The 288,358-nt window shown below is 45.5% G+C and overlaps 1 protein-coding gene across 1 annotated transcript; it reads right to left on the bottom strand.

Moving 5' to 3' along the window:
• Nucleotides 1-51,978: 51,978 nt before the first annotated feature.
• MATN3 (matrilin 3) lies at nucleotides 51,979-189,786 on the bottom strand. Its single transcript, XM_085610630.1, has 5 exons — nucleotides 189,159-189,786; nucleotides 144,402-144,971; nucleotides 117,592-117,714; nucleotides 91,102-91,204; nucleotides 51,979-53,200 (listed from the first exon to the last, which is right to left on the bottom strand). The coding sequence occupies exons 1-5, from the start codon at nucleotides 189,391-189,393 to the stop codon at nucleotides 53,143-53,145; spliced, it is 1,089 nt and encodes a 362-aa protein (XP_085466756.1). The 5' UTR covers nucleotides 189,394-189,786; the 3' UTR covers nucleotides 51,979-53,142.
• Nucleotides 189,787-288,358: the final 98,572 nt, after the last annotated feature.

Raw genomic sequence — 288,358 nt, 5'->3', positions numbered from 1 at the left:
TTCGCTAAAAGAATGTTCAGCAGTAACATTGTAAGCACGTTTAGAAATAGGGTAATACATATGCAGCAATATACTAGAAATGATGATCAGAAGACTTAGGAAAAACAAAATTAATAATGTTACTGTGCAGTGACTACGAAGTGATTTACAATACGCATGCTTTTTAAGCTGCATCTGTCGATTTCTATCTCTACTCCGGTCTAGAGGATACATGTCAGAGACAAATTCAACCGATTCACCTTGGAGAGGACTTAAACAATCAAATTGTCCGACTTGCTAGACCTTAATTTCAGTTTATAAAGTTCCGTTTTTGTCTGTTCAACCAAGGGGAGCTTTGAGTCTGTCTGTGAGGGAATGCAGGGCTGAGTGTTCACACTGGACGGTAGTCCATAAAATTTCTTGATATGACTCGAGTGCAACCACCCTTTACGTCCCTCGATCTTCACGGCTGTCCTTGTTGTTAGTAGAACGAGTTTAGGCGACTTCCACCTAGGCTCCAGTTGGGTCTTCCGGTCGAAATTCCGTACCAGAACCAGGTCACCTGGAACCACGTCATGGGGCTTCACCTCAGTGTTATCAGGAAAAGCTGCAGCTACCTGTGAACGACAAGATTGTAGTGCAGACATCAAGGAAGCCAGGTAATCTGTCAGCATATTACAGTCAACATCAGTGATTTTGCGAGGTATAGGCGTCCCCCACATATTTGGTGGTCTACCGAAGATCACCTCGTACGGGGATAGCCCTGTTCGAGAATGTGCCACCATTCTCATGTAAAAGAGCGCAACTGGTAAGGCTACTATCCAATCGACACCTTTTTCTCTACATATTTTGGACAATCTAATTTTCAGGGTTTGATTATGACGTTCCACGAGACCTGCTGCCTCGGGATGTCGGACACAGTGGAATTTCCATTGGTAACCTAACAAAAGTGAAACGTGTTTCATTAGTTCGGATGAGAATGGCTGGCCGTTATCTGAGTAGACAACACGTGGTAAACCGAATCGTGGGAAGAATTCTCGAACTAGCTGTTTGGCAGTAGTCGGGGCAGTGTAATCTGAAACCGGGTAGGCTTCTGTCCAACGGGAAAGAGCACAAACAACTACGAGAACATATTTGAATCCTCGACATCGTTCCATCTGGATATAATCCATCTGGAGGACTTCAAAAGCATGATCGGGAGGTTGAAATCCACCCTGCTCTACGGGGATGCTTTTACCTGGATTAAACTGACAACATATCATACAGGTACGTACTTTCTGTTTGGCTGCTGCTCGCAAGTGTTTGTTGAACCAAATGTGTTGAATACTATCTAGCATAGCTTTTTCTCCTAGGTGCGCTGGACTATGTATTGTGTTAATGATGACTTGAACCATGGAGTCGGGAAGAAACCATATAGATTTTTCCTTCGTCATCCATCCTTGATCCGTTTGGATCCCTCCTAATTCAGTCCATTTCTTTATTTCTTCTGGTGTAGCATGTGTCTGTATGTCAATTACATCAAGGGCGGGATCCTTAACCGTCATGCAATGTGTTGATGTCGGAACTATTGTCTTTGTCGTGTCAGTTGTGTGAGTCTGATTCTGAGCAGTCTGTTTAGCTGTTCTGTCAGCTAAGTCGTTACCCTGAGAAATGATATCGGTAACTTTTGTATGGGCTTTGCATTTCATAATCGATATTGCAGTAGGTAAATGAATCGCGTCTAATAGGGCTTGAATGAGGGGTCCGTGTTGGATGTGGGCACCGTGAGAAGTTAAATAACCTCTCTCTCGCCACAGTACGCCGAAGTCATGGACGACTCCGAATGCATAACGTGAATCTGTGTATATGTTGACTTTCTTATTTTTGGCTTGAATACAGGCTTGTGTCAGAGCGATGAGCTCTGCTGCTTGAGCTGACAAAGTGTTAATACAATTTGTTTCAATGACTTCAGTGTCTGTTGTGACTGCGTAAGCGGCCACTAACTCTCCTGTACTTGTTCTCATACATGAACCATCTACATACAATGTCAAGTCGGGATCTGATAAAGGGTTATCTGTCAAGTCTTGTCTGGTTTTCGTCGTGATAGTAATGACTTCAATACAATCATGTGCTAATGGATCTGTTCCATTTACTGGCAAAAGTGTGGCAGGATTTAACGTATTACAACGTCTGATTTCTATGTGTGGCTGAAACAATGTTAATTCATAACCGGTGAGTCTCGCTATAGTCAAGTGTTGTGTTTGTGTGCGGTTCAAGAGAACCTCTACTGCGTGTGGTACTTGTACTGTCAATTGATGTCCTAACACTATGGCATCGCTTTGTCTGATTGCTAAAGCTGTTGCTGCCACTGATTTCAGGCACGCAGGAAGAGCCTGAGCTACTGGTTCTAATGTACTAGAGAAATAAGCACATGGTTTATGTGATCCTGCTTGTTCCTGAGTGAGTACTGACAAGGCAGTACCTTCGCGTTCCGTAACAAAGAGTGTAAACTGTTTACTGTAACATGGTGTTGCTAAAACAGGTGCTTGGCATAAAGCTTTCTTTAAGCTTTCAAAGGCATGTGTATGTTCTTGAGTCCAAGGGAGGACAGTCGATGTGGCTGCCTCCTGTGTTGTCAACTGGATGAGTGGTTTTGCTAGAAATGCATATTGAGGGATCCACTGCCTACAGTATGAAGTGAGACCTATAAAAGCCCGCACCTCCTTTTGTGTCTTGGGCGGTGGCATGTTAGCAATTAACTGGATGCGGTCGGGTGTAAGCTGTCTTCCCTCCTTGGACAGCGAGTGCCCAAGGTAAACAACTCGCTGGACACAGAATTGCAGCTTAGAAGGGGACACCTTGTGCCCCTTGTCGGCCAGAAATTTCAAAACCGTCAGTGACGCTGTTTCACATTCATGTTCGCTTTGGGCGGTGATCAGCAGATCATCGACATATTGAAGCAAGGCAGTGTTGACTGGCATGTGGATACTGTCAAGTTCTCGTTTCAGTGCTTGGCTATAGATGCTGGGGCTTTCTGTAAATCCTTGAGGTGCGCGTGTGAATTTAAAACTTCGTCCATTTAAACTGAATCCGAACAGATATTGACTTTCCGGATCTATTGGGACGCTAAAGAAAGCATTCTTGAGATCAATTACAGTGAAGAACGTTGCTTCTGAGTCAATAGCTGTTAGTAATGAAGAGATATCTGGGACCACAGGATATTGTGGTACAATACATTTATTTAATTCGCGCAGATCAATAACTAATCGATATACTGGTGGTGCTTTTGGATCCGTTCTTTTAAGAATCGGAATTATCGGGGAATTGCATACATTGGAGTCCGTTTCGACAACCACTCCTTGTGCAATGAGCTCGTCAATGATTTGCAGCAAAGCCACAACAGCATCTGGTGGTAACTTGTATTGTCGCATTCGTGGTAGTACTACTCCTGTTTTCAGTGTGACTCGATATGGTGTAATGTTCATACAACCGACATCAGTGGGGCCTTGTGCCCATAAATGTGTAGGTAAATTCTGCAGCCGGTGATCCATGTCTCTGGACATGTAGTGACCTTTGAAGTCACGTAAAAATAGTCGTACTCCTTCCGGAGAACAACATATTATAGCTCCTAGAGCTTTCAATGTTTTTATACCTAACAAGTTTTCTGGACATGATTTAGTAAGCAATAAATCTGTAGTTCGTGTCAATGGACCAACCGTAAGTGGAAGGGGTTGCGTTACTTCATTAATTATAGGTTTTCCTGAGAATCCAAGGGAAATATTCTGTGAGCCTGAGAGGGGTGCCCCTGGAACTTCACTGCGTCGTATAGTTGTTCTGCTTGCCCCTGTATCAAGTAAAAACTTTCTGTCTTCCCCTAATAGTTCACTATGTACATAAGGTCCCTCTTGGTCTACAGGAACCTCGATAAGGGGTAAGCCAACTTCCCTCTCTAGGCTATTTCATGTGTATCGCTGATAATCGGGATAATCTGCTTGTGCATACTGATACATCTGTTGTGTTGTTGCTTGTGTGGCAGCAATAGGCTGCACTTGAGGTGGTGCTACGGTCTGTTGTGGAGCTGCCTGTTGCGGAGCTAGTTGTTGCGGAGCTGACCTAGGTTGTGCATGCTGAGGGATTTGTTGTTGATTCTGATCCTGTCTAGGTGGACGTGGTCTTTCCTGGGTTCTACCTGTGGCAATATTATGTTTCAGGACTGGACAATCGTGTATATAATGACCTTGTTGTTTACAATAGTTACATGTCCCTTTAACTGGACCTGTTGAATCACCCTTTTGATGACCATCAGCTGGAACTGACTGAGCAACAAGCATTTTCATTTTAGTATCTTTCATACGTCTTTGTTCATGTTCTTGTTCTTCTCTAATTCTATTGTGGTGATATTGTAACATCTGTAACATCTGTGACGGTGTGTTACCTTGCCAGGTACTCTCAAATTTCAATACTCTATTCTTAACTTGCGGCAGGGAATTTTCAACTAATTTCGTCACAAACAGATGTGGATATGACTCACTACTTGCCTTTATGCCACTATTAATACCAAAACATTTTTCAAATCGGGAATAGAAATCACTAGTGTCTTCATCTTGCTTTTGTTTACAGGCTGAGATTGCACCCCAGTCCTCCTTTTTCGTAGTTAATAAACGTGGCAGTACCTGCACTAGTAATCCTGGTAGTGCTGTAGTCTTTTCCCCAAGCCCTGATCCTGCAGCTCGGGCCTTTTCTTCGTTCTCTAATGCTGTCCAATCTATCTTTTGGTCTCCCACCTCCCATTCCTTTTCTTTGAGTTTCTCGTAAATACCGGCAGGCATTAATACTTTTAATATTTTCATAATGTCGGGGTAGGTATACTCTCCCATGAGTAACATGTCCTTTATCTCACGGTGGAAACCTGCTGGATCCTTGTCATGGCTGGGTACTACTTTCTTCATTTCTAATAATTCAATTTTGGTTATAGGCGTGTACACAAACACGCGTGTAAAGTTATTACCTTCACCTCTGATTGGGTGTACTTCGCGTAACGGATTCAGTCTATCTATGTGATACATTTTTCTTCCCATAGTGGGAATTGGAACGTGTTCTGGGCACACGAAAGCTATATACTGGTTTCGAAATTCTAGAATTTCTTTAATTAAATCAGTACCTGACCCTCTCCATTTATTCGTGAGTAGTTCTGTCAATATGTCAGGAAAGGGTCCAGGATCGGAGTGTTGGCTTTTATATAATATAAGGAGGTGTTGAATCATGTATATACTAGCTAAACGCTGTTCGTCTGGGGCAAGATTCAGAAACGTGTGTGCTAGTGCATCATCACTGTATTTACTGGGACTGTCAGCCCATTGTACTGCTGACCTGGCTAATTCTTGTTCGTCCATGGAATCGAGCATATGGTACCCCCTTCGATCTCGGAGTAATTTATCAGCGGCTTGGAATAGGTGTTCAGGGGATCTTGTATTCAACATAGGGGTTTGAAAATGTCTATTATATTCTGGACGTATCGGATCATTAAAGCCTCTAGTATTATTATGGGGTCTTCCTCTACCTACATAAGCTATCGTTTCTAATTGTTCTGATTCTTGCTCCTCCTCTTCCTCTGATTCAATTCTGTCTGCTTCTCGTCTTTCTTTATGTATTCGTTCTACTTCCTTGCGGATCTTTCGATACATGGCGATTATACACGCCTGTTTATCATGTTTCTCGTCTGATATATTCTGACCCCATTTGGCAAGTTTTTGTATGGTATCATGATCTGCCCCAGGCCTGTCTTGGTTCCTAATCACGCAATTTATGAAAAAACGTAGTAGTTGTCTTTGTACATCCACTTTCTGGTATTCCATAGCTTCGTTAATACTCTCTGGACCTCGCCCTGTTTGGACAAAGTGATATATATTGTCTAGGTGTTCAACCATTCCTGGTATCGTCATTAAATACAATGTAGCTCGTCGTATACGTAGTGATGATATTAGCAATCTGTCCTGTTTACCTGGCACTGGATCGTATCTACAATCCACAAGATGTTCTTTAAACATGTCGGATGTCGCTAGTTGGGGTGTACGTTGGAGTGCTAAATCTCTAAGGGTCTGTTTATTTCGCGGCGGTGTGGCAAACATGTCTATCGTACCTCCTGTAGCACCATCTGAGGTGCTGGGCAAAAAAGGATTCGTTGGACGTAAGATAGAAATTGTAGATGCGGGAAAAACAGTAGAAACGGATGGACCTGTGGGAATGGGCGTAGGAGTTTGTTGTTGCGGGGATACAGACGGATGATCTTGACGTTGAACACCATCGTCATGCGGTGTGTGTGGTATGGTATTAGCATACTCGGGAGCTACGTCATCTAAATAGGAGGAAAGGAAAACGTCCTTTGCTGTTTTAGGATGTGTTTTGGGATGTGCTTTTATCGGGAGCAATGGAGGAGTCAAGTCTTTTGGTATTTCCGGGGTAGCCTTAGGTAACCCTTCGGCCAGAAGAGGATACATACCATTCATAAGAGTGTTTCTTTGTCTATCTACTTGTTCTGATTTTACTCGGGTACCTTCCTCAATTAATAGATTTTCTCGGGCTTTATTTGAATTCTCCCTACCTTTCTCTTCCTGTCTGAGCGCTTTTTCTGTACGTCTATATGATTCTTTACGCCATAATTCAATGGCATCTTTCTGTGACTGTCTGGCTTTCTTTTTCCATAATTCTTCTTCTACTCTCATGATGCAATCTGCATCCCAGGTCCCCGCTGCGGGCCATCTCTGACTTTCTGGCAAATCCTTGGTGTAGTCCACCCATAAATCAAGAAATAATACGGCATCTAGGCCATGTTTATGATACATGAAGTATCCTGGAGTGTCCCTAGGTGGAATGGGAACAGCTTCTTCGAGTACCCCTTTTCTAGTTTTGATCTGTCTTAATTTCGAAAAGAGCGGCATTTTTAGATCTGGTTACTTAACCTTGAACACACGTAATACAGTAAACACAATGATGAACAATCATTCACACCACAATATGTAGAACGTATTTAAAACATTTAACATTTAACAGTTTTAACGAACGATGATAACTAATAAGAAACTAGTTACTGACATAATACTTAACACTAGATAATACTAAATTATATGCAAGACATACTAGATATACTGCTAAACAGTACAGATACACTGCTGAAACAGTGCAGACCGGATTTGTGTACCCAAACCCGTCTTGACCGGCACAGACTATGTGCACGTTTAAATGCCTCCCCGGCAATGGTACTCACCGGGTAGCACGGAACGGAAGGCCTCGGAACTGAACTGAAACTGGACCGGACTGGACTCGACTCGACTGGACTCGGAACTTCGGAACCTGGTGGGCCTCTGTATACCTCGGATCTTGCTCTCTCAGCTAGGCTCTGGTCGGGATACTTCGCACTTCTCACCGCCTCGTCTGGGTGTTGATCGCAGCCTCAGTCACCCCCGCTTGGCCGGAGGGAGATACAGGAAATCCTGCAGGTACGCGTTTTTGTCCGTTCAGCTGTGGCAGGAGACCGAGCCTGCAACGCACCTCCGGCGCGTGAGATGAGAAAGTGTCCCTGTTCGGGCGCCAATTTATGTGGTAAATATTTCATTACCGGTACTATTTTTTATGCGGTAAAGTCTAGTAAGAATAACTCAGTAAATATAAGAGGCAGAATCCGTGGTATTAGAGGTTCTAAAAGGCTTTATTCCTCTACAAAGGAATTTACAGTTCGAACTGCAGGCTTCAAATTCCATCACCATGGAGGTTCAGGAAGGAAGGCAATACATTATTGACAGGTAATCATTTTTATAAGAAATGCATTACAGTGAAACAGATGCAGGAGGCGTAACAGTTGATAAGATAGATAAAATATGCATACGTAACTAAAAAAGGCGGACATATAGGCGTAACTTAGGAAACGTCTTTATACATGATGTCACAAGTGGGTGGATCCATAAGAGAATCCTGCAATGTCAGCAGAAATATTTGGCAGAGATGCGCGCGCAGCCGCATGACGTGTGATTGACGTGCAACTAGAGGGTGAAGGGGACTTGACATTTAGCTCTACATGTGGAGACAGAAGTCTGGGGGGTCATGTCAACCTAATCCCAAATCATATCTAATATCTTATGTTTAAAGAACTGTATTATCCAAAAGGAAAGGTCTCTCGGACAGAATCTATTCTATACTGACTGTTGGTGCGTGTACAAGCGTCTAAGTGTCTACATGAGATGCGAGGGGGCAGGAATCTTCCATGGTAACAGGGGCTATGAATTACTTGCATGAGGACAGTGAGGCCTGGCCCTTTGCACGGTAGCTGGAAGAATGTTTACCTAAACTACTAGACAGGAATGCATCGGATGAGGAGCGGAGCAGATAATCTTGAAGGTGAAATACAGTTTTTGGCAGGCAACAGGCTGGATCAGGTACCGTTAGCCGCGCAGGGAGTAGGACAAAGTTCATGGATACAGATGCAGGCTCGGACTGGAGCTTTCAGAGGCAGAAAGCAGGAAAAGGCTTGATGACAGAATTCAGGGCCTACTCGCCTGAATCTGTAAAATGTGGAAAGTGAACCACATAAAGTCGGTGGCCTTTCATACTTAGGAATGGAATATCTGACCCATTCATGGCGGATCTGAAAGAGGACATGTTGACGGTGGACGCACATGTATTTGCGTCTTCATAACTGGAACTGGAGGGAACATACATGTACTTACAGCATGCACATGGAGCCGTTGGGGTCTACGATAGGGGACATAACTGATCACAAAATTCATATTTCCTCAGTACCACCGTCAATGTACACCCCCCCACCCCTGTACGTGTCGTACCACCGTCTATGTACACCCCAGTACGTTCGAGCCCCACCCCCACCCCAGTACGTGTCATAGCCCCGTGTACCTACACCCCAGTACGTTCCAGTCGTACCCCCACCCCAGTACGTGTCGTAACACCGTCAATGTACACCCCCCCACCCCTGTACGTGTCGTACCACCGTCTATGTACACCCCAGTAGTTCCTGGCGCACCCCCAACACAACCTCCTAAGTACGGAGCGCACCCCATGCCCCAACATCACAACCGCATGTACGAGTCGTACAAAGCCACACACAAGGACATCATCGTACAACCAAATGGCCCATGTACACACCGTACACACGCTCAAAACGCACGTACACAACCAGGACAAAACAAAACAACACAAGAATACACCATTCGAAAGGCACAAAGCCACTAAACATGGCCAACAACCACTAAAATAACACAATCACTGACCTGCAACTGCCAAAAACAAACAGAGGCCCAATACACCACCACTCCTTATAACACACCCACCCAAACTTCAAACACTGCCACACCCACCCATGGACCAATAAAAAGGGCCCACACACACAAACCATGAGCCTTTGCAACAGACTCACTGCTGCCAGACACCACAGAACCAGACTACAAGCTACACCACACCTTACACTTGCACACCTTCACACGACCACCCTCACAAACACCCTCTCATCACATTCACACACACACACAACCATCCACACCCCCCCCCAACATCCACACACCCCCCACACCCACACCCCTCACCATGCCCACTACCAAGAATCCAAAGTTCAGTCACCGAGAGTTGGAGGTCCTTGTTGATCAAATCCTCAGAGTCGAGCCACAGATCTTTGGAACATTGGTCAGAAGCACCAGCCAGGCAGCCAAAACAGCCATGTGGCAGACCATCGTCGATGCTGTGAATGCCGTTGCGGACACCAGGAGGACCAAGCAGGATTGCCAGAACAGGTGTTACGATCTGCGGAGGAGGGTCAGAGCCAAGAGGCAGGAGGAACACGACCAGGCCAACGCCACCGGAGGAGGGCCCTCCCGCAGAGCCGTACAGTACCATCCCTGGGAGGAGAGGGTGATGGCCATACTGCCGGTGGAGGCAGTTGAAGGATTAGAAGGACTCCGAGACCCGGGTGAGTACACAAACAACGCACCTCACATGGGGGGAACTGCAACCACAACCAAAATTACTAACAGGCACGCAACCACCACAAGCCATCGCATGACTCAACCACACTCCATGAGCAGGCACATGCCACTGCTGCCACCATGCCCCATGCACCCAGCTGGACAATGTCAAGTCACAGGCCACAGAAGACAACAACACATGACACGGTAACCCGGATGGCGGGAGGCTGGGCACCAAAAATCACATAGTGCGACTCCAAAGCAGACAACAATGCCCTCTGCCCATATGGCCTAGGTCACGGCCAGACAAACAGTGTGTCCCAACACAGGAATGACTTGCCAGCAAATGGCAGACGCCTTGCATCAACACATGGGGGTGAAGGCACTGTTTTGCACATGACAGCAGCTAATGAACAGCCAACATTGTGAAAGAGTGGCAGCACACACCACCACAGCAGCAGCGCACAGACACACATCACACCAAATGGGTGCCTGGAGATCAGAAACAAACTCACATCAACAGGCCAAGGGCCACTCAAAGATCTGCTAACAGTGTGTGCCCAGGAAGCTGGGCCAAGGTGACAGAGGGTGACACACGGAGGGAGGGAGAGGGGGACACAGAGGGAGGGAGAGGGGGACTGAGAGGGAGGGAGACGGACAGAGGGAGGAGGCTGACACACGGAGGGAGGGAGAGGGGGACACAGAGGGAGGGAGAGGGGGACTGAGAGGGAGGGAGACGGACAGAGGGAGGAGGCTGACACACGGAGGGAGGGAGAGGGGGACACAGAGGGAGGGAGAGGGGGACAGAGAGGGAGGGAGAGGGGGCCAGAGAGGGAGGGAGACACAGGAAGACGGACAGAGGGAGGAGGCTGACACACAGAGGGAGGGAGAGGGGGACAGAGAGGGAGGGAGAGGGGGACAGAGAGGGAGGGAGACACAGGAAGACGGACAGAGGGAGGAGGCTGACACACAGAGGGAGGGAGAGGGGGACAGAGAGGGAGGGAGAGGGGGACAGAGAGGGAGGGAGAGGGGGACAGAGAGGGAGGGAGACACAGGAAGACGGACAGAGGGAGGAGGCTGACACACAGAGGGAGGGAGAGGGGGACAGAGAGGGAGGGAGAGGGGGACAGAGAGGGAGGGAGAGGGGGACAGAGAAGGAGGGAGACACAGGGAGAGCAAATCAGTCCTTTGGTGTGTGGGAATGTCTGCTCGTCATGTCTGCCCCTCTTCATCATGGCAAAACGCAGGGCCATGTCACAACCTGTACACGAGCACAAGGACAGCTACCTGCATCATATAAGTGTGTGGATCCACTCCATGTGCACATGTACAGTGCTACAAGGAAGGCGCAAATGCATGGCTCGCCACACCTGCACACTCCACTGCTGACTGCAGTCACACTTGACGCAGCAAGTAAGACTGTGCCACACATAGTTAAAGGGGCCAAATTGGTGCCCAAGGGACACACCCATGCACAAGTGCACTGTGAGTGGAATGCAAGACAGATCCTAATTCCAAGAGGAAATGTGCCAACTTTGAAACGGATGAAACATGGATGTTGCATGGACCAAAATTAACATTGTCTCTCTCACACACAGGTCAACGTCGTGCTGCACCCCCCAACACTGGGGGGGAACACTCACAGGACCCGGATCTGCAGGAGACCGATCCCACCGGCAGCGACCACTCTCACCACTCTGCGGACGACCCCGACCGACCTGGCCCCTCTGGTGTCCAACCACCTGCAGCACCTGCGTCAGGTACAACCGTGCCAACCACCACCCCCCCTCCTGCCACATCCCAGGAGACACCCAGGATCCCTGCCCCAACACCACAATGCAGCCAGGCTCACCAGGAGGGACACGGTGTCCCGGGCACCCAGGAGGAGGCAGGCGACAACGCCAATGCCACCCCTCAGGGGTCCCGGAGACCCGATGTGCCCACAAGTGCAGGCCAGGCGCAAGTGGGCAGGGGTGGTGGGAGTGGAGGACGGCGGAGGCGCGAGCCTGACCAGTTGGCTGGGGATCCAGTATTTTCCCATGTCCGTAACATCCTGGACTCATACCGGCAGGACACCACGGGCATGGCCCAGGTTGTGTCCGTCCTCGAGGGGATCAAGGTCCAGCAGGCCCAGCAACATGCGGAGCTAATAGCCTGTCTACTGGTACACCAACGGAGGATGGAGGACAGACAGGCTGAGCAAGTGACGGCGTTCCAGGGGATTCACGCTACACTCCGTCGGATGGCCGACACCATGGCCGACCCTCCCTGTGCCAGAAGGCGGAGAACATCACCACCCACAGGGAGGGATCAGGAGGAGGAGGAGGAAACATCCGACGGAGCATCCCAGACGTCGTCACGGCCTGCTGCTGAGGTTCCCCGCAGGAAGCCGGGTCGTCCACGGAAAGGACCGTGAGGGTGGCTGCTACATCACCATCTCCCAGGACACCTGGGCTGGCACCTGGCCCACTGGAGCAACAGCATCACAGCATCAAGAGACATTCTCTGCCACATGGCCCTGCTGGTCACTGGCTGACCAATGTTGACAAAGACTGTGGCATTGACTCTGAGGATTTCCAATGGCAAGGACACCAACTCCCCTACTGAACTTTGGATTCCCTAATCCCGGAAAGCCCCTCACTTTGTCCCCCCCCCCCCCAATAATAAATCACACTATTAAGAGTAGATGCCTGCTGGTAGCATTATTACCTAACATGTGTCTTGTACAGTCTAAACATGCCTGAGTCATCTGTTCTCTTCAACCATCCACACCCTGGGGCCTGAGTCTGGCACAGGACACATGGGTCACAGTTTATTAGGCAAGACAGACATGGAGCACCATACACACCCGTGATGGGCACAACCAGCTGAGGGGGTGGCCGAACAACCGTGCTGACAGACACATTGAGTACAGCAACAGTCATGCGCAGAGGTCAGGGATCCTGGCCAGTGTCCTGGGGGGCACCCAGGTATGTGTAGACAGGTGGCAGAACCATGTCCTGCAAGCTGGAGTCCGGTGGATGCAGAGAATGGGGTCATGGACAACGTTGGATGCATGGGGATGGCACATGTCACAATACCCACACAGTCATGGACATCATGCCCAATACACAGTCTCAGCACACACACACAGCTTGCATCTTGCCACTCGACACATTGACACATAGCCACAATCAGGGAATACCATGCCAGACATGCAGGATGCACCGTGCCAACACACCAGCATTGACTGAGAAGAGGCACCTTGGAGGCATAGGGACACCTTTATTAGTCATGTTTTTGGGATTGCAGAGGCAACTTGAAGTACACATGAACACATCATGTGGAGTAACATGTGGGTCCAACACTGGCACCCCCCTTCTGCAGCACAAATGCGTGATAGCCATGGTACTGGCACACAAGTGTCGGCTAACAGCTAAATACCCACAGCTGCACACGGAGAGCCTGCCATACACCATAGATCCGCTGATGTGGAAGTCCCACGCCATGTCAAGCCAATGTTAACCGTATGTGTCCGAGGGCAGTGTCACACACATTGATGCCATCATCACAATCCACTATCCCATCACTGATGACTGACAACCAGGCAGCCCATCTATTCAGGTGTACCCAGCTGCATGTCGTGTCCCATGGGGATGCCACATGTCTGCAGAGGAACCAAACCCCGACCGGGGCAGTGTGCACACATCGGGAACAACTGCCACACCCAATACACCCCAGATGCATCCCTTACCCCATGGAGACTTCCAAACGTGTCCGTGCCTGTAACGCTGAGTCAGCCCACGATGCCATGTCCATGAGGAATAGCAGTGCCACAACAATGCAACCAGAAGATGGCATGCGCAGGTACCTGGGGAAGAGAGACACACAAGAAGTCAGCCACAAAAAGCACAGCCACTTGCATGTGCATTGACTCGACACATGTATGGATGACAACATGCTAGGTCACAATTATGAGTGGGGAAATACTACCATCACTGCCACCATCACTCCAGTGACACACCCACACACACCTCTGACTCACGTGCCATACATGCAGGTGGAGACACACATCACAACACATGCCACACGGGGACCAAGGCGTGCACACTCAGACACTGGTACTCACCACTAAGCAAAGAAGTCGCGTATGAGCCGAGTCCGGATGTCCTCTTGCGGCTCCACATCCTCCACATCACTAGCCCCATTGCCAAGCCCTTCGTCCTCCACGGGTGGATGGTCCTCGTCATGTTGATTCAGGCTGAGTGGCACAGCTCTTTCGACTGCCATGTTGTGCAGCATGCAGCAGACCATGAAGATCTTGCAAACCTTCGCCGGGGCATATGGGAGTGCGCCGCCGGTCTTGTGGAGGCACCGGAATCGGCTCTTCAGCATGCCAAACGTCCTCTCTATCACTCGCCTTGTCCGGCCATGGGCGGTGTTGTAGCGGAGCTGGGCCGGCGTGATGGGGTTGCGGAGAGGTGTCAGCAGCCAAGGCATGTTGGGATAGCCAGCGTCCCCTACATGGAAAGCACATGGATATCGTTAGAACTGGCGAAGCGGTCGTGCTGCTCGGCCAAACAGAATACAGGACAGACAGACTGTACCCACCAACAACACATGCCCGTTCGTTGCGCAGCTGCATCATCATATCAGGCATCCCGCTACGCCTCATGATGTAGGCATCGTGTGCTGATCCTGGGAAACGAGCACAGACATGTGAAATCACCATGTTGGACAGACACACCACAAGGGCATTGATGGAGTGGTAGTGCTTCCGATTGCGGTACGCCACCTCCCGTGCGTGTGGTGGTACCAAACCTACATGTGTCCCATCTATGGACCCAATGACATGGGGCATCTCTCCCAGGGCATAGAATCCACGCTTGACCTCTGTCATCTGTTCAGGGGTTGGGAACTTGATGAAGTCATCCAGGTGAATCAACATGGCCTCTAAGAAATCATGCAGCACACCGCTGAACATGCTCTGGGACATGCCACCAACATGAGCTATGGTATATTGAAAGGTACCCGTGGCAAGGAAATGTAGGGCAGCCATTACCTTCAGCTGGGGTGTCAGTGCCGTGGGATACCTGTGCAGCGGTTGCAGGTGTGGTGTCAGTCTCGCCGTCAACTCCAGAATCAACGGTTGGGTGAAGCGATAGAGCCGGATGCTGTCATTCTCCTGCATGGCAGCCAAGTCTGGAATTATCCGGGCAAGAGGCGGTGCTCTGCAGTAATGAGGAAGTGACAAGGAAGAGTGAGTGCACTACGACAACAATTCATATGTACTGAGCACATGTTAATCTGTCAATACACATATGCTACATATGGAGTCAGTTATGTGCTACATGCCCAGGACACGTATGGATGCAAGGTGACACTCCTTCCAAGACCCAGCTACACACGGTGATTGAGAACCTCCCCATGCCACGCCATGGGAATAGCTGTGTCCCAGTGCAAGTGAACAGCCCGACGCAAGACAGGAGTGACATACACCCACACATCAGCAGAAGTGGGATGCCGATTGCAGAGACTGGTAGCGGAACACTGGAGCCACAGGTCACATGACATTACACTAGTCCAGCCCACACACCTTGCCATGAAGGTGCACATGTCATGACTCACCACACATTCCTTGTGAGGATGCTGACATGGCCTTGTCACGGTACTCCGTGTCCCATGCATACATGTGCACCTCACATCCGATAACACATGTGGCATGGTGTGCGGAACAGTGTGCAATGACAATCTACACACAGACACATGTTGGTTGCTGCAACGGCTGCAGCTTTTGAGGGTGCTACAACATCAACCTGATGTAAATCCCGGACACATAAATGACATAGTCACATTGTGCACTGTGGGTAGTGACAAGTCATGTGTCATGACCCCTGTACCGGGCATCATGGGACACTTCCGTGTGTTGGTGTCCGTGCCATGCCAGTGACGCTCACCCCAAGTGCGCAGTCCGACATGCACACATGTCAAAGGAGTCAAGGGCATGCCTGGCACACATTGCACCCTCACACAGTACACCTGTACACATCTCATCATACATCTGGTGCCTTCTCCACTCAGGAGGCATGTTCCACATCACAGCCTGTCACACCTGTGTCCCACACATGTAGTAATGCACAGACGATGCCTTGATGTCCATTCCTGGACAAGTATGTCCATCCATGGACAAGTATGTCCGCCCTATTCCTACCTGTGTGTCGCCTATCACCACAGTGATGTGTAAAAACCGCCGTACTGCTGCTAAGAGGGGCTGTGTATGTTCCCAAATCACTGTGGGAGTGCTGCCGTATGTGTACCCATCGTGATGGCGAGCGTACAGGCATTTGTACGGTCCGTACCACTACGAGTACGCATACGCGTGCAGACCCATAGTGATAGGGCCGTACACACGCATGTACGCTCACTACCACTATGGGTCTGCACGCGTATGTGTACCCGTAGTGGTACGGACCGTACACACGCATGTACGCTCACTATCACTATGGGTCTGCACGCGTATGCGTACCCGTAGTTATACGGACCGTACACACGCATGTACGCTCACTATCACTATGGGTCTGCACGCGTATGCGTACACGTAGCGGTACGGACCGTACACACGCATGTACGCTCACTATCACTATGGGTCTGCACGCGTATGCGTACCCGTAGTGGTACGGACCGTACACACGCATGTACGCTCACTATCACTATGGGTCTGCACGCGTATGCGTACCCGTAGCGGTACGGACCGTACACACGCATGTACGCTCACTATCACTATGGGTCTGCACGCGTATGCGTACTCGTAGTGATAGTGAGCGTACATGCGAGTGTACGGTCCGTACCACTACGTGTACGCATAAGCGTGCAGACCCATAGTGATAGTGAGCGTACATGCGTGTGTACAGTCCGTACCACTACGGGTACGCATACGCGTGCAGACCCATAGTGATAGTGAACGTAGGCATGCATGTACGGGCCGTTGCCATGCATTTGGGGTGCCCTAGGGCCCCGAAACGCACCGTACCTGTGTGTGATTCTCCAAATTACATAGGGGACAAGTATTAAGGCCTACATGCATGCTGGTTGTCATGGAGACCAAGTTCAAATTTCGAAATTGTTCTGGAAGGTGCACAGCAGAAGTCAGTTGGAATTCTTCTACTTTGTTGCAATGTGTTTGTGGGGCTGACATCATGCAGGAGAATGAAACCGATAGAGAACCCACAGACTGCTAGGTTTGAAGGGATTGGTGGAAACATAGGATGCAAATGTGAGTGACCAATCACTCTGTACTCCTGTGCATGAGACTGGGCAGAAGGGCACATATAAGGCAGCCAGGTCCCATGAGGGAGTACTTGCCTGCACATCTTTGCATTTGTCGACCAAGCTGCTGCTACTGATTCCCTGGAACCATGTCAAGGGCTGTGGAGAGGACACAGCCATTCACCCTGGAGGAGAACATGGCTCTGCTGGATGTGATCCTCCCACAGTACTCCATGCTGTATGGGCGACCAGGGTATCAGGTGAGTGCATAGGCCACTGCCACAGACTGTCCCTATGTTGTGACTGTGACTTCAGGCATTGTGTCCTGGTGTGACACACATGCCATGTACTGTAGGGGGGGTCCCAGGGGGGGGATGCCTGATGTCTCCCAGCAGTGCCCTGATACAGGAGGGGTGTGTGCCTATCACTACCAGCAGTGCCCTGAGACAGGAGGGGTGTGTGCCTATCACTACCAGCAGTGCCCTGAGACAGGAGGGGTGGGTGTGGAGTCCTCCCAGCAGTGCCCTGAGACAGGAGGGGTGGGTGTGGAGTCCTCCCAGCAGTGCCCTGAGACAGGAGGGGTGGGTGTGGAGTCCTCCCAGCAGTGCCCTGAGACAGGAGGGGTGTGTGCCTATCACTACCAGCAGTGCCCTGAGACAGGAGGGGTGTGTGCCTATCACTACCAGCAGTGCCCTGAGACAGGAGGGGTGTGTGCCTATCACTACCAGCAGTGCCCTGAGACAGGAGGGGTGGGTGTGGAGTCCTCCCAGCAGTGCCCTGAGACAGGAGGGGTGGGTGTGGAGTCCTCCCAGCAGTGCCCTGAGACAGGAGGGGTGGGTGTGGAGTCCTCCCAGCAGTGCCCTGAGACAGGAGGGGTGGGTGTGGAGTCCTCCCAGCAGTGCCCTGAGACAGGAGGGGTGGGTGTGGAGTCCTCACAGCAGTGCCCTGAGACAGGAGGGGTGTGTGCCTATCACTAACAGCAGTGCCCAGAGACAGGAAGGGTGGGTGTGATGCACAGTGTGAGCCTTGATCATTGATTGTGACATTGCCATCATTCCACCTGTGTACCCACTATTGCACGTACTGCCTTTTCCCTCACTAGAGGATGATGTCCCTATGACAAAGGTGCAATGCGTTGGCTGCATGACATGCCTTGTTGTAACCAGCTAATTTGTTCTCATATGTCTTTCTGTGACATGTGACTGGTGTATTGATGTGGTGTCACTTGTTCTTCCTCACAGGTAGGCGCCACTGCCAAGGAGCAGATCTGGCTGACCGCCGTCAGTGCCGTGAGGGGTGTGGATGGTCGGAGGCGGAGCCTGTCCCAGGTGAGGAAACGCTGGCAGGATATCCGGTGCTGGACGCGGAGGATTGCACGGCTCCTGCTGGGGGACTCACCTGAGAGCCACAAGAACCGCGGCCGCCGCCGTCTGAGCCACCTCCACAGGCGTGTGCTGCCGGTGGTCTTTCCAGACCTGGAGAGGCGCTTACAGGCGATGCAGCAGCCGGAAGGGGGTAGGTACATGTGCGTTTGTTGTGTGTCTCCGGCATTTGTAAGGGCACAGTGGCATGAATTCACTGGCAGGGTTTAAAGGTGCTGTGCAGATCCAGTTTGCCCCAGTATAGCGCTGCGCCCCTGCCACCCTTCCCCTCCTTGCAATGTGTTCCCTGGTCTGTGTGTAGTCACTCCTTCACAAGGTAATGTAGGCTGGCGCTTTGTCCACGAGAACAATGACTGTAGCATCATGTCTGGGGGTGGTGTGTAACAGGTTGTGGGACCTTGGCTGTGCACTGTCAAGTTCACTGCATGTGGGTTCCATGTCAGTTGGCACTGATGCTGACTCCAGACATGGGAGTTGGTCTCTCATGTGTCATGCCTCACAGCGCGCATGTCCTATGTAGTGGCCTGTGACATGATGTGCATGAGTGTGCGATACGCATAGTGCAGGGATGGTGACGTGTGTAGCAGTCATTACCATTCAGTAGCATGTAGTTGCGTGCCCACTACTGTCCCCTGGGGCACCTTATCCTCAGTGTTGTATGTGTCATCATCAACGTGGACACTCTCACTGTCTACAGCGTAGGTTGTGCTCTGTGCCATTGTCCCCTGTCACCATGTATATAGACGTGCTATTATGTACAGGTGTCCACTGTGCAGCCTGACCTGATTGTCCTTCTTCATACTCACAGTTGCCAGTGCCTGTGTGTCTTGTTATACTCATCTGAGGATGGGCACTGGTACCTCATTATTTGTACAGGCGCACCTTGGCTGTTTGGCGTCCAATCTTGCTTTTTGCCTGCCCCTGTGTTTATCACCCAGACTATGAGATGTTGGTGCCACCTGTGTCTCAACAATTTGCCTCGTGTGGGGGTTTGTTGGGGCGGGCAATGCCTATGTGTCAAATCCGGATTTCTACTTGCTGGGTCTGGCCAGTGTGTGATGTTACTGGACACACACGCAAGGTGCAGTGACCGAGTCATGTTGGGCATGTTTGCAGCATTACCTATGCAGCATGTGTCTCAAGTTCATGGATATGGTCCCTGGTCATCGGTATTTTCGCCAATGCTGTGTGGTGCAGATGCAGTGCTGGATTGTCCCCAGGGCCTGGGTGCTATGTCAGACTCCGTTTCCTGTCTTTAGCTATTGTCTCATGCTCTCCATGGTATTTCAGTGGCATGGTGGCTCAACCAACTGTGTGTTTCATGCCCTACATCGGTACCTTGTTTTGAAGATGTTAGGGATCTTCCTTTTCAGGCTATGCAATGTTACCTATGTCGATTGGACTCATGTGACTGATGTGTACAGCTGTCTGATTAATTTATGTCTCTCCACCCTGCCCACAGCATCGTCGGGGGACACAGAGGGAGACATGGACACAGGCAAGGCGGAGGGACCGAGCACCAGTGCCAGCCGTGACATCGGGGCTGGTACATCGAGTGGGGCAGAGGTGGAGGATAGTGCTGCCGAGGACCTGTCGACTGGCACGTCAGAATACGAAGCTGACAGGTCCGAGGAGGAGTTCTCCGAGTGGGCGGTGGCTGCACCAGCAGCTGACAGCGGAACAACACCTTGCACCGCCCCCTCAGTTCCCATCAGCCGCCTCCCACTTGCTCGTGTCCCTTCCCAGCGTGCCCGGTCACCGCATGTCTCCTTCCGGCCAGGCACCGCACCCCCTGCCCCTGTCTCCACTGCTGCCGCCAATGCTGAGTCTGTGGACATCCAGCGGCAACTGCAGGTTGGTCAGGCTGCAATCCTTAATGTCCTCCATGCCCACGGGAAAACCCTCACCAACATCGAGGCATTCTTGGAGGGCATTCATTCTTCGCAGGCTGACCAACGCAACTTGCTGAGGTCCATAGACTCCACACTGACTGCAGCAGTGGGTCTCCTGCAGCGCGACCTCCCCCCACCTACCCCTGCCCCATCCACACTTCCCACTTCCATGTCTGTCCCACGTACACCCAGACGTCGGCATGCACCCACCACAACAGACACAGGCACCACACCAGCAGGGAAGGTCCACCGCACTCCTTCTGACACGCACACACAGGGTGAGATAGGCACACCCACTGGGTCGGGGGGCAAACGTGTGACACGCAGCCAGAGTGGGAGTCCGCATTCCACACAATCCACTCCCTCCAAATCCCCTCCCCTCAGCTCTCCTGGCCACATCTCCCCCAAGGACTCCTTCATGGCCGCTCTGTCCCTGAGCCCCACAGTTCCACCACCACGCAAGCAGTCAAGGAAGTCCTCGGTCAGGGTGGTTGAGTCTCCCCCCCTGTCTCCACCCTCCCCCGGTGGCGCTGCAACCCATCCCTCTGACCCCCCCCCCCTCCTTGGGGCCTGAGGTCACTTCGGGTGCAGGGGACTCCCTGGAGGACCTTGCTAAGGTGTGTAGTGCCATCCTGGCCTCCGCCTTTGGCCATGACACACCCCCTGTGGTTGAGTCCTCCATCCCTGCACCCACAACGCCGCCCCTTTGCCCTGATGTCCCTGCGGTGCCTGTTGCTTCCCCCCCCCCCTGATGCCCTCACCAGTATGGAAGACGATGCCATTTGACTGTGCAGGCAAGGTAGGGGACACACATCCCACTGTGTCCCCCATCCAGCTGGGAATCATTGACTGCCCTATGGCCTTTGTTAAAATTGAACTGCCTGCGATCCACGGACATTGTGCTCATGCTGAATAAAGCTTAATTTTGTTTTCATTATCACACTCCTGCTATGGTGGTATTGGTGTTGGTGGGGCTGCTACATTGTTTTGGGTGGTGTTTAGGCTTTGGGTGTGTGGGATTTGTAGTAGTGTTCTGCCCATTGGGGCGACCCTGGGATCTGTGTGCCATCACAAGGTGTTGGCTAACTTCCTTAGGTCATGTCAGCAGTTACTGCATGGTTCAATTGTCCCAGGGTGTATTCCTTCCTCTGTGTACCCAGATTTCTTCCCTGCAGGGTGTTCACAATGTTTAGCGCAGAGCTGTGTCTACATGAGCTGTGTGTGTGACGGAGCCCTTCTACTTTGGCCATGCATGCATGGCCATGTCTCCACCTGCAACAATCGTGGCATCCTTGGTGATCACTGTACTTGTGTGTGGAGTCTGTTGACATGAGTTCATGGGGACATGTTCCCTTGTAGGCAGTATGGATGTGGGTAATTCCGGCCTCACACACATGTGTTACACCCCTCCTGTCTCTGGGCACTGCTGTTGGTGATGGGCCCCCACCCCTCCTGTCTCTGGGCACTGCTGTTAGTGATGGGCCACCACCCCTCCTGTCTCAGGGCACTGCTGGGAGGACTCCGCACCCACCCCTCCTGTTTCAGGGCACTGCTGGGAGGACTCCGCACCCACCCCTCCTGTCTCTGGGCACTGCTGTTAGTGATGGGCCCCCACCCCTCCTGTCTCAGGGCACTGCTGTGAGTGATAGGGCCCCACCCCTCCTGTCTCAGGGCACTGCTGGGAGGACTCCACACCCATCCCTCCTGTCTCAGGGCACTGCTGGGAGGACTCCACACCCACCCCTCCTGTCTCAGGGCACTGCTGGGAGGACTCCACACCCACCCCTCCTGTCTCAGGGCACTGCTGGGAGGACTCCACACCCACCCCTCCTGTCTCTGGGCACTGCTGGGTGGACTCTGCACACACACCTCCTATTTCTGGATATGTACGCTTGGAACATACACGGTGTGGGTGCGCTCCATGCATTCGAGGTGAGGGTACGGGTCTAGTTACACTGGTGTGGTGGGGGTATGGTGCGTGAGTCCGCGGTTGGGGGTACGGGTCGTACTTACACTGTTGGGGTGGGGGGTACGCTCCTTGCATACGCGGTTGGGGGTACGGGTCATACTTACACTGTTGGGGTGGGGGGTACGCTCCTTGCATACGCGGGTGGGGGTACGGGTCGTACTTACACTGTTGGGGTGGGGGGTACGCTCCTTGCATACGCGGGTGAGGGTACGGGTCGTACTTACACTGTTGGGGTGGGGGGTATGCTCCTTGCATACGCGGGTGAGGGTACGGGTCGTACTTACACTGTTGGGGTGGGGGGTACGCTCCTTGCATACGCGGGTGAGGGTTCGAGTCGTACTTACACTGGTGTGGTGGGGGTACGGTCCGTGAGTCCGCGGGTGGGGGTAGGAGTCGTACTTACACTGGTGGGGGTGGGGGTACGGTCCGTACGTCCGCGGGTGAGGGTTCGAGTCGTACTTACACTGTTGGCATGGGGGGTACGCTCCATGCATACGCGGGTGGGGGTACGGGTCGTACTTACACTGTTGGGGTGGGGGTACGCTCCATGCATACGCGGGTGGGGGTACGGGTCGTACTTTCACTGTTGGGGTGGGGGGTACGCTCCTTGCATACGGGGTGGGGGTAGGGTCCGTACATATCCGTCCCCACGCTATGTGATGCTTGTGCAGCCCGTACCCAGGCCTTTGCCACGTGGGTACGATCCGTCCCGCCATTGTTGGGGTGACGTGTGTGTGGGCGTGGTACGAATCGTACCCACGCTCTTCAGGCGTGGGTACGGGACGTACCTGTCTGGTTGTGTTGCCGGTTCGCGTGGTGACGGACTTCCGTTGTGGCGGTCGCTGGCTTATCAGGACACGCCCCCACCCCCTCGTGGTGACCAGGGCATGGGAGTCAGGTATGTCCAGGCCATGTGTGGTGTGTGACTTATGTGGTTGTTTTGTGGCCTGCCCTGGTCGTGCCACCCCCACCCCACCCCACCCCACTTTCCCCCCTCCCTTAGTTATTCTGACCTTCTGCGGCGTCTGCGTCGTAACCTGTAGAGGAGGTGTACTGCTATGAGGGCAGGGATGACTCGTAGGTTCGGGTCCATGTCTGTCCGTCGCGTACTGGTACTTCTTGATCGCGTCGTCCTGTCGCGTACGGGTCCTCCTTGATCGCGTCGTCCTGTCGCGTACGGGTCCTCCTTGGTGGCGTCGTCCTGTGTGTCCGTCACGTACTGGTCCTCCTTGTTCGCGTCGTCGTCTGTCCGTCGCGTACTGGTGGTCCTTGTTCGCGTCGTCCTGATTTCCCGGCAGTTTTTGGCTGCCGCAAAATATTCACCGTGCGGGGTGACGTCGGTGCGAATCGTGATTCCTGGGTCGTGAATGGCTGGCTGCGAGCGTCCCGACGTCAGGTCGGCGCTTTCCCGGATCGCATTGGTAGGTGTTTTTTTGTTCGGTCGGGCTTTTTTACGATTCGTACGGTAATGGTGTACCCGTGCGAATCGTAATTCCTTGTTTGTGAAAATTGACGACCGGGTACGCGTCGGGCGGAGATTGTGCTCCGTCCGACGGTTCGTACCCGGTTTTTGCAGGATCGTGATCGGCACCTCTCTTTCTTGTACTTTTGCTGCCCTATTTGCACTTTTCTCTCTCTTTTTGCCTTTTTCCTTTTTCCTTTTTCAGCCCGTTTTTCCCCGCCGCTGCTGCCCCCGCGGCGCCTCGCCCCCAGCATGACAGTGCGACCAGCCAAATCCAGCTCCCCTCCTCGCTCCCACCTCCCAGCTGTCCAGCCCTCCCCGACCCCTACTTAATGCGGACCCCTGCCGGGGCACCAAAGGCAAGCCTGTCTGCGCCCGTCCGCGACCTGACTACAACCAGAGCCCCTGGATCTCTGCACCGCCAACGCTACAACCCAGCGGCACTCCACGCTCTCAACGCAGGCCGCACCAACAACTGCAAGCTAGCATCACCAGCCGACACTCACGGACCCTTCAGCTGTCACCGCTGCCGGCACACCTGCAGCACTGCCAAGACCACTGACCCAGCGCAATCCGCCCGCAAGAACACAACCAAACAGAAGACGCTGCAATGCATCCTCCTCAACGTCCCATCCCCCCACAAACACGCCACAGAAATCTGGGACCTCCTCGACAGTACTACCCCGGACATAGCATTTTTTACCGAAACCTGGACCAACACCACCTCGGGACCGGACATCGCCCTCGCCATTCCCCAAGGATACAAGATCTCCAGGAAGGACCGCCCCACCCGCCCGGGAGGAGGAATCGCCATCGTCCTCAAATCCACCCTCCGCCTGAGCACACTCCCCGAAGAGCCCACAGACCTGATGGAACACCTTCACTTCAAGATACTGGCCAGCCCTACCTCCATCCTCCGAGGAACCCTCATCTACCGACCCCCTGGACCCCGCAGACTTTTAGCCAACTCCATCACGGACATCATCTCCCCGCATGCCATCGTGTCCACCAACTACACCCTACTGGGAGACCTCAACTTCCACCTCGACAACCAACTGGACCCCAGCACCACATCCCTCCTGGACAACCTCCACAACATTGGACTCCACCAGATTGTGACCGAACCCACGCACTCAGCAGGGCACACCCTCGACCCCCTCTTTACAACAGGAAACTCCATCACCTTCAGCCACACCACCAAACTCCCATGGACTGACCATCGATGCGTCCACTTCACCTTCAGAACACCCACCATCCACAGACACCAGCACCTGCTCCCACGAAGAAACTGGACCAGAGTCACCGAAGACCAGCTAACTTCATCACTCAGCAACTCCACCCCAATCATCGCGAAAAACTACGACGCCAACACCGCAGCCCGAACCCTGCACAGATGGCTCTCCGACAGCGCCAACACCATAGCCCCCCTCAATAAAAACAACAACACCCACACCAAGAAATCTAGATGGTTCACCACTGAACTTCGAGAGTCCAGATGCACTTGCCGCCACCTCGAAAATGCCTGGAGGAACACCAAATCCACAGAAGCCCACAACAACTTCAGAGCCGCCACCAACGCTCACCACCAACTCATCAGAAAAACGAGGAAAAAAGCGATTGAAGACAGAATCTCCACTCATGCACACCACAGCAAAGAACTCTTCAACATCATCAAGGAGTTCGCCCAACCCACTAGCGAGTCCACCGACATCCCTCCCTCACAAGACCTCTGCGACAAACTCAGCACCTATTTCCACCACAAAATCAAGAGCATCTACGACAACTTCGACGAAGACAACCAACACACTAAACCCTCACCAACCACCCCGACACCCTGAAGCCAGCGATCGACAACTGGACAGCCCTCACCACCGAAGACACACTGAAAACGATGAAGTCAATCCACTCTGGGGCCCCCACGGACCCCTGCCCCGCCACATTTTCAACAGAGCCGCCAACACCATCGCACCCATGCTCTGCCACACCATCAACCACTCCCTGGCAACCGCCTCATTCCCTGACGACTGGAAACACGCTGAGATCAACCCCCTCCTGAAGAAACCCTCGGCGGACCTCACCGACCTCAAAAACTACAGACCCATCTCCCTGCTCCCGTTCCCAGTGAAAGTCATAGAGAAAGCCATCAACAGCCAACTCACCACATTCATCGAAGAGCACAACATCCTCGACTCCTCCCAATCCGGCTTCAGAAAAAACCACAGTACGGAAACCGCCCTCCTCGCCGCAACAGACGACATCCACACCTTACTGGACAAAGGAGAAACAGCAGCCCTCATCCTCCTCGACCTCTCAGCGGCGTTTGACACAGTCTCTCACTGCACCCTAATACGCAGACTCCACGATGCAGGGATCCAAGACAAGGCCCTCGACTGGATCCGCTCCTTCCTCTCCGGCAGAACACAGCGGGTCAGACTCCCCTCTTTCCTTTCAGACCCTACACCTACCACCTGCGGAGTCCCCCAGGGGACCTCCCTCAGCCCTATGCTCTTCAACATCTACATGGCTCCGCTCGCCCCCATCGTCAGAACCTACGGACTCAACATTGTGTCATACGCAGACGACACCCAACTCATCCTCTCCCTATCCAACGAACCCAACACCGCCAGATACATCTTTCAAGAAGGCATGGAAGCCATTGCCAAATGGATGAAAAACAGCTGCCTACAACTAAGCACCAACAAAACGGAAGTACTCTTCATGGGCCCAAACCCAGATGCCTGGAATGACACCTGGTGGCCCCCCGCCCTCGGAAGCCCGCCTACCTCCACAGACCACGCACGCAACCTGGGAATCATCCTGGACTCAGAGCTCAAAATGGACCGCCAGATCAACTCCGTCTCGTCGTCCTGCTTCCACACCCTCCGCCTCCTACGTAAGACCTTCAAATGGATCCCCCTCGAACACAGAAAGACCGTCACTCACGCCCTGGTCACCAGCAGGCTCGAATACGGCAATGCATTCTATGCCGGAATAAACAAAAACCTCACCGCAAGCTACAGAACATCCAAAACGCCGCCGCAAGACTGGTCCTCACCCTGCCAAGACACTGCCACATCTCCCAGCACCTGAAAACCCTCCACTGGCTCCCCATCGAAGCTAGAGTCACCTTCAAGATGCTAACCCACGCTCACAAGGCTCTCCGCGACACAGGACCAGCATACCTGAACAGCCGACTCAAATTCCACACACCCAAAAGGACCCTACGATCTGCCCAGCTCTCCTACGCAGTGGTACCCCGCAGCAGAAAGACCAGATCGGGAGGCCGCTCATTCTCCTTCCTCGCGGCCAGAGCCTGGAACGACCTTCCGCTCCACCTCAGACAGATAACATCGCTCCCCGTCTTCGCAAGCAACCTCAAAACCTGGCTCTTCGACAGACCCCCTCCTTGATGGACTGGTACCTGCGAACCCCCCCCACCCACACCCCCTGCACCTTGAGACCCTTACGGGTGAGTAGTCGCGCTTAACAAACACCTGATTTGATTTGATTTGAGCCCTAAAGAAGCCAAAGAGCTACCAGTTAATACATTGTGAAGTTAATGAGAAAACTGTAAGGGAATAAGCGCCTTTTTATGAGTATTTTTTGTGTTTCCCCTGAAAAATATGGTAGCAACCAACTTATTTACCATTAGTAAAGCATCTATCTTCAATTCTCTAACTTGTATAGACATTTCCTTCTTGTGCGCAATCACATTTTCATCTTGTGTTTTCAATAATTGCCTCAATAGTGATGTATATTTTGTTCTATCCTGTGGTGAGTAATGCCATCTTCATCTTTCCACCACCTTGAAATTGGAATTTATTCCACAAACTCATGATTCAGCTATAAGGTTGCAGGCTGATGTTTTCCCTCTGATAGTAGTTTCTGAGGGGCCAATTAATCTAATGCACTGGAGACCCAGCTAGCAAAATAGTAATAACTCTGAGCAGGACTGCTAGCCTGAGATACATTTTGTCGGTCTAAGTAGCCTTGGCTCAGTTACGGTCTTTGTATGTATGTGTGTATGTATGTATTGGTATTTATATAGCATAAAAGTAGCTTTGAAGCAACAGAGTGTTGTACATTACAGTGGGGGTTGGGAGATGATCTTTTGTGGCCTTTTCACCTTGGACAGTTTCATGGAGCTTGATAGAGCTGATCACCACATACATATGGAGGGTTTGCAAAACTCATGTCAAAGGAGCAGTGTGACTAGGACCATTTGGCTGGGAGTGATGTGACATGGTTGACTTTTCTTTAACTGATGATTAACAGCATTATGCAAGACTGTCTTCATGTAAGTGAGAGACAGCACAAAAAGTGATGGGCGGCATGCTTGCTTAATCTCAGCCACTTGTAATTAATCAGGCTCACATTACAGTCCATCATTTTTCGCTCATCTGTATCAATACAAGGAGGGACCATCCAAATTCCAGAATCGCCATGATAAATCCTCTCTGAATAGGAGAATTAGCAATCCCAGGTTGGTTTAGGTCTAGTTTAACCTCATCACTCAAGTGCACCTTGAGTCCTATGGCATAGTGAGCTTGGCACCCATTTCTGGGAATATATCTCTTATGGAGGGAAACCCATAGCACAAAGAGTAATGGTTGGAATGGTTGCAATAATCTCAGCCACTGGTAAGTATTCTGTGCGGCATACCATGTCATAGTTTTTTTAGCTTGTCCGTGTCATTACAGTCAGGGCCCAGCCATATGCAAATGAGGTTCTGGCCCAACGCCAAAAGGGACAGTCCACTCCAAACAACCTGGTGAGGTCCCTTCTGAACAAGGGCACAAGCATCACCAGACTGGTTCCTTCTTAGCTGGACCTCATATGTGAGCTGCAGCTTGCATTCTCGAGGAAGGGTATATTTTTAAAGAAATAGTTTGTTAGAAATTGGGTTGTTGGTTGAATGTGGTGTAAACCCTGGTCAAGAAGAAACTACAATCTTTGTTGGGGTAAGGCACAAGCAAACTCCAAATTAACCTGTGCTCACCCCCTTGGTAGCTTGGCACAGAGCAGTCAGGCTTGACTTAGAGGCACTGTGTAAAATATTTATGCAACACTTCAAACAGTAAAGCAGTGAAAATACACCACAAAAGGAGCCCACAACAGATCTAGGAAAATATAGTAACGTTTAATAAATAAAGCAAGACCAAACCAACTAAAAACAAATTAGTAGAACTGAAGGTATTGAGTTTTAAAGTTTGTAGTGAAAATAGCGCTAACAAGCACAAAGTGGCAATTGGGGATATCTAGTCACATCGTACCGGGACAATCTCACAAATTGAGGTCAACCGCGATGACGGGCGGGCTGGCTACAGGGACCTAGTTAGGTCCGCTGAACATAGTACCTTAAATCCTGGTTGCAGAGCATTGCGTGGATCCGTGTTGAAGATGCCGGGAGCAGCTGAATCGGTGTGTCGTGTCCAAGCTATGGTAAGGCTGCAGTGTGAGGTTCTGTTGCGTCATCGTCGAGGATCGCTTCGACGGGGCGTCCAATATGAAGTCCAGTATTGGGTTTGTGGCACATAGCTTGTGATGCATAGGTTCCGAGGACTGCGGTGGGCGATGTGGGCCTTTGCAGTGGGTCCAAACCATGCAGCAGCAATGTGTCAGTTCTTCTCGGGGATGTGCCACTCAGCTGAGAAGATGTGTCGGTTCTGCTCAAGGCTGTGTCGCTCAGCAGAGAAGATGCACCAGTTCTGCTTGCAAGCACTTTAGGCCCACTTCCAAGGGTCCAGGAGTGGGGTGGCACCACGCGGCAGGGTAGACTCACAGATGGTAGAGTCCAGGTGCAGGTGGAAGGTGGATGGAAGCCAGTTATGTCTCTGAGGCTACAGATCATAGAGGCCAGCCAACTAGCCCTTGGAGTCACTCTGGGTTCAAGGTTCAAGAGAAGCAGGTCTAGTCCTTCTCACCCAGGCAAGAGGGCAGCATGCAGCAGGTCAGCACAGCAAAGTAGCAGTAAAGCAGAGTGTCAGTCCTTCAGCAGTACAGCAGTCCTTCTTCCTGGCAGAAATCTTTGATCTCTGCTGAATAAAGTTAAGTAGGGATCCCCTAATGACACTTGTCCTCCGAGGGTCCTAAAAACAGTTTTGTCCCTCTTCCCTTATCCACCTATTTCCCTCCTTAACAAGTTCCTCAGCCAAGACGTTGTCCCTAGCCTCTTTAAGGAGGCCATAGTGGTCTTGCTCCTAAAGAAAGCTGATGAAGACCATCACTTGCCTTGAAAAAGTACTCCCCTATCTCCTTGCTACCTTACTTGGTGAAGGCATTAGAGGCACATGTCGCTAGGCACCTCTGCTCCTTCCTACAGGAATCTAACTTCCTTGACCCCCATCAGGCAGACTTTTGGCCAGCCCACTCCACTGAAGTGTTCATCCTGTCATTTGTGGATGACATGCGAGAAGAAGCTGACAGGGGCATCACCTAGGCGCTGATCCTTCTTGACCTATTGGTGGCCTTCTACATGGTTGACCATGAGCTTTTGGTGGACTGTGTTGGAGTCAGTCTTGCAGGACACAGTGCTTGACTGGATTATTTCCTTTCTAAAGGACTGATCTCAATCAGTCCGGCTGTCTCCTTTTAGCTCACCCAAGGCCTGACTAACCTGTGGGGTACTTCAAGGATCCTCTCTGTCCCCTCATCTTTTTAACTTGTTCATACGCTCCCTAGTGCATTCTCTAAACAAAAAAATGAATGCCTGAGTCTACAACTATGCAGATGAGATACAACTTAGTTTTACTAATGATAGCTCCATTGAATCTAAGGAATCCTTCCAAAATGCGATGTTCATCTGTGACTGGATGAACAGTGTTGGACCCGGCCTCGTGGCGTGGTCCTTAACCCCCTGGATTGTGCCCGTTCCCCGCCCCGGCCGTCACGGGCCACCCGTCTGAACGGCACCAAGGCCCTTCACCCGGAGCTGCACGTGGACGCATACTCCTCGTGGCTCCGCCATCTTGTTGGCATCCACGTCACACCGTGCACCAGCCGGCGCGACCCCGCTCAACCCGGCCTCGACCCCAGCGAAGCCCCGACATCGAGGCACCACGAACTAGCCAGGGGGTGCCGCAGGAACCATTCATCGCCCCCGGCGGAGGACAGTATCGATGGGACCCCCAACTGTCCTCCCCTCTCGAGGTGTGATCGCCCTGCAACTCCCATGGGCCTGGCGCCTCTCCTGCTGGGCGTCTGGCCACCTCCACCCGGCCACTCCGCCCCCTCGGGCGCATAGGTCCGGACATCAAAGGGCTCCAGACCTATATCTGGGGCGACCCCACCACAGCTCGGGAGTTGTATCCCGGAGTCGAGAGCCCTGCTGATTGAATCGCGGCTGACCCTACGGAGAAGAACTCTTGTCGGAACCATCACGAGCCCTGCTGACTGCGTCGCGGCTCCTTCCTGTGAACCCTTTCTGAACCACCTGGAACATCGGAGCCCTGCTGACGCCGTCGCGGCCCAACCTCGCTGAAACCTCCCTCGGAGCCCTGCTGACGACGTCGCGGCTCGAGCTGAGCAGAAACCATCTTGAGAGCCCTGCTGATTGGATCGCGGCTCTCCACAAACTGTACGCCAGAGCCCTGCCGACGCCGTCGCGGCTCAACCCCTCCGAGATCCGGAGGTCCTCCAGCTTGAGGATAAGAACTGGGCCCCAGGTACCCTCGTACCGCATTCCTGCCAAAGACTGTCCCGCTACCCCGACCCTTCCAAAGAGACACTGAGACTTTTGGTGGATCCCTCGATCCCTTCGTGTAAATATTGACCTCGTAACCTTTTTATTGCTGATAAAGAATTGCTTGTCACAAGACAACCCCCTTGAGTCCTGTGTGGTGGTGTTACTGTGCTAGGACGTGATAGGAGAAGGATCTCTCAGGAGACTTCTCGGCAGCGCTCGGCTACTTCGTGCAGTGTGAGGGCCCCCCCCTTGGTGGTCGCACCGACTCCTCGGGGTCCGCCTTCCAACATTTGGTGGCCAGCGACGGGATCCGAGCCGAACGCAGTACGTACCAGCCAGTACCCACTAGCTACCCATCCAAACGAACAGCATCATGAGCAGCCAGGAAAACAACGCGACAATGGAGTTCCAGCCCGAACGGCTGGAAGAATATACGCACAAAGAATTGAAACAGTTCTGCAAAGACAAAGGCATTGCAACCACCAGCCTAGGTACCAAAGAGGAGATGCAGAAAGCTCTGAGGGCATGGTTGGAGGCCAGGGCAGGCCCCTCCCAGGAAGAAGGGCCCTTGCCCCTGACTGAGACCGCAGCAACCGCACGGACTCCGGCAACCGGAGGAAGAAAGAGCCTAGAAACCGGCCTCTCCGAAGAAGAAATACGAGAGCGGGAAAAGGTCCGGAGCCACGAGCTAGAGCTCGCCCGACTGCGGCTGGATGGTGAACTCCAGCTGGCAGAAAAGAAACTGGCCCTAGAGCAGCTGCGCCTTCAAGAAGAGATAGAGGAGAAGAGACGACACCGGGAGTTGGAGGAAAAGAAACTAACTCTTGAGCACGAGCGCAGTCTCAAGGAGCTCGAGATCAACGCCAAGAACGGAGGGACTGACACCCCCAGTACTAGAGACACTCTACCGCCTTCCGAGGCCAAGGTACATATCCCGAAAGAAGTCGTCAAGGAGTATTACAAGAATGACGACATCCAACAATGGTTCAAGGCCTACGAGGTGGCCATGACCTCTCATCGGGTGCCCCGAAAGGACTGGGGCGCGGGCCTGTGGGGGCGGTTCCTGAGTGAGGGGCGGGACACGCTGCTCCAGCTACCGGAGGAGGTGATGACCTCCTACGATCACATGAAGGAGGCCCTGCTCACCCGCTACGGGCTAACAGCGGAAATGTACCGCCAGCGGTTCAGAGACTGCAAGAAAATCCCGGGTACCACATGGGTGGAATATGTGGACTTTTTCAGTCGGGCCCTAGAAGGGTGGATCAAAGGGAGCAAAGTAACCACCTACGGGCAGCTGGTCGACCTCATCGTGTGGGAACACCTTTCCAACAATTGCTTCGTGGAACTGAGACAGCACCTCCTCGACAGCAAAATGACCGACCCGCGAAAACTTGCCGTCGAGGCCGATCGATGGGTCAACTCCCGGGTCCCCCGGAACTCAATGGGGGAGTACCAGAGGAACCCCAACGGACCCCCCCGCCAGCGCGGTGGGGGGGGAGGGCCGAACAGGAACCGAGACCCTCCCGCCGGGGCCCCCAGGAGCCCCCCTCGAGGGCCACCGCAGCCACATCTCTCCCCGAGCCTAGCCCGAAAGGTGGGCCCGGCCCGACCCGGACCACGGCCGCCAGTGACCTGCTACGGCTGCCAACAAACAGGACACTTTGCCAGCGATCCGGCCTGCCCTCTGAACCGAAGAAACGGGGCCGGCGGGCACCCGCCCCGGCAGCTGACAGCCGCCGCCTTGGGGGGAGGAGAAGAGGAAGAGGAGGCCCTCGACCGAGAGAACACTGAGTGGGAGCCGGCAGCCATGTCCCTGGTCTGCCTGGGTAGCCGAGAGATGGTACCCTGCACCCCCATCCCAACCAACACCCAGAAGTACCGGCAGCAGGTCACGGTCAATGGACAACGGGCCGAAGCCCTTCGTGACACAGGCGCCAGTATCACCGCTGTCCGCTGCCACCTGGTGACCCCTGGGCAGATTCTACCGAATGTGCTGTGCCCCGTACGGACGGCCGACAACAGTGAAAGCCTATGCCAGATGGCCCTGGTCCCCTTCGAGTGGGGAGGGGTGACGGGCCTGCTGAAGGTGACAGTGCGCGACGACGCCCCGGTCGACTGCCTCCTGGGGAACGACTTGGAAAGTTCCCCCTGGGCTCAAGTAGAGCGACGAGAGCACCTCCGAATGTTGGGACTGGCTGATTGGGCCTGCGCCATCACCCGGTCCATGACCGCCCAGGCCCCCCGCTCATCCTCGACCTCCGGGACCGCCCAGCCCGAGGGGCTCACACCCCCTCCCACCAGCAGCGAGGAGGAGGCGGACACCGACCCTGGACCCAGCGAATCCTCCCCCGAAGAGATGGCTTCTCCGAGCGCCCTCCCAGAGCTGACACAATGGCGACACGAAGGGGGCCCCACCCGAGAGCAGTTCCAGCAAGAACAACAGTCCTGTCCCTCTCTCGAAGGGGTCCGACAACAGGCGACCGCGCAAGCCAACGGTGACCAGACCGGCACCCACTGGATCTACTGGACCGAGGGCCTGTTGTACAGTGAACAGAAAGTAGCAGAACTCGGGGCCAGCCGCGTGTTGGTGGTCCCCCTCCGCTTCCGGGAGTTCCTTCTCCACCTGGCCCATGATGTGCCCCTCGCCGGACACTTGGGGCAAGACAAAACGTACAGTCGTCTGGTGACCCACTTCTACTGGCCCCGGATGCGGAGAGATGTGGACAACCACTGCCGGTCCTGCCAGACCTGCCAAGCCAGCGGAAAGACGGGGGGTCGGGTCAAGGCCCCCCTCCAGCCCTTTCCAGCCGTCAGCACCCCGTTCGAACGGGTCGGAATCGATATTGTGGGACCCCTGGACCCCCAAACCGCCCTGGGCCACCGCTTCATCCTGGTCCTCGTGGACCACGCCACCAGGTACCCGGAGGCGGTCCCGCTAAGAACTATAACGGCCCCTGTGGTAGGCCGGGCCTTGATGGGGATCTTCTCCCGAGTGGGATTCCCCAGCGAAGTGGTGAGCGACCGCGGCACGAACTTTATCTCCAGGTACATGCGGTCTCTGTGGCAACAGTGCGGGGTCACATACAAGTTCACGACCCCCTATCACCCTCAGGGGAACGGACTGGTTGAGCGGTTCAACCGAACATTAAAAGGGATGATCCAGGGCCTGGAAGAACCCCTCAGGCGGAAATGGGATGTCCTGCTGCCCTGCCTCCTGTTTGCCTATCGGGAGGTCCCGCAGAAGTCCCTGGGGTTCAGCCCGTTTGAACTATTGTATGGACACCCGGTCCGCGGACCGCTCAGCCTGGTCAAGGAGGGCTGGGAGATGAAGCCCCGAGGAGCCCCTCCTGACGTCTACCGATACCTCCTGACCCTCCGAAACCAGACCCGCAGGTTCCGAGCCATGGCCGAAGCCAACCTCGAGGCCAGCCAGGAGGACATGAAGCGGTGGTACGATCGCAACACCTCTACTATAGAATTCGAGCCAGGACAGAAAGTATGGGTCATGGCCCCGGTCGAACCCGGCGCCCTCCAGGACAAGTGGACCGGGCCCTTCAAGGTGGTGGAGAAGAAAAGTCCCGTCACCTACCTGGTCGATCTGGAGTCCCCCCGGAACCCCCTCCGGGTCCTACATGCTAACAGGCTAAAACCCCACTTCGCCCGGACCGAACTGAGCCTGCTGCTGGCGACTGACGAAGGGGGCGAGGACGACTCCGAGCCCTTGCCCGACCTCTTGCAATCCGACATTCACGATGGATCGATCGAAGGGGTCCAACTCGCCTCGTCCCTGACCCCGGAACAGCGCAACGACTGCCAGCAATTACTGCGGGACTACGCAGCCCTCTTCTCTCTCACCCCGGGGGTGACCCACTGGTGTGTCCACGATGTCGACACCGGGGAGAGCCCCCCCATACGACACAGAGCCTACCGGGTGCCTGACCGAGTGCGGGCCTGCATCCAGGCCGAAGTAGCGAAGATGCTGGCCCTGGGGGTCATCGAACCTTCCGACAGCCCGTGGGCCAGCCCTGTCGTCCTGGTGCCCAAGGCCGCAGCTCCCGGTCACCCCCCGGAGTTGCGATTCTGCGTGGACTACCGAGCCCTGAATGCAGTAACCAAGACAGACGCACACCCGATACCCCGGGCCGACGAACTCATCGACCGCCTAGGGGCCGCTCGCTACTTGAGCACGCTGGACCTCACCGCCGGGTACTGGCAGATCCAGCTCACCCCCGGCGCCCAAGAAAGATCCGCCTTTTTGACCCCGGATGGGCATTACCACTTTCGGGTGATGCCCTTCGGAATGAAGAACGCCCCGGCCACCTTCCAAAGACTGGTGAACAAGGTTTTGGCCGGGCTTGAGGCCTTCAGCGCGGCCTACTTAGATGACATTGCCGTGTACAGCAACCACTGGGCCGAGCACCTTCTCCACCTGAAGGCCGTCCTGGCCGCCCTTCAGCGGGCCGGGCTCACAATCAAGGCCAGCAAATGCCAAATCGGCCACGGATCCGTGACCTACCTGGGCCATCAAGTGGGGAGCGGGCAGGTGGCCCCCCTCCAAGCAAAGATAGATGCCATCCAGACCTGGGAACCCCCCACTACCCAGACCGCTGTCCGGGCCTTCCTGGGCCTCACCGGATACTACCGGCGGTTTATCAGGGACTATGGGAGCATTGTTGGCCCCCTCACAGAGTTAACGTCCAAAAAGCAGCCCAAGAAGGTACACTGGACACCCCGCTGCCAAACAGCCTTCGACACCCTAAAGACAGCCATGTGTACTGCTCCGGTGCTGCAGGCCCCGGACTACCAGAAGGAGTTCGTGGTACAGACGGACGCCTCCGAGTATGGGATCGGGGCCGTCCTATCCCAAGCCGACGAAAAGGGGCTCGACCGACCAGTGGCCTTCATCAGCCGACGACTACTGCCCCGAGAGCAACGCTGGAGCACTATTGAGCGTGAGGCCTTCGCTGTGGTGTGGGCCCTCAAGAAGCTCCGGCCCTACCTCTTTGGCACCCACTTCCGGGTCCAGACCGACCACCGGCCCTTGCAATGGCTAATGCAAATGCGGGGCGAGAACCCCAAGCTGCTGCGGTGGTCCATCTCGCTACAAGGGATGGACTTTGACGTCGAACACCGGCCCGGCAATGACCACGCCAACGCCGACGGCCTGTCCCGCTTCTTCCGCCTTGACGAGGAGAATCCCCAAGGAGATGGGTGACTCTCCATGCCTTCGGCTGGGGGGGACGCCTGTTGGACCCGGCCTCGTGGCGTGGTCCTTAACCCCCTGGATTGTGCCCGTTCCCCGCCCCGGCCGTCACGGGCCACCCGTCTGAACGGCACCAAGGCCCTTCACCCGGAGCTGCACGTGGACGCATACTCCTCGTGGCTCCGCCATCTTGTTGGCATCCACGTCACACCGTGCACCAGCCGGCGCGACCCCGCTCAACCCGGCCTCGACCCCAGCGAAGCCCCGACATCGAGGCACCACGAACTAGCCAGGGGGTGCCGCAGGAACCATTCATCGCCCCCGGCGGAGGACAGTATCGATGGGACCCCCAACTGTCCTCCCCTCTCGAGGTGTGATCGCCCTGCAACTCCCATGGGCCTGGCGCCTCTCCTGCTGGGCGTCTGGCCACCTCCACCCGGCCACTCCGCCCCCTCGGGCGCATAGGTCCGGACATCAAAGGGCTCCAGACCTATATCTGGGGCGACCCCACCACAGCTCGGGAGTTGTATCCCGGAGTCGAGAGCCCTGCTGATTGAATCGCGGCTGACCCTACGGAGAAGAACTCTTGTCGGAACCATCACGAGCCCTGCTGACTGCGTCGCGGCTCCTTCCTGTGAACCCTTTCTGAACCACCTGGAACATCGGAGCCCTGCTGACGCTGTCGCGGCCCAACCTCGCTGAAACCTCCCTCGGAGCCCTGCTGACGACGTCGCGGCTCGAGCTGAGCAGAAACCATCTTGAGAGCCCTGCTGATTGGATCGCGGCTCTCCACGAACTGTACGCCAGAGCCCTGCCGACGCCGTCGCGGCTCAACCCCTCCGAGATCCGGAGGTCCTCCAGCTTGAGGATAAGAACTGGGCCCCAGGTACCCTCGTACCGCATTCCTGCCAAAGACTGTCCCGCTACCCCGACCCTTCCAAAGAGACACTGAGACTTTTGGTGGATCCCTCGATCCCTTCGTGTAAATATTGACCTCGTAACCTTTTTATTGCTGATAAAGAATTGCTTGTCACAAGACAACCCCCTTGAGTCCTGTGTGGTGGTGTTACTGTGCTAGGACGTGATAGGAGAAGGATCTCTCAGGAGACTTCTCGGCAGCGCTCGGCTACTTCGTGCAGTGTGAGGGCCCCCCCCTTGGTGGTCGCACCGACTCCTCGGGGTCCGCCTTCCAACAAACAGCAACCAACTAAAATTAAATTATGACAAGACAGAGATTGTTATAACCAGAAACAAGTATGACTTGTGGCATACCTCATTCTGGTCCTCTGCGTTGGGTGTTCCCCTCAGCCCTAGAACTTAGTAGAGTCTTGGATTCCTCATTGACATACATTTTTCCATGAAACCCCAACTAGGAGCGGTAATCTCCTCCTGTTTTCTGCAACTGTGCAAAATTAGGAAAATCAGCAATTTCCCTAATTTTGAAGCCCTTGTTCAGGTTAAGATCTCCTTAGTCATCTCGAGGATAGACTACGCGAACTCTCTCTACCTAGGCCTTTCAAAAGGTCTCAATCGAAGACTTCGACTGGCACAAAACCAGGCAGGCAGGTTAATCTTCCATCAGCCCAGGCACTGCCACATGACCCCCCGGATGAGAAAACTACATTGGCTGCCGGTAGAACAATGATCTGTCTTCATAACTGGCTGCATTATTTTTAAATCCCTCTATGGTAGAAGTCCAGCCTTTATATCAGCACAAATGCCAAAATATAACTTAAGATCCATCCATTTGAATCTTCTTACAATCCCCACTTTCAAAAAGAAGAAATTAGGTGGCTTCTCAGTACTTGCTTCCCACACCTGGAACTCCCTCCCCGTTGAGATTAGAACTATCCCCAGTTATAAGAGATTCAGGCAACTCTTAAAAACATGGCGCTTCAGACAAGCATATGACTAAACTCGTTAGCAGCATTATGTGCTTCTGTTACTTACAGCACCAAGAAACTGACCCAGTGTATGTGTGCAAAATAAATACTAGTAACATAACATAACAGAGTATCCACAGGTCTAAAAGTGTACTGCAGTTGTGGTGTCTAAGGTCCTTCTTTTATATGCAGTTGTGCCTTTGGAGTGGCTTCTAGAGCCCTGCCTTCCCTGCCGTGGCTCCAGACTAACTACAGGGGGTATGCAGCCCTTTGTGTGGGGTCCGGATATAGCCTATTTAGATGTAAGTGAGGCTGGACCTAGCTCCTCCCTCACAACCTGCCAGTGATGGCCCAGTCACACCTAAGCTCTCAGTATGTGTGGCTCTCTAGTAGGAATACACAAAGCCCAACTGCCAACTACACCCAGTCATGCTACCAGACACAGGCTGCAGGCATGAAGTGGCTAAGGCAAGAGAAGGCCAACTTTTAAAAAGTGGCATTTTCAGAATTGTAATTTAAAGTTCAACATCACCATAAGGATTTTGAAATAGGATTCCAAAGACACCAACTTGAAACAGTTATATCTTCTCATTTGGCAATTACGGTAATAAAAGGTAATAATGTAATCCCAATATGGTCCTATGGGAGATCTAGGCCTTGCAGGAGTGAAAAACAACTTTAAGAGTCTTTTACTACCAGAACATGTAAAACTTAGAAGTATATGTCCTACTTTTTAAATACATTGCACTCTGCCCTTTGGGCTGTCCAGGGCCTGTCCTAGGGGTGACTTATGTGTATTAAAAAGGAAGGTTTGAGCCTGGCAAAATGTTTATTTTGCCAGGTCGAGTAGGCAGTTTGGACTGCACACACAGGCTCTGTAATGGCAGGCCGGAGACATGTTTAAAGGGCTACTTAAGTGGGTGGTGCTATCAGTGGTGCTGGCCCACTAGTAGCATTTAATTTACAGGTCTTGGGCACTTATAGTACCACTTTGCTAAGGACATATGAGTAAATTAAATATGCTAATTGGGTATGAGCCAATATTACCATGTTTAGACGAAAGAGCACATGCACTTTACCACTGGTTCTCAGTGGCAAACTGCTCAGGGTCCTATGGCCTGACAAAACGTGGTCAGAAAAAATGGAGGAAGAAGGCAAAATGTTGGGAGAAAGACCATTCTAAGGCTGACAGGTCTAATGTAGTTCATGTGAAGACAGGCAGCATTTTGCCTACTTTCATAAATGAGGTTTTGGAATCTAAGTAAAAGACAATCAGAGAGTAAGCAACCCAAGTTATCAAGGCTCATGTCTGAAAGTTTGATTCCATCTGAATCTTTTGGCCACCAATACTATGCCCTCCTTGCAAGTGTCCTGCAAATCAAAGGGCAAATCCCTCACCATGAATTACCAATAACACACACATCTGTAATTTAGAGGTATGCAATTGCTGCTTAATACAGTTTTTCTGGGGTAATAACATGTGGGAAGCAGTGTATCCAACATGATTCCTGCAATTTTCACCGGGTCATTTTGGCTGCATTCATCCAGCTAATGCCTGATTGAAAAACTGTGAAAGCATGGTTGTCGTGTACAGCTTGTAATTCTTGACTGTGCCAGTAACCTAGGTTACAAGCACCATCGGGAATTAGGCATACGTGTAAGGAGGACACAAGTAAGAGAAGACATTCTGTTTTTTTTGGACATAGTTTAAAGCAGGCAGGTGATATTCGGGTTCATGCGAACCTGAGGCGTAAGCTTATGTGAAACATAGAAAATGTACCTTTCTGAAAAGATGCATGTAAGAGTCTCCCACAAGACAAGATTAGGCTTGGGTGAGCAACAATAATGGTGACATCATTGCGAAGGAATGACCATGGTCCATACGTACAAAAGTGTAGCTTTGCGATTTCCAAATAGCAGATCCGTGGAAATCGCTATTAGGGAATCGCGATTTATACAGATTTGCAATCACAAATAAATCGCAAATTAGGAAAAGTAGTTTTTCTTTAGGTTTGAGTTGCAAATGCACCCTGAAGGCATGGCTGCATTTGCAATTCAATGCAATGCATTTGCTTGCTTTAAGCTATGTCCAAAAAGACAGAATTTATTCTCTTACTTGTCTCCTCCTTACAAGTATGCCTAATTCCGACGATGCCTGTAACCTGTCACCCACCCAACACCCTCCCGTGGCACAGAGGAGCATGGAATGTTCCCTTCTGCCTGCACACTACCTCAACTTTTCTTTCAACCCTCACTGCCTACCCTCCTTGTGGTAATTCTAAGTGGATTTGTCCTCAAAATAGAGACGCTGCATCTGGATTTTGCCAAGGTAACGCTGGGCCCACATTTAATGCCCTATTTCGGGGGGGGGCAGTAATCGAAATAGATGGATTTATCTGCAAGAACACTGGCCAGGAAATGTTATTGCGGTGAGATGGTATCCCAGCACATATACAGTGTAAAGAGCAAGAGGCCCCCATAAAATAGAATGAGCGTTCCTTAAGGCAGGGATCAATGAATAAGTGCAAAGACTTAAGGCAACTAACCACTTATTGAACAACACAACAATTGCGCAATGAACTGAAAGAACCAAAGTTCATTTTTTTCAAAAATACAAAACATAGTTTTATTGTTATAAATTAATACACTTTACAATAAATACTCACTCATCCTACCTCACTCATGTTCACATGCACTCACTACATCAAAAAAGTTTATTTTAAAAACACAATATTCGAAAAACAATGCAAAGATATTCAAAGATAGCTGATATATCTTTGCAGGAGCTAATCAATTTTGCTCCAACTACAGTTAGATTACTTCATACAAGTGTCAGTCAAAGATTTTAAAAAATCCAAAAATATTGCATTAGGACTGGAAAAACAAACAGCTTGGCACAGACTCAGATGAAATCGATCGTTTCTACGCACATTTCGGCACCAGAAGTGCCTTCGTCAAGAGGAGCCACAAACTTTAACAGCTTGATATCTGTAAATGCAAAAAACCAATGCACATGGTTCTTTCAAACATGATATATATCCTCTAATAATATGATGCGAAAAAGTTTCTAATAACTTGCTTACGTTTGTTTGCAGTAAGAAACAGGAATAGATCCACATTACCAATGAAAAAAATCAAGAACGGGGCAAGAGTGACCACAGTCGCATGCTGTCCATGTACCAATTAAAAGCAAAAGAACAGAAAAAGAGTGCTAACATTACAACAGGTAGGCATGCTTGTGAAACAGAAATAATCAAACACCCACAGTGTTGCTTTATCACTATTATTTTTCTCTAGTGATATCAATAGGGGACAGGTGACATGCTTATGAGGCAAGAGTGACCAGAAAACATCCACAGTGTTGACGTGTTACTTATAGTTTTCTGCTAATACCAGAAATTAGAATATTACCCTATGATCGGCAAGGATCTATGCAATGCGATGCAGAGAGTTGGTCCTTTATCCATGGGTGTGGCGCATGCCGCGTCTACTCTGTGGGGGGAAATAACAACTTTAACTTTTGTTCGTGGTCAAACTAATCAAGCAAAGGCATATTTCCGATCTGGCGGTTTGGAGGACTATGTAGGATATCTACCTAGACTAACGGCTGCCAGAGAATACGCTGGAAAATGCTGCCCAGAAAATCGTCAGGTTAAGTTACAGCCAGAGAAAATGAAACGGAAAACGCCGAGGCTACATAATAAGGAGATACTAAAGGAATTAAAAAGAGGTGCGTGTTATCTCTGCGCTTTTATAGTGATGAAGTAAAACTGCCTCAAACTATACTTTTCAGTGTCTTTGACTTACACGGTAAATGTACGATGCAAGCGTGATAATGGTCAAATGGCACACGGATCGGCAATGATCCGGCGGATAAGAAAAGATGTACATGCCAACCAAGACTCCAAAACTTTAATTGATATCTGGAGCTAAAGAGAAACCCAAAAGTCATTTATAGATGTTACCACATGAAAGATGTTCAAACAGATACACAGACATTGCGGCAATGCTGCCATAATTACGTTATACTGCGAGCAACAAAATGTATCATACAGGCCAATCAGATAAGTCCATATTTCTGTAATGAAAACGGCAATACTTAATGGCTAGGAGTGAAAAAATGCCACACAATAACCTGTAACACAATAACGCGCAAAGAGTAACCCAAACACCAATCATGAATCAGAATCAGTAGGATACCAACAACCTACACGCAAAATAACAACTTTGTCAGATACCTCTGACTCAGATAATGAAGGAAGTTCCCATCACTTTAGCTCTGAAGGAGACAGAGTAGCTTATCGATCTAATAAACCTACAGGTCAGCCTTTTTTAGGCAGGCGACCAGCACGACGAGGTCCTTGGAGACCCAGGTATCAGGACAACTTAAATCGGGACAATTTAAATCGTGGCAATTACCACTAGAACAATCAACAATTCTTAGTGACTCTGAACGCTCAATATTGGAGAATGTAAAGGAGATACCCTTCTTCAACTTGTCAGATAAACCTTTAGAACAATCAACCATTGCGCTTTTATATAAAGGACTTTCCTTTGTACCACACACGGGCGTTAACATTTTTGAATTATTTCAGGATATCATAGCTTTCTTCCGTAAAATACGTTTGAAGAAATATTTTTCAAGAAACCTCAGAGATTAAGCAGTATTCTGATAATCGTTCAGGGTTACATCCAATGTCTACTTTCACCCCCACTTTGGACCAACTTGGACCCAAAGTGAGCATTTTTTTAAATGCTGTTCTGAAGCGCCTTAAAACATCTATCACTAACATATCTCGCCCTCCTCCCAATCTGGATAAGAATGAACTGAATGCCTTAGTTGACATCAGAGGCAATACTAATGTAACAATCAAAACTTGTGATAAAGGAGGAGGCATAGTAGTGTTAGATACTGATAAATACACTCTCAAAATGCAGGCCCTTTTAAATGATACGGAGTATTATTTACCCGTAAAAATGGATCCCACATCCAGAGTGAAAAGGAAGATTTTCAATTCTACCAAAAAAACACTGGAACAAGATATGATCTGTCAAAAATAATTTAATTTTCTCAATATTGACTGCCCTAGAATGGCAAGCATATATGGATTGCCTAAGATTCACAAAAACAGTTCTGACCCTCCATATCGCCCCATTGTCACCACGATAGGTTCCGTGACCGAACCGATTTCAAAATATGTTGACTGTATTCTACGCCCACACATACCGAAGAAGAAATCTCACATTAAGGACACCAAAGAAATGATACAAACGGTTGAGGGTCTCCCGTTTAATGCCATGAGAAAAATTCTTGTCACGTTGGACATTGAGTCCCTTTATAGCAATACACCACAGGCAGGTGCCTGAAAAGCAGTCCTTTGGTTTATAGAACATTTCCAAATAGACTGATGTCCTGTTTTCGTCAATGAGATACTTCAAGTGGTGTTAGAAGAGAACATCTTTGAATTCAATGGGAGTCTTTACCGACAAGTAAAGGGAGTGAGCAAGGGAGCTTCCTGTGCTTCTACCATAGCGAATATCTACAAGGCCCATTTTGAAAAGATCTTCATATATAAGGAAATTGCCCCTTTTTTCATATCCATCCATAATTGGGCACGTTATATTGACGAAATTTTCTTTCTCTGGAGTGGAGAGCCAGACTCGCTGAATGAATTCCTATCATGGATCAATTTATGTGACACTAATCTAAAATGTACGGCTAACACCAGCAATAGGAGCATTGAGTTTCTAGACATAGAAATCAAAGAGCAAAATCAAACCCTGGAAGTTGATCTTTATGTCAAGCCTACAGCTAGGAATATGTTATTACATTTTAATAGTTATCATCCTTAAAATCAGAAAGAACTTATTCCGTTTGGGCAGTTTCTCAGTTTGGGGCAAAAATGCACCAACATAACTGACTATGACATCAGATCCACCATGATGAAATCAAAATATATATCTAGAGGGTACCCGAGAAGGCTAGTACGCGAAGTGTACAAACATGCTTTTTTCTATAGGGATCATCTGTTAGGAAACAATCCTCCCAAAACCGTGCCTAAGTTGGTCTGTGTAACCAGACACTCAACACTCAATGAAAAAGTTCACCAGATCATATGTGCAAATTGGCACATATTGAATGTCAATGCAGAGGAAAACGACATGTTGCCACGTCCCATGTGGTTAGTTGCCTTAAATCTTTCCACTTATCCCTGCACATATATCCACCCACCTCATACCTTGGGCCTATATGGCACAGCATTTTGTCTAACACAGCCTATTTCTACTCAGTTGGAAAGAGCACTGCATGTATTGCTCATCAGCTTACATTAGGTAGAGTAATGAAGGTCTTCTCCATTACTCAGGTTTGACTACTGTTATAGCGCATGGCATTTCATAGAGGTGACTAAGCATGTGTAATGTCGAAAATAGGTGATAGTATTTGACAGCTTTAGCTTTTGATGTGCTAAATCATAGTGTCCCAGTAATATGAGTAAGCTTTTCCGGGACTATGCTAGAGATTTCTTGACAGACATGCAGTGGCTGGCAAACGGTATCACTAGAACCTAGGCAAACTATGGGGCATGCATTGTCTTACCAAGCATTATGATCGGATTCACATTGGAGCTGCTGCCAGTTGCCCCAATTCCAATCTGTAGTTGTTGGAAGTTACCTACTGTGGCACCATCTACTCCACTTCCTCAATTTGGTTAATCCCTGTAAGTATTTGCGCTCCATCCAGAGCATGCATACTCTCGCTTGTTGATCATTGCCTAGTGCCCTACCAAGCCACAATGCATGACTAGTCCAAAGGGCGATTTAATTATCGGTGGACGGAGTAATATCCTATGGCCTGGAGGAGGACTTAACGTCCACCAGGTCGAGACTATTTTGGAAATTACAGCCAAGCTGGCAGTCCTTTCTAAAACATTGTCAGGAACTGCAGCTGCAGTGGTTCCTGTCAATGCTGTTTACAGTTTGGAGCAGGGCTCCATCAACAGGACGGAGCCCTGTACCAAACTGCTTTCTTAATTATTTTTAAAAAGAAAATCCAGAATCGGGATTTTCTGTTTGAAAATAAAAAATAAAATGCTCCCATTAACATGGGAGACCTTTCCCATGGCATGGGGATAATTTAACAGTTTTCCCTGCCTCCTACTACCAGGGTGTTGCTGTTGGTTAGGGTCAGCGAAAACTGACTTCTATCTCTGCCAATCCAAATTAGGTGGTGTCAGGTTTGTAAAGTAGTGCTCTGCCAGTTTTGTGGAGGCAGCAGACCTGCACTTCAGTGTACGAAAGCTCAGTTCGATGATAGACCGTGTTGTCTTATGTGCCCTGTAATACTGCTTTCACTTCTGGTTCTTGGAGTGAAGTATGATGTCAGTATCCAAGGACGCAAGGCATATGCAATGCCTCCTTGAAGAACATGAGAAGAATAAACCATTAGCTCACATTGCACGAACAGGTCTGGCCACTGTATGCATTGAGTCAGTTGGTTATGAATTCCACTGTGGTGGAACATGAAGCAGTCATGTTTGCTGCCTGGGAATCTGCCTATAAGGTCAGTTATGATGCATGAGCCATCACACACTACCTGTACATTGTACATTGCGCAAGTGGGTGCTTTTCATATTTCTGTATATGAATTACTTTGCACAGGGGAGGCATATGGCAAAAAGTGTGCCATCAACACAGTCAGTTACATGGGGAAACTGTGCTACACTGTAAAACGATAATTTGGTCTTTTGCAAATATTGGCCCATATGTGGTAAACATATATATTTGTTTACTTTGCTAGCCACGATGGCCACAAACCTGTGGCAAAACCTAGAAAATACACTTTGTGACACACCTCCTGCCACTGCTATGACTCAATGGTGGCTGCCTGCAGCCAAAAGGTGGAGACAACACTATACATCCACATGTGGTAGGATTGCATTGTTTCTGACTGTTGCTGAAGCTTTAACTCAGCAATTAATTCCAAAATTACCCCACTACTGAGTCTGTACTTCTCATATCTCTCCTACTAAGTCTGTTAAAAAAGGGTGACCCTCACCTTAAATATCCTGGCCTGTCTCTGCCTCTTTCTCTGCATACCAGACAAAATCCTCCTCCTACTCGCCAAGACATACAGAGTCGCCATTCTGAATGAACCAGATGCATTTCGGGTGCTTTTTTAGGTCTCGCCTGGCGAACGCAGCGCGAAAGCGCTGTCGCCAGCGAGATCTATTGTTGCTGACTTGCCTCGGAAGTGGGACAGGAGATGGGCACGCGCAGGGCTTTTGGCGATTGGGGCCTGTGAACGCGCACGTACAGCCACGCGGTGTGCACATCTCCTGTCCCGCTTCCTCCTCAGCACTTTCACTTTCCATTCCCCCCGTCGGCTCCATGGAGACGGCTTGTTTTAAATATTGCTATTAGGAGGTCAAACATTGAAAAACAGGTGCATAAGGACCCTTCTTTTAAGAAGCATCTCAGGAAGCATACATCAGGACCCTGGCAGGCAGCAACCGGGAGCGCCTGTGAAAACAGTCAAGCCACATTCTCTAATCATGGAGTACGCAGCCCAGTGTAGCAATTCGGTGGACCCAACCCCATCGCCATCACTTGGTGCATTCTATCTCTGCCAGGCAGCCCTTCCCGGCCGGCCGGTCAATTTCACCTTTAGCTGCACTAGCGCAGGCCTGACGTGAAGGCTACAGGGCGGTGCAGGAGAGGTGAGGGGGCGCATGTCGGCAAACTTACAGAGAAACACTCACAGGGGGTTGTGAAGAGCCTATGGCTGGGCGGTGTTCGGCCTGCACGCATGGGAACACTCGCGGTGGTGGCTCGCAGCCAGGCAGGCCATAAAGCAAGAGGGGATGTCTATGACCCGACAAGCAACAAGTACAGACGAGACCGAGCCGAGGCCAGCAGGAGATGACGTCCCACGACGTAGGTAGAGGCTGCGTGACTCCGATCAGGGTAAAGTGACAGGGAGGCCGCTGCGAAGCTGGGTTTGAAAGAAGACCGACCGAGTTTGCCTCCCGTACCAGTCAATTTTGTTCTGCGCGCGCCGAGCAGTGATGCAGCCCAGCGCCGTGGGTGCGTCACGGGAGCACACCGTTGCCATGGGTGTTGGTCCGAGGCAATCGGTACGATAAGGCCACGAGGGTGAGTGTTCTATTGATTTTTGTAATTTTTATAGTGCGCTACACAATAAAGTTAGAACACATCAATAAAAATTATAGGCGGACATCAAAGGTGAAAAAAAGTATTGGGTACCTTTTCCAAGGAGGTAGAGCTTTGCAATCAGAATTCATAGCAATGAAGAGCAGGTGGTACAGTATTCTGTGAGTGAGGAGCATTAGTAGATCGTGCAGGTTGAGGTTGGTATGTGATCGGAAGGGGGAGTGAGGAGGTGGTAGTGCTTTAGGTCAGATATGGGACAAGGGGGGGAGGAAGGGGATGAAGTGGTCTCTCGGCTAGAGCTGCTGACCATGAAGCTGGGGAACCAGGTTCGAGCTTGGGAGTCGGCTCAGCATCCTGTGATCTGGGCAAATCACTTAATATCCCCGTGCCTACCAAACAAGCATTTGCAATGCAACAGGTCTCGCATTTACGCAAGTTTGAGCAATTGGCATTGTAAATGACAATGCCTTCTATTTATGTTTACGTTTTTGAAGCATAAATAAAACGCATTGTCATTTACAATGCCAATAGCTTAGACTCATGTAAATGCGAGACCTATTGCATTGCAAATGCTTGTTTTAGTTTGCACCTGGTCCCACCAGACCCAAATTGATGGTAATTGAATTTCCTAAATAGGCATTTTGCGACTATTCACAATTAGGAAATCCTTTGTACATAGTGTTAGCGATTCGCTATTTGAAAATCCCTATTTGGGATTTCCTATTTACCGATTTCCAAAAATGCAATTTCTACTAGATGAAAATTCATTTTACACCACTGCAAATGCCTTTCGTACACACTGAAATGGCATTTTGCATTTCCTAATGGCCCGAAATAGCGATTCGCACCAATATGAAATGCAAAATGCATTCGTACATATGGCCCCATGTGTATTATGCCGGACAAGGGCATTCTGGAAATGGGAACACTAGACAGACTGAGTCGTTCTCTGGTTCAATACGTGTTAATAGGTGCATTTAAAGTGAAAAAGAGAAAGTAGAGAGTAGGAATTTAAAGCAGAAGCACCAGAAAAACTGTCATGGGAAGGTGGGAAATAAGACATTTCCAAGGACAAGTGCTGAAGACTTATAAACAAATGAAGTCTGTTTTGGTTCTGAGCTCTGTAGAAAATTATTACACAAACATGAGAATGTGGGTGACAAAAAATTGCTTCGTTTTCTGTTTGCCTTAAGCTAAGATATGGCAGTAGCATTGTTGCTTGTTGTATAATCTTTGGAAAACACATGGCTGATAGATTCATAAGAAGGTGAAGTAGATAAAACCTGGCTTTTCATAAAAAAACGGTGCTTCTCATTCCAGATTGAAGGGGCTGATGTGATGTTGTAGTCTAGTGCTCTGCACCCACGTGATCTGCGCTGTGCCTCACAGGATCGTGAGAGGCGGTGCAGAACGTGGGGGCAGAGTACAATGTATGGACGTTAGCTCTCCCTCTGCGAATAAAGGGACATATAAAGTATCCCTTGTGCGCGTCATCTTTCCTCCGGGGCATATATATAACTACCACAGACTGGCGACGAGCTGCTGAGGACCCCGCCGTCACCGCTGAGCCCAGCGCCGCACCCTTCGCAGCCCGCGGCGCGGCATCTAGTATCGCAGAGGGAGGGCAGCGCTCAACGGGCATCCGCCCTGAGGCAGCGCTACCACGACTTCAAGGTATGCGCACGGCGCGAGTTAGGCTCCACGCTGCCAAAAAAGAGGACACAAAACTGATGGTGTGCAAGATAAGCGACAAAGACACGCCCAGAGACAAACCAGGCCCCTCCACAGGACACAAGTATGGCGACGCCCCACTAAGACCTCGACAGGCACCACCCGGCCCTTTCCCGATTCGAAAAGCTCCTGCTACAGGTGGGCAGCCAGACGCACATGGCCAACGACATGTCCTGCCTTCCACGTCAAGTGCTCCTTTTGCAGTGTGATTGGACGCTTTGGCAAAGTCTGCAGGTGGAGACCCCACAGCAACGCAGTTAAGTGTGTCGTGTACGACTCGGAGCCCGACGCGAAAGGAGAAGAAGACGAAGATTGCATCCTGTGCATAGAGGACTAGTTGTTAGGCGTTAGGCGTCGACTGCACCTCCAGGAGGAAACCGTCCTGTCTCATGTCCATAGGAGGGATCCTGATATCCATGGTGGCGGACTCCGGGTTCCCATTTACAATCATAAAAAGGGACATATGGGACAAGGATTTTGCCAGCACTCAAGGGTGTCACCTACACCCTATGGACGTACATCCGGTCACCTTCACAGGTGAAAATATTCCCATGGTAGGATTCTGACGTCTACACTTCGAGTTCAAGAGGCGGGAGACCACAGGCAAGTTGTACGTAGCAGAAATAGGACCCTCAGTCCTAGGGTGGATTGACCAAGGATCGCTGGGCATCCAGCTCAACCCCGGTGGAAAAGCGCAAGTACTGATGACAAGCGAAAGCCCCAAGTATTCGGTGGGACCATTGGACAATTGTCTAAGTTCACGCATAAAATCCAGCTTAACGACAGGGCGGTCCCTGTCAGTCAAAAGCGCCGAGTGGCTGGCGCCCTAGGAAGTGGCACGCAAACCAAACGGAAAAGTGCATCTGTGCATTGACCTTCGAGACCTAAACAAAAACATACTAGTCGACAAGTTCCCGCTGCCACGCATCAACGACATGCTAGCTCAAACAAGCGGAATCAAGTGGTTTTCGACCATAGACCTTACTGCCGCATACCATCAGATCTTACTCCACCCATCGTCTAGAAAGCTGACCTCGTTCATCACCCCATGTGGCTGCTACCGATTCCGGCACCTGCCCTGGCATCTGCAGCATCAGTATTCCAAAAACTAATGTATAAGCTGTCGCGACGTCCTATACTTCCAGGATGACATCCTAGTAATGGGGAGAACCAAGCCGGAACACGATGAGACACTTAGAACAGTCCTGCACACCCTTTCCACCAATGGCCTCACCGCTCTCCCTCTGTGAACAAAGGGACGTATAAAGTATCCCTTGTGCGCGTCATATTTCTTCTGGGGCATATATATATAACTACCACAGCTGAAGGCAAGAACCAACTCCAATCTTTGACATTTTAGGATTTGGAAGGGGTCCATGAATTTTGAGCGAGCCAGTGGCCATTGCTTAGACCTCCAAGGGTCTGAGATGACCGTTTTGCTCCAAATGAATACAAATTCATCATCAATTAAACCTAGATTAATTTGTATAGAGAAAATAAGCACCAGGGTTCAAAGTTTTCCTAGGAGCCCTCTGCTGACGCTGCTGAGTGTTGGGTTTTCTGAATACAAAGACTGCCTAGTTTTGACTCGAACTTGTGCCTCTTCCTTCCGCCACCTTTCCACTTTGTCTCTTTATCTCACTGATGCATGCTCTTTTTCATGCCGGCTGTGTCCCTTTTTTATTGTCGTACTATTTTCCCTTTTCTGCCTTTCTCTCCTTGCTCTGGGTCAAAGTCGAATTTGGGAAAGTAGGTTTTGGTCACCAGAAGTGAGTGCTGGTTTGGCCTGTCAGAAAGGTATTATCCCATAACTGCATTTTTGAGGACCCAAAGTGGGAGAGGAAACATATATATTTTTAGATTTTAAAGCAAAGCTGCCCTCTTTATTAATGATGATGTCGCTAACAGGGCTGACACCAGATGCTGGATCTGCCTATTTTTCGCTTTATCTGTGGGACAAATGTCAAAACTTTGAAAAAGATCCTACTACTGTGGAGGGCTCCCTTCAGTTTGATGGCCTGAGCCTCACAAAACGTCTGTCATGCTCAGTGCTGGTATCCACCACCTGCACAAATTAAGCTGAGTTGGATAGTTAGATGGTCTGTCTCTATACATATAGTTACATTTAATTTGGAAAGGTTCACCTTCAGACTCAGAGCCGCATAATGAGTTTACACTTGTCAAAACCACACCATGACCTGATTCGGGTGAGGCACAAATGAATAACTCACCAGAACTCAGGCTATTCCTATATACAGCGCCAAGAAACCAATCGGTGCATGTGCGCTCTACAAATAATTTTAACATAACATAACATATTCCCTTTAGTTTCTGAAACTAGACAGAGCATAAAGCACACCATGTTTTTACATTTATTCTCCTCACAAACCGCTATTATTATGGAAAACATTTTAGTTACATTGCATACACAATTTACGGAGTTAGCATTATTTATTTTGAATCAGGATTAGGCATGTACACTAAGTTTAACAACATAAATTTTCTTTGCATCTTATAATTCACGAAGGATTCGTATATGCATGCATGTTAAACAAAACTTAAACAGGTTAATATACTGATTAGCCTTACAAATACAAATGTTATTATTGTTAATTAGCAACATCAATCACGTAGTAAAGTATTCCAGGAACAGAATCGCATCTACAATTACATTATCAATTTATATCTTATCAATCTAAATGACACAGATTCCTAACCCTGTGTTTCTTCTTTACATAATTGTTTTTCAGATGACAAATGCAACAGTCAAACTGATGTTTAGCTATGATATTTACTTAAGGAGTTCTAGACTGTTAAACTTCTTCCGGAATGATATTTTACATCATTTGCCTATTTTGTCAGGGACAACTATCTGATGACCAGCATGAACAATGCAAAGTTAGAGTGATGGACAGAAAGGCATCCGAATAAAGAAAATCTATGATACTTATCACAGACACTTGTTTGTGGCATGGAGATAACTACTTGTACATACAAGTATGCTGGGAATTCTTAAAAAGTGTTTTTACAGTTTGATATGTATACTCCACTATCCTTTCAATCCAAATAACAGACTAACATATCCACCGCTCAAATTAATTTCATATTTCACTATACTAATTCAGCGCGAAGCCTTTTGGGTTCCGGAGTAGTGTGCTACTCGCCGAAAAAGCGATTTGATGCCCCGTCAGGGGTGGTAAGCGCTATATAAATGCAAATACAGTACAGTACAATACAATACACGCCGATTCACGTCTGTGTTTTTTTAAGTAATATGCTTTCAAGTAGGAATTTGAAAAAAGGGGCATAAACAGTTCGCAACAAGGGCAATTATGTATCTTAAGCATATTATACAATGTGCTTTATTGAGCATTTACAGTTTGTAGACTTGTATACAGCTTTATTGGTTTAGAACACTACAATGACACCGTTGTCGAGCTTTATTAAGTTTATGCACTGAGATTAAGATCTATTTGGAAAGTTTCTTTTTTAATGTAGTCAACAGCTTGGAGCAATAACCATGCATGTTGTGAGCAAAAAAAAAATGGTGGCCTTCAGTGAAGTGGAATAGTATCTTCCGCATCAGAGTCTGTAGTTCTAGAAGCGCTTCTGTCTCCGTTCATAGACCTGGAGCTTGTGGGTCACTTCATCTAGTGACTTCCTGTTAAGGCAAATATTGATTTCATGTATACATTTCAACAGTTTCAAGATTTTAACTATAGATGTAGAAGACTTATGGGACACCTTCTCTGCTACAATATGTGCCTTGCATTGAGACGCATGTTCCGCAAGATATTCAGGTGGCTCCCAGTCAACACCAGAAGGACAGTCACACAGGCCCTCGTCACCAGCAGGCTGGACTACAGGAACAGACTCTAGGTAGTAATCACTGCACTCCTCCTGAAGAGACTACAAACAATTCAAAACTCAGCAGCAAGACTCACCCTCACACCGCACCTCAAGAAGCTACACTGGCTCCCGATCCAGAAGAGATGCCAGTTCTTCAAGATGTTGACCCACACATGCAAAGCCCTGCACAACAAAGGACCAGCAGACATCAAAAAATGCATTACCTTTCATCAACCAACCGGGCACCTAAGATCTGCCTCTCTCTTCCTCGCAGACAACCCCTGGATCTGCCGAAGCAACAGCGAGGACGCTCCTTCTCACACCTGGAGACCAGAGCTTGGAACAACTTTCTCCTGCACCTCAGGACCTCCCCATCACTCTGGGAAGTCAGGAAAGGACTCAAGGCCTGACTGTTCAAATTTTTTTTTTTTCTTTGGTTTTAAACAGGGGAAAAAAAAAAAGAAAAAAAAGAAAAAACTTAAATTTAATGAATTTTATAATGATGGTACATTTCTATGAGATGTTTTAACACTGTATTTGCATGTGTATCTTTTATGACCTGTCTTCGGAAGGTCGAATAAAGAAGTTTTTGATTGATTGATTGACTGTTCAAATGAGCAAATCACCAAGAAGCAGTTAGCTACTGTTGATTGATAGATTGCTGGATGAAGAAGGTATCACATTTACATTACAATAATCGTAAACATAGTAGAAGATTCCTATGTGCTGAGTACCAACAGGAACCTTTAGTGTTTTTTGAGGTGCACCAATGACGGAACTCTGGTTGTTACTCCTGATGCCTCTGTACTGTTGGCTGCCTCAATATCAGTGTCTGTAAGTGACATAGTAAACGTGGGGTAGTAGCTAACAATGTGATGTTATACATGTACTGCTCCATTAAACAAAATCGCACCATGTGGGTGGTCAGTTCTAATTCAGATGTAAAAGATTTGAATTACAGCCAAAGAGAGGACTGTGAATGTGATTTGGAGCAGACGTAGGAGGCTGGTCATTTTGCTGTTGAGTGCGTGGAAGTGAAGATAGGCAAGGGATAATAGCAGCCAGACTGGAGGGGGGGTAACTTAGTATATGAACATTGTTCAGCCACTGTAGGTTTTTATGAGTAGGACAAGCTTTACTGCTGTTAATGGGCATAGAAAATATAAATATGCATATTTATATTACCTATAATAAAAATATCCAGGCCTCACTTCGCACACAGCAAATGCAGTGGAATGGGTTAATGTATGTCGGCTGCTTTTTGGGTTCATGACTAGTCCTTGTGAGGAGAACATATGTTGGTAAAACTCTCCTTGTAGGTTTATATTTCTAAAGTAGTCACAGGTAAAATATAACCTTACTCTCATTAAGGGCTCTGGTGAGATCATCGCATATGGCCAGAAATACTACACTACCAATAGTAACCACCAGTACTAACTCTGCCACATTGTTTGCTAATCACAATGCTGTACAGAGTTAGTTTACTGACCTGCACCCTTTAATGCCCTGTTTCTGACCCAAGACTTATGTGCTAATCACACATTCCTACATACACTGGCCAACAAAGAAGGCCCCCATCCCTGGGTGGAAGTACTACTAACAAGCATTGGTAATGCATCGGTTTCGCCTGTGATGAATAATGAGTTGTTTTAATCACTCACCGTCTTGGACGAAAGAAGGAGCCCCCTGACAAGTATCATGGGAGTGGAGAGGATGAGGCGCAGTGGCCAGAGCTGCTGACTCAAGAGCTGGGGATCCCAGCAGAGAAGGTCCAGGCTTTGCGGCAGGACATTCAGTCACTGCTGGGGAAAGACAAGGCTCCTTTGGGTGTCATCCAAAGCCTCCTGGGCAAGTTAAACTTTGCTGCCAGAGTCATCCCGGTGGGGTGGGTGTTCGCCAGGAGATTAGCCAGGGGCACAGCTAACGTGTCTAGAAAACACCACCTGGTCAAGTTGGGGGCAGGCCTGAAGAAGGACTTGGTCATGTGGGGGGAGTTCCTGTCGCACTTCAATGGGACGGTTATCTGGAGGGCCCCCTGGGTCGACAGTCCCGAGCTCAGCTTGTTCATGGACGCCTCGGAGAGGGAGGGCTTTGGGGCAATCCTGGGCGAAGAATGGTGCGCACAGGAATGGCCCAATGCGTGGCGCAAGCGCGGCATCACTTCCAAAATCACCGTTTAGGCACTTTTCCCTATTATCATATCCCTCCACCTGTGGCCGGCCATCTTGTCTGACAGGAAGGTTCTTTTCTGGTCGGACAATATGGCCGTCGTGCAGGCCATCAACGGGCAGACCGCCAAGTGCCCGCTGGTGCTCTGCCTGCTCAGGGAGCTCGCCAGAGGGAGCCTGCGCTGCAACTTGGACTGTAGGGCTCGACACATTGAGGGGGTCAAGAATGTTGCGGCTGACGCTCTATCGTTTTCAGTGGCTCCGATTCCGGGAGGCCTGGCCGCAGGCGAGAGCGGAGATGACCCCCTTCCCCGCAACCCTCTGGAGGATCTTGGAGTGGAACAACAGCTAAGGGCCATGGGTGAATGGGCCTTGGCCCCCGGTATCAGGAAGCGGTACCTGGCAGACCTGACCGGCTTTAACAATGTGGCTGCTGTCTTAGGCCTGGCCGGGGTACCCGTGGAGGGCAAGGTACAGGCTTTCGTGGTGTGGGCCAAGAAACAGGGAAAGAGTCACTCTTGGGTCTGTGGTCATTTAGCGGCGGTCAGTCACGATGCCAAGCTTAAAGGAGGACAGGACCCTACCAAGTCCTTTGCCATCAGGGCGGCTCTAAAGGGGTGGGCCAGGGAAGAGCCCCGGGTGCCAGACAACAGGTCCCCCATCACCTTTCCCATCCTGCAGGCCATGCTAGATGTCCTGGGAGGTGTCACCCACTCACCTTATGAGGCATCCCTCTTTGCCGCTTCCTTTTGCTTAGCATTCTTTGGAGCTTTCCGGATCAGCGAGTTAGTGGCTTGGTCCAAATCTGATAGGTCAGGGGACGCCCTGGGCATAGCGGACATCCGGTTGTTGGGTGAGTTAACTATCCACCTTCGAAGGTCAAAGACTGATCAGAACGGAAAGGGAGTAGTGGTGGAGCTTCTGCCTTTAGTAGACCCCAGATACTGCCCGGTTGCCAGGGTCCGGGAGTTCGTCTCTCTTCGCCCTGCAGCACCGGGGTACTTATTGATTCACGCAGACCTGGTTCCCCTAACCATCTTCCAGGTAGACAGGGTAATGGGTGCTTGCCTGTCTAAGGCCGGCCTTCTCCAGGCTGATAAAAAATATTCAAGCCACTCCTTCAGGATTGGGGCGGCCACCACTGCATTCTCAGCCGGCACGGGTCAATGAAGTGGGGCGCTGGGAGTCTCAGTGTTATAAGCGATATATCCGCCCCTGATGGGGCCTGCTTTGTGTTTTAGGACTGTAACATGCAGTGTTGTGTGCCACTTGTTTATGGTGGTTGTAGTGCAATGTCTTACTGTTTGGTAATAAACTTTTGAGTTGAAACGTGTCCTTTGTTTCTTCAGGGTGATGTGTGTGGGTCATTGGGTACTCTGCCATCTCCCGGATGGCCCGCTGGCATCAATCAGGAACAGGATGTGGCGTTTCTCGCAGACAAAGTTTGAGTGGTTGGGGTTTCCAGGGATGAGATGGTTCAGCCTCATGAACAGACTGGAGCACTCGCTAGCCACGTTGGGTGCCCGCCCAATTTTTGGTGATCCACCTGGGGGGCAATGACTTGACTGCCTCGGGGAGGACCCTGCTCCTGCATGCCATGAAGACTGACCTGGGGGAACTGAGCGAATGCTTAGGTCAGTGCGAGCTCTGGTGGTCAGAGATTTTTCCTCGGAGGGTGTGGCAGGGTGCTAAGTCTGGTGAGGCGGTGGAGCGGTCCAGGAAACGGATGAACAGCTCCATGCGCAAGTTCACTCAGCAGAGGGGCCTGGGATTTATCAGACATGAAATGATTCAGGAAAGGGTCAAAGGATACTTAAAGTCCGACGGGGTACACCTCACTCCGGTGGGGATGGACTTGTTCCTGCTAGACTTGGAGGAGGCACTAGCACACAAAGGTTGCAGGTAATAGACTAGAGCAGTTGGTGGGTGGCCCCAGCGGCAACGGTTGGCCACCTTCTGGGCTGTGGCGGAGTTACCAGGCGATCTGGATGCATACGGGTACAGAACGGTATCGCTGCGCGGCACACGGTGGTGCCAGAGCCGAACCCCAGGAGCCTCATGGGAGGTTCACGGATTCTATGTTGGCGCCCCGTTAGGCCTTCGGGCGGTTGTGGGCCTGAGCAACCGGGGGCTTGCCTAGCTACGCTCCGCCCAGAAGGGCGTGAGTATAAGGGACCTAGGGGGGTCAGGTGATCCAGGAGGGGGATAACCAAAAGGTGCGGTACTAAGAGGTTCGCCACAGTGCTGCTAGGCTCATCAGGCGGGCAGGCGGTGAGAAGGCTGCCTGTCCTTGAATCGCCCGTAAGCTAACCCACCAGATTACATAACGTTGTATGTAATAAACCTGCAGCAGTTTTTTCCCCAAGTATAACTTGACTCATTTGAAGATGGTTGTGCAGAGATTTTATTCTGATCTTGTCACTGTTGAGCCAGTATTGTCTGCTTTACACACTGGAAGACTGGCTTAGCTGTGTTCTAGCTATATCTCGTTGCATCAAAATGGGTGTAGGGCGCACACTCAGGCACCTGGAGATGCTTGCAGTGAGATTAAACTAGTATGTATTGGTGCACCGTGGCATAATCATGGCTTTCCAGTACAAGCACTCACCTTGGTGTGGCTTTGGATTAAAGTAAATTCATCTATTTTAACGCCTACTCCATCACAAACCTGTCACTGAAGTGCAAGCACTCCCTCCATATGGCTGTTGCACTTAGTTACTGCACTGCCAGAGGCAGAGGCATGGCATGCACTGAAGTGCTGCCTTAACACATCTGGTGACATCTCTCTGCATTGGCTCATCTCTGGCCATGCTTGGAGCCCAAATACTACAAGCATAGCATCCGAAGCGTACTAGTATGGTGGCCAAAGTACACGTATGACGCCATTGTCCGTAACGTATACGGCAGAGCAGAACGTTGAGTATGAAAGAATAAATGACCTCAGCTGCAGTCCTACGAACCTAATCTAATTGACAGAACCTCTGTCGGTGGAAGAAAACACCCTCTATTTGATCTTTTTAATCAAATAGAGAGGTGAAAAATGAAGCCTCCCTGAGCCATAGAGAATCACACTGCAGCAAATGACATTTGAAGAGCAAATTGAGTTATGCGCAGCTAAGTTTCTCCATTTTGTAAGAAAAGTAACAAAAATTACTGTAATGCTGCAGGTATCTAATGAGAAAAGATCCCAGGCGTTAAAGCTCAAGTTTCTGGTCTTATCTTGTCAAAGGGAAATTATAGCTGATTTATTGGCAGCTGCTAGAGCACCCATATGGTATGGGTGGGGTTGACTCCTAGAAATAGCTTTTGCAAGTCATGCTGGGAAGAGATGAGATGAGGAGATGTGACTCTCATTGCACAGAGAGCGATGGTCTGTAATGCCACCGAGGGTCAGGGTATTCGCCGTGATGCTGAATGCAGGGTGGGTTGTTAAATGGTGCCACGATTCTGAGAAGACGCTTTAAAAACATGGTTTTGAAAGTATGTTTTCTTTGCAAACAAGCAGTGGTCATTTTTGTAAATGAAGTAAGGTCCTTGTAGGTAATTAGTTCAGTAGCCAGTAGTGTAGATTATGTAGTTTATTCAGTTACAAGTAAGATGGTAAAGGCCCCACCGGGAGCAGCATCCTGCTGCTCAGCCCCACTCATTCCAACTGACCACTCATCCAAACCATGCACTCATGAACATTCTATTACATCACACTCACACAGGCTGAGCAGCAAGGAACTAGGAGACACAGGATATAACACATCTCCTTCCTTCAGAAAACAATAAAAACAACAGGAAACAAAGTGAAAGAGAATACATATTCACACTTGCTGTACACGTAAGCAACCAATACTAAATCACGAGGAAAGATCACATTTCATCCGTAAAATATTAAAATAAAATTAGGTCACATTAAATAATAACCAATAACCACAGTCACAAAAGAAAAAAAAACTACATGCACTCATCCAAAAGTGCAGCACTCGCAACTGCCCAATAAATATGGCAAAACCACAAATATGACACGACCTTAATGACAATATGCATAAGCAGGGGCATGGCATTAGAAAGATACTTTGTATGGTAAATGCAGGTAGCCTCAATAACAGTTAAGTATTCGGTGAGTGACCTCTCATCCGAGCCACTGCCACTGTGTTCACAATCGTCAAAACTGCACTGGTATGAATTTGCCTCTGAACTGGGAGGAAAAAGAAATCTTGGTACCGATCACCAAGGACGTGAAGAGAAACTCCGGAAAAATGAATGTGACAGACTCGCCGGCATCAAATACACCAGCTCTAGTGATGCATATATGTGCAGACAGACCTAAGACCAACGTGTCCGTCTCACTATAAGCTGTGCGTATCAGCGCTTATGTTGATTCTCCTCTTTTTGACGGTCCCTCAGTAGGATCCCTCAGAACACTGTCACTTGCCAAAGATCAACTCCTGTTGTGTTGCTTGGCAACTAGTTGCCTTGCATCCTCGTGTTCATAGAATATTTGGGTTTGGTGGGGATTCTGGTTCCACTGTGTGGTTCACCAGAATCGTTGCTGGATAGGAGATGGAAGATGTACCTTACTGATGCTCCTAAGTTATTAAAGGAATCTACAAATTGACTGTCTCATCTCCGTTACTTCAATTGGCGACTGAGGAGCTGAGGAACATCGAACCCACGTTGAACCTTTGGACCTTGGAATTTATTTTTTTTGGATCGTTTTGTGGAATCGGAACTTTCGCTGTCCTGTGATAGCTGTGAACCTGTGGGTGTGCAGAGCGAGTCTTCGTTGGAGGTGGATCGATTCCGGGGGATCTCGGTATCTTCCTACTGTGGTGATCGCATCAATTGCTATGAAGCACATCTATTACAGTTACTGAATTACCAATACAGAGCTCAAGGATTACCTGCCGTTGAGAGATCGCATCGTTTGAAGTGGGCCTGGAACTCATCGCGATCCCGAATCTTCGGTGGTGCTGTGCTCGAGGTGGCGTTTCTTACTGAAGCTTCGGAGCCGAGGAACTTCGGTGACGTCTTGCAGGAAAACGGAGCATCGTCATCACGTGTGTCACGTATTACGGAGCAACGTCACCACGCTGCGTGACCTCCCTTGTCGGCCATATTGAGGGATGCATACTCGTTGCCAAGTTACCAAGTATCGGAGCGGAGTGATCGGACTAAACTACGGGGCTTAACTACTGTAATTTGTTTATCTTGCCTCGCACAACCTACAAGCAGGAATATTATCATTGGCATCATATTTGAGGTATTCATAATACCATATTAGATACTTGAGCTGGGGGATTTGGATCTTGCTATATACTTGTCTCCTGACTATCATTTGGTTTCAATTACAAAACGAACTATCGCCAATAAGTCTTCCTGTATTAATAACTTACCATGTCTACAGAGGGCACAAGTTCAGCTCAGACAAATAATGCTAATTTTAGCATTTCTTTGCCTCAACCATTTTGGGCCACAGGAAATGAACCCCCTCTCAAGTGGTCTGAGTGGAAGGCGTATTTTCTTAATTACATCGAGGCTGTTGACGAAGCAAAAAAAATGGCAGCGGAGCAGAAGAAAATATTACTATTACATGCTTTGGGCGCTATGGGACTTAAGACCTTCCACCAATTGTCTGGTAGCGTTACTTCAGGGGATTTTAATGTTTTTGAAATCGCCTTATTGCAGCTAGACAATTATTTTAAACCAAAAGTATGCATGGGTGTCACTAGGTATCAATTTTTTCAGAGGAAACAGGCGAAATCTGAAACTATTGATAACTACGTGTCTGATTTAAAAAGGCTTGCTCTTGATTGTAAATTTGGAGTTTTGCACGACGATTTGATTAGAGATCAGGTTGTTATGCATACCGCCAACCCTGCGATTCAAGATAGATTATGGGTGAATGGCGATGCCCCACTGGATGATATATTAGCTATTGTAAGGAAAGCAGAGATATCTGGTCGATGTGCTGTTGCCTTAAAGAATGATACTCAAAATGTGGCGCTAATTAGTAAAACGAGTGTCCCTAATAATTTCAATAGAGTTTCTCACAAGTTTAAAGATAGACCTCCTTTTAAGGAGCATGCTAAATGCTATAGGTGTGGAAGCTTAGACCACCTTGCTCATAGTAAGACATGTCCCGCTATTAAGCAGAAATGTACCAATTGTGGTTTAGTAGGCCATTTTGCGAAAGTGTGTAAGAGGAGGAATTACAAGGTTAAATGTGTCACGAATATGAACTGTGAAAGTGTGGATGAATCAAACCCTGATCCTGTGGATATGATTTTGAATGAGGACTTGTCTAAAAACTTTAGAAGTAACTTGATGCTAAATATTAACAACGTTGTTTGTACCAACAAACCGATTTACAACATGTTGATTGGTGGTGTGAATATTGACATTATAGCTGACTCAGGGTCACCTTACACCATACTTGAAGAAAAGTTGTGGAAAAGTAAATTTATTGGTAAGGTGGGTGAACAAATATTCGAACCTGATATCCACCCTGAGGGTTACGGGGGTGAAAAAATTGATCTGGTTGGTTTCAGATGGTAGTTTTTTTAGTTCAAAAACAGACGTTGTCGTGCTAAATTGTACGTTGCTAAGAGTGGCCCTCCTGTTTTGGGATGGTTGGATCAGAAACTTCTGCATATTATTCTAGACCCTAACAGCAAGGAACAAGTGTTGATCCTTGATGAAGGTTCTTCATTGGGCGAGAGAATGATAAAACAATTCCCTTCTATTTTTAGTGGAAAACTGGGCAATTTACGTGGTTTTGAACATCTTATCCGCCTTAAGGATAATGCTGTTCCCAAGGTGCACCGTTGTCGCAATGTTCCTATATTGGTTAAGGATGATGTGTCCAAGGAGTCAGATAAGTAAGTGGCAGCAAAGGTGATAGAACCAATAGAGGCTTCAGAGTGGATTTCTCCAGTCGTTATTGCCAAACGTTCTAATGGATAAATCCGACTCTGTGTCGATCTCCGCCACCTCAACAACAATATTGTTATCGACAGATTTCCATTACCCAAAATTAATGAGATGGTGAGTTGCCTTAAGGGTGCAAAGTGGTTTTCCACGGTCGACCTATCCTCAGCCTATCACCAAATTTCCTTGGCCCATGATTCCAAACATCTCACGTCATTCATAACCCCTTTTGGGTGTATCCAGTTCACTCGCATGCCCTTTGGCCTTGCATCGGCGGGTGCGGTATTCCAACGTTTGATGTTTCACTTATTTAAAGAGGAGGTGGGAGTGACCTGTTTCCAGGATGACATTTTAATTTATGGGGGAACCAAGGAGGAACATGATTATAGACTCATTAAGGTTTTGAGGATTTTGGAAGGTAAAGGCCTTACTATTTAGTTTGCTAAATGTAAATTTGCATGTGAAAGCGTAACCTACCTGGGAAACGTCATTGATCGTAATGGTGTTAGACCCAAGCCATCCTTGGTTTCAGCTATTGAAGAGGCACCAACTCCTTGCAGTAAGGATGATGTTTGATCCTTTTTAGGCATGGCTGAGTTTTGCGATAAATACGTTCCTAACTTCGCTGACAAATGTTTCAATATTCGGCAGCTACTTAAGAAAAGTGTGAATTTTGTTTGGTCTACTGAATGCGATAGGGATTTTAATGCTATCAAGACTGCGATTGCAAATGCAGCCTGCCTCAGTAGTTTCGCTCGGCTGCAGAAAGTTTCGTGACTACTGATGCAAGTAATAAGGGGTTGGGTGCAGTTTTATCTCAGTACTCTGATAATGGCAAAGAGAACCATGCGAGGAGAAGTACCCTATAATTGAGAAGGAAGCATTGGCGTGTGCTTGGGGTCTTGACCATTTTAAATCATTCATATGGGGAAAGGTTTGCACTCTAAGATCTGACCACAAACCTTTGGTCAAAATATTGTCCTCAGAAGGTTCTTCTAATGTCTCGTCTAGACTATCTATAATTTCTATGCGAATGCAGAATTTTACGTATAGAATTGTTTATACCCCGGGCAGAGCCAATCTGGTTGCTGATTTCCTTTCTAGAATGCCTGTTATGCTGGAAAAATGCGAAGATGAGAAATGGAATGATTTTTAGGTTGCATTAATTCACAATCAGGGCCGCTCTGCTATCAACAAAATCGAATGGGAATCTGAATTTCGTAGTGATGAGACATTATCTAAGGTAGTGTCATTTGTTTTGAACGGTTGGCCACGTAAGGATAATACACCGACATGGTCAAGCCTTTTTGGGAAGTCAGATCAGAACTTTCTTTTTGTGACGGTTTTCTTTTAAGAGGCGAAATAATTATTCCACCTATGAGTCTCCGTTCTTCCATTGTGGAACTGTGTCATGAAGGCCATTCTGGCATTACTAGAACCAAGGCAGTGATTAAAAAATTGTTCTGGTGGCCTGGGTTGGATATTGAGACAGAGAGAGTAGTTAGGAATTGTACTACATGTGGTAATTCGGACAAGTCTTTGAAGACTTTCAGACCACCAATGTGTCACACCATTGTTTCAAAAGAGCCGTGGGACACGGTCGCTATTGACATTTTGGGACCCATTAAGGACCAGTGTGGCGAGTCTCAGAAGTATATTTTCGTGCTTATGGATCTTTTCTCCTGCTGGCCAGTTGTAAAAATTGTTGATAAGGCTGATACTTCGGCGGTTCTTGAGTTCTTGGATGAGGTTTTCTCCTCTGAGGGTATTCCGGCGTCATTAATTAGTGACAATGGAGTCCAGTTTGTGTCCAACATGGCTAAGGAGTACTTTGCAAAACTTGGCGTGAATCATAGGACTACTTCGTTGTATAACCGTAGCGGGAACGGTATGGTCGAGAGATTTAACCGTGTGTTAAAAGGCATAATTCAAATCGCTTCTAGTAATGCACAAGATTGGATTTCACAGGTGGACAAGACTGTCTGGGCCTACCGGGTGACTGCCACCGAGGCGACCGGTTTACCCCCGTTTGTTATTATGCGTGGACGTAAACCCCGGTCTAAATTTAACCCTGGTTGGTTATTTTCTTCTGGTCCGGTTAATTGGTCTAAGGATGAAGTGTGGAATAAGATGCAGCGTGTTCATGAAAAAAACAGAGAATAATACAATGTCATACATTCCACCAAACCAGTTGTGATTGAAGTGGGAGATTGGGTTAGGGTTAAAACGCCTGGGTTTGTATGCTGTGAGACTTAAAAACTGTGAGGTTTGGAATAAGGGTTGCTATGGATCACCCTGGTCAGTCTAGTAGGAGAATCAGTGATAATCCTTACAATTCAGAGTGGTTGGAAGATGATTTTAATGATGCTGCTGGTTTTTCCTCTGCAATGGCAGAAGGATCCAATTTGCAGCAGCCTGTTGTGGTTCAGGAGGGGGATGGGGTGGTCCCGGAGGGTTCAAAGTTGGCTGGTCTGAACTCTGGTGAGAACATTCCATCTTCTGATCTCCCTGCTATTAACCAGAGGGCTCCTCGTGAGAGGAAAGCTCCCTCTTGGCTTAGAGATTTTGTGGTTAACAATGAGTGATGCCGTGTTATGATGATAATATGTATGTTCTTTATTCCTGGTTATTCTTCCTGTCTTCCACCTTTTTATTTTTGTTTATTTCTTTTTGTATATATTATTTAATTCCTTACTTTTATATATAGAGGGGGGAAGTGTTGTGTTGCTTGGCAACTAGTTGCCTTGCATCCTCGTGTTCATAGAATGTTTGGGTTTGGTGGGGATTCTGGTTCCACTGTGTGGTTCACCAGAATCGTTGCTGGATAGGAGATGGAAGATGTACCTTACTGATGCTCCTCAGTTATTAAAGGAATCTACAAATTAACTGTCTCATCTCAGTTACTTCAACTCCTCATGCATACATCACCCCAGAGCATTCCGGCATAATCAGATGCTAGGATACGGCGCTAGAGTAATCACCCCACAAATGTCTCGCGCTGTCTCAGTAACCAATGTGCTGTGGTTAGTGGAACGAACTGACGTCACAGCCTGATTGCAGGCACAGTGCTGCTTCCAGAATGCCCGCCCCTACGTCACAGCAGGATCTCGGAGCTGCAACATTGCCATTGAAGCACCCGAGAATGAGTCCTTCAAATTTTTAAAGGTAAACAAAAAGTCTCTCACACCTGGGGCTTACAGTAGACGAACTTCTAAATACACCGACTCTGCTCAGCTGTGCCCTGGTTTCTCTCTTCGTTTGCACCGCCGCATAGCCCACACTGCCAATTACTCACCGCCACAATAGAAGCGGTTGAATCTTGACAACAGCAGTGATCCAATCAGGCTGTATACTGGTCTCCTTAGTCTTCTTACGCAATCATTTCTTGACGGAATTATTTTCTTGGTGTTGCATTGTCAAGCAGGTCACAGCACTTAAAGCCACTCACAGCTTGAGTTTTTCTCAGCTTGCTGTACTCTTTGAATACAGCAACTGGCTGCAGGCATCTCTGACTCCCAGTCATTAAAGTTAGATGTTCAAAACATTAATTCTGCAGGCAGACTGTCTTCAAGCCACACATGTAAAACGTTTGTAAGCAGTCTGTCTTATGTTAAACACTTTTCCTGTAGCTGACTGAAGGCTGGTAGGTTTAAAGCCACAATGTACAAACCCCAACAATGTGTAGGCTGTTTGTTAGCTGGCAGATTTTAACAACAGGTCACACATCAAATCTTCAATTAGGCAGATTTCAGGCTACGCAAGGCCCAACGCCCAAAACATTCAATGTGTAGGCTGTCTGTTGCAGTAGACACCGTTGGGGCATCAAGGGCATTATCAAGCTTATCTTCAGGCTTCTCTGCCAAACTTCTTTTTAGTTTCTTAATTCATTTCTTGTCTCTCCACGCGTAGTTCTTTCAAAATCATTGCCACTTTTGTAAACGAAGTAAGGTCATTGTAGGTAATTAGTCCAGTAGCCAGTAGTGTAGATTATGTAGTTTATTCAGTTACAAGTAAGATGGTAAAGGCCCCAACGGGAGCAGCATCCTGCTGCTCAGCCCCACTCATTCCACCTGACCACTCATCCAAACCATGCACTCATGAACATTCTATTACATCACACTCACACAGGCTGAGCAGCAAGGAACTAGGAGACACAGGATATAACGGTAATGCATAGGTTTCTGCTATGTGATGAATAAAAAACGTTTTTATCATCCTTGACTCTACTCCAATAGGAACAGTCCAGCCTAAACTGTCAAACCAGGTTCTCCCTGAACCAGAACGCAAGCAACCCAAGATCAGTTCCCCCCGATTGGGCTCATCCATTGGGTGTAGCTTGGTTCCAGTGGCACGGTGAGCATGAGACCCATTTGTAGGCATGGTTTTGCACTTAGGGTGGTACATCAAACACATAAAAGGTGATGGGAGGAATACTTGGAATAGGTCTAACCATTGACGATTGCTTTGGGTTGCATACCAACCAGTTCTTCTTTTGCCCACCATGCCACCTTGCTTTGGACCCAGGCATATGCAAATTATTCTTGACCCTGATGCAATAGGGTCAGTCCAGCCCGAATTGCCAGGCCAGGTCCTCCTTGAACTGGAACCAAGCAACCCACGACTAGTTTTAGCCTGATTGAGGCTCGTTGGTTAGGTGTAGCTTGGCTCCAGTACATCAAACAAACAAAAGGTGATGGGAGGAGTGCTTTCAGTAAGTCTCACAACTGACATTCACTCGGGTTGTGATTTAAATGATTGGGCATGAGGCAGCTGTATTCTTAAAGAAAACGAAATACTGAGGTAGTGTTACTATTTTTATTAAACTCATCTATCCCAGAGTTGTAGGAGAAAATGTGCCCCAAGTGTGCAATTGTTCAGACGTTTTTCCTAATAAAGATTTCATTTAAATCATATGAATGTTTCAATTTCTCAGAAATACTAGCTCCTTAGCCCCACAGAATGATAAAAGCATAATTCGTCAGGCATAATTTTGACCTACCATGCTAGAAAAACATTAAGGGACTGATTATGACTCGTGGTGGCAGTCCACCATCCACCGTATTACAACTGTCAAAGTCTTATAGGTGGGAGTCCGCCAGCTGCGCCAGGGAACAGTCATTCCATGGCAGTGGCACAGCTGCGCCACAACACAATATGGTGAGCGGGGACTGGCGCAGTCCCACTCAGCATATTACGAGTTCGTCAATCGCCAGCATTTCATGGCGGGAGCCCAGTCATAAAAAGGCTGGTGGTGGAGGAACAAAGGGGGCCCTATAGGAACCATCCCGGTTCCGGCGGCTGAGTAGGTCTACGAGCTGCAGCGTTACTACACGCTGGACCCTAATTGGAGTCCATCTAACCCGCCGGTGACTGTTGCAAGATTGCCTTGCTAGCAGTTTAGGTTACCTTACAGAGCCTGTGTGGTATGTAGATTTTACACATGTCCACCTAGTATAGATAGTTCCACCACTGATCCTGAGGAACTGCCCTGACCGCTATGGCTACTATGGCACGAAACATGTAGATCACATTGAGAGTAGGGTATACATAACTAGACTCATCATTTCTAGCTTCAATACCCACCTCAACCACTTGTTTTAATTAGGCCGTTTACCACCATAATAAAGTGTATTCGTGGACGAACTGACCTATTTTAATTCACTTCACCTACACTCACATCTACACACACTAGGGCCCTTACCCCCACTATACCCACCGGCAAGAACAAAAGATCCCCGCTAAAGAGCCCCAATTTTTGGGAGCCCGTCAGGTATTGCAGCGCCGACCTGACGAGGGGCAGGCTCAAATGATGAAGCATGACACCTAGCTTGCTGGGTGTGTGAGAGCCCTAGTTCCAACAAGGGGATCTCCCCTGCTTCTGACTTGCTTACCTTATAGAAACACCCACTTGGTACCTCTTACACATGACAGTACTTTTTCTTATCTTCTCTAGAGGAACTCTGTACCTTTGTTTGTACACGGCCCTATAGGACCCCAATGTCCACCCACCCTGGGAATACATGTTGTGTCCCCCCGTCTGAATCCCCACAAAGTTCCAGCACGGCATGGACATCCACATCCATGCCGTGCTGGGACTTTTTTGCCATTCACATTGCGATGCCTGTTTTCCAGGAACCGCCATGGGAAAGGGAAAGGACCGCCGGCCGTATTATGTGTTGAACTCGTGTTACACGAGTTCAACTCGTAATACGGCCAGCGGTCCTTGCATGGGTTTGGGGGCGAGGAGGCAGCATTGCACCAGCGCAGCTGTGCCAAACACGTCAACAGGCCCTAATATGTTTGGGGATTTCCATTTTCAATAAAAGGCAAAGTCATCAGCCTGTATTAAAATGTTTGTATGCACCCCAGGAATGCTACTAATGCAAGTCTCTATGCTCGACCCAGAGATGTATAAGTAGAGCAAATAGAATGAGAGACAAGGAGCCTTCCTGTCGCATCCATTTTTTGGGCTGGCTTACCAGCATTGCTATCTGCATGATCTATTGTTACCAGTTTTTACAAATATACACAGATTGAGCTTTGGCTCTGCCTAGAGAAGCATTTCTCTCTTATTTCATGCTATTGCCATTATGATGTCTCATTCTGCCACTTATAGCATGCATAAGAGTCTACTTTACATATTAAAAGTACACTGAATCATCACACATTACATTCTTTATTGCAGGCATGCATCCTTTAAAAACTATTCCTATTAATGTATTAGTTCACTTCAGCAGGATTTTAACTAGTTTTAGTCAGGAATTGTGTACCAAACACAGATGTGCCATATATGTGTACGGGCTCATACACATGTGTAAGAACATGCAATTGAGCTGCTTACAAAACAAGCACTGGCAAAGCCAATAGGGTAGGCTTTAATTAAGTAACACATGGAAATACAGGTATGCACAAATACAGTTTGCATGCATTAGCACATTGCTACCAGTCCTATTGACTTTGCCAATGCTTGTTCTATCAAGATGTTTCACACCTGTCTCCCACTGAGAATCAGCTGTCTAGTCAACCTACATGTATCTGGGCTACCTACTTGATGTCTGTGCTTAATTTGAGCTGGTGGGTCCTGGTGGGGGCCACATGCACTCAAATTTGGGCACCAGCACTTATTTTTCCTTGTCAGACATTGATTGAGAGCAAACGAGCAAAAAACATCTATTCCCGCCCTGTAAGTATATGCCACGAATCACAGACCTTCGAACAACTGAACACCTTTATTGGTACTGTCCCCCCGAACACATGGCTGGTCATTGGGGGAGATTTTAACTGTCAATTTGAGCCCCTTGCTGCCCCTACTGATGCTCTCTCTCTCTAGCGATGAGGATCGACATTGGCTAATCCCTGACCCCCAAATCCAACCAATAAAGGCCTGAACCCGCTGGCACTCCAGATCAATGCAGTAACACTAACTCTTTCCCTGAGAGCGTGCAATGGCCGCACCAAGTCGGATAGACCAAGGAAGCTAACCCTTAACAGAACTCTGGACAATCCTCCCTGCTGGATTATATTTTAGTAGAAACAAGACTATGGCAGTGGGTTGTTGACTTCACTGTCCTGCCAAGACAGGACAGCAATCACAACGCCTTGACTTTGGAGCTACAGCTCCCAGATCTTCATAACCCCATGGACAGTGGTACCCCTGTAGATAGTAACCTAATACTCGCCAACAATAGAAGGAGAATCAGATAGGGCACAGTCAAGCAGTCACCAGATAAGGTAGCTGCATTATTTTCTCTAACTATTTTGCCCTTACTGGAGATGGGGGAGGCTGTCAGGGAAATGGACTCTCCTTAAACCATTGCTAGAATAGAGGCGCTGCACATAGAATTAACAACAAGCTTGAGTAATATATTTAATCTCTTCACACACTCCAAAGCGAAAGAGGGTACCAACCAAACTTGGTTCAATGATACCTGCCATAAGGCCAAGAGAGCCCTCTTAGATGCTATCAAAAGTAAGGACAGGCTCCTAACTAAACAAATGATGGCCCTTTACCGAGACTGTACCAAACTACCAAAGAAGAACTGGGAGATAGACAGATGGGATGCCATTAGAACAGCTCTATCTAACAGGGATATAAAGATGTTCTGGTCACTAGTGTGCTCAGATAGTAGCGTAGAGAAGCCAGCCCTAGAGCCCAACATCGCTGCAGCTGCATGGAAGTCTCACTTGCAAGCTCTATACTCTACCGAGGAAGACATAGACTCAAAGTTGAAAGTACTTTATTAATCCCAGGGATCGCCTTTGAAGAGGCCCAAGGGTTCACTTGAACAGAGGTCCTAAACGCAATCAGGAAGCTTCCTCTTGGTAAAGCCCCGGGATTAGACAAGATTCCAGGGGACCTATTTCGGGCAGAACCAAAAATATGGGGACCCATATGGGGACCCTACCTCTGGGCAATATTTAATGCCATTTTGAGAGGTATGGCGATCCCGGGTACCTGGTTGGGGGCTGAAATTTTCCCCGGCTACAAAAAGGGCTCACCTCTCTTGCCGACCAATTATAGGCCGATCATTTTGATCGATGTCACCCAGAAACTGTTTGCAAGGATCCTCCTCGATCGCCTTCATGTGTGGATGGAGGAGGGTGAAATCCTGAGTCCTTATCAAACGGTTTTAGAAAAAACATCTCCATCGTCGACCAAATTTTTAGGCTTCAACTACTATACTGGAAGACGGTATCAATAGAGGGTGGCAGCCTCAACTAGACATAACGACCTGAAAACGGCCTTTGATTTGGTCCCCAGACAAAAATTGTGGGAGGTTCTTAAACAACAGAGAATTCCCCCCTATCTCTTGACATTGTTGACGAGATTGCACGAGGGCAATTTAGCCCAAGTAAGGTATGGGAAATTTGGGGAATTAACCCCTCGCTTTCCAGTTAACAGAGGAGTAAGACAGGGGAGTGTGCTCGCCCCTACTCCATTTTGTCTTTTCATCAACCCTCTGGTTGCCCAACTAAATGAGGTAGAGGCCATTGACGCCCCCAAGCTGGTGCATAGTAAGGTGCCAGCAATGATGTTTGCGGACGACACTCTGTTGCTTTCGAAGTCGCCTATGGGCATCCAGAGGGTTCTTGACAGTTTTGTAACATTCTGCAAAAACATGGGGGCTGGAGATTAATACACTAAAACCAAATTATGGTCTTTAACCCAGCCAAACCTTCCCGCCCAAACCCCTCTTTAACTGGTACCTTGCTAGAGAGGGTGACTGTTTGGGACTATCTTGGTGTCACACTGTCCGAAACGTTTGAGTGGGGTCCACAACTAGCCAAAGCAAGCCTCAAATTAGCCCAGACGGTAGGGGGAGTCATAAAAACATATAGGAATTCCTCCTATAAACCGGCAGGTCAGGAGGCAGAGATTTATAAAGTGCAAACCAGGAGCGCTGCAATGTATGGGTCATTGTCCCCCTGCCGGACTGTCTAAAACAGAGAATAATTTTATGAGACTCATGCTGGCCCTTCCACTTAGTACCCCTCTTTTTCCCTTACGCATGGATCTAGGAATCAGACCTATTGCAGAGGAAACTGGTCTTAGACCATTAACCTTCTGGTGTAGACTGTGGGCAACCCCGGAACTAGCAGTCTACCAGGCAGAACTAACGGAGATTTTGTGCCTCCTGGGTGTGGGTAAATTGCCATGGTTCTCACATATAAGGGATGTATGCTATAGGATAGGTCTTCCAAACGTATGGAGTAACCCGGAGGTAGCGTGCCCAGTAACTTCACGTCTAGAACGAGTAAGAGCATATAGATTGCTCTAAGTAGCTGATATCCAGGGGAACACCCCAACTTGGTCACTTAACAGCTGATTTTCTAATTATTAAAGCTGAGTATCACTTCGAGCCCCTTCTGGATGACATTCAACCTACCTTGACAAGGAAACTATACATTCAGTTTAGAATAGAGACCTTGCCGCATTGTGCCTTCAATACCAAATGGCTACAAGCCTCCTCCCTTTGGTACCCCGCTTGCAACTGTGTAGATGAGACTGCTATTCATGTATTTTTCTTTTGTTCTGGCTATAAAACAGCCAGACGGCAATGTTTAGTCCCACTTTGTAGAAATCTGGGGTGTAGGCAGTTTGTGGAGGCATTTAGAATATTGAGAACGGATACTCACCCACCCATTGTTTTTGCCGTCTCCCGTTTTTTTAACTCCATTTGGCACAATCGAAGGTTGTTGTTAAACTCATCACTGCAAGCATAAAACTTCTACAGTGTCAATTTTGTCACATTCTAATCATTTTAATCATTTTAACTTTTTAACTCATTCTTAACTTACTTTTTAACCTTTTCACATTCCAAAAACTAATATTATAGATGAACTGAAACTCGACTAAATCAACATGATGTGGGGTAAATTTTGGATGATGAGAAGAAGCTTTGAAATGTATTAACCCCCCTTTATATGATGAATTCTAATGCTGTTTATAATCATGTTTTGTTTCCATTTTATTGTTATGTATTGGTTTTTCCCATGTGTTCTTCCTGTTATTGTTTGTACTGTTTACTTTTTATCGTCTATACTAACCGAAATAAAGTTTGTTGGAATGGAACAAAAAACACAAAGCGGACAAAGCAAGGGAAAGATGACTAAGCATCAAAGGGGGCGCTATATGTTTTTCATCCTGAGACACATGGGGTTCCCGAATGTGTTCATACACTGGGTACAATTGCTGTATAATGACCCGTCGGCAAGGGTCCGTGTGGGGGTCTTACATCCGAGCCTTTCTCCAAACATCGGGGCACAAGGCAGGGCTGTCCACTCTCGCCACTTTTGTTTGCTATTGTGTTAGAGCCATTAGCTTGTATAATACGTCAACGTCATAGAGAATCGGCACTAAATTTTAACCATCGTCCTGTTGGCATATCCCTATATGCAGACGATATGGTGCTTTTCATTCGCGAACCACAAAAGCATCTGTCCCCCGTTCTGCAGGAATATATTTGTTTTGGCTTATTCTCCGGGCTCCTGATAAGCTGGGACAAGTCGGTCATTATCCCTTTGACGTTACACACTACGCCACCATAGATGGAATACCCGCTAATATGGTCTACCGACCCTGTGAAATATCTAGGATTGTGGGTACACCGTGACCCGGAGATTGTGGTACGGGAAAACTGTGGTAAAGCTTGTGCTGCCCTTGAACTGCAAGTTAATAGATGGGCCTCATTACCACTCTCCCTCGCCGACCGCATTACCATTATTAAAATGGTAGCATTACCGCGGTTTCTATATTTATTCAACAATATCCCAATCCGACTGTCAACACACCTTTTTCGCACTCTTCGTTCCCACTTACTCAGATTTATCTGGAATGGTAAGCAAGCTCGAATAAGCTGGCATACACTTACCTTGGACTATGCCCATGGAGGGTTCTGCACCCCTGATTTATACCTATACTACCTATGTGCACAGGCACAATACGCCTACTACTGGTACCATCCACATGCTTTCACGCCACACGTCGCAGTGGAGGATGGGGACGCGCATCCTGTTTCATTGACTGGAGTACTTACACATACACACAGTGGCACGCCCAAGACGGAGATAAACACATTGGACACCACCGTAACCGCTTGGCAATCAATTGCCAAACTGGCGAACTCCCGATTTATGCCCCGGCCCTACCACTTGCACATCATGCCTCACTTTCAGTCATGCGAGAGACGGGATCGATCCGCTCGTTGCAAACGGTCGGTATCCAACAAATGCAGGATGTCTTTATAGACAGACACTTTCTCACGCCTGAGGACCTGCAATACATTACAAACCAAATGCCACTATTTAGCTTTACTGTCCAAATCTTGAAACTTGCACTTAAAAAACATTATGAGTCATATCCCATGGAGCCACCCACGTTGCAATCGTTACAGTTATTGTTGGTGGCACCCTCGAGGCGGAAACGGGTACCTAAATTATATAAATCAGTACGTGCTGAAACCATACATAGAGAAGACCGAAGCTTGATTCGGTGGAACACTGTACTCGATACCCCGTTGACACCGACGAAGTGGAGCACATATGTATCTTAACAGGTAGACTAACCCCAAATGGGAACCTCAGGATTATTCACTTCAAATATATTCATCAGATCTATCACACACCATCCAAATTGTACAGGATAGGCCTTCGTGATACAAGTAATTGCAAACGATGTGGTACTCAAGATGCAGACTTCTGGCATCTGGCATGGCACTGCGGCCTCGTCTCACAATACTGGCTGGCAGTTATTAACAGTTTGCAGATTATGTCCAATCAGGTCTTGCGGTGTGAGCCGGTGGTCTGTTTGCTATGTTATGTACCTCACATTAAGGGCACACTGGGGAAGTTTTTGAGAATTTCTGTTATTAGCAAAACGGCGAGTGGCATTGACATGGGAAAGCTCACTGGCCCCACGTGTTGAGCACTGGCTGAAGGACATGGTGTACTGTAGATAAAAGCTTGAACTGTATGCTGAAGAATTCCCGTCCTCATCTAAGCCTAAAGACATTTGGGAGCCATTACAACAATACCTTCTTGTAAAAAATCAAAATGACCAGATACCTAATGTTTGATGAGTACATTGTTGCAACGTGTACGTATTGATATGAGTTACACAAATAACAGGCGGCCTTTTTTCTGTTGCATATAGTCATAAGGGGGTAGCAATCACACTTTTGTTTTCTTTTTTTTGTTTTGGTGATGTTGTTGTCTGTTCTCATTGAAGCACGCCGTCCTGAGAGACGGGCTCTGTATACTATTGCTTCTTGAAAATCAATAAAGAGAATTAAAAAAAAAAAGATGAATAAGCATCAAAAAGTGAGAAAGCAGGAACCTGCAAGAGAGTGATAAAGGGGTAGGGAGTGTCTGGTAGTGGATTAAAAAAGCATGAGGTAGATTTAAGACAACACAGACTTGGTATTCGGCATGCCGACATTTGATTGCACCGGCCATGGTCTTCTGACCTGAGCTTCGGGCTGGCACTCAACCTTCTACAAATTAATCCCTGGGTGATGTGCTCGGAGATAAATCCCATTTATTGCCTTGCAGCCCACAGAAAATCACACCTTGCTGGGTCAAAAGCCTTTTCAACATCCACCAATACTCAAACATGACCATGGTAGGAGTGACATAGCTGCTATATCTTGAATGATAATCTGTACGGGCCCTGACTAGAATGTACTTGTCTCATGGTGTACCTCCTGTAGAACAGCACCACAGGGGCAATTCCAGCTGCCCTGAGCATCAGAAGCCCTATTGCATAGATGTCACAAATTAAATGGGCATAGAGCAGGAAATTCTGATGGATTCTTTAGAGGTGTGGCACTCTCAAAAGGAGGAATGGTCCCAGGTTGCGCCTGTTAGATTACTCATAAACAATTCTTGTTCAACATTATTTAATCATATTGAACACATAACAGCATGTTCAAAATACAGCATAGATCTGAATGAATTATGCAGTAGAGCCCCGAAGAAGGCAAAGAAAGGTTGGTGCAGCAAAGTGCAAAAGTGAGGGTTTCGTGAGAAAAGGAGGGCAGTGACAATATATACATCAACGGTTACAAACAAAGCATGTACAGCCTGAAACAAGGCCACTAATTAATTAATAAAGCCATAATGTTATGCTTTGGCGCAGTGAAAAAAACACTGTTGTCCACATTTGGCATAGAAGGTAAAGCTGTCGACGTTTCGACCCAGTGGTTGTGTAGGGTAATCTAAATCCTTATAATAGGGTCTTCATCAGGACTGTGGGGGCACCTGAGAATAACTGAAATGACCTTAATATTATAAAAATTAAAGGGCTGGTGGCAAATCAAATTACAAATGAGTTTTAAAAAATAGGTAAAAGAAATTACTGATGTCCACCTGTATCTGCGGTGAACAGAGTTCTTGAAGGGCCCGTGGGCTCACAAAAGCAGAGAGGGAATCAAGATGGCAATCTGTAACACAAGTTTAACATGCCATCAGTATTGTAAGACAACACAGAATTGCTGAGAGCTGCTGGTCTTTGGGATGTTTAATATGTGAAATTACAAAGAAATTACTTCTATAGTTTCTTTCAATCTCATAATTTGAACCAGGGTTCAGAAGCAGGTCTGTTTCCCACACGACAGGTATACAGATGGTGAACCAACAAGGCAACCCAATCATCAACCTATCCTCATACACATTCAAGGAAGAAGAGGTGAAGGTTCTCAGCAAGGGGTTATCATTCGTGCCCACTACCCGTCCCAATCAGTTCACTATTAAGGCATAACTACATCGCTTCTTCAGAAAAGTAATATTACGATACTTTTTCAAGCATTCTCCACCACCTCTTCCTACATCCCACACAGGTCTGAGAATACCATCCACCTTCATGTCACCAGCCCATTCGGTAACAAATAAGACACTAGCTTACGAAAGTGTGGTACTTAGAGATGTCTTGAAAACGTGTTCAGAGAGGCAATATGTGAAACACAATGTGACCAGATTGGAGCGTGAAGCCCTGATCTCCCTTAAAGATAACAAACAAATTGTAATCAAGCCAACGGACAAGGGGGGAGCAATTGTAGTAAAAGACACTACTGACTACAAGACGGTGGTACAAAACCAACTGGGAGATGGTGTCAGTTATACATGATTGAGAGCGGACCGCACCAAGGAATTGACTATAATAATCTTGAAAGTAACAGCAGAGGGACATGAACTAGGTTTTCTTTCGGATTTGGAATTCAAATTTCTTAACCAGAAACAACCATGGCTGCCAACGATGTACACCCTACCCAATGTACATAAAAACATGCAGAACCCGCCCGGTCGAACCATGGTTTCAGGATGTGGCTCACTATTAGAACCTCTTTGCAAGTATGTGGATTTCTTTTTGAAACTCATTGCGGAATCCACAACATCCTACCTCAAAGATCCCATGGAGACTATCAATCTGGTTGATGGACAAGTGTTTGATCCCACACTGCAGCGCTTGGTGACACTTGACATTGTATCTTTATATACAAGTATCCCCCAAGGGCCAGCACTGGAGGTTATGAAAATCGTCCTGAATAGAAGACCAGCACCAACTTTGGTACCCACGGAATTAATTATCAGACTCCTTGAAATTGCCATGATGCGCAATTTCTTTTACTTCCAAGGGGATTTCTATCTACACACAAAGGGTGTGGCCATGGGAGCCAGCTTTGCTCCGGAGTTGGCTATTATATATATGGATCACTTTAAGAACACTTTTGTATTCAACGCAAGCGACCTATACAATGACAATGTGACTCATCGACAACGTCCTTCTGATCTGGACTGGGGATTCTACTGAACTAAATACTTTCTACTCGTGGCTGAACCAGAGATCCGATGATATAAAATTCACTATGCATTCAGACTCCCACACCACTGACTTTCTGGACATCTCTACAAAGGCAGAGAACAATAATTTATACACCACTCTATTCAGGAAGCCGACAGACCGGAACTCATTATTCAGATACTATAGTCACCACCCGAGGGCACTATAGGACAACTTGCCTTTTGGACAATTTTTGAGGATTCGCAGAAACTGCTCCTGGAAAGAGGATTACATGACAGAATCAGAGAATCTCATGTACAGTCTCACTGAAAGAGGATACCCCAAGAGGTTGGTCAGATGTGCCCGCATAAGAGCATGGTATAATCCAAGGGAAACCTTACTACCGGCAAAAACAAGGGACAAGGATCTGAACAATAGGATGATATGTGTCACTACATTCTCCACCTGGAGCCATGCAATCAGGACTATCGTCAACCACTAATGGAAACTCATCTCAGATGACCTGGATCTACATGAACCACCCATGCACTCTTTAAAAAAAAAAAGAAAGAGTATACAAGACCATGTGGTCCGCTCCCTGCTGGAGACACTTGCCGCAGCCACCATCCAGACCATTGTGGCACCTTCCAGAAACAACAGGCCACTACAAATGTGGCCACTGCAAGGCCGGCACATTAACTATTCAGACCAAACAACTCAACCATAAACAACAAGTCATTGACCTCAAATCGCACACAAATTACAACACATCAGATGTGACCTATGCCATTATTTGTCCATGTGACATAATGTACATAGGTCAGACATGGCAAAAAGTAAAAACAACGATACTCCAGCACTGCAGCAGGGTGCGTTGTGGGGTAGTTAGGGTACCGCTGGTAGAAAAATTTCAGAGAGCAAAACACCAAGTTGAGAGTTTTAAATGGCTGGACACTAGACATCAGGGGAGCAAACATCCAGTCTGTTCTGAATATTCTTGAATGCAAATGGATGCATCTTTTAGACACTATTCAAAATGGGTTCAATTAATTAGATGCTAGCAATGCCCAGTTATCATGTTTAACTTACGGCCAGCTCCAGCAGCAGCAGGACGTTGTCAACTGCTCGGCTTCAGGCACCCATTCACTGCCCTGTTGCCCCCATGACTAAATCGTTAAAATCACCAAGGCGGTTTCGCGTACTGCCCAGCTGCCTCAATTTTATCAGGATTAAGTTTACTATGACTAATCACCCGGAGCTCCTAAATAGTCTTGAAGATATCCCCGACTTGCGCACTGGATTTCTTCTTCAAAAGAACCTCCGATTAATTAATTTTTCACACACAACTTGCTCACTTTGTCCTGAAGATGAACCCCAATAATTGGGTTTGAAACGCCGTCGACCACTCCATAACATGAATTCCGTTAAAAATTGCATAAATCGCTTACGGAATTCGACTGTTTTGTTGTCAATGCGATGTCTTTTTAAAAATTCACCATCACTATTTCACACCACGCTTTCTATTTATGTGAGCACTCTATAATTGATTTCGTGGAAATAAATATTCGTCACCTCTGTGACCTACATGACCCTCTACAGACTCATCCTTTGCTCCCTACTGAATTGATTTCATCCTTTCTTAAAAAAGAAAACAGAGCCCCTCTCTGGGTCCCCCCTCGTATCCCTGGACCTTTTTAGGCCACATCTGAACCATTGTTCGCTAAATATTGATCATTACCCCAGGTTCACATATCGGGGTTCCCTTGTTTTCCAAAACCCTAACTACTGAGCGGGGCAATCCTCTGTTAAGATAGAATCATCATATTTATACATGTCTTCTTACCATCATTGTTCTATGTATACGATCATTGTACATTTATATATGTTCTCTTACCATCTATGGTTTATGTATATGATCCATTTTGTACACTATGCATTGATGTGACAATTTTATATTACCCACAATTCACCTATGGGGCGCATACAACTGAGATCAATCATAAAAGTGTTGAGGATTATGGTACAATTTGTTCGGCATAAACCGGGTACCTTACCAGTCACGAGAACATGTTGTGTTCTTTTTTAATGTTTCACCATGCACAGCAATTTTGATCCTGCTAGCATCTCACAATACAATGTTTCACATTTATTTAAGGCTATTGAGGCAATTATGAATTACTGTCATGTTTTATTCATGACTTCAATGCATCCAACAGTATAATCGAACATTTAGACTCACAAATTCAACAGCACTTCATCTATGCTGTTGTTTTACAAACAATGCGGATACAAACTCATGCAAAAATAAAATCATTAATGGCTCTAGGACCATAAATGTAACCCGCATGATGCCTCGCTATGTAACAAACACATATGGGAACCTATTTATTACAGCGCTATATTCAGACTATACGTAATGTGTTGTTAACCTTGTGTGTAATGTACATCACCATGATGCCTGTGTTTTCATATCTGCTTTTACTCATGGGCAAACCATGTCCTAATTGTAGCCGAAATGATGCCTTGCTGTGACACTTGTTGTTTTTCCACAATGGATTTCATACACGTACCAGTCAGACCATCAATTTTCTGTCAACATACCCATGTTGGTGCACTAGTCAGATTAAGGGCATTAGCCATTAACAACCTTTTGAAACATAAGTTGGTGTACTAGTTCGGATACAGCCACACTAGGAACAGAAGCAGTCTTTTTTCTTTCTCTACTCAAAACCGTAGAGCGTTGAACTCACGTTCCATCGCTCTCCGTAGCACTTCTGCTATGGCTAGCGCGAGTGACAGCAGTCAGCGGCTGCACTCGTAACGTAACACGTGCACGCTCCCGACCTGTTAAGCGGGTACATTAGTCAGCGGATTCACGGTTTGGTTTGCAAGCCAGCAAACGGACGTGTTTACCACAGAGGAGGTAGGATGTTTCACTTAGTTTTCTTCCTCTCTTTAACCAAACGTAGAATTACCAGAACCTTTAGTATTTTTGGTCTTGGAGAGATAACAGACGCTTCATTTTATATTCATATTTATTGAGCGCTTGGATTTATCGTTGCCCCTATAACAGAAGAAACATTATGAGATTGAAAGAAACTATAAAAGTAAGTTCTTTGTAATTGCACATATTAAACATCCCAAATACGAACAGCCCTCAGCAATTCTGCGTTGTCTTACAATACTGATGGCACGTTAAACTTGTGTTAGATTGCCATCTTGATTCCCTCTCTGCTTTTGTGAGCCCACGGGCCCTTCAAGAACTCTGTTCACTGCAGATACAGGTGGACATCGGTAAATTCTTTTACTTCTTTTTTAAAACTCGTTTGCAATTTGGTTTGCCACTAGCCCTTTCATTTTTATAATATTAAGGTATTTTCAATTATTCTCAGGTGCCCCCACAGTCCTGATGAAGACCCTATTGTAAGGCTTTAGATTACCGTAACACAACCACTGGGTCGAAACGTCGACAGCTTTACCTTCTATGTCAGATGTGGAGAACAGTGTTTTTTTCACTGCGCCAAAACATATTATTATGGCTTTGTTATTTCATTAGTGGCCTTGTTTCAGGCTGAACAGGCTTTGTATGTAACTTTTGATGTATATATTGTCACTGCCCTCCTTTTCTCACGAAACCCTCTCTTTTGCACTTTGCTGCACCAACCTTTCTTTCCCTTCTTCTGGGCACTACTGCATAATTCATTCAGATCTATGCTGTATTTTGAACATGCTGTTATGTGTTCAATATGATTAAATAATGTTGAACAAGAATTGTTTATGAGTAATCTAACAGGTGCAACCCAAAATCATTGATTTTTATCGTGTTCCACTGGGACCATTCTCTCTTGTACCGTAATTTACCCTGGTCCTGGTGACGTTTCTGGGTCATACCCATTATTTTGTAATCACTCTCAAAAGGAAGGCAAAAGATTGAATGGACACAGAAAATTATATTTTGACTAGATCCACCAGAGGGATAGCCTAGTATTAAATTGGCACTAGACAAGAAACCCAACTCTTATAGGCAAAATGCTTAGATGAATTTACATGTTGGAATCCATGAAGATGGTTGTCAAGGGTGTGCTAGAGCATCACTGCCAAGGACCTCTTTCTTCTCGCCTTCCTGACACCTGTCATTCCGGTGCTTCCATACATTGAGCACTGTTCACCTTTTGCTCAGAACATTGACTTTGCAAGCTACTTGTCCCCAATTTGGTCTTTCCAGTTCTTACAACCTTTGGGCCCAATTCACAAAGGTAATTTAAACGTTTGTGTAAGTTTACTCGCTCTCTGTATTCACAAACAAACGATTTAATAGTAACTTTACTACTACGGAGACTCCGCAGTCGGGGTAGGGAAACGCCGCACATAAATAAATAGGCCTGTCCCATCTTTTTATGTGCGGATTCTCTGGAGTCGTAAAGTTACTATTAAATTGTTTGTGAATATTGAAAAAGAGTAAAATTACACAAAGGTGTAGGTTTACCTTTGTGAATTGAGCCCAGTGTGTTTCTTTCCAATATTGCTTGCTCATGTGTCAGTCACGGCCATAGAGTTTATCATGTTATTTATGGTCTCAACTGATGAAATTCTTCATTCGTGAACATCAAATATCTATTTTTTCTACCCTTCTTAAGATTGTGCAGTCATTGGCCTTTGCCCTGATGATTGTTCTTCAACGTTCAATATGTTCTATTATGGCCAAATACGGTTTAGGTAGGTGTGGTTGTGTCCTGACATGCAATTACTTCTTACTAGGCAACTTTCCTGTAGTACAGTTTCGCAACATGCATCAAGCTTTATGTACGTTTATGGTAGAACTTACATTAATAGTGTCACTTCTGTCTACCCTCAGCAATTTAACTGCAAGTTGTGAATTTAACACACACTGACAATTCCTTGCCATCGGGCAGAGATGACATTATGCAAGAAATGACATACTCTTGTCATGTTTTTCCTTCCCAGACAATCATTGGCAATTATTCAGGTGATAGGCAAACATGCACTCAACCAGAAGAGATGATTTAGGTCCATTCCTCGATCCCGCTCAGCTACCATGTTTACCCCTATTCACCAGCGGCGATGTACTGCCGAGAGGTACGAGCGGGGCTGTCTGTATTTTACCCAGCCAGTGTTATTTAGCTTTCTCCCAAAAGATTCTACACAGGACTTTAATGTTTTAATGTCTCAGACAATAGAAACATATTAGCTGGTGATCATGTTGCACTGTCCACACAACAACATTGTACCAACTCTGCTGCTAAGGTTGTATGACCTTACCACGCATGCATGCATAACACATTGCCTTTACCATGCAACCCTTTACCACGCATACACCTTTACCAAACATGCCTTTACAACACAAGGTAAGTGAAACTCCAATATATATATATATATTGGAGAAACTCCTCCCAACCCCCCCTGCTTTAAAAATAAAATATATATTATAAAATAAATGTTATTTTCAGGGGAGACACGTGCACCCCCCTACCTTTTTATTTACATTTTGGCCCCAGGGTATGGGGTTCATGGTCCTAATAAGGCTCGGGGGACGGAGGTCCAAGCAGCCCCACTCCCATTTTATATTGTATTTTGTCCCCTGGGGATGGGATCCCCATGGCCTAGTAGGGCTCAGGGAGGAAGGATGCACAACCTCCTCCCCTGTTTTTGGTTCCAAGGGATAGGGTACCTGGGGCCAATTGAGGGGGTGATGGGGTCCAAATCCCGAAGTCAAAGCCTACGCTGCCAACGAGGTGTGGAGTTGGCAGCTTGCTGGGGCTTTGGCCATAGAGCCTGGCAGCAGGCCAAGCCTGTTATGACTAACCAACGGCTGCGTGCAGTGTGGGGTTGGCTGCCTGCGGGGATTTAGAAGCAAGGCTTGGCTGCAACACAGACACTGCAGCTATCCCCATGCCACGCACAAGCAAAGGCCATACGGGGCATGGAGTTGGCTGCCTCCGTGTGGCTGCCTTTGGGGAGGGGGCTGCAGGGCCTGGCTGACAAGTTATAGTTACTGTAGTACGTGAGTTATAGTCACTTGAGTTAACCATAGCTATAACTGCTGAATTTCTATGGTTTTGTGCGAGTAAATTCAAAATCTATCTATAACGACCATGTAACTTTTGCTTTTTTTCAGCATATTTCTATGGTATTTGACTATGCGCAGCGGTGGTTTAGCCACAGGGCCTGGTAGGCCAGGCACTACCACATGCATCCAAATGTATGTTTTTTTCTTTCTTTCCATTTTCTCTGGATCCACAGACTCTCTGCAAATTTACACATGGGGCTGCGCTGAGACCCGCAGGCGGAACTACGGATTGGATGAAGCAAAACAAGTGGGCAGTTTTTTGCCCATGAGAGGTCCCTAAGGGACCTCGCTATCTGTCGTATGAGGTCAGGATAGCTGTATCCTGATCCCTTATATATTTTTGCACTCTTCTTTTCCCAACCCCTTGCCGATGTGACAAACAAAATGCCGGCTGCAGCTTTTCTGCCAGGTTGCGGCCAGCCAATCAGGACCTTGCTTTTCCCAACAGAACCTCCGCGGTCAGATCTGCGTATCCTCCCCATCCCCAGATATCTATATTTTTTTAACCTCTAATATCTCAGAATATACAGAAAGGATGTACACCAAATCCCAAAAAGCGTGCTTTCTGGACCAAGAGCTAGCTTGTTGCCAAATTTGGTGTCATTCTGTCCAGCAGTTCGGGCTGTAGTTGTGTTCAAAATCCATATGGGAATTAACATGAGGAAAAGTCATGCCCCCCCACCCCTTTTCTCGGCCTCCGTTTGACGGATCACCCCAAAACTTTCAACACAGCAGCTGAACCGACTAAAGTATAACCTTTGCTCATAGGTTTCAGGGGCGTTATAGTTAGCTGGACATTTCCCTCGTACAAAACCCTAGAAATTCCCCTGTTATAGTTAGTTCAGCTAACTATAACTCGCTCCCCCGCAATGCACTGCTGATGACGTTACATATTACATCACTCATGACATGGTCAGTGACATCACTGATGACATCACTGATGACATCTGAAATGACATCACTGATGACATCACTGATGACGTCATCCAGTGAGTGTGTTTCTGTAAATTTTAAATATGTTTAATATATATATATAGGGAAAACCTATGGAAGAATGAGTGGGTGTATAAGTGTGTGAATGGATGATTTAGTAGGTGCGTGACTGACTATATAAGTGAGTCATTAAACGTATCTTACTGCAGACTAGTGACTAAACTGTGTGAATGTTTGTATCTGTCTGTCTGTTGGTGTATAAGCGGCTGCATGGTTTTGTGAATAGCTATATGAGTGTCTCTATGGGTTATTGATTGGTTGTCTGATTATCTGTTTGGGTGCCTGCGTGTTTGTGTGGGTGGGGTGTGTGTGACTCTGTGCATACATGTGTGAGTGGGTGATTCTATGGGTGGATGGTTTTAAGAGTGCATCTGTGATGGACTGTATGGTTGGGTGAGTGTATGTATGGGTGTGTTAGTGATTGAATGTACATCTCAGTGGTACATGTGTGAGTAACTACATATGTGAAAGGCAGTATATATGTGTGTAAGAGTATGTAAGTGGGTATATGTGAGAGTGTGTGATTGTGAGAGTGGCTGTATGGATGAGTGTGTGCTTGTATCAGTGATTGTATAAGAGCGTAAGAATGTGGTACTATTTTTATGAGTAAGTGAACTTGTGTGTGTATAACTGCATAGGTGAGTAAATGGGAGTGTGATTAATTATTTGCATGACTGACTTGGTGTGAGAGAACCTCTATGGATGATTGGTGGTGTGTGAGTGTCTATGTAGGTGTATAAATGCATATGATAGTCCTGTACTGAGTGACTGTAAGTATGAGTGACTGTACAGGTGAGTGAGTGGATGTGTGTGTAGATCTAAGAGTCACTGAGTGGGTATGTAGTTATTGGTATTGGAGTATCTATGGTTTTGAGAATGGACGTCTGAAATTTTGATTGAGTATATCAAAGGTTGTGAGAAGATGCACTAATTTATCACACGGATGACGTCATCAGTGATGTCATCAGTGATGTCATTTCAGATGTCATCAGTGATCTAATCATTGATGTCACTCACCATGTCATGAGTGATGTAATATGTGACGTCATCAGCAGTGCATTGCGGGGCGCGAGTTATAGTTAGCTGAACGAACTATAACAGGGGAATTTCTAGGGTTTTGTACGAGGGAAATGTGCAGCTAACTATAACGCCACCTGAAACCTATGGTTTTTTTCAGTGAATTTCAAAGGTTTTTTAAATGCTAATTCCTAACTATATCAGGCCTGAAACCTATGGTTTTTTCAGTGAATTTCAAAGGTTTTCTAAATGACAATTTTGAATGTATTAATTGTTATACTGATTTTTTTTATACTGATTTACTACATTTTTTAAACTATTTATTTTTAGATATATTTTTTTAATTACATTATAATTACATTATACATTACAATACAAAATATACTTTCTCAGAATTAATTACTTTAGTTTAAATACTTGGCAAATAGGCAACAGACTTTTAAGTACAGTAGTTACAGTTGTTGCAATGGGCAACACAATTTCAAACACAAAGCAACATTGAGCTCAATGTGAATTTCTAGTTAAATGCAATTAGTTACTTTATGGATTACTTTTCTAACCACAAGACTGGATCCTAGATTCAGTCCTTGGACATCTCCTGTAAACAGTTGAGTAAAAGCGCTTTGGTTACAGTAGTGATTTTTAAGGAATATTATTGTATTTAAAAAGTTGACACTTAGAAACTTTTTCCCATAGAATCACCAATGTTATCCTATGGCAGAAAATTCACTTAGCAGATAAGTAGTGATATCGTTACTTTTTCTTACTCAGTGGTGGATCCTGGATCCAGCACTGGCCAACCTCCTGTAAACAGTTGAAAGAATGTGTTTAAGTCATACAGACGATTTTTTAGGAATATTTTTATTTTGTGAAAACAGACACTTAGAAACTTTTCTGGTGAAAACCACACAATGGATTCCTATGGAAGGAAATACAAGTTACTGGTAAGTATGCTTAGAATTACTTTTCAGGGTCAGTGCTGGGCTAAAAGATGCAGCACTGGGTTCTCTCCTGATTACAGGTGAGTAAATCGGAATTCGTAGTTCGGCTGATTTTAGAGGAATATTTGTACAATGGTGAAGGAAGGGGGAGGGGCCTGAGGTGACGTGTGCAAACACGCCCTGTGGCGCGTTTTAAGTTGGGGAATTAATTCCTCTTCAATCTTGAGGTCCCCTGGGGGCCAACTAGCCCACCAGGTACCTCCAGTATGCGCCAGGGAGCTGCATTGCAGAGAGGTATTCAGAGGCCACGCCCCTTTTTACAACACTCTGCAACACAGCTCCGTGGCGCTTAGTGGAGGTACCTGGTGGGCTATTTGTCCCCTAGGGGACCTCTGGATTGAAGAGGAATGAATTCCCTAACTTAAAACGCGCCACAGGGCGTGTTTGCACAGTATCACCTCAGGCCCCGCCCCCTACCTTCACCACTGTGCAAACGCGCCCCGTGGCGCGTTTTAAGTTGGGAGATTAAGTCCCCTTGAATCCTAAGGTCCCCTGGCGGCCAACTAGCCCACCAGGTACCTCCAGTAAGCGCCAGGGAGCTGCGTTGCATAGAGGTGTAAAAAGGGGCATGGCCTCATTACACCTCTCTGCAACGCAGCCCCCTGGCGCATACTGGAGGTTCCTGGTGGGCTAGTTGGGCCCCAGGGACCCCCAGTATTGAAGGGGAATTCGTTCCCCCTCTGCAAACGCGCCAGGGGGCGCGTTTGCAGAGTGGTGTAAGGAGGGGGCGTGGCCTCCGGCTCGATCCTTTTTTTTTCCCCCTCTGTTTTTTAGAAGGGGGGCTGTGTAGCCCCCCTTCTTTTTCTTTTTTTTTGGCCCTGGGGACCCCATCCCCCAGGGCCTGCCCCCAATTTTGATTTTTTTTTAAAACGGGAAGGGGGTCGCGTGGTTCCCCTCCCCAGGCCATAATTTGCCCCGGGGACCCCATCCCCCGGGGCTTGGCCCTTTTTTAAAAAATTATTTTTTTTATGGAGGTGGGCTGCATAGCCCCCCTCCTGTGCCACCTATGGCCCCGGGGACCCCATCCCCCGGGGCCATCTTTTATTTTTTTATTTTGGGGAGGATGGCCGCGTGGCCCCCCTCCCGGGCCACTTATGGCCCCGGGCACCCCATCCCCCGGGGCCTGGTCTCCGTTGGGGGCCGTGGGGGGTCCCCAATCTCCCCACGGCCCCGCCGGCTCCCCGCGTCCTGCGGGAGCCGGCATTGCTTTTCCACATGGGGAGCAGCTAACATGCTGCTCCCCGTGTGGAAAAGCAATCGTCTTTGGTATTTGGAAGAGAGAGCAGGTTTCCTGCTCTCTCTTCCAAATACCAAAGCAGTTTGCTATGGCAGGATGGGAGCCGCGAGGCTCCCACCCTGCCATAGCAAACAGCAGTGTCCCGGTGGGCACCCTGGGACACTGCAGGAGCTGGCCCTGGCGGTCCCCAGGGCCATCATTGGCTCCAGGGGGGGGCCGCGCGGCCCCCCCCACTTAAGTTAAAGCCCCGGGGGTGTCGGTCCCCGGGGCCCCCCATTATAAAACCATATTGCCCCCGGGACTTGGCCCCCCCGGGGGCTAAATCTAAATGAAGCGCGGTAGGCCGCGCTTCGTTTTTTTTTTCGTTAGCGGGATGCGCGGACCCTACGCGCATCCCGCGATTTAAAAAAAATAAAATAATTTTTTTGGGCCTTGTGGGTCCTTGTGGGACCCCCTGAGCAGGCCTAGGGGGTCTGGGTGTTTCTACCCTACCCCCTTGTTGCGTTATGCGTCTTTGTTTTTGTGCTTTCTTGTGCCTCGGTTCTACCGAGGCACAAGATGGCTGCCAACACTTCCTGATTCAGAGTGTTGGCAGCCAATTAGCATTCAGCTCGTGCTCGGGAGGGTTCAGGGAGGGTGCGTGGAGGATCCGCGGATCCTCCGCGGCCATAGATATTTATGTACTTTTAACTCTAATTTTCTCAGGAACTACTGAACGGATTCACACCATATATGCAAAAGGCACGAGTCCGAACTGAGGACTACCTCTTTGCCAAATTTGGTGTCATTCCGTTCAGCGGTTCGGGCTGTAGCTGCGACAACAGATCGTATGGGAAATTGCATGAGGAAAACGCGTTTTGGGACTCCCCTTTTTTCTCGGCCCCCGCTTGACGAATCACCGCAAAACTTTCAGGGTAGGAGCGGAGCGGAGCTGGCCAAAAGTTTGGAACATTTTGCGAAGATTCGTCAATCGGCGCCAAAGATATTCCCAATAGAATGTTGCGGATTTCCTATGGAAAATAGGTCCTAACTATAACTATCTACTGGCGACCGCCAGTAGATAATATATATATATATATATATATTCACTTAAAAAACCATAGGTTTCACACGTTATAGTTAGCTGGACATTTCACTCGTAAAAAAACCATTGAAATTCCCCCGTTATAGTTAGTTCAGATAACTATAACTCGCGCGACCGCCACTATCACAAGGATGATGTCATCAGTGATGTCATGAGTGATGTCACTGACCATGTCATGAGTGATGTAATATGTGACATCATCAGCAGTGGATTGCGGTCACGCGAGTTATAGTTGTCTGAACTAACTATAACGGGGGAATTTCAATGGTTTTTTACGAGTGAAATGTCCAGCTAACTATAACATGTACATGTCTGAAACTTATGGTTTTTTAAGTGAATATATATATATATATATATATATAACTATGTTTATATATATATTTTATATATATTTATATATCTATATCTATATCTATATATATATATATATATATAGCGATATATATATATTCACTTAAAAAACCATAGGTTTGACACATGTTATAGTTAGCTGGACATTTCACTCGTAAAAAACCAATGAAATTCCCCCGTTATAGTTAGTGCAGGCAACTATAACTCACGCGACCGCAATCCTCTGCTGATGACGATCACTGTATTTAGACACTTATTTACCCATGTCTTCTTCCATTAATCTTTAGCTATACATATATTACAAATATTTATTTTTCATAAAGACACATATGTCATCAGTGATGTAATATCTGACGTCATTAGCAGAGGATTGCGGTCGCGTGAGTTATAGTTGCCTGCGCTAACTATAACGGGGGAATTTCATTGGTTTTTTTACGAGTGAAATGTCCAGCTAACTATAACATGTGTGAAACCTATGGTTTTTTAAGTGAATTTGCAAGGTTTTTTAAATGCTAATTCGTAACTATAACGTGTGTGAAACCTATTGTTTTTTCAGTGAATTTGTACGTTTTTTTAAATGCTAAGTTATGTATTTATTAATTTTTTTTTTCAGGTTTTTCACCGTGCGCGTACCGTGCGCGCACCGTGCGCGTGCTGTGGGCGCTCGGTGCGCTCGGTGCGCTTCGCACCGAGCACCCACGGTCCTTCTGTGACCCCCTGACCAAGGCTAGGGGGTCAGGAACTGTCCACTCTGCCCCCTTTTCACGTTCTCCACCTTTTTTATTCACCCCCTCAGACTGCGAGAGACAAAATGGCGGCCGACACTTCCTGGTTTCGACCGATTCTAATGTTTACCGACATCTAACAACCAATCAGAATTGCGCTCGCCCACGGCAGGGTGCGGGCACAGTGCGCGCACGGTGCGCACGTATAGATATTGATATGCTTTTAAATGCTATTTTCTCAGGAAATACTGAACAGATTTACACCAGACCTGCAAAAGGCACTTCCTTGACCTTATGGCTACCTCTCTGCCAAATTTCACGTAATTCTGTTCAGCCGTTCGGGCTGTAGCTGCGACTAAAGGTCCTATGGAAAAATGCATGGGGAAAACGCGTTTTGGGACCCCCCCTTTTTCTCGGCCCCCGCTTGACGAATCAGCCCGAGACTTTCAGGGTAGGAGCTGAACGGAGCGCCCCATTAGACCGCCAGTAGATAATATATATATATACACACACACACACACACTCTCTCTCTCTCTCTCTCTCTCTCTCTCTAAAGGCATATGCGGTGTAAAAACATGTGTGGTAATGGATGCATGGTAACAGCAATATACTGTAATGCCTGTGTGATAAAAGGTTGTTTCCTGTTGCTATTAGCACTGGAATAATGTTTTACCACTGATATGTTGTTTAGGAAACATGAGCTTTGATGTTCCTAATTTTGTATATTGTGCACCACTCCGACTGATACACTGAGATTGTAACTGTGAATGTTAGGTATCCTGGAAGACAAACTTTTCCAAATTGTAAGAAAAGATGCAGTGGGGGGTTAAACCAGGCAAAGGATATGTTTTGAAGTTAGCATCAGGATGTAAGCGTCGACCTTCTGCTGAAATGCCACAAGAGCTTCACACTTGCAAGGGTCTTCAGTGTTAACAATACTCCTGGCCTCTTCTGACAAGAAAAAAAAAAAGATACAGCTATAATTTGAAGGACATAAGACAATATAACAAATGTACATACAGCATTCAACCAGATTCATTGTGCTAAGCGGGTTTCCTGTTACATAACTGTATATGAACAATCGTTTAAAATTGCATGGCAAGATCAGAGGCTCACAAGAAATGCCTACAAGCTACAAACTGGTTCAGGTTTCTTAGATGTATCACTAATCTCCATCCTTGCTTTATTTTCCACCCAAAAATAGAATTTGTGTCTTTTGTTTTCCTCCCCTAATGCCCTTTTACCTCCGTTTTGGCTTACATTTCTAAAATCGCCAATTCTATTGAAATATTAGAGCACTAATAGCATTAGCATAAAGAGAACATTTAGATTTTGTAAGTTCAAAAGTCTTATATGTAGGGTAACCACTTCACTTCATGTCACTCAAGATACTATTTCCAGTCATGGGCTTCTGTTACACAACTTATTGCATTCTGGGTGTTGTAGTCTTGCTTGGGCCCCATTAAACTAATTATACTAACACATATGAGAGCAATGATTTGTAGATGAAACTTCTAGATCTGGAAACGGTGCCCAGAAGGACATGGAGTAAAGTAGCCACTCTAACTTCATAATCTTGGTGGATAAAATAGCAAGATTGGAGAGGAGTTTAAAAAATCCATGGTGCTAAGAAATTATATTTTATATACTTTGGGTGCTACTTTAGAAATTCTTGAGTATGGATTTATGCGAAAAAGATATGCAGCCATGGGCTGGGATATCTAGAATTTCAATACAAAGTGAAAACCATTATCTGGAGTGCCTTAATCAAATTAAGATCCAATGCCAGACCTGTTACAATCTTTTGCAGGCTGATCTCTGTGGCCTAAGAGATAAATTATTTCCTGGTACTATTTAATGCAGTCCTGAAGGGTATGGAGATGCCCTGTACTTGGCTGGGCGCAGAGGTGGTTCCGATTTTTAAGAAAGGCTCGCCTCTGCTCCCATCCAACTACAGGCCCATTAGCCTGATAGATGTGTCACAAAAACTTTTTGGAAGGCTCATTCTAGATCGTCTCCAGAGCTGGATAGAGGAAACTGCCACCATGAGCTCATACCAGGCCGGGTTTAGAAAGGGGGTATCTACTACGGATCAAATATTCCGCCTTAACCTTATTTATTGGAGGACGGCACTTATCGAGGGGGGCAGCTTATACACGGTGTTCGTGGACTTGCGTGCCGCCTTCGATTTGGTGCCGAGATCCAAACTCTGGAGCGTCCTTGATGACCTGGGAGTCCCGCCAGATATTCTGGCAATTCTGATTAAATTACACCAGGATAAATTTGCGGGGGTCAGGTGTGGCAGGATGGGGAGTTTAACAGAAAGATTCCCCGTTGACAGGGGGGTGAGGCAGGGATGCGTGCTTGCACCCACCCTGTTCTGCCTCTTTGTCAACTGGGTAATCGCCCACCTGACCAGGATAGAAGATATCGATGCTCCTAAACTGAATGGCAGCAGGGTGCCCGCCAATTTGTTTGCAGATGACACCCTGCTGCTGTCTAAATCCCCCATGGGAATTCAGCGGATAGTGGATGGGTTCTTGCAATTTTGCACCGAGAGGGGCCTCGAAATTAATGCCTCCAAGACAAAATATATGATTTTGAACCCTACCCCCTCAACACGTCCTAACCCCTTGTTAGGTACAGTGCGATTGGAGAGGGTTTCCACAATCGAATATTTGGGGGTAACCCTGAACGAGAAAATGACATGGGGGACACATATGATCAAGGCAAATATGAAACTATCACAGAAAGTGGGTGGTATCATTAGAATGGTGGGCAAATCTATATATCGTCCGCTGGGCCCCCTGATACAGATCTATAAATCTCAAGCTCGGGGCTCAGTCACATATGGGGGTGAACTATGGGGTCATACTCCTGTCAAAAACCTAACAAGCACAGAGAACAAATTTCTCAGGCAGTTGGTGGCTCTCCCCCCCGAGCACGCCGTTGCTTCCTTTGAGATTGGACCTAGGCCTCAGGCCAATCTCCGAGGAACTTGGTTTAAAACCTTTAACCTTCTGGCAACGACTTTGGAGTAGCCAGGAACTTAGTGACTACAGAAGCGAGCTGCAGGACTTCCTAACCTTACCAAACATCAGTAACATCCCATGGTTAAGATATATAAAAAGATCATGTGAGAGTTTAGGTCTAGTTGATCTATGGACCGACCCTGTAAACTCAAGCAGGAGGACCCCTCGAAAGGTACTTTCACAACTCTACTACCAGTCAAAGCTGACCACTGCTTTAGACAGTATGCGGGTCGGTTCATTGTCTAATACATTCATACAATTGAAAGATTCTTACCTAATGGAAAGTGTTTTTGATGGAATGGCTCCTGTGATGGCAAAAAAACTCTCTTTGCAGTGGAGATATGGTTCTCTACCTCTGAGGGCCTTTACCAGCTCTTGGTCCCAGCCCTCAACAACAGAGCAATGCCCAGCCTGTGCATATCCACAGGAAAGTGATTTACATGTGGCCCTTTTTTGTAAAGCCTACCAAAGAGCGAGGAAGTATTGGCTCGTACCCATTCTCAAAAACATGGGATTCAGGAAATATTTGCCTGCGTTCAGAATTCTAATAACCGATCTGTCACCTCCGATTGTTTTTGCAGTGGCAAAGTACTTAATGGCTATGTGGCATGTTCGAATCCGCCTTTTAAAAGAGGGGGGGGGGTTGTATAATGCCAAAAGATTTTAGAATATTTTTTCATGCTTTTAATGGTTGTATCATGAAATTTTCGAAAGCCATTGTTTACATGTAAATGCTAAAATAACGAAAATTTTACAATTTTAAAATTGCTATGTATTTATATCTTTGATGATCGAAATGATCGAAAATAAAGATTATTTGATTTGATTTGAATCACATGACTCAAGGTATTCCATGTATATGATTTTACCGTGGGGGATTTGTGAAACAAATTAAATCAAGGAAAAACTATTTTATGAAACAATCTAACCTAAACTTATTTTCCATAATTTTTAAAGGCAATTAATTTCACCAAATTTTCTTTTATTTCTTTTTTTAAACGACATTTTTATAGCAATTTGAGCAATTTTACATTCCAAACATGTAGATACATCACATAGAATATAGCCAACCATGCTAGACTGTTCGACATTTCAAATTATACTAGCATCACTGTCAAAGGTTTGCCAAGAAAATAGAGATGTCCAATCTTTAGTATAATTGAATCATCACATGATGGAGTTCAGCCTATAATCAGCATAACAATCAGGTGCCTCCCTAAGAATGTCCCCACCAGTGTCTCTATGGGTAGAGTAGAGGAGCTGACAGCACTTCATCAGTCCTGGGTGGTTGCAAGGAATAGGTACCACTTCCTGATGTATTCCACCATCCAACAGCCCCATCGTTCAGTTGTCCGACTCGGCATAGCCTATTAGGGTATCCCTCACAGCCGACTAACCAACACTTTTTATCTTGGACAGATGTAGTCGGGCCACGCAATGGAGATACCAGGCTGAGTGGCCCAATATTAATACAACTAGCTGGGGATAGTCAAATGAACAGATGTGGCAGGCATCTGGAACATCCAGGACCATTATGTGCATGGGACTAGGAGTTATCCGCCAAAGAGGTCCATTCCCTAAAATTTTCAAATCCAAGTAAGTGAATGCCATTTTTCTCAAAATTGTGAATACACAGTTATTGTTTCTCTTGAACAACAGTTGTTATCCTACCTTTCCTTTTCCCCTATTGCATTATCTCCTCCTCCTAATCAGGGGAGACACCAGAACTTTTCCTCCTCCGCTCCGTTTCTATTTTGGTGCATCTTCCATACCCTTTACCTCCTCTGTCTCCTCTACCCACCTATCACCTCCCACATATAGTTGTGGCCTGAATTGCTTTATTCCTCTATCTATGCCTATTCCTTTAACCTCCCCCAGCTTTTGTGCCTATTTTATAAGGTGAAACTCCTTGAACCCCGCTCATGGACATGTTACCTCTGCAACAGTCTTTACTCCTTGTCTTATCTTCCCTCTTCAGTTGCTTCTTTATTATCCCCCTTTGCCTCTCTCTCTTTTTTCTATTGTTGGGGTAGAGGGCTCCAGATCACCTTGCAGCGCTTTTTGCAGCTCACCCTGCTTCACCTGTCTATTTCTTCATGCCTTTTTTTATGTATCAGTGATGCTATCTGTGGTGTCTCCTGCATGTGGTTCTAAGATTAAAATCACATGCAGATTAGTGGAATTAGGGATGCTATATCCCAAGGTTCCATGACAGTTATCTGTGTGTCATTCTGAGTCTGTAAAAGTCAGCTGATGAAGGATGAGGTGTACAGAAATAAACCTCTGTGATGGTAACTACCTGTGTGTGGAGACTAAATTTTCAAACATTACACTATATGCGCTTGATTCTGTAACATGGTTTCCTGATTTTAGCTTAAAGTTGTGACAGAGAAAGAAAATAGACTACTTCGGCCCTAAACTTGTTTCTTATGTTTTTCAAAACAAAGCGCCTAATTAGGATGTTGGTCGCAAAGCCTCTGACTGCAGGTTGGAGGGTTTCCGACCGACACCCTTAGTTACATTGGCCCTTGGTTTGACTTCTGACTGCTGTATTACGATTATGGCGGTCGGAAGTCAAACCGGCCAGTCATTCTGACTGGCATCCAACGGGCTCAAGGAAACGGTCGGCTAATCCGAAACCGCAACATAATCTTGTATGAACGGCATTTCTGCTGTGGGGATTATGATGTCGGTTTCCGGCGGGCTTCCCATGTCGAGCTTTTCCCGACATGGAAAGCCTGTCAGAAAATGACTTGGGGGCCCCTAGCAGGGCTCCTATCCCTCAGCAGCCTGCGGTTGGGGCACTGGGGGCTACCTACGGTGTCCCCCTGTAAATCCCTGCACAGTGTGTTAGGCACCTTGAGGTGCCTGTCACGCAGTGCATGGATTCACAAAAACTCCCATTTCTCTATGGGAGCTTGTGCTGCGGCTGGTTTCCGACCACAGCACACGCCCCCATAGTAATAGGGGTTGTGGAACCGCCAACCTATGGTCGGTCGGTTCTCACACTGAGACGGTGTTGGGCGGACGTAATAGGCCTCATAGTGTTTAAGGAAAAAAGTTACACAGACTTTCTGTTCCTTCTTTTTACATCTCACCCCAGGCAACGTTAGCTGGGCATTGCATGAGCTTTTGACTTCAGTACATCAACAAGAAGTTTGACGAAGTATAGAGATAGAGTAGACTTTGGGTGAGCCCTATTCGACTATTGGCTTTGATATGTTTTTCATGATGAAGATGGCTACAGTGTCTCATATGTGTTTATGTTTATGGATTTGTAAAGTGCATGGCTGCCCGAAGACTTCCCAGCATTCCAATTAGAGTTTTGTGATGAGCAAATGTGGTTAGTTATGGTAAACTTCAGATGCACCATGACATGTATCTTGAAACTGGGAACCATGGGTGCTCCTAGGATGATTAAGCCTGTCATTACATAAACACAGAGTGTTACTCACTAATCGTCCTTGACAGTTCATTTATTTTCCATTGTTGTCTTCATAACATACTAGTGGATTTATAACCTTTTTTGTTCACAGTGTTTAGGCACGCTTCCTTAATGATTGAACAAAAATACTGACCCTTTGTCAAAAGAAACTACTTTGCAATATTTTGCTGTGTATGCCCTTTAAGATCAACTTTCACTGCAAACTTCATCTTCTGTGAAGATTTCATAAAACTCTTCATTGAGTGTTTAACCTAAGTCTGCTAATTAAGTCTTTTCAGCAAAGGGCCATTTTATTTTGATTTTTAAAGAACTTTTTATTGCGGTTTCATATCCAACATTACAATATGTTGTATGCACTTACTTTTACACTGCCACATACCCTTACAGAGTTCATGAATCATACTGACAGTCTCAGCAGTGCTATATCTGTGTCTTCTCGTATATGGATCATAACACAGAAAAAAAAAAACAATCCCCCTCCACCCCGCCCATACCATCTAGTTCCCTCCACCTGTAGTGTCCAACTCGTAATATATGGCGTAAACCTTAGCGTTCTGCATGATATAGTGTCCATGATTAAAGATAGTAGTTTGAGTGTTTATATGCCCGGGATGGGAGTGCTGGTGTACTTGGGAATGATGGGCACATTCTGGAGGTCATGGCCCAGCTCTGGGTTTTGGAAGTGAGCGCAGTGCGTGAGGGAGTTGTTTGTAGAGCATGGAGGGAGGACCTGCTTTCCTATCTCTGTGGCCAGCAGCTTGTAGGGATAAGCAGGGTGCATTTAACAGTGGTAAAGGAGTTGGGATTCAGGTAGTTGGTACGCCCTCTGTCCCATAGTCTTTGAATCCTTTTACCATGACGTCCCAGTATGTTGCAATTGGTGTTTTACGTAACCCCTGTATTTCCTCCCTGTGTAGTGCTTTATTCTCGGCTTCTGCCCAGGTGACCACAGCATGCTTCCATACATGCAGTGTTGGGGGGTATGAGCTTTCCAGCACATGGTAATGGCTCGCTTGGCGAGCAGGAGCTCTAACTCTAGGAATTTAGTGGACACTTTGGCATACTTTGGGTGATGACAGACCCACAGTAGGTAAGTCTCAAGACTTTCTAATCGTTTACAAGCGGTGACCTCCGACAACATGTCCAGAACAACCTCCTACAAGGGCAGAAGAGGGGCACCATGTCATACCACGTGGGGAAAATCTGATGGAATATGTTGGCATCTAGGACAGAGTGCGGTAGAGCATATGTAAAATATTAAATGGTATAAGTGTGCATTGTGAGAGAATCTTGGGGTATTCCAGTATTCTGAGCCATTCATTGTCATTGAATGGGTGTCCCGAGCACTCTTCCCACCAGTCACTGAGGGGCATATTATCAAGCCAGGCGATAAAATTATCGCCACTTTAGCGGCAGAAAACTGCAGCTAAAGCGGCGATAACGGGCTTGATAATATGCTCTATGGAATTCCAATTGAAGCCCATGTTAGATGTGAAGGACGTCTAACATGGGCTTCAATCGGAATTCCACAGAGCATATTATCAAGGCCATTATCGCCGTTTTAGCGGCAGTTTTCTGCCGCTAAAGCGGCGATAATTTTTTGCCTGTCTTGCTAATATGCCCCTGAGTTCACACAGATACCACAGTGTGGTCCAATATTGTGTTGTAAATCCAAGTAATGAGCCCATGTCCTACTGTGTCTAAAAGGCCTGAATAAGTGCCTGTGTGTGGGGAAAGGGTTTCCCTTGGTCAGTTCTCCATAGCTGGCAAAGAGTGTGTAGAATTCTGCCATGTTATAGAAACTGTCTCCCTGGCAGCCCCATGCTGTTGACCAGCACCTGGAAGGGTTGGAGAGTTCCCCCTCATAGAGGTCCCCTAAAGTGGAGATCCCTACAGCCTTCCAATGTCTGAGCTCTGTGGGAAAGAGTACGCCGCTTGTTGTAGGAAAACCCAGTAATGGGATGGAGAGAGCATAAGGTACTTTTGTGTGGGTATATCAAAGTCATTGCTTCAGTAATGTTATTGCTGTTTTCAGAAGCAAGGGTGAGTGTAGGAAAGTGGGTTTCTGTTGCAGTAACCCCCCACTTTTTGCCAGACTACTGATGCACTTTTTCTTAGTGTGCCCTGGGTCCCTGCCAATCAGGTTCCCAGAGCTGTGTTCATTCCCCAAAACTAACCCAATTGGCATCTCTGGCCACAGGTCAGCCCCTGGTAAATGGTACCACGGGTACCCAGGGCACTGTGACCAGTGATGACCTCTAAGGGCTGCAGCACTTATTGTGCCACCATTAGAGGCCCTGTAACTTTACACACACACACACACACACACTGCCTTTGCAGGCTGCGTGTTTTGGTGCACAGCAAAGTAAAGAGTCGACATGGCACACATCCCTGTGTGCCATGCCTAAAACCCACTGATCTGGCATAGATCAGTCACCCCTCTAGCTGGGTACCCTATGCCAGTGGTGAGGGTACAGGTGCAGGAGCCCTGTACCCCTACAGTGTCTAAGTCCATTCTTAGGCATTGTAAGTGCAGTGCTGCGATTAAGAGTATATGGTGCTGGGAGCTTGTCATTACGAACTCCACAGCACCATAATGGTTACACTGAAAACTGAGAAGTTTGGTATCAAACTTCTCAGCCCATTAAACCCACACTGATGCCAGTGTGGAATTTAATGAAAAATGCACACAGAGGGCATCTCAGAGATGCCCCCTGAAAAACGACCAGCCTCTGGTGGGTTCCCTGACTGGTACACACCAGTCTGCCACCACGAGACAGGTTTCTGGACCCCTAGGGTAGGAGCCTACGCTCCCTGAGCCCAGAAACAAAGCCTTTCCTGGGCGGAGGTGTTCACACCTCCCCCAGGCCAGGAAGAGCCATCTGTGGCAGGGGAGCTTCAAAGGCTTGGCAGCCTTTGTAATGCGACGCCCAGCTTCTCCTGCTATCAGAAGCAACCCCCTTCCTGTCTCCCCTCCCTTTCGGCGGGAACACAGATTGGAAAAACTAGCCAGCCCAGGAGGTGTGCCCACCTCTGCCAACTCCACCCCTCAGGTGGGGGAGGCGAGTCGAAGCCCACTCTCCAGTGCTCACCATCTGGCAGATGGCAGGCACACCCAAATCAGGACTAGGGATTGTGGTCACTTTCCCAAGTGGGATGAGCACACCAAGGGCGTAGTCACCCTAAGGTCAGTAGCCCATTGGCTACTGACCTCAAGACCCCTAAAACGCCCCCTAAATACAGTATTTAGGGGGCAGCCCTGAACTAAGAAGGCAGATCCAGCAACAACAAGAAAAGAAGATAAGAAGAAAGACTGAAGAGCCATGCAGAGCTAACAAGAGGACGGCGCCCTACAGGCCTGTCTCCCCTCGAACCTGCTCCTGCGAAACCACGGTGTGTCCTGCAGCCAGCAACCTCAAAAACCCTGGAAGACCTGCCTGCCTTCACTTCAAAGACTGAAATCTCCTGTGAACACCGGACTTGTTCAAACTGCAGCTTCTGGTGCCAGCCAGAGACCGCGAATCCAGCCTACTCTGCACCTGCCGAACCCTGCCTGAGCTCGAGTGGAAAAACACCACGAGGAGGTCCCCCCGGCGATCCTGACCCAAGATCCGGTGACCCCTGACCTACCTCAAATCCCCAGACAACGCCTGCAGCCTCAATCCAGAGTACCCCCCCTACCGCGACCAGAGCGGGTAAGAAAATCCGACGTCAAAAGGCACCCCTGCACCCGGCGCCCCACGGCCTTGTGTGCCCAAACCGACGGTGCCTAAGCAACCCACAACATCCCAACTTACCCCTCAAAGTGGTGGTCACACACAGAAGATCCTCGTCCCCGAGCCTGCAGTGTTTCTTTGTCCCGGTGGTTCTCCATTGAAAACAACAGGGCACCCGACCTCAAAACAGCACCCTGCACCCGGCCACCCTAGTGCCGCTGAGGGTGCACCTTTGGTGATACTTTGGTCCCCAACGTGCCCTTGGAGCTTTGCTCCCACAACCCAGTGGCCTGCTTGCCAGCAGCCACCAAGCGGATGCCCCCTATCCCCCTATTGGTTAACCTTGGGCCTCAACACTCTGCATCGGCCGCCCTAGTGCCGCTGAGGGTGCAACAACAGTGCATCACTGACCCTGGGGGACCCCTGAGTCTAACCCCAGAACCTTAACTCCCACAGTCGAAGTGTGGAGTTTTGAAAACTGAAAATATTCTTTAAAAATCACGCGAATAACCAAAACGTAATTACTTACTTGTTTCTAGGAAATGTCCCAGGGCTGAATCTAGGTATCCAGCACTGATTTAGAAAAGTAACGTAAAAAGTAACTTACCTGCAATTTACTGAAAAAGCCTATTCATTCCAATGTACTGTATTTGCTAAGTGTTGCATACTACTGCTCCCCTGTAAATCAAACAAAGTACAATTTCTATTGCATTTTCAAACTGTTCTATATCCAGTAACTTATTACTGAAACATATTTAATGCTTACCTGTACCAGGCTTGCTAGGTTCTAAAAATAAACAACAGTATATTTTTATACAAACACAATTGGCCTAGAGTTTAGTTCTTGAGTGTGCGAATTCATTTGCTGACTGAGTGTGTACATCGAATGATTAACACTGTCCTCTGATGCTGCCTTACTGCTCGACCAAGCTACCACTATTAGAGAGTAAGGTTCTATCTAACTTTAACCTCTGCCTACCTCTGGGGACACTTGGACTCTATACACACTATACCTCATTTTGGTGTAGTGTATGTAGAGCCAGTTTCTTACAGTGAGTCGCATTAGGAAGTGGTTGTTGGTGATTTTTCTGTTATTCCAATTCCAGTCCCAGTGTAGTTCGAATTCACATCCCACATAATACTATTTTAAAAGCTTCCCACGCTACTAAAGGGGAGAAAGCGGTAAAGCTGTTATCTTGAAAGTAATGAACTATGACCACACATAATTCCTCTTGGACAACAGGATCGTCCAAACATATATGTTGGAGCCTCCAACTAGGGATCTGGGTAGGTACTCTTCCCCAATGGAAGCCGACTTCCAGCGTGTTATGGTCTGATAATGTCGTGCCTAAGTATGTTGTGTGATGAACTGAGGGTTGTAGTTAGCTGGAGCACACAAACCTATCCAACTGGACATGCAATCCATGTTGGGGAGAGACAAAAGAATACTTTCATGACTTAATTTTGAGACCTCCAGGAGTGTAACAAGGAACATTCTCACAGCCATGTGTTTAATATTGTAGTGTTTTGCGCCGTGGGAGATGTGGGCAGCGGCGGGTGGGAGCAATTGAGGTCTATATGTAGTGCTCTATTGACGTTTCCCACAAGGGTCCGTGGTATTTCTACCCAGTGCACCAGTTTTAGGAAAATTGAATCCAGGAAAGCAGATTGGTTGACGTGGGGGACATAAATGCTCCCCAAGACCAGGGGTTGCCTCTCTAGTTTCCCTCTAAGATGCACACACTGACCATTGGGGTCTGTGTATTCTTCCTCATTGGTGAAGAGCACTCCTTTTTTGCATATGCTGAGTGATTAGTATGGAATAATTGATCCCTCCATTTGTGTCGTAGCTTAGCCCTCTCCCATGCCAGCAGGTGCATCTCTTGTAGGAATACTACCTGTGCCTAAATTGTGCCTGGACTTTATAGGACTTCATAACTGTGCCCAGTACCAGTACATTCCAGGTGTGAATATGTATTTGCCTTTGCTCATCATGTGTCTGTGTGTGTATTTAATATTTGGGAACCCGTTGGTGACCCTGTTGCAGTGTGGCAGGGTATTCCCAAAATGAGCCATTGCATGGAAACGCCAGTACATAACCCCCACCCCTATTAACTCCAGATCAATTGTCAACTGGAAAATTGACCAAAACCAGTGGAACAAACAGCAAACTGTAGTAGCTGTAAAAAACATAAAAAGAGTGCTGTCTTTGTAGGGTGGATCAAGCATTCGGGACCATGCCATTGTGAATGAAGGGTGCCATATTATAGCCCCCCCATCCAAGTATCTAACCTCTTGTGCAGAGCAAACCATACAGGGAGATAAACCACTGGGTGTTTGTACCGGCCAAGGACTGTTGGATGCTCAGGGTCACTTTGGGCTCCAGGCAAGTGAGCGGAAAGTTTGCTTGCAGTGGGTAAACATCAGAATCTGTCATGCCGATAGACAAAAAGGATGAGAGTGTGGGGTCAGAGTGGACCGAGCTAATCGGTGGCCCTAGGGGGGATCGCCATGGTTCATACTAGTTCATCTGCCATTTGTGGAGTCACTAGATGACCCACACAGGAGTCGTCGTTAGTCTCTGAGTCCTCTGCCAAGTCAGAAGCTCCACCAGGTGTAGATTCAGAGGCCGTCTCCTACAATGCTGCCGCAGCCGAAGTAATAGCTGCTTCTTGCTCTACCTGTATCTGTGACTGCAAGGTGCCACCTCTAGATCGCCTCCCACAAGATCGCCCCATTTGGCATGTGGGGCCGCGCTGCAAAAGAGGCCTCCCCTCCCTCCAGGTAGCTGGCTCTGTTTGATATCTATCAAGCCAAGTCCAGACATCCTCCTGATCCATAGTAAGTATCCGTAATATGTAAGATTGTGGATCGACCAGTATCTTCATTTTTGACAGAAAGAGCAACGTATAGGTCAGTCCAAGCTCTGTAAGTCTCTTTTTGACTCCCAAAAAGGTGTCTCTTCGTCTCTGTACCACCAGTGTGTAATCAGGGAAAATTAGGATGGTGTAGTTGTCCAGGGACAAGGCAGGTCCTGTTCAGGCTACTCGGAGTATCATTTCCAGGTCCTGAAAGTTTCAAATTCTGGCTACTATATTTCGAAGTGGAGTGCCCAGAGGGGGTCTTCTAGCCGGGCCCTATGCACTCTCTCCACCACGAACACTGTTGAGAGCCCTTGCGGCAACTATGGTCTGCAACCAGTTTTCAATGTAAAGCATGGTGTCTGTTCCTTTGAGGTTCTCAGGGAGGCCTATTATTTGAATGTTGTTCCTTCTGCTTCGACCCTTGACGTCTTTTGCACATTGTTCCAAGAAATTGACACGTTCTGTGAGGCCCTCCAGGGTCTTATTCATAGTAGCTGTTTGTGGTAGGAGCAGGTTTTTAAGGTTGTCTTTATTGCATTTAATTTTAGTACAAAGTTTGTGTTGGTCATCAGGTAGAATATTGACGTATCAATTTTCACTTCTAGGGCAGTTTGAGTATCTCCTCTGGCCGCCAGGATTGGGTCCAGCTTGTCAGGGGCAGTTTCCTCAAATAATGTCTCTAAGGGATCTGGAAATCTTGTGAGAATGAAATTGACTTAGCAATCTCGCCAAGTAGAAATTACATGGTCCAAATTCAATGTTTACTGTCTTGATTTTGTTGAGATTATTGATACCCTTTAATGAAACCAAGCACTACTTGAACAATGAAACTTTTAATAAAGACTGTACTATTGATGCAATTTAGCAGTATCTTTTAGTACTTAAACAATGCTAGATACCTATGCCTTTAAACTATCTTGGCAGTTCAATATTTTAGTAGCAATGTGACTACTGATCAACTTTAGCAATATTTGTACTACTTGAAGAATGAGTGTTTTAATAGGGAAAGTTTTATTGATGGTTCTTTAGGGATACTTTGTGCTACTTGCATTATATGACATAACAATGCTTTCACTGATCTTGACTGTTAATTGCTTTAGCAGCAATGTGATAATTGACAAAGTTTAGTGATAGTTTACATCAACGGAATAATGATAATTCTTTTTTTAATTAGGTTATTAGCATTGATGCACTTTTAAGGGATTTTGCACTACTTGACCAATGTTAGAAATGTATAATGCTCTTAAATACTTTGATAGATTGGAAACAACTTATCATTTTATTGTAATGATTTTATTTAATCAGACAATGAATATATTGTACTCACTTAATTACTTGTGAGGACAAAGCCTCTTGGTGTAGCCAGAACTGGGTCACCCCACGGGGGTTCTAGGGTCATCCTTCAGCCCTCTGACTCTACCCATTGTGATCAAGAAGTGTGTGGTTGGAGATGGAGACTGTTAGCTGAGCCCCTTGAAACACCGGGAGCCTGAATGGCACCTGTAGGGCTAGCTCCTTCTGAGTCAGCACAAGAAGCTCTTTTAGGACCACAGGGGTCAGAGACCTCTGCAATTTGCTTGGGCTCTGGCTAGTGTGCCCAGAGCTAGTGAGTGGGCTTAGTCTCAAGTCTCCTCAATCTGACAGTCCCAATCAAGTGCAGGCTTGCGTCCTTCTGTGTGTTCTCCCGGTCCAAGCAAAAAGTAAAGGGAGAGGGGGCTACTGTAGCAATCTGTTGATGTTGCACTATGTAGGCTGTTGAACCTCAGTGGAAGCACTACTCAGTTGCCATGGAATGGGGGAAAGAGCCCAAACTCCTCACCCTATTCGTGGTGTGCTCATGAAATCCAGCTGCGCTGTGGCTGATCATTCTTAGCTGTATTATGGGTCTCCGTCGAGGCCACCGGCGTCTCAGGGTCCGGCATCCGGCGCACCAAGAGACCAACCTTGCCCCCTGGTAGTTTTCTCTCGCACTGGAGGTGAGTGTGTGGTGAGTACTCCGTGCGGGTCTCCACTAGGCCTCCTAGATCTGCTTCTGATGCAGCACTCGTCTGCCAGCCGCAGTCTGTTACAGGTGCCCCGGGTTGGAGAGATCAGCCCCTGCTCCACCTCAGTTCCATCAATCATCTCCAACCAGGAGACCAATAGGCAGGTGCAGTGGGAAATGGAGAGCCACGCTCCTCTGGCTCCTCTTTCTCCCGCGCAAGGGAGGAGGATTGTACTCTCCGCACACAGCATAGACCATGATTAGGACCCGCCACCCGACCTCTGCTCTTCCCATTCCCGAGGGCGTTCACAGCTCTCTGTGTAATGGGGCTGCGACCGTTACAGAATTACTAGTGATTCCCTACGGATATTTGCAGATGACGGGCTGTAGCCGGAAGCTCGCTCAGAGCACAACTGCCATGTATGGCAACTGGACACCTCTCACAGCAAAGGGCCTTTTTAATCATTATTATTGTTAGCAAAAGAAAGGAAAAACAACTATGTGCAACTGTGTGAATAAATCATTCTTTGTATTCTCCTATAGGACTGGATAGTTTATATTTCATGTTGTGAGCTGTAAGTAAAAAGCACAAACAATTTACAGCATCAAACATAATAAAGTAAACAGGTGTGCATTGTTAATAACAGTATGTTTGTGCTTCATATAAGGAATGCTATGATTTTAAGTAAGAAGTCTAGAAAGTGCTTGAATAGTGCAAACATTTAAATAGCAAACAAAAATGTTTTGTCCTCCCACACTTAAACTACTATACTCACCTACCATCTGTCACCTATAAGATCTACCTACTACACCTAACATATCATAACTACTTTATCTACTATGCCTAACATACATATTGACAAAAATAATAAACCTAACTAGCATACCTACTTAACGGCCATAACTAACAAACCTACCATACCTAGCCTATCATGGCCACTTAACGTATCTAATTCACTATAACTACCTACCATACCTATCCTGCCTACACTTGCGTAGTGTGTATATATTTTGTAACTGTCCAGAGGTTGAGTTTTTGTGAAAAAGGGGAAAGTAATGCCTTTGGGGCCTCTAATAACAGCCCAAGGTACTGCATCCTGATACAGAAAGCACTTGTGTCTACCTTGAGGAACCTCCAATAAGAGCCTAATGTATGGAAGGCTACATCACAAAAATGATGATTGCAGCCTTTAAATATACTGTGCTTGGTTGGGAATTGTAGGTTTAATGTTGTTTTCTATTTTTGTATTTTCTTTCCACATTCAGGATTTGATACCAAGTCTTTAAGATTCTTCCTTTTGATTCACTATTTTGTAAATTAAATATAATAACAATGGTCTAAGACCATTTTTCTATCTTCTCTGACCAGTAAGTATTTCTAAATAAATGTTTTTTCTCATCACAATTTTCTCCGATCCTAGATCTATTAAAATAAAATTCTTGAGGCATCACCTGGGCCTTGTTTCATGTGCCTTGAATTTTCCACCCTGGCTGAGGGACCCGACTCAAACCTACTGCTGCCTGTGCAACAAGGGAACAGAAGATCTTTTGCACCTGCTCTGTACCTGCAAGGAGCTGCTGAAGGAAAGGAGGCAGCTGCTAAAGAGTCCCTTTAACCAAAGGGGAATCCGCTCACTGGATTGGACTGGGGCACCCACAGTTGAACTGCAGACTGGTAAACTTTCTTGAGCTAGCAGAAGACAAAATGAAATCGTCCAGGGACCGGAACAGATGTGCGGTCGCAAGCTGACCGCACACTAGGAACAAGCCCACCGAGGATAGAGGAGACACTGGTAATAAACTGCACCTGTCAAAGCCCTGGGCCAAGAGTATTACCAGGTTGCACAAACAACCTTTATCGCACACCACTCAACATTTAGAAAAGTTTTAAGATAAACTGATTGATATTTTATATATATATATTTAAACTTTTTATGTATCCTCATGGTTTTAAATGCGACTGATTTTATGCACTGGTTTTTATTAACTAAGCCATAAGCTTAACTTAACTTAACCTTTCTAAGTCCGAGATGGCTCCAGAGGATCTTGAATTCAGGTGATAGGACAATATCGAATTCTACAAATTAGGAGACATATGGACTTGAGCACGCATGAAATCCTTTGAAGACTTATGGACAGAATATCAAAAGCATAAATACCACTCCTTTTGCTTTTTCCAGCTAGATATATGTTAGACCCCTCCAGGACCACTTTCTGCAACTCCATAAGGTCAGCCCATCGGAGGCCAGGCTGATGCTGGACCCAATGGGCGGGAGCCATATATCGCATGTTTATCCGTCATTGATTGCCAGTGTTCCAGACCATCTGGTCCCCTTGCTGGAGGGGTGGAAGGAGGACTTGAGCCCACTGGATGCTGAATAATGGAGGGAGGACAAAATGGCTCCCAGAACACTTGCTATATTAGCCAGAGTCTAACTATTCCAGTTCCACTACCTACATAGGGCATACTATACCTCAAGCAGCCACACAAAATTAACGCATCCCTCTCACCAACTTTTACTAGATGGCATTCTTCGAGGGGCATCCTGCACAAATGGTATGGGACAGCACAGACATTCAACCCTACTGAATGTAAGTTCAGCGAGCACTGACTTCTGTGTTGGGAGACTTTATATTGTTTCAACATATTATTCAAACCCCTGACATTTCAATATATTATATTATATTTTGCCAATTCCCCCATCACTTAGACAGTTCTAAAACAGCAACAATCAGGCTGAGAGGTATTTCCCTATTTCCTCCGTCTCACCTCCTTGGCGACTGTTGTGCATTTTGAAGCAACCTGACGGACCTTGAGAAACATCTCCAACTCCCACACCCCAGGATAGAAAGCCAACATCTCCACATCCAAACTTTATAAAGTAACAACAAACACACATGCAAAGCCACACATCTGACTAATGAGGGGGTGACCGCCACCGTATTCTTACCCCCGGCAGCACACCATACCACCCAGCCTAGCTTACCACCTAAAGGCTCATCCATGTCTTCTTATCCATTTCATAGCATAACAGGATGGCCCCTCCTCTGCAAAGCCACTGGTCTCATTTTTCTTGCATCACAGAAGTTGTATCCCTCATCATTCAGATAATATCTTCTGCTGTGCAAGGAGTAACCTGTGGCAGCCCGAGTTTGAGTCCAGTTTACAGAACGAGTGTGTATCGTGCATGTTGGTTTCTGCTGGGTCTGATAGTGGGCTTTCTCCAGCGGCATTTAGGTTTGCTGCCACTGCTACCCCCTTTATTCGACCCTGTTGCACCTGTGCTTGCGGTTGTTACATTCCATCAAGCAGAGCAATTCTTCCCTTGGCCCGCGCTGTTTGTCTCGTGTCCAGGGATGTCTTACTTTGTGGCTGTCATTCAATCCATTCCCACGCCTCTTGAGGGGAAGAAATCAAATTTAACCCAACCTTTCATAGAGAGTCTGGTTTCGCCGGGAGCAGCATTGCATATTGGACTTCCATTTGGCGAAGTTGTTTCTTGGCCTGGATGAAAGATGCCTGCTGTTTCAGTACTTCTCTTGTAAAGTCTGGAAACACCACTATTCTGCTATTGTCTAACAGTTCTCCTTGTAGTCGTGTTTTGCATTATTAGTATTTAAAATGCAGTTATTAATTCAAGTACTGTGAGTTCTACATGAATATATGACGTTGCAACGCAAACAATTACAAAGCATGCTTTTACAAAGCGGTTTTTACATCGCAACTACCATTACATTGCATGATTTTACAACGCATGCCATTACAACGCATTTTTTAAAACTACCATTACAACGCATTCCATTACAGCCCATACAATTACAACACATAATACCTTTAAGGCAACAGTAGGGTAAGTGTTGGATAGTGTAGGGGTAAAATTTACTATTTCCACTCCAGTGAGTGCAACAGTAGGGAAAGTGTTGGATAGTATAGGGGTAAAAATTACTATTCTCACTCCAGTGAGTACAACAGTAGGGAAAGTGTTGGATAGGGTAGGGGTAAAAATTACTATTCCCATTGACCCCAAAACCCATATCCACCCTAAAACAAAAAAATCTCTATTACTTACCTTATAATGCGTAGTAATGGTATGTGTTGTAATGGTTTGCGTTGTAGTGACATGCATTGTACTGGCATGCAAGGCTTGCGATGTAAAGGCAGTTGCGTTGTAACCGCTGTGTTGTAAAAGCAGTGCGATATAATGACTGCGTTGTAATAGATGTTTCCCGTTCTACATATTTGTCTTGAATATAAATTAGATTTATGCTTAAACATGTTTACTGAGGTCTATCACTACATTATTAGAGATTTCCATCTTTGGTCTGTTTTTAGGAGAGGAGTGGTTCGCTTTCAACTTACTTTGGGCTTGTAGCTGAACAGCTTTGGGCCTATGAAGGGTTTTGAAATATGGCAACCAGCACCCTGGGCAAGCACCCAGCCCTTTCCAGACCAGACCACTTCCTTGTGATTTTACACAAACTGAAATCTCATGCATGCATATGTAAATATTTGGTAATACTGACATGGCGCGTTTAAGACAATGCTTGATGAAACTTGTCTGCCCCTTGACTTGCACTGTAGTGGGGGCTATTTAAGGAAGAACAAAAAACATGTAATTAAATCATATAGATTCAACGAAAAAGGGTCTCCCGTCAAATGAGTTTGTTGGTATGTAGTTATGTATCAGACAGCATTTACATTATTTTGGGTGCAATTTAAAAAAAAATGTGTAAGAATTGGCAACCCAATTTACACAAATAGCGAAAATGTAGTTGACATCTTACCTGGAAGCTTTAAAATGTTAACGCTTTTCCTTACACGTTAATGCCCACTAAAGTGTATGTGACCTGGCATTACAACTTTTCTTAATAGCTTGTGAGAGCTCATAAAAACGAGCATTGACAATGACAGTAAGCCTGGCTTATGACTGAGACTCCTGGATGCTTCCACCCATTCACTCAATCATTTATTATCCTTCCACTCTTTTTTTTTTTTTTTAAACATTTGTTTATTCATTTTAACAAAGGAATCGTTCACCATACACAGGATATCGTGTTCCCACATCATCAATCTGGTCTCCAGAGAGGTCCCCATTCCTATCCTAACATATAGTTCCAGTCTGCTACAATAAAGTTCAATGCAAGTCGATAATTCAGAAGAACACAAACAGCTCCGACATTAGTGCAGGACCATCATATTCGTGCCAATGCAATAAAGTTCCAGTCCAGTCAAAAGCCTTTTCGATGTCCACTAAAAAAATTGCGGCAGTTGATCTCGTATAATTGTCAGCTTCCAAGACGCAAAGCAGTCTGCACACATTAATCGCTGTATGTCTTTTTGGAATGAATCCCGCCTGGTCCTCATGAACCAATTGGGTCATGTAGGGGAGTAGACGGGTCGCTAGTATTTTGCTTGAGATCTTGTCGTCAGTGATAAGCATTGACAGAGGCCGATATGCAGTTCTGTCAGAGGGCGTCTTCCCTGGTTTCAACAACGGGACTATGAGTGCCTCTCTGGTAGTTTCCGGCAGGTACCCTCGTCCTTTTAGCCTCGTTACAGAGGGTTACTAATTTGGGCGCCAGCATATCTATGTAGGTTAGATAGAACTCGATCGGTAGACAGTCCGTTCCAGGCGTTTTCTTGTGAGTCATGCGTTTAATTGCCCCTCTGACCTCCGCTAGCGTGATAACCTGTCCTAACTGTTCAGCCTCCGTTCTATCAAGCTCTGGGAGAACAGCCCCCTCCAGAAACCCCCTAAGGATGGTTTCATCGAGCCGCAGCTTACTCTGATAAAGCACCGCATAGTATGCTAGGAATTGCTCATTGATTCCCTGCTGCGTGCGATGAAGGCCTCCCGCCGGGCTAGACAGTTCCAGTATCGAGGATCCCCGCCTCTCAGGGTTGGCTAACCAAGCCAATAAGGTGATAGATTTGTCTCGCTCAACATGAGCACATGCAACGTATTTTTTGTAATCATAGCACCGTAGTCTCTCAGTTTCTAGTGCCACTGCTTCTCTCGCTTCCAGCAGGTCCCTATGAGGTTGCCCGGGCCGAGCCCGTTCCTGGTCCCGGAGATGCCGCTCCGCGTCCTCTAAATCTTGGAGCAGAGTTTTCCAAACCCCAGCCACATTTGATATGCACAGGCCTCTCACCACTACTTTGAAGGCGTCCCATTCAATGGCACTTGAGGACGCCGTGCCCTCGTTCTCCAGGAAATACTGCATCACCCCAGTTTTCACCGTGTCCCGGAAAACAGGATCCTCTAGGAGCTCGGGATTTAGCCGCCAATTTGGAATCACCTGAGTCCACTGAACCCTAATCAGTAGGTGGTTATGATCTGAGATTGTCCTGACAAGGTATTCGCTGTGTGTGACTTTGGTGTGCAATTCTGGGGAGCAGTGTATAGCATCCAGCCGAACATGCAGTTCGTGGAGCGCCGAGAAGTAAGAATAATCTCAGTCCGCTGGGTGCTGTGCCCTCCAGGTATCCACCAACCCCCAGTGTGCCTGCCAATCCCTCCTGACTCCAGCTATTTTATGTGTAGTGGCCGTCAGAAGAGGTGGATGGGATTTATCCAAAAGGACATCGGTGACTGCATTAAAATCTCCGCTGATGATCACATCACCTGTCAAATACGGCGCCAGTTTCCCAGACAGTTGGGCAAAAAAAGTTGTTTGGTCCACATTTGGTGCATATACACTGCCCAGCGCCACCTCCCTACCGTTAAGTCTACCCAGCGCCATTACATACCTGCCCTCTGTGTCTGTAATCTGTTGTACCAGCTGAAAAGGGACCCCCGCTCTAACCCAAATTGAAACTCCACGCGCAAAAGCGGAATAACCTGTGTGGTACAACTGGCCTCTCCATCTACGCTGCAGCGCCTTGCCCTCTTGCCCCGTGATGTGAGTTTCCTGGAGGAAGGCCACTAGGATCCCCCTTGCACACCAAATAAGAGTGTACTTTATATTGGCGATTCATCGTATGTAGACCCCTGACATTCCATGATATGCCTTTTAAATCCAGGTGCGAGCCCATTATGTCATCTGTACCCCTCCAATGGTGCAAATGCTAATAGTGCCACGTCTGAACCCCCACGAAACAATCCCAACACCCCAACTCCCCATCCCAAGGACAGTAACTGTGGAACAAGCTCCCATCCAAATTATTATATAACTAATACTATAGGAAACCTCCGACTAGTTCAGAGGACGTGGTGGACGCGGCCGATCCAGGACTCAAAAGCCAGCTTGCATTGCATCAGCTGCAACATGACACAAACATCACTGGGACCATAGGTGGAAAAAAAACAACATTATAACCTGAGCTATTAGATAGTCACAAATATCATCACCTGCTCACACAATATCATCTACGCTTTGAGGAGTTACCACCAGGGGTTTTGTACTGCTCCCATTCGACGTGTCCGAGTCATTGTCGTCTAAGTCTCTGGCAGTACCTGCGCCATCATCGGTCTGATTGGGACTCCTGGTCTGTGATAGAGACACCACAGCTCGCAACGCTGCTGACCGCTCTCTTGATGCTTGCGTTGTGCTGGGTTTCATCCGATCTCTCCTCCGTAGTTGTCGAGAGCCATGTGCCCCTGATGACTTGTTCCGCTGTTCCGAATCCTCATGAGCCGCAGCTGATGTCAATTCCCCTTTGTAGGCTTCCAGCCAGTCCCACACCTCAGAGGAAGTATCAAAGTAGTGAGTGGTATTATCAAGGGCTATGCGTAATCGGGCCGGGAACATAAGGGAGTATTAAAGCCCTTCCTCTCTTGGGGCTTTCTTGACCTCTAGATAGGACGTTTGGCTCCGCTGCACCTCCAAGGTGTAATCCGGGAATAGGGTGACCTTGCTATTATCCACGAGGAAGGGACCATTCACCCTCGCTCTTTGCAGTAATATGTCCCTGTCGCGAAAATGGAGCAGGCGGCCCACTATCGGTCTCGGGGGCCTTCCTGGAGCCAGGGGTCTGGCAGGCACTCTATGGGCTCGCTCCAGCGTGTAAAATGTGGTCAGCCCCTCAGGGGCCACTACTGTTCTGAGCCAACCTTCTAGGTAGGACACCATGTCGGCCCCTTCAATTCCTTCCGGCAGCCCTACCACTTGGACATTGTTCCGCCTATTGCAGCCTTCTGCATCTTCGGCCCTACGTTCCAGCATACCAATTCTTTCAGTGAGAGCATGCAGTTGCTGCTCCGTCGCCTTTTGCGCTGGCCGCAATTCCGCCAAAGAGGTTTTGTTGCCCTTGACCCTTTCCGACAGTTTCTTGTGCTCATTGCGTAAGAGTCCCAGGCCCACCGCCACCGTACTTATATCCTGATAGAGGGTGGCTTTGGTGTCAGTGATGGCGTCCAATATCTGCTTCAGCTGCTGCTGAGTTGGGTCTCCCGGGCCCGACTGTGAGTGCTCATTTGCGCTGTCCTCAGGATCCGGCGCAGTCCCTGCCGCTTTAGTTTTCGGCTTGCCCATGCTTGCAGTGCAGTCCACGGTAACAGAACCCTTCTGACTCCCAGGGACGTGCACAGGCGGGCCTCAGGGTCCCTCTAATCACCTCGTCCGGCCCGGGTACAACCAGAGGGGACCGCCAATCCCGGGGGGGTCGCCCGCGCTGTATGAAGATGCTTCAGGCTCTTCCCCTCCCACGAGTAATCCACAGCGCTTCCAGTCAGCAATGTAGCTTATCAGCCCTCCATAGCAGGTGGTGGAGCAGCCATTAACCAGTTCCTCACACCAATCGTCGCCAGCTGTTCAATGTTATAATTTGGGCCACAGCTCCTTAGGTAAGGCGCCCTCCAGCCGCAAGGCAGCACCGACCTAGCCCCTAGGCCCGCTCTCAAAATGGCAGTCTGGCCGTGGTGTGCAATATCGAACCCAGCTGTCTAGTAGGCCTCCAGGACCCTCCACTGCCTAGTAAAGGGGGGGGAGCGCTGCTGTACCTGCTCTGTGATTCCAGTCAGGGCCCTGATCATTGCAGGAGAGTTGTACAGCAGGAGCCAACCTGCAATAATTTCCAGCCTGGTCGTGCTTCGCAGTGTCTCAGGTCCCAGAACCCCGATGCACGCTGAATGCTCACGTCAGTGGCAAGCCCGTTTCAGGGGCCTCAGTATCCGTGCTCTGTATGTGTCCCCCAGGGCCATACAACAGGAAGGCCCGTGCAGCAAAGAGGCCCGCGGCTCGTGCAGTTCCCCAAGGCCGGGGCGTCACGTAACCGGATGGCTGCCACAGTCCTTCGGCCTCCCTGACTCCTCCCCTCGGGGTCGGCGCCGGAGTGCATCACCTTACAATGCTGGGTCCGGGGACCGCCAAAGTCAATTCCCCCTCGGTCCGTCGGGTCTCCAGACGCTCAGGCAGCTGTGAAGCGCCACCTCACTCTCCTAATCGGTCCGGGTGACAAGATAATTAGGCAGCCGGTGCGGAGCTCTGGACTCAGGTGTCCGACACAATACTATACTCGCCAATTAATGAGGAGTCACTCTTACCTGCCATGCCAGACCCAGACCTGCTGGCTTTACCAATGCATGATGCCATGCCTGCCGGCTTTACCAATGCATGTTAACATATATTTTTGATGTTCCTAAGATTTTAATATAGAACAAAAAAGGAGTTTAACAAAATTCATACCGCAGTGTGCATGACTGTGAATGTAGACATAGCAACATAGGTGTGTTAGGTACAACATTATTAAACACAAGCCTTTCCACATTCACACTACTCAGTGAAGGGGACCCTTACAACATTTGGCTGGAGCGCCAGCCAGATAGCCTTTAGCCACATCTGTTTTGTATTCAGTTCCCAGAGAAGCTCTTCAGTGGCACTAAAGTAGAACCCACCGCAGAAGCAATGACCGGTTTCAAACACACCCTTGAAATAAAGGGAGTCATTTGATAAATATCTGTGACAATAAACCACACAGCGTTCTCTGCACATGCCTGCCTGATGAGCGATGGTTCTCCTGATATACATCATTTACATAATTATGGAGTCAAAATGGTATATGAAGAATTATAGGTACTTACCAAACACAGAATACTGGTGACTAGCTCCAACTGCATTTACAGAATATATGTGTCACAAGAATAGAGACATACATGTCAGCATTATGTAAGGAGATAAATGACCTTTGTGTTTACTCTATGGTTCATTTTTACGCCTCATAAGTGGTTGTGGCTGTGTGTGTAAAATTGCTGACTGCTGCAGACATTATAATATGGAGCATGGAACCATTAGGTAAGCTGGTTGCTTTGGTTTGTGCAGAAGTGAATCTCATTCAAATCTTGCTCTTGGGGTCCTGGCAAGCTTAGCTGTCCCTCAAGACGGTATATATCAAGATTCATGGAGACCTCCTTTGGATGGTTCCCGGGGTTCACCTTTGGTACACCTCAAGTTGAGAAAGGACAGAACGGTTTTTATTTAAGGGCCAACAATCCATATTGCATCAGCACTTCCACTGTGTCTCAAGTGTTTTATACTGTAATGATTTTAAGTAATTGTATGCCTAATACATTTTTACTTACACTGTGTCTCACTAGTGTACACCTAGGCTGCCATAGCCCTAAATTCTTTAAAAAGAGCAAATAAAATATGCATGGTGTTGGTAATGTTTGTCCAGCTTGTGACCAAATTCAAAAGATTGTGTCTGGAATCTACAGCGTTTATGACCAAGGGGTATTCATATGCATAACATAGTACCAATTCCAGAAGACTTAGCATGATGAAGGACAATATATTCGGTTGAGCACTAAGTGATCAATCTCTCATTTTAATTGATTAACTCCATATTGTGGACAGAATGTCGATGGTAATGTGTGAATGTGACATACACAACAGAAAATCCAACCCTGGGTCGGTGGAAAAGAAAAGGATGTATACTTATTTTAATTCAGTAGGTGCTACTACCCTTGGCACATGATTGTCTGTACCACTCATTCCGTAATGCACGTGACTGCCAATTGTTATTGTTATCCGGAAATAATGCCTTTATTAATACCCCTACCAGGGGAACCCAGGCTTTCTCTCACAGCCTCAATGTGATGCAGAACTGCATCCATTATGGTATCCACACCCCCATCGTGATACAGAAGTAACTGCACCCCAAGCTTCCACCATAGCTCCCTAAAGCCTCAACCTGATGCAGAGCTGCACTCAAACTGTGGCCTACAGCCCCAACCTGATGTAGTCCAAGCTGTTGCCTCAATTCAGTCTGACGCAGAGCTGCACCCAAGCTGCTGTCCACAGCCTGCAACAAATGTAGAGCTGCCCCACAAGCTTCCACCTACAGCTCAAAACTGTGCAGAACTACACCCCAAGATGCTGATGCAGAATTGAGTGCTCTGGGGTGTTTACGGATTCCCGCCAATACTACTAGAGATTTTACAAGCTAGGACTGAAATTGCTTCAGGCACCATGCTGGGTGCTGGGATCCCCATGCATCCTTTCTGCAGTCTGCCCAGGAATAGATTGGGGAACCTTAGCAGCCCCTGCAAGAATGCTCAAACAAGCCCACTCTCTTCATCACCTTGTGCATTCTCTCTCTTTCCATCCATCATTGTGTAGTCGTCTCTCTCTCTCTCACTAGCTCTGATCACTTTATTTGTACCTTCCCCTTCCCTCTCCTTCTCTAGCTCTTGAAACCTCCACAGCTTGCTGCAATTAACCTCGGGGACCAGTGGAAAGGAACAGAGGCACCAGGAGTGGCCCTGGGATTTCAAAATCGGCCTCCTGTGGCTCCAGCCCACCGAGTAAATGCCTGGTGGAATAAAAGCCTGTCCGGCCCTGAATATGATCACTAGCAAGTGGAAAGGTAAACTCACAAAGCAGATATATCTCTCCCAAGACACACACAGAACATCTGTATCTTATGGATGCAGTGGTATTAAACAACCCTTGGGATGGTTTAAATGTCATTAGAAAAACAGAGGTGCGGGCAAACTCATGTAGTATTCAAAACTCCTGCAGGATCTCTTGCTTTCATCTCTGTTTTTCGTAGCGGCATTCTAAATTTTCAATACTACCCATTCAGGAGGTGATATTCTGGTAAAACAAGCTGCTTTACATTCCTTCAAGATTAAGCCTGAATGCTGCTCTCCAGAGCTACCACTAGGATAGCTTTCTAAAGGTTATCTTTGACCTCATACATCATAAGGGTCGTGTGGACTGGAACAAGGTGCCCATTTTAATTAGTGGACAGCATATACCAAGCCACCTTCTAACAACCTGTCTGGCCAATACAACGTGGTAGTTATGCTTTTAACTATACACCTTTGCCAAGTGAACAAGACTTAATATTCTTACCTGAGCACGTCTTGTTATCTTGATTCAAGATATATCCTTCAAAGCACTTGCAAACGTAGGAGTCAACTGTAGTAACACACAAATGCTGGCACCCATGGTTTCCTAGATCACATATATCCAAACCTGTCAAAAAACAATTGAAGGTACATAGTTGTGTGAATGCTTAGGTCAACATAATTTCTTGAACATCAATTGCCATAGGTTACGTTGCCCTCGCCAGTAAGCATCTAAGGGCCTAATTCAGAGTGTGGTGGACAGGTATTGCCACAAACGTGATGGATATCCCGTCCTTATTACAAGTGCCATGGGATATAATAATGGTTATGCAGTGTAGCCATCTGACAAACTCTAAATCCGGCTCTAAGGCCATGAACTTTCTCATAATTCTATATGATACAGAACATCATAGAAGTGGCATTTCTAGTTTCATATACAATAAATGATTTGTATTAAGTGCTACAGAAGGACATCCAGGAAACAAGAAGTCCGACCTCTACGGGCAAGTTGGGTCTAGGAAGACTATCTACATGAATGATACTGACATGTTTGTAGAGTATGAAGTAGAACAACCATTGGTGGAGTACGAAAACAGAGAACCCAAACTTCCCTAAACAAAGCAAATAGAATCCCCCATATCTTGCAGTATGAAGGAACCACTTGTGGTATTGTGATGCTGCTCCTAAAATACTGCTCTTTGACACATTGTTTTACACCCTTCAGGCTGTGGCACTCGTGCATGCCGTATTTACTTCACATTTATGCCACCATAGCAGACTTCCTTTAATATAATGTAATTGCTAAAACAGTGCAATCCTGCAAAGTACGAAGCTACACACTAGAAACCTACGGCGGTAGATTGAAGATGTCCTCTCCAGAGGGAGCAAAAGTAGGACTGGACAGAAGATGGAAGAGAGTGCCAATGTCTGGGGTAAACAAGTGGTAAATAAAGCATATAGAAAGGATAGCATAAGTTACAATTAATGTTATTATATTTGTATTTGCATCAGAATGGTAAAATTCCTATAGTAATAACATGCAATGTCGTTATTACCCAATCCAACACTTAGACACATATATAAACATCAAAAGGTACCCGAGGTGCTCTAACATGCCATTTCCTCTCCTTTCAGTAGTGGGGCCGAGCACATGCATAGGCCTGCCAGGATGTGCCCAGGGATGTAGGCAACAACATGAGCAATGAAAAATAGTCAAGTGATAAAGATGTAATTTTAGACAAATGGTATTCTAAAAAGAGTAAAGATGTATTACCTACTCAGTGAAAAATCGAGGGTGTGCATAGGAGAAATTGCAATACAAAAATAAACATAGTCTTCCAATAGAGACTGCAAACCAGGGAGACATTCCCTAACATAAAGACTCTTTAATATGTTATGTTATTTCATGTTATGTTATGTTACTTTCTATTTGCATAGCGCAAACTACCATTGTTATAACATCTCAGCGTATTCCCTAATGGGACTTATAGTCTACAGTGGTGAAAAATGGCCAGGCCAGGCCAAGAGGAGATCTGGATGTAAGGAGAAGAGGGTGGGATCGTTGAAGTATTTTTTAACCAAACTCTTAAATTACGATATGTGAAGTAACCGGGCTTTCTGCACAAATCACAATTAACTGGGCCATTCATAATGAGGGCCTTTGTAGTAGAAAAGGTTCCAGAAAGGAACAGGCACTGTCCAAGGAGGATGCAAGGTCCTCCAATCAACATGAGAGTCTCTCCGACGTAGTTCTTGTTAACTCATGACGGTTCAGGTCAACTCCCCCTGCTTCTTCATCCTCCACATGCTTCGTAAGATATTCAAATGGCAATTCAAAGCTCCAGACGCACCATCACCCAGGCCTTCATCTCTAGCCGACTGTACTACGGCAACACTCTATACGCAGGGATTGCAGCTTACCTCCTCTGACAACCACAGACGATTGAGAACACCACAGCCAGACCCATCCTGGATCTCCCTAGACAAACCCACATCACCCCCCACCTCAGGGAACTCAACTGACTCCCTGTACAGAAAGGATGCCAGTTCCAGCTCCTGATTCATACATACAAGCCCTACACAACTGTGAACCTGCCTACTTAAACAACTGTCTGAACTTCCATCAGCCCACTAGAACTGTCTGAACTTCCATCAGCCCACTAGACACCTCCGCTCAATGTCCCTTTCTCTACCCCTCACCCCCACAACCAACGTAGAAGATGCGGAGGTTGCTCCTTCTCTTACCTAGCAGCGAAGACATGAAACAAGCTATCCTTTCATCTATCGACCTCCCCATCTGTTCCAGAATTCTTGAAAGTCCCTGAAGACCTGGATATTCAGCTAATCAATGGGACCCTGCCAACACCTGGATACCCTCATGGGTGACAAGAAGCACTCTACAAATCTACTGATTAATTGATTGATTGATTGAACTCAGTGCAAAATTCTCTCTTGTAGGAACTGGTCATAGTTGAGACCAATGAAATCTCAACATCCAGTGACAGAGTCAACAAATGTTTGTAATGAGGGTCTTTCAACATCCTGAGGATTTTCATGGATTGAACCTCCAGTGTAGAAGGCCAAATGGAAAGTCCAAAGATCAACAATATGGAATCTTACTGTTGTTTTGTTCAGCATGCTATAGTGTTTTGGAATCGTTTGCAGTGCAGTGGTTATTCAGCACCATTTCACTTGCTCCGACTGGGCTCCATAAGTTACTGTGAGTTGTACTCAGAGATTGAAAATTATCAAACCGTGGTGATGCACAAAATGTAAAGTTCAATCATGATGGCGGCAAAGTTGGCAAGCCTTACTCAAGTTTGTCCAAAGTGATATTTAGCTTCTAAGGGCTTAGATTCCCTGCAGCTGGATGTCCTGCCTAGAAAAACACAATGGAAAGACTTTCAGATGGAGGGAAAAGCTGTCACGTGTGAGGAGTTTTCACTGCTACCATTCAAGACTGCACTGAGCCCAGAGTGGCAAGGGGTAGTCGCAACAACAGCTGTCTGGAAGGTCCATGGGAGTTCCTTGGCATGGACATTTTAGGTCCCCTTCTGGATTTCAAGGGTAATGCAAAATGTGTAATTGTTCTTGTTGACCTTTTTTCTAAAATGCCCAGAAGTAGCACTACTACGTAAAATTGATTCTCAATCTGCCATTCATTTTCTGGAAAGAGTTTTCATTAGAGAAGACATTCATAAATCTTTGCTCAGTGATAATGGACCTCAATTTGTATCAGAGGCCAAAGAAAATTCCTTCTTAGGATTCTTGTTAAGCATAAACACACCACACAACATCACTGTACTAGTAATGGAGCGGTAGAGTGATTCAACCAGGTGATATAGGGGAAATGTGCAAATGGCTAATAACAGTGAAAAGAATTGGGAGAAAGAACTGAGTAAGTTGATTTGGGCATATCGTATTATCCCCATACTAACAGGGCATAGTCCCTTTAGAGTGTTGAGAGGTTGAGAATCTTACACTAAGGCCAATATTGTGTGGATGTTTGGAAATCGCCAGGAAGCATAGTCTCTTTCTTTTGAGAGAGAAAATATTAAAAAAGCACAAGAAATCTAAAAGGAGAATTATGATAGGAGACATGGGGCCCGATGTATGACCAAGAAAATTGCACCCCGCAAATTGCGACTCTTTTGCGAGTCGCAATTTGCGAGGTGCAACTTCCGATGTACAACAGTGTGTTTGACACTGTTTGCGATTCCCAATGGGGCCGCAAATTGCGAGGCTCATTAATATTCATGAGCCTCTCGCACTTTGCGAGCCCATTGGGAATGACAGGCCCTCCCAGGTATGGTGGCCTGCTGGACTCAGCAGACCACCATGTCTGTGACTGCTTTTATATTAAGCAGTTTTTTTTTTGTTTTGTTTTTAAATGAAGCCCATTTTCCTTTAAGGAAAACGAGATGCGTTTAAAAAAAAAGGAAAAGTTTTCATTAAATTTTTTAGGGGCAGGCAGTGGTCCCTGGGACCACTGCCTGCCCTTAAAAAAATATTTTTGGAGACAGTAACAAGGTGTAAAGGGTACTCTTCCAAATTGCGACTCCATTACCACCCTCTTGAAGAGGGTGGTAATTTGCAAGTGTTTTGCGACCGCAATTGCGGTCGCAAAACATTCATACATGGCTTAGAGAGTCGCTATTTCGAAGGGAACGCCCCTTCCAAATAGCGAGTCTCTAAAAACGTGTTTGTACATGTCCATGCCAATTTTAGCATGCGCAAACGGGTCGCTAACCCGTTTGCGTATGCTAAAATTGGTCGTACATCTGGCCCCATGGTGTCAAAGATGTTGTTCTTGATCAAGGTGACTGGGTCCTGTCAAAGCAGCAACTAAAACCAAGAAGGGTCAAGTCAAATTCAATAAACCTTTTCAAGTAATTAACATCCATTTGATATTCAGGGAAGTTGAGTGATGGAAAGGTTTGGCACTTAGGTAGGTTACCTAAGAGTAATAAAGTACTGTTAAGGGAGGACTATGTGCCCCAAGCGTAGTTGTGGATAACTCCCAAGTTCGGGTGTGGGATAATTGATTGCAATGGAGGAGAGAGAAATTATGAGGTTATGTCAGAAAGCGTTTTAATGGACTAATATTACATTTCGTCTTCTAATAGTATATGAATGACTTTATTGTTAAAGGGGTACTGCAGTGTTCACTTCTACTAGTTTCCCCGTGCAAACATTGTGTATCCAGGGAGATGGTTCTATAGTGCTGATGGAAGGGAAGGCATTCTGTGACTGGACGCTACAGTGGAAGGTTGTATCTGTTTCCTCCTCACCAATAAAGCTCTTTGTAATCATTGTATATCAGCCTCTTCATCACAGCCCCTCAGAGTAAGACTTTTAGTGGGAGGACAGTGGTCGAGTCATGGCTTCCTTGTGGCAACAGATCATTTACATGCCCAGAGCGACAGCTTAAACTCACCCAAGCTGTCGGATGAGGCCCCCTATTAGCTCCCTTCTTTTACCTCGTTAAAGGTGCCCAGTTGCTAAGTCCTGCTGAGAGAAGACTGCGAATGACTCTTGTTTACAGATTCTAATAAAACCCATGTTGCATTTATCCTGTCTAGGAGCAGGGACTATGGGCAGCATGAAGGGAAACAATTACAATAATAATAAGTGCATCCCTAAATCTGGTACAGAAGTTTGCAGATTAATGCAAAGGAATAGCTTTCCTCTCTTTGATGCAGAGACTGTCACAATTACACTTACACTTATTCTCAGGGAGCGAGTCTCAGTGTCAGCAGGCGACCAAGCCATGACTTTGAACCATTCCTCACACTTTAAAATCCGTGTAAAAGTTCAATATCCCACAGCGTGTTCATGACCATAATCTAGTAGTGAAATATTCATGGTATCTTGGCGGAAAAATAGAGCTACTTGTTTGCATTCTGATGCAGTAGGATAATGTATGTAGCTCCGTCTCACGCCAGAACAAAGATAGATTATAACTCATTCGAAGCAAGGGTTTTCCGAAGCCCCTCCTGTGGCCAGAGGACCCCGAGGTATCATCCTCTCGATCATTGGATCTAGCTAACGACTTTTGGGAAAGCACTGACTCACTATTCAGTTCCACCCAGAGGCAATGCACCCATGAATAATAGAAAAAAGTAACATTACCAAACTTCGAACTCATTTTTAGGTCTCGCCTACGTAGCGTGCATGCGTTGCCTAGGAAAAAGACCTTTAGCCATCGATTCCCTTTTTCAGGCAAAAACGTCCATGCGTTACATTGCCTTGAATGGCAACGCGTGCACGTTTGGCGATTCCCTTACGGGAGCGAGCGGCGCCATATGGTAGCAATTATCGTGCTCACTCTCGCAAGTGAAACGCCACGCGTCCCTGCTCTCGGCCGCACTCCCTCCACTTGTGGGCGCGAGGCACGCGCGCTTGTTTAATTTGTGGTAGATTACGCAATGAGATAATATCAACTATTTCTGCCACTGCATGACACATTATGGACCCTCCTTTCCAGGAAAGCCTGTCTGTAAACAGCAACACGCGGTGCACCTTAAAATGTATTTTTAATGTATTTGCACATTACGCATCACGATGAACGATGTCTTTACAAATGGCAGTCATGCAATAATTCCAAGCAGCCCTTTCAGTAGACGGGTGCCTTGCCAGATGTATTCAGAAAATTAATCCTAAATGTAGCTATTTTCATCGAGGGCTTGAGAGAGAGGAATGGTGATCTTGCCTGCTAGGCTTGTGTCACATTTCTGGATCAGTGGTAAATCCATCCGTCCAAATTTCCAATTTAACGCTCGGTAGTGGCCCGTACTGGGACTGGCATGCCTGGAACCAAACAGCAGCAGGTTTGGCAACCCGGTGATAAATCTAATTTAGGGGTTGATATTCCGGCAATTACCCCCTTGGCTGGGAAAGGGGAAAAAGAGCCATACGAGGCAGCTTTAAATAACCTTTCATCGCCGAGCTCTGGGAGTCGCCGCAGCTTGGGCGGCGGGTGGGATGCCGCTCGGGTCATTGGTACATGGAAGTCTCCGGAGCGAGGCTGGGGTTTATGTGTGTACTTATCACTGCGAAGCTTATACTTTCTAAAATACCCCTTACGACATAAATTACAGGACAAGGGTAAGGTAAAATGGATTGCAGTCTCTATTTTAACAGTTTGAATGCTCAAAACTTTAAATTTTTACATTTGGATGACATGATTCTGAAAATAGCCATTTAGCCTTTACAGTTGTTTACTTTAGAGTTTATAAAAAAAACAAATGCCCAAAATCCTTAAATGTACAATAGCACTTAATGTGTACTCTTTCTGGATGAAATTGACATAGCTGGCAAATTGCCCCATGTGTGACACCTTCAGCCTGCCCTGGCTCGTGACCCAGTAGCGTTATGGATTCTGGGATAGATACCTCTGCGCCATCAGCAAAGTGCAGGTGGCAAAAATGCAGGACTGGTTAAAGTAGTGTGTAATGTGACGACTCGGAAACTGTACGTTGATCTCTTTTTTGGGCAATTGCCATGCAGTTGAGCACTTCCTACAATGACCTATGCATCATACGGTGACATGTGGCTCCTTTTTTGGAGAGCGCGTTGCACTGTGGGACTTGTAGTTTCATTTTTAACATTGAAAGTATATGCAAAAAATGTTCAGCAGGCAATTTGCAATTGGTTCAAAAGCCTGATCCTAACCATAACAGTCCCCACAAAAGCCTCTGATGCAACACACTGGAATCGGTTCATTGGTTCTTATTTGTAGTTGAAAAAGCTGTGGGTTGAAAAAACGAAATAAAAAAGCATGATTATGAAGGTGTCGATCAGAAGGCACTTGACTGCTCTAGTTGTTTGAACAGAGCACAGCTGTATTTGGCTGTTGGTTTACCCTGAGGAACAGACAGGCAGTCCAAAAAAGTTAATATACAAATGGGGGACCAGATGGCTCCTATCACCGAGACATCACTTTTCATACCAGGACTTTGCTTTTACATATCAGTGCATTCTGGGAGTTGCAGTCTAGACTCATTTTATTTGGGCAATTTGCACCAGGCCATTGATAACAATGACATGTAACAGTATAGCTCAGGAAATAAACAAGCATTGGCATAGCCAATAGGTCTCGCTTTTGGGACATTATAAGTATTTAGTTATGCAGCACAATATCCTTGGTGCAACAACATTAACTGTTGCATGAGAATGGAACCCCAACATTGTAACATGGACCCGGTTCATAGATTACTTATTTGTGATCTGGGACGGGTCCTTGGAAATGGCGAAGAGGTTTGCATGTGACATTAATGCCAAAAATCTCAATCTGAAATTTACAGAAAGTATCAGTAAGACATCAGTGGCATTTCTGGATTTGGAGGTATACGTTGAACAAAGAGAGATTCATACCAGAACGTTCAGGAAGCCTACAGCAGGAAATACAATCCTTCATGCTGGGAGCTTTCATCCTCAGAGGCTCAAAATGAGTATTCCTTATGCTGAGCATCTGAGGATGAAGCGCAACTGCAGTGAGGCCCAAGCACTAGCAGAAGCACAGAACTCCCTGACTAAGAGATTTGTCGAGAGAGGCTACAACCCTGTCATTTTAGATCAAGCCAGAAGGAAAGTCACCTCTATAGAAAGACACAAACTTTTATAACCAGATGTGGAGAAGATCAAGGTGAAGAAATCTGATTCAGGGAATCAGATAAGGATGATTACAGGGTACAGTGCCTACCAGTCTAGAGTGAGAGAGAGTCTGTGTAGGCACTGACACTTAATACAACGAGCTCCAATATTTAATGAGGTGGTATCTTGAAAGCCCATGATCACCTTTAATAGGGCTAAATCAATGAGGGGCGATCTGGTAGTCAACAGTCCTGAAGTCAGCAAAACAGCCAGTTGGTTGAAAAGTGTCCCAGGCTTTCATAGATGTCTCAAATGTAAAGCGTGTAAGATCGGACACAATGAGAAACAAGTGACGTCACCACGTTTGTACAGCCCATGGAAAATCAGACAGTTTCTGAACTTTAGAAGCAAATTTGTTGTTTATATCTTGCAATGTACATGCCCAAAAATGTACATAGGCAGTACCATTCATATGGTTCATGTCTGCATTCTACAGCATTTACGGGCTGTTAAGAACAATGACAATAACTATGTGGTAGCGCGTCACTTACAGAAATACACAAAGGGAATTTAGATGATTTGTCCTACTTTGCAATTGACCAAGTCCCCAAACTTAAAAGAGGAGGGGATAGAGAGGGTAGACTTTGTCAATTGGAGTCCAAGTACATTATGTTATTCAATTCAAAACGCCAAATGGACTAAACGTTGAGGAAGATCTGTATGTCCATTTATGTTAATTCAGTTATTCTTTTCTCAGATTTAAATAGTTGTATAGCAAGAGTGACAATTTGATGTTAGGTGAAGACAGGCTTCCAGTAGGGGAAACGTCAGCAATAAGAGAGAAAAATGGTTAATGTTGAGTTGCACTGTACCGTATAAAGTTGGAAGTGAAGATGGATGTCTCGTAGTCAAAAGCTCAAAGTATTTCCAAAATGGGGAATAGAAAGATTAGTATCCTTAAGAATATCGTGACCTTGGTCTGTAAAGCAATGAAAGTAACTGTTTTTTTAGGATATACTATAAGTACTGTGCTGCACTAGCACTTTAATATAGGAAGTTAATTTGCACTATTCATGAATGCCAGTACGGCAGGATATGGGTTGCACTTGCACCAGACACTGGAATATTGGCAGATGTAAGAATGTTCGAATGTTGAATTGGTACTGTCATGCACTAGCACTTTGCAGAAGTTTGCACTATTTGACCAGGAAATAATTTGGACCAAAGTGCATATGAATTTTAGGAACTGGTAGTTATTAAACTTCAAAATGTCTCTCCTTAGATCTTGGTACATTATGCCCAAAAAGAAAATTGAATGAGGCCTCTAGGAAGGCTTTGAGAGGCTGCATATGAATACAAGATTGACATCAAAAACTTAAGGAAATATGAGGGTTTGAGTTTTGGGACCTTCATAAGTACAACAATGCTCCCTACTGTATTTTAATATTAAGCGGCTTTATGTTGGGTTTTGGATCTTTCTCCTTTTAATGACAAAAATTGTTATTATTATATTGCATAGTAATTCATGATTTTTAATGAAAATGCGATGTATTTTGCATGCCAATTGAAGATAGAATGATGCGCACAGCTTGATTGTATAGTGCCTCTGATATGAGGTTGTAACATTGGCTTTCAGGCACTAGCCCATCAATGGACTTTCTCATGTGTGCGCCTATATTTAAAGACACTCATGGAGTAATGAGGAGAGATAATGAATTCCTGCACTTGCTCCCCTCGTTTTGGCAACCCAACGCTGTAAATAGCTAAACAATGAAATTTTAATTGTTAACTGTTTGATGAATTTGATAATAATTTTGCATTTTCGAATTAATTAGTAATGTTTTGCCTAAATTATTGAGCACATCTATGTAAATGCACAAACAAAATAAGTGACTGTAACTATTTTGATGTGCCAAGAGGAAGGTCTGTTTTCGTTATCCATTCAAAAGCTTCCGGTCATGTGATCGGGTCACCCTGATGGTTTTTAATTTAAATGCGCGCTAACATGGAGTGATCACTGTGTGATCAAGGCAGTTGATGCTGAAACGCGTCGCAGCATATTTTCGGAATAAAGAACTTTATTGCCAGAAATTTCCTTGTGTCGGTGTCCGGTTGCGTGTTGAAAAGAATCGGATGTGGTGTTTAATATATATATGTGTGTATTATCTACTGGCGGTCGCCAGTAGATAGTTATAGTTAGGACCGTGTTTCCATAAGAAATCTGAAAATTCTATTTTGAATAACTTTGGCGCCGGTTGACGAATCCTCGCGAATTTTTCAAAATAGATGGGGCGCTCTGCTCCGCTCCTACCCTGAAAGTCTCGGGGTGATTAGTCAAGCGGGGGCCGAGAAATAAGGGGGGTCCCAAAACGCGTTTTCCCCATGCATTTTTCCATAGGGACCTTTAGTCCAAGGTAAAGCCCAAACGGCTGAACAGAATTACTTGAAATTTGGCAGAGAGGTAGTCCTCAGGTCAGGGATGTGCCTTTTGAATATCTGAAGTCAATCTGTTCAGTAGTTCCAGAGAAAATTTCAGTTAAAAGTACATATATATCTATAAGCGCGCACCGTGCGCGCACGATGCGTGCACGGTGACGTGCGCGAGCGCAATTCTGATTGGTTGTTAGATGTCAGTAAACATTCGAATCGGTCGAAATCAGGAAGTATCGGCCGCCATTTTGTCTCTCGCAGTCTGAGGCAGTGAAAAACAAAGGTGGAGAACGTGAAAAGGGGGCAGGGTGGACAGTTCCTGACCCCCTAGCCTTTGTCAGGGGGTCACTGAAGGACCCCCAAGGGTGAAAAAAACATTTATTTATTTGACGAAAAAGCGCGGGGTGCGTGCACCGTGCGCGCACGGCACGCACAACGCATCGTGGGCGCTCGGTGCCCACAGCACACGCATGGTGCGTGAAGCACACGGTGCGCGCACGGTGAAAAACCTGAAAAAAAAATAATATTAATAAATACATAACTTATCATTTAAAAAACCGTACAAATTCACTTAAAAAACCATAGGCTTCACACACGTTATAGTTAGGAATTAGCATTTAAAAAACCTTGCAAATTCACTTAAAAAACCATAGGTTTCACATATGTTATAGTTAGCTGGACATTTCCCTCATAAAAAACCAATGAAATTCCCCCGTTATAGTTAGTGCAGGCAACTATAACTCATGCAACCGCAATCCTCTGCTGATGACGTCAGATATTACATCACTGTATTTAGACACCTATTTACCCATGTCTCCTTCCATTAATCTTTAGCTATACATATATTACAAATATTTATTTTTCAGAAAGACACATATGTAATCAGTGATGTAATATCTGACGTCATCAGCAGAGGATTGCGGTCGCGTGAGTTATAGTTGCCTGCACTAACTATAACGGGGGAATTTCATTGGTTTTTATATATATATATTCACTGAAAAAAACATAGGTTTCAGGCACGTTATAGTTAGAAATTAGCATTTAAAAAACCTTAGAAATTCACCGAAAAAAACAGAGGTTTCAGGGACGTTATAGTTAGTTGGACATTTCACTCGTACAAAACCAGTGAAATTCGGCCGTTGTAGTTAGTTCAGCAACGCACTGCTGATGATATCACATATTACATCATTCATGACATCGTCAGTGACTTCACTGATGACATCACTGATGACATCATCCAGCAACTATGTGTTTCTATAAAGTTTAAATACGTTTTACATATATGCCAAGGTGTATTGAAGAATGAGTGGATATATAAGTGTCTGGATGGAGGATTTAGTAGGTGCGTGACTGTATAAGTGAGTGATTAAATGTGTCTTACTGAATGCATGGGTTAGTGACTAAACTGTATAAATGTCTGTATCAGTATGTCTGTTGTATAAGCTGCTGCATGGGTTGGTGAGTAGCTACATGAGTGTCTATATGGGTTATTGATTGGTTGCCTGAGTATCTGTATTGGTGCCTGAGTGTTTGTGTGGGTAGGTGGGGGTGTGTGACTTTGTGCATAGATGTGAGAGTGGGTGATTCACTGGGTGTATGGGTTCAAGAGTGTGTCTGTAAAGGGCTGTATGGGTGAATGAGTGTGTGTATGGCTGTGTTGGTGAGTGAATGGATGTCTCAGTGGTATATGTGTGAGTAACTACATATGTGAAAGGCAGTATATGGGAGTGTTGGAGTATATAAATGACTATATGTGAGAGTGAGTGATAGTGAGAGTGGCTGTATGCATGAGTGTGTGCTTTTGTCAGTGATTGTATAAGAGAATAAGTATGTGTTAGTATCTGTATGAATAGGTAAGGTGGTGTGTGTATAACTGTATAGGTGAGTAAATGGGAATGTGATTGATTCTTTATATAACTGACTAGGTGTGTAAGTAACTGTGTGGGTGAGTTGCAATGTCTGAGTGTCTGTATAGGTGTATGAGTGCAAATTACAGTGCAGTATTGATGAGTAAATGCATGTATGAGTGACAGTAGGGGTGAATGAGTTGATGTGTGTGTAGACCTACGAATCAGTGAGTGAGTATGTAGTAACTGGTGTTGGTGTGTCTATGGTTCCGAAAATGGTACTCTGCATTTTAGAGTGGGTGTATCAAAGGTTATATTAGGGTGTGAGGAAGTACATCAGATTATCATGTGGATGTCATCAGTGATGTAATCAGTGATGTCATTTGAGATGTCATCAGTGATGCCACTGATCATGTCATGAATGATGTGATATGTGACATCATCAGCAGTGTATTGTGGGGGCGCGAGTTATAGTTAGCTGAACTAACTATAACGGACGAATTTCACTGGTTTTGTACGAGTGAAATGTCCAACTAACTATAACGTCCCTGAAACCTCAGTTTTTTTCAGTGAATTTCTAAGGTTTTTTAAATGCTAATTTCTAACTATAACATGCCGGAAACCTATGGTTTTTTCAGTGTATTTCAAAGGTTTTTTAAATGCTAGTTTCTAACTATAACGTCCCTGAAACCTATGGTTTTTTCAATGAATTTCAAAGGTTTTTTAAATTCTAATTTCTAACTAGGTCTACAGAGGTAGGACATGTGAAGAAAGAAGAACAAAGGCACAGAAAGAAGTAAGACAATTGCAGAAAGTGGTAACAGAAGTCCAGAAAGACGAAGAAAAGTGCAGGAAGAAGCAAGAGATGTGCAGAAAGAACCAACAGAGGAACAGAAAGTCCTCCTGTGCACCCAACTTTTTGCTGATGGGTACTGGTGGTAACTGACTCTGACTAACCAGGCCTAGAGCCAGTGCTATGCTAAAAGACACTTACAATACAGTGAAAACACCTACTTACACTAGGGAACACTATGCGTTGGGGTACCCCTGTGATTAGCATGACCTCCTCTGTAAGGCCCTTGTACATAATAGGGCTGGGGCATTAAAACTACCTCTAAGTAAGAGGTGCAGAAAGATGCTTCTTTAAGTAGTAGTCACGTTTACAGATTGGTGGAGAAAGGGTGCTGGGCCTCCGACCAGCACTCAGGAATTCCGCTACCTAGGACTTACAGGAGGTACCAGGAGGGCTTCTTGGCCCCCAAACTCCCTCAGGCCTAAATTGGACTTCATTCCCCATCCCCCATCCCGTAGTCTGCCAGAGTGGTGGAGAAAAGGGGGCATGGCCTCCGAAGACGTCTTAGCAATCCCACTGTGTGGGACTTACTGGAGGTAACAAGAGGGGTAGTTGGCCCCCCAAGGACATCCTTGGGACCAAATTCCTCCCCTATTACCTCCAGTAAGTCCCACACAGCAGCATGGTAAGTACTCGTACCAGGCCACGACCCTTTGCCCACCACTCTACAAACGCACTCCCTGGCGCGCTCTTGGATGGGGATTGAAGTCCCCTTCGCTGCTGGGGGGCCTTTGGGGCCAACTAGCCTACCTCTTACCTCCAGTAAGCCCAATGCAGTGGGATTGCTGAGAGGTAGACAAAGGCCATGCCCCCTTTCTCCACCACTCTGCAAACGCGCCCCCTGGTATGTTGTTAGTTGGGGAATTAATTCCCCTTGAATATTAAGGATCCATGGGGGCCAACTAGCCCACCAGGTACCTCCAATATGTGCCACAGAGCTGGATTGCAGAGAGGTGCCCCCTTTTTACACCACTCTGCAAACGGGCCTTTTGGCGCACTGCTGCTCAGGGGATGAAGTCCACTTGTGTCCTGAGGTTCTCATTGCTCCCCTCCCTTCATTTGGAAATCCCCAGGGAGGTGGTGGTCCCCGGGCGTGTGGGGGGCTCAAGCCCCCCACACATTTTTTTTAAAAAGCAAAGCCCCGGGGAGGTGGCGGTCCCCGAGCCTTGGGGAGACCCGCGAGGACCCCACCCTAATTGTTAAAAAAGCCCCGGGGAGGTGGTGGTCCCCAGGGCTTGGGGGGGCCACGTGCCCCCCGCACATCATTAATAAAGCCCTGGGTAGGTGGCGGTCCCCACGTGCCCTCACCACATACTAAGGCATGCCCAAGGGACCTGGCCGACCCGGGGGCTTAAATACAATGAAGCTCGCTTAGTTATTTTTTTTTTCTCGGTTGGATTTGCGACCACAGCGCGAATTCGGCCAATTTGTTTTTTTATTTTTTTAATGCTTTTTGTGGGACCCCCTGAGGAGGCACTAGGGGTCAGGGTGTTTGTACCCTGCCCCTTTTCATGTTTTTTTATCTTTGTTTCACCATTTTTCTTGTGACTCGGTTACCGAGTCACAAGATGGCTGCAAACACTTCCTGGTTTGGAGTGTTGGCAGCCAATCAGAGTGAAGCTCGTGCCCGGGAGGGTTCGCAAACCCTCCTCGGTGCTCAGATGTCGATATTATTCTTTTTTTATACTCTCAGCAACTACTGAGTGGATTTACACAATTTAACAAAAAGGGCGCAGTCTAAACCAAGACCTACCTTTTTGCCAAATTTGGTGCAATTCCGTTCAGCAGTTCGGGCTGTAGCCTGTAATAAAGTTCCTATGGAAATTAACATGGGGAAAACGCGCTTTGGGATCCACCTTTTTTCTTGGCCCCTGCTTGATGAATCACCCCGAAGCTTTCAACACACAAACTGAGCAGTTCAACCCTGTTTTTTGGAAAATTTCACAAAGATTCGTCAAACGGTGCCAAAGATATTGGCAAATCAGAAAACGCTTTTCCTATGGTAACTAGGTTCTAACTATAACTACCTACTGGTGACTGCCAGTAGGTAAAATATATGTGTGTGTATGTGTATATATATATATTACCTACTAGCGGTCACCAGTAGGTAGTTATAGTTAGGACCTATTATCCATAGGAAATCTGCAACATTCTATTTGGAATAACTTTGGCGCCGGTTGACGAATCTTCGCGAAATGTTCAAAACTGGTGGGGCACTCCGGTACGCTCCAATCCTGAAAGTCTCGGGGTGATTTGTCAAGCTGGGGCTGAGAAAAAAGGGGGGGTCCCAAAATGTGTTTTCCCCATGCAGTTTTCCATAGCAACCTTTAATCGCAGCTACAGCCCGAACTGCTGAATGGAATTACACCACATTTAGAAAAGAGGTAGCCCTTGGTTCACACTCGTGCCTTCTGGTTAAATGGTTTAAATCCGTTCAGTAGTTGCTGGGAAAATCAAAAGTAAAATCACATATATATATCTGGGCAAAACCTAACCACACATCTCATCGTGAGATCTGATTGGCTGTCAGCACTTCATCCAAGAAGTGTTGGCAGCCATCTTGGGACCAATATACATGATAGCACCTCATTAAAAAGCATTGCAGTTAATAGAAGGTTTTAAGACTTTAGTTACATTAGAAATCATTTGTTGATGGTACCATACTCATTTTAGGAATTGTGGTGTGTTCTAAGGTGATTTTACCATGTGAAAAAGCCTTTTGCTGGGATATCATGAATCATGTTTGAGAGAAAACTATTTTCTCATGCTTTTCCCACAGAGGCTTGGAAGGTGATCTATAAGCTAAAATGAGAGCATATTTTCTGTAAATTCACATTATCTTTCTCAGTCATGTGAGAATGAAGTCTGACATTCTCAGTAAAACATGTACATCCAACAAGGGCAGAGACTGACAGTTGATTCCTTTGTGTTCTACTGCAGCTTCCCAGAGTGTTTTAAAGAACAACTAGAGCGCTAACAGTCCTACTTATGACAAATGTATTTCACACCTGAAGCCATCTTGATTGGAATAAAGTGGTAACTCTTAAAACATTTAATTTAAAAAGGAACAACATGAAGGGGTTCATTTTGCCATAGAAAGTATGATTAGTGCTGCAGAAAGAAAAATTAGGGCACATTTTGAGTGACTTCTCAAATCCTCTTCCATTTCATTAAAAAATTCTGACATGCAGACTGAAACATGCACTTTGAATACCAGCAGCAGACTTCCCTGGTGAGCAGTAGCTTTACTACAGTGATCTAATGAGCAACTAGAGTGCGAACATTCAGAATGTATGGCAAATGTGTGACACATCTGAATGCCTTCTTGATGGAACCAAAGTAAAAAACTGAAAGTATTTCCTACTGAGGAGACTGCAGTAAATGAGGAAATTAGGAAACTTCATAACAAATAAGTCTCCCAAGATGGCCACCAGAGACAAAAGAGCCCAGATGTAGCCCAAGTGTAGCCCAATGACAGAATGTCCCAGAGTGTTCTTAAGAACAACTAGAGCGCTTACTGTCTTACTTATGACAAAAGTATGGCACACCTGAAGCCATCCTGATTGGAATAAACTGGTAACACTTAAAACATTTAATTTAAAAAGGAACACAATGAGGGGGTTCATTTTGCCATAGAAATTATGATTAGTGCTGAAGAAAGAAAAATTAGGGCACATTTTGAGTGACTTCTCAAATCCTCTTCCATTTCATTAAAAAATTCTGACATGCAGTCTGAAACATGCACTTTTAATACCAGCAGCAGACTTCTGTGGTGAGCAGTAGCTTTACTACAGTGATATAATGAGCAACTAGAGTGCTAACATTCAGAATTTATACCCTGTTAGCCCCGGTGACTGCCACCCCGGGGCTACAAAACAAATGGGTGGGGGGGCTCAAAGGCCCCCCCAGCCCCGGGAACCGCTACCCCCGGGGTTTTTCAAAAAATGGGTGGGGGTTCAATGGCCCCCCCAAGCCCCGGGGACCACCACTCCCCGGGGCTTTTTATATTGTGGGAGGGGGGCCGCGTGGCTGCATGGCTCCCGGCTCTGCAGTGTCTCGGGGTGCCCACCCCCGGGACACTGCTGTTTGCTATGGCAGGGCAGGAGCCGAGGCTCCCGCCCTGTCATAGCAAACTTGGTTTGGATTTTGAAAGAGAGAGCAGGGAAATCTGCTCTCTCTTTCAAAATGCAAACCAGATTGCTTTTCCACACAGGGAGCTGCACGTAAGCAGCTCCCCGTGTGGAAAAGCAATGCCGGCTTTCGAAGGACGCGGGGAGCCGGCTGGGACCGTGGGGCCATTGGGGCTTCCCTCACGGTCCCCAACGTTGTATATAGGCTCCAGGGAATGGGGTCCCCGGGGAGAATAGAAATTAGTGATAGGTGCAAATTTTTTATTACGGGCAAATTAGGAGTCGCGTACGCAGCGCGACGCTCAGCGCAGCCTCCTGGTGACACGCGCTAGGTGCGCGGCTCCTACGCGTTGGGTGCATGATTTCTAACGTGTTGGGTGCACGACTCTTCTCGCGTTGGGTGCGTGACTCCTCTCGCGTTGGGTGCAACAATAAAAAAAATATTATAAATATATTTAAAAATATATAAAATAAAATAAAAAATATTAGAGTTTCAATATTTTTAAAAACATTTGTTTTTCAATTTATATTAAAAATATGTAATGTCATTTAAAAAATAAAATATGTAAAAATAAATGGTTTAAAAAATGTAGAAAAACAGTATCAAAAAACTAAATGTAACAATTTATTTAAAAATTATCATTAAAAAAACCTTTGAAATTCACTGAAAAAACCATAGGTTTCAGATATGTTATAGTTAGGAATTAGCATTTAAAAAACCTTTGAAATTCACTGAAAAAAACATAGGTTTCAAGGGCATTATAGTTAGGAATTAGCATTTAAAAAAACCTTTGAAATTCACTGAAAAAAACATAGGTTTCAGGCACGTTATAGTTAGAAATTAGCATTTAAAAATCCTTAGAAATTCACTGAAAAAACCATAGGTTATAGTTAGTTGGACATTTCACTCGTACAAAACCAGTGAAATTCCCCCGTTATAGTTAGTTCAGCTAACTATAACTCGCACCCCCGCAATGCACTGCTGATGACGTCACATATTACATTACTCATGACATGGTCAGTGACATCACTGATGACATCACTGATGACATCTCAAATGACATCACTGATGACATCATCCATGTGATAAATTGATGCATCTTCTCACACCCTAATATAACCTTTGATACACCCACTCTAAATTATAGATGGCCATTCTCAAAACCAATGACACTCCAACACCAATAACTACATACCCACTCACTGATTCTTAGGTTCACACACACATCCACTCACTCACCCGTACAATCACTAATACTTACGGTCACTCAGTACAGGACTATCATATGCACTCATACATCTATATAGACACTCACACACCGCCACTCATCCATAGAGGTACTCACACACCTAGTCAGTCATGCAAATAATTAATCACACGCCCATTTACTCACCTATATAGTTATACACACACCAGATCACTTACTCATACAAATACTAGCACATTCTTATGCTCTTATACAATCACTGATACATAAAGCTACTCTCATAATCACACACTCTCACTTATAGCTATTTATTTACTCTAACACACATATATACTGCCTTTCACATATGTAGTTATTTACACATGTATTACTGAGATATACATTCACTCACTAACACACCCATATACACACTCACCCACCCATACCGTCCATCACAGATGCACTCTTGAAATCATGCACCCAGTGAATCACCCACTCACACATCTATGCACAGAGTCACACACACCCCACCCACACAAACACTCAGGCACCGATACAGATAGTCAGACAACCAATCAATAACTCATATAGACACTCATGTAGCTATTCACAAACCCATGCAGCCGCTTACACACCAACAGACAGACGGATACATTCACACAGTTTAGTCAGTAACCCATGCATTCAGTAAGATACGTTTAATCACTCACTTATAGAGTCAGTCACGCACCGACTAACTAACTATAACGGGGGAATTTCATTGGTTTTTTACGAGTGAAATGTCCAGCTAACTATAACATGTGTGAAACCTATGGTTTTTTCAGTGAATTTGCAAGGTTTTTTAAATGCTAATTCCTAACTATAACGTGTGTGAAACCTATGGTTTTTTCAGTGAATTTGCAAGGTTTTTTAAATGCTAATTCCTAACTATAACGTGTGTGAAACCTATGGTTTTTTAAGTGAATTTGCAAGGTTTTTTACATGCTAATTTATGAATGTATTATTATATTTTTTAAATATTTATTTTACAATAAGCTACCTATATATATATAGTTATAGATTAACTTTATCCTGTAATATGGAATGGCTCAGATTTTTTTTTAAATTTGGATAGAGTTGAACAGCATAGTTAATATCTTCTATAAACTTATAAACACTTTAAAAAAATGTTTGTTTTTTTAAGGGTTTTTGTCCGTACGCGCACGGTGCACGCATGCGTACGTGCTCCGTGTGCGCATGCGTACGTCGGGCGTGCTCTGTACGCGCATGCGTGCGTGCTCCGTGCGCGCACGGCAAGTCATGTGATTTAGAAACAACACTTTTCATTGGTTTATAGTAGTTTCAGGTCATGTGATTAAGAAGCAACACTTTTCATTGGTTTATAGTAATTTCAGTTCCAGAAACTTCCAACACCACACCCACTCCCCTCATTATTACTTCTGATTCCCTGGGAGAAGGAGCTGAGCAGCTTTTCCAGTACTCCAGTACTTGAGAATGGCAGAGCAGCAGTCATCTTCTGGGAGTGAGCAGGAGACCCTTGTGCCACAGAGACAGAGGAAACAGAAAAACTCTTTTATATGGCAATTTTTCACTTTTCCAGAGGGGCAGAAGTAGGTGAATGCTCCAAAAGTCACCTGCACTCTTTGTGATCGTGTCTTATCAAGAGGAGATCCTAAAAAGAAATACTCTTTTAGTATCTTCACTATGATCAGGCACGTTAGAGATGTACATCCTGTGGCTTATGCTCGAGCTGCTGGAGAAAACCCTCCAGCAGCTCAGCCGAGCACATCTGCAGCAGCTCAGCCGAGCACATCATCGGCAGCTCAGCCGAGCACTTCATCTGCGGCGGCAGCTTCACCTGCTTCTGTTCCTCTGGATATACACCCTCTGTTTAAAAGGGTGCATATACAGTGCAATGCTCTTCTCTCTTATGGGGACACCAGCATTCCCCTAATAGAGAGCAAGATACAGCAGCACACGTGCGGCACCCTATAATTTTTGCCATTTTTTTGTTCCTCTGTCCCTCAATTAACACAACGGCTCTTTTTAGAGCCACCTAACATCTAAACACTTAAATTTGATTTTTAATTCTATTTTTTTAATGATTTTTTTCCGCCGTGCGCGCACTGTGCGCGCACCCTTCGATTTAAAAAAAAAAATGTTTTTTTCACCCTTCATGGTCCTTCAGGGACCCCTGACAAAAGCTAGGAGGTCAGGAACTCTATACCCTGCCCCCTTTTCACGTTCTCCACCTTTCTTTTTCACTGTCACACACAAAATGGCGGACAACACTTTCTGATTTCGACCGATTCGAATGTTGACTGACATGTAACCACCAATCAGAATTACGTGCGCGCACGGTGCGCGGCTATAGATATTTATGTACTTTTAACTGCAATTTTCTCAGGAACTACTGAACAGATTGACACCATATATGCAAAAGGCAAATCCCTGACCTGAGGACTACCTCTTTGCCAAATTTCAAGCAATTCTGTTCAGCCGTTCGGGCTGTACCTTCAACTAAAGGTCCTATGGGAAAATGCATGGGGAAAACGTGTTTTGGTACCCCCTTTTTTCTCAGCCCCCGCTTGACGAATCACCCCGAGACTTCCAGGGTAGGAGCTGAGCGGAGTGCCCCATTAGTTTTGAAAATTTCGCGAGGATCCGTCAACCGGCGCCAAAGTTATTCAAAATAGATTTTTCAGATTTCCTATGGAAACACGGTCCTAACTAGGTACTGTCTCATGAACAATTATTTTTTGTTCAATGGGTCAGTCTACAGACAAAGACATGGTACCGCGATGGGCACATGCTTTGCCCCGAGCTTTGCCAACCTTTTTATGGGGGCTTGGGAGGAGGAAATTCATAACAACAAGAATCTCGAGAAAGCCTTTACAAGTGTAAAAATGTGGCTCAGGTACATCGACGACATTTTTCTTGTTTGGCAGGGCACAGAAAGAGATGCTTTGCAGTTCATAGAAGAACTCAATAACAATGAAAGAAATCTTACCCTCACCTGTACCATAAGTAAGGAGAAAGTTGAGTACCTGGACACACAAGTAGTAGTGAGAAGTAACACCATCCACACAACTCTCTATCGTAAATGCACAGCGGGCAACACTCTTCTCCATGCTCTGAGCAGCCATCCAGACAACCTCAAGTGGAGTATACCATACGGGGAGCTGCTCAGAGCTAAAAGAAATTGTAGCTCGCCCGCTGATTTCCTGAGTGAACAACAAATCATGATAGAGAGATTCAAAGCCAGAGGCTACCCAGCATGGGTTCTCAAAAGAGCAGTCGCTAGGGTAACCGAGGTTGAGAGATCGAGTACTCTAGCTCAAATCGAGAAAGAAGCACTAGAAAGTGAAAATGATGAGGGCAACAACACACGCATGATTATAACGTATAATGGTAACTCTACCCAGATACGCAAGGTAATCAATCGTCATTGGAACATTCTAAGAAATGACCCCATAGTTGGCAAATCGTTATCAGAAAGACCCAGTATAACATATAGAAAGGGCCGTAGCCTTAGAGATTCTTTGGTGCATAGCGATTTGACAACTAATGCAGAAGGGAGAGGTCTAGATATAAAGGGCTTTTATCCATGCGGCCACTGTAAGGCTTGTAGTAACAGCAAAATGGTGAAAGAATTCTGGAATACGAGCACAAACACCATGATCACCATTTCTCAATTTCTCACATGTGCCAGCACTTTTGTCATATATGTATTGGAGTGCCCGTGTAAACTACGGTACGTGGGCAGTACAACACACATGGCAAAAAAACGCGTACTTGAACATATGCGGGCTATCACTAACAATGATAGGCAATATCCGATAGCCCGCCATTTTGCCAGTCACCATTTTTCAGATTATAAAAAGTTAAGATATTATGCAATCGAGCAGGTTCTACCGAAAGTGAGAGGTGGGAACCGTGTCCTAAGACTAAGGCAACGGGAATCAAGACACATCATTGGTATGTGCACCCTATTTCCCGAAGGCCATAACTTGGATGAAGAAATGGCCATACATCTACAAGAGGAATAAGGGTTTATGAGACTACCTGTTTGATACTCAAGACTTGATGAAACAGTTATGACTTATGTCGTTTTATCACTATGCCGCAAAGTACTATACATATTCAACAGCATACCTGTCTTGTTTTATGTTTTATCTTTTATCCTATAATGTGAGCTGGTAAAGGTTTTTAACTGACAGTACTTCATAAATTTGACAACTGCATTTCTATTTCCCACAGGAGGAAAGGAAGGGAATTGTCATCTATGGTGCCAACGTGATCCCTACCCTTTCTTCAGATCATCCTGCAGTCACAACATTGAGATAAGATTTTAACATACACCTTTGACTTTATTACCTTGAATGTGTATTTGGGAAAACCACAGGTTATTCTAAGGGATAGGGGGTATTGAGATAGATGCCGGTTTATTTGTATTGTTACTTTCCGTTTAAAGACTGCAAGAGGACTGATTAGTACTGTACCCGCACGGAAGCTTAAACCTCCTTGATCATGGGCTCATTTTTCCACTAATGAGGGTTTACCTTTATGGCCCATTGTATATATATATACTTGTTGCTTATAACATTGTTAAAATATGTTTACAAAGGGTTGTACGACAATCAATGAAATAGCCATCTTATATGAAGGACAGCGTTATACCCACTAGCCAGGGTGTTACACAATAACTTAGTCTATGTTTGGATACATTTTCATTTCCATATTGTTATATTTAGAATGTAACTGCAAGACGGAGTGCTTATATAGTTTAGCACCTACACGAGGATGCGCACCTACTACGAAAGAACTACCCACTAATTAGGGGAATTCGAGCATAATCCCATAGGAATATATAACGCGAACCTGCTAGTATGCATAGGATAGCTCCTATATGAATTAATTGTGAATTAATTGTGGATCAATGAATATGTATCTGGACATAAATACAATGTATAAGAACAGTTATGCAATTTTACATTTTATTAAGACGTTACAAGATGGCGCTTGAAATGCGGTAACTCGCTGTACAAACTGTGGAGTCCTTTTGCTATGTTTGTTTATTTACTACCAACACGGAAGTATATGTATTGGCATACTTTATTGAAAATCACTGTGTGAACAAGCCACTACGGTGGCGAAACGCGTCACGGTGGGTTTATGAAAAGAATAAACCCCCACTTGGATATGAACTAGAGCCTGGTTTACTGTGTCAGAAGTTTTTGAGAGCACGAGTGGGATCCCGTTCTCTTGACATATTGATTTACCGGTTTCTCCACCGGTCTCGCGCCACCCCTCAATGTATTGGGGATGCTAAAGGAGAGACTCGGACTGATATATATGTATGTGTGTGTGTGTGTTTGAATATATGTTACATATATTACCTACTGGCGGTCGCCAGTAGGTAGTTATAGTTAGGACCCCTTTTCCATAGGAAATCCGCAACATTCTATTTTGAATAACTTTGGCGCCGGTCGATGAATCCTCGCGAATTTCTCAAAATAGGTGGGGCGCTACGCTACGCTCCTACCCTGAAAGTCTCGGGGGGATTCGTCAAGCGGGGGCTGAGATAAAAGGGGGGTCCCAAAACGCGTTTTTCCCATGCATTTTTCCATAGGACCTTTAGACAGAGCTACAGCCCGAACGGCTGAACAGAATTACTAGAAATTTGGCAGAGAGGTAGTCCCTATGTCAAGGAAGTGCCTTTTGTAGGTTTGGTGTAAATCTGTTCAGTAGATTCTGAGAAAATAGCCTTTAAATCAATATATATATCTGAGCCCGCTTACGGTACGCTTACCGTACGCTTACCGTACGCGTACGGTGGCGTGCGCGAGCGCGATTCTGATTGGCTCTTAGATCTTAGTAAACATTCGAATCGGCCAAAACCAGGAAGCGGCGTCCGCCATTTTGTCTCTCGCACTGAGTGTTATTTATCAAACATGATGCCCAAAAACATGTTACGGGGCTGTTTTGACAACTCCCTCCCACATAGTCATGTTGAGGGAGTCCCCAAACATCCCCCAAGAGCAAAAACGGTTTTATTTTTTTTTCGGCAATTTCGCCGAGTACGCTTACCGTACGCTTACCGTAAGCGTACGGTATAAAATAGAAATAAAAAAAACACTATCCACACTTACCCCACCCCCTGTGCTTTTGGTTGCCGTAGGCCACCAAATGTACAGGGCTTATTACATCAGTAAAAAAACTATATTTTGGCAACATGAAATTATAAAATCGAAATAAAAAAAACACTATCCACATTGACCCCACCCCCTGTGCTTTTGGTGGCCGAAGGCCACCAAATGTACAGGGCTTATTAAAGTTGATAAAAACCGTGCACGGAACGCACTGCGTTAAGTGGGCGCGCACGCCTCGAATGGCGTAAAGTAACTTAGCATTTAAAAAACCGTACAAATTCACTGAAAAAACCATAGGTTTCACACACGTTATAGTTAGGAATTAGCATTTAAAAAACCTTGCAAATTCAATGAAAAAACCATAGGTTTCACACATGTTATAGTTAGCGGAAATTTTACTGATAAAAAACCAATGAAATTGCCCCGTTATAGTTAGTGCTGGCAACTATAACTCACGCGACCGCAATCTTCTGCTGATGACATATGTGTCTTTATAAAAAAAAATATTTGTAATATATGTATAGCTAAAAATGTATGGAAGAAGACATGGGCAAATAAGTGTCTAAATACAGTATTAGCATCAGCAGAGGATTGCGGTCGCGTGAGTTATAGTTGCCAGCACTAACTATAACGGGGCAATTTCATTGGTTTTTTATCAGTAAAATTTCCGCTAACTATAACATGTGTGAAACCTATGGTTTTTTCAGTGAATTTGCAAGGTTTTTTAAATGCTAATTCCTAACTATAACGTGTGTGAAACCTATGGTTTTTTCAGTGAATATTTATATATATAAGTATGAATTTATTAATTTAAAAAAGTACTCCTGGTGTAAAGGCTCTTGATGTAATAACTACAATTCTACAATGTAATTATGTAATGATTCCTGATGCAATTTTATGAGAAGTAACAACTGCCATTCAATACAAATGCTGCTCAAGGCTGTGAATGCAGGCTGAGTGGAGTAATAATGCTGAGAGGTAACTAAGTCAAATGTATGTGCAGCGGACCGTCTCATCCTCTACAATTCAACACTTGTGTTCAGAAAGGGGATTGAATCATCATGATGCTCAAAATGATTATATGGGAAGTGCATAGTTATACCACAGCTGGCCATGTAGAAACTATAATTGGAAGTTTGTTCAGACAATACTTCTCCTTTGCCAGCTTTTTTCCAGAAAATTTCTTTGCAAGGACATACAGAGAGATCCATAAAGATCACCCATTTTACAAATTGTTAATATGTTATTAATGCATATTGTTGTCTGTTGGAGGCAGGGCAAATACGTTGCTCTTCCTTGATGTAGTTTTGTTGTAAAGATTAAGAGAAAATATGGTTTACATTTATTTTTAAAAGGAAGAGGCACCGCAATCAGTGAGACTTAATTCAGACTCATGAACCAGATATGGAATCTCAATGTTGTTCTGATTCCCTTACAAAATTCAAAAATGTTTTTACAAACAATAACCAAGTTCAAATTCAAAAGAAATTCTGGTACAATTTCCCTAATGAAATTCCACACATCACTGTGGAATAAACACAACATCTAGATTTTTTTCAACTCTCAATATCCCTATCTGTTCCCTACAGATGCCCTCCGTCACCCAACAATATTACAATTCACACTGGGGGATATACAAGACACCTATTGAGCAATATGAAAAGAGGTGATAAATGAACTACTGTCTGCTTATTTTATTTCATATTACTTCAATCGCTTTTAACTCATTGTGCAATTTTGTAGGCATTGCCCTGAATTGCATTTTTTGTATGAAGCTAACATACTCTATGATTTCCCAAAATTTGCCTTATATTTTTCTTTTACAATTTCATTTGTATTTTAGCACAGAGGTTGGTAGTGATTTGTTAGTGCTTCAATACCTCAATTCGGTTAACTGACCACAGTGGTATCAAGGATCCCATGGCACGGATGCAATCAAAGAAAATGCTCGCTCTCTTACCCCAGGTGAGTAGTAAAAGACTGGTATTACTGGAGTGTTGAAGGACTCTCACAACCCTGAGGGCTGGTGATCTCGCTCATGCTGCACTCATGAAAGCTGTGTTCCATCATTTACACCAGAGAACAACAGAAGCAAAGGAGAACTGAAACCAATGATCTTACCACAAAGAGTCTGCCTGAACTTTGATGTCAACTTTTTTATTACTCCATAGGTTTCGACATAGAAGACATGATCATCCAGAGGCTCGCTGGCCATCAATTTCAAAGACTGCATATCTGCACGGTCAACTCCAATTGCATACATTTCAATACCAGTGTCTCGCGCTCTTTCAGCAACTTCATTCACCCTGTCCTGGGGCCTGCCATCCGTCACAATGATGGCCACCTTAGGAATGTTCAGGTTTGCAGGCCTTGAGCCGGACTCCTCAGTAAAAGCCTTGTCAATGGCTGTCTGAATGGCTAGTCCTGTCATGGTGCCCGTAGCCAGTGGTTTGATCTTGGAGATGGCATGTTTCATGGCTGCTTTGTTGAAATAGGTTTTGAGAAAAAACTCAGTCTTGACTGTGCTGGCGTAGTTTACCACTGCCACCCTTGTGGCTTGCTCACTGATATCCATGGTATGGATCATATCTGAGAGGAAGATTTTAACTTTCTCAAACTCCTGCGGACGGACACTGCGAGAACTGTCGATGATGAACACCAGATCCAGAGGACGGCTTTTACAGGTAGTCTCTATAGGGAGAGTTGATGCAGAATGATCGTTACAGAGGAAAAAAAAGATTGCTTATTTTGTTTATATCTTTTTATCGAACGTGCATTATCATCAAAGTCATGTATTGTAGTTACATCTGCAATAATATACCTTTAAGGGCTAACTATCCAACACTACATTACGCACCTTACAACACCAAATACATTCAACTGAAGCACTAACCTACTCCTTTTACATCTGGCTATCAATAACTTCTAGTAGCCTCCTATAAAACTCAATATTCTATCCACCTTCCCACTAACTTCAACTACCTAGTGTATTAATTAATAATTCATATTCCTTGGAATTTTCTCACTGTTCTCAGATTTGGCTTGGTCAGAGGTGTTCTTTCATTCATTTCAAGTAGAGTCCAGGAACTCAAGCCATACATTGTGGGTCTGAACTGTAGTCCCCATAGCTTTGTCCTCTTCAAAATCTGTTGTTTTGGCCAAACTCAGAAGATCATGTGGTGTTGTCACTCCTCAAAAGGGATTTCTTATGCAGAAACAGGAAAGTTGGATATTTCCTCGATATTTTGTCAGCCATTTTATGGGAAATGATGGTCAGCATAGATCTTTTTAGATTGTTTATATTTGTACAACCTACAATGGAAGATAGGTGGGTGAACTGTGACCTTCAAACAGAAATTCTGGCATACAAGTACATTTCCATGTTTAGCAAATAGAATGGGCCTTAATATAGTCATATCTGTAAAAATGTACAATGGGTGGGTGACTGCCCACTTCAAGGAATGTCACAACTCTTGTCAGGGTGAACCCTCAAAGTCAGTAAATTAACATGAGCTCAACCCCCTATTAGCTATGGCTCAGAGCAGCTTAACTTAGGGCCTGATTTAAATCTTGGCAGTCGGGCTACTCCGTCACAACTGTTACGGATAGCCCGTCCGCCAAAATATAAACCCTATTGGAAATAATAGGATTTATATTTTGGTGGACGGGATATCCATCACCGTTGTGACCGAGTAACACGTCCGACAAGATCTAAACCAAGCCTTTAGTATTAAAAATATTTAAAGTATTTAAGCATTACCAAAACATTAATAAATATAAAATGCAAAACAATAGACATTTCAGCATTAATTAGAATTTTTTTATAAATAAGATGAAACCAAAATGACAAAAATCAAATCAGGAGAACTGCCGATATGAATTTTAAAAGTTTAAAGTAGAAATAGTGCCAAAAAGCACAAAGCTCCAATGATAGTCTATCGAAGGTGTTTAGACAATCTATTAAGTTTAAAATATGGGGAGACATATATATCGGAAATTAAATATGGTGACACACAAATATTTTGATACACAAATATCGTTGAGATACATATTGTTTTTTCAGGTAATATTGTAATAAACATTGATGTTTTTCAAATTGTTTTCAGTAATATAGTTCTTAGAAATATTGTTTAATTATTTTATTTTAGTTCATATATTAATTATATGTGTTACTATTGTGCTGTACTGGGTTGTTGGGTTTGTAGAGGGATGGGTGAGAAGTTAATTAGGTAATAATTAATAATAATTATTTATTAAATGTTATTTAATTATATGATTGATATTTATTAAGTAAATTATGTTGAACTGATTTATTTTCATTAAATGTTATTTGCAAGCTCTTAGGTTTCTATGGGTATAGGATGGGAAGCTAATTAGGTAACAATTAACAATTAATTATTAATTGAAAATTTCGCGTGGCCAAGCCGCGGGCTAAGATGGCCGCACGGCGTTGAAGCTCCGCCATCGACCCGGCGCAAACCCTGCTTTCCTCGCCCTCCTGACGCGGGCGCGAGACGCCAGACGCTGCCGCTGACCCTACTAAGACTCCGGAGTGCGCTGGGATGCAGAGCGGACCTCCCGGGTCACGGGGGCGCCCGGAGATGACCACACCATCCTGAGGCCCAAGATGGCGGGCTGATCCGGGAGTCGGGGACTCGAGTGCGAGGAGGGCGGCCGGCCGAGAGACAGGTAACCGGGGGGCTCGGAGGGGGGGGCATTGAGCACCGGGGTACTGGCTGGCGGGGGCCCGCTTCCTTCTCCCTACGCCGTTGCGGACCGGAGGACGACCGGGCGCACGGCTCTGGCCCTGCGCTCCGGCCGCGGCCTCGCTCGTTGTCTCCTCCCTGGGGCCCCGGACTAATCCGGTCGGGGGGCCTGGGAGGGGTGGCGGGACGGCCTGCTGGCGGTGGGGGGGGGCGGTTGGGGCCCTGCGCTGGGCCCGACGCCCGGGTTGTCTCTGCCTCGTCACTTGGGCCCTCTCGGGTTTTGCCATGTGCTCCGCGGCTGGTTGTTGCGTTCCTCCCTTGCCCCTCCCGGCGGCTCCGAATCGTGGCGGCTGAACACATCGCGATGGCGCACTTGATGTTCCATTGGGGCCCTGCTGGCTACACGGAGTCGTGGCTCTTGCCTGCTGCGCAGTGAGGACGTGAGCTGTCCGGTGCCCGGTGGGCCCACCATCATCAGTGCTCCTGACCAGATTGGCTAAGGATTAGCCGGACGCTCCATCGCACCATCGCCTCCCTTGCGCTCCACACGTCTGGCGGTTGTGAGAATGGGTCGCAAGGACCCCAAACAGAAAACGCTGCAATTCGAGAAACTGTCTGAGCAGCCCACGGATAACCCTCCTGACATGCCGGACCCGGCTGGTGGGGCGACCGGCGGCTCGACGACCCAGGCTCCGGCCCCGGACTGGCTACAGGAGATGCGTGCCGGCTTCAGGGCCCTGGATGGTCGCTTTGACGCCCTCAATAAGACGCTGGAAACTATGGGGGCCAAAATCCAGGCCCATGACAAGCGTTTGGGAGAGGCTGAGGCCCGGATCTCGGCAGTGGAGGATAAATCGGTACAGGAGATCAAAAGGGTGGACAGATTGGAGCGCATACTGAAGGAAGTGGCCAGCAAAAACGAAGATTTGGAATCGCGCAGTCGGCGAAACAATGTACGGATTATTGGGGTTCCGGAGTCCACGGCCACGGGCCGGCTGGATGTTTTCGTGGAACAACTGCTGGCTGATATCTTTGGGAGAGACTCCTTCACTCCTGGCTTCGTGGTGGAGCGTGCCCACCGCTCCCTGGGGCCGAGGCCTAACCCGGGGCTCCCGCCTCGCCCCCTGATTGCCCGCATTATGAACTTCCGAGACCGTGACACGGCCTTGCGGCTTGCCAGAGAGAAGGGCGAGATTACTTGGCAAGGTGCAAGACTCTCATTCTACCCAGACTTCACTGCCATGGTCCAGGAGGCCAGGCGTAAGTATGCGGGGGTGAAGGCGGCGCTCCGGAACCTGGGCCTTAAATATGGCATGCTCTATCCGGCCCGGCTCCGGGTCAAGGTTGATGGCCGAGCACGGCTATTTGACAATCCCGCTGCGGTGCAGGAGTTTTGCCGTACCTACAAGCCGCGCAGGGGCCCGCCGGGGGGAGATGAGGGTGGACGGTCTCCCCCTGGTAGTGGGTCTGCGGGCAGCCAGGACCTGTTCTCATCCTCCGGTGTCGGCTGAGACTGCGCCCGTTACTGAACTTTGCACTGTTTTAACTTTGGTTATTTGAGGACGTATTAACATTTGGAGTACATAGGTGCTACAGCGCTGGGTTGATTGCGGATCGTTGTCACCCCCCTTTGGTTGAAACCGCTGGGATCGTTTTCTGTTACGATGCTCTACTTTTTGTTGTTTAGTTACACTGGGTATTCCTGCCTAGAGCTATGTTCTTCTTTTTTTCCAGAATTGGGATTGCCTCACGTTTGCGTGGTTTGGCTGGGCGGGGGGAGGGGGGTTGGGGTAAGCAATTTTGATTCTACTACTACGGCTAGGTGTGAACGAACTTTATTGATGCACAGTGACATTCCGATTTTGCTGCTCCCATCACTTGCTGACTGGCATCAATGGCCCACATAGGTTTGAATGAAGCTCCTCTCAATCTATCGTTAATGACTTGGAATGTCCAGGGCCTGAACAACCGGAGTAAATGCAAACAGGTACTGCATTACTTAAATCGGCATCAGGTGGACATTGCTTTTCTCCAAGAGACTCATCTGCATGGCCCCGTGCCCTCCCGCTTTGCGGCTTCCTGGGGCGCTCACCGATACTTCGCTAATTATAGTAATTACGCCAGAGGCACTGCAGTGCTGATCCATAAGAGAGTCCCGTTTCAATGCCAAACGTTTCTGGGGGACAGGGAGGGGCGCTACTGTATTGTACAGGGGGTCTTGATGGGCCATGTTGTTACTCTTGTCTGTGTGTATGCCCCCAACACTGATTCCCCGGATTTTTTCAATGCGCTTGCGGCCCAACTGGTAACCCTGACACCGGCTGGCGTTTTGCTGGGCGGCGACCTAAACATGTTGCTGGATATGGGGCTGGATAGCACCTCTGGGGCCACAGACTCTAAGCCTAGGGCAAGGCGCGCATTCCAGGACCTTTGCCGTCGATTCTTGTTGACGTATATATGGCGCAGGCGACACCCAAACACTACTGACTACACACACTTTTCAGGGCAGCACAACACTTGGACCAGAATTGACTACTGGCTCCTCTCCCCGGGCCTGTCCCCTTGGTTCCGCGCATTGAGGACGTTCCCGAGAACGTACTCGGACCACTCTCCAGTCCTGCTTGGCTTAGACGTTCCTCGACCTGAGGGGTTTGAGCGGCAGTGGCGCTTCCCTGGGAGGGCGCTGCTGGATGACCGTTTTGTGCACGAGGTTTCCGAGGCGATAGAGGACTACTTCACCATAAATACTGGCTCGGTGGACTCGTGGGCAGTGCTCTGGGATGGGTTCAAGGCATACATCAGAGGGGTCTGCATTGCCAAGCACGCGGGGGTCCTGAAAGTATTGCGCGCCACAATAACACAACTGGAGACACAGCTAGACGCGCTAGACACTGAGGCGCAGCAGGCACCCGCGGACGAGGTATTTACCAGGCGCTTACGACTGTTATCTGACTTCCGGGAGGCCGCAGACAGGGAGATCCTGTATCTGGGGAAATACCAGGTTGCGCGTAGGTATGGAGAGGGGGACAGACCGGGGCGCACGCTAGCGCAGGCCTTGCGACCACCATACAGCAAGTCCCTGATCGCCGAGGTGCGGGGCACGGACGGGGAGCTCCGCACAACGCCCGCTGAGATCCGGGACGAGTTCCTGGCCTACTACACAGATCTATACACCACCAAGTTGGGTGACTCCGCGGCCGCGCGTGCGGCCTATTTATCGGAAATCGCTCTTGTGTTCCTGGATAAGGGCATGCAGGAGTTCATGGCGGAGCCTATAACGGTTGCGGAGGTGCGGGGGGCGATCAAAGTGCTCCGGGGCTCTTCTGCCCCGGGCCTTGATGGCTTCTCCGCTGACTTCTACAAGGCCTTTTCGGATCTGCTGGCGCCCAAGCTAATAGAGGTGTATGCGGAGGCCTTGGAACGTGGCTCCCTCCCGTCAACTCTTAGTGAGGCGGTCATTGTGCTGCTCCCGAAGCCGAATAAGGACCCTACATTGTGTGGGTCGTACAGGCCCCTCTCCCTCTTAAACACTGACTATAAGATCTTGGCCAAAATAGTGGCCAACAGGCTTTCCCAGCTGATGGAATTCATTATATCGCCCGCACAGTCCGGCTTTGTCCCCCGCCGCTCTACGTCGCTTAATTTGCGAACGCTCTTCACGGTTCTGCACAGAATTAACCCGACCACTCCGGCTGCAGCGATCCTCCTAGACACCGAAAAAGCGTTCGATTCTTTGGAGTGGCCTTTCTTTCTTTCCGTCATGGAGCGCATGGGCATGCCCATGAACTTCCTGGCGACCGTCAGACTCCTTTATAGTCGCCCTACGGCCCGTTTGCGTCTCAACGGCACGCTATCTCGCCCATTCTCACTCACGCGCGGTACGCGGCAGGGTTGCCCGCTTTCACCGCTCTTGTTCATTTTGGCTATGGACCCCCTGATTCGGCATTTCCAAGAGCGGCACCTCCACAGGGGTCTCCAGTTTCGGACGGGCCCATTGCTGGCCTCTCTTTATGCCGATGACACAATCCTGTATGTCAGGGAGCCGCGGGCCAACCTGGCCCCCTTGATACATGAGATCCTTCGTTTCGGTAGCCATTCGGGCCTGGGCATAAACTGGCATAAGTCCATCATCTTCCCACTGACTATCGGCACCTCCCCATGGCAATGTGAGTTCCCTCTTGAGTGGTGCTCAGACTCGGTGCGATACTTGGGCATACAAATACATTTGAACACGGACGAAATCATCCGCCTCAACTATGGCCGCGCGATTGCGCGGCTGGAGACTCAGGTGGATGGGTGGTTGCGGCTCCCGCTCTCTATGTCCGCCAGGATAGCTATTCTTAAAATGATAGTGCTCCCCAAATTCTTGTATCTTTTCAATAACATCCCTATCCCTCTGACCCGGGCCTTCTTCTCCACACTGCGGTCCCTCATGATTAGGCTGGTCTGGGGCGGGAAACACCCCCGAATCCGCTGGGCGACCCTCACACTCCCGCAAGATCGTGGCGGCCTTGGAGTGCCGGATTTATATTTATACTATCTAGTCGCTCAGTGTGCACATGCCTATGCCTGGTATCACCCTGATGCTCGGATCCCATTCCTTCGCCCAGAGGCGGACTTTGTCCTCCCGGGTCGCCTGTCGACGGTGTTGCCCAAAGGTGTCCCCAGGGACCCAAAGGACATTCAAACCATGTCTACCACCAGCTGGGCATGGAACAGGCTCTCGCGCTATTTGGCTCAGCCTCTGCTGTACTCGTCTTCCCTCCCGATACCCAACCCTGGGCTGTTACCTGGCACGGATGAAGCACTGGTGCGACGAACGTTGACGAAATTTGACCTCACCAGGATCGGGGACTTGTACCCGGGTGGGCACATTTTCTCTGCGTCAGAGGACGCGCGATTAAGTGACGCTACATTCATGGACCGGTTCGTTCTTCGCCGGCTCTATTGCGCCGCCCGGGCGGAGATTCAGGGATTCCCCCTCGAGCCGGCCTCCCTTGAACCTCTCACCATCCTGATTGACGCCGATACGGGGGCACATATTGTTTCCAAGCTGTACAGGGCGTGCGCGGCGCGGGTCCCCTGTGCGGATGATCGTGCGCAGGAGGAGTGGGGGACAGACCTGGGTAGGCCTATCACGGACGAACAATGGACGGCATGTTGCAAGGTCACCGACACAGTGTCATTGAATAGCCGTCACAAACTCCTACATTATAAATTCCTACGCCGTTGGTATATGACCCCGGTTAGACTCCATGCCATTGATCCCGCGTGGCCGCACGCCTGCTGGAAATGCGCTGCACCACATGCCGATTTTGCACACATGGCCTGGACGTGTCCGAGACTGCAGACGTTCTGGGCTCAGGTTCACAAGATCCTAGAAGAGATGCTAGGGCTTACACTCATTCCCACTCCTGAGGTCGCACTGTTGGGTTATACGGTCAATTTCCCAAAGAATGTCCGTAAACTGGCCTCTCTAGGGCTTCTTCTGGCCAAGCAGGAGATAGCAAAGCACTGGGGGAGGAAGACAGCTCCCACGTCCAAGACATGGCTTACAGCCATGGCTTTCTGCAGCACGAATAGCGAGCTCTACTCTAGTCTCCTCCCAACGATAGCGCGTCCTAGGGACATCTGGGGCCCTTATAAAACATACATTGCAGGTTTGCCTGGCTCGACCCCGCCATCCCCGAATCCCGGAATAGCTCCCACTGGAGTGGGGTAGGTCGTACCAACCCACTATTACGTAGATGCATGGGTCCTGCTGGGGTGTCGACGCGGGGATATTAAGCTCCTGGGGTCGAGTACTGTACACCGAGTGGCGTTTTCCCATGTTAGAAATGAGGGCAGGGGAGGGGGACGTCTTTAGTACCCTGGAGACAGCTCACGGGTCAGGGATCCCCCTGGTTCAGGTTCGGGCAGGTGTTGATGATGGATTGGTAGATGGGGTCTTGTTGTCGGTTGCATTCATGATGTGGTATTGTTTATTTCAGGACCGGAAATGTCACAATGCTGCTACTGATTGGTCATTTGTGTATCGCACAGCCGCAAAATCTGTATTATTTGATTTGTCTAATTTCAATAAAAACTTTAAAAAAAAAATATATATATATTAATTGAAAATTTAAAATGTAATTGATTTTTTAATGTAATTTATGCAATACTTATTTATTTATGAATATTTTAGTTGCGGGCTGCCTGCTGGGTTTGTAGACGCTTAGGATGGGAAGTTAATTAAGTACTAAATAATACATTCATTATTGTTAAATATTTCATTGAATTTTAATTTTGTAAAATATGGAATGCTGATTTATTTTACTTATATTTTAGTTGCAGGATGCTAGGTTTGTAGGGGTCTAGGGTGTGAAGTTAATTGAGCATTAATTAACTAACAATTAGTTTTCAATTGATAATTAATTTCTTAATTGATTTTAAATATGTAAATGATGGAATACATATTCTTTTTAGTTATATTTTAGTTGCGGGTTGCTATAGTAGTATAGGGAGGGAAGTTAATTAATTATTAATTGAATAACAATTATTTTATTGTATAGTAATCATGTAAATTGATTCATTGTTTTTAGTTTTTTTAATATATAAATATATATATATATATATATATATATATATATATATATATATATCATGTTAATTAATAATTTCTATATTAAGAGCTTAATATTTTTTCTACATTCTTGGATTACTCATACATGTAATGTGTTTGAAGTAAAGTACTTTCCATACTCTTGCTTAGGCTGCAGTAGGATTACTAAAATGAACCTTTTCGCACTTCAACACTTTCCCGACTGTAGTAAACTTAACCCCGCTGAAGTTCAAGGCTTTCCCTACTGTTGTACAGACCAGAGTGGGACTACTACATTTTACTCCGCTGAAGTTCAACGCCTTCCCAACTGTTTCCCTGCTTTTGCACAGACTGGAGCGGAAATACTAAAATGTACCCCTCTGAAGTCCAACACTTTACCTATTGTTGTACTGTTTAGAGGGGGAATAGTAGATTTAACCCCTCCAAAATTCAACGCTTTCCCAACTGCTGCCATGTCTGGAGTGCAAATAGTTAATTTGACCCCTCCGAAGTACAACACTTTCCCTACTGTTGCATAAACTAGAGTGGAAATAGCATATTTAATAGTTTTCATAAAATTGGTTAAATATATTTTATAGCATTTTTTTTTATATTTTATACTTTTTGTTTTCATTTTAATGTTTAGAGTAGTTTTAGTAAATGCAAAGATAGTGAGGATCTGAAAGAGCTCGTCCTTCTCCCCTGAACAATCTATATCACCAACAAGAAAGGGCTCGAGAAAGTCAACTGCATCCAAAAGCAAACGTGTGGAGAAAACCACTAGGTTTTTAAAAAGATTCCTCACCCACCAACCTAGTTGGTGGCATGCTTCATCATTGGGTTTCCACCAAGGGTGCAAAGTGCATCCTAGGGGTGCTTCGACGCCGGATTACAGTGGAGCAGGTCATTTGTAGGGTAACAATGAGGGAATTGTGAGAAAGTTTGAGATCAAAGACCTCAAGTTGTGAGTATTAATATATTTTTGGATATAGGCTAAAATGAAAGCAGGACAACAACTCTGTAGTGATTTAAAGATGCAGTTTCCTCAACAGGGGGGTGATGCGGCAATTCCGGGGTTGTTGGTAAAAGAGCCTGGCTGCCTGATTTTGTACTAATTGGAGTCTGCGATTCAGGCCCTTAGGGTGGCCCAAGTATAGCGAGTTAGCAAAGTCTAACCGTGAGATGACCAATGCAATGATAACCTGAGTGAGAGCCTCAAAGGAGTGGAGTTTGCCAATCTTTTTGATTTTGCGGAGTTGTAGGAAGCAAGATGAGATTACAGCCCCTCATTGGGGTTTCATAGACAACTTTACATTGATCGGTACTTCAAGGCTCTTAACTGAATTCTTGGGCTGAGTATGGGAGTCTATTGTGAAAGGCCAAAACATGGAATTCCACAAGTCCTGTTTGCTTCTAGAAATGACAATCTCAGTCTTATCAGAATTCAGTTTGACATGGGTAATATTCATCCAATCACGGATAAATAACATCATAATTTGGAAAGATGTTTTGGATTCCGATGAGTTGTCTATGGTACAAAACAATTGCATGTTATTCTGGTAATTGTAGACTTTATTCAGGGAGGGACTAACAGACATATGTATAAATTAAAGAGGTAGGGGGACAATTAGGATCCCTGAGGTACTCCGAAGGTTAACCTAACCTTGGGAGAGCAAACGGAAGAAAGCCTAACTAACTGAGACCGGTCCTTCAGGAATGAAATAATCCACTCCCGGGCAGTACAATGGAGGCCCGTGGCCTCAACACAGTCCACCAGAATCTCATGGTCAACCGTGTCAAGGCCTCCAAGAGATCAAGAAGTACCAGTTCCTGGGTGGTATCCCTGTTGGAGACCTTGCTGGGGTCATCCGCCGTTGACAGAATTATCACCTCAGTAGAGTGGGCTGACCGAAAACCAGCTTGATGGGGTTCAAGAAAGTTAGCTTCCTCCATAAAAGAACATATACACCCAGCTATGTGGGCCTCAAGTGCCTTTGCCAGGTAAGGGAGCAGAGATATGGGGCAGTAGTTTAAGATAGATGGATCATTGCCGAATTTCTTTAGCAGTGGAACTACTATCGCCTCCTTAAAAGAGCTTAGAACCAAGCCACAACTCAAGGACTGATCAAGATAGGATAAAGCTATATCAGGAAAATGAGAGAAGACAGTTTTTAGGACCTTAGAGGGACAGGATCACTGGGAGAGCCCAATTTCACTTTGGTCCATGAGACACGCCTTGCTAATGGCGGGCAGCTCAGACATTGTGACTGAGTTGCTGTCTTCCATAGATGTTGCCGGATAAGAGTGACTAGAAGGAAAACTGGCTTTAATTTTTGTAATCTAGTCAATAAAAAACTGAATTGAGGGCCTCACATAGTTTTTTCTGAGTGGGTGTAATCGTAGCAATCACTCTGTCGGGATTTGACAGTTCGGCCATAATTCTAAATATTTCCTTAGACTTGTTGGTCGATTTTTTTAATTTTGTCTCAGAAGAAGGCTGATTGTATAAGGAGTCTTTTGTATAGTTTAAGAAGTGACAGATAGGCTTTTTTTTGTCTGAGGAATAATTTTACCACCAATTACGTTTGGCTCGACGCAGTTCAAGTTTTGCTGATTTTAAGTCTTCTGAAAACCATTTTGATGTGTTGGGGCACCTAGGTGGTTTAGCTTTCTGAAGAGGAGCGTACAAGTCACAAGCTTCAGTCAGCCATTTTACGATTCCTTCCTCATGTCTGTATAAGCTAAAATTTGTGTCAGGCAAGGAGGTTGACAGTAAGCTACAGAAGGAATCGATATTGGCTCAGCCCCAATTTCTAGAGAAACTACCAGCTCCAGGTTGAGGTTTAGGAAGGGCCACATCAGTGAGTGAAAATGTAATTAAAAGTGGTCCAACCATGCACAGGGCAGTACACATATAGATGATACTGATAGGTTAGCAGTCCATACCTGATCCAGTGTGTGGTCTTTATTATGAGTTGGTGAGAACACATGTTGGGTGAAACTCAAGCTACTATGCAGTTCTGTAAAATCCGAGGATGATTGGCTGCCAATATCCTAATTTGCCCGGTACTTGAAGTTTTCTATTATCAAGCTCAGAATCTAATAAGTAAAATATTTCAATTTGATGTTTAATCATGGACCTAGTGTTAAGGTAGAAGAACACCCAGTAGGTTCAATAACGGGGGGAGTGATTGGCTCCACCAGTTCACTGGCAGAGCTGTATTTATTCAGTAGCCTCAAGTTGGAAAGGAGTGATATTGTGGAGAGGTCTAACTGGTGGCCCGTTGAGTGTAATAATCTAAGCTCATTAAAAGTGTAAATAAGATTTTGGGCATGATAGCTAGCCCCTAGCCTTGGCCAGCCGTGGACGGGAGCAGATGGGCTTGCCTTTGGCACGCCTTCGATGCATCCTGGTAAAATATTTTATTTTCTGATTTAGCCTTTTAAGTCCAAACGTTTCAGGTTTTCTGGAGAAGCTCCTCTGGGCCCCTATTAAGGCTTCCTAGAGACTATGGGGCAGTATTTCGAGGACAGGACTCACTCCAGCAGAAGCCAGCAGCAAAGTCCAACCCAATCAACTTGTTCCTGGTCAGCAGAGCACTCCAAGGAAAAGGCCTCTTACAGCTTGTTGTGCCACTGTAAGCACACAAGAGGTCAGACAACTGACCCATGGAGTCCACTTCCTTGTCCTGGGTACAAGGGTGAATAGGTCCTTTAGACGGCAGGCGCAGTCCTCTTCTTTTCTTTTGTAGGCACCACATTTATGCCCGGCACCAGCTAGTGGGTGGGGGTGACACTTGGGCACCCCCTAACAATGAAGTAAATGTTTCTAGGGGCATTCCCATGGCCTAGCTGACAAGAGAAACCTGATTACAGAAAGCTTGTAGGAGAAGGATGACTATTCTCAAAGATGTGAGAACTCAAAAGCAAATAGATGCTATCTGATTCACTTTAGGTAGCAGAATGAAGGCAAGATCAATGAAGCACTCTAAGGTCCGAGCAGCAACCATGGGAATTGGAGATTTGCTCAAATATTTATCCGACTAAATAGAAGAGTGGCCAGAAAATAGTAAGAGCTTAGTTTCAGAGTAGTTTCACCATCCAAGCATTTCGAGATGGTATGCATTTATGGAAATGCTTTCTTATATCTGCTACATGACTGTCCCTATTATGAATAAAATGAGTGTCATTAGTACATGAGTGTCAATGTAAACCAACAACCTGAATAGTGGGTAGTCAGAAACCTAACACAAATTCAACATACACTAAAAGATATTATTGATCTTTGTATTGAATAAATCTGCAAATTGCACATAGATACAGTATAGTTACAGTTGTTACAATAATATGTTGATGTGCACTATCAAAGTGAGCACTGAAGTTGCCAACACGTGTTTCGCGGAATATAAAGCCAGTTCTTGAGGGCAAAAGAGACTTTGTGGAAAAAGATGTAAATTATGAAAACATGTATGTTACAAAAGGAGAGTATACACTCTTATCAAACGTCTAACCTCTCAAAGATTATAATGAGCCTCCAAAAACGCATACAAACTAAGACTTGTGAGAAAGCCACATCAAACAAAATGTCAAGGTCCACCGTGGATATTTTCCAATGCATGTTATTAAAGAATTAATTGCTAACGTTTCCCAATCCGTTTATAATCGCTCTTAAAGGTTTAGGATTCGTATAAACACCTCAGTCTATTTCCAAAATGTCAAGCTGTATGATTTCTCTCTCACAGCGTTCCAACATCAAACCCCTTCTCCAAACAGTGCACAAGTAGTGTGTGGGCAGTAGAGGTGTGTAACCCACACTCTGATGTAGCATCCTATTTCGACCATGCATCTCAGTACAGCTGTGATGGTGGCAGACAGCAAGCCGCCCCTACGGCCATTCATTGAAGCTTCACAGCATTGACTATAGTAAGGCAAGGTGAGTGGATGTGAGCATATATGACAGAGGAGGGTGGCTAGAAGAAGGTTAAAAGAGGAGGCAAATCATTACTAGGTGAACGCAACACTGAACATCCTGTTAGTGAGTTGAGGCCTGAAGTGGTGGAGTGTAAAGAACCCATCTCCCAATATAAGGGTGTCCAATGCTGAACTTTCAACTTTCCCATGTGCCTTCATTCACTAATGCTAAGGACTACCATCCCTTGTTCCTTATGCTCAGCATCATACAATCTTTGTATGGATTCAAGACCATTCCCTCAAATGTCTAGAAGCCACCAAAGGCATGAGTTATAGAACCTGCTACTAAGCACTACGTGGACTTAAAGCTGTTTGAGTAATCTAGTGCCTAAAATGGTGAGAGAGGTGGGTAAATATCTGAGGCCGATGTTGCTGATAGGCTGCAGCATGACCTTCAGTAAAGTGCCAGGCTTAAGAAAGTGTTTGGCCTGTTAGTTGTCTCTTTCAAGTTTCCCAAATCCACAGCTTTATTGTTTTATTCATTCATCAACTTGGTTGATTTGGGGTTTATAAAACACTGCCTGTCAAAAGCTTGCCTCTTCATAATACTTCGGCAACAGTGTAGGTGTCCATGAGTATAACTCAAGTTTACAGCATTCAGGCAATTTGGTTGTGCTACTGCCAGAGTCTGAGGAGTGTCTTGTGAATTCTAGCAGCTGGGCTAAAAGCATCTGACCGGCCAAGGAGCAGTAAGAGGTGGTCGTTTTGGTGGTTGTTGTTTGAGAACTTTTACTCATACCCCTATGTGTCCAGGTGGTAGACTAAGTGTAACATCTGCATATCTTCAAAGCTGTAGAGTTCCAAGCAGGGAGCATTCCAGAGGGCAGATGAATGTTTATCTAGAGATGTGCTTTTGAGTCTGGGGATGAATGACTGATACATTTAACGTGGTGGGTCTCAGAAGACTGGTAGGTTCACAGGGCTGCAATAACTTCGGCAACTTTTGGGGTGTCAAGGTAAAGCCTTGTGGACTATGCAAAGTGCTTGTGTTTGATCCTTGTTTGGTTGATAATCATTGGGGTCATTTGAGGGGATCCTGAATCAGACCTCCAGGCTTATACTTGGCTTAATATACAATTACCTCATATGACTCCACATTTGGTCTCCTTGAATTCCCCCTTCCCAAACACATGCTTCAGCCAACTTTACTGCACTCAGTCCATTTTCTCTGAGGTCTTCTTGATTACCTAGCATTCATTCTTCTCAACAGATTCTATGGTCTCTTTGATGAAAACTGAGAAAGACCAAAGAAGACCTCTCATAAGCTTACAAATCTAGATTGAGATTCTGACCTTACCATAGAATGTAGATTCAATTTGCAAAATGTGTTTTGAACTTGCAAAGTAGCAATATTTGTACTGAATTAACACACATTATAAATAGGTCAACCGGTTTTATGGTATTTATATTTTTGTCATTTCCATCTGTATTTATCCATATTTATTTTTTGGTAATTTTACCAGTATTTATCCATATTTATTTTAGGTTTTGTGAAAAAAATAAGCTGAAATGTGTATATTTCTGCATTTATTTAACCAATTAATGTGCACTCGTGCCTCAACGCCTGACAGGTTTCAATTATATATATACACTCAGATGGTAAAATATGCACTTGTAAGAAAATATGTAAATCTTTGAATCAAGGTTGTGCAAATCTGCTGCTGTTTAAGGCTCTTTACTAAAATCCCTATTTTTTTTAATCCCCTTGCTTGTCATTCTGCACAGCTGTTGACCTGGCAGTCATGATTGACAGCATTTAGAATCACTCAAAAACAACCCATATTTCAGTTTTTATCCACATTTAAAAATAAATACAGACAGGAAAATACATGGTTTTCTGTCTGTATTTATCTGTTAAAATCAGTAAAAAACGGAAAACAGGGAGCCCTAATTATAAGGTGTAGGGAAGCTGAAATACAGCTCATGATTTAGTTTTTGCTTTGGGAGCTCTAGCATTATCCTTGAGATAAGAATGGAATGTTTGCCTTTCCTTTTCGCCTTGAAAGAAAGAAGCTTCTTATAATTTACAGCCTGTAACTTGCTTCTATCAGTATTCAGTTGCTTAAACAAAGTCTCATTCATTTCATAGCTAGAGTAACTGCAAAGCATATATTTTCTTCTCATTATCATACAATGTAGTTACTGTTTCTGGCCTAAATAATAAGTTCTTGTTGGATTAAATGCTATTCTGTTTAGTTGAAGAATGTTTCTTGAGCAGGAAGTTAGGAGATGAAGACATTTAGAGTAAAATTCAAATGTGTTACAAGAACTCGCCTGATTGATGATGTAAGCAGAGACGAAGACCAATGTCACATGTTTTGAAACATTTTGCTGAACTATATACTCATTCCTAGCTGAAGTGGGGGAGCTCTTTTTTAGCAGGATTTTTGCAGACAAAGGAGATGGTGTGGACAGACTCTGAGAGAGAGCAGACTGGCTCAGATGGAGATGGACCTGAACGAGAGGAGAGAGAATCAGCTGTAAGGTGATGAGAGCTGATTTAGATGCAAGCTTTTTTGTTAAAAACCCCATGCTTTATGCTTTGACTAACTGGCTTTGCCAAGGCTTATTTGCTCTATGCTTTATTTATCTTTATGGGAGATTTTGCATTTATTAATGATTGATTTAGCTTCATGCTTAGCTGACTCTTGCTTATATTTCTTGAACTCTTCATGAGTTCTGACTGACATCATTTATGCCTCATTCTTTTCTTAGAATAGGGATTCTTTCCTTTATGGAACGACCTGTATGCAATTTATGAAATGCTCTGTATTGATTTTATTTTTTTCTATTATCAATTATGTAACCTGATTGATATCTGACTAATGAATGATGAGTCAGAGAAACTTCACTATTGATGGGAAAATAAATCCCTTTTAAAACTACTCACAACTCTAATAATTGACCAAAATATTTATTTGCATTTGAAATGCTCATGCTTATGTAGGTGTCCTGTTGGTCATAACACGGTGGAAAAGATCCATCTCCTTGAGCGGAAACAAGGGTAATGGTGCTTTTGAGAGGAGAGATTACCGTGAGATTTCCTCTCCAAAAGTGCCATAAGTAGATCACTTTGCTTCTTTCCCCAGCTGTACCCTGTAATCACTTTATTTTATCTCTCCCACTGTAACACAATTAAGAAATATATGTCCTCTCACAGAATCGCATAACAATATTTTGCACCAAAGAGACAAACTCACAATGCTTCCCCACTTTCCTTTGTAATCTTATATTCTTCCCTGAGGGGCTGTTTCCTAACTTTTCTTGGCCCACCCTGCTAGAAACTTTTGTAAAGACACACATATCCTCTTGGAAGGCCATAATAGGTGTCATGCCCAATCCGGTGAGTCCCAAAAACCAACATTCCTGTCTCCCATGTACCTGAAGGATGTTATAATGCATTGAAAATAGCCATTTTTACAGGATTTTTAAAACAAAATATTATTTTTCCGTTCTGCATATAAACAAATACCTAAATGGAACAACTGAGTCAAAAGGTCCCACATCATCCATACTTCAAGATCCTTAAATGTCAATGCTGGAGTATGGTCCCTACCCCACCATCTAGGACAATGATCATACAATCCCTCCCTGGCAATCCACACAATGCACATTCTTTCTTTTATCTGTGTATATACAATTTTTCCTTATATTCTCTGTCATTTGCCTCCGACGAATGGGACCCTATCCAGTACTTCAACCCCCAGGTACCATTGTCTGAGGTCTGAAACTGCACGCCCATCCATTCCACTCACGTCCCCACCTCTTCAAATGCCAATAATGTGCCTCCCCACACATCTATATCCTCAGTTACCTCATTGCCCCTCTGGGACATCCTAATATGTGTCTCCTCTGCCAACGCCCATTCAACTGTGTCTCTCAAGCGGAGAGACACAGCCTGGCCTCCAGTTCACAACCAGCCAATGACTATAGGCCGTTTCACTAATAGCAATTCCAGGTAGAGAAATATATATTGCATCTTCCTGTTTTTTGGTTTATCTATGATGTCCAACAGGCACTGCTGAGGGGAGAGAGCCAGAACAATCCCCATGGCTCCAGGTAGTCGAGTTACCACCTCCACTCCAATAGGCCAATATCCTATCACAGTGCCATGTTAGGTGCACACAAGCAGATCCCCCATCCGCATTGCAGGCAAGCCACTGACAGACCTGAGTAAATTTTACTCAACTTAATCAGGATAAGTATGATGCATGTAATTAAAATGAAATTGTGTGAATCTTGCATTAATGGAAACCTCCTTTACTAAGGCACGTCTTCTTCTAGTCTCCCTATGTGAGCTGCTCACCTAAGTCATCACTCCACACCATTCTAGCTATCAGCTACTTGTTAATTCTGGCAGTCTTCAGGGCACTATACATCCATGACACTACGTGCCTGCCTTCTCCCATACGAGGTATCCCCTGAAGGGTATTGGTTCAGGGGGAGGGGGTGCATTTGAAAACTCAGTTCAGATCTCCCTGGTGGTCCTCACAAATTTTGAGTACTACAAACATTGATCCACCCCCACCGAGAAAGTCGCCAGTGCCTCCTGGAATGAGACAGTTTGTTATACGTGGTACTGCATATATGGGATTGTGAGGAGGAGCCTGCCTTTACCCCCGTCATAACCTACACACCTGACTCGCTATCCGGGTTTTTACCTTTAGTTGTGGGAGGACCGGGAAAACAGGGGTTAATTGACCCGGACTCCTCTTGCGTGCAGGAACAGGACCACCCCTGGGAGAGCCAACACCAATAGACAGGAGAGCCGGGAGATCGAGGGTCGGAGCAACCTCCTCAAAAAGGGATGCTGAGAGAGGCAAAACCGAATACAGACCCGAAGGAGGACGTGACTCAATCCCCACCAAGATGCGAAGAAGATGGAACCAGAAACAGCGCCATCCACGAGGGGGAAGCGGAGGACGCGATCATGAAGCCGGAGAACTAGTCAAATGACTGGTGGACATCCCCGGAGGACGCCTTCACGCCGCCGCAACTCCGGAGAGTTGCTGCCCCTGCAGTATGTTATCCGGGGCCAGGGAGGGAGTGAAGGGAGGGGGAGGGTCAGGTTGGTTGCGGGCACGAGGGTTGTCAGGGACACTTAGTTTTGTTTTGGGGCATTGTGCACACAAACCACTGTTACTTACTTTTGGTTATGTGTGTTAAGCCTCTGAATCTTCTGAACTCCAGGTCGCTGAGACCTGGCGTAAAGCACAAGCAGTTTCCTTTTGCATGCCCACTGTTTTTTGAGGAGATAACCTCCCTCTTTGGTTATATAGAGACATACATATTCCTTGACTCCTGAAGCTAAGGAAGAGGAAGAAAAAGGACCAACCTCTTACAGGTCCAGTGCCTTTAGTTGTCTCCAGTCTACACCGCACTAACACTCGCATAGGGCGCACCTATTTCTTCCACACTCCCAGGACTGGTGACGGTACTTCTCTCCCTCTGAGCCCAACATTATACAGGACAGTCGCATTTACCGCCTTCTGTTTCTTCTTTCCTCTCGGTACACTGCCACTCACCTGGAAGAGGCGGGAAGCAAGAAGGACGCCATCCAGGGGGCGGGAAGGAAGGAGGACGCCATCCAGATGGATATACGAAAGACTCTTACCTTGTGATTGGTTCTGTGGCCCTGCTCTGAAATAAACACGCCATCATTGAGCCATGAATAAGGCCCCTGAGATTCTTTTTCCGCCCGTCCCTCTCACAGAGATATAGGTTGCCCAGGAATTGACATCATCCCTCCTGCTGCTATACAATCAACATGTCAATGCTTACGTTTCTGAAAAGCCTCACATCTCATAACCCAAGATCCGTACGGTTAAATGGATGTTATTTCAACATAGACAACAGTGGTTTTGGTCTACCCTGCTAGTTTGTTTGTCATGGTGAAGATCGTGACTGCACTGCACACATAAGGTCAAAACCCATTGACAAACCATGCGACACATTTATAGATTTTGCTCATCATTTTTTTATTATGGAAATGAAGTGTAAATAATGTTTTCTCCTTAGATATTAGCAGTATTAACTACATTTGCAAGCATGTTATTCGCAGTGACACACCAATACATTTTTGACTTTGTTCACCTATGTTTGTACAACTGTCTCCCACGAACAACCATAGTATTTGATTGTCAGCAGCAGGTGGTGATTTTTTAAAGTTTTGAGGAGTAAATACCAATGCTGAATAACACCACACAAGTTAATGACAGCACATAAATTCATCTCTTCTGTAGGTGAAGGCATTTTCTGCAAAATTATGAAGCCTTCTCTTACATGCAGAGTGAACACATTGGTGAGGACCATGTTGAGTTCTGCAAGTAGATGACTTTGTCAGTCAATAATGAGGCAAACCACTCCATTGTTTCTTCGAGGCAGCTATATATTTCAACCTTTCTAAGAATCATCGCCTGTTTGCCTCCATCACAAGCTATTAATAAAATAATTTTAGAGATTTATAGATATCTTCTTTTGGTCACTTCAGAGACACTGAAGAGACAAAATCAGTTTAGGACTTGTAGGATTGTTAGAGTCTGAAGACGTGGATCACAAGGTAGTAAAATACACCTTTAGTTTGCTTGCACTCAGTTGTCAATTGGGACCACAGAGCACTGGCATAACAAAAATTGAGGGGGCCTCCCTCCAAGGTACAAGGAGGAGCCCCCGCCGGGCTCAATCAGGAGCTTTTCAGCCAGAGGGGCTGAGGGGGCCTGTGTTATGTCCCTGCCACAGAGATGCTCCCTTAGGGTAAATAAAGCTGATAAAGCCCACACTTGCATATACGCATGAACAGCATTTTACTCAAACTGTGATAAATCTAGTGAAGTTAGACTGTCATTTCATTCTAAGGTTTGTGGAGTCAAGGAGTAAGTTTAAACCACTATGCACTGTTCACAAACCCTACTGGAACAAAGGCCCTGGATATCTGCAGGAGGAGGAATATCAGTCCCCAGTTGGAAGGGCTCTGCAATCGTCCACCTCAACTGATCTAGCAGTGACCACTGAAATAGCTCAAGTGCAAGGTTTGATTACTAAGGGGTTAATTACCCTTAGAGAAAGTGGCTTATTAGTTGGGGTGGATTGGTGTCCAGCACAAGTAACAATGTTTCTATCCTGTTAGGTGCAGTCAGAGGTTTCAATAATTTAAACCTGAATTCAAGCCCTGGTATCTATGGCTCAGAACAGACAGCCTACACTTAACAAAAATGTATGAAACATTTAGAAGCACCAAAACAATTAAAAAAACTAACACAATAAAAATCCCACCCCATTTTATAACAAGCATTTATAATGCAATAGGTCTCGCATTTGCGAGAGTTTAAGCTATTGCCATTGTAAATGACAATGCCTTTTATTTATCTGTTTTGATAAAAAAGCATTGTTATTTACAATGCCAATAGCTCAAACTCTTGTAAATGCAAGACCTATTTCACCTCAAAGAAGCGTTTGCCATTGTCCCGGGCTGTTTGGAAAGTTAAAGTGCGCATGCCGCACTGATTGTTGCCGGGGAAGCATGTTGTGCCTGCAGTAGGAGAAACTAATTAAAGAAAATAGTGCTTACAGACTAAATAAGACATCCCGTGTAACAACAGAAGGAAAAATGCCAGTCCTCATGGGAGGTTACAAATGAATGCAAGGCGGTACTTAGGAGGGCCTAATAAGCCTATTAATGAATCAGATGCCAGCATTTACAAAGGACAATGACACAAGCCAATGAAAAATATGGGCGGAGCTTCAAGTCCGTACTCGAATACAGCATGCCACGCAGAGCACCGCAGGCGCTACCCAGGCTCGACCTAAAAATAGTGAACACATTAATGATCAAAATTACACCAAAGAGACAAAAAAGCAATAAGGGAAACTGGAGATATCAATTTTTACAGAATTAAATGAAAATAGAGTGGAAAAGCTAAAGGTGTCAATGTTCATGGTAGACCAAGACCTAGGATAGATTTCAGGTCGATTGCAATGTAGTGCGGGTTGGATACACAAAGGTGGTTGGCTCATCTACTACCTGGAAGGAGGGAAGTTTGAAAAAGTTCCTAAGTCCCAATCAGAAAAATGACTGTCATTTTCCAGAGGAAACATTCTTCTCCATGCGAGACAAACCTGATATTTAATCCAATGCTGCCGCAATACTGTGAGTCAGTCCCCTTGATACTCTGAAGCAAATGTTTTTAAGAAGTTCCCAAATTTCTTTGGCACCCCAGCAACCATGGAAGTACACTTATAAGGCCTCCGGGACCTCAGGGGGAGCACCTAGAGACTCTCAATGTGTTAGGTAGAGGTCAACAGCAACGCCTAGCCCACATCCAGTTACCACTGATGAGCTGGGATTCTTTACAGGAATGTACCATGCACAGGGCAGTACACATATAGATGATACTGATAGGTTAGCAGTCCATACCTGATCCAGTGTGTGGTCTTTATTATGAGTTGGTGAGAACACATGTTGTGTGAAATTCAAGCTACTATGCAGTTCTGTAAAATCCGAGGATGATTGGCTGCCAATATCCTAATTTGCCCGGTACTTAAAGTTTTCTATTATCAAGCTCAGAATCTAATAAGTAAAATATTTCAATTTGATGTTTAACCATGGACCTAGTGTTAAGGTAGAAGAACACCCAGTAGGTTCAATAACGGGTTCACTGGCAGAGCTGTATTTATTCAGTAGCCTCAAGTTGGAAAGGAGTGATATTGTGGAGAGGTCTAACTGGTGGCCCGTTGAGTGTAATAATCTAAGCTCATTAGAAGTGTAAATAAGATTTTGGGATAATAGCTAGCCCCTAGCCTGGGCCAGCCGTGGACGGGAGCAGATGGGCTTGCCTTTGGCGCGCCTTCGATGCATCCTGGTAAAATATTTTATTTTCTGACTTAGCCTTTTAAGTCCAAACGTTTCACGTTTTCTGGAGAAGCTCCTCTGGGCCCCTTTTAAGGCTTCCTAGAGACTATGGGGCAGTATTTCGAGGACAGGACTCACTCCAGCAGAAGCCAGCAGCAAAGTCCAACCCAATCAACTTGTTCCTGGTCAGCGGAGCACTCCAAGGAAAAGGCCTCTTACAGCTTGTTGTGCCATGTAAGCACACAAGAGGTCAGACAACTGACCCATGGAGTCCACTTCCTTGTCCTGGGTACAAGGGTGAATAGGTCCTTTAGATGGCAGGCGCAGTCCTCTTCTTTTCTTTTGTAGGCGCCACATTTATGCCCGCCACCAGCTAGTGGATGCGGGTGCCAGTTGGGAACCCCCTAACAATGAAGTAAATGTTTCTGGGGGCATTCCCAAGGCCTAGGTGAGAAGAGAAACCTGATTACAGAAAGCTTGTAGGAGAAAGATGACTATTCTCAAAGATGTGAGAATTCAAAAGCAAATAGATGCTATCTGATTCACTTTAGGGAGCAGAATGAAGGCAAGATCAATGAAGCACTCTAAGGTCCGAGCAGCAGCCATGGGAATTGGAGAATTTGCTCAAATATTTATCCGACTAAATAGAAGAGTGGCCAGAAAATAGTGAGAGCTTAGTTTCAGAGTAGTTTCACCATCCAAGCATTTCTAGATGGTATGCATTTATGGAAATGCTTTCTTATATCTGCTACATGACTGTCCCTATTATGAATAAAATGAGTGTCATTAGTACATGAGTGTCAATGTAAACCAACAACCTGAATAGTGGGTAGTCAGAAACCTAACACAAAATCAACATACACTAAAAGATATTATTGATCTTTGTATTGAATAAATCTGCAAATCGCACATAGATACAGTATAGTTACAGTTGTTACAATAATATGTTGATGTGCACTATCAAAGTGAGCACTGAAGTTGCCAACACGTGTTTCGTGGAATATAAAGCCAGTTCTTGAGGGCAAAAGAGACTTTGTGGAAAAAGATGTAAATTATAAAAACATGTATGTTACAAAAGGAGAGTATACACTCTTATCAAACGTCTAACCTCTCAAAGATTATAATGAGCCTCCAAAAACGCATACAAACTGAGACTTGTGAGAAAGCCACATCAAACAAAATGTCAAGGTCCACCGTGGATATTTTCCAATGCATGTTATTAAAGAATTAACTGCTAACGTTTCCCAATCTGTTTATAATCGGTTTAGGATTCGTATAAACACCTCAGTCTATTTCCAAAATATCAAGCTGTATGATTTCTCTCTCACAGAGTTCCAACATCAAACCTCTTCGCCAAACAGTGCACAAGTAGTGTGTGGGCAGTAGAGGTGTGTAACCCACACTCTGATGTAGCATCCTATTTCGACCATGCATCTCAGTACAGCTGTGATGGTGGCAGACAGCAAGCCGCCCCTACGGCCATTCATTGAAGCTTCACAGCATTGACTATAGTAAGGCAAGGTGAGTGTATGTGAGCATATATGACAGAGGAGGGTGGCTAGAAGAAGGTTAAAACGCAACACTGGACATCCTGTTAATGAGTTGAGGCCTGAAGTGGTGGAGTGTAAAGAACCCATCTCCCAATATAAGGGTGTCCAATGCTGAACTTTCAACTTTCCCATGTGCCTTCATTCACTGATGCTAAGGACTACCATCCATTGTTCCTTATGCTCAGCCTCATACAATCTTTGTATGGATTCAAGACCATTCCCTCAAATGTCTAGAAGCCACCAAAGGCATGAGTTATAGAACCTGCTACTAAGCACTACCTGGACTTAAAGCTGTTTGAGTAATCTAGTGCCTAAAATGGTGAGAGAGGTGGGTAAATATCTGAGGCCGATGTTGCTGATAGGCTGCAGCATGACCTTCAGTAAAGTGCCAGGCTTAAGAAAGTGTTTGGCCTGTTAGTTGTCTCTTTCAAGTTTCCCAAATCCACAGCTTTATTGTTTTATTCATTCATCAACTTGGTTGATTTGGGGTTTATAGAACACTGCCTGTCAAAAGCTTGCCTCTTCAAAATACTTCGGCAACAGTGTAGGTGTCCATGAGTATAACTCAAGCTTACAGCATTCAGGCAATTTGGTTGTGCTACTGCCAGAGTCTGAGGAGTGTCTTGTGAATTCTCGCAGCTGGGCTAAAAGCATCTGACTGGCCAAGGAGCAGTAAGAGGTGGTCGTGTTGGTGGTTGTTGTTTGAGAACTTTTACTCATACCCCTATGTGTCCAGGTGGTAGACTAAGTGTAACATCTGCATATCTTCAAAGCTGTAGAGTTCCAAGCAGGGAGCATTCCAGAGGGCAGATGAATGTTTATCTAGAGATGTGCTTTTTAGTCTGAGGATAAATTACTGGTACATTTAACGTGGTGGGTCTCAGAAGACTGGTAGGTTCACAGGGCTGCAATAACTTCGGCAACTTTTGGGGTGTCAAGGTAGAGCCTTGTGGACTATGCAAAGTGCTTGTGTTTGATCCTTGTTTGGTTGATAATCATTGGGGTCATTTGAGGGGATCCTGAATCAGACCTCCAGGCTTATACTTGGCTTAATATACAATTACCTCATATGACTCCACATTTGGTCTCCTTGAATTCCCCCTTCCCAAACCCATGCTTCAGCCAACTTTACTGCACTCAGTCTATTTTCTCTGAGGTCTTCTTGATTACCTAGCATTCATTCTTCTCAACAGATTCTATGGTCTCTTTGATGAAAACTGAGAAAGACCAAAGAAGACCTCTCATAAGCTTACAAATCTAGATTGAGGTTCTGACCTTACCATAGAATGTAGATTAAATTTGCAAAATGTGTTTTGAACTTGCAAAGTAGCAATATTTTTACTGAATTAACACACATTATAAATAGGTCAACCGGTTTTATGGTATTTATATTTTTGTCATTTCCATCTGTATTTATCCATATTTATTTTTTGGTAATTTTACCAGTATTTATCCATATTTATTTTAGGTTTTGTGAAAAAAATAAGCTGAAATGTGTATATTTCTGCATTTATTTAACCAATTAATGTGCACTCGTGCCTCAACGCCTGACAGGTTTCAATTATATATATATACACTCAGATTGTAAAATATGCACTTGTAAGAAAATATGTAAATCTTTGAATCAAGGTTGTGCAAATCTGCTGCTGTTTAAGGCTCTTTACTAAAATCCCTATTTTTTTTAATCCCCTTGCTTGTCATTCTGCACAGCTGTTGGCCTGGCAGTCATGATTGACAGCATTTAGAATCACTCAAAAACAACCCATATTTCAGTTTTTATCCACATTTAAAAATAAATACAGACAGGAAAATACATGGTTTTCTGTCTGTATTTATCTGTTAAAATCAGTAAAAACGGAAAACAGGGAGCCCTAATTATAAGGTGTAGGGAAGCTGAAATACAGCTCATGATTTAGTTTTTGCTTTGGGAGCTCTAGCATTATCCTTGAGATAAGAATGGAATGTTTGCATTTCCTTTTCGCCTTGAAAGAAAGAAGCTTCTTATAATTTACAGCCTGTAACTTGCTTCTATCAGTATTCAGTTGCTTAAACAAAGTCTCATTCATTTCATAGCTAGAGTAACTGCAAAGCATATATTTTCTTCTCATTATCATACAATGTAGTTACTGTTTCTGGCCTAAATAATAAGTTCTTGTTGGATTAAATGCTATTCTGTTTAGTTGAAGAATGTTTCTTGAGCAGGAAGTTAGGAGATGAAGACATTTAGAGTAAAATTCAAATGTGTTACAAGAACTCGCCTGATTGATGACGTAAGCAGAGACGAAGACCAATGTCACATGTTTTGAAACATTTTGCTGAACTATATACTCATTCCTAGCTGAAGTGGGGGAGCTCTTTTTTAGCAGGATTTTAAGCAGAGAAAGGAGATGGTGTGGACAGACTCTGAGAGAGAGCAGACTGGCTCAGATGGAGATGGACCTGAACGAGAGGAGAGAGAATCAGCTATAAGGTGATGAGAGCTGATTTAGATGCAAGCTTTTTTGTTAAAAACCCCATGCTTTATGCTTTGACTAACTGGCTTTGCCAAGGCTTATTTGCTCTATGCTTTATTTCTCTTTATGGGAGATTTTGCATTTATTAATGATTGATTTAGCTTCATGCTTAGCTGACTCTTGCTTATATTTCTTGAACTCTTCATGAGTTCTGACTGACATCATTTATGCCTCATTCTTTTCTTAGAATAGGGATTCTTTCCTTTATGGAACGACCTGTATGCAATTTATGAAATGCTCTGTATTGATTTTATTTTTTTCTATTATCAATTATGTAACCTGATTGATATCTGACTAATGAATGATGAGTCAGAGAAACTTCACTATTGATGGGAAAATAAATCCCTTTAAAACTACTCACAACTCTAATAATTGACCAAAATATTTATTTGCATTTGATATGCTTATGTAGGTGTCCTGTTGGTCATAACACGGTGGAAAAGATCCATCTCCTTGAGCGGAAACAAGGGTAATGGTGCTTTTGAGAGGAGAGATTACCGTGAGATTTCCTCTCCAAAAGTGCCATAAGTAGATCACTTTGCTTCTTTCCCCAGCTGTACCCTGTAATCACTTTATTTTATCTCTCCCACTGTAACACAATTAAGAAATATATGTCCTCTCACAGAATCACATAACAATATTTTGCACCGAAGAGACAAACTCACAATGCTTCCCCACTTTCCTTTGTAATCTTATATTCTTCCCTGAGGGGCTGTTTACTAACTTTTCTTGGCCCACCCTGCTAGAAACTTTTGTAAAGACACACATATCCTCTTGGCAGGCCATAATAGGTGTCATGCCCAATCCGGTGAGTCCCAAAAACCAACATTCCTGTCTCCCATGTACCTGAAGGATGTTATAATGCATTGAAAATAGCCATTTTTACAGGGTTTTTAAAACAAAATATTATTTTTCCGTTCTGCATATAAACAAATACCTAAATGGAACAACTGAGTCAAAAGGTCCCACATCATCCATACTTCAAGATCCTTAAATGTCAATGCTGGAGTATGGTCCCTACCCCACCATCTAGGACAATGATCATACAATCCCTCCCTGGCAATCCACACAATGCACATTCTTTCTTTTATCTGTGTATATACAATTTTTCCTTATATTCTCTGTCATTTGCCTCCGACGAATGGGACCCTATCCAGTACTTCAACCCCCAGGTACCATTGTCTGAGGTCTGAAACTGCACGCCCATCCATTCCACTCACGTCCCCACCTCTTCAAATGCCAATAATGTGCCTCCCCACACATCTATATCCTCAGTTACCTCATTACCCCTCTGGGACATCCTAATATGTGTCTCCTCTGCCAACGCCCATTCAACTGTGTCTCTCAAGCGGAGAGACACAGCCTGGCCTCCAGTTCACAACCAGCCAATGACTATAGGCCGTTTCACTAATAGCAATTCCAGGTAGAGAAATATATATTGCATCTTCCTGTTTTTTGGTTTATCTATGATGTCCAACAGGCACTTCTGAGGGGAGAGAGCCAGAACAATCCCCATGGCTCCAGGTAGTCGAGTTACCACCTCCACTCCAATAGGCCATTATCCTATCACAGTGCCATGTTAGGTGCAAACAAGCAGATCCCCCATCCGCATTGCAGGCAAGACACTGACAGACCTGAGTAAATTTTACTCAACTTAATCAGGATAAGTATGATGCATGTAATTAAAGTGAATTTGTGTGAATCTTGCATTAATGCAAACCTCCTTTACTAAGGCACGTCTTCTTCTAGTCTCCCTATGTGAGCTGCTCACCTAAGTCATCACTCCACACCATTCTAGCTATCAGCTACTTGTTAATTCTGGCAGTCTTCAGGGCACTATACATCCATGACACTATGTGCCTGCCCTCTCCCATACGAGGTATCCCCTGAAGGGTATTGGTTCAGGGGGAGGGGGTGCATTTGAAAACTCAATTCAGATCTCCCTGGCGGTCCTCACAAATTTTGAGTACTACAAACATTGATCCACCCCCACTGAGAAAGTCGCCAGTGCCTCCTGGAATGAGACAGTTTGTTATACGTGGTACTGCATATATGGGATTGTGAGGAGGAGCCTGCCTTTACCCCCGTCATAACCCACACACCTGACTCGCTATCCGGGTTTTTACCTTTAGTTGTGAGAGGACCGGGAAAACAGGGGTTAATTGACCCGGACTCCTCTTGCGTGCAGGAACAGGACCACCCCTGGGAGAGCCAACACCAATAGACAGGAGAGCCGGGAGATCGAGGGTCGGAGCAACCTCCTCAAAAAGGGAACCCGGAAGATGCTGAGAAAGGCAAAACCGAATACAGACCCGAAGGAGGACATGACTCAATCCCCACCAAGATGCGAAGAAGATGGAACCAGAAACAGCGCCATCCACGAGGGGGAAGCGGAGGACGTGATCATGAAGCCGGAGAACTAGTCAGATGACTGGTGGACATCCCCGGAGGACGCCTTCACGCCGCCGCAACTCCGGAGAGTTGCTGCCCCTGCAGTATGTTATCCGGGGCCAGGGAGGGAGTGAAAGGAGGGGGAGGGTCAGGTTGGTTGCGGGCACGATGGTTGTCAGGGACACTTAGTTTTGTTTTGGGGCACTGTGCACACAAGCCACTGTTACTTTCTTTCGGTTATGTGTGTTAAGCCTCTGAATCTTCTGAACTCCAGGTCGCTGAGACCTGGCGTAAAGCACAAGCTGTTTCCTTTTGCATGCCCACTGTTTTTTGAGGAGATAACCTCCCTCTTTGGTTATATTGAGACATACATATTCCTTGACTCCTGAAGCTAAGGAAGAGGAAGAAAAAGGACAAACCTCTTACAGGTCCAGTGCCTTTAGTTGTCTCCAGTCTACACCGCACTAACACTCACATAGGGCGCACCTATTTCTTCCACACTCCCAGGACTGGTGACGGTACTTCTCTCCCTCTGAGCCCAGCATTATACAGGACAGTCGCATTTACCGCCTTCTGTTTCTTCTTTCCTCTCGGTACCCTGGGGACGTCACACTGCCACTCACCTGGAAGAGGCGGGAAACAAGAAGGACGCCATCCAGGAGGCGGGAAGGAAGGAGGACGCCATCCAGATGGATATACGAAAGACTCTTACCTTGTGATTGGTTCTGTGGCCCTGCTCTGGAATAAACACGCCATCATTGAGCCATGAATAAGGCCCCTGAGATTATTTTTCCGCCCGTCCCTCTCACAGAGATATAGGTTGCCCAGGAATTGACATCATCCCTCCTGCTGCTATACAATCAACATGTCAATGCTTACGTTTCTGAAAAGCCTCACATCTCATAACCCAAGATCCATACGGTTAAATGGATGTTATTTCAACATAGACAACAGTGGTTTTGGTCTACCCTGCTAGTTTGTTTGTCATGGTGAAGATCGTGACTGCACTGCACACATAAGGTCAAAACCCATTGACAAACCATGCGACACATTTATAGATTTTGCTCATCATTTTTTTATTATGGAAATGAAGTGTAAATAATGTTTTCTCCTTAGATATTAGCAGTATTAACTACATTTGCAAGCATGTTATTCGCAGTGACACACCAATACATTATTGACTTTGTTCACCTATGTTTGTACAACTGTCTCCCACGAACAACCATAGTATTTGATTGTCAGCAGCAGGTGGTGATTTTTTAAAGTTTTGAGGAGTAAATACCAATGCTGAATAACACCACACAAGTTAATGACAGCACATAAATTCATCTCTTCTGTAGGTGAAGGCATTTTCTGCAAAATTATGAAGCCTTCTCTTACATGCAGAGTGAACACATTGGTGAGAACCATGTTGAGTTCTGCAAGTAGATGACTTTCTGGCAGTCAATAATGAGGCAAACCACTCCATTGTTTCTTCGAGGCAGCTATATATTTCAACCTTTCTAAGAATCATCGCCTGTTTGCCTCCATCACAAGCTATTAATAAAATAATTTTAGAGATTTATAGATATCTTCTTTTGGTCACTTCAGAGACACTGAAGAGACAAAATCAGTTTAGGACTTGTAGGATTGTTAGAGTCTGAAGAAGTGGATCACAAGGTAGTAAAATACACCTTTAGTTTGCTTGCACTCAGTTGTCAATTGGGACCACAGAGCACTGGCATAACAAAAATTGAGGGGGCCTCCCTACAAGGTACAAGGAGGAGCCCCCGCCGGGCTCAAGCAGGAGCTTTTCAGCCAGTGGGGCTGAGGCGGCCTGTGTTATGTCCCTGACACAGAGATGCTCCCTTAGGGTAAATAAAGCTGATAAAGCCCACACTTGCATATACGCATGAACAGCATTTTACTCAAACTGTGATAATCCTAGTGAAGTTAGACTGTCATTTCATTCTAAGGTTTGTGGAGTCAAGGAGTAAGTTTAAACCACTATGCACTGTTCACAAACCCTACTGGAACAAAGGCCTTGGATATCTGCAGAAGGAGGAACATCAGTCCCCAGTTGGAAGGGCTCTGCAATCGTCCACCTCAACTGATCTAGCAGTGACCACTGAAATAGCTCAAGTGCAAGGTTTGATTACTAAGGGGTTAATTACCCTGAGAGAAAGTGGCTTATTAGTTGGGGTGGATTGGTGTCCAGCACAAGTAACAATGTTTCTATCCTGTTAGGTGCAGTCAGAGGTTTCAATAATTTAAACCTGAATTCAAGCCCTGGTATCTATGGCACAGAGCAGACAGCCTACACTTAACAAAAATGTATGAAACATTTAGAAGCACCAAAACAATTAAAAAAACGAACAGAATAAAAATCCCACCCCATTTTATAACAAGCATTTATAATGCAATAGGTCTCGCATTTGCAAGAGTTTAAGCTATTGCCATTGTAAATGACAATGCCTTTTATTTATCTGTTTTGATAATTAACACATATATAAAAAGAATTGTCATGCCAATGCCAATAGCTCAAACTCTTGTAAATGCGAGACCTATTTCACCTCAAAGAAGCATCTGCCATTGTCCCGGGCTGCTTGGAAAGTTAAAGTGCGCATGCCGCACTGATTGTTGCCGGGGAAGCATGTTGTGCCTGCAGTAGGAGAAACTAATTAAAGAAAATAGTGCTTACAGACTAAATAAGACATCCCGTGTAACAACAGAAGGAAAAATGCCAGTCCTCATGGGAGGTTACAAATGAATGCAAGGCGGTACTAAGGAGGGCCTAATAAGCCTATTAATGAATCAGATGCCAGCATTTACAAAGGACAATGACACAAGCCAATAAAAAATATGGGCGGAGCTTCAAGTCCATACTCGAATACAGCATGCCACGCAGAGCACCGCAGGCGATACCCAGGCTCGACCTAAAAATAGTGAACACATTAATGATCAAAATTACACCAAAAAGACAAAAAAGCAATAAGGGAAACTGGAGATATCAATTTTTACAGAATTAAATGAAAATAGAGTGAAAAAGCTAAAGGTGTCAATGTTCATGGTAGACCAAGACCTAGGATAGATTTCAGGTCGATTGCAATGTAGTGCGGGTTGGATACACAAAGGTGGTTGGCCCATCTACTACCTGGAAGGAGGGAAGTTTGAAAAAGTTCCTAAGTCCCAATCAGAAAAATGACTGTCATTTTCCAGAGGAAACATTCTTCTCCATGCGAGACAAACCTGATATTTAATCCAATGCTGCCGCAATACTGTGAGTCAGTCCCCTTGATGCTCTGAAGCAAATGTTTTTAAGAAGTTCCCAAATTTCTTTGGCACCCAAGCAACCATGGAAGTACACTTATAAGGCCTCCGGGACCTCAGGGGGAGCACCTAGAGACTCTCAATGTGTTAGGTAGAGGTCAACAGCAACGCCTAGCCCACATCCAGTTACCACTGATGAGCTGGGATTATTTACAGGAATGTAATCTTCAACGTTTTAATGTTCCTGGACCTACACAGGGGATCAGTCTTATAAGCCTTAGAGATCTTTCTATTCTTGGATTTCAAGTGGAAGGGGGTCCAAGCTCTTTAGGTCCTTCTCACAGGCTACACATAAGTGCAATAGGTTCAGTCTGCCTGGTATTCTTTTGCAAATCCAGCAGTGTACCGATGAAGGTTCCTTGGAGTGCCACCTTCATGCTTTGCACCATCTAGTGGGTAACCCTACCTACCTTTTCAGCAGTTTCTTTTTGGCTTACTGCTAACAGGCCCACAAATGCCATGTGCATTTTCAAGATGGTGAAAATCTTCAGCCACTTGGACTCCTGAATGCTGGTGTGTGTGTAGAAGCATCATGGTGTAATTGACAGGGTCCTGCCATATTTAACAGTAAATTCCAGTTTGTAACAGGTACTGTACCCACAACAAATTTGGAGACTGGTAGGACAAAAGCAGGGTCCTTCAGCAACCAGACAGGGGATACACAAGAATTGTCTTGGCATCCTGTTCTCTTCCTTTGAAGCGTACCCAAAGTGTTACATGTGGCTCAACAGACCCTTCAAGCAGGATTTGACAGTATGGTATCACAGCCCGCACTCTAAATATTATGTGGAGTGCAGAGGAGTCATCTCTGCATATTCACGTCAGCCTATTGTTTTCTTCTGTGATGCATTTCATACCAGTTTCATACCTATTCCCAGGCTTGAGTATAGACTGGGAACTGGCAGAGCCATACACTAGTTATCCTTCTGATAGTTCAGGCAGGTAAGGTAAAGGGTAACTTTCTATAAGTTACATTTCCTTAATATTTATTAAAATTCTGACTTCACCACTGAATTGGATTTTTAATAACTCTGATTTTCTACATAGGACGGCTGGGAATGTATCAGTGAAAATAGCTATTAGGACCTTGTCACTGTAGGAACATGGTAATATTAATTTTCTACATATCCCATTTTTAAATATCCTGCACCGTACCATGCGGGGTAAAAGACCTATATATGCCTGACTTATTAAGGAAGACTTTTACATGTTAAAATGCTTCTTTTAACAGGTCACACTGCAGGTTTGACACTGCAGCAATCTAGCTACAATGATAAGCTTGGTGCCATGTTTTTATTTGTCACACTAGCGGGTGGACAAATAAGTGCTGCAGTCCATGGGTGACATTTAACTTTGCATACCATGGGTTATTTCTGCTCCATATACTATGGCCTCATAGAAAAGTTAAATAAGCCAATCAGGTATTAGCCAATTTCTACATGTTTTATGGGTCAGAGCGAATACTCTGGGTATTGGACAGCAGTGGCCCAGTGTGCAGAGTCTAAGACCCAGCAATGAAATTCAGCAAAAAACAGAAGTGACCATGCAAAAAATGTTGATACCCTGTTTCCTCATTCACAGCATGTCAGCCCCTGATGAAGGGCTCACTGGCCCGAAATGCATTGGGCAGTATGAATTTTGAACAATGATGAATGTAAAGAATTATTTACTTCAAAATAATGAAAATCATTTAATGGGAACCATGAAAAATTAATGGACTTACAATTGGTTTACGTTTATGATCCAATAAAGGATTAAAAACATTGAAAGTATACTTACAGTTATTACATCCTTCAACGAGTGCAAAATGGAGACATTCTTTAAGCCTTAAGGAGTGCGATTATACTATACTACATCCTCATACTCAGGAGGATCCACCCAATTGCACCACCTACAAATTTACCCCGTGAAATACCTCATCTCACCCAGGAGTGCGTTACCCTGTTCATTCATTGCCCACAGAGCTGTGGGCACTGATGCTGTTGTACCAATGATAGCTACTGTCCTGGACTGAATATCACACAAGACAGCAACTGAAGAAAGAAGACACATTGGGGGAAGGGGGTCAAAGTTATGTGACTGCAGCACAGATAAATCTTCACTCACTTATGCTGGAATGGCTACTCTTTATTTATTTCTGTTAAGTATAATAGGCCGATGAAATGATCTCTGCCATGCGTCCTCATCCCCGACCTCTCCTGGGAAAAAAATTGTCCCCTTAGTCCATATCTCAGATATTCATTAGAATTAGGCTGGATGAGACCCCCTTAAGGGTTGGGGGCTCCATGCAATGCAGGGGCGTGTGTTATGTGGCCCCTGCCTTGTAGTAAGTAGCTTCATATGTCTGCTTTGTTCTGTGGCCTCACCACTCTCTGAAAGTCCAGGGTTACTAGCCAGACTACATGACAAAATGGTTACTGAATCCTGCTTTGTCCACGTTTGTCTGAACAGATGAGTTTCTTGAATAGTCACAAGGAGCTCACAGCGCCTCGTTATTTCTCAGTGTAGAGCAGTGCTTAATTTGAGCCGGTGGTTTTTGGTGCTTGGCCCTTAATTGACAGAACTTGCACTTATGACAGCTGCCACATGGTGGCGCTGTTTGTGCAATTTAAAGATGAGCAGAAAAACTGTTTGTTAATTCAATATACATTAAAAACAACTAATACCTGCCACCCAAAGCCATTCTTAAAGCTTTGACGGACTCGAACAGTCTGAATTGTCACACTTGTAGCAGTGTGATAGTTAGTGGTTGTGTAACTACAGTGGTAATGTGTGGTGCAAACTGTGTTGGCCTCCTGATGAGGGCCCTGGCACTTATATTTTTTTTTACAAATTAAGCACTGGTGTAGAGTATATCCAGGGATCTAAATATTAATTCATGTTTGGCCTGATATGATAGTGCCAAGGCATGTTGGAATATGTGAAATACCAATAGCTACATCAATAACATTTGGTACCAGTGGCGGCTCCTCCGCTAAGGCAGAGTAGCGTCGCCCCACTGCTTTCAACTTGTTGTTATCATTTTATAAGTTACGGCTGCTGTAGCTTGACGGGGCTGCTCTGCTCTCAGATGAGGAAAACGGCGAGGACGTAATTTTTATTTTTTTTCTCTTGACCCCCTTCCACCCACACCCGCCTTCCACCCCGCCACCCCCGATCCGTGCGAGCCGCCACTGTTTGGTACAAAAACCTGTTAAGTGCGAGGAGTTGTAATGTGCAGTATATTTTTAGAGCGCTTATGGTCGGTCGGACGCTAAGGGGTCTCCAACCTTTACACTAATGAGAGACCCTTTTTTAGTTCCATGAAAATCATCCCGACCTACCAAAATGTTTTTTGTTGTACACTTAAGACAAAAGTATATTAGGGGCCACACTATGCAAGATTACCAGCCGTGATCACCTCAGTACAGGTTTGCCAGCAGTAGTGTAAAAAAGGTTTCGTCAGTTTGAAATACCTCTAGAAGGGTAATACGTAACAGCCACAGCTGCAATGCCCCCTAGCACAAAGGGAATCATGCTAGTAATAAGTCTCCCAATGCTGCATGATTTATGATTCAAATATCAGCTTTAAATATATTTGTGAAATTATGGGTTCCGAAAATGTTCGTCGCATTTACACACTTTTTAATTTTTGGCATACGCATATTAATTGAACCAAGCAAAAGTTTCTAATTTGGTATGCTGCGCTGCACACAGGAGAGTACTCACAGGTAGGTGGAGAGCTACCAGTAGCTCACGAGCTATATTTTGGAGAAGCCTTCTTCAGAGTCTAAATGTCACATTAAAGATTCTATATTCACGCATTCTTCTATCACGGAGAGCGGCTCACACGGTATGGATAACGATGCCCTCAATTATAAACGAGATTACGGCTTTTTGAGTAGTTCAAAGTGAGAAGGCTGCACTGGGCGTCGTTGAAGGCAAGGGCACCCCCCCCTCCCCCCCCAACCACCCCCCACCCAGGACTACAGCTGCAGGATAAAGCCAGCTCCAGTCCCCGAGGGAGTGAAGGGGCCCCGGGGAGTGTGAGCTCTGAAACAGGCTCAGCACTCAAGCAATCATAGACATGAAAAACACACTCGAAGTGGCAGGCAGTTTGTAGAATACACTCACAGTTCAAATATGAAAACATTGTTCATATCTGCAGCCAAGGCGCGGAGTGATGAGACTTGTAAAGCGCTATCCAGCAAGGTGAGCCGCTTCCAGGCACTTTGTATTCTAGTAAAATAGCTGAACAAGTGAATGCTGATATGAGGGCTTTGTATAAAACGTTTAGGAACTAAATAAATGAAAGAGGTGTTAACATTTCAGTTAAAAAAACACATTATTTTTCTCAGCCATTCACTATAGTAATAATGAGCTGGCCTGTCCACTTTAGACATAGATTCGTTTAACTAGACGGGCACTGTGCCTTTACCATTTTTTTTTTTTACAAACATTGTAGTGGAGTTTCTCACATCACCTCCTGCTTGTACTCCATATTAGACAGTGACGTCCTACGACCGTCCATCCGCCTGCACAGCTCACAGCAAACGTGTTAACAGTAATATCATATAGTATTTGTTCGGCTCGGTCTCTTCTTAATTCACACGAGGGGGCCCTTTTTAACTTGCACATTTACTATGATAGAGTTTGTGGGATGCACGGTTTTAATGCTTTGATGAAGTGTGAAATAGAGACGATTAACATCTTCTGACATTGAGATGACCTTTCTCTGCTATGAATCGAGCAAGTGTGCGGAGTAGGGCATAGGGTGCAGTCTGCGTTGCCACTGCTAGGGTGTGGAATTCACAGGCTGGGTGAACTTCGTTTCACACGCAGCAAGTGGGATGGCAGAGGAATGTCTGTTACCTGTGGGACATTCCTGGCGGCTCGCAGCCCCCATGTGTGAGCCTCCGGTAGGTCTGTAAATGTTGTAAACACCTCCAAGGGAGCGGCGTCACTATGCAAACATGGCTGGCAGGAGACCCGCGCGCCCTGGATGGTGGATTAGAACTACATTGTGGTACATAGCATCATTGTATGTGGGGGTACCGTCTAGTGCCCCAGAGGGGGTGACTGTAGAGGTCTCACCTCGTGTCACTCTTTCACTAAATAGGTCTCCCTCCCTTTAAACACGGGTCCAGATGGGTCTCCTCCTTCAGTCTCCCTCCTTGTCGTCTAGCTATAGGCTCACGTCTGCCTCCAAACCCTCCTTTGGCATTCGCTAATCAATATCCTGGTTTAAGGGGCTGCTGTTAGGTTGTCCTTTACCGCTGCCGTGCCCTAGCCTCTCACTCCAAGCCAGACAGCCTCTCTCCAGGTGGAATGGATGGCTCTCCTTGCACCTCACCCTCTCACTCTCAGTGCGCTCACACTTTTACTACTTCTTGTTTTTTCTCCTCAGCCCTTGCATCCCTTGTCTGCTTCCTCCTATCCTTGGCCCCGTTCTCTAGAAGCTTCTCTCCTCTCCCCAACCCCTCCGTCACTGCGTGGCTAATTCCTTCTTTCCTTGTGTGTGCACCATGTTCTCGTCCTCACCCTTTTCTACAACCGTCTCACTCATTTCCCTATCTACCTCAGTTGTCGCCTGGCCAGTTAACCTCCTACCCTCGCACCCCTCAGCCATCACATGCCACCCTCTGCGTGGGTCTCCCCCTCATGCTCTCCTTTTCATTATCTCCTTCAATACACATCTCCATGGAGTGCTCCCATCCTCCGGGCTTGTGCTGCTCTGATACCTCATCCACTCCACCTGTTCCATTGCATCTATTACTTCAGCCACCCAACCGGTTCCATTTCTCCTGTTACTAAGCCCACACTACCTGTTGCTTTCCCTCTGTTCTGTCACCCACTGTACCTGTTCAATTTCTTCCATTACCTCAGCCACTCTACTTGGTCCATTCCTTCTATTGCCTGGCCAGGTCTACCTGCTCAATTTCTTCTATTACCTCACCCCCCTTCCTGTTCCATTCCTTCTATTACTTCACCCATTCTACATGTCCCATTCCTTCTGTTACTTCATCCACTCTACCTGTTCTATTCCTTATCTTACTTCACCCACTCTACGGCTTTATTCCTTCTATTATTTTACCAACTCTACCTGTTCCATTCCTCCTCTTACTTCACCCACTCTACCCGTTCATTCCTTCTCTTATTTCACCCATTCTACATGCTCCTTTTTATTACTTTGCCCACTCTTCTGGTTTCATTCCTTCTATTACATTGCTTCTCCTACCTGCTCCATTCATTCTACAGTCAGCCACCCTACTTGCTCCATTCCTTCTATTGCCTAGACTACCTGCTCCATGCCTACTATTGCCTAGCCTACACTACCTGCTCCATTCCTTCTATTGCCTAGCCTACACTGCCTTATCCATGCCTTCAATTGCCTACACTACCTGCCCCATTCCTTCTATTGCCTAGCCTACACTACCTTATCCATGCCTTCAATTGCCTACACTACCTGCTCCATTCCTTCTATTGCCTAGCCTACATTACCTGCTCCATGCCTTCTATTGCCTAGACTACCTGCTCCATGCCTACTATTGCCTAGCCTACACTACCTGCTCCATTCCTTCTATTGCCTAGCCTACACTACCTTCTCCATCCCTTCTACTGTGTACACTACCTGCTCCATGCCTTCTATTGCCTAGCCTACACTACATGCTCCATTCCTTCTATTGCCTAGCCTACACTACCTGCTTCATGCCTTCTATTGCCTAGACTACCTGCTACATTCCTTCTATTGCCTAGCATAAACTACCTCCTTCATTCCTTCTATTACCCACCCTACCTACATGCTCAATTCTTCTATTGCCTAACCTACACTACCTGCTCCATGCCTTCTATAACCTAGACTACCTGCTCCATGCCTTCTATTGCCTAGCCTACACTACCTGCTCCATTCCTTCTATTGACCAGCCTACAGTACCTCCTCCATTCCTTCTATTGCCTAACCACCCTACATCCTCCGTTCCTTCTATTATCTAGCCTACCCTACCTGCTCCATTACTTCTATTGCCTACCCTACCTGCTCCATTCCTTCTATTGCCTACCCTACCCACTCCATTCCTTCAATTGCCTAGCCTACCTGCTCCATTTATTGCCTACCCTACCCGCTCCATTCCTTCAATTGCCTAGCCTACCTGCTCCATTTATTGCCTACCCTACCCGCTCCATTCCTTCAATTGCCTAGACTACCTTACCTGCTATATTCCTTCTGTTACCTTGCCTACTCTACCTGCCCCATGCCTTCTATTGCCTACACTACCGCCTTCATTCCTTCTATTACCTACCCTACCCGCCCCATTCCTTCTATTGCCTAGCCTACCCTACCTGCTCCATGCCTTCTATTACCTAGACTACCTGCTCCATTTCTTCTATTGCCTAGCCTACACTACCTGCTCCATTCCTTCTATTGCCTAGCGTACACTACCTGCTCCATGCTTTCTATTGCCTAGACTACCTGCTCAATTTCTTCTATTGCCTAGCCTACACTACCTGCTCCATGCCTTCTATTGCCTAGAATACCTGCTCCATTCCTTCAATTGCCTAGCCTACACTACCTGCTCCATGCCTTCTATTGCCTAGACTACCTGCTCCATGCCTTCTATTGCCTAGCCTACACTACCTGCTCCATGCCTTCTATTGCCTAGCCTACACTACCTGCTCCATGCCTCCTATTGCCTAGACTACCTGCTCCATGCCTTCTATTGCCTAGCCTATCTGCTCCATTAATTCTATTGCCTAGACTACACTACCTGCTCCATGCCTTCTACTGCCTAGACTACCTGCTCCATGCCTTCTATTGCTTAGCCTATACTTTCTGCTCCATTCCTTCTATTGCCTAGCCTACACTACCTGCTCCAGTCCTTCTATTGCCTAGCCTACGCTACCTACTCCATGCCTTCTATTGCCTAGACTACCTGGTCCATTCCTTCTATTGCCTAGCCTACACTACCTGCTCCATGCCTTCTATTGCTTAGCCTATACTTTCTGCTCCATTCCTTCAATTGCCTATCCTACCCTACCTGCTCCATTCCGTCTATTGCCTAACCTACACTACCTGCTCCATGCCTTCTATTGCATAGCCTACACTACCTGCTCCATGCCTTCTATTGCTTAGCCTATACTTTCTGCTCCATTCCTTCTATTGCCTAGCCTATCTGCTCCATTCCTTTTATTACCTAGCCTACCTGCTCCATTTCTTTTTTTGACTCATACATTCTACTTGTTCCACTCCTTTTGCCATCTAATACACTCTACTTGTTTGATTCCTTATTTGAACTTACATGCTCTATTGTTTGTATCCACGCCCACTCTACTTGATTCATGAAATGAAATGGAACAAGTAGAGTAGGTGTGGTAACAGGTCTTCCTTACTGTAACTTACACCAAACTGCATCCTGGGCTCCCACCAATGTTCACAGCTCCGATACTCATTAGCTATGTTTGTGCTGAGCACATATCCATGTATTTAAACAGAATGGGGTAATGGTTCCTATGGGAAAAAGGGATGAGGAAAGGATGGAGTGCACTGGTCTGAGGTGGACCTACCCCTCTCCCTGCCTTCTTGGAAGGCAGGGAGAGGGGTAGGTCCACCGCGATCCTCCCCATTTGAGACTACAGAAACTGCAGTATCCACGTGGTCCTCTGCCTTGACCTAAGGCACACGTTGACCTATTGTTAGGGGTTGGAATATGGTAACATGATAGGGTGAGCACAAATCAGGTACTCTTTGATCTTGTGCGTCACCACTACTGAATGTTACATAAACTCAAATCTAACACCCACCGTGATTAACGGTGGGATATTTATTTTTACTCCTGGTCCTGAACAAACGCTGCGGATGAGCAGGGCGTGAAACATGTCGACCTAGACCTAAAAACCTAATAGTTATTCTACATCACATACAAGATAGTCGCTCCTTCATAACTGTGCGCTGACCATCCACACTTCATTGTTTTTGATCCCACCAAAGGGCCTCTTAAATAAATTTACCACTGAACACTCTTTAGGGAGTTTTAGATCACTCGCACAACCTTTCACTATCTCCACATACTCGCACGCATCATCACAGCTGTTATAAAGAAAAAAATCTCCACCAGAGAGTCCTCTCACGGGGCCCATGGGGCATTGCAGCTCCCACCCACAAGGAGCAAAAAGCACGATGATGAAGCATGACACCCACATAGGTGTGTGAGGACATCACTTCCAAATAAGGAAGATCCTCCTGAGCACAGACCACTCCAACCTTTCATCATCCCTTTTTCCCATAGGAACAGTTACCCCATTCTGGTTAAATATTCCCTCACTAGGGAGCATGGATACCGGACCTTGAACTTGCTTCCTGTCATCATGTTATGTTATGTTATATGAATTTATTACGCGCACGGCTACTCGTGAGTGTCCCGGCGCGATACCAGCAGGGTGCGGCAGTGGGCTTCAGATAAATAAATGAGTTTTCAGTTTTTTCTTAAATACAACTGGATCCTGGATGGTACGCAGGGCCATAGGAAGAGCATTCCATGCAACTGCTGCTTTTAACTGAAAAAGAACTGCCCCCTATCCTCTGACGCTTGAAACGTGGGACCTGGGCAAAGCATGGGGACGAAGAGTGCAAAGAGCGTGCAGGAACATAGAAGGAAACACACCTCTGCAAGTAAAGAGGGTAACACCCATGAAGCGCACGGTGGGCCAAGACCAGTAGTTTAAATTTCGCTCTGGCTGCCAAGAGCAGCCAGTGAAAAGAGCACAACTGGTGATGAACACTGTCCCTGGCCGACAGACCCGATAGCAGTCTGGCTGCGATGTTCTTGACTACCTGTAACTTTTTCAACAGGTAGCCCGGGATGCCAGCAAAAAGGGCATTAGCGTAATCCAGCCGAGACAGGATCAATGCACACGTGATCGTTTGCCTCGCCGCAGGTGGCAAAAGGGGAAAAAAATCTTCTAAAAGATTTAAGCAGGCCAAAGCAGCCGCCGGCCAGCTTCTTGATGTGTACTGAAAAGCAAAGGTCTTCATCAAACCAGACCCCCAGATTTTTTGCTGGCTTCCCAGTTGAGGTCAGTCGTGGGTACTCAGGAGGCCAGAGCTGCTCTCTGAAGTTCAAGGGAAATGTGCCAAAGAGCAGAATCTCAGGTTTCCCTTCATTGCACTTGAGCTGTGCCTCTGCCAACCATTTAAAGATTGATGAAAGGCAATGTTGGGCCACAAGTACAGAGTCCGCACCTTTGACCCAGGTAAAAAGCAGCTGGGTGTCATCCGCATAAGCCAACACCTTAGCCCCCAGCTCCTCTGCCAGGTATATCAGAGGAGTCATATAGATATTAAATAGGAGGGGACTAAGGGAAGAACCCTGCGGGACACCCGTTGTTACCGGCTGAGGGGAGGAGGACGACGTGGAATCCAGATCTGCTCGGACCACCCTTCCAAGAAAGAACGGAACCAGCCCCACACAGTGCCCGACAGACCAATCCTGGCCAGACGTGACAGAAGCAGTGAGTGCGGGACCGTGTCAAACACGGCCGAGAGGTCAAGCAAGATTAGCGCCGCCCTCCCGCCTGCGTCCAGACAGTCCCATATAGCCTCCGCCACCGCAACCAGCTCTGTTTCAGTGCTGTGTGACACCCGGAACCCAGATTGAGTTGGGTGTAGGAGTGCCTCCTTTTCCACAAAATCGGTGAGCTGTTTGTTTACCACCTTCCAGCACACCTTTGCCAATGCAGGGAGGAGGGAGATAGGCCAGTAGTTCCCCGGGCAAAGGGGGTCAAGTGACTGCCTTTTCAAGAGAGGCAAGATCCTGACCTCCTTCCAAGCCAAAGGGACCACCGCTTTCTGGAGGGATAGATTGATGATGGAATTCACTTCTGCGTTAGCAACCTCAGCTACCGCTGCCAGAATCCTAGCAGGAAAAGTGTCTAAAGGTGAACCTGATTTTAAACCTTTAAGAAATTTAAGACATTCCAGAGGATCAACTTAACGTAATTTATGATCACATATCCATGTAAACATATACATACACTCTAAGTGATCTATTCCGTCTTTTAGGCTCCACTGGCTATTGGCTAGTTTCGCACTGTACAAATACCACATACATCACCCACTACACATGTTCCATCACTTCTGTCACCTCACCTATTCCATTTGTTCCATTCGATGTTTTCCAACCCGCCATACAGCTAATCCAATGGAATGCGTGGGACAAATGGGTGAGCCAGGCGAATGTATGGAACAAGTAGAGCTGGTAAGGTATCAGACTGTACGGAACTAGTAGAGGGAGCGAGATAGCAGAATGTATGGAACAAGTAGAACGGGTGAGGTATCAGACAGTATGGAACAAGTAGAGGGAGGTGGATAGCAGAATGTATGGACAAGTGCAGTGGGTGAGGTATCAGATTGTATGGAACAAGTAGAGGGAGCAGGAGAGCACAATGTATGGAACAAGTAGAACGAGTGAAGTATCAGACAGTATGGAACAAATAGAGGGAGGTGGATAGCAGAACGTATGGACAAGTAGAGTGGGTGAAGTATCAGATTGTATGGAATAAGTAGAGGGAGCGGTATAGCAGAATGTATGGACAAGTACAGTGGGCAAGGTATCAGATTGTATGGAACAAGTAAGAGCGGGATAGCAGAATGTATGGAACAAGTAGGGTGGGTGAGGTGTCAGATAGTACAGAACAAGTAGAGGGAGGGGGATAGGAGAATGAATGGAACAAGGAGTGGGTGAGGCAGCAGAATATATAAAATGGGTGGATGAGGTAGCAGGATGTATGGAACAAATAAAATAGGCGAAGTAACTGAAGGAATGGGACACGATGAGTGGGTGAGGTAATGGATTCCTTGTGCTGTTACTTCATTCACTCTACTTTTTCCTTTCCCTGTCCTTGTTTCTTCTATCTTTCTTCTATTCACTTTCTAACCCTTCATTCCATTCTTGCATTTTCTGTGTCCTATTCCATCTTTCTGCAGTACATGCGCATTGCACCCCCGTCTCCCCAGTCAATTGTGCATTGGGCTTCCTACCTGTGGGCCGGGTCCTGGGAGTGGTCCTAGCGGTGGTGGTGATCACGATCCGGGGGCTAGTAGCGAGCACTGGTGGGTGGTGGAGCACAGGTACAGCTGGCCTGTTGTAGGTCACAGGAAGATATCCGTAGTTCCTCTGCCCAGGGTAGCCATAAAATCGATAGTTTGTCCCATCAACCAGGGCGAGGAGGCAGGAGAATGAGCAGAGGAGCCCCACAACCAGCACCTGCTTCATTGTCACTAAAATACTATCCACATAGACCAAACACACACGTTAGCAATACCGAACGCGCTTTGAGGCCAAATGGTGCAGTAGGAAAGCGCTATGGAAACGATACACTACAATTCTACTGTGGAAACCTGCCCTTCGGAAGCTCTCTCCACGGTGCTGGCCTTTCGCAGAAGTCCCTCACAGCTCAACAATCTGCAGGGTTAACCCTTGGCGGCTATAAAGGCCCCAAGCATGTGCCGGAGAAGCTTGAGAGAGGGCCCACCCCCAGACTCCTCAGCTCGACCCCTGACGGAATTCTGTGCAGTGAAGGCGCGTGCACTTGTGAGAAGATGTGGGTGGGACCGACTGCCCCGTGCCTCCTCGCCCCGTCTCTCCCCTCTGACGACTGACACTAGAATACCTCGGGGCTCGAGGTTACCTCAAGGGGCCGTTCGCTGGGAGATTTGTTCGCATTCTGTGTGCGGGAAAACCCTCCGTGAAAGGCCCACTCACAGACCGACCGTTGGACCGGAGCCAAAGCACTTTCATGTGACCAGAGCAAATATATGCGCACTTATTAAGCCCAGGCTTACGCATGAAATCAAGTGCATGACATGTCCATGACAATAAAAACATAAAACACACCGCATTGAAATTGACATTTGGTCCTTCGGTATCCGAATTGGGTTCTTAAAATGACCATACTTGCAACTCAAATGATCAGCACTTGCTTCCTAATTAAAAAAATAAAAAAAAATAACTATATTTAAACTGAAAAAAGTGTCCGTATTTGAACCGTTTCTTTTCTGTTCAGGGTGCCCCTTTCCCTCCCCAATGGTATCCGAGACTGCACTTGAACTCGTCGTGTTTGCATTTCCCTTGGGCGACATATGGTCATGGAAAGATTAATGAAAATCCAAGTATTTTACTACTTCCTGACCTAATTCTTGCCTGGTAAATCTTTTTCCTGCTACTGGGCATCATTGTATGCGGTGCACTGAGCTCCTCTTTGCACTCCACTTAAAAAAATGCTTACACAGTCTTGGATATATCTTCGATGTAATGCTCCTTTATTACATTAATTTGATGAGCATGCCTTTACCATCACATGGCCCCTTCAGCATGCTCTTTCAACCATACTTGTTGGACAGCAGTAAAATGCCCTTTCTGTGTGGTTGTGAGGACACTTTATGGGCAAAGGTTTACGCACACGGTGCCCATATCCCGATGCAGTGGTGCTGTAACAATTAGTGCTGATGCAGCCGTCAATGTTACATCACTGTTCTCATAGGAAATTCTGAAAATTCAAGAATTGCACAAAGAGCAAGTGTTGCAAATGAGCCACACCCACTCAGAAAGAGAGTGGTAAGTTGGAAGATGTAGCTCATGTTGCATTTTGGAGCACACCGTCACAAATATATTACTATATCATGGTATGGTAGCACACTTTCATTTACAAACAGCACATTTTTAATTAAAACGACCACTACATTTCTAGACAGTTTTACTCATAAAATGATATAGTGCACAAACGATAATGTGTATAAATTGTGTTTCAGTGAACATTTATCATTTGTGCATCACAAAAAGAGTCTCTTGATTTGTTGTGATCCTTTCATTACACTTCAAAATTAAAAACAAGCATTGACAATAGGTATGGACCTAAAGTAAGCCTGGGCATAGTTTGCGGAGTTCCACTACACGGAACTCCAAAAGTGCAAAAAAAACCTCTGCCGCACTACGAGGAGCTCCGCAAGCAGCGGAGTGCATTAGATAAATGCGGCTCGCTGTGATTTTCAGTGCCAGGTGCTTGTCCGCACTGTGCAATCATCGCTAAAGGCACCATGCACAGCGCAAGTGGGAGCTGCTTCCTTTCTGCCGCGTGAGTAGATTTTTACTCGAGCGGCAGCTTTCTCAACATGAACGGGCGGTTTCTCAACGCGAGCGGTTGCAAGCATACGTGACCACTCGCAATGAGAAATCTGACCGCCCACGTTGAGAAATCTCGCCGAGAGGTTGATTTTCCACGCTCTCGCTTGCCAACTTGACGTTGACAAACGTGAGTGAGGAAAAAAACTCTGCTCCGCAACGTGAAGCAGAGATTTTGGGATTCCGCGAGCTCTGCGTAATGCAGAGTGCAAAAAACTTCGCAAGCGGAGGGGAGTTCACCACCAAGACTTACTCTAAAGGAATATTTTATGGTAATGTGAAGCACACAAGCTTGTTTTGTCCTTTATTTGCATCTCTCCTATTCCTATTGTCCAATCGAAAAAGCTGTCACCAGTGAATCATGTTCATGCCCATGTTGGTATCAGAACCTAGGTCATTATTACTTGCAACCAACGCAGTGTATCGAACTTCAATCTTTGAAACCTTTCTGAGTATGTTTAGTTGTAGCCATAACCAAAGGAGAGTAAGCCCTGTGGGTTCCATGGGGTCTGGATGTAGTCAGAATTGACCAGAAACCCCCAACCAATCTTAACCACCGGCGGACCCCCGGTTTGTGATGTGAAGGACAATTTACACATCAGTTGAATGCCACCACTTTACCTTTTAATCTTACACCTGTATACTTCCCCTATATTAAATATTTGTTCTATAATACAGGAGGAAATTCTAGATATAACACCACATGGATCCCACCAGTACTTTCCCTCAGATTGAGGCGGTACTCACCTAGGTAAGCAAGGACCTAGGTGCAAAACCCAGTGATGAAGCTGTCCAATAACACACCATAGTGGTGACTAGCTGACACAGTAGGGCTCGCATAGGGTGTGCTGCGGGGTGGTGGGGCGGGGAGCGGCAGGGTGGGGGGGTAGCCAACACGGACATACGACGGAACGGAGGAACGTAATCATTACTTTCCTCCGTTCCGTCCTATGTCCGTGTTTGCTACCCCCCCACCCCGCAGCATGCCCTATGTGAACCGCTACTGAACTGACACCACCAGTGACCAAGATTGGTGAGGGTTTCAGGTCAATTCTGAACATTTTCAGACCCTATAGAACTCACAGGGCTCACTCTCCTTTGATTATGGATGTCTACAAAGAGGAAGCGGAGTGAACTCTGCACATAACTTCTACCTCCCCCTGATTCTTATGTTTAGTTGTAAACTTGAACTAATAGCTGCATCATTACCTACTGAATAAAGAAAAACGTTTTAAAACAAAAACACCACCAAGGATTCTGGCATCCAGTACCAGGGTAGGGGCTTCAGCTGGGTACCACAATGGAAGAATATTCCTACACGTTTCTACCAGTATTGCCATTTTCAACCATTGACAAATTTTGTGAACAAAAAGTATATGAAATAACACTCCCTCTGCATTTTATTGTTTATTAGAGAAATAGTGCAAACGAAATTGCTTTGGATACAAAAAAATGTACTCATCTTGCATTTGGCTGCAGTCAGGGAGAATTAAATAAAGTTTATTGTAAATTATTGAAAAAATACATCGATGGTCCAGTTCTGTCCAATGCACAGAACTTGTTCAAGATATTTGTTTTTTGAAGAAACTGTGGTATTTTATTGTACTGTTGGTACTGTAATGAGGTTGTTAATACTGCAGATGAGACATCAAAGCACATCTACAGCTGGGTATCAGGCTTCTACACCTACACGGTAGTTCTTGGCTGCGATATAATATGTCTTCCTTGTAGCCTATATTATGACAGCGTTTCAAGCATAAAGACTGGACTGTGCTGATGTTCTTCGCTGCGTTTTAGAGTGTGTCAAAGCAAAAAGGAGGCGAGAGATAAGATGCTTGAGTGTTAGTTGTTAAAGGATGGATGGTTAGTAAGTCCTTGAATGGAGTGTGGCCAATGCTTAAAGTATTTTAGTGTTGTGCATGTGTGGCAGAGGCAGTTCATATTATGTTGAAGAAAAGGTACAGCTACGCATAAGCAAAGGTGTAGGAGTCAAGTGTGACAATAGACACAATTACACAAGTGGATGCCCACCATGTTGAGGTGGTTGTATCACATAGTTTAAACCACAGTGAATATGTAGTGGAAGTCTGCCCACAAGAGAAGGGTGTGGTCTGTCTTCTGGCAAATATAGCATGTGCTTTATGCAGTCTAGTGAGGAATTTTAGGAGGAGCAACTCATAGGAATGGGTATTACATTACTAGCCATGGTATGTACTGAGTACACCGAGGAGCAACAGTGACTAGGAATGAACAATTATACAAAGCGCCATAGGCTATGCTCTGAGCTTTCATCCCAGGAGCAACAGGGGCAAATCCATAGGAAATAACTTTCTACAACCAGACATGCTATATTGTTTGAGGAGTTCAGTCAGAAAGGAGCAACCATTATGCACCCAACCACAGTATATAAGGTGAGGAGTCCACAGCGAAAAGACAGGGAGCAACATATAGCAATGGGTATTGTACAGCATACTCTGTGGAGTCTACCTAGGAGTCGGAGAGACCAATCTGTACGAATGGCCATTATACCAGCAGCCATAGGGCGTGATTTGCAACATCTTCTTGGTGCACCAGCAGAGCATCCTAAAGGAGGGTGTAATACCAGAGCAGTCTTCCTAGGGGGACAAAGATGGAACCCCTAGTGAGTATATGGTGTGATCGGGAATATGTGTTATTTAGAAACAAAATGCTGCAGAGGAAGTAATTATTTGGGGATTGGATGTGAAAAACTAGGAGGGAGATGGTGAGGAAAGGGGGATGAATCATGTGACTATGGGCAAAGCTGCAGGTCTATGACTGCAGAACTACAGAAGGGAAATGACAGCAAAGTAAAATCGAGCACCAAAAGGGAGGTGGTGCTGTGACTAAGGCTTGGAACAGGATTGAAATAAAAGAGCTCCAGATAGAAACATCAGAAAGGTAAAAAATCATGCACTGCACGTATTACAGGGCTGCAGGCAACCATACACTTCCGTTTTGTAACAGTATGTTCAGGAGATGTGGTGTCAACTGTTGGACCGAGTTCAGGGGTATTTGAGTTGTCTACTTCACACACAGGTTTGGGGAGGTATTGTTTTAGGATGAATTGTGTTCCCTGTAGAGCCAATGGATCCAACAAAGAGAAGCAGTGGCAAGAAGTGACAGGTTGTGTCCCAGTGGAGAGGAAACAAAGTAATCCTTGTGCTAGAAGAAAGTTACTTACCTCCAGCAACAATCTTTCTGGTAGATATTTGATCAACCTGCAGATTCTTCACCTGTTAAACTCTTCCGTGCATGCAGGGGTGCTTGACTCATTATTGGGACTATAAGAGATATCCTGGTGACATAGCAAGTAGTGATTACAGCAACCTGGGTCTGAGGGCTTCTTTCTTGTTATCAGTCTGGCAGCTGCATTCTGGATCTCTTTCAGACTTCAAAGCCAAAAATATGAAAATTTGGCAGACCTATGGTAAGGGAGTCAGTGTAATCGAGATGGGACTTGATGTTTTCATTACCAAGCTTTGGCCCGCCTGTGAAAAAATGGAGTACATGGAAGTTTTGACCGCTGTGTTATTGCTCTGATCGCACAAAGTCACATTGTTTAAAAATGCTCTTGATATCTGGAATACTTGTCAAATTCTGAGGAGTCCAGTTTGAGCATACCGGTTAAGTAGATGAACATACCTGTCAGCCAGTGCAGTGGTACCATGAACAGAATAGTGCTGAATAACATAGCAAACGTTTTACTGATAGGCAAGTCATGTCCATCAATACTCCTTCATAGCTTAGTTTTCTTCTTTAAGACACAAAATGGGTTGAGTGTCTCTCTTAACAAGGCTCTTCTTTGGTCATAGAGTCCTTCTGTTCTCTACTGATCAAAACCCAGAGTACAGCAACAACTATGAGCAAGGGGTCAAAAGAAATACGTTTACAAAGTGTGATATGAAGAGCAACAGGAGTTCTACCTCTCACCCTTCCTGTTCACTAGTTATATGTTCTTGGTAGCATAACAAAGCTGTTTCATGTGTGCTTTCTTATACACCCGCATGGCAGGTCAAGCAATTCTAGCTAGAAGCCTACAGCATAACAGGGTATGTGGTGCCAGACTTAGATCCTAATTTCGAGGTCAGCAAATGGGTTACTCCACCACAAACGTGACAGATATCCCATCCGCCACATTACAAGTGCATTATACCCTATGGCACTTGTAATAAGTTGAGCGGGATATCCCTTGTCTTTGTGATAGTGTAACCTATCCATCAAATTATTCTGCCCTATCACCAGTCCTTTCCAACAGCACCCAGATTCACATCTCAATTGACAACAAGTCTCTGAACTACAGAGAGATGGGGGGGGGGGCGCACACCTATTTGATCCAATGAACAAGGTCTTCAAATTTTATAATAAGGTGCTACAGTGTTGCGCTTGCTGTCTGGTCAAGCGTCTTGGAATGAAGAGAGGGAATACTAGCCTGTTAGGTTAGTATGCACTGTGCACTATGCTGGGGGTTGGTAAAGAACCCTATTATTTTATGCCAACATTTTTTAGAAAAAATAATGAACTGATTAAACCAAGAAAGTGTTTATAAGAACGTCCTAATTTTTGTCCAATTATATATACATAAAGTATATTCAAACCAACTTAGGAAAACAGAATTGTATCGCCAGTATACAACATATGGCTAAATAAACATGTCAAATAAACGCTACATCATAATGGTGACGTGTAGATGATGTACATAAACATTTTTAAAGAAAGCCCGATGCATTTTGGGACTGACACGTCCCTTCTTGAGGGGAAACCTGTGAACAAAAATATCTGCATTACAAACAACATGTAAAGTAGTTTTTTACAGTAGACCGCATGTAGAGACCATTACATTAAGACATGAAGGGCTAAGTTGAGACTATGTAGGACTCATACTGAGTCTGAACAAGTGCGAACACCAGTGTGTATTAACGTGGCGTGTCAGGGCTGAAAAGTGATGGTAATGAACAGTGCTGTTAGTTAAGAGCAAAATGAAGGAAAGGGCATTAGAAAAATATGCAGGATGCGAAATGGAATCACATAAGTAACAATGTGTGTTCAGTATTAAAAAGTGTCAGGTTTAGTAGGAGAATACCAACCCTAAGGTTGCAGAATGAATTAATAAAGTGGTAAAATGCAGAGGATGAAATAGTGGATTGATACTCCAATGCAGGAAAAAATGAGGAAAGAATGGGGGTTGGGCTCACCTCAAACGAGGGAAACAGTAGTTTCCCAGTGATGGACTAGGAAATACGGCACAAGCTGAAAAGCCAACATATATAATTAAGTCAAACACGGAGACTGATCGAGAGAAACGTTCAAACTACCAGTGTAAAGTCAAACGCTAACAGCATTAGATGTAAAAGAAAATGTAAACTGACTTACCCCTGAGGGCGTATGGAAGAAAAGACCAAGGTAACTTGGTAGAAGAATGCACGTAAGTAGCTAGTAGCAGTAATGGAGGTCTGTGATGGGTACAAAAATGATAGCGATAATGAACCCTTTGAGAAATATGTAAGGACTGAATGAGAAACGGCCTGAAGGCAGTAAAGTACTCACCGATCGTAGAAATGTTCAGGCTGAGCGGTAATACGGAACAAGTTGCTGCAGATTCGATGCGGAGCCAGAATGGACCAGCATTAAAACAAGCGCGTTAAAGAACTAAGGATAGAAACGGGACTGGATAGAAAAACTACGGTGACCATCTTGGAGAGGAGGTTAAAGGAAAAATGGTAACGCAGTAATGAGAGGAACAAAAATATAAAAACAACGAATCATGTTATAAAAGAATGAGTCTGGAAAAAATACCAGAAAACAAGATAATGTATACCTAATGGAGGGAATAAGCGGAGTCCATAGGGGATAAAGAAAACACACTGGGAAGAAATGGTAAGAACCAGAGAAACTGATACGAAAGATGGCGCAAAATACTATAAAGGTACTAAAGAGAATTGTATAAACAAAATCTGTTACAGAGGTGAAGAATATAAAAAGTGAGTGATAACCATCACCAACAGCAAAGGTGATTGCAGACTTTGTGGTATGTATAACACACGAAACACAGGGGGTCTAACAGCCAAATTTGAGAGGCTTCACTGTCGATACTGAGTCAACAAGATCTCAAAATATCTTTATCGCACACACATAACGTATTAATAAAGATAAAGAAGGAAAAAAGGCTAACACTACATGCATAGAGGAGACCGGTACATCATCGATTATTCGTAAAATGGCTGATTAATCCACAACAGATTGTAAAGGGTTTCCATCAAATTTGACTCAATGATCAGTCCTATCATTTGGCCAAACCCATGTGCAAATGATGCTGGTCCCCTGATCAGTGGGACACTCAGCTCCGCACCTTATTGTTGTATCAGGATTTGGTCCACCAAATACACAAACCGTCCATGATGACTGATCTTTTGATGGTAAAGTAAGAAGAAATAGTGCAACGAACAAAAAAGTGTTTAAAATAGGATGGAATGTCCTCCTTCTAAATACTTTATTCTACGGACTGGACACGCCTCCTAATTAAAAAATAGAACAGTGCAAAAGAAGACAGTGACAATTATCTGTCTACATAAGGGCCAACATGTTTCTGCCTAACGGGTATTTAATCCCTTGGCATTCGTCAGGGCCTCTGCTCGTATAATAGTTGCACTCCTAATAGTGAAATATAGAATTCACCACCATCACCAAAAACAATTTATAATAAAACTGGTTTGAAACGGTACAACCTGTAACAACCATGGACATTAACCCCCCGATTCACAATGATTACTGTGAATTCTGTGAAGGAAAACGTTATATCATTAGTACTGTATTCGATGCATCAGTCTCATGTGCATAGCGTGTCACCAAACCAACCAATAATGTGTGTCAGAAAATTAATTTTTATGCTTACCCTTTGTGGTAGGGCAATAGACCTCACCTCACCTGGACACTGCTCAGGTACTAAGAGGCCCCGCACTACAAAGATATAGGGAAAACAAAAGAATGTGGCAAAGTACTATAAAGACATTTTTTTGCTTTATACCCTGCCTATGATCATTCCTATAACCAAATGCCCTGTATCTAGAGGCAAAACATGTGAGGTAGATAAACACCCCAAACTCAGTGTACTAAGCCTCAAAATGACCCAGAAACTCGACTAAGACACCAAACTTTAAGGAAGATTAAAACTCCCTTGTATGCTCATTCAGGAATTTTACAACATACTGATCTACAAAATCTGTGATTTGCTAAAGTTTACAACATAGTATAGCTAAAAATATTCTAAAAATATTCTGTGGTAGCTGCTCACCTTTCCGTCGGTACCTCAAGCTCCCATCTGAGACTTGGGGGAGGCACCGACCTGTAGGAGATGCTTGTATAAATAGTCTAGTGAGGGTTTGTTAGTGAAGTATCCCTCCACCTTTAGGATGTATACTAGATAGTGGCGATCTTATCATGTGTCGCTTCCATTGGTATATATTAATGGCAAGGACACTATTATCAGACATTTATTGTGAAGTAAGCCTTATTGGTCTTTATTTTCAAAAGAAAACTAAGGGCACTACTTTACGCTCGAAATCTCGCGAGATCTCGCGAGAAGTGCTCAGAACTACCATATGATGTCATATCGGCCATCTTTGTAGTTCCTAACACTATGATCTGGTAATCATTAAACAGTCATTATTCCTCACGTGCATATGATGTTAGAATGCCCCCAGTGTTGTGAGTCACTGCCTATTTTTCTCCATAATAAGCCTGCTTGAGCTTGTTTTCTTAGGAACAAGAGCGCACTACTTAGCGCTCGAAATCACGCGGGAAGATGCGCTCAGAACTACCCGATGACAACATATCGGCCATCTTTGTAGCTCTGAAGGCTCCAACCTGTATATCATAGAATCACGATTGACCATGTGTTGTTTTTGAAAAAGTACCAGTCATTGGGCAATGACAGCTGCCCAATGATGTCATTTCGGACATCTTTGTAGTGCAATGACTGCAACCTATTGGTCCGTGATATTCCAATGTTCTTTTTGGGAACACAAATGCCCTAGGTAGTAAGCCAAGAGTGGCCTCAGAGTGTATTCAATGGGCATAACTATGCAGATGCTCCAAAATCTTAAAATGTGGGTACCATCCTAATGGTTGTGCATAGCTATATGTCACCCTCCAGTGTATGTCAGAAAACTCCCATAATCAAACCTATTTGTGATATTATGAGAAGAGTGTGAGCAAAGTAATTCAGGCATGAATCAATATGTACAACATGTTTATATAGACCCACCCTATTACAGTCAGTATATCCCAGTTATTACTCACTAGTGCCAAGGCTACAGGGAGGTCCAAGGAATATCATCATTTAATCCTTCTGTATCTGTCCGAAGTTTATAAATCCATTTTTGCTCTTTTCTAAAAAGGTAACCCGACACATCACTTATGTGACTGGGTATATATGGCTTCTCCACGACAGTCCATTGGAAATCCGTTTCTAGATGTGCATGCTCCAGGAAATGTCTCGTAAGTTTAGTGTTGTTTTTCTTGCAACGAAAAGAACTCTTGTGTTCCAACATCCTGGTGCGGACTTTGCGGGTCGTCATACCCACATATCGTGTGGAGCAAGGACATGTCAGCATATAAATCAGATTGGTACTATTGCAATTACTATAGTTACTCTGCAACCAAGGTCTCGTGGTGCCTATATCTATCTCCTTCGTATGTTTGGTCTGAGGGCAGACTGAGCAAATGCCGCAAGGGTGATGCCCGACAGCTGGTGGAAGGTTCCACAGTGTTCCACCAAGTTTCCTAGGGAGCTCTTTTGGGCGTGTGTGAACAAGTCGATCCCGAATGCTGCTTGCCCTTTTAAACGCAAACAAGGGTTGCGCAATTTTCTCTCTCCCATGGTTCAGAAGGCGCCAGTGTCTTTTGACAATCTTCTGGATGGCATTGCTTCTAGTATTGAAGGTGCTCACGAAAGTGAGTCTAGTCAGAGGTGGTTTAGGGATTGGAGCTTCCAGGAGGGCCTCCCTATTGTTGTTAACCGCTCTCTTTTTTGATCTTTTTATGAGTGAATTAGGATAGTGTCTGTCCCATAATTGTCCACAAAGATTCCTAGCATACACCTCAAAGTCCTCTCTATTGGAGCAGTTCCTGCGAACCCGTAGGAACTGGCCATATGGTAGATTCTGGCGCAGGGACTTTGGGTGGTAGCTCTCGTAAAGGAGAAGTGAGTTCCGCGCCATAGGTTTCTTGTACAGTTCACTCTGCAATCCTGCAGTAGTGACATAGATCGACAGATCTAGGAATGCAATTCTTTCCTTATTTGTTTCCATGGTGAATTTAAGAAACTGGTTTCTACTGTTTAGCCATTGGTGGAATTCATTAACGGAATCCACCGTGCCTCTCCACACCACCAACACGTCGTCAATATAACGCTTCCACCACCTAATAGAGGTGTGGAAGGGGTTGGTGGGTGTCAGTACGTGTTGTTGTTCGAACTGGTGCACGTATAAATTCGCGAAATGCTGCCCATACTCGTACCCGAGATCTGGAGAAACAGCTTGTCCTCATACTTGAAAAAAATCATTTTCATGGCTATAGTTGCCAAAGCCATTATAAATGGTACAGGGGTGATAGTTTCACATATACTATCCCTCAGGATGGATGTTACGACTTCCAAAGTCTCATCCTGAGGGATAGAAGTATACAGTGATTCTACATCGAAAGAGACCAGGAGGTCTCTTTCAATATCATAATCAATTTCTGGAAGGACACGCAAGACATCTTTAGTGTCCTGCACATATGTAGGCATTTTCTGTACAATTGGCCGCAGAAAATGATCGACAAAAGTTGACAATGGCTCCAGGAGAGACCCTATTCCTGAAATAATAGGCCTACCAGGCGGTGGCCTCTGTGGTTTGTGTACCTTTGGTAAAAGGTAGAAATAAGGAGTGGTTGGGTGTTTAGCAACCAAATAAGTCGCCTCACTTTGAGTGATCCACCCCTCAGATAAAGCTTCTTCAACCATATCCTGTATCTGTTTAGTCACCTCTTCTGTAGGATCTGTAGACAAGGGAGAGTATGCCTGTCTATTGTTTAGTTGTCTATAGCACTCAGTCCGGTAATCCGTGGTATTTAAAATAACTATAGAGCCGCCCTTATCTGCAGGCTTTATAGTTATTAAATGATCCTCTGAAAGTGATTTCAGTGTCATTTGTTCTGATTTGGTAAGGTTGTTAAATGACCTGACTGTTGTGCTCCACAGTGAATCAATATCACCCGCAACAGCTTGCTCAAAGGCTAAGACCTGTGGAGGAACCGTGTGAATAGGTGGCTGGAATTTAGATTTTGGTCTAAGACCGGTGTTTGTGTCGCAATCAGCATTAATCTGATCCTTGAAGAGATAGTGTAATCTAAGTTTCCTGAAAAACTGACTCAATTCGCATTGGAAAGTGAATGGGTCCCCATGATTCGTCATGACGAAACCCAAGCCTTTATTCAGTACTTGTTCTTCAAGTGGAGTTAGTATCTTGTTAGATAAGTTGACTACGAGGGATTGTTCGATGGGCCTGCTTTCTGGTTCTTGGCAGTTTGGCTCCGTGTACCTGCATGTGGGCCTGTCTGGTCTTCCCATTGTACAACTGTGTTTTGTTCTGCTCGCCTTTTGCCTCTTGGTCGGCGTGGGCCAAACCCTAAAAAATGTTGAGAATTGTAGGCATTTGGAAACCCTTGGAAATTCGGCGGAGGTGGAGGTACAGGGTAAGGCTGTTGGTTCGGTGGAAAACCCCAAGGGGTGGGTGGCCACCATTGCTGGTATGGATCAATATGTTGATTGCCATATGAGTAGGGTCTGTTCCCCCTACCTCTCCCACGTTGTGGAAAGCTAGGAGCGCCCGTGTTGGTGTTGTCTGGATCACTACTGTCAGACCCTGAACTAGAGTAGTTAGACCCATAACGTGTTCCATTGTTTCTGTATACAGGTGGTGTGTACGTATCGCTCGTATAGGGGTACACACGTTCATGCTTCCATTTACTCAAATCTTTTTTGAATTTATCTAATTTTGTTTGCAGAATAGTCTCCTTGAATTCACCTGAGTTTTTGTTCGATTCGTCCTGCTGTTTTTTAAACAGAATCGGTGTTACTGTTGTTCTTATTGCTGCTTCTAAAATCTGTATTTCAACCAAGATGGTATCGGCTATTCTTTTTGCTGTGCTAATAATCAATATTAGCCAGTCTCTAGTACATCTCCATGCTATAAGCGACCAATCCTTCAGGAAGATCTTATCCTGTAAGAATAGTCGAGGAGCATTGGAGACCACTAGACCAGGCGGGGCGCAACTAGCCCTCAGATATTCTGCCATGGTTATTCCATGGACCAAGGTTCGGGCATGTGTCTTTTTTAAAACCATAACTTTGGCCCAATCATCTCCTGTACTAGGAATGGCTGTTGAAGGTATGTTCAAGACGCTGGGCATACTATCCAATATAGAATGATTTATGGCATCATCATACGCAATACCAATAATTTCTGCCATTTTAGTGTTGGTAAAAAAAGTTTGTGAAAAGGGTGTCAAAGGCGAACAACTGAGAAATCGAGTCTCAATCACCACTAAGGTCGGGGGTCGACCGACTCTCAATGATATGTAACAGTTCTACAGCTGGTAACTGTCAAAGAACCATCTAATCGTATGGTTATATAGTCGAACCCGCAGCCAGACAGCTGCTCCAGAACAGATTAAACAAAACCATTTAAAATAGGGTCCAAGGGATATATATTTTTTAAAGACCCACACCTGATTTTATCCCCAGCACCAACTGAATGTATAACACACGAAACACAGGGGGTCTAACAGCCAAATTTGAGAGGCTACACTGTCGATACTGAGTCAACAAGATCTCAAAATATCTTTATCGCACACACATAACGTATTAATAAAGATAAAGAAGGAAAAAAGGATAACACTACATGCATAGAGGAGACCGGTACATCATCGATTATTCGTAAAATGGCTGATTAATCCACAACAGATTGTAAAGGGTTTCCATCAAATTAGACTCAATGATCAGTCCTATCATTTGGCCAAACCCATGTGCAAATGAGGCTGGTCCCCTGATCAGTGGGACACTCAGCTCCGCACCTTATTGTTGTATCAGGATTTGGTCCACCAAATACACAAACCGTCCATGATGACTGATCTTTTGATGGTAAAGTAAGAAGAAATAGTGCAACGAACAAAAAAGTGATTTAAAATAGGATGGAATGTCCTCCTTCTAAATACTTTATTCTACGGACTGGACACGCCTCCTAATTAAAAAATAGAACAGTGCAAAAGAAGACAGTGACAATTATCTGTCTACATAAGGGCCAACATGTTTCTGCCTAACGGGTATTTAATCCCTTGGCATTCGTCAGGGCCTCTGCTCGTATAATAGTTGCACTCCTAATAGTGAAATATAGAATTCACCACCATCACCAAAAACAATTTATAATAAAACTGGTTTGAAACGGTACAACCTGTAACAACCATGGACATTAACCCTCCGATTCACAATGATTACTGTGAATTCTGTGAAGGAAAACGTTATATCATTAGTACTGTATTCGATGCATCAGTCTCATGTGCATAGTGTGTCACCAAACCAACCAATAATGTGTGTCAGAAAATTAATTTTTATGCTTACCCTTTGTGGTAGGGCAATAGACCTCACCTCACCTGGACACTGCTCAGGTACTAAGAGGCCCCGCACTACAAAGATATAGGGAAATCAAAAGAATGTGGCAAAGTACTATAAAGATTTTTTTTTGCTTTATACCCTGCCTATGATCATTCCTATAACCAAATGCCCTGTATCTAGAGGCAAAACATGTGAGGTAGATAAACACCCCAAACTCAGTGTACTAAGCCTCAAAATGACCCAGAAACTCGACTAAGACACCAAACTTTAAGGAAGATTAAAACTCTCTTGTATGCTCATTCAGGAATTTTACAACATACTGATCTACAAAATCTGTGATTTGCTTAAGTTTACAACATAGTATAGCTAAAAATATTCTAAAAATATTCTGTGGTAGCTGCTCACCTTTTCGTCGGTACCTCAAGCTCCCATCTGAGACTTGGGGGAGGCACCGATCTGTAGGAGATGCTTGTATATATAGTCTAGTGAGGGTTTGTTAGTGAAGTATCCCTCCACCTTTAGGATGTATACTAGATAGTGGCGATCTTATCATGTGTCCCTTCAATTGGTATATATTAATGGCAAGGACACTATTATCAGACATTTATTGTGAAGTAAGCCTTATTGGTCTTTATTTTCAAAAGAAAACTAAGGGCACTACTTTACGCTCGAAATCTCGCGAGATCTCACGAGTGGAAGTGCTCAGAACTACCATATGATGTCATATCGGCCAGCTTTGTACTTCCTAACACTATGATCTGGTAATCATTAAACAGTCATTATTCCTCACGTGCATATGATGTTAGAATGCCCCCAGTGTTGTGAGTCACTGCCTATTTTTCTCCATAATAAGCCTGCTTGAGCTTGTTTTCTGAGGAACAAGAGCGCACTACTTAGCGCTCGAAATCATGCGGGAAGATGAGCTCAGAACTACCCGATGACAACATATCGGCCATCTTTGTAGTTCTGAAGGCTCCAACCTGTATATCATAGAATCACGATTGACCATGTGTTGTTTTTGAAAAAGTACCAGTCATTGGGCAATGACAGCTGCCCAATGATGTCATTTCGGACATCTTTGTAGTGCAATGACTGCAACCTATTGGTCCGTGATATTCCAATGTTGTTTTTGGGAACACAAATGCTCTAGGTAGTAAGCCAAGAGTGGCCTCAGAGTGTATTCAATGGGCATAACTATGCAGATGCTCCAAAATCTTAAAATGTGGGAACCATCCTAATGGTTGTGCATAGCTATATGTCACCCTCCAGTGTATGTCAGAAAACTCCCATAATCAAACCTATTTGTGATATTATGAGAAGAGTGTGAGCAAAGTAATTCAGGCATGAATCAATATGTACAACATGTTTATATAGACCCACCCTATTACAGTCAGTATATCCCAGTTATTACTCACTAGTGCCAAGGCTACAGGGAGGTCCAAGGAATATCATCATTTAATCCTTCTGTATCTGTCCGAAGTTTATAAATCCATTTTTGCTCTTTTCTAAAAAGGTAACCCGACACATCACTTATGTGACTGGGTATATATGGCTTCTCCAGGACAGTCCATTGGAAATCCGTTTCTAGATGTGCACGCTCCAGGAAATGTCTCGTAAGTTTAGTGTTGTTTTTCTTGCAACGAAAAGAACTCTTGTGTTCCAACATCCTGGTGCGGACTTTGCGGGTCGTCATACCCACATATCGTGTGGAGCAAGGACATGTCAGCATATAAATCAGATTGGTACTATTGCAATTACTATAGTTACTCTGCAACCAAGGTCTCGTGGTGCCTATATCTATCTCCTTCGTATGTTTGGTCTGAGGGCAGACTGAGCAAATGCCGCAAGGGTGATGCCCGACAGCTGGTGGAAGGTTCCACAGTGTTCCACCAAGTTTCCTAGGGAGCTCTTTTGGGCGTGTGTGAACAAGTCGATCCCGAATGCTGCTTGCCCTTTTAAACGCAAACAAGGGTTGCGCAATTTTCTCTCTCCCATGGTTCAGAAGGCGCCAGTGTCTTTTGACACTCTTCTGGATGGCATTGCTTCTAGTATTGAAGGTGCTCACGAAAGTGAGTCTAGTCAGAGGTGGTTTAGGGATTGGAGCTTCCAGGAGGGCCTCCCTATTGTTGTTAACCGCTCTCTTTTTTGATCTTTTTATGAGTGAATTAGGATAGTGTCTGTCCCGTAATTGTCCACAAAGATTCCTAGCATGCACCTCAAAGTCCTCTCTATTGGAGCAGTTCCTGCGAACCCGTAGGAACTGGCCATATGGTAGATTCTGGCGCAGGGACTTCGGGTGGTAGTTCTCGTAAAGGAGAAGTGAGTTCCGCGCCATAGGTTTCTTGTACAGTTCACTCTGCAATCCTGCAGTAGTGACATAGATCGACAGATCTAGGAATGCAATTCTTTCCTTATTTGTTTCCATGGTGAATTTAAGAAACTGGTTTCTACTGTTTAGCCATTGGTGGAATTCATTAACGGAATCCACCGTGCCTCTCCACACCACCAACACGTCGTCAATATAACGCTTCCACCACCTAATAGAGGTGTGGAAGGGGTTGGTGGGTGTCAGTACGTGTTGTTGTTCGAACTGGTGCACGTATAAATTCGCGAAATGCTGCCCATACTCGTACCCGAGATCTGGAGAAACAGCTTGTCCTCATACTTGAAAAAATTCATTTTCATGGCTATAGTTGCCAAAGCCATTATAAATGGTACAGGGGTGATAGTTTCACATATACTATCCCTCAGGATGGATGTTACGACTTCCAAAGTCTCATCCTGAGGGATAGAAGTATACAGTGATTCTACATCGAAAGAGAACAGGAGGTCACTTTCAATATCATAATCAATTTCTGGAAGGACACGCAAGACATCTTTAGTGTCCTGCACATATGTAGGCATTTTCTGTACAATTGGCCGCAGAAAATGATCGACAAAAGTTGACAATGGCTCCAGGAGAGACCCTATTCCTGAAATAATAGGCCTACCAGGCGGTGGCCTCTGTGGTTTGTGTACCTTTGGTAAAAGGTAGAAATAAGGAGTGGTTGGGTGTTTAGCAACCAAATAAGTCGCCTCACTTTGAGTGATCCACCCCTCAGATAAAGCTTCTTCAACCATATCCTGTATCTGTTTAGTCACCTCTTCTGTAGGATCTGTCGACAAGGGAGAGTATGCCTGTCTATTGTTTAGTTGTCTATAGCACTCAGTCTGGTAATCCGTGGTATTTAAAATAACTATAGAGCCGCCCTTATCTGCAGGCTTTATAGTTATTAAATGATCCTCTGAAAGTGATTTCAGTGTCATTTGTTCTGATTTGGTAAGGTTGTTAAATGACCTGACTGTTGTGCTCCACAGTGAAGCAATATCACCCGCAACAGCTTGCTCAAAGGCTAAGACCTGTGGAGGAACCGTGTGAATAGGTGGCTGGAATTTAGATTTTGGTCTAAGACCGGTGTTTGTGTCGCAATCAGCATTAATCTGATCCTTGAAGAGATAGTGTAATCTAAGTTTCCTGAAAAACTGACTCAATTTGCATTGGAAAGTGAATGGGTCCCCATGATTCGTCATGACGAAACCCAAGCCTTTATTCAGTACTTGTTCTTCAAGTGGAGTTAGTATCTTGTTAGATAAGTTGACTACGAGGGATTGTTCGATGGGCCTGCTTTCTGGCTCTTGGCAGTTTGGCTCCGTGTACCTGCATGTGGGCCTGTCTGGTCTTCCCATTGTACAACTGTGTTTTGTTCTGCTCGCCTTTTGCCTCTTGGTCGGCGTGGGCCAAACCCTAAAAACTGTTGAGAATTGTAGGCATTTGGAAACCCTTGGAAATTCGGCGGAGGTGGAGGTACAGGGTAAGGCTGTTGGTTCGGTGGAAAACCCCAAGGGGTGGGTGGCCACCATTGCTGGTATGGATCAATATGTTGATTGCCATATGAGTAGGGTCTGTTCCCCCTACCTCTCCCACGTTGTGGAAAGCTAGGAGCGCCCGTGTTGGTGTTGTCTGGATCACTACTGTCAGACCCTGAACTAGAGTAGTTAGACCCATAACGTTTTCCATTGTTTCTGTATACAGGTGGTGTGTACGTATCGCTTGTATAGGGGTACACACGTTCATGCTTCCATTTACTCAAATCTTTTTTGAATTTATCTAATTTTGTTTGCAGAATAGTCTCCTTGAATTCACCTGAGTTTTTGTTCGATTCGTCCTGCTGTTTTTTAAACAGAATCGGTGTTACTGTTGTTCTTATTGCTGCTTCTAAAATCTGTATTTCAACCAAGATGGTATCGGCTATTCTTTTTGCTGTGCTAATAATCAATATTAGCCAGTCTCTAGTACATCTCCATGCTATAAGCGACCAATCCTTCAGGAAGATCTTATCCTGTAAGAATAGTCGAGGAGCATTGGAGACTACTAGACCAGGCGGGGCGCAACTAGCCCTCAGATATTCTGCCATGGTTATTCCATGGACCAAGGTTCGGGCATGTGTCTTTTTTAAAACCATAACTTTGGTCCAATCATCTCCTGTACTAGGAATGGCTGTTGAAGGTATGTTCAAGACGCTGGGCATACTATCCAATGTAGAATGATATATGGCATCATCATACGCAATACCAATAATATATGCCATTTTAGTGTTGGTAAAACTAGTTTGTAAAAAAAGTTTGTGAAAAGGGTGTCAAAGGCGAACAACTGAGAAATCGAGTCTCAATCACCACTAAGGTCGGGGGTCGACCGACTCTCAATGATATGTAACAGTTCTACAGCTGGTAACTGTCAAAGAACCATCTAATCGTATGGTTATATAGTCGAACCCGCAGCCAGACAGCTGCTCCAGAACAGATTAAACAAAACCATTTAAAATAGGGTCCAAGGGATATATATTTTTTAAAGACCCACACCTGATTTTATCCCCAGCACCAACTGAATGTATAACACACGAAACACAGGGGGTCTAACAGCCAAATTTGAGAGGCTACACTGTCGATACTGAGTCAACAAGATCTCAAAATATCTTTATCGCACACACATAACGTATTAATAAAGATAAAGAAGGAAAAAAGGATAACACTACATGCATAGAGGAGACCGGTACATCATCGATTATTCGTAAAATGGCTGATTAATCCACAACAGATTGTAAAGGGTTTCCATCAAATTAGACTCAATGATCAGTCCTATCATTTGGCCAAACCCATGTGCAAATGAGGCTGGTCCCCTGATCAGTGGGACACTCAGCTCCGCACCTTATTGTTGTATCAGGATTTGGTCCACCAAATACACAAACCGTCCATGATGACTGATCTTTTGATGGTAAAGTAAGAAGAAATAGGGTAACGAACAAAAAAGTGATTTAAAATAGGATGGAATGTCCTCCTTCTAAATACTTTATTCTACGGACTGGACACGCCTCCTAATTAAAAAATAGAACAGTGCAAAAGAAGACAGTGACAATTATCTGTCTACATAAGGGCCAACATGTTTCTGCCTAACGGGTATTTAATCCCTTGGCATTCGTCAGGGCCTCTGCTCGTATAATAGTTGCACTCCTAATAGTGAAATATAGAATTCACCACCATCACCAAAAACAATTTATAATAAAACTGGTTTGAAACGGTACAACCTGTAACAACCATGGACATTAACCCTCCGATTCACAATGATTACTGTGAATTCTGTGAAGGAAAACGTTATATCATTAGTACTGTATTCGATGCATCAGTCTCATGTGCATAGTGTGTCACCAAACCAACCAATAATGTGTGTCAGAAAATTAATTTTTATGCTTACCCTTTGTGGTAGGGCAATAGACCTCACCTCACCTGGACACTGCTCAGGTACTAAGAGGCCCCGCACTACAAAGATATAGGGAAAACAAAAGAATGTGGCAAAGTACTATAAAGAATTTTTTTTGCTTTATACCCTGCCTATGATCATTCCTATAACCAAATGCCCTGTATCTAGAGGGAAAACATGTGAGGTAGATAAACACCCCAAACTCAGTGTACCAAGCCTCAAAATGACCCAGAAACTCGACTAAGACACCAAACTTTAAGGAAGATTAAAACTCTCTTGTATGCTCATTCAGGACTTTTACAACATACTGATCTACAAAATCTGTGATTTGCTAAAGTTTACAACATAGTATAGCTAAAAATATTCTAAAAATATTCTGTGGTAGCTGCTCACCTTTCCGTCGGTACCTCAAGCTCCCATCTGAGACTTGGGGGAGGCACCGATCTGTAGGAGATGCTTGTATAAATAGTCTAGTGAGGGTTTGTTAGTGAAGTATCCCTCCACCTTTAGGATGTATACTAGATAGTGGCGATCTTATCATGTGTCCCTTCCATTGGTATATATTAATGGCAAGGACACTATTATAAGACATTTATTGTGAAGTAAGCCTTATTGGTCTTTATTTTCAAAAGAAAACTAAGGGCACTACTTTACGCTCGAAATCTCGCGAGATCTCGCGAGTGGAAGTGCTCAGAACTACCATATGATGTCATATCGGCCAGCTTTGTAGTTCCTAACACTATGATCTGGTAATCATTAAACAGTCATTATTCCTCACGTGCATATGATGTTAGAATGCCCTCAGTGTTGTGAGTCACTGCCTATTTTTCTCCATAATAAGCCTGCTTGAGCTTGTTTTCTTAGGAACAAGAGCGCACTACTTAGCGCTCGAAATCACGCGGGAAGATGCGCTCAGAACTACCCGATGACAACATATCGGCCATCTTTGTAGTTCTGAAGGCTCCAACCTGTATATCATAGAATCACGATTGACCATGTGTTGTTTTTGAAAAAGTACCAGTCATTGGGCAAAGACAGCTGCCCAATGATGTCATTTCGGACATCTTTGTAGTGCAATGACTGCAACCTATTGGTCCGTGATATTCCAATGTTGTTTTTGGGAACACAAATGCTCTAGGTAGTAAGCCAAGAGTGGCCTCAGAGTGTATTCAATGGGCATAACTATGCAGATGCTCCAAAATCTTAAAATGTGGGAACCATCCTAATGGTTGTGCATAGCTATATGTCACTCTCCAGTGTATGTCAGAAAACTCCCATAATCAAACCTATTTGTGATATTATGAGAAGAGTGTGAGCAAAGTAATTCAGGCATGAATCAATATGTACAACATGTTTATATAGACCCACCCTATTACAGTCAGTATATCCCAGTTATTACTCACTAGTGCCAAGGCTACAGGGAGGTCCAAGGAATATCATCATTTAATCCTTCTGTATCTGTCCGAAGTTTATAAATCCATTTTTGCTCTTTTCTAAAAAGGTAACCCGACACATCACTTATGTGACTGGGTATATATGGCTTCTCCAGGACAGTCCATTGGAAATCCGTTTCTAGATGTGCATGCTCCAGGAAATGTCTCGTAAGTTTAGTGTTGTTTTTCTTGCAACTAAAAGAACTCTTGTGTGCCAACATCCTGGTGCGGACTTTGCGGGTCGTCATACCCACATATCGTGTGGAGCAAGGACATGTCAGCATATAAATCAGATTGGTACTATTGCAATTACTATAGTTACTCTGCAACCAAGGTCTCGTGGTGCCTATATCTATCTCCTTCGTATGTTTGGTCTGAGGGCAGACTGAGCAAATGCCGCAAGGGTGATGCCCGACAGCTGGTGGAAGGTTCCACAGTGTTCCACCAAGTTTCCTAGGGAGCTCTTTTGGGCGTGTGTGAACAAGTCGATCCCGAATGCTGCTTGCCCTTTTAAACGCAAACAAGGGTTGCGCAATTTTCTCTCTCCCATGGTTCAGAAGGCACCAGTGTCTTTTGACAATCTTCTGGATGGCATTGCTTCTAGTATTGAAGGTGCTCACGAAAGTGAGTCTAGTCAGAGGTGGTTTAGGGATTGGAGCTTCCAGGAGGGCCTCCCTATTGTTGTTAACCGCTCTCTTTTTTGATCTTTTTATGAGTGAATTAGGATAGTGTCTGTCCCGTAATTGTCCACAAAGATTCCTAGCATGCACCTCAAAGTCCTCTCTATTGGAGCAGTTCCTGCGAACCCGTAGGAACTGGCCATATGGTAGATTCTGGCGCAGGGACTTCGGGTGGTAGCTCTCGTAAAGGAGAAGTGAGTTCCGTGCCATAGGTTTCTTGTACAGTTCACTCTGCAATCCTGCAGTAGTGACATAGATCGACAGATCTAGGAATGCAATTCTTTCCTTATTTGTTTCCATGGTGAATTTAAGAAACTGGTTTCTACTGTTTAGCCATTGGTGGAATTCATTAACGGAATCCACCGTGCCTCTCCACACCACCAACACGTCGTCAATATAACGCTTCCACCACCTAATAGAGGTGTGGAAGGGGTTGGTGGGTGTCAGTACGTGTTGTTGTTCGAACTGGTGCACGTATAAATTCGCGAAATGCTGCCCATACTCGTACCCGAGATCTGGAGAAACAGCTTGTCCTCATACTTGAAAAAATTCATTTTCATGACTATAGTTGCCAAAGCCATTATAAATGGTAGAGGGGTGATAGTTTCACATATACTATCCCTCAGGATGGATGTTACGACTTCCAAAGTCTCATCCTGAGGGATAGAAGTATACAGTGATTCTACATCGAAAGAGAACAGGAGGTCACTTTCAATATCATAATCAATTTCTGGAAGGACACGCAAGACATCTTTAGTGTCCTGCACATATGTAGGCATTTTCTGTACAATTGGCCGCAGAAAATGATCGACAAAAGTTGACAATGGCTCCAGGAGAGACCCTATTCCTGAAATATTAGGCCTACCAGGCGGTGGCCTCTGTGGTTTGTGTACCTTTGGTAAAAGGTAGAAATAAGGAGTGGGTTGGGTGTTGAGCAACCAAATAAGTCGCCTCACTTTGAGTGATCCACCCCTCAGATAAAGCTTCTTCAACCATATCCTGTATCTGTTTAGTCACCTCTTCTGTAGGATCTGTAGACAAGGGAGAGTATGCCTGTCTATTGTTTAGTTGTCTATAGCACTCAGTCCGGTAATCCGTGGTATTTAAAATAACTATAGAGCCGCCCTTATCTGCAGGCTTTATAGTTATTAAATGATCCTCTGAAAGTGATTTCAGTGTCATTTGTTCTGATTTGGTAAGGTTGTTAAATGACCTGACTGTTGTGCTCCACAGTGAAGCAATATCACCCGCAACAGCTTGCTCAAAGGCTAAGACCTGTGGAGGAACCGTGTGAATAGGTGGCTGGAATTTAGATTTTGGTCTAAGACCGGTGTTTGTGTCGCAATCAGCATTAATCTGATCCTTGAAGAGATAGTGTAATCTAAGTTTCCTGAAAAACTGACTCAATTTGCATTGGAAAGTGAATGGGTCCCCATGATTCGTCATGACGAAACCCAAGCCTTTATTCAGTACTTGTTCTTCAAGTGGAGTTAGTATCTTGTTAGATAAGTTGACTACGAGGGATTGTTCGATGGGCCTGCTTTCTGGTTCTTGGCAGTTTGGCTCCGTGTACCTGCATGTGGGCCTGTCTGGTCTTCCCATTGTACAACTGTGTTTTGTTCTGCTCGCCTTTTGCCTCTTGGTCGGCGTGGGCCAAACCCTAAAAAATGTTGAGAATTGTAGGCATTTGGAAACCCTTGGAAATTCGGCGGAGGTGGAGGTACAGGGTAAGGCTGTTGGTTCGGTGGAAAACCCCAAGGGGTGGGTGGCCACCATTGCTGGTATGGATCAATATGTTGATTGCCATATGAGTAGGGTCTGTTCCCCCTACCTCTCCCACGTTGTGGAAAGCTAGGAGCGCCCGTGTTGGTGTTGTCTGGATCACTACTGTCAGACCCTGAACTAGAGTAGTTAGACCCATAACGTTTTCCATTGTTTCTGTATACAGGTGGTGTGTACGTATCGCTTGTATAGGGGTACACACGTTCATGCTTCCATTTACTCAAATCTTTTTTGAATTTATCTAATTTTGTTTGCAGAATAGTCTCCTTGAATTCACCTGAGTTTTTGTTCGATTCGTCCTGCTGTTTTTTAAACAGAATCGGTGTTACTGTTGTTCTTATTGCTGCTTCTAAAATCTGTATTTCAACCAAGATGGTATCGGCTATTCTTTTTGCTGTGCTAATAATCAATATTAGCCAGTCTCTAGTACATCTCCATGCTATAAGCGACCAATCCTTCAGGAAGATCTTATCCTGTAAGAATAGTCGAGGAGCATTGGAGACTACTAGACCAGGCGGGGCGCAACTAGCCCTCAGATATTCTGCCATGGTTATTCCATGGACCAAGGTTCGGGCATGTGTCTTTTTTAAAACCATAACTTTGGTCCAATCATCTCCTGTACTAGGAATGGCTGTTGAAGGTATGTTCAAGACGCTGGGCATACTATCCAATATAGAATGATATATGGCATCATCATACGAAATACCAATAATTTCTGCCATTTTAGTGTTGGTAAAACTAGTTTGTAAAAAAAGTTTGTGAAAAGGGTGTCAAAGGCGAACAACTGAGAAATCGAGTCTCAATCACCACTAAGGTCGGGGGTCGACCGACTCTCAATGATATGTAACAGTTCTACAGCTGGTAACTGTCAAAGAACCATCTAATCGTATGGTTATATAGTCGAACCCGCAGCCAGACAGCTGCTCCAGAACAGATTAAACAAAACCATTTAAAATAGGGTCCAAGGGATATATATTTTTTAAAGACCCACACCTGATTTTATCCCCAGCACCAACTGAATGTATAACACACGAAACACAGGGGGTCTAACAGCCAAATTTGAGAGGCTACACTGTCGATACTGAGTCAACAAGATCTCAAAATATCTTTATCGCACACACATAACGTATTAATAAAGATAAAGAAGGAAAAAAGGATAACACTACATGCATAGAGGAGACCGGTACATCATCGATTATTCGTAAAATGGCTGATTAATCCACAACAGATTGTAAAGGGTTTCCATCAAATTAGACTCAATGATCAGTCCTATCATTTGGCCAAACCCATGTGCAAATGAGGCTGGTCCCCTGATCAGTGGGACACTCAGCTCCGCACCTTATTGTTGTATCAGGATTTGGTCCACCAAATACACAAACCGTCCATGATGACTGATCTTTTGATGGTAAAGTAAGAAGAAATAGTGCAACGAACAAAAAAGTGATTTAAAATAGGATGGAATGTCCTCCTTCTAAATACTTTATTCTACGGACTGGACACGCCTCCTAATTAAAAAATAGAACAGTGCAAAAGAAGACAGTGACAATTATCTGTCTACATAAGGGCCAACATGTTTCTGCCTAACGGGTATTTAATCCCTTGGCATTCGTCAGGGCCTCTGCTCGTATAATAGTTGCACTCCTAATAGTGAAATATAGAATTCACCACCATCACCAAAAACAATTTATAATAAAACTGGTTTGAAACGGTACAACCTGTAACAACCATGGACATTAACCCTCCGATTCACAATGATTACTGTGAATTCTGTGAAGGAAAACGTTATATCATTAGTACTGTATTCGATGCATCAGTCTCATGTGCATAGTGTGTCACCAAACCAACCAATAATGTGTGTCAGAAAATTAATTTTTATGCTTACCCTTTGTGGTAGGGCAATAGACCTCACCTCACCTGGACACTGCTCAGGTACTAAGAGGCCCCGCACTACAAAGATATAGGGAAAACAAAAGAATGTGGCAAAGTACTATAAAGAATTTTTTTTGCTTTATACCCTGCCTATGATCATTCCTATAACCAAATGCCCTGTATCTAGAGGCAAAACATGTGAGGTAGATAAACACCCCAAACTCAGTGTACTAAGCCTCAAAATGACCCAGAAACTCGACTAAGACACCAAACTTTAAGGAAGATTAAAACTCTCTTGTATGCTCATTCAGGAATTTTACAACATACTGATCTACAAAATCTGTGATTTGCTAAAGTTTACAACATAGTATAGCTAAAAATATTCTAAAAATATTCTGTGGTAGCTGCTCACCTTTCCGTCGGTACCTCAAGCTCCCATCTGAGACTTGGGGGAGGCACCGATCTGTAGGAGATGCTTGTATAAATAGTCTAGTGAGGGTTTGTTAGTGAAGTATCCCTCCACCTTTAGGATGTATACTAGATAGTGGCGATCTTATCATGTGTCCCTTCCATTGGTATATATTAATGGCAAGGACACTATTATCAGACATTTATTGTGAAGTAAGCCTTATTGGTCTTTATTTTCAAAAGAAAACTAAGGGCACTACTTTACGCTCGAAATCACGCGAGATCTCGCGAGTGGAAGTGCTCAGAACTACCATATGATGTCATATCGGCCAGCTTTGTAGTTCCTAACACTATGATCTGGTAATCATTAAACAGTCATTATTCCTCACGTGCATATGATGTTAGAATGCCCCCAGTGTTGTGAGTCACTGCCTATTTTTCTCCATAATAAGCCTGCTTGAGCTTGTTTTCTTAGGAACAAGAGCGCACTACTTAGCGCTCGAAATCACGCGGGAAGATGCGCTCAGAACTACCCGATGACAACATATCGGCCATCTTTGTAGTTCTGAAGGCTCCAACCTGTATATCATAGAATCACGATTGACCATGTGTTGTTTTTGAAAAAGTACCAGTCATTGGGCAATGACAGCTGCCCAATGATGTCATTTCGGACATCTTTGTAGTGCAATGACTGCAACCTATTGGTCCGTGATATTCCAATGTTGTTTTTGGGAACACAAATGCTCTAGGTAGTAAGCCAAGAGTGGCCTCAGAGTGTATTCAATGGGCATAACTATGCAGATGCTCCAAAATCTTAAAATGTGGGAACCATCCTAATGGTTGTGCATAGCTATATGTCACCCTCCAGTGTATGTCAGAAAACTCCCATAATCAAACCTATTTGTGATATTATGAGAAGAGTGTGAGCAAAGTAATTCAGGCATGAATCAATATGTTCAACATGTTTATATAGACCCACCCTATTACAGTCAGTATATCCCAGTTATTACTCACTAGTGCCAAGGCTACAGGGAGGTCCAAGGAATATCATCATTTAATCCTTCTGTATCTGTCCGAAGTTTATAAATCCATTTTTGCTCTTTTCTAAAAAGGTAACTCGACACATCACTTATGTGACTGGGTATATATGGCTTCTCCAGGACAGTCCATTGGAAATCAGTTTCTAGATGTGCATGCTCCAGGAAATGTCTCGTAAGTTTAGTGTTGTTTTTCTTGCAACGAAAAGAACTCTTGTGTTCCAACATCCTGGTGCGGACTTTGCGGGTCGTCATACCCACATATCGTGTGGAGCAAGGACATATCAGCATATAAATCAGATTGGTACTATTGCAATTACTATAGTTACTCTGCAACCAAGGTCTCGTGGTGCCTATATCTATCTCCTTCGTATGTTTGGTCTGAGGGCAGACTGAGCAAATGCCGCAAGGATGATGCCCGACAGCTGGTGGAAGGTTCCACAGTGTTCCACCAAGTTTCCTAGGGAGCTCTTTTGGGCGTGTGTGAACAAGTCGATCCCGAATGCTGCTTGCCCTTTTAAACGCAAACAAGGGTTGCGCAATTTTCTCTCTCCCATGGTTCAGAAGGCGCCAGTGTCTTTTGACAATCTTCTGGATGGCATTGCTTCTAGTATTGCAGGTGCTCACGAAAGTGAGTCTAGTCAGAGGTGGTTTAGGGATTGGAGCTTCCAGGAGGGCCTCCCTATTGTTGTTAACCGCTCTCTTTTTTGATCTTTTTATGAGTGAATTAGGATAGTGTCTGTCCCGTAATTGTCCACAAAGATTCCTAGCATGCACCTCAAAGTCCTCTCTATTGGAGCAGTTCCTGCGAACCCTTAGGAACTGGCCATATGGTAGATTCTGGCGCAGGGACTTCGGGTGGTAGCTCTCGTAAAGGAGAAGTGAGTTCCGCGCCATTGGTTTCTTGTACAGTTCACTCTGCAATCCTGCAGTAGTGACATAGATCGACAGATCTAGGAATGCAATTCTTTCCTTATTTGTTTCCATGGTGAATTTAAGAAACTGGTTTCTACTGTTTAGCCATTGGTGGAATTCATTAACGGAATCCACCTTGCCTCTCCACACCACCAACACGTCGTCAATATAACACTTCCACCACCTAATAGAGGTGTGGAAGGGGTTGGTGGGTGTCAGTACGTGTTGTTGTTCGAACTGGTGCACGTATAAATTCGCGAAATGCTGCCCATACTCGTACCCGAGATCTGGAGAAACAGCTTGTCCTCATACTTGAAAAAATTCATTTTCATGGCTATAGTTGCCAAAGCCATTATAAATGGTACAGGGGTGATAGTTTCACATATACTATCCCTCAGGATGGATGTTACGACTTCCAAAGTCTCATCCTGAGGGATAGAAGTATACAGTGATTCTACATCGAAAGAGACCAGGAGGTCTCTTTCAATATCATAATCAATTTCTGGAAGGACACGCAAGACATCTTTAGTGTCCTGCACATATGTAGGCATTTTCTGTACAATTGGCCGCAGAAAATGATCGACAAAAGTTGACAATGGCTCCAGGAGAGACCCTATTCCTGAAATAATAGGCCTACCAGGCGGTGGCCTCTGGGGTTTGTGTACCTTTGGTAAAAGGTAGAAATAAGGAGTGGTTGGGTGTTTAGCAACCAAATAAGTCGCCTCACTTTGAGTGATCCACCCCTCAGATAAAGCTTCTTCAACCATATCCTGTATCTGTTTAGTCACCTCTTCTGTAGGATCTGTAGACAAGGGAGAGTATGCCTGTCTATTGTTTAGTTGTCTATAGCACTCAGTCCGGTAATCCGTGGTATTTAAAATAACTATAGAGCTGCCCTTATCTGCAGGCTTTATAGTTATTAAATGATCCTCTGAAAGTGATTTCAGTGTCATTTGTTCTGATTTGGTAAGGTTGTTAAATGACCTGACTGTTGTGCTCCACAGTGAAGCAATTTCACCCGCAACAGCTTGCTCAAAGGCTAAGACCTGTGGAGGAACCGTGTGAATAGGTGGCTGGAATTTAGATTTTGGTCTAAGACCGGTGTTTGTGTCGCAATCAGCATTAATCTGATCCTTGAAGAGAAAGTGTAATCTAAGTTTCCTGAAAAACGGACTCAATTCGCATTGGAAAGTGAATGGGTCCCCATGATTCGTCATGACGAAACCCAAGCCTTTATTCAGTACTTGTTCTTCAAGTGGAGCAAGCTGTTGCGGGTGATATTGCTTCACTGTGGAGCAAAACAGTCAGGTCATTTAACAACCTTACCAAATCAGAACAAATGACACTGAAATCACTTTCAGAGGATCATTTAATAACTATAAAGCCTGCAGATAAGGGCGGCTCTATAGTTATTTTAAATACCACGGATTACCAGACTGAGTGCTATAGACAACTAAACATTAGACAGGCATACTCTCCCTTGTCTACAGATCCTACAGAAGAGGTGACTAAACAGATACAGGATATGGTTGAAGAAGCTTTATCTGAGGGGTGGATCACTCAAAGTGAGGCGACTTATTTGGTTGCTAAACACCCAACCACTCCTTATTTCTACCTTTTACCAAAGGTACACAAACCACAGAGGCCACCGCCTGGTAGGCCTATTATTTCAGGAATAGGGTCTCTCCTGGAGCCATTGTCAACTTTTGTCGATCATTTTCTGTGGCCAATTGTACAGAAAATGCCTACATATGTGCAGGACACTAAAGATGTCTTGCGTGTCCTTCCAGAAATTGATTATGATATTGAAAGAGACCTCCTGGTCTCTTTCGATGTAGAATCACTGTATACTTCTATCCCTCAGGATGAGACTTTGGAAGTCGTAACATCCATCCTGAGGGATAGTATATGTGAAACTATCACCCCTGTACCATTTATAATGGCTTTGGCAACTATAGCCATGAAAATGAATTTTTTCAAGTATGAGGACAAGCTGTTTCTCCAGATCTCGGGTACGAGTATGGGCAGCATTTCGCGAATTTATACGTGCACCAGTTCGAACAACAACACGTACTGACACCCACCAACCCCTTCCACACCTCTATCAGGTGGTGGAAGCGTTATATTGACGACGTGTTGGTGGTGTGGAGAGGCACGGTGGATTCCGTTAATGAATTCCACCAATGGCTAAACAGTAGAAACCAGTTTCTTAAATTCACCATGGAAACAAATAAGGAAAGAATTGCATTCCTAGATCTGTCGATCTATGTCAATACTGCAGGATTGCAGAGTGAACTGTACAAGAAACCTATGGCGCGGAACTCACTTCTCCTTTACGAGAGCTACCACCCGAAGTCCCTGCGCCAGAATCTACCATATGGCCAGTTCCTACGGGTTCGCAGGAACTGCTCCAATAGAGAGGACTTTGAGGTGCATGCTAGGAATCTTTGTGGACAATTACGGGACAGACACTATCCTAATTCACTCATAAAAAGATCAAAAAAGAGAGCGGTTAACAACAATAGGGAGGCCCTCCTGGAAGCCCCAATCCCTAAACCACCTCTGACTAGACTCACTTTCGTGAGCACCTTCAATACTAGAAGCAATGCCATCCAGAAGATTGTCAAAAGACACTGGCGCCTTCTGAACCATGGGAGAGAGAAAATTGCGCAACCCTTGTTTGCGTTTAAAAGGGCAAGCAGCATTCGGGATCGACTTGTTCACACACGCCCAAAAGAGCTCCCTAGGAAACTTGGTGGAACACTGTGGAACCTTCCACCAGCTGTCGGGCATCACCCTTGCGGCATTTGCTCAGTCTGCCCTCAGACCAAACATACGAAGGAGATAGATATAGGCACCACGAGACCTTGGTTGCAGAGTAACTATAATAATTGCAATAGTACCAATCTGATTTATATGCTGACATGTCCTTGCTCCACACGATATGTGGGTATGACGACCCGCAAAGTCCGCACCAGGATGTTGGAACACAAGAGTTCTTTTCGTTGCAAGAAAAACAACACTAAACTTACGAGACATTTCCTGGAGCATGCACATCTAGAAACGGATTTCCAATGGACTGTCCTGGAGAAGCCATATATACCCAGTCACATAAGTGATGTGTCGGGTTACCTTTTTAGAAAAGAGCAAAAATGGATTTATAATCTTCGGACAGATACAGAAGGATTAAATGATGATATTCCTTGGACCTCCCTGTAGCCTTGGCACTAGTGAGTAATAACTGGGATATACTGACTGTAATAGGGTGGGTCTATATAAACATGTTGTACATATTGATTCATGCCTGAATTACTTTGCTCACACTCTTCTCATAATATCACAAATAGGTTTGATTATGGGAGTTTTCTGACATACACTGGAGGGTGACATATAGCTATGCACAACCATTAGGATGGTTCCCACATTTTAAGATTTTGGAGCATCTGCATAGTTATGCCCATTGAATACACTCTGAGGCCACTCTTGGCTTACTACCTAGAGCATTTGTGTTCCCAAAAACAACATTGGAATATCACGGACCAATAGGTTGCAGTCATTGCACTACAAAGATGTCCGAAATGACATCATTGGGCAGCTGTCATTGCCCAATGACTGGTACTTTTTCAAAAACAACACATGGTCAATCGTGATTCTATGATATACAGGTTGGAGCCTTCAGAACTACAAAGATGGCCGATATGTTGTCATCGGGTAGTTCTGAGCGCATCTTCCCGCGTGATTTCGAGCGCTAAGTAGTGCGCTCTTGTTCCTAAGAAAACAAGCTCAAGCAGGCTTATTATGGAGAAAAATAGGCAGTGACTCACAACACTGGGGGCATTCTAACATCATATGCACGTGAGGAATAATGACTGTTTAATGATTACCAGATCATAGTGTTAGGAACTACAAAGATGGCCGATATGACATCATATGGTAGTTCTGAGCACTTCCTCTCGCGAGATTTCGAGCGTAAAGTAGTGCCCTTAGTTTTCTTTTGAAAATAAAGACCAATAAGGCTTACTTCACAATAAATGTCTGATAATAGTGTCCTTGCCATCAATATATACCAATTGAAGGGACACATGATAAGATCGCCACTATCTAGTATACATCCTAAAGGTGGAGGGATACTTCACTAACAAACCCTCAATAGACTATTTATACAAGCATCTCCTACAGATCGGTGCCTCCCCCAAGTCTCAGATGGGAGCTTGAGGTACCGACGGAAAGGTGAGCAGCTACCACAGAATATTTTTAGAATATTTTTAGCTATACTATGTTGTAAACTTTAGCAAATCACAGATTTTGTAGATCAGTATGTTGTAAAATTCCTGAATGAGCATACAAGGGAGTTTTAATCTTCCTTAAAGTTTGGTGTCTTAGTCGAGTTTCTGGGTCATTTTGAGGCTTAGTACACTGAGTTTGGGGTGTTTATCTACCTCACATGTTTTGCCTCTAGATACAGGGCATTTGGTTATAGGAATGATCATAGGCAGGGTATAAAGCAAAAAAATGTCTTTATAGTACTTTGCCACATTCTTTTGTTTTCCCTATATCTTTGTAGTGCGGGGCCTCTTAGTACCTGAGCAGTGTCCAGGTGAGGTGAGGTCTATTGCCCTACCACAAAGGGTAAGCATAAAAATTAATTTTCTGACACACATTATTGGTTGGTTTGGTGACACACTATGCACATGAGACTGATGCATCGAATACAGTACTAATTATATAACGTTTTCCTTCACAGAATTCACAGTAATCATTGTGAATCGGAGGGTTAATGTCCATGGTTGTTACAGGTTGTACCGTTTCAAACCAGTTTTATTATAAATTGTTTTTGGTGATGGTGGTGAATTCTATATTTCACTATTAGGAGTGCAACTATTATACGAGCAGAGGCCCTGACGAATGCCAAGGGATTAAATACCCGTTAGGCAGAAACATGTTGGCCCTTATGTAGACAGATAATTGTCACTGTCTTCTTTTGCACTGTTCTATTTTTTAATTAGGAGGCGTGTCCAGTCCGTAGAATAAAGTATTTAGAAGGAGGACATTCCATCCTATTTTAAATCACTTTTTTGTTCGTTGCACTATTTCTTCTTACTTTACCATCAAAAGATCAGTCATCATGGACGGTTTGTGTATTTGGTGGACCAAATCCTGATACAACAATAAGGTGCGGAGCTGAGTGTCTGTCGCCTGGTCGAGGGACCTGAGGAGAACCACGAAAAGGACACAACTGACGGGACCTTTACACCTCCCCTGCAGGGTGCTGATGGCCCCTTTAACGTGGACTGGATCACTGCGGAAGGAGGTGCGGCTCGGATGACGACATCGGGAGCGGACGAATCAGAATGCCGCGAGTTCCGTAAAGCGGAAGTTCGGAGACCTGACGGCGCGAAAGCCCGAGGAGGAGAGATCGGAGACGCGGAGGAGAGCGAGGCGAGGAGGACGGAGACCGAGGAGAAGAGAGGAGAACGAGATTCGAAGGAGCAGAGAGGAGCGGAGAGAGACGTCGAGCCAGGAGGCCAACGGCACCACTTCTCGCCCCGCCACACCCCCGGAGGAGTGTGGCTGGGAAAGGTACGGGGTCGTATCCTGGGCTTCTTAACCCACCGGGAGGGCGCTAGGGGAGGGAGTTCACTGTCGGGAGGGCACCCGGGCTGAGGACGTTTTCTTGTGTACAGAGAATCCCTCACTCACTTTAATTGTTATTCTCAAACACGAGTGTTCTTTTGGTGCTGGAACCCCGGTGACCCCTCACACCCCTTTCCCCCTCAATTATCGGACGTGGAGGATCGTATATTAATCCCTGCTTTTGCCTTCCTTTTCGGGCCCCGTCGGAGGCATTCCCTGTCCCGGACCCCGCCGAGGAGAAGGACGATAGCAAGGAACCCGACCTATCCCTATCCCGGAGTATATCAAGCAGGAAGACCACCTTTCTCCCGAAGAGAACCAGAAAACGCTTGTATTAACCTGGAATAAAGCCTCAACCCTGTACCTCAGTCTATTGGCGTTCTTGGTCTATGCAGGGGAAGACAGCGCATAGGCGACAAGTGGCGAGCCAGATAGGAGCATTATCGAACAACCCCCCGATACAGGATGGACACCCTTATTCACCAAATGAAGGAAGGGCAGGCGAAGATGGAGTGGGCCATAGAACGGACCTCCTCCCAAGCAGAAGCCGATCGGGCCGTTTTTACCTCCACCATTCAAACGCAAGCGGACAACCTGGTCAAGTTGGCTGAGGAACAAGCCCACCTTATGGTCTCTCTGGGTCAGACTAGATCGGCTGCCCCTCCTGGAACCGTGGTCCCTCTTCAGAAGTTCGCCCCGGGAGAGGACCCCTTAGCTTTCTTTTTGAACTTCGAGAGAGCAGCTAGGGCTAGTGCCTGGGCCGGAGAAAGATGGCCCTTCTATCTAGCCCCCTTGTTGGTGGGGGAAGCCCAAGCGGCATATCAGACTGTCAATAAAGACGGAACCGCTACCTACGCCGTCATAAAACAATATATACTAGATCGATTGGGAGTGGATGACGAGACTCATCGGTTGCGGTTCTGGCAAGAGAGAGGAACACCTGGTGACTTACCTAAGGCGTTGTTCTTTAAATTAAAGGAAGCGGCGGATCAGTGGCTAAAACCCCAGGACTCCAGCATGGAAGAAGTAATGGGGAAAATATACCTTGAACAGTTCCTGGAGGCCCTCCCCTATCCTAGTCAACGGTGGTTAAAACAACATGCCGGCTTGACCTTAGAACAGGCTGTGGATATGGCCACATCCTACGCTCGAGCTCAAGTCCGCCCTCAGAAGGAACCGGAGAGACCGTTCAAACCCACCATCCAGGGGAAGGGAGACCGAAAGAATTTCAAAGTGAACCCTGAGCCAGTACGCAACAGAGGAGCCCGACCTGAGCAAACCCCCTTTTCTGGTCCCCAGTGTTTTGATTGTGGGGAATGGGGGCACATAGCTCGCTATTGCAGGAAGAAGAGGGATAAGGAGGAGGAACCAATGGACGTGAGCTACCTACCCCACTCTCTTCTCTACGCTCAGGAAACCGGACCGGTATTTTACGTGAGTGTCAAACTTCAGGGTAAGCGTGTTAGGGCCCTCTTGGACTCAGGTTGTAAGCATTCTGTGGCCAGACAGGAACTTATTCTCCCTTCTTGGGTCCTACCAGGTAGAAGGGTTGGTATAAGGTGTGTTCATGGGGAGGTGAGGGATTACCCTTTAGCCACGATCCAGTTACAAACACCTACCGGGACCGAAATGACTGCAGTCGTAGGGGTACTCCCACAGCTTCCCGAACCCGTCATCCTGGGAACCGACAATCCCTGTTTTTCCTCTATGATGAGAGAAGTTCTTTCTTCCCCTAAACAGTGGCCAGTCTCCGTATTGACCCCCGAACCCTGGGCTAGGGACACACACTTTCGTACGGCCCAATTAAATGATGCAAGTCTAGTTAACGCATGGTCTAAAGCCCGGGCCGAGCAAAACCAAACGATCAAGTCGTACCCCACCTTTGTGGAACAGAAGGGTCTCCTCTACCGCTTAGCCAAGGAAGACGCTGTTCCTCAACTTCTGGTACCCTCAGAATTCAGGGATCAAATTCTTTTTTTTGCCCATGCCCACCTTTTGGCGGGGCATGTGGGGGCGGAAAAAACCGGACAATCCATTCTGCAACATTTCTTCTGGCCTGGGGTATACGCCCAGGTCCAGAAATACTGCCAAGAATGCCACATATGTCAACGGCGTAATCCCTATACGCCTCCGGCGGTCCCCTTGCAACCGCTCCCCATTATAGGCAAACCTTTTGACCGGTTGGGAATGGATCTCATTGGCCCATTGCCCAAATCGAGTCGGGGACATCAGTACGCCCTTGTTTTAGTGGATTACGCCACCCGCTATCCAGAGGCCTTTCCCCTCAGAGCAGCCACTACCAGTGCAATAGCGCAACGTCTGATAGAAGTATTTTCCAGGATGGGCTTCCCTAGGGAAATTGTCACTGATCAGGGCACCCCCTTCGTGTCCCAACTGATGAAACAGGTCTGCCAACAACTCAACATTAAACACATCAAAACATCAGTATACCACCCCCAGACAGACGGGTTGGTTGAGCGCTACAACGGGAGCCTCAAACTGACCCTAAAAAAACTTCTGTCTGGGGATGGGAGAAATTGGGATCAAATGTTGCCTTTGGCTCTCTTTGGGTTACGAAGTCAAAAACAGTCCAGCCTAGGGGCTTCTCCTTTCGAGCTCCTTTTTGGACGACAACCCAGAACCTTACTGGAAATAACGAAAGAGAGTTGGGAAAGTGAGGGCACAAAGGAAGCGGAGGCTCTTCTTGACTATTCTCGCCAACTACAGTCCAGATTACATAAATTAAGGACTCTAGCACATGAACACCTATCAATCGCCCAAACCAAACAGAAACATTTCTACGATAAGGGAAAAAAATGGAGGGAGCTTGATATAGGGGATTGGGTCTTGGTTTTACTACCCAGCTCGGCTCAAAAGATGAGAAAAGAGTGGCAAGGTCCTTTCCGGGTAGTGAAGAAAGTGGGTAGAACCTCCTACGTTCTCCAGATGTCCCGAACCAAGACTCAGTTGTACCACATCAACATCCTTAAAAAATGGCTGGGAACCCCTCTGGTTCCCTCTCAAACGGTTTCCTTTTCCACCCCTATGCCACATACCATTTCTGAATTGCCTATCAATCCCGACCTGTCAGCCTCTCAGAGGGACGCTATTGCCACCCTCCTACAACAATATTCTGGGGTGTTCTCGGACCAGCCCGGTAGAACTCACCTCTCTGTACACACCATACCAACTCCCGCGGGGGTGGTCGTCAAACAAAAACCGTATAGGATACCTGAGGCCCGGCGAACGGCTTTCCAAGGGGAAATCCAACAAATGCTAAAAACTGGAGTCATTGTCCCTTCCCGAAGCAACTGGTGTTCTCCGGTGGTTTTAGTGCCTAAACCGGACGGGAGTATCCGTTTTTGTATTGACTTCCGCGCGGTCAATAGGGTTTCAAAACAGGACGCATACCCTCTTCCCCGGGTGGACGAGTTGGTGGAACGCCTTGGTGAGGCCAAGTACATCACCACTATCGACCTCACTAAGGGGTATTGGCAGATTCCCCTTGCTCCGGGTGACCAGGAGAAAACTGCCTTCTCCACTCCCTCGGGGCATTATCAGTTCACTGTCCTCCCGTTTGGGTTGCATGGAGCCCCGGCCACCTTTCAACGCACCATGGATACCCTTCTCCGACCCCACCTTCCTTATGCTTCGGCATACTTAGACGACATTGTCGTCTTCAGTAAGACATGGCCTGACCATCTTCAACACCTGAACAGTATATTAGACAGCATTTGTCAAGCTGGGTTCCACATAAACGCAAAAAAATCCCGGGTGGCTTATCAGCAGGTTAAATATTTAGGGTTTCTGCTCGGTAATGGAAATCTTATGCCTCAGAAAGAGAAGGTGGCGGCTGTGCAGGCTTTGACCTATCCCAAGACGAAGAGGGATCTCAGGGCCTTTTTGGGATTAGTGGGCTACTACAGACGGTTTGTCCCACACTTTGCTAGAATGGCCAGCCCCCTGACCGATCTCCTGCGAAAATCCCAGGCTTCGCCCCGCTTACCACCTCCCGGTGAGCAGGAAGCCTCTGCTTTTCAGGGCCTCAAAGACGCTCTTACCTCCTCACCGGTGTTAATCGCCCCTGACTTCCAAAAACCTTTTATCCTTCAAACAGACGCCTCAGGGGTTGGGATCGGGGCAGTACTTTCCCAAGGGGATGACAGCGGTCTTGAGCGCCCCATATTGTACATCAGCAGAAAACTATTTCCCAGAGAGCAGGTTTATTCCACCATAGAGAAGGAGTGTCTAGCTGTGAGGTGGGGGGTGGAAAAGCTTCGCTATTACCTGGAAGGCTGGCTTTTTACCCTCTTTACAGACCATGCCCCTCTCACCTGGCTCCAGCGAAATAAAGGCCACAATGACCGTATCCTCCGCTGGTTTCTGGCCTTGCAACCCTATCGATTTGAGGTGAAACATCGTAAGGGATCGGAACAGGGCAATGCTGATTTTCTCTCGAGGTACCCTATTTCCCCCGATCGGGAAAATCCGGGGATGGGGATGTGTCGCCTGGTCGAGGGACCTGAGGAGAACCACGAAAAGGACACAACTGACGGGACCTTTACACCTCCCTTGCAGGGTGCTGATGGCCCCTTTAACGTGGACTGGATCACTGCGGAAGGAGGTGCGGCTCGGATGACGACATCGGGAGCGGACGAATCAGAATGCCGCGAGTTCCATAAAGCGGAAGTTCGGAGACCTGACGGCGCGAAAGCCCGAGGAGGAGAGATCGGAGACGCGGAGGAGAGCGAGGCGAGGAGGACGGAGACCGAGGAGAAGAGAGGAGAACGAGATTCGAAGGAGCAGAGAGGAGCCGAGAGAGACGTTGAGCCAGGAGGCCAACGGCACCACTTCTCGCCCCGCCACACCCCCGGAGGAGTGTGGCTGGGAAAGGTACGGGGTCGTATCCTGGGCTTCTTAACCCACCGGGAGGGCGCTAGGGGAGGGAGTTCGCTGTCGGGAGGGCACCCGGGCTGAGGACGTTTTCTTGTGTACAGAGAATCCCTCACTCACTTTAATTGTTATTCTCAAACACGAGTGTTCTTTTGGTGCTGGAACCCCGGTGACCCCTCACACCCCTTTCCCCCTCAATTATCGGACGTGGAGGATCGTATATTAATCCCTGCTTTTGCCTTCCTTTTCGGGCCCCGTCGGAGGCATTCCCTGTCCCGGACCCCGCCGAGGAGAAGGACGATAGCAAGGAACCCGACCTATCCCTATCCCGGAGTATATCAAGCAGGAAGACCACCTTTCTCCCGAAGAGAACCAGAAAACGCTTGTATTAACCTGGAATAAAGCCTCAACACTGTACCTCAGTCTATTGGCGTTCTTGGTCTATGCAGGGGAAGACAGCGCATAGGCGACAGTGTCCCACTGATCAGGGGACCAGCCTCATTTGCACATGGGTTTGATAGGACTGATCATTGAGTCTAATTTGATGGAAACCCTTTACAATCTGTTGTGGATTAATCAGCCATTTTACGAATAATCGATGATGTACCGGTCTCCTCTATGCATGTAGTGTTAGCCTTTTTTCCTTCTTTATCTTTATTAATACGTTATGTGTGTGCGATAAAGATATTTTGAGATCTTGTTGACTCAGTATCGACAGTGTAGCCTCTCAAATTTGGCTGTTAGACCCCCTGTGTTTCGTGTGTTATACATTCAGTTGGTGCTGGGGATAAAATCAGGTGTGGGTCTTTAAAAAATATATATCCCTTGGACCCTATTTTAAATGGTTTTGTTTAATCTAGACTTTGTGGTATGTAATACATCAAGGTATTCATGAAGAAAACATTATAAGAAGCAACTCATATCAAAACGATCATTAAGCCTGGTAGGGAACATGGTCTTAAGTTTTTGTATCCAAAAAATTTCTCTTTGGAGCAGGGTTTTAGTGACATCCATGCCTGGTCGCACAGTGATTTTTTCAATAACTTGGAATCGCAGTTGGGATATTGTATGTTTAGTTTCATCCAAATAGGTAGCTATGCTCGATGTGGTATTTTTATTTCTGATCTTACCCATCACAGACCTCCATTACTGCTACAAGCTACTTATGTGCATTCTTCTACCAAGTTACCTTGGTCTTTTTTTCCATACGCCCTTAGGGGCAAGTCAGTTTACATTTTCTTTTACATCTAATACTGTTAGCGTTTGACTCCACATTGGTAGTTTGAACGTTTTTCTTGATCAGTCTGCGTGTTTGACTTAATTATATATGTTCGCTTTTCAGCTTGTGCCGTATTTCCTAGTCCATCACTGGGAAAATACTGTTTCCCTCGTTTGAGGTGAGCCCAACCCCCATTCTTTCCTAATTTTTTCCTGCATTGGAGTATCAATCCACTATTTCATCCTCTGCATTTTACCACTTTATTAATTCATTCTGCAACCTTAGGGTTGGTATTCTCCTACTAAACCTGACACTTTTTAATACTTAACACACATTGTTACTAATGTGGTTCCATTTCTCATCCTGCATATTTTTCTAATGCCCTTTCCTTCATTTTGCTCTTAACTAACAGCACTGTTCATTACCATCACTTTTCAGCAACCTGACACGCCACGTTAATACACACTGGTGTTCGCACTTGCTCAGATTCAGTATGAATCCCACATAGTCTCAACTTAGCCTTTCATGTCTTAATGTAATGGTCTCTACATGCGGTCTACTGTAAAAAACTACTTTACATGTTGTTTGTAATGCAGATATTTTTGTTCACAGGTTGACCCTGAAGAAGGGACGTGTCAGTCCCGAAATGCATCGGGCTTTCTTTAAAAATGTTTATGTACATCATCTACATGTCACCATTATGATGTAGCGTTTATTTGCCATGTTTATTTAGCCATATGTTGTATAATAGCGATACAATTCTGTTTTCCTAAGTTGGTTTGAATATACTTTATGTATATATAATTGGACAAAAATTAAGACGTTCTTATAAACACTTTATTGGTTTAATCAGTTCATTATTTTATCTAAAAATGTTTGGCATAAAATAATAGGGTTCTTTAGCAACCCCCAGCATAGTGCACAGTGCATACTACCCCACAGGCTAGTATTCCCTCTCTGAACTTCAGACATATATGTGATTGCCTGCTTGACTAAAAGAGCTGTTCTTAGGAAAAAAACAGATTCCCCTTAATGGGACTGGCAGACCACAATGCCCAGATAGTCTGAGCCACATGCCAGTGGACAGGCCAAACCACATCAAAGAAAGCTAGACATTTCTGATCTATAATTTTCACCCAAAGATAACACTTTAATCAAAGGTGTCAAGGTACCATAATCTATGCTCAGGAAAAATGTCCCGCTTTTTCAAGTTGTTAGGGAGGAAACTAAATATAAAGAAGGTACGCCACTGCAGACATCAGTAGAGAGTGTCAGAGTTATAAATGGTGAAACAGCAGTGTAGGCTCAAAGTGATGCAAGGCAGGTGAAGAGTTCACTAGGAAATAAAGTGCATGATCAGCAAGGTCTTAGTTAAAGGAAAACCTATGTTTGCAAGCCTCAAGGAATTTATCATTACAGCACAACAAGCACATACTCTGTGTTCTCAGCAAATTGAAAGAATTGAACGACCGAAGAATAGGCCCAGGAGATAGAGTTACCAAGGGAACAGAACGTGATAAGAAGTCTTGGGAGCAGAGCAATAAAACGCACACACACACACACACACATACAAAAGAAGCAAATTGCTTGTTAAGCATTGTTAGAATTACAACAAAGAATGTGTAGAGGAAAAGGTCAGGAGCATAAACACATAGGTGATGTGATGTTTTGTAACAAATATGTAATTTTTGAGTAGCCTATTATTTGACCTTTTGCAAGAGACATTGTTTGTGTGACTATTTAAGAGGCTGACTGTTTATATGTGTGAAGATAGCTACTCTCCCTGCCGCAACAGTAAACCTGTGTAAGGGCTGCCAGAAGTTCTGCAGGAGCGTCAGGAACCTGAAGAGAATACCTCAGCCTTCCCCAGCGGTCTTCCGACTCTATCAGACTCTAGAGATTCGGAAGACTCGCCAGGGGAAAACAGGGAAACAAAACAAGGGAAGGCGGGTTCGCACTTCAATGGCGTAACTGGCGTCTGGTTCTGCAGGTAAGGAGATCTACACCTGGCATACACCCTGTAAAACAAAGACTGTGTAAACACTGCCACATAAGAACAACCCTCTTGTAAAACTCAACACTTGACCTCACCTACCCCTGTGTCATGACTTCTAATCTTGTAGTGAGAAGGCGTCAAGGGTTCACTGTAAGGTCCTACGTAAAGGAGAGCACAACGTTAGAAGGGAGTAAGAATCAACCCTAGAGTCTACTCTATACCTTCTGTCTGCTGACCCCCTGTAACGTTGCTGAGGAACTACCAACTCCCTGGATTCTACTTTGCCTGGTGACCACTGTGGAAGGTAGTTGTTCTACTGAAACGGATGACACAACCTGTCAAAAACAACCAAAATTCCCACTGAGTTCTCCTTCTTAGGCATAGCATACATTTATTTGAGGAAGAATGTAGCGCAGTGCGCTGTTACCGTGATTCTGTCGTGAAGATAGTCAGCACAGTGATCCACGCAATATCCCCAGGGAGCGACAGGATACTACTATAGGAGGAGAGGAACTGGAAACACCCCGCTAGAGTGGGCACTCAAAGGAACACTATCAGGGTGCTAGTATACTGAACCACGCCTGGCCGGTAGAAAGAGCAGTGTCAGCCAATGGTGTGCGTGTCATAAGAAGGGAATAACGAGGGAAAAATAAGAAGGGGAAGAACTAGTGCAATAGGTGCCGGTATATGCGGAGCAAGACACTCCCCAGAAAACGTGGAATGCACTGGGAACCGCCCGGCTGAAAGGGGCAGCAAGCGCTTGTATTTTCAGCACAACTATGGCGCCAGGAAATATCGAAGAGGACAACAATCCTTTAAACGCTTCGACAAGACAGGATTACCGGAGTACCTCTCTCTCTTGTGTTCGAAGGGAAGAGGGGCAATGTCCGCCCAGCTAGCGGTGGTGAGGAAGCGGGCAGGAACGAAAACGCCACGAAGGTTGGAGAAAGCGGCGACATACAGCAAGCCGGCTTCGTTCACTAGAGCAAAGCCGGAAACAGGAAATGCTTTGACGGAAGTCAGGCAGCTGAGCGTTGGGACGGAAGTGAATCTCGAGGCAAGAACGCTAAGCGCGTTTACTTGCCTCGGGGTTCCTTAAATACTGCAGCGTCGGGGATCGCGGACCGCGGGGCATGACAACCTGCTTCTACCTTGCCAAGAGGAGTCTTGTCTTTCTTTATCTCAGTTTCCTCACAACAATGTGGCAATTAGGTAGAGATGACAGTGCCTTGGGAAGGAATCCCTGTATTGTCCTATGTAAACCCCACCTCTCTTTCCCGTCTGTACACTTATGAACTCTGCTTGCAATTGTCAGTTGTGCAAACCATTTTTTCCTGGCCTGTCTAAGTCCATATTCTTTACTCTTGTAACTAAATACCCCACAGTCTTAAACACGGACACAGCTATATTTGCTTTTTCAGAGCAGAAGCCAGAGACTATAGTATGAGCATGGAAATACAGCAGGATCTGGGTGCAGCTTCTATCAGGGCTCGAAAAATCAAAACATGGTTACTTGACCTGAAGGTCTAGTAACTTAAAATAATCTACTCGACCTAACTGTAATGCACTTGCCCTCTGTGAGAAAGTGTGACAAGTTAACAAGATTTAAAGGTATTTTTATTGCTCATTCACTTTGTGATCTATAAAGATGCCTTTAAATCTTGCTATCTTGTCACATTTGCTCTGCTTTCAGACACAGAGGTCAAAAGTCAGTTTGTTTTCCTACTTGCCAGAAAGGGCGAGTAGAACCTAAAAATAGCTTGCCCTAATTAAATCTGGCTCGCAAATGTGAGTGGGCGAGTGGATTTTTTGCGCCCTGTTATATGCATGCTACTGAGGCGAGTGATTTCTGTTAAGACTAGTTCTCGAATGAGTTATTGTGCATAGTGTACAATTAAGCATGGTTGAAAGGCAGCACAATGTGCAGAATTCACATTCTTTGGGTTCATCTCTGGGGAAAGCATTTTTAACCATGGAGATACCCCTTTCCGTGAACCACAACTGAGTTTAGGGAAATCCATTTCCCTTTCCACTCTGAATGGAGAGATAATATAGCTTTTTGCTGGAGTAACATTTTGTCTGCATCCAGGGTGGGAAAGGTTAGATGAAGTTTATGAGTGCCCACAACCTCAAAAATTTGTAGCTTGACTTACGAGGCAATCCACGCTTTGTTCCTCCTACTCTTTTCTCTTGTATGAGATCAGGTAATCGCAACATTAAATTGCAAAATAGTAAAAGTATTCAAACTTGTTGGGTGTTCTTATGGGATAGCTGTCAGGAGTAAATGGCTTCATGAATTATGGCCCATATGTGGACTAAACCTAAGGCTACTCAGCAGCAAGAATATAGGTGAGGTTACCTGTACACAGGAAGGGGATCTTAGTAGTTCACTCTCAGCAGCTGGAGCCATATTGCAAGAATAAACTAGATATGGGCCAAATGACTCGGATGTGAATAGTGATCAGAAAGAGGAGCAGTTACTGTAGTGAATAAAACCCCACCAAGTGAAAGGAGAGGGCGGGGCAGTGAATGCCACATGTGAAGTTGTTCTTGACATCTTTACAAGTTGCCAGATTATGGTTTAAATTTATTTATTGTAGTTTTAATTATAACATACATTGTTCGCATTATGACCTGTCAGGACAGGTTGCAGTGGTACAGTTGCATAACATCCCCTATCCTCCCCTCCCCCCACCCGGATCCGAGCACCAGGTCAAGATAAATGATCTAAATATCCCTGTTTCTCATGTCTCTCCTCGGTGTGGTGTCTTGATTTTTTGTTGCGTTGTTTCAGATAGGCAAAGGAGGTGCAAGTATTTAAGACCTGTTAGCTCGCAAAACTCTGTTGTCAAGAGGTTTAAGAAGGGTTTCCAGAGCTTGGGGAATGTGGAGCCCTGTTTCATTAGTGTGAGGGTAATTTGCTCCGTCGCCATTATATACCACAGTCTGTGTAGCCAAGCTTGATGGGTAGGGATATGCCCAGTGCACTAAGATGTTCTGAAGGGCTGCCAGTAGAGCTAACGCGATCTGTCTGCATCTATGGGATTTTAATGGGAAGGTGAGTGAGTTGGGGAGGCCTAGAAGGATATATGCCGGGAATCTGGGGAATTCTGTTTCTAGGTGTGTATCTATGTCCTTAAGTACTTTCTCCCAGTAGTCCGCTAGTTTTGGGCATTCCCATAGTATGTGCATCAGGGTGTCAGGGGATCCGCAATGGTGCCAACATTCAGATGATCTAGATGGTGTAATCTGGTGTAGTCTGGGGGGGGGGTAAATTACTATCTTGGTTGCTGTTTCGATGTCTGGGATGTTACAGGCCGTGTATCTAGCTCGATAGTGTATGTCATCCCATTCCTTTTGGGGCAATTCACGACCAATTTCAAATTCCCACTGCTTCTGGCCAGGGGATTTGGTGGTAGCGCTGTCGGGCCTTAGGAGTTTGTATAAGTGTGTGATGTGACGTGTGTTTGTTGTAGATGAGAGTAATCAACGCTCGTATGGGGTGAGGCGCTGCTGTGCCCTGGGGCGTGTGGAGGGTTGCATCACCCAGTGACAGATCTGCGTGTAGTGCCATCTCTCACTCTCAGGAAGTCCGTGTTCAGAGTGGAGGGATTCAAATGGTATGGGGCCCTCCGTGTCAAACATGTGCGCTACCGTTCGGCATCCCGGTTGGTTACAGCTGTGGAAAGCTGGATCAGAGAAGGCTGGTGAAAAATTCAGGGTTTCCTACCATGGGAGTAATGGGGAAGGGAAGGAGGTTAGATTTCTTTTGGTCACTACCTTGTTCCATATTGATAGGGCTGGCTTTGTAATGAGAGAAAGGTATAGGTTGGTAGGTCGTACCGCTTTAGGGAGGAAAGGGATCCTCCACAAGGGTTGCCCAACAAGGGCCCTTTCCATAAGGAGCCAATGTTTTTCCGATTTTGCCCTCGACCACTCCACCAGGATGCGCAGTTGGGTGGCCTGAAAGTATCGGGTAAGGTCCGGGACTCCCAATACACCCTCCAAGTGGGTCTGTTAGCTATGTCTCTACGGAGTCGGGGCACTTGTCTGCCCAGACAAATATGTCCATGTCGTCCTGGAGAGTGCGAAGTGAGTCCAATGGTGGGTCTGTGGGGAGAACATGGAATAAGTACAGGATTTGTGGTAGGATTGAAATTTTCACTGCAGCTATTTTCCCAAGCCAAGAGAGGGAGGGTTTACGCCAGCGACAAATCAGGGTGCAGTAGTTGCGGCCTGCGGTTTCAGAAATCGTGGTGCCGATCTGGAGTCCCAGGTATGGAATTCATTGCCAGATTAACCAATCGAGAGAAAAGCTAGTGAGTTTGCCACAGCTCCCTTTTCTGTATAGCCACAACATATTGAACATAAAACAGACAATGGCTGGAGAAGCCTGCATGAAAATGGAATTTAAGGTTGAGAAGAACAAGTTACTTACCTTCGGTAATGCTTTTTCTGGTGGATACAGTATCTGCCTGTGGATTCCTCACCTTTTGAATTTACCCCTGAACCAGCATTCCACGGAAACTTTTTCATAGCTCTCCGACGTGGACGAGGACGTCACAATAGCATGGATCCGCTTGTGACTCCGTATGACGTCACCGGAGCCATAAGAAGACCTAGTCGGTGGACTGACATCAGTTCCACCCATTTTTTCTGTGCCTTCGAGACAAACGGGTGAACTGACAACATATCGCAAGTATACACTGTATAAAATATATACACAAATATACACAGTATATGATTGAAAGAAGAAAGAAACCAGGAAAAGCTAAAGCCAAGACATTTCCTAGCGACAAGCATCATAACAATGCAAATGACAATGAAATACGAGAATGTAATGCCCACAAATCTTTGCGGTATACTTAGGTAGACAACAGGGAGGAGGGTGGGTCAGTGAGGAATCCACAGGCAGATACTGTTCCACCAGAAAAAGCATTACCAAAGGTAAGTAACTTGTTCTTCTGATGGATACATCTGCCTGTGGATTCTTCACCTTTTGAATTGAATACACAAGCTGTCCCTCTCCCGAAGGAGGGTGTCCACCTACTTATACCAAAAATCCTGCAGCACAGAACATGCAAAATTGCCATCCCTTCTCCCATCTGAATCCAAGCAATAATGCTTTATGAAAGTGTGGAAGGAGGCCCAAGTTGCCACCTTACTGATGCCAACCACAGGAACCCCTCTAGCCAAAGCTGAAGAAGACGACTTAGCTCATGCAGAATGAGCTCTAATACCTTCAGGCAGCTCCTTCTTGGCAAGGCGTAGCAGATCTTGATGCACCAGATGATCTACTTGGAAAGCGTTCTCTTGTGGACAGCTTACCCTTCATTCTTCCCATGTAACCAACGAAGAGCTGATCATCCAGCCTCAAGTCTTTGGTTCTGTTCACGTAGAAGCTGATCGCCCTTCTAGCGTCCAGGTGGTGAAGTCTCTTCTCCTCCTTGGGTGAGGGGGGGCGGGGGGTAGGATAGAAGAAGGGTAATGTGATAGACTTGTTGCAGGGATTCTGCACATATACAGAACTACGCACAGAAAACCAGGACCTCGCTGTATAGTGGTGTACCAACAACCCACCTCAGTGCCTGGAACCCCTATCCGAGTAGCTATAGTGTCTCATTCGTTCTCCGTACTACAGCGAAGCTAGCAATGATTTGACATCCTAGAACAAGTGACTCAGACTCTCTCAGTAATCGCGGGAGCAAGAACACTCTTTCGTACTTGTTCACAACATGAGTAATCCGAGACACAGTATAGTTTAAAATGTTTATTTTAACTAACGTGCTCCTGAAAGCAGCACATGAGCCAATACTAGCAGCAATATGCATAAACTCAATAAAGTGAGCATTGTTACAATTCCATAAAAAATGAACGGGGATATCATTATATAAAGCTTGGGGTAATATAGGCTTACTCTGCCTTGCCACCCTCTCCGTGCTAGGAACTAGTTTATAATAATTATAGAAGACCTCTGAGGTTTGTCAGGGGGAACCCATACCGCCGAGTTTAGATGCAAAGAGTTACATCTCTGGACAAGCACAGCTCTTCTTCGTTGGAATGATTTTCTCCAAGTGCCTAACATGCATGTCATACCATATTAAAAGCACTCAATTTTCAGTAGTGCAGCTGTGGCAGTGTTGTGTCTAACATGCGTGTGACTGACCAACAGCAGATTAACAGAGCACATTGTTATTTGACCTTGAACACGCTGTGCAGACAGAGCCTCAGAGTGCAGCAAGAGAAGTGAAAGGTAGACGGTTCTCATGTGAGCGAGCACAAGCAGAGGATTTGTGCAAAACAAATGTATGTAGAAATGTGTGCAAACAGCGGCAACATGGCAGCCAAGCTTATACTAACTGATGCTAACTTAGCAATGTACGCAGTGAATCCATAACCTCACTACACCCTCCCCTTAGTAAGTTCATCGCAGGTAGTCATAGGACGAACACAGAGTTCAGGAAGTATGAGCAGAGTTCAAAAGCGTCCAATTTCCATGGAAAAGTTTTGTCAGTCTTGTAAATAGGTGCTTAAAAAATATATGTGATATAAAAAATAGGCAAAGGTCAGCGCCAGCCGTTTTAATCCATCAGAGTGTATGAGCAGTAAACAGCAACGGCTTCCAATAGGAAATCATTGTCATCGGTAGAAAACATAGAAGCCATCCAATTTAAAAAGCAGAACGAGCATTCTTGATCTTCACAGGTGGGTGCATCTAGCACCATCGCAGGACAACTTGCGTGATATTCAATGTAGCTATGTTGTAGGACATCCTGCACCACCGCACAGTTATCCCATTTTGCCAACACTCCAAGCGCAGCCGCGCATGTGATAAAACCAACCGGGGAGCATTTTTGCTCATGGGCCACTAAGGGACTCATCAACAGGTCGTAATCCGGGTGGGGAGATGACGAATTGGAGAGGCAAAGATCCAAAGCCCATTCAAAGGTGCATTCCAAGCATGAAAAGACAGGTTGCACGCAAGTGTAGTACGCTAAGCAGAAAGACAGACTGTAAGCTAGTGGAAGCGTGCCATAGCATCGAAGCATACGGTCACGGAGCAGTTGTAGACGATCTGGGTAATGTAGGACCACAAGAGGTGCAGCCATTGCTTAGCAGGCAAATTAATAGAGGGACACCAGCAGCTGTGGTAACCAACAGAAGCAATCCTCCAAAGACGCTGGAAAAAATAGAATGAATAAAGGCTGGTATTACACCAAATATAGTCTGAAAAGAAGTCCAAGGCCAGAGCCAACAAGTTTTAAAAAAATGCACCAGGCCATGTGTATCAGACGCATTGAAGATGCAATGAATGACTTTACTGAAATGTAGTGGGAGATTGGTATTCAAAAGTGCTTGAATTTCGGAATTTGTACTTGCTATCTGCAAGACGAAGGTCTCACGCACAGAAGTGAGTGGGACCTCCTGTTGGAATAATAGCGCTTTTATTCTGCTCAACTTATTACAATCTGCTTTCAAAGTTGGGATGCAAGGCAAAATTGAGGTATCGAGCTTCCCATGTGGGGGCGGGAAAGTTAATTTTTACAACAAACTGCACGCTGTGAAACTGTCACAACGTACGGTATGCCTGCCAGCAAACCGCAACATTCCTCATTATTCAAAAGAAGATCGCTATCGTTAGCAAGCAGGGTGAAAGTGGGTTTTATAGCTGGTACCGGAATACCCTTTAAAACACATGCAAGATTTGGTGCGGTAACACTGCAAGCCCCATGTAACTGTATGTTTTTGCAGACTAGGGAACGACCTAACTTAGAGTCACAAGATTCCTGTGTAAGGTAAATCTCCTTGTCCTCTCGCAAGCATCTGTATGTAAAAGGCAAGGACCACACTTCATGCAGGAAAGCACTGCCCAGGGGTTCATAGCGACCTATTGGGTAATGTTTCCTGCAGGAGCTAAATTGAAACAAAGGGAAAGGCAACGCGATAACCCAGTGGATGAGTCAAACAGCTGTGTTAGTTTCAGCCACAGAGAACGGTAAAGGGTCTATTTTCTCAATATGTAAGAGTGTGTACGTAGCATCTTTCATAGACATAAACTGTTGTTTATCAGTCAAATTAAAAGGCACAAACAAAGCAGTTGAGTTAAAATAAAATCCCACGGCACTTTCCCCAGTTTGCTAAGTCCATGCAGATTGCATTACTGAACGCAATTGATTTTGCCCATGATACAACACAGATACATCATCTTGTACAATATCAACAACAGACGAGACAATATTATCCAATGTGTAAATGCGGGAAGACAGTGTGTTAATACTATTGTCAACAGCAAGCACCTTTTCTAGATTAACCTGATCTATTTCTCTTAGGCGTGATGCAGCTTCAATTTGAGAAAACCCCCAGATTTCATTGTAAGCGGCGTAAATAAATCTTTTTGTTCTTGGACCAGAGGGGCCCTTGAGAAAATCGGTTAAATCAACATTACTGGATAACACCGATAAAGGGTTCTTTACTGACGACAGGGAAGAGTGTTGTAACCAATTTTGACATAATTTGCCCACATAATACGTGGTAACAGAATGTGTATCAGCAAAACTTGAATCTAGTCTAACCTGTTTGTAACCAGGGACTATGTCATGGAAACGTAGTTGGCAGGCATCCGCAGTCGTCTGCCAAGCTAACCATCCTAGTGGGTCTAAACTAGAGACATTAAATGTAACATTCTGAAATAGAGCTTGCAGTTCCCTCAATGGAATAATCAGTATGCATGCTCCAGTTCTGATATACAGCCAAGTTAGGAATAGTAGGGACATGCATCTGTTTTGTAGTGGCTAAACCAAAACAGGTAGTTTGATAAATAGAATCATTTAAGAATAGAATTTGAGTTGGGATGAGGCACGCACAATGCAAAGCTTCAGTGCCACGAACCTGCCAGGATCTAGTACCCCACACAGATTTAAAATCAATGGTGGCCTCCCAATGTTCATAGCCGCCAACTGACAATTTATCAATAAACGATTCAAAATATAGTAATTTCGTGTGGGTTAACATTACCTTGGAAGGTGATGAGGTGTTCAATTTAAAATAAAAAAAATTCTGGGTTGGATCGGTCAAAATCTGTAAAATAAGTAAACTTTTTTAATAGGGATTTGGAGCTGCCTTCTAGTGGGGTTGAGCAATCTTCCCATTGTGTGTAATTAAAGACATTTCTAAATGTATTAGCTTTATGCAGGTAGTGATGTCCAAAATGCTGGTAACAATACAAATCAGCATAATTTGCAGTACTTAAATACAAATATTCAGGTACAAAGGCAACATAATACTTAAAATCTGAAAACAAAGACTGTATTGCTTTCACATCCCAATCATCTGAACGTATGTTCTGTTCCACTACATCACCCATTGATACACAAAGAAAATTTGGTCCATTAATAACCTCTGTCGGACCATGAATTTGAAAATCCACAGCATCCCAGACTATGCCATCAGCGACTGGAAAGGAGGAGATGTGAACAAAAGTCTGGTCACAATTCATGATGTGAGAAGACGAGTGCGGAGCCAAAGTTCCAGTTTCCAACTGCACTGCAGAGCGTTCTGGTAGGTAGTGACCATTGATAAGAAGGAAAAAAACTGTCACAAACCCAATAGACATGAACAGGAAAATCAGGATTAGCACCAACCAGATGTATGTCCAAGGAGGGATCAAATAAGTTTGTTTAAACCATGAGAAAAAAATACTTAATTTTGTAGGGCCAGATAATGTGCTGGATCTCTGGATTGCTTGAAATTGCTGGACATGAAGCAGCAGGTGTTATGCTTTGCAGAATCAGCCAGATGTTGTAGCTTGACATTGTCCACTGAGTTGTATCTGTTCTCTTTACGACAAGGAAGTGGTGGTGAAATGACTGTACGAGTACCCTTCAAGCCAAGCACTGGAACCGGCGTACGATACGAGGGGCCAAATTCTTTTTTGTTCTCCACCTTCTCTCGGACCCGAACTTTAGGTAGCCAGACAACTACCGGAATCTGTAGTGCAGCATCAGTGGCAGAGGGCAATTGGTCTTTTGCAAGACCGTCTCGGGTTTCTTGCAAGTCCTATAACATAATAGAATGATTATCTCCGTCAAAGGTTGCAGCTGCCGCCGCCATGTCTAGACCATCAAGGTCCGGAACAAACATCTTTATGCCAAAGAGCATTTCGTACGGGGTCCGCCCACCCAGAGATCTTCTAGGGAGATTATTAAGTGCACGTTGTACGCCATACAAGTGGGCTAGCCAGTTCCTGCCAGTACCTAAGACTCTAGCTGTCAAGGATTGCTTTAAGTCACAGTTCATTTGCTCCACAACTGAATTGCCTTCAGGCCTGTATGGAGACGAAAATTTCACCTTCCCCCCCAACAACCCCATTGCATCCTTGTACGCCTTAGAGGCGAACGCTGGACCTAGGTCAGAATGGAAGGTGCCACATGCAAAAATTCCCACAAAGACACGCAAACCCACACGAAACGTGTGCACGAATCTACTGCAACTAAGATGTATTTATAAGCAGTATCTGAAGAAAATGGACCGCAGTTGTCAAGATATACACAGCCGAAAGGCTTATTAGAAATGCAGAGCTGTGTCAGTGGCGGTCGTGCGATCGTAGAGGGTTTAATCTGTTGACAAATGTCACAAGAAAGCACATAATTACAGGTCTGTTTATATAAACCACGCCACCAGTAATGTTGCAAAATAGAAACCGTAGCAGACACTCTAGCATGCGCCGAAGCCATGCCTTCGTGTGCGGCTGTTATCAAAGAAAGTCTGCGGTCCGCGTTGGGAACCAACCTGTCTCCAACGTTATTTATTCTTACATAAGGAACTCTATCGGGACTTAAATGATAAGACTACTTTGAAAGGAACCCTTGAGGGTAATTACCACCCTTCTCAGTTGCAGCAATTGCTGCCAAAATCTCATTATCAATCTGAGTCACGGATCTTGTAACTCCTGCTGCTACTGAACACATGGCTACTGCTGATTTGGCTGCTTCGTCAGCCTAACAATTGCCGACAGCGTGTGTTCCCACACGTTGGTGGCCAAGAGCATGCATAACACGTGAGAGAGGCAGACGTTGTTTAAGATCTGCAACTCGAACCCAAAGCATTTTATGCTTAATTGCACTGCCCTTGGAATCACGATAATCATTCTGAGACCAAAAGAATAGGTTGCAAGTGAAAGACTGTACACAGTAATAGGAATCACTTAGAATTAGAGTATGCACATTAGGATCCGCAAACTAGTGCAAGCACCAAAGCTGCAGCTCGGCCAACGGGCGGTACAGTCCACTAGTGTCTGTGTATGCACAACAGTGGACTTGAACTCACCGTTCTTCATGGTACCTGCCAATATTGCACAGGCAGCCGAATACGCATGCTTAGAACCTGTAGCCAGTTGCACTGAACCATCGGTGTAAATTATACAACCGTACTTCTCAAGTGGGCGCATAGACAGAGGAGGAGGATGAACAAATTCATACTGCAAGAACTCCTGTGTCTGGAGCAAGGAGTCAAAGATAAAGGTAACATCCGGAGATGTCAAAGAAGTAGACCACTATATCCAATGAGGATGTAAAGCCTTAGAGTTTGGTACACTTGCCTTTGTCACTGCTTCAAGTGCAGGGTACGGTGTTACCACTAAAATGCGTTTTCCCTGTGCCAGTGCGCGTTCCTTCAGGATCGCCATCTGCATAGCTGTCAAGACTTTTTCAACAATGGAAAATCGCATCTCGGCAGAAGTGTATAAATGTGATTTGTAAGCAATAGGTACTGTATCACCTTCATAAAATGTCAAGTAAGTGAAACCCACTGCACCTGGCACTATTCTTATCACCAGGTTTGTGTGGTTATCACGTATTTACAAGCATTTAGATTAAAAACGATCAGTCTGCAAAGATTGCAGGATAGATGAATGTTCCGGCAGGCTTTTGAAAATGTTGGTTGCATCAAGGCATAAAGAGGCGTGATATGCTGGGCATATTCGGGAATGTAAATACGTCCGAAGTTTAAAAATCCCAGCAAAGATTGTAGTTTTTTCAGGGTTGTTGGAGGCCGCAAATGTGCGCATTTCTCCAGGAAGTGAGGCGCTAAGCCACTACCTTCATTATTGAGCTCATAGCCCAAGAACAACACAGTGTACTCTGCAATGTGTGATTTGGAAAAGTTAAACTTGTAACCATAGTCTGCAAACAAAACAATGATGCGGTCGACCCGGCAGAGATGCGGCCATAATTCGTCATCCGTGAGATAAATATCATCAACGTACGAGTACGTATCTGGGTCAATGCTGTTCAGTAACGAGACAACACGGGCGGCGAAAACACCGGGGCTGTTTTTATAGCCCATAGTTAAACGCCTAAATTGTTTTTGTTTACCACCGGCTGTAAAAGCAGTCCATTGACTGCATGCCGGGGACAGATTGTGACTAAAAAAGCCATTGGGAATGTCAAGTGTAGTTTTATATTTTTTACGAACAACCAGGGCAGAACTATGGTTATTCTGCACCGCAAAAGTACGACAATGAGAGTTCAAATGTCTATAATCCAAAACTATGCGGTACGACCCATCGGGTTTGGTAACGGTAAAAAGAGTTATTCATTGGTGACACACATGTCTCAATCACTCCTTGGTACTCTAACTGTGTCAGAATCTCAGAAATGGGAACTTTTGCTTGCCGCCGGAGGGGATATTGGGGTTGTGGCTGAGGCATAGACCGCAATGGTATTTCATGGGGCGGTGAGTCTTTATCCCATCCCACATGCTTACGGTACAGAGCCGGTGCAAGCACCAAAGCCAACTCTTCAGCAAAATACTGTGCATGCTCCTTGGAGACATTAAGTGAAACACTCGAAAGTATCACCTCTACCCTTTAGGAGCAGCAAGAACAAATGGTGGTGGCCAGTCCGTCTCTGCTAATAAAATGTCTTAGGAAGAAGTCGGATTTTCCCAAAAAATCCCTTCAATAACACGCCGTATGTCACCCTCAATTAGAAGAACAATATCATATAGTCTATCAGGGGGTGCCAGTCGAGTGTCAGCTGTTTCAACTGTAATAAAAGTGTCAGTTGCTGTCACCTCCAGAAATGGACACAGTGCCTGCTGCACTATGGTAACTTCCGCTGCACTGTCGTGCAGCGTTACTGCCAAAGTTAAATTCCGGAGTCGGGTCCTCACCGTCTGTGGCATATCTAGCAGTTAATGCTGCAACTTTCATTTTCTGAAACTGTGGGCGCTGACAAGGAAAATCGTCTTGTTTCCCCTTTCCGATAGTCTGACGAGGTTGGCCACGTCCTTGTGGGGCACCTCGACCTCTGCCGCAATCCTGCCGTTCACCTTCACCGGCTTGTGAGCCCGATGTTTCCTGTAAAAAACAAGGAGAATGCTGATCAGGGACCTGAAATCTGTCAGGAGACCTAATTCTCGCGCGGTTGCACAGATAATAAGTGCGCTCAGAAGACTCGGGCGTCGGTGACATGGCACGCGACCCTTGTTTCTGTTGTTGTTTTCCCTGTTTCTTATTTCTCCAATTCTTTTTATTAAAGACTGGGCGCTCTTATTTCTCAGACAGAGACTTTTGTTGTGTTTGCGGTTGAGCTGGTGTTTTAGCAAAAGGCTTAACACCTAAACTATTGCGGCCAATGCTCTTATACGCCTGAGCAATAATTTTCGGTAGTTCGCGTGGCATGTCCGGTTCTGGGACTACAGCCAAAGCATTAGCTACTTGAAAGTTCACTGCATCTCCCTTAACATTAGCAAGGATCAGATCAGCAACTACATCGAACACCCCCACCAATCTCATCCGCTTCTGGGCTGTGGTCATCTTGAAAAATGCTCAATCATGGAGGGGGAGGACGGTCATTGAGGGAGTGCCGAAACGTTTCGAATATACTGCCGCGAACACCTTTCCCAAATTGTTACAATTGGTTAACTTGGGAATTAAGTCTTTCTGCTAACTAATTGTTAATATCCTGTGTATTTCCACAGGAGAGGTGTTAGGAAATACAGCGTCCAGCTGGTCAAATTTTTCAGCAAGCCAATAAGGTAAATCATCCGTATTTTGAGGTTGCTTGCCCATTACTGAATTAGCCATACCAGGACTAATAGTCACACCCCCAGGTACAGCTGGTTGTGCTGCAAGTCCAGGTGGTCCCACCTGAACGTTGCGTGAGACATACTGTATAACAGCCCTATGCACCCGAATTAGGGAGGGGTGCAATACGCGGAGCACCACTATAGGAACTGCTAGATGTTGTGTGTACCCAGCCTAAACGGGCCAAGCGGCCCCATCAATAGATAAAGGGCCCATACGGATCGGAGTCACTGGGTGGGGGAGGGAGCCATTAAACCAAATTTGGTGTTGCCATGCCGACAAAGGAATCTCTAGAGTTCTATAAGGCCGATACGCTAAAGAAACCTCTCAAATAACCTCTAGAAAAGTTTGGTAGAGAGTCACAGAGATTATAAACTCTCCCAGTTGGAGAGGAGACCCTAACTAGGGAGATTGACGGCTGAGTTTTTGGAAGTAAAAACTATATATGTTCTAGAACCAGTGCTAGATGACATACAGCCGTTTCTGGCAAAAAAGCTCTATCTTAGGCACAGAGTCCTACCGCTGCGCTCATTTACAAAAAGGTGGGGGTGACAGAGTGCGCAGTGTGTCCCAATATAGAAGAGACCGATCTCCATGTGATATTTTTCTGCCAGGGGTATAAGAAGGCAAGATCACGATGGCTAATCCAGCTCTGTAGAAACCTGGGGTCTACACATTGTCACGAAACGTGTACAGGATCTTAAAGTTTGATACACGCATTCCCATTGTTTTCTCAATCTCACGCTATTTATTCTCCATGTGGCATACACACAGAGCCATCCTAAAGAAGTTGTAAATAGGATACATAATTGTATACGATTATGTTTTTTAACTGTACTTATTTTGTACCCCCAGAGATAATTGATTTTAAAGTTTTCTATTTTCTATATTTTGAAATAGAATGCATATAGAATTGACTCTTCAACGTACATAGCTCTCATTCTATTTTATTTTAATCACTCTGACAATTGGAGATATGATGGCCGAGTAAATTCACACATGAGATCTAGCCACCTAATGTACTTCCCATAAGCACTTTATATCCTGTTCTCTAAGTTGGTTGTTGCCCGGAAATGCCGTCATAGTGCCTCGATTGTGACTCTTTTTATCTTTTATGTAATTGGATTTTAAATATTTTATACTACTGTTTTTTAACTGTGCTTTTATGGCCATTTTGAGCCGAAATAAAGTTTTTATGATGATAAGGCCGATATACATTAGGAAGGGCCGTTAGAGTGTATACATGGAACAGATTATCGGTTCCGTCCACTGCCGGAAAGGTGACCCTAGAATAAAACACCACAAAGTGGTAAGCCGGATCAGCTCCAACCACAAAGATAAGGGCAACACCCGCGTCTGGGACCCCTCAATCCGTCAAATGACGATGGCGTGCCGCACGACTATGCGCTGGTATATCTACTTCAGCCATGAAGACAAAAGAACGTACAACAACCTAATGCGTGGCAGAGCAATAAAGGGAAATCACGAAAAGAAAACACCTTTTAAGAACATCAAGCTTGATAAACCTATAAAAACATCAAAATAGGAGATAACACCGCCGGAAACAGAAGCGAGGGGATTGTGGAAAAGCACAAGTACTACTTTTCGCAGATAAGAGCCAGACTAAACATTGGTGGCGCAATGTTGCAGGGATTCTGCACATATACAGAACTACGTGCAGGAAACCAGGACCTCGGTGTATAGTGGTGTACCAACAACCCACATTAGTACCCGGAACCCCTATCCGACTAGCTATAGTGTCTCATTCGTTCTCCGTACTACAGCAAATCTAGCAATGATTAGATATCCTAGAACAAGTGACTCCGACTCTCACAGTAATCGCGGGAGCAAGAACACTCTTTCGCCAACTCACTCATACTTGTTCAGTAATCAGAAACACAGTATAGTTTAAAATGTTTATTTTAACTAACATGCTCTATAATGCAGTACACGAGCCAATACTAGCAGCAATAGACATAAACTCAATAAAGCGAGCATTGTTACAATTCCATAAAAAATGAACGGGGATAGCATTATATAAAGCTAGTGGTAATATAGGCCTACTGTGCCTTGCCACCCTTCCTGTGCTAGGAACTAGTTTATAATAACTATAGAAGACCTCTGGGCTTTGTCAGGAGGACCCCACACCTCTGAGTTTTGATGCAAAGATTTACATCTCCGGACAAGCACAGCTCTTCTTCGTTGGAATGATTTTGTCCAAGTGCCTAACATGCATGTAATGCCATATTAAAAGCACTCGATTTTCAGTAGGGCAGCTATAAGCAGTGTTGTATCTAACATACGTGGGACTGACCAACCGCAGATTAACGGAGCACATTGTTTTTTGACCTTGAACACGCTGTGCAGACAGAGCCTCAGAGTACAGCAAGAGAAGTGAAAGGTAGATGGTTCTCATGTGAGCGAGCACAAGCAGAGGATTTGTGCAAAACAAATGTATGTAGAAACGTGTGCAAAAAGCGGCAACATGGCAGCCAAGCTTATACTAACTGATGCTAACTTAGCAATGTACGCAGTGAATCCATAACCTCACTACAGACTGCCATAGATGAAAAGGTGTAACCACCTTAGACAGGAAAGCAGCTCTGATCCTAAGAACCATGTTGTCTGCATGGATGGTTGTAAAAGGAGGCTTAGCACTAAGAGCCTGAAGCTTACTTACCCTCCTGGCAGAGGTAATAGCAATCAAAAAAACAGTCTTGAATGTAAGAAGCATCAACGGACAACTATGAAGAGGCTCAAAAGGAGAACCCATTATGAAAGCATGAACCAGATTAAAGTCCTACTGAGGCATAATAAAGGAAGTGGGAGGAAATCTATTAGTGAGGCCCTTAATGAACCTCATAACTGTGGGAGACTTGAACAATGAAGGTTGGTCTGGCAAACAAAGGAAGGCTGATAAAGCCGAGAAGTAGCCCTTAACAGTCGCCACAGCACAACTTTGCTGGGCCAAGGAAAGAGAAAAACTAAGAACATCAGACAAATGGGCCTTCAAAGGATCAATTGAACTCTCTCCACACCACTTAACAAACCTGGCCCATCTACAGGAATAGACAGATTTGGTTGAGTGTCTTCTGGCTGATAATATAACATCCACCACATCTGGCGGGAGAGAAAGAACTCGGGTTGCCCTGTTCAATCTCCAGGCTCTGGAGGTGGGGGTGCAGAACCTGCCCCTGCAATTGTGAGAGGAGGTCTGCCCTGAGAGGGAGACAGAGCGGAGGGTGCGATTAGAGGTGAAGTAGGTCTGTGTACTCATTTTTCTTAAAATAACCCTCACCCACCAAAAGGAATGCTTCATCATCGGGTTCTTCCTGTCCCACTGCGGGACGGGCATGCTTCAACCGACGGAGACGTGGGAGCACTTTTGAGAGGTGGGAACTATATTATAACAAGCATTGGCATAGCCAATAGGTCTCGCCTTTGTACCTTATAAGTGTTTGGTTACCAGCACAATATCCTTGGTGCAACAACATTAACTGTTGCATGGCTAAACACTTATAAGGTCCCAAAGGCGAGACCTATTGGCTATGCCAATGCTTGTTTTATTTTTCATTGGTATGCATATTAAAACTACATTTAAGGCTAGACCAAAATCTTGATTCTGTTCATTAATTTGATGCATTGACCCTATTGTCCTCAAAAGAATTAATTATTTTAACGAGTTCCAGGTGAACCACTGTTCTCTTCACACTGCTGAAAGGGCGGCTCTTGTTTTTTTTTTTAATGGACTCCTATTCATTTAAGCAAGCGAGTGTGGACTGAGCACACCAATATGATGAGCGTTTGTAATTTTGTTGCGTGCTATCTAGGGAATCACCCTCTGGTCAAAGGGTGTAAAAAACTGAGAGAACAGCGCCACCTGGGTAGGGGGTGACGCCCAGAGCACAGCTATGTCCCACAAGCAGTGTGGGTAGAAAACCATGTATCTAGTCCTGGTCAAAAAGATGATTATCACAGAAATTATGACATCATAAAGATGTTTTAATGTGCATAAATCTTTGTTGATATTGTGTTCTTCATATCAATATTAGATTGCACATCCTAATTTGATCCATTCTTTATGATCAAATCGGAATGCATTTAGGACTATCGGAGCCCTTCATCAGGGGCCAAGCATCTAAAAATGATGAGCGAGGGTACAATGAGGAAACGTACGTAATGCAAGCCAATGTGAAAGAAGCTAACCGCGGTGGTGAGCAACATGCAAATGGTGAAGTTAAAGCACAAGCGTAAAACAAGCCAGTGTTAGTGGTGTTGCACTGAACTGGGTCCGAGGCTACCATAAGCTGTCATTACCGGTAGTGAAAAAAATGGACTGTGTACAAGATAAAAAGACCCACGTGTAAAAACCAAGGTGAATGACACTTTACTAGAAAAACGAGTGCGGAGCAAACAATAAGTGTTACCATGCTAAAGAACATCAAACAAAAATACCAATGTATGTTGTGAGTGTGTGTAGTGAAGCCCCACTGCATATAGACTATGAGAATTGTGAAAACAAAACAAAAAGGTCACAGTTGTTATGAGTACAAACTTACTTGTCCCGGTGCTTCAAGAGCGGAAAACGCTTCGCGTGTATGTCGGAGCTTGTGTATCACGAGGTTGGTATATGGTGATCAAACAGTGTGACGAGAGTGACATGTTAAAATCGAGTACACAAACGTGAAGATCTGTGCAAAAGGCACATTAATCTAAATGTGAGAATGATGATGAAAAGATAAATACAGATAATCCAAAGTGGCTGCTTGTGAAAATATGTAATGACCTGAAAGGCTAAAAAAACGGCAGAAAGGAAGAGACAAGGTAAAGTAAAAAAAGTGCCTGAAAATGAAGACTGAAAAACGTATAGCATGCTCGATTGACCAAGTTAAAGATCACAGCAACAAAACATGAAAAAGGTGCCAAGACTAAATATAAAGATGAGAAACATAGATAGTCATGCAAATCAGTAAGGATAAATACATAAGATAGTCAAAATAGTACAGCAGGTCAGAAATATATAAATAAAGAAAAAAAAATTGAAATTGAAAAAAGTGAACTCAAAGTGTGAGAAGTAAGGTTACTAGAACTGGGTACAAAATAATTGTGAAAAACGAAAATGGAGTGAAAAAAGGTTTGGTGCACCAAATGGAACCAACTGAAACAGAAACATATGCGCTGGATGGAAACGGAGAGTTGGTGAGAGAGAGGAGGAGCAGAAGGTGAGCCCCCGAGTGGTATGCGCACGCTTGGGAGAGCAGTCTTCACTTTTCAAGCACTGCACTCGTGCTTGTGGCGCGCCGCTGCTCGCTCCCGCAAGGTGAATGCCGCCACAAGCACGAGTGCAGTGCTTGAAAAGTGAAGACCGATGGCTAAAGGTCCTCCTAGAGCACCGCATGCGCGCTGCCTAGGCGAGACCTAAAGACTAGAGTAGGAGTGAAAAGGGTCACTGAATTAGTGAAGAGAAATTGGAAAAATACCTGGCCACTAGGAACCTAAACTTTATTGAATCTAGTGGCTGATATGGTTAAAAATGGGGGTATAGGGAGGTGCACAATATGATGTATGTGTTGGCCACCGGTCTACATGTCTCAAGCCTTCCCCTGTGGTTTTTCATCAGGACCAAATAGAGTTGATCCTCTATAATCACTCCCAAAAGCAGGTAAGTGTATTCACTCTATGTATTCACCTGAGCTAGGGTCAGCATCTTGAACTTCTCCTGCTTGAGGTAAAAAAAATCAAGACCCTGAGGTCCAGGATTGGTCTTAACCGCCTTTCCTTTTTGGGGATCAGGAAATATCAGGAGTAACACCTCTGATCCCTTTCCTGCTCCGGAACCACCTCTATCGCACCTTTCTGTAACAAGGACAGGACCTCCAGCTGCAGAAGCAAAAGTGTCTCCTCTGAGCACCAGCCCTGGTGAGGAGGGTAAGGAGAGGGAAACTCCTGGAAAGGAAGGACATACCCATTTTCTACAAGATTTAAAACCCTAAGATCTGATGTAACAGATTTCCAATTTTGTAGAAAATGGGACACCCAGTCTCCTACGGGGACCAACATGCTCCAAGATGGGGGATCTAGAGCGGCTTCCCTGCGGATCCAGTGGAGGGAGGGGGGGGGGGGACAGGAGAGTAGGAAGACGACTGCTGCCGGTCTGCCCCTGCAGACGGCCTCTTCCTTTCCCTCCAAAAAACTTGCAGAGGGGGTTCTGCTGCTGCTGCCGATTGCCTAGAAAAGAAGCCACTTTCCCAAATCCACGAAATCTTCTGTAACCATAACCTCTAGGCTGGGACTGCAGGTCTAAGGATCTCGCACATGCCCTGCTATCCTTGAAATGTTGCAGAGCAGAATCCGCCATTGTCCCAAAGAGCTTGACACCATCAAAAGGGAGATCAAACAGAGTGGCTTGCACAGCAGGAGAAAACCCAGAGCTTCTTAACCAGGCATGTCTCCTGGTAGCCACTGAAGAGCCCATGACCTTGGAGATTAAGTCCGCTGTATCCAGATCCGACTGGATCACCTGGCGGGCTGCAGACTGTGTACCAGTCAACACCTCCAGAAAGTGACTTTGAACATCCTCAGGCAGTTTAGGAGCCACCTCTTTGGGTGTGTCCATAAAAGCGTGGATACATCTTACCAACTAGCATGTGGCATTTGTAGATTTTACGTCCATGTTTGCCGAAGAAAACACTTTTTTTGCTGACTGCTAGAGTTTTTCTGGAATCCCTATCCCTTGGGGTGGAAGGGAAGGATTCCGCCATCTGTTTGGGCGAACATGACGCCTGAACCACCAAGCTTTCCGGTGAAGGTTGAGAGGTTAAGGCTGGATCACCAGGAGCAGCCTTATAGTGTCTTGTCACAGGTCTGGATACTGCCGGGGCAGACATAGGCTTTTGCCACACATCCAAAATCAGCTCAGTCAGAGCCTCTTTGAATGGGAGCAAAGGCTCCACTACTGAAGGAGAGTGTAAAACTTCAGTCAGAATGTTGGACCTGAGCTCTGCCGTGGGTAACTGCAGATCCAAAAGGTCAGCAGCCTTCCTTATAACAGTGTGATAAGGAGCCACGTCTTGAGAAGGCAGCTTCTTATGGGAAGAAAGTTCCCACTCCAGGGAAGTGTCCAAACCACTTGCCTCCTGTATACCCTCAAAGTCATCCACTGAGGCAAGAATTTCCCACTCCTCAGCCTGCTACTGCTGTCCCTGGAACTCCTTTTCTTCCTGCAGCCTCTGAGACTCCATCCTGGAGCGCATTTATGGAATCTGCGTTGGCGTCGCCATACACGGCGCCATTGACATCGGTGCCGGTATTGAAGAAGAGCCCTCATTGGCAGTCATCAGCTCCGCACGAAGCTGGAATGGCATCAGCCAAAATCCAGAAGGCGCCGGAGAATCTTGTGGGATCGGCGTGGAGAATTTCGGCACTGGGATATGCCATGACAGAGTCATAGGCATGAAGGGCACGAATGGTGCCAGGGCATAGTGCTGGGGGATGCTCAAATTATAAGAGCGGTCCCACTGGGCCAGCCGGCACGCCGGACGGGTTAGCCGCTTTAGCAAACATGCTAAACATTGCATTTAGAAAATGCAACAAATAAGTACCTGGACCCGGAAAAGGTGGGTATGGATTGGGAGCCACCTGGTCTGGATTCAACCGAAGGTGTGAGGCAGGTTGTGGCAGCGACGCCGGAGCAGGTGATGCCAGAGGTGCTGGAGAAGTCTCCCTGGATGTCAGCAAATCTCTTGCCGCTGGAGAATGGCCAGAGTCGCTTGTAAGGAGAAGAGGGAGAAGGGGAAGATGACATCTTTACCATGAAGCTGCTGGACCGGAGAAGCCAACCTCAAAGACTTGCCTTTTGACGAACGACGCCGGGACCCATGACAATGCATTTTGTGCTTCTTCGACGACCTTGAAGTGTGCGGGTTTGTTGACTTCGACTTGGATTTCTTGCGGCTTCTCTTCTCCTCTCTTGCTCGGGCCATGAACAACTTCGCCTCCCTCTCCTTAAGCGCCTTCGGATTCATCCTTCGACAAGACAAACATCCTTCTACGTTGTGATCAGAGGACAGGCACCAAAGGCAATTTTCATGGGGGTCTTTGATGGACATATGACCCTCACATTCTCTACAAGGCTTGAACCCGGACTTCTTTTGTGCAGCCGTCGCACTGCTACACTACAGTTATTGAAACTGAAACAACGTAAACCTACAGAAATGGAGAGTCCCAGGAAAACAGGTACGCGTCGACGGTGCGGAAAAAAGGGAATAGATGTCAGTACGCCGACGAGGTCTTCTTATAGCTCCGGTGAGGTCATACGGAGTCGCGAGCGGAGCTGTGCTATTGTGACGTCCTAGTGGGAGAGCTATGAAAAAGTTTCTGTGGAATGCTGGCGCAGGGGTAAATTTAAAAGGTGAGGAATCCACAGGCAGATGTATCCATCAGAATAAAGGAGTTAATCCTTACCATTGAAGTACACCACACTTGAAGCTTCATCTGCACTCTACGTAAGTTAAGGAACAAAAAAATGTACCTTTCAGGCTGAATATAACCAAATGGTACTCCCATATCAAAGAGTAGCCTACTCATATAGCAAGTGCGCTAAAAAATAGCAAGGGTACGGAGGATTGTAAAATTAACTAAGATTAGAAACGCACCTATTTTATAGCTGGAGGAAACAAGTCTCATATATAACACAGGATGCCTACCTACCAAACAAGTATTTGCAATGCAATAGGTCTCGCATTTCTGAGAATTTAAGCAATTAGCATTGTAAATGACAATGCCTTTTATTTATGTTTTGAAAACCAAAACATAAATAAAAGGCAGTCATTTATAATGCCAATAGCTCAAACTCACGTAAATGCCAGACTTATTGCATTGGAAATGTTTGTTTCAGTTTATTGCAGGTTTGTGAGGCGACTATATTGCTTTGACACTAGGTGAAACAGATGTGCTATTCATCGCACAGAGTAATCTATCATCATTCTTACCACAATTTACTGTTCCTCGCCAGCACTAGCACCAATGATAGAAACACCATCAGTACTCATTACTGCCTTAAGTACTTGCCCTTGGTTAAGTGGCAAATGACGTTCAGTCAGAGCAATTTCACGAGTTATGACCCCCCCCACCCTTTTTAGCAGCATGTTATCAGTAGTTGTGACTCGGCGGGGCACAGTAGCAGGACCACTCGCTTTACGTTTGCTGATAGCGAATTACTGAGCACTCACCTAAAATAACCTGTTTAAAGAAGAGCTCTGTGTGCAAACGAAAGATACCGAGTCTCAGCCGCTAAAAAATAGGCAGTGGCTCAGTTTATAAAGTCTATGTACCCAACATGGCGGCCGTGGGAGGGAGATACGAGGTTGCTATTGAGAATCAGCGCCATCACACGCAGTTATGCCCAAGAGACCATGAGGGCAGCTACAAAACTGCCAGTACCAAAGAAAATCCGGACTACAACTGTTAGGAATCAGGCCCAGGTCCGATACTCCTCAGGATTCGGGCGACGCTATATGGGGTCCATCTCTCGACGTCACCAACTTCCTGCACTAAGGCACGGAAGACTGGAGCAGTCAAGCGAGGGAAGGGAAGGATGGAACAGCGGGGAGTAGAACCTGTAAAGAAAGTTAATAGACAACAAACCACAATACAATGCAATAAATAGAATACTACTCTCAGTAGGTCTCACTATTTTGCATTTACATCTCTGAACAAATGAATAATATCTGTGCGCTCACATTCACACCAAAACACCTATTTATGTCGTGCACCACTTTGAACCCTTTCACACCATCAATAATTACATAATGTTTGTTTGGCCTTTTAACCTTGGTAGGGCAAGAGAAGCTCTGTTATACTGGATATATAGGTATGGCGTGTAATAGGTCTCTGACAGTGTACCCTCTTACTCTCAGAAGGTACCCAGAACAAGAACACACTGCTTTGCCTTTCAAAACGGCTTTACGGAAAATGACTTCCGCTTCTATTAACAGCAACAGTCTAAATGCAAATCCGCCTGAAAGTCAAGCTAATCCTAGAAACAAATGGTTCAACTTAAATGATTCTGAATAAACGTCGGGCTTTGATTATCTCATAACCAAGTCCAAATCAAACTTATAACTCGCTGAGATACGTGCTAGAACCGTTTGCAGGTACTAAGGTCAGAACTCACGCCCCAGCTCCCCAGGGTGCAAGCCAAGCTTCCGGAATACTTGCGGTTTTCTTTCAGTCCGCTCTAGTCCGTAAACCGGGCACCGATTGAGGCGTCTTTACTAGTTCCTCGGAAATTATGAGAAACGCCTACGGTCCTGCTTCATTCAGCAGCCACCCGGCCTCGCCAGCACGGATCCTCTCTGACGCTGAGATGCCGAGTCCTCGGCCGAAACACAAACTCCCCGATTCAAGTCTCCGCGGCGTGGATCACCACCCACGGGAAAACAGGGCTGCGAGCAGCCGCTCGTCAGTTTCTTCTCCTAACATCAATTAAGCACAACGCTGCGCGTCTCAGGGGCGATTTAAAACCCCTTGGCTCCTCCCCCTCTTGTCGCAGGGTTTTCTGGGAGGTGTAGTTTTGCAGGCGCATGGGGGCCGAACTCATGACAGTAGGTCCCCCGCCAGGCGCCTCCTAGAACCAGGTTTATCCGGATGCCTCTTGTAGAAAGCCCTGATCCGGGCGGGCGCATGTACATTGGCACTGGGCACCCAGGAATCCTCCTCAGCGGTGTACCCCTTTCAGGATATCAAATACCACAAATTACTTCCCCGGTACTTGGAATCCACGATGTTGCGCACCTCATACTCCTGTCCATCTGGACGGAGTATCACTCCCAAGAATTCCACTTCCGTCACCCCAAACTCACATTTACTTATTTTGCAAAATAAACTATGCTTTCGTAACTCCTGCAACACTTGTACCACATGTCCGTGATGGCTTTCCACCACATCCGAATAAATCAGTATGTCGTCTATGTATACGACTACAGTTCTATCCACGAACTCCTTAAGTACATCATTCAAGAAGTACTGGAATGCCGCCGGGGCGTTACACAACCCGAACGGCATTACCAGATACTCAAAAAGACCATAGCAGGTCTTAAACGCCGTCTTCCACTCATCCCCTTTTCTGATGCGCACCAGATGGTATGCCCCCCTCAGATCTAACCGAGTGTAAATTCGGGCTTCCCTCACTTGGTCTAAAAGGACAGGGATGAGTGGTAGAGGATATCGATTCCGTATTGTGTTCTTGTTTAGCATGCGATAGTCACAACATGCTCTTAAGTCCCCATTGGCCTTCGCTATAAAGAATAAAGGAGAGGCCGCTGGTGACCGGGAGGGGCGAATGAACCCTAGTTCCAAAAAATTGTCTAAATACTCTCGCAGATGTTTAGTTTTGGGTTCCGATAGCGCATAAGCTCTGCACATAGGAAGAGCAGCTCCATCCACCAGGTCTATTTGACAGTCGTACGGACGGTGTGGAGGAAGCTCCTCTGCCTGTTCTTTGCTAAACACATCTGCAAAAGACTGATACTCTTTAGAAAGTAGAACATCCTTTTCGGCTGCTGTGGCTACTACCCATGTGTTTGCCAACACGGTGGCCCCCGAACTCCCCCCTACTACCATATGCTCCTGACATTCCTCAGCTAAGAATTGAACGGTTCGGCCTCTCCAATCTATGGTGGGATTGTGAAGGCTGAACCATGGCATTCCTAAGATTATCTCGTACTGGGGTGCATCGATGATGTTTAAAGCCAACGAGTCGATGTGGCGCATGTCTCCTGCTCTACACGTTAATCTTAACGTTTCGGTTTGTTCTATGAGTAGTCCCGAGGTGAGAGGCTTTCCATCCACCGCTAGAACCTCTTCAGGAATTTCTCGAGCGATCCTACCTACGGCTAATCTTTCCACCAGGCCCGATGAATAAAATTACCGGTAGCTCCTGAATCCAACATGGCTCTGATCTGATATGTTTGTGTCCTGGTTTCTAACCACATGTTGATTTCTATATGCCTTTCAGTAGCCCCCTGTTGAAATGTGGCCAAGGACGGGATAGTCCACCGGGGAACCGCAACTTTCTCAGAGGCTTCCCCCCTTGTGTCTGTGCTATCCACTCCCGACACGGAGGCTATCGTCTTTTGATTCCGGTAATTTCCCCCTGGTCTCTTGGGACGAGCTGGACACTCACGAACATAGTGCCCCTTCTTACCGCAGTACATACACAAGCCTTGTGTTCGTCTGCTCTCTCTTTCATTTCTTGATAATGGGGCCCGGACCGCTCCCACTTCCATGGGTTCAGACGCCGACTCGCCCCCCGTGGCTTCCTTTTTTACCTTCTCTCCCCGGAACCTCTCACCTCCACGGTCTGAAATCCGACCGTCCAAGCGTAAGGCCAAGCTGACGAGATCTTCACAGGTACGGGGCTGAGGGTCTATGCGAACGATAACGTCCTTCAGTTCGTTGCGTAATCCCTGATAGAACAGAGACATTCGCTTCTCTTCCGGCCATGCAGTTTCCGCTACCAACCGGTTAAAGGTAGTGAGATACGTCACTAACTCCGTTCTCCCTTGCTTAAGTTCTAGGAGTTCCCTATCTGCACTGAACGTGGTGGCTCTCCTGTCAAAAACCCCCTCCAATGCTGTACGGAAATCGTCCCAGTCTGATAAAACCGGATCGTTGTGCCGTACTAACGGTACCGTCCAATTGGCTGCATCACCAGCCAAGTAGGAGATAGCAAACCCCACCCTAGAGTGGTTTGTAGGGAAGGAAGAGGGCCTACAGGAGAAATGCATCAAGACCTGTCTGAGGAACACCTGTATCTTGTGGGGGTCTCCAGTGTATCTCTCAGGATTAGCTAATGGAATGGGTGGGGCTACATTAACCTGAATGGGCGGCGCCCCTGTTCCTACGTCAAAAGGGTTCCTTGTCAGCCTATCTACTTTGTCCCTTAAATCTGCGGTTTCGACCCTAGAGGCCGCCAACTCCCACTGTACCGCGGCAAGCGCGACTAAAACCTCCTCCATACTGCGTCACTACCCACCTCCCGAACCGGGAGGAGTCTAAATACGTGGGTGCGTAATTCTGTTAGGAATCAGGCCCAGGTCGGGCGACGCTATATGGGGTCCATCTCTCGACGTCACCAACTTCCTGCACTAAGGCACGGAAGACTGGAGCAGTCAAGCGAGGGAAGGGAAGGATGGGAACAGCGGGGAGTAGAACCTGTAAAGAAAGTTAATAGACAACAAACCACAATACAATGCAATAAATAGAATACTACTCTCAGTAGGTCTCACTATTTTGCATTTACATCTCTGAACAAATGAATAATATCTGTGCGCTCACATTCACACCAAAACACCTATTTATGTCGTGCACCACTTTGAACCCTTTCCCACCATCAATAATTACATAATGTTTGTTTGGCCTTTTAACCTTGGTAGGGCAAGAGAAGCTCTGTTATACTGGATATATAGGTATGGCGTGTAATAGGTCTCTGACAGTGTACCCTCTTACTCTCAGAAGGTACCCAGAACAAGAACACAATGCTTTGCCTTTCAAAACGGCTTTACGGAAAATGACTTCCGCTTCTATAAACAGCAACAGTCTAAATGCAAATCCGCCTGAAAGTCAAGCTAATCCTAGAAACAAATGGTTCAACTTAAATGATTCCGAATAAACGTCGGGCTTTGATTATCTCGTAACCAAGTCCAAATCAAACTTATAACTCGCTGAGATACGTGCTAGAACCGTTTGCAGGTACTAAGGTCAGAACTCACGCCCCAGCTCCCCAGGGTGCAAGCCAAGCTTCCGGAATACTTGCGGTTTTCTTTCAGTCCGCTCTAGTCCGTAAACCGGGCACCGATTGAGGCGTCTTTACTAGTTCCTCGGAAATTATGAGAAACGCCTACGGTCCTGCTTCATTCAGCAGCCACCCGGCCTCGCCAGCACGGATCCTCTCTGACGCTGAGATGCCGAGTCCTCGGCCGAAACACAAACTCCCCGATTCAAGTCTCCGCGGCGTGGATCACCACCCACGGGAAAACAGGGCTGCGAGCAGCCGCTCGTCAGTTTCTTCTCCTAACGTCAATTACGCACAACGTTGCGCGTCTCAGGGGCGATTTAAAACCCCTTGGCTCCTCCCCCTCTTGTCGCAGGGTTTTCTGGGAGGTGTAGTTTTGCAGGCGCATGGGGGCTTAAATCATGACAACAACCCCTTCATGCACAGACAACGCACCATGAAGAAGATACACGTAAACTGCAAATCTCACAAAACCCATATGGTCCCGCTATTTGAGGTGGCCTCACCCTTTGTAAAATGTACATAAGGACTGTGGAGAGAACAGAGTAAGCCGCCGAAGAGTGATAGTAATAACAGCGGCATCGCAGTACGTGTGCACCTACTACGTAGCCAACCAACTAGAAGCTGAGGGGAAAATGAAAAGGCGTGCTTGCTATTAAAAAAATACATTTAGCGGCAGGCCATGCTGGTCAAAGAAAATACATACAGAGATACTATGTACACGGCTGTGGAGCAGGGAGGGAGAGTTTTAAAAAGATAATGATCGTGCACAGCGTGTGGCCCCATTGTGAGATGATGGATTATGTGGCAATGGCAGAAAATCCATAACTATGGGGAAAACACTGCAGCCTTGAAAGGGCATAATTCCACAGGTCTTGATTATGAGGCATAAAGTGCCACATTGCTTGGTAGAATTAACTATTCTCTCACCTTAACACACATTAAAGGTTTCACTTCATTAGTGCCAGTTTAAACACTAGATTACGTGACTTTGTGTGGCGGAAGGGAGCTGTAATATAAATGTGTCATTGCATTATTTATGTTTGTCGCCTGTAGTACAATGTGCACATTTGTACGATTGAATTATTAGACATTTTAGCTGTTTGTAAATGTATACCGCATTGTAATGAATTTGTGATCTGTTTTGATCCAGAAACACATTTTTTGTTGGAATCTAGAATGTATGCAGGAAATAGTTAATTATGTGGCATAGAAGATAAATACCCAACTAGGCAGAACACGAGCAGCCACAGAATCGCGTAACTCCGTTGGCCCTGCACATATTTTAATTATTAATTTATGAAATGAGAGAGACCTTTTCCCTACTATGCCAGAAGATGGTAGTCAAAGCACACAGAATGAGAGAAACTGCTCAAAGAAGAAACACTGTTCTGAAAAAATATGACAGATTCTTAAGAAGACTGCAATCAACTATGAACAAGCTGAAGAACATGAAAAAAGGCATTGGCCGCGCGTCTGTTAAAGTGACGCGGGGTGACAGTCAAAATGAAAGTGATCGCGAACACGGGCTGTAAGGGTGCCCGCGAGCGATGCACTTAATGAGCCATGACGAGAGAGGAAAGTCAGATGGCGCCTCTGCTCGTAACTGTGCGCGTAACCGCACGCTCTAGGCCACACAAAAAGCGGTGGTCGGCTTTTTAAAGCCCACTCACTAAATGTCTCGCCAGAGCTGTGCATACGCTGGCTCAGGCGAGACCTAAAAAGTTCACCCAGCCATTGTTAGAGGCTCTACATACTTGGTAAACTGTAATCAAGGTACAGTGGGGGATGGACACACATGGTTTTGGGGTGTAGCTGTGTCTTAAGAGGATTCTGCTAGGGTGATTCGTTTTTGAGGTGTGATGGCTTCACACACCCAGGTAGAATAGGGACACACGTTTCATATCAAGTGTTTAAGTAATGGGAAGAACACGGGACATGCAGTCCAAGATATACCATAAAGATCACTGGTCATGCTGGTGTTCTCCTTCACATGCTATAACAAGCAATGTTATTGTATTAACCTTGCCCACTTGTGTAATCTAAACTTACGCACACCACTAACTTACACAGAAACTCCAACACTCCTCTGGAGGTAAAATGGGCTTTATTAGTATTGTAGACAAGGGCAATAAGTCACTGAAGCTAGTAAGTTCTTAGGCACCAAGTGAAACAATGAATACACCACACTATATATATACAAATATGAGATCTTGAATATAGATCTATAAACAGTCAATGTACAAAGCACCTCACCAGGGGCCTCATGTAGGAAGCCAAATACCGGTCGGTAACGGCCGATTTTCGGTAATTATACCGTTACCGACCGGTATTTTGGCCATTGGTATGTAGGGGGACAAACTTTGCTTTCGGAATTTACCGAATCGGTAAAATTACCGATTCGGTAATAATACCGAATCGGTAATGTTACCGAATCGGTAACTTTTCCGAATCGGTAATTTTACCGATTCGGTAAATTCCGAAAGCAAAATCGAGATGTAGGGGGAGTGTGTGTGTGTGTTGAAGAGTCGGTATTTACCACCAACTTATAGTTGGTGGTAAATAATGAATGTATGTGTAAATGCATTTTTACGCGCGTAGCAGTGTGCAATGTGGCATACATACATGCCCTTAGGGCATGTATGTGTGCCACATGTGCACACATGGCCGAATCAGGGGTGCAACAGGGTGTCAATGTGACACCCTGCCACCCTTGTATGTGTTCCCCCCATTACCGAATCGGTATTTACCGATTCGGTAATGAGGCATACCTTCCCATCAATGGGAAGGTATGCCTCATTACCGAATCGGTAAATACCGATTCGGTAATTACCGACTAGTAACGATTCAGTAAAAAATACCGACTCATTACCTACATACCAGTTACCACTTCTAAAATACCGATTCGGTATCGTTCGGTATTTTAGAAGTGGTAACTGGTATGCTACCTACATGAGGCCCCAGATGCGTCTGCACCGGAGTCTTCAACATCCCTGGCCAAGCACCGAAAACACCAAGTCGGGAACCCTGTAGAGACTGGGGCACAGGAAGTAATCTCTCCGGGCACCAAAGTCGTCCCGCGAGTGCGTCCACTCCAAGACTGAGTTCCTGAGCTCCACCCCACAGACACCGCTTTTTATAGTTAAATCAACACGTTCGAGAACCCTCTAGCAGGCGTTCTCGCCCATCTATCCATCATAGGTGCTGGCCGCATCTCTGCGTCAGATCCACCCATACAGACCTGGCCAAATTCTGTCTGGTTGCGCCGAGGCAAAAGACATTCCTTTCCCAATCTCCGGCCTTGGAGAGCCTTGCACAGCGCATCCTCCCTCTGTCCTAGAGATAAGCATAGAATGCACAAAAACAAGCTCAAGGTGCAAAATAACCTCACGAGATATGTCTCGCACCAGCTTGTGCTGGTTTACGTGAAAAACATGTTTATGTTACTGCTGAAGTGTAACTACAGGTCAAAGCAGCACAAAATGGAAATGCAGTGCAACAAAATGGACGATCAGAGCATCACATGGAATCGAGGTCAACATGCAGTTTAGCACGTGTAAAATGGCAAATGCAGTACATTCCACCCCTTGACCCTCGATTCACCCATCATACCCCATTGGCCTAAATACCATGGATCTGGGACGAAGAAGGGAGAGAAGATTAGGAATGCATTGAATACAACAACATAGTGAGATAAAAATGCAAATAATTACTATAATAATACCCAAGATATAACGAAGCTGTCCGAAATTGGGTAGTCACCCAAACAACCAATCCCACCATTCTTGATTAACGTTTTGGGTAACCCCTTTCACTAAATCTTTTAAAGCATTAATATGCGCATGGATAGATGTAGAATGATCAGATAAATTGAAACAACAGAGTCCATCAAAGTCCTCGCAACCGTGGTTGTGTTTCAACATCAAATAGTCCACAGCTGCCTTATTCTGCAAACCAGCTTTTCTCGTTCCTTGAACATCTAATAACAAGTCAGCTAAAGCGGCAGAAGTATGATTGAGATTTTTCACAATTAAACAGGCAAGGTTAGCAATAGTTCTTGCATTATAAACGGACAGTCCTGGCACTCCTACAATGGAAATAGCCAAACTGGTATACTCTGCTCTAGAAAGCAAGTCAATATTGGAGTCACAATCCTCAGGTAATTGAACAGCGGCTCTAGAAGAGCGAATGTGTGTGACAGAATGCATGGGAAAAAGCATAAGACTTAAACGTGATAAGGCACAAGGTCCTCCAGTTATGTTAGCGAGTATGTAAGTGTATGAAATATTGCCACACGAGAACAGCCATCCCTTAGATAATTTCACATGGTTAACATGGCTAGCGGTTAATACTGTATGATTACAGACTTTATAATTGGTAACATTACTGCAAGAACTGTCATGTCGTGAGTGACATAATGTTTGTTGATCAGTGGTCAATTGTGTGCTTTTCTCTAGTTTCAATTGGCCACACTTGCCAATTATGGCAGGGTCACAAGTTAGTTGATAGCAAACGTCTCCAGTAGTGATATTGTGGGTAACAATACTTGTCATGTTCCTCCAGAGGTTAGCTGCAACCTGCAACCTCCGGGCAAAAACAACAGTACTCATAAAGACTCAGATGTGTTTGGACATCAGTTTCCTCCACTACCCCATCAAAGTTAGTTTGGTTGAAGATGTGCAGAAGCACATGTGTAGGGGTAGGTGCGGCAACAAGACAAGTGGATATCATATCAGCTGTACTCTGAAGATTTCTCATACAGAAGTGGGAAGGGTTCAGCACATTCCCGGGCAAGTAGGTCCATATGTTATCCGGTTGCTGCAACAATGCTGTCATCCGACTCGGGCGGTTGATCCCCTTCGGCATCCCCGGTCCCTTCCGGACCCCTCCGGACACGCCCAAACACAGACCACACAGCGCAAGCATCGCAGCGGCAAGCCATACTGTGATCTAGAAACAGAAACTAAACTGATATAATCACTCTCGTAAATAATATTTTTCAGCAGGTACATTTTCCCACTTTTCCTGTCCGGGTCTCATGATGACAAGGATATTATCCCTTCCTTTAGCGATTAGTTCTGCATGTTCAGGAGGTTTGTTTGGGAACTCTACCCATACTTTCGCCCCTGGGTTCTTGTCAGTAGATCTGAACCCGCCCTTTCCTCGCACAGTTAGAAGGGCTGGGGCCGTCCCCTTCATGACATTTCCTCCATAAACCGGCATGATGACCATTTGGGCAACTCGGGCACCGGGTTGCACAATCAGATCATTGTCTCCACTGTTCAACAGAATAACTTTGATCTCCCCCTGGTAATCGGCATCGCCCACCCCTCCCAAAACCTGGATGCCTTTAAGCGCAAGCCCAGATCGAGGAGCGATCAGTCAGAAAATGCTCTGGGGGAATTTGAACTCCAATTCCTGTCTCAATCAAGGTAATTTCTCGTGGTTGCAGTCGATAGAGTTTCAGGGCATGCTAATCAAAACCAGCAGCCTCTGGTGTGGCACGATATGGAGCTAAAGCTCCGGGAGCTGTCTCCCAATACAGAATCGTGTTTGTGGCCACATGAGGATTGTTCTGCACAGCTGGGGTCAACATGCGCATCAAAGGAGTCTCTGCATTGGCAAGGGGTCGGTTGTTCAAAATTTGCAATGCATCAGCCAAGTGATCCCTCCACCCCTTCAATGATTCATCAGACAACTTTTTCAACTGCTCTTTCAACAAACCATTCATTCTCTCAATCAACCCCACTGCCTGTGGGTAGTAGGGTATGTGATAGATCCACTCAATGTTATGCTGCACACAAAAATCTTGCACTATCTTTCCTTTAAAGTGTGACCCATTGTCACTTTGGACCAGCAAAGGAATTCCGTAATACAAAATCAACAAATTCAAAGTTTTCAGAGAGTTAGACTGGGTTGTTCTCTTGCATGGAAAGGCGATGAGATAGCCAGAATAGGTGTCCACCACCGTGCATGCATACCGACATCCTCGACTCATTGGCATTGGCCCGATGAAATCAATTTGCCATATTTGCCCTGGCAACTTCCCTCTACCTAGGTGGCCTCTCACTACCTGTGGAACTGGTCTGTGTTGGGTATGCTGACAAACGGGACAGTGAATGATCGCAGTTTTAATCAAATCTAGGGGAATATACATCCCTCTACTTTCTGCCCACCTGCTAGTGCCTCGCTCGCCCAAATGTCCGCTTTTCTGATGCGCCCATTTAGCCATGCCCACCAAGTCAGAATCCTGCGTCGCCACCTCAGCTTCACGAATTTTCGCTTCTTGGTCTGCAAAGGAATTGCAAGAACGCTCTAGTGAGTCAGTCGGGCAATGAGCATCAACATGATAAACTGTGACTGTACTCTGGGACAACAATTCCCAAATCTCCTGCCACAACTCCTTTCCCCAAACCTCCCTAATGTGAATCATCCAATCGTGAGCATGCCATGTGGGAAGCCAAGTGACTAACCCATTGGCCGTAGACCATGAATGAGTATAAATGTGACATGTACCAGGGAGCTCTTGCTTTAAAGCCTGGTAAACCACGTACAATTCTGCGAACTCACTACTTCTTCCCTCTCCAGTAGTTGACAGCAACTGTTTGGTCACAGGATTGTATGACACCGCCTTCCAATGTCTCTTGGTCCCCACATATCTGGCTGAGCCATCTGTAAAACACACATGCTTATTATCCTCCGTGGACAACTCTGAGAATGGCCTGCCCCATTTCACTGGGGACTCTTGTACTTTGGGTACATCTTGCAACATTTCTGTATCTGCTACTGGAGTCTGCGCCACTTGCTCATGCAGCACTGCGGTACCTTTAGGACCCACTTGTGCTCTGTCTTGTATGTACCACTTCCACTTTATGACGCTAGCCTCCTGTGCATGCCCAATCCTGTGTGTCTTGGGTGAGCTCATCACCCATTGCATGATAGGAATTTCAGGTCTCAAAAACACATTGTGTCCCAAGGTCAATTGCTCGGTATCCACCAGAGCCCAATAACATGCCCACAACTGCTTTTCGAAAGGAGTGTACCGCTCTCCAGCATCAGGTAATTTCTTTGTCCAAAACCCTAGGGGCACTTTCTGTCTCCCCTGTTTTTGCCACAGGCTCCAGGTCACATACTGATCCTGGACTGTTACATTCAAATCAATGCTTCCCTCTCGTATCGGCCATAGATCCAGGGCACGCTGTATAGCCTCCTTCGGTGACTCAAATGCCTGTTGCTGGGCCTCCCCCCACTCAAACTCATGCTTCTTCCGTGTAACCTTGGAAAAAGGGGCCAAAATCTGACTCAAATGGGGAATGTGCTGTCTCCAAAAACCAAATAATCCAATGAAACGCTGCGCCTCCTTCCTGTTTCGGGCACTGCAAACTCCTTGATCTTTTGCCTTACTTGTTGCAGCACCTCTCTATGCCCCTGATGCCAATGAATACCTAAAAACTTCACACTCTGGGAGGGTCCCTGCACCTTCTCTGGGTTAATCACCCACCCTTTGCTTTGAAAGTGCTCTACCATTCTGTCTAGTTGAGCATGCACCTGTTCTTGGGTCTCTCCTTGAATCAACACATCATCAATGTAATGACAAAGTTGTACCCCAGGAATGACACCTCACCCAAATGCTCTGCCACCAACTGGTGACAGATTGTAGGGCTATGTAAATACCCCGGTGGCAAAGATGTAAATGTAAACTGCCTACCATTCCATGAGAAGGAGAATTGTTCCTGGGACTCGGGGGCAATTGGAATCGTGAAAAAAGCATTGGCAATATCAAGTGCCGCATACCATGTCCCATTGTGTTTCTGAATTTTCTCAATCAAAGTGATGGTGTCGGGGACCGCGGCCATCAACGGGGCGTATGCTTATTCAGCCCGCGGTAATCAACAGTCATGCGCCAGCTTCCATCCGGTTTGCGCACGGGCCACACGGGGTTATTCCACGCTGTGGTAACCGGTCTCACCACCCCCGCCTCCACCAAGTCCCTTATGGTTGCGGTAATCTCATCATGTCCCCCTGGGATCCTGTACTGCTTCATGTGAACCACTTTTGTTGCTTGGGGCACCTTCACTGGGGGAATCTTCAAGCGCCCCACCCTCACAGCAGCCACCGAGAGGTACTGCTTTGACCCAAACTGATAGCATCCGTCATCTAAATATAGGGTCATACCTTTCAGAATTTCAATACCAATGATGTACTCGGGAATGGGCACAATCAAGACAGTGTATGCTCTCTTGGGAAGTCTGCCTATTTCCATCTGAATTACCGTTTGCACTGCTGGTGTCTCCTGTCCACCCAAACCCGTGATAGTAAAATATGGTCCTTTACATATTCGTGGATTGCCATGTATCAACGTGGCGTCCGCTCCGGTGTCTACTAAAGCACGCACCTCCTGAACGTTTCTATTTTTCCAATAGATCTCAACCCTCACATGCGGTCTATTATCTTTGCGAGCCCATCCCTGCACCGGAACTTGGCCCATTTCATAATCTAATTTTCGCCTGCGCAACTCTGCATCTGCCCGGCGCAGATCTGAATACAATGTAGGGTAACCCTCAGGGAACAACTCCTCCTCTTCCCGGTCCCCATCTGAATCTGTGCAATCTCGGTCCCAACCTTTCTCTTTTGTCACTCTCACATAAGATTCCCTCTCTCTCTCTCTCCTGACCTGCTTTATCATGCTTCTCCTCAAGCTCCATTTCCCTGCGACTTACTTTCTTGTTATCTTTCCTATTCACATGCCTACTCCCCTCCTTCCTATCCAGTCCTCGCTTACGGTACATTTCCCACATGCTTTTGGTCTCAATACCATCAACCTCACTCCTTGACACCCCATCCTTTAACAGCGCCAAAAACATATCACGTTGGGTCACTCGGTTATTGTCAGTGCGGCACTCTGAACGTGACGTCCTGTCTGGCTTGGTCCATTCCCCAAGCTCTCCCAGCTCACGGACCGCCACGACTACTTCTCCTATACCAGTTTGATTAATCAACAGAGTCATTATCACCGCTTTGTATGCAGGGGGTGCCAAACAAATGATTTTGTTCCGCATGGACAGAGTCATTATCTGACCCATCAAATTATGCGTCTCACTTATAAGGATAGCCAACTTCATCCCCTCCTCCTTAATTCTCTGCGAGGCATCTCTTAGGGTAAACCATGGTTTTTCATTCCCAGGCCAATCTGAATCTGTGGGGTGCTTATGACCACACCCCTGTGCGGCTAGCTGCAACAAGGTAGTTTGGTCATCACCGCGGAAAGTCCGGAAGTGTCCCTGCACAGTGGGATCAGTACTGAGAGTACAAAATTTGGCAGCATCCCCTCCATCTAACATGACCCCAGAAGCGCCTTGATCATAAAGGCGCACCATCCAAGTTAAAAGTGCCTCGCCAAGTTTCTGTCTAAATCTCTCTAAAATATCACTGATCTCCGGTTGAGTAAAATCCTCCAGACTATTTAACATAACTCCATCCGGGTTACGTGGACTGGTTTGAAGTTTCCGTCTTAGAATGGGCTGCGCTTCCACTCTTACTATTCTTTACCTCCTCCTCCTGTCTTTCTCTCTGTAAAGGCTGCTCTTCTTCTGAGGAGAACTCTGATGATTCCCAGATGTTAGAGTCCCAGGTGGATGGATCAAAATCTAAGCCTGCTTTGGCAATCGCTAAATGGACTTTTCGCTTACTCACTCTACCCCTCCTTAACCTGCATCTGTATTCAGCGACACGGACTGCAGCCCGTTCTGCTATAGTCTGATATGTTTCTAATTTGTCTTGTAATAACTTATTCTGACAGGAAAGCATCGTTGACATATTCTTAGCTTCAACGAGTTGTTTATCTAAGCTCAACTGTTCCCGCTGCAGAGATAAGCATTTGTCAAAAACTTGACAGTAGGCATGCAACAGAGCCCAACCTCGACGGCTCACTGTCCATAATTCTTTATCTTTCTCCACAGGAACCTTCCGTAAACAATTTAAAACATCTTCTGGCGTTGCTTCGCCCAAACAGTCAAGCCAGCTCTCACTTAATCCTGTGCTTTTAGAGTACTCTCGCGCCAGCGCGGAGTACAGCGTTGCCCCCCATCCAGGAATTTGCATGGGGGCGAAAGGAATTTCACTTGGTGCCAAAGAACCAAAACCACCTTTCGTCTTTTTAAACATGTTCCTACCCGCGTTATTTACATATCCTGCCGACTACGCCAAAATGTATTGCCTTGCCCACTTGCGTAATCTAAACTTACGCACACCACTTACTTACACAGAAACTCCAACACTCCTCTGGAGGTAAAATGGGCTTTGCTAGTATCGTAGACAAGGGCAATAAGTCACTGAAGCTAGTAAGTTCTTAGGCACCAAGTGAAACAATGAATACACCACACTATATATACAAATATGAGATCTTGAATATAGATATATAAACAGTCAATGTACAAAGCACCTCACCAGATGCGTCTGCACCGGAGTCTTCAACATCCCTGGCCAAGCATCGAAAACAGCAAGTCGGGAATCCTGTAGAGACTGGGGCACAGGAAGTAATCTCTCCGGGCACCAAAGTCGTCCCGCGAGTGCGTCCACTCCAAGACTGAGTTCCTGAGCTCCATCCCACAGACACCGCTTTTTATAGTTAAATCAACACGTTCAAGAACCCTCTAGCAGGACTTTTCACCCATCTATCCATCATAGGTGTTGGCTGCATCTCTGGGTCAGATCCACCCATACAGACCTGGCCAGATTCTGTCTGGGTGCGCTGAGGCAAAAGACATTCCTTTCTCTATCTCCGGCCTTGGAGAGCCTTGCACAGCGCATCCTCCCTCTGTCCTAGAGATAATCATAGAATGCACAAAAACAAGCTCAAGGTACAAAATAACCTCACAAGATATGTCTCGCACCAGCTTGTGCTGGTGTACGTGAAAAACATGTTTATGTTTCTGCTGAAGTGTAACTACAGGTCAAAGCAGCACAAAATGGAAATGCAGTGCAACAAAATGGAGGATCAGAGCATCACATGGAATCGAGGTCAACATGCAGTTTAGCACGTATAAAATGGCAAATGCAGTACAGTTATTTCTTGGTATCTAAAGTATTGAATTCCAGTCTCCCATCAGGCAAACCCTTCCGGAGAAGGACTGGGATATTAAATCTATTCATATACCCTGAACAGAGGGATGTGTGCGCTACTTAAACATTAAGGCTGCACTTTTGTCTTACTTTTATGCAATTCATCCAGCCTCTGCACCTATTGCTCCACCTATTTTTTGGTACCTTGCCTGCATATAACTTTAACTGTCTTTTGAAAACATATTGTATGCAACATATACTTGGAGTGGTGGTTGGGTCTGCCCCATGCTCATGGTTCGATGGCTTTCTTGCCTGTCCCAGTACGCAGATCCTGATTAAATTACTTTACTCTGTATTCTTGTGTTTTCCCTGCCAGTCTCATTGTGTTTTGATTCAAATCCTGACTGGGAAAAAGCATTCCAAGACCATTGCTCATAAACATGGACAGCAATCGGTCTCTTTTGTTTTGGCTCTAAACAATGGCCAAAACAAGCATTGGCAATGTCAATATTTCTGCACCCGTTTTACACTTGACACCTATTGGATTTGCCAATGCTTATTTTACAAATTAAGCATGGGTCTTATACGTTAAACAGCTCATCTTGCTTATCAGGAACCGCTCTCTCAAAAAAGGAGATTTTCCCTCAAACGATGTATAAAGTATTCATTGTGTCTGTAGACACAAACCATAAATGCTTCAGACTGTCACTATGTCTTCTACACCTAGTACTCTCGGTGACGAATCTCTCCTCCCTCAGCCACATATACAGAAATAAAATCTGGCAAAGGATGCAGATTACTACTGCTAAGACTGTCCACCAGGTGAGATTTGCGCACATACGTCTGTCCCGCCATGACGTCACCAACACACAACTGGAATTGGTACAAACAAGAAAATTTACCGCCCAGATGCTCATTCTGTTTTATAAGGAGGTCAGGCCTGGTGGCTCAGTGGTCCAATGCATCCAATGCAGGGGTCAGTGTTTAACTTCATGGTCAAAGTTTCAAATCCTAGCAGATCCACTCAGATTTTGCTTTTTACAAGGTTGAGAAAAAGTATTAATAAACATCCGTTTTCTGTTAATAGCGCCAAAAGATGCCCCAGGAGTGGATGTTCTCTATGAATACGCCTGTTCTTGCCTTCTGCCATCCATACAGGTCGGCATCCCAGAAACCCCAGCTCTGCACACATGTAAAAACATTAATTTGGCACCAAACTAGTGACCATGTTGCCCAGCACTTCTGTAAATGGATGATGTGCAGTCACCTCAAACCCTGCTGTTGGCTTTGTGACCCTCTACTGAACAATGTATCTGAACCACCTGGAAGTCTGCCCTTCGGTAACAGTATGTTGCGCGGACCAAGATTCCCACCGCTGATACACACAACCGCAAAATGTACCATTCCATCAAACCCGTTTTCTCCATTCAGCCCATTTTGGAGTAGAGCAAGAGAAAGGATCAGGAGAAAGAAACTGCTTAAAAACTAAGCAAACTTTCTCCATCAGGTCCAGCTGACTTCAAAGGTAAATGCTGCTAAAAAAAAAACGAAAAAGCCTCAAGGTAGTATTGCTTCATTCTAGATGGGGCAAACGTTTATTATGCACTGTTTCACAATAATATTCTCTCTCCCATGTACACCCTGCATGGGTCTTTGATGAACACTATACGCAGTTCCAAATGTATATTGCAGATATACAGAGTCGCAACAAATTAGCAAACATTTCAGATAACCTTACTAAGGTGCCTGAGGCGCAACTTTTGTTTAAGATGACGAGTGAAATTTGTGCCTCCACTGTCTGGCAGAAACTTCAGAGCAGCGTTCCAAGCAGATTTATCTGCTGAAAATTGTGTTCATGTAGAGCAAATGGATCCAACGAAGAGAAATAGTGGCTAGAAATGTCAGGTGTTTCCTCTCCGCAAGGACGACTTATAGTAATCCATGTGCTAGGGAAAGAAAAGTTACTTCCCTTCAGTAACAATCTTTCTGGTAGATATGCTATTGGCCTGCAGATATTCTTCACCTGTTGAATATCACTACGTACTAGACTGGAGTCAGAAACTTCCATAGCTCTCTATTGCCAACAGGGGGTGCTTGACTCCATCTTGGGATCAGAAGAGATGCCCTGGTGACATCAATTGAGCCATAAATAGCCCACAAAGCCACACAGGCGACATTAAATGAGGTAGGGTAGCAATCTAATTAGAACCTTTTTACTGGGCCCCCTAACCAACCTTCAGAATGGGGAGGAGTAGATCCTGGAGGAATATGTAGGTATATCAAAAAGACCAGAAAGCTCATTCCAGAAGGAAAGTAACTTTTCATAGATACTTCTCCATCCAGATTCTTCACCTGTTGTATAGATTCCAAAGCAGTACCACTTATGACTGATGATACAAAGAAATCCTGGCGCTTCAAGTGCACAAAATTACCATCTCTTCATGCAGACAGTTATGCTTAGTGAAGGGAAGCACATCACCACTGATCAGATTTCAGCCACTAGAACACCCCTGGCCAAAGTGGAGGTGGAAGACTTCACCACGATGGAATGGACCTAGAACCCATCTGGCGGTTAGTTATTCATAAAGGTATAGCCAAATCCTGATACACAAGGATTTACGGGATCAAACGGGACAAGGGCTTCTTCTGGACTGTCTTGCCCTTTTCACTGCCCATGTATCCCACAAAAGGTGACAGGTCACAAATGTCTTTGGTTGAGTCTATGTAAAACGGTCTGCCCTTCTGGGGCCAAGTGTGTGTAGTCTCTTTTACTACTTAGAGGGATGAGGGGCAAGGTAAAATGTGGGGAGGTAAATAGTTTGCCCAAGAATGAAGGGGAGGAAAATCGCTTTAGTTTGTAGAACCAACTTCTCTAGAAAGAAGCATGTGTACGGCATGCAAACACTTGGCAGTTGCAACTCCCTGACATACCTTGCCAAAGTGTTAGCAACAAGAAGGAAAATGCTACTTACCCAGTATGCATCTGTTCTTGGAATGTAGAGCTGAAAATTCACATGCTTTGCATAAGCCTGCTATCTAGTGTTGGGTCTGGATGTTTGCACTTTTGTATTTGTTCGAAGAAGTCTTTTTCCAGTCACGAGGTAGGTGACTCCTACTTTCGGTGATAGTGTGCATGGGCATCGACTCCACTGTTAGATTGTTTTCCCGCAGAGGGTGAGAATGGAGTTAGTACGAGTAGAAAAGAAATGTCCATTTGTATGTATCTAAGCAAGATATTACTGCAACTGGTATATGTACCCAGGGAGGCGGGCAGGCGCATGTGAATCTACAGCTCTATATGCCAAGAACAGATGCATACTGGGTAAGTAGCATTTTCCGTTCGAGGCATGTGAGCTGTAGATCACATGCTTTGCATAGACTATACAGCAGTAATCTCCCAAAGCGGCGGCTAACCTGTAGCTGTTGCAGTGGTTTGAAAGAGTGTACGAAGAACTGCCTGGCCTACATTAGCTTGTCTTGCTAACACATCTACACAATAGTGTTTTGTGCATGTGTGATCTCGTCTATGGGAATGTTTCCTAAGAAAGCCATAGAAGCCCCCAGTTTGCGAGTGGAATGCGCTCTAGGGGGAATTGTCAAAGTCCTTTTTGCTTTTGCATGGAATGTTTGAATACATTTGACTATCCACTGTGCAATACCTTATAAATGGGATTGCCTTTGTGAGATGGAGCAAAAGCAACAAAGAGCTGTTTAGTTTTACGAAAAGCCATAGTCCTTTCTATGTAATAGAGTAATGCTCCTTTAACATCTAAGGTGCGTAGAGCACGTTCTGCCACATAATCTGGTTGAGGGAAAAACACAGGCAACTCTACAGATTGGTTGATATGGAAGGCAGAAATTACTTTGAGTAGGAATTTAGAGTTAGTACGAAGAACTGCTTTGTTTTGGTGTACTTGTAAAAATGGTTCTTATATGGTTAGTGCCTGAAGTTCACCCACTCTATTCAGTGATGTGATCGAAATGAGGAAAACAACTTTCCAAGTGAGAAATTTCAGTTCACATTTATGCAATGGCTCAAAGGGTGGACCCATTAGTCTGGTAAGAACGATATTAAGATTCCACACTGGGGCAGGTGGAAGTCTTGGGAGAATAACTCTAGTCCTTTCATAAAGGCCCTAATAACAGGCACTCTGAAAAGAGACAGATGTTGTCTATTCTGAAGGTACGCTGCTATTGCTGCAAGATATAAGCATATAGATGTGCAAGCTAAACTTGACCTTTGTAAATACAGTAAATAGCATATATTTTTAACTGAAGCATCAAGTGGTTATTGTTGCAGTAAATAACAAACCGCTTCCACTTTGCTTCTTAGCAAGCTCTTGTGGTGGGTCGTCTAGCTGCCTTAATAATATTCATACAGTCTGGCGGAAGATTGCGAAAGCCAAACTCTATGGCTTCATGTGCCAGATCGCTAGGTTGAGATGTGTGGGATCAGGGTGTCTTATCTCTCCACGGCTCTGCGTGAGGAGATTGGATGTGAGATGTAATCTTTGATGAGGAACTACTGAGAGCTCTAACAGGGTGGTGAACCAAGGTTGACTGGCCCATGTGGGAGCTACTGAGATTAGTGCGAGGGACGTCTGCCTGAGCTTCCGAACCACTAGTGGAATGAGTGGGAGAGACGGAAAAGCATAGGCAAATATCTCTGACTGGTTCATCCATAGTGCACTGCCTTTGAACAATGGGTGTGGATATCGGGAGGCGAAGCTTGGGCATTTTGGTGTGTGGCGAACAGATCTATTTCTGGGAAGCCCCACATCTGAAAGAACGGGAGGAGAACTTGAGGGTGGAGTTCCCACTCGTGAATCTGTTGTCTCTGCCTGCTGAGCAGATCTGCGATCTGATTGTCTACTCCTGGAAGGTGTTCTGCTAGGAGATAGATTTTGTGATGTATGGCCCACCTCCAGATGGCCTGTGCAAGCCGTGACCGTTGGGGAGAATGTGTCCCTCCCTATTTCTGTATGGAATACATGGCTGTCACGTTGTCTGTGTGTATCAGGACAGCTTTGCCTACAAGGTGAATTTGAAAGGCTTTGAGCGCTAGAAATACTGCTAGGAGCTCTAGATGATTTATGTGAAGTTGCTTTAGCTGCTGACTCCACATGCCCTGAATGTGTGATTTTGGAGATGAGCTCCCCAACCAGTGAGCGATGCGTCTGCTGTTAGCACTGTCTGTAGAAGTGAATCGATGAAGGGCTGCCCTTTTGAAAGGATTTGTGGATTCCACCACTGCAGAGAGCAAGGAGTGCAGCCGTCCACCAACATTAGATCTGATAATTGACCCCGAGACTGATTCCACTGGCGTGCTAAGCATTCCAGAAGGAGACATTTGAAGTCTTGCATAGGGAACTATTAAGATGCAAGATGCCATCGTTCCTAGTAACTGCATGAATACCCGAGTTGGTAATGAGTGGTGGGGCTGGAACTGGGAAATTAGAGCCCGGAGGTTGAAGATTCTGGCTGGATTGGGAAAGGCTAGAGCTTTTTGTGTATCGAGATTGGCTCCCAAGTACGTTTGCGTGCTGGAGGGTTGGGGATGGGATTTGGACAGATTTATTGTGAATCTGAGATCGTGGAGCAGCTGTACTGTTTTGGGAGTGTGTAGTAGACCATTTGTGAACTGGCTTTGATGAGCGAGTTGTCTAAGTATGGGAAGACTTGAATATGTGGTCTTCACAGATGAGCTGTGACTACTGCCAGACATTTGGTGAATACTCTGGGAGCAGTGGTGACTCCGAATGAAAGGACTTTGAACTGGTAATGTTGTCCCGCTACCACAAACCTGAGATATTTGCGATGAGCGGGATGTATTTGAATATGGAATTACGCGCCCTTTAAGTCTAAAGAAGACAGACAGTCGCCTCGCTGAAGGAGTGGGAGCACTTGTTGGAGTGTTACCATGTGAAAATGGTCTGATTGTATATACAGATTTAGGTCTCCGAGGTCTAGTATAGGCCTGAGAGCCGTCCTTTTTGGGTATGAGAAAGTATAGGGAGTATACGCCATCCTCATGATATTTTAATGGAACTGGCTTTATATCTCCTTTCTGTAATAGAGAAAGAACTTCTTGTTTGAGAAAGTTCAAATGCTCTTGAGACATTTTGTGTGATCTTGGAGGAATGTTTGGTGGATTGTCGGTAAGCTCCAGGCAATAGCCAGATTGGATAATTGTAGAACCCATCTGTCTGAAATTATTGTATTCCAGACGGGTAGAAATTGAGAAATCCATCCCCCGACAGATGTGGAATGATTGGGGGTAGAGGAAGGAAGTCACTGTTTGTTGTATGCAGGGGAAGTACATGTTGAGTTACCTGTACCTCTTCCCTTGCCGTTATTGCCTCAAAATCCTTCCGTAAAGTAACCTCTGGAGGAAGGTGACTGATTAGTGCCATTGTAAGAGGCGGAGGGATTGTCTGCGGATATATTTTTCGAGCCCCCTCTGTAAAAGAAGCGGCGAAAGGAGCCCTGACTGAAAGGAAGCTGTAGAGCCCCCATGGATTTTGCCACCTCTGTCCTTCATTTTGTCTAAAGGAGTATCTACTGCAGGGCCGAAAAGGTGTTCCTTATCAAAGGGTAGATTTAAAATGGAGGCTTGAACTTCCGGCTTAAACCCTGAGCCAGGCGTGTATGCGCAGAAAACGCTGGTGTTAACTGCGCGAGCTGTGGTATCAGCTGCATCTAGAGCACATCTAATTGATGTATTAGAAATTAGCTTTCCTTCTTGGATCAAGTCATTGGCTTTATTTTTATGTTCTTCTGTGAAGAATTGTATCAATTTTTCCAGCTCGTCGTAATGAGCCCTTTCATATTGTGCTAAAAGAGCCTGGGTGTTAGCAATACGCCAAGTATTTGCTGCTTGCGCAGCTATTCTCTTACCAGAGGCATCTTTAAGTTTGGATTCCTTATCAGGTGGGGCATCTCCTGTGATTTGAGAGTTTGCCATTTTGCGAGCGTTAGAAACTACTAGGGAGTCTAATGGAAGTTGACCTTTAATATAAACTGAGTCTGTAGGTGACGTCTTATATTTTTTGACTACTCTGGCATGCACAGGGTCTTTGAAAATGTCATCTGTATGTTTGAGCCTGCCTTTGAGCATGAGCAGTGTATGTGTTGCTCTTTGAAAGGAACTTAACCCCTTCAGCGCAGCGCGGATTACCGCACCGTGCTGAAGGTTCCATTGAGCGGGCGGGGCCGTGACGGAGTGGTTTCGTCATACGCACAGCGCGACCGACGCGCATGACGGAACCACTCCGTCATAAGCAGCGATGAGGTTAAAGTTTCAAAGAGAAAATCCTCCTTAAGGGCCTCTTTGTGAAGTTGGACCCCATGATATTCAGCAGCCCTGTTGAGTAGTTCTATGTACCCTATATAGTCAGGTGGAGAGGTATTAAAAGGGTATAGATCCGGGTCATTATCTGTGTTATGATCTGTATTGTAGTCTTCCCATGGATCAGGAATAACATCCCCGTCATCTTGGTGATCAGGTGACTGTGGTGAGTTAGAAGGTGTAATTAATAAATTTGGGTTAGGTGGGAAAGGAGGTGTAATGGGAGGAGGAGATGGGTTAGTACCAACATTTTTCCTGTTAAGTGGAATGCGGTAATCTTCCTGTAACTCTGGTTTCCTTTTAACTGGCAATTTAACGTGAATATGCCTAGTTTGGGGATTAATCACTAGTTCCTTCTGTTTGGGGTCCGTGTTGGAAGGTGGAACTTCGAAACGAGGCTTCTTAGATGGAATAGAGAGTGTTTTGCTTTAATTTCTTTTTCCATAGCACAACACGCTCATACAGTGGCGGCCATGCCTTTGGTTTATTTGTGGCACCGAACACGGACGCATGCTTTATTTATTTTTATTAGCATACATTTATTTTTAAACCTGCTCAATGCTGCACTTTCACTTTAATGGCGGCCGTGCCCCTCTCCTTAGACGAGCGGTGTCTAAAGTAACCCTGGGTGGAAAACTATGCTGCGCTCGTGGAGTTTGCGTAGCGAGCGCAACTACACGAATTGCATGTAGCACAGTGCAAAAACATCCCGGCAAGACTTTTTGCTCGTTCGCGACCGGCGACATCAAGTTGTCATTCGCGATCGTGGAAAATAAACCTCCCGGCGAGATTCTCAACGTGGGGAGGTCAGGTTTCTCATTGCGAGTGGTCGTGTATGCTCCCGACCGCTCGAGATGAGAAACTACCAATCCGCGTTAAGAAAGCTGCCGCTCGAGTGCAAATCTACTCGAGCAGCAGAAAACGACCGCTTGCACTGTGCATGATGCCGTTCGCAATGATTGCACAGTGCGGACAAGCATCCGGCACTGTGCAATCATTGAGAACAGTATTTCCCTACTGCACTGCGTAGCGCGACATAGTGCAACGTGCACTTCACATAGCGCAAACTATGCCCAGGGTTAGTCTAAAGAAAGGGGCGCAGCCGTCATTAAAGTGAAAGCGCTGTATGGGGCGCTTTCAAATTGGCAAAAGTTTTTTTTGTAAAAGCACCCCATACCACGCTTTCACTTTAAAGACGGCTGCCAGAGATGGGCAGTGACCACTTCCATCACCTTTGTGAAGACTTGAGGTGCCGATGTTCAGCCCGAAGGGAGGATCGCAAACTGGTAGCAAGTGGACCCTACCACAAAATGCAAGTACCTCCTGTGCAACTGCAGGATCATTGCATGGAAACACGCGCCCTTCAAGTGTAGTGGCACCATCTGGTCTCCCGCCTCCAGCACAAAAAGAACCTTAGCCAGGGACAGCATCTTGAACTTTTCCTAGTGGAGGTAAAAGTTCAAGAGCTTATGGTCCAGGATCAGACGAAGACAGCCATCCTTCTTGGGAACCAGGAAGTACCAAGACAAGTATGCCTGTCCAATTTACTACACTGGCATGAATTCCACTGCTCTTTTCTGCAGCAGGACAGCCACCTCCTGCTACAAGATCCAGAGGTGGACATCCGACTGAAGGGACTGCGGGATAGGAGTTGAGGGGGGGGATCTGTTGCAAGGAAATGGCATAACACTTTTTTTTATCATTTTAAGGACCTACTGGTCCAATGTTACAGCCTCTAAAAATTGTAGAAAGGAGGCTATCTGTCCTCTCACAGGCTGCACATGCTCCTGTAAGGACAAAATAAAGTGGCTATTCAGATGGCCTTGAAACATTCAAGTCCTGAATCCTCCATGTCACCTTAACGGCATGTCTTGAATGCCCCTTCAGAGCCACAAAGGGCCTTATGGCACTGGCAACAGAATCTGCCATATTAAGAACTGCTCTAATGATCTTTAGCATCCTAACCCTCTCAGCAAAGTGGCCCTTAAGAAGATCAGGCAAGTTGGGGACCACCATTTGTATTATGTCTCACAAGATTTGGGAGTATCTTCCCAGCAAAGGGGTGTGTTTAGAGAGTGCAAGATCAGGTTGCCAGAACTGAAAAGGCCTTCTTACCCAGCACCTTGATTTTCTTTTGACTTCTTATCAGGTGGTGCTACTGCAAAAGATCCCAGATTCTGCTTAATGCACAAAGAGCTCTTTATGACTAAGCCTTCTGGGGACTGGTAGACCAACAGAAAAGCTGGTTCCTGTAGTGCTATGTACCATCTAGCAATCAGTCTGTTCACTGCTGAAGCAGTGGTAGGCTTCTCCCATGCTACTAAGTGTGGGTCCTTTAATTATATGGTCTACAGACAGCATTAGTAAAGCACATATTCAAAGAAACATTATGGCACTCAATATCAGAGAAAAGAGTGGCAACACTGGCCAACCACAAAGACCCATTTAGAAAAGATGTGTTTTAAGCCCTTTCCTAAATTGTTAAAGGTTAGTTTTCACTTGGAGAAATGTGGAAAAGGCATTTAATGGTTTAACAGCTGCAACAGAGAAAGCCCTGTATTCAGACTTGCAAGTATGTGTTCTACATTCCCCATAGTTAAAAGGCAAATACTGAACCTAGAGACCTCTTTGGAACATATACTGTAATGTTTTTGATGTAAAATCAGGTGAGTGTAAGTAAACTGCCCTGTAAATAATAACCAAGGGTTTAAAAATAATTCTGCTTTCAATGCGTATCGAGTGAAGCTGATGAAGAATTGGGGAAATATGATCACTACAACTATTTTTTTTTTTAAATAGCTTTGCTGCTGCAGTCTGTACAAGTTAAAGTTGGTGTAGAAGCGTGTTTGGGGCTGCTAAATTAAATGGCATTGTCATAATCTAGCCTAGACAGAATTAGATTTACATGAGTGAACAGGCAATGAACAGCTTGGCTTTGCCCTCCTTGATGTCTTTGGGATTCATACTGCAACAAAGGTAGCAGGATCATTAGTCATGCCTTGAGTACAAGCAAACTTTATGCAGGTCGGTGACTGATATTTAACAATCCACAATTACGATGGAGCTTGAACCCTAACTTTTTAGAGGGGGATATCCCCAAGCACTGCACTGTAATTTCAAAACATTTCTCTGACAATACTGAAAGACAAGGAGCGAGTGTTCTGGTTCCATATTGAAGGGCATGGAAAAAAGGGAACGGACATCGATGCACAGGAGTGGGCCCAATATGGCTTCAGTGAGGTCACAAAGGCATCGCTTCCGGTGCCAATATGGAGTCAAGCACCCCCTGCCAGCACAGGAAAGCTATGAACATTTCTGGATCCAGTCTGGTGGCTGGCAATATTCAACAAGTGAGGAATCTGCAGGCAGAAGTATCCATCGGAAATTAGTTCTATATACGGTGTCAAGAAATATAATACTCAGCTGTTGCTGTGCCAGTTTGTATCCCAGTAAAATACTAGAAGAGTATCATAATCAGAGTGATCACAATCACTACTGTGATAGCCATATCTTTTTCTTTTGTCTTCCCCTCTCGTTAGAGGTTTCTGCTGTTTGACATTGACCTTTTTCTGCCACTCTGTCCTTAGCAGTTCCTTCTTTAGATGCATAATGTATCGTTTCTGCCAATGACTCCTACTGTTCAGTAATTCCTAGTCTCCCTGTCCTTCCTTCTACTTGACAGCACTAGTTCCTCCTATCTCTGCCCCAGATTTCTCTTTTCCTATCTGGTTCACTCTATAACTATCTCTCTCTCTCTAATCTAATGGCAGTAGGCAGTTATAGTTAGGAAGTAGTTTCCATAGGAAGAGCATTTTTGCATTTGGTAATATCTTTGGCGTCGTTAAATGAATCCTCATGAAATTTCCAAAACAAGTTTGCCACTCACTTCAGCTGCTGTCTTGAAATTAAGGGTGATCCGTCAAACGGGGAGCCCAAAATGTGTTTTCCCCATCTTAATTTAAATAGGAACTTTAGACATAGCTACAGCCCAAACTGCTGAAACGTAACACACCAAATTTGGCAGATAACTGTTGGTTCAGGGAATTGCCTTTTTTGTGATCTGGTGTAAATCCATCATAGTTGGATTTATTAAAAGCGCAACTACACGAATTGCATGTAGCACAGTGCAAAAACATCCCGGCAAGACTTTTTGCTCGTTCGCGACCGGCGACATCAAGTTGTCATTCGCGATCGTGGAAAATAAACCTCCCGGCGAGATTCTCAAAGTGGGGAGGTCAGGTTTCTCATTGCGAGTGGTCGTGTATGCTCCCGACCGCTCGAGATGAGAAACTACCAATCCGCGTTAAGAAAGCTGCCGCTCGAGTGCAAATCTACTCGAGCAGCAGAAAACGACCGCTTGCACTGTGCATGATGCCGTTCGCAATGATTGCACAGTGCGGACAAGCATCCGGCACTGTGCAATCATTGAGAACAGTATTTCCCTACTGCACTGCGTAGCGCGACATAGTGCAACGTGCACTTCACATAGCGCAAACTATGCCCAGGGTTAGTCTAAAGAAAGGGGCGCAGCCGTCATTAAAGTGAAAGCGCTGTATGGGGCGCTTTCAAATTGGCAAAAGTTTTTTTTGTAAAAGCACCCCATACCACGCTTTCACTTTAAAGACGGCTGCCAGAGATGGGCAGTGACCACTTCCATCACCTTTGTGAAGACTTGAGGTGCCGATGTTCAGCCCGAAGGGAGGATCGCAAACTGGTAGCAAGTGGACCCTACCACAAAATGCAAGTACCTCCTGTGCAACTGCAGGATCATTGCATGGAAACACGCGCCCTTCAAGTGTAGTGGCACCATCTGGTCTCCCGCCTCCAGCACAAAAAGAACCTTAGCCAGGGACAGCATCTTGAACTTTTCCTAGTGGAGGTAAAAGTTCAAGAGCTTATGGTCCAGGATCAGACGAAGACAGCCATCCTTCTTGGGAACCAGGAAGTACCAAGACAAGTATGCCTGTCCAATTTACTACACTGGCATGAATTCCACTGCTCTTTTCTGCAGCAGGACAGCCACCTCCTGCTACAAGATCCAGAGGTGGACATCCGACTGAAGGGACTGCGGGATAGGAGTTGAGGGGGGGGATCTGTTGCAAGGAAATGGCATAACACTTTTTTTTATCATTTTAAGGACCTACTGGTCCAATGTTACAGCCTCTAAAAATTGTAGAAAGGAGGCTATCTGTCCTCTCACAGGCTGCACATGCTCCTGTAAGGACAAAATAAAGTGGCTATTCAGATGGCCTTGAAACATTCAAGTCCTGAATCCTCCATGTCACCTTAACGGCATGTCTTGAATGCCCCTTCAGAGCCACAAAGGGCCTTATGGCACTGGCAACAGAATCTGCCATATTAAGAACTGCTCTAATGATCTTTAGCATCCTAACCCTCTCAGCAAAGTGGCCCTTAAGAAGATCAGGCAAGTTGGGGACCACCATTTGTATTATGTCTCACAAGATTTGGGAGTATCTTCCCAGCAAAGGGGTGTGTTTAGAGAGTGCAAGATCAGGTTGCCAGAACTGAAAAGGCCTTCTTACCCAGCACCTTGATTTTCTTTTGACTTCTAATCAGGTGGTGCTACTGCAAAAGATCCCAGATTCTGCTTAATGCACAAAGAGCTCTTTATGACTAAGCCTTCTGGGGACTGGTAGACCAACAGAAAAGCTGGTTCCTGTAGTGCTATGTACCATCTAGCAATCAGTCTGTTCACTGCTGAAGCAGTGGTAGGCTTCTCCCATGCTACTAAGTGTGGGTCCTTTAATTCTATGGTCTACAGACAGCATTAGTAAAGCACATATTCAAAGAAACATTATGGCACTCAATATCAGAGAAAAGAGTGGCAACACTGGCCAACCACAAAGACCCATTTAGAAAAGATGTGTTTTAAGCCCTTCCCTAAATTGTTAAAGGTTAGTTTTCACTTGGAGAAATGTGGAAAAGGCATTTAATGGTTTAACAGCTGCAACAGAGAAAGCCCTGTATTCAGACTTGCAAGTATGTGTTCTACATTCCCCATAGTTAAAAGGCAAATACTGAACCTAGAGACCTCTTTGGAACATATACTGTAATGTTTTTGATGTAAAATCAGGTGAGTGTAAGTAAACTGCCCTGTAAATAATGACCAAGGGTTTAAAAATAATTCTGCTTTCAATGCGTATCGAGTGAAGCTGATGAAGAATTGGGGAAATATGATCACTACAACTATTTTTTTTTTTAAATAGCTTTGCTGCTGCAGTCCGTACAAGTTAAAGTTGGTGTAGAAGCGTGTTTGGGGCTGCTAAATTAAATGGCATTGTCATAATCTAGCCTAGACAGAATTAGATTTACATGAGTGAACAGGCAATGAACAGCTTGGCTTTGCCCTCCTTGATGTCTTTGGGATTCATACTGCAACAAAGGTAGCAGGATCATTAGTCATGCCTTGAGTACAAGCAAACTTTATGCAGGTCGGTGACTGATATTTAACAATCCACAATTACGATGGAGCTTGAACCCTAACTTTTTAGAGGGGGATATCCCCAAGCACTGCACTGTAATTTCAAAACATTTCTCTGACAATACTGAAAGACAAGGAGCGAGTGTTCTGGTTCCATATTGAAGGGCATGGAAAAAAGGGAACGGACATCGATGCACAGGAGTGGGCCCAATATGGCTTCAGTGAGGTCACAAAGGCATCGCTTCCGGTGCCAATATGGAGTCAAGCACCCCCTGCCAGCACAGGAAAGCTATGAACATTTCTGGATCCAGTCTGGTGGCTGGCAATATTCAACAAGTGAGGAATCTGCAGGCAGAAGTATCCATCGGAAATTAGTTCTATATACGGTGTCAAGAAATATAATACTCAGCTGTTGCTGTGCCAGTTTGTATCCCAGTAAAATACTAGAAGAGTATCATAATCAGAGTGATCACAATCACTACTGTGATAGCCATATCTTTTTCTTTTGTCTTCCCCTCTCGTTAGAGGTTTCTGCTGTTTGACATTGACCTTTTTCTGCCACTCTGTCCTTAGCAGTTCCTTCTTTAGATGCATAATGTATCGTTTCTGCCAATGACTCCTACTGTTCAGTAATTCCTAGTCTCCCTGTCCTTCCTTCTACTTGACAGCACTAGTTCCTCCTATCTCTGCCCCAGATTTCTCTTTTCCTATCTGGTTCACTCTATAACTATCTCTCTCTCTCTAATCTAATGGCAGTAGGCAGTTATAGTTAGGAAGTAGTTTCCATAGGAAGAGCATTTTTGCATTTGGTAATATCTTTGGCGTCGTTAAATGAATCCTCATGAAATTTCCAAAACAAGTTTGCCACTCACTTCAGCTGCTGTCTTGAAATTAAGGGTGATCCGTCAAACGGGGAGCCCAAAATGTGTTTTCCCCATCTTAATTTAAATAGGAACTTTAGACATAGCTACAGCCCAAACTGCTGAAACGTAACACACCAAATTTGGCAGATAACTGTTGGTTCAGGGAATTGCCTTTTTTGTGATCTGGTGTAAATCCATCATAGTTGGATTTATTAAAAGAAATAAAAAATTTGTGTGTATATATATATATATATAAATATATATATATAAAATGCTACTTACCAGTATGCATCTGTTCTTTGCATGTAGAGCTGCAGAGTCCACACTGTGCATAGGTCACCACCTGGTTGTGGGCTCTGATGATTACACTTTGTTGTTGTCTGGGAAGAAGTATTTGTAGTCACGAGATAGGCGACTCCTCCTATAGACTGTAGTGCGCATGGAGATCGACTCAATCTTCAGATTGTTTTTCGCCATGAAGGGGAGATGGAGTTATGTGTGAACAGAAAAAGATGTCCATGTATGGTGTATCTAAGTAAGATAATACTGGAACAGATAAAGGTAGCCGGGGAGGTGGGTGGGGTGTGTGGCTCTGCAGATCTACATGCCAAGAACAGATGCATACTGGTAAGTAGCATTTTCTGTTCGAGGCATAGGAGCTGCAGATCACACACTGTGCATAGATTGCATAGCAGTTCTCTCCCTTAGCGGCGACCAACAGTATCTGTTGCAGTTGTTTGAAATAGTGTTTTGAGTACAGCCTGGCCCACAGTAGCTTGTTGTTTTGCTTGCACATCTACACAATGTTTTGTGAATGTGTACAGTTTAGACCATGTAGCTGCTTTGCAAATATCATCTAGTGGAATGTTTCCGAAGAAAGCCATGGATGCCCCTATTTTACAGGTGGAATGAGCCCTAGGGGGAATAGATAAAGTACGTTGTGCTTTGTGGTAGCAAATTTGTATGCATTTTACAATCCACCTTGCAATACCGGTTTTTGAAATGGGATTGCCTTTGTGTGGTGGAGAGAAAGACACGAAAAGCTGTTTTGTTTTACGGAAGGACTTTGTCCTATCAATATAGTGAGTAAGAGCTCTCTTAAGGTCTAGGGTATGAAGAGCTCTTTCAGCCACTGTTGTAGGTTGGGAGAAGAATACTGGCAACTCAACAGACTGATTGAGGTGGAAAGGTGAAATGACCTTTGGTAGGAATTTTGGATTAGTTCTTAGAACCACTCTATTTTGATGTATTTGTAAGAATGGTTCTTCAACTATTAGTGCCTGGAGCTCACTTACTCTTCTGAATGATGTGATAGCCACTAGAAAAGCGACTTTCCATGTAAGAAATTGTAGCTCACATTTGTTTAGGGGTTCGAACGGAGGACTCATAAGTCTAGTGAGAACAAGGTTTAAATTCCACACTGGTCAGGGTGGTACCCTGGAGGAATTATTCTTTTGAGGCCTTCCATGAAGGCTTTGATGGCTGGAACTCTGAAAAGCGACAGATGTTTTCTGTTTTGAAGGTACGCTGCTATAGCAGTTAGATGTAACATGATGGATGTATATGCTAAACGACATCTGTGAGAATGTAGTAAATAGCATTTAATATGCTGGATGGAAACATCTAGTGGATTGATCTGGTTATTGTTGCAGTAGATAACAAATCTTTTCCATTTGGCTGCATAGCAGGCTCTATAATGTGGGATGTCTAGCTTGTTTGATCACGTCCATGCAATCAGGCGGAAGGTTTAGGTAGCCAAATTTAGGACCTCAGGAGCCAAATGGCTAAGTTCGGCTGCATGGGGTCGGCATGCATGATCTCTCCATGGTTCTGCGTTAAGAGGTGTGGAGAGAGGTGTAATTTTTGATGTGGTACCACTGAGAGTTGTAGTAGTGTAGTGTACCATGGCTGTCTTGCACAAATTGGTGCGATTAAGATGAGCGTCAGTGAATGCTGCTGCATCTTGCGTACCACTAATGGAATGAGTGGGAGAGGCGGAAAAGCATATGCAAAGATGCCTGATCAATTCATCCATATTGCATTGCCTTTGAACAATGGGCGTGGGTACCTGGCGGCGAAGCTTGGGCATTTTGAGTTCAAGTGTGTGGCGAACAGGTCTAGGTCTGGATGCCTCCACGTTTGAAAGGCTGAAGAACTGGTGGATGCAGTTCCCACTCGTGGATTTGTTGTCTCTGACGACAACAGATCCGCAACTTGATTGTGAACTCCTGGTAGATGTTCTGCTAGGATAAAAATGTTTAGAGGAATGGCCAATCTCCATATGCTCTGCGCTACCTGCGAGAGCTGTAAGGAGTGCGTCCCCCCCTGTTTTTGTAGATAGTACATGGCTGTCATGTTTTCTGTCCGGACCAAGACAGCCTTGCCTGAGACATGACTTTGGAAGGATTTTAGGGCTTGGAATATGGCTAGTAACTTCAGATGGTTGATGTGGAGTAACTTTTGTTGAGGTGCCCACGTGCCTTGTACTGTATGGTCAGATAAATGGGCTCCCCAGCCGGTGAGCGAGGAGTCTGTGATTAGAACTACTTGTGGAAGCGGGTCCAGGAACGGTCGACCTTTGGAAAGGATTTTGGTGTTCCACCACTGCAGAGAGTGATGTGTTCGACCGTCTACCACCACCAGATCTGTTAGCTGACCCTGGGCCTGGTACCATTGGCGTGCTTAGCATTCCTGTAAGGGGCGCATCTGTAGTCTTGCATGTGGTACTACGAAGATGCCAGAGGCCATCATTCCCATGAGTTGCATGAACACTCGAGCTGGTAATGAGTGTTGTGGTTGGAATCTTTGTATATGAGCTCGCATGCTGTTTATCCTGACTGGATTGGGGGTTGCAAGTGCTTTGGAGGTGTCTATTGTGGCACCTAGGTATGGTTGACAACGGGATGGCTGGAGATGTGACTTTGTCTTGTTTATGGTGAACAAGAGTTTGTTTATGGTGAACCCGAGTTTGTGTAAGAGCTGAATAGTTTGGTAAGTGTGCTGTATGCACTGGTGGTATGACTTGGCTTTTATTAGCCAGTCATCCAGATAAGGGAAAACATGAATGTTCAGCCTCCTTAAATGCGCCGCTATTACTGCGAGGCATTTTGTAAAAACTCTAAGGGGCTGTGGTGA

The sequence above is a fragment of the Triturus cristatus genome, chromosome 6 (genome assembly GCF_964204655.1).
Source record: "Triturus cristatus chromosome 6, aTriCri1.1, whole genome shotgun sequence".
In the NCBI taxonomy this organism is placed as follows: domain Eukaryota; kingdom Metazoa; phylum Chordata; class Amphibia; order Caudata; family Salamandridae; genus Triturus; species Triturus cristatus.
This window is presented reverse-complemented; position numbering and strand designations above follow the sequence as displayed.

What these genes read in the sequence shown, in the direction of transcription:
- MATN3 (XM_085610630.1), bottom strand. Translation starts at nt 189,393, where the DNA reads ATGAAGCAGGTGCTGGTTGTGGGGCTCCTCTGCTCATTCTCCTGCCTC. An exon ending in GTTCAGGCAGACTCTTTGTG is followed by an intron (nt 117,715 to 144,401) that starts GTAAGATCATTG and finishes GTTTTTTGACAG; the next exon opens with GTTTGGATATATGTGATCTA. An exon ending in ATCCTGATGCTAACTTCAAA is followed by an intron (nt 53,201 to 91,101) that starts ACATATCCTTTG and finishes TAACAGGAAGTC; the next exon opens with ACTAGATGAAGTGACCCACA.